This window comes from Rhinolophus sinicus, linkage group LG04, assembly GCF_036562045.2.
Source record: "Rhinolophus sinicus isolate RSC01 linkage group LG04, ASM3656204v1, whole genome shotgun sequence".
Classification (NCBI taxonomy): Eukaryota; Metazoa; Chordata; class Mammalia; order Chiroptera; family Rhinolophidae; genus Rhinolophus; species Rhinolophus sinicus.
The window spans coordinates 165522842-165811199 of record NC_133754.1 but is presented as its reverse complement, the minus strand read 5'-3'; the positions used below and the strand labels follow the sequence as shown (position 1 = coordinate 165811199).

Genomic DNA, 288358 nt, shown 5'->3' with positions numbered 1-288358 from the left:
GGTGACACCTTCCTTTGAGGGTTCTGGCTATTTCAAATTTACCAATTTTTTGTTTTCTGGAAAGCAATCATTCCAGAATGTCAGCTCCCCATGTTAGTAGTCCTTTATCCTCTAAGAAATGCAACCTTCTACAAACCCAAGATTTTCCAAATGTTTAACCTGTAATCATTTCAGGAGATTGTCAGTTGGATGCTAAGTTCCCTTCCAATCCTGGAAGTCTATAATTAAAGCCAAATTGTAAGTCCAGGACTCCATGGAATATTACCATTTTTCTAGCAACGTTTCCAGATCGATTACTAGAAACTGAAAATTAATAGCGCACCAAAGAGAGAAGGGCATCCAGACTGCTTTTGTTCAGGCTTCTGTGGGCTCTGCATGGACGTCTAGTCTTTAATACTGGTTTGAGCAGCTATAGGAAACACCATATTGGCAGTAGGAGAAACAACAGTGAAGTGATATCTCCAACAAGACATAATGCTGGAGTTAACTTATAAACGGTATGGAGATTGAGGAAGGACAGTCTAGGGCGTCTGTGGAGCTCAGAGTCCAGCACAGGGAGGTTGCTTGTCCCAACTCTGCAAATCACTGTCGCTGTAACTTGGGCACAAGACATACATTTTGTGGGCCACAGTAGCCTTATGTTTAAAAGGGATTACTTCTAAACCAACTTGGAGTTGCTATGAAGATTAAATGAGATAGTGGATTGTAACCAGCGTAGCATGTGGTACGTGCTCAATAAACATGTGTTTGTTTTTCCTGTGTAGCCATTGGAATGTACTCTGAGTCTCTAGAATAAAAGAGCTAACATTTATTAACCACTAACTATGTTCCAGGTAACGTGCTAAGCAATTTAATAGTAATATTTTCCTTCTCTGGATACAAATATTATACACATTTTTCAGATAAGGACAGTGAGGCTCAGAGGGGTTAAATGACTTTCTTTACATGATACAGCTAATCATGGATACAGCCAAGATTCACATTTTGGACTGGCTCAGTCCAGAGCCCATTCTCTCAATCACTTTGTTGTCAGGGCATGTTGGAAGGAGAAATCAGTGATATGACTTTAATAAGCTAAAAAACCAGTGAACTGCAGAATCCCTGGGGAAATAGAGGTTGGAGAGTGGAGGTGGAAATGCACTAAAATAATAGATTCCAGTATTGATCTAGGGAGCAGGGCTGAGGAGGAACGGATTAGTAGGATTTGTAAAGTTGTTATTAGTATTTGCCGAAGATGTTTGCCATCTCCCATGTTCTTCTTGGGAATTTTGTCTTTTGAATATCTCTCTGGAAAACAAGATCACACACACAAAAACCATTCTTCCTTCCTCCCCCCGCCCCAAATACTCATTGACTCTTTTCAGCACAGGGCGCCATGTTAGATACTAAGGGTGCTGAGTTATGGAAAATGGGGCAAGATTTTATACTTGATATATTTAAATTATACATGCAAGTTGTGTCTGGAAAGAAAATCAGGGGCAAGATTTGGATGAACTTTGAGTTTACATTGGGGGATGCTGGCTTTGGCAACCTCCTGACATACGCCATTACTGGGGCTGGGCGGGGCGGGGGGATGCTGTAAACACTGCAATTTTTAAAACTCACTTTGGAGCAGTGATGAGGCTAAAGTTTGTCACTTGGTGATGTCAAGAGGGTCATAGATGTGGTGAGACGAATACCCTAAACTTGCAGGTGAAAAGTTGTGTCTTATGTGCATATGAGTTTGTGTTCTGAGGAGAGTGTCTATAGTTTTGGTCTCAAAGGGTCAGTGACACAAAATGATTAAGATCAATGCCATTAGAGTTGTCTCAGAAGGAGGAAAAGATGTGAAGACTGGTGAAGAACACAGTGGAGAGGAAGACGAGCTGAGGTAATGGCCGTGGGGGTGGAGGTGGCGGGTATATAGGCTGTTGGGGAGCCAGGAATGATACCTGCAGTTGACCATCACTCAGATGTGGAAGGTGAAAGAGAGGGAAGATGAAGCATCGATACCTCTTAATTTTCTAGCCTAGGAGATAGTTAATTCGCCAAAGAGGAAGTATAGGAGAGGCTATAAACTTTGGGAAGGAAGGAGGTGGATAGATTTAGTCTCGGTATTGGCACTGAATGCTCCTTGGAATGCAATTATGGTACTGCTATTTTCTCTATGAAGCTTAAGACATATACCAGGAAGTATAATTGAACTTAAATGGACATACTGACAAATGAGGGAGAACATGCTGATTTCAGATTTTTACTTCAAACACAAACAGGGATTGCTTTCAGTAAAGCTTGGACATATACCTAAAATTGAAGGGCATGACCTCATCTCCCATTTGCAGCCCTCCTACCCCTTCACAGTCTCAGAGACAAAGGTGCTAATTCATAATGGCTTAGGATATGTTTACACAATGCTAGATGTTTAGATAAATTCTTAAGAATGGGCAAAATCCAGATCTCTTCCAAAATGGATATAGAAACAATCTAGTCATTGCCTGAATTTTCTCTTTTTATAAAGATATTTGGCATTGCGTTGATAAAGTCATATAAGGGCCTTGACGATAGAAAGGATGAAACCTGAAAAAGAAGATTTTGAGCAAATACTATGTGCCAGTATGATATCTTTTTGTAAATATTAGCTGCTTAACAACATATTTTTATGGTATCAACCTTATATGGTAGATATTATTATCCTTGTTTCACAAATGAGGAAATGGGAGAGTGAGGAGCTAAAAAACTTGCCCAAGTTTGTCAAAGTAGGAAGTGGCAGAACTCTTTTAACCCCGACTCCACGCCTGATCTGATCACATGTGGACCTCTGGTCCATTGATCCCCTCCTTTTCAGTACCCTCCTCTTTATGCCCTCCTTTCAATCTGCACTCAGCTTAGATTCCAGAATCTACAGCTTGAATCATCCTCTTGCAAACCCTCAGCTCCCTAGCCACTCACTCCTTCCAGCATTCTCAAACAGCAAAACTCAACCCGTAATCCCAGCCCTGTCCACCTCATTCTCACACCAGAATCACTGACGGTGGGCTGGAGAAAACGCACTACTGCGTTCACTGGTCTTACCTCAAATTCATGACCACAAACCTCAAGGGGGCCCTCTACCCTGCCTGGCAACCTTGCCTCATTTGTTTAGTCAATCACATCTTTCAGTATTCAAAACAAACATGGTCAAGTCTTCTCATTTCTCAAATCTCTTACCCTGCCCCTTTCTCCTGACTTTCTGATGAAGACTTTGCTTCTTATTCAACTGGAAAAATACAGTCACAATCTGAAGATAAATGCACCTATTCTCATGTCCAAATTTACCAACCTATCTGCATCTTAACTTTTGTGGTTAGTTAACTACAGCCTTCCTATTTATATATTTACTCGTAAGAACTGTCCCCACTTCTGCTGAGACCAACACCTCCACTTCGGCATGAGCTCACCCCCTCTCTCGCTCCAGTACTTTGTTCCTGCGGTTGTCTTCTTCTGCCCTCTGGATCGTTTCCACCCTCTCCTGATCATAGCCCTCAGCAGACAAACATGCTCTATCTCCCACCATAAGAAAACACAACTTGCCCTCGACTCACAGTCCCTCCCAGCCCTTACCATATGTTTTTCCTCTCTTTTAAAGCACAACTCCTGGAAAGAATTGTCCATCCATACTTGCTCTCTCCATTTTCTCACCTTTAATTCTCTCTCTCTCTTTTTTTTTTATTAGTTTCAGGTGCACAAGACAAAGCAATACTTAGACGTTTATCATTTATATCCCTCACACTGTGTGAAACCCGCTCCCCCCATCCACTACCCCTCTGACATCGCACAGAGCCATTACATTTCCACTGTCTCTAGTCCTAATGCTGTACTCTGCTTCTTGTAAGTATATACATACATATATATACATATATGTACATATACATATGTGTACATATATACAATTATAGTTCGCATTCATTATTGTTCAGCTTCAGCTTCAGGTGTACAGTGCAGTGATCAGGCATCTACATCCTCCCTGAGGTGGTCTCCCAAATGGGACACGTGTCCATCAGATACCCTAAAAAATCTTCACAACATTATTGATTACATTCCCCAAATTAATTTTCAAAACCCCGTGGCCATCTTGTGGTTACCGACTGTTTTCTAATCCCCTCACCTTCCCCCTTATCCCCACCCCCCCACCCATCTAGCAGCCCTCAGTTTTTCCTCTATGTCTCCAAAACTGTTTCTGATTATTCACTTATTCTTTTCTTTAGATTCCACATATAAGTGAGATCATATGGCATTTGTCTTTCTCTGTCTGGCTTATTTCACTTAACATAATGTTCTCTAGGTCCAACCATGTTGTTGCAAATGGTAAGATTTCTTTCTTCTTTATGGCTACGTAATGCTCCATTGTATAAATGTACCACAGTTTCTTAATCCAGTCATCTACTGATGGGCATTTCGGTTGTTTCCATGTCTTGGCTATTGTGTATAGTGCTGCAATAAACATAGGAGTGCATAAAGATTTTTAAATTAGAGTTTTGGATTTCTCCGGATAGATACCTAGGAGTGGAACTGCTGGATCATAAGGTAGTTCCATTTTCAGATTTTTGAGATACCTCCATACTGTTTTCCATAGTGGCTGCACCAATCTGCAATCCCACTAACAGTGCACAAGCGTTCCCTTTTCTCCACATCTGCGCCAGCACTTGTAGTTTGTTGATTTATTGGTGATAGCCATTTTGACTGGGGTGAGGTGATATCTCATTGTGGTTTTTATTTGCATTTCTCTGATGGTTAGTGAGGTTGAGCATTTCTTCATATGTCTGTCTGCCATCTGTATGTCCTTTTTAGAAAAATGTCTCTTCATGGCCTCTGCCCATTTTTTAATTGGGTTGTTTGTTTTTTTTGGAGTTGAGTGAGTTTTTTATAAATTTGTGATATTAACCCCTTATCAGATATATCATTGGCAAATATCTTTTCCCATTCAGTAGGATCCCTTTTTGTTTTATTGATGGTTTCCTTTGCTGTGAAAAAGCTTTTTAGTTTGATGTAATCCCACATGTTTATTTTTTCTCTTACTTCCCTCACGCGAGGGGATATATCAATAAAAATCTTACTCCGGGTAACGTCTGTGAAGTTTCTTCCTATATTTTCTTCTAGGAATTTTATGGTTTACAGATCTTACATTTAAGTCTTTAAGCCATTTTGAATTTATTTTTGTATATGGTGTAAGGAGGCGGTCCAGCTTCATTTTTTTGCATGTGTCTGTCCAGGTTTCCCAGCACCATTTATTGAATAGACTGTCTTTACCCCATTGTACATTCTTGTTTCCATTGTCGTAGATTAAATGGCCATATAGGCATGGATTTATTTATGGACTCTCTATTCTGTTCCATTGATCTATGTGTCTGTTTTTATGCCAGTACCATGCTGTTTTGATTACTGTAGCCTTGTAGTATAATTTGATGTCAGGTATTGTTATACCTCCCACTTTGTTCTTATTTCTCAAGATTGCTGTGGCTATCTGGGGTCTTTTATGGTCCCATATAAATTTTAGGATTATATGTTCTATTTCTGTGAAGAACATCGTTGGTAGTTTGATAGGAATTGCGTTGAATATGTATATTGCCTTAGGCAGTATGGACATTTTAACTATATTAATTCTTCCTATCCATGAACATGGTATGTGTTTCCATCTGTTTGTATCTTCTTTCATTTCTTTCTTCAGTGTCTTACAATTTTCTGAGTACAGATCTTTTTACTTCTTTGGTTAAATTTATTCCCAGGTATTTTATAGTCTTTGGAGCAATTGTAAATGGGATTGTGTTTTTAATTTCCCCTTCTGATGTTTTATTATTGGTATATACAAATGCAACTGATTTCTGAATATTAATTTTGTATCCTGCTACTTTACTAAATTCATCTATCATCTCTAATAGTTTCTTGGTGGAGTCTTTAGGGTTCTCTATATATAGTATCAGGTCATCTGCATATATTGACAATTTTACTTCCTCCTTACCGATTTGGATGCCTTGTATTTCTTTTTCTTGTCTGATTGCTGTGGCTAGAACTTCCAGCACTATGTTGAATAGAAGTGGAGAAAGTGGGCAACCTGCCTTGTTCCCGATCTTAAGGGGAATGGTTTTAGCTTTTCTCCATTGAGTATGATGTTAGCTGTGGGTTTATCATATATGGCCTTTATTATGTTGAGATATGATCCCTCTAGTCCCACTTTCTTAAGGGTTTTTATCATAAAAGGCTGCTGGATTTTATCAAATGTTTTTTCTGCATCTATTGATATGATCATGGGATTTTTATTTTTCATTTTGTTAATGTGGTGTATCACATTAATTGATTTGAGGATGTTGAACCACCCTTGCATACCAGGGATGAATCCCACTTGATCAGGGTGTATGATCTTTTTAATGTATTGCTGAGTTCTGTTCGCTAATATTTTGTTGAGGATTTTTGCATCTATGTTCATTAGAGATATTGACCTGTAGTTTTCTTTTTTTGTGGTGTCTTTGTCTGATTTTGGGATCAGGGTGATAGTGGCTTCATACAGTGTTTGGGAGACTTCCCTCCTTCCGGATTTTTTGGAAGAGCTTGAGGAGAATAGGTGATAATTCTTTTTTGAACGTTTTGTAGAATTCACCTGTAAAGCCATCTGGTCCAGGGCTTTTGTTTGTTGGGAGATTGTTGATTACTGATTCAATTTCCCTTGTGGTAATCAGTCTATTCAGGTTTTCTGTATCTTCTTGAGTTAGCCTTGGAAGGTTGTACACCTCTAGAAAATTGTCCGTTTCTTCCAGATTGTCAAATTTCTTGGCATATAGTTGCTCATAGTAATTTCTTAAAAGTTTTTGTATTTCTGCGGTGTCTGTTGTCACTTCTCCTCTTTCATTTCTGATTTTACTAATTTGGGTCCTCTCTCTCTTTTTTTATAAGGAGTCTCGCTAAAGGTTTGTCAATTTTGTTTATCTTTTCTAGGAACCAACTCTTGGATTCATTGATCTTTTGTGTTGTTTTTCTGGTTTCTATTTCATTTATTTCCTCTGTGATCTTTATTATCTCCTTCCTTGTAGTCCCTTTAGGCTTATCTTGCTGTTCTTTTTCCAGATCCCTTAAGTGTGAAGATAAACTGTTGATTAGTGATATTTCTTGTTTCTTTAGGTAGGCTTGCAATGCTATGAATTTCCCTCTTACGACTGCTTTCGCGGTGTCCCATAGATTTTGGGTCGTCGTGTTTTCATTTTCGTTTGTCTCAAGATATCTTTTGATTTCTTCCTTGATCTCCTGGTTGACCCATTCATTATTTAGTAACATGTTATTCAGCTTCCATGAATTGGTGTGTCTTCCAGTTTTTTTCCTGTAGTTCATTTCTAATTTCATAGCACTGTGGTCAGAGAAGACAATTAGTATGACTTCAATTTTCTTAAATTTATCAAGACTTGTTTTGTGGCCTAACATATGGTCTATCTTGGAAAATGTTCCATGTGCGCTTGAGAAGAACGTGTATTCTGCAGCTTTGGGGTGAAATGCTCTGAAAATATCATTTAAATCCAAGTGGTCCAATGTGTCATTTAAGGCCGTTGTTTCCATGTTGATTTTCTGTCTGGAAGACCTGTCCCTTGTTGTCAGAGGTGTGTTGAAGTCCCGTACTATGATAGTATTACTGTTGATCTCTGTCTTTATGTCAGTCAATATCTGCTTTATATATTTAGGTGCTCCTGTGTTGGGTGCATAGATGTTTACTAGGGTTACATCCTCTTGTCAGATCGAACCCTTTATTCTTATATAGTGCCCATCTTTGGCTTTTAATATGTTCTTCATTTTAAAGTCTATTTTGTCAGATATAAGTATGGCAACTCCAGCTTTTTTCTCATTTCCATTTGCGTGATATATCTTACTCCAACCCTTCACTTTCAGCCTGTGTTTGTCTTTTGATCTGAGGTGAGTGTCTTGTATACGGCATATACAAGGGTCTTGCTTTCTTATCCACTCAGCCACCCTGTGTCTCTTGATTGGAGCATTTAATCCGTTTACATTTAAAGTGATTATTGATAGGTACATAGTTATTGCCATTTTAAAATTTGTAGTTAGATTGTTTTCATCTTTCTTCTATTTACAGAAGGCCTTTTAGTATTTCTTGCAATGCTGGCTTGGTGGTAATAAATTCCTTTAGCTTATTCTTTTCTGGGAAGTCTTTATCTCTCCATCCACCTTAAATGATAGCCTTGCTGGATAAAGCAATCTAGGTTGTAGGCCTTTGTTTTCCATCACTTTGAGTATCTCCTGCCACTCCCTCCTAGCCTTCAATGTTTCTATAGAAAAGTCATTTGATAGTCTCATGGGAGTTCCCTCGTATGTAACCCTCTGTCTTTCTCTTGCTGTTTTTAGGATTCTCTCTTTGTCTTTAACCTTTGCTATTTTAACTATAATGCGTCTTGGTGTGGGCCTGTTTGGGTTTATCCTGGTTGGAACTCTGTGCACTTTCTGGGCTTGTATGTTGGTTTCCTTCATCAGGTTAAGGAAATTTTCAGACATTATTACTTCAAATATGTTCTCAATCCCTTGCTCCCTCTCTTCACCTTCTGGTATTCCTATGATGCGCATGTTGTTGTGCTTGATGTTATCCCAGAGGTTTCTTAATCCATCTTCATTGTTTTTTATTCTTTTTTCTTTCTGTTGTTCTGTTTGGGTGATCTCTGCTAACTTGTCTTCTAAGTTGCTGATTCGATCCTCTGCTTCATCTAACCTGCTGTTAATTCCTTCAAGTGAATTCTTTATTTCAGTAATTGTGTTCTTTAGTTCTAACTGGTTGTTCATTATGATTTCTACATCCTTCTTTATGTCGTCTCTAAGCTCCTTAAACATTCTTATCATCAGTGTTCTGAACTCTGTCTCTGATTGGTTGGTTACCTCTGTTTCATTTGGTTCCATTTCTGGAGGTTTCTTCTGTTCTTTTATTTGGGACATGTTTTTTGTTTCCCCATTCTGGCTGACTCTCTGTGTTTGCTTCGATGTATTAGGTAGATCCCCTAGAGTTCTTAGTTCTTGCTGGGTTATCTTATGTAGTATGTGTCCTTTATATTTGACTTGCACTACTTCGTTTTTCTCCTCTGCGTGTGCTCCAAAGGTGACTCTTCTGTTGTGTATATTGTCCTGTTAAAGAAGATCTTTAATTGCTTTTCACTTGTGAGTAGGTGGTGTTAACTCCTAGGCTGACTAGTTGTGAGACTTGGCTCTGCCCACCACAGGGTGTTCTGCTGAGTGAGGGTTGACCACTTAAATGTGGTTTGGCCTCTGTGGGCTCTTGGCCTGTAGAGAATTCCCTCTGGGTGTGTCACTTTTAGGTCAAACCGGGTAGTACTCTGGTTTGGTTTGGAGTTGGCCTCTGGGTGTGTTGAATCGTGTGTCTCTTAAGCTGGGCCCTGGTAGGGCAATTTCAGAACAAAGCAAATCACCAAGCACAACAACAAAGAAAAAAATCAAATACATTCACATGTAAAAACAACCGACAACCCACACTCAACACAGGCAAAGATATCAAAGATATAAAGACAGAACAAAACAAAACAAAAAGCAGCGACAGTCTTGGCTTAAGCCCACCAAGTAATCTCCAGGTTGTCCTCTGCTGTACCAAAAGGTCCTCTGTGTATTGTGCAGGCAGAACTGGTCACTGGTGCCCAGAGTGACGTTGGGACTGCAGATTTAGATGCATGGAGGTGAGGGGTCTGGATGGTAGTTTCTAAAGTCAGTGCAGTTTCTGCCCTTGCCTGCACATATGTGCACTGAGAGTAGCACCATCAGCCCTGTGTCCAGTTCTCCTGAGTCTTAGGGCAGTTCTTCCGTGTGTGTGCGTGTGTGTGTGTGTGTGTGTGTGTGTGTGTGTGTGTGTGGCGGGCGGGAGATTTCTAAGCTGCTGAAAGCCCAGAGCTGCATCTGCCGCCTACTGCTGATCCCTGGGAGTGCCTCTGCAGTTGTAATTGCCCCGCCCTAGACACGCCAGAAAGGTTGGGGGCTGGGGGTAGAAGGGTCTTCTCTCTCCCAGCCCAGCCATGTCACACTCTTCCCGCGGGCCAGAGAAGGTGGTGGCTGGGGGTGAAGGAATATCTTCTCTCCTAGCCCAGCAAAAATCATACTCTTCCCAGCCTCTTCCCTGGGTGAGAGCTGCACACCCGGTCTTCCCAGAGCGTGAGGCTTCCTAAGGCTCCTCTGTAATCTGACACTACTCCTCAGATCAGGGGCCAGTTTAAGTTTCTCGAAGGGTGGGAGTAGGATAGGAAGGGGGGGAGGGGCCCAGGTATGGATTTTGTGTCCTTTGTCCAACCTAGAGCCCAACTGGAGGTCTCAGCTGAGGTTACTGCCTCAAATGCTGGGTATGCTGCCCCCTCGGCAGAAGAGATCAGCTGTGAGATGCAGGGAAAGAGCCCACCTCCTGGCTTTTGTGTTCTCTGTTCCGTCCTGGGAGCCCCTGCCTCTCTGCAGCTGCGGATGTGGGCCCCGTTTCCACCACTGCAGATGTGGCCGCGTCTCCACTCCGCTCCCTTCCCTCTTCCCCTGCTCGCCCAATTTGCCCACCTTCAAGTAATCCTTGCACGAGTCTCTTAGGTGTTCTGTGTGATGAGCAGAGAGTCTTTTGATGGGTTATAGATGTCCTGTTTGTGATAAGATCCGGAGGAGAACTCAAAAGGTGTGCCCTGCTGCCGCCATTCGTCTGACGTCACTTAATTCTCTTTTTAACCTGTGCTAATCAGGCTTTGGTTCCCATTCCTTCAAAAACAATTTTTAAAAACCACACTTGTCAATGTCACCAAGAAAATGACATGCTGTCAAATCCAATGATGACATTCTTGGTACTACTTTTAAACTCTTAGGAGCTCTGACAAAGTTGTTTACTTTTCCTTCCTCCAACACTCTGCTTCCTTGGCTTCTGGGACAGTGTGTTCTGGGTTTTTCTCCCTCGCTAGTCACCCCTTCTTAGTTTTTTTTGCTGTCTCCTCCATCCCTGCTCTAATCCAAAGATTCAGTATGGTTCTCTGTTGTCTCCTCTTCTCCACCTGCACTTACTTCTGGATGGCTTCATACAATCTGATAACTTCCACCTTTCCACCTCTTCTCCTAACCTCCTCCAAGAGATATGAGATACGAAACTACCTATCAAATATCTTGTGTGTCTATTATGTATCTTATATGAACATGGCCCAAACACAACTCTCGATTCTTTCTTTCCCCCTTGACATACTCTGATCCTTTTAACTTCTTTTCAAAACCTAGACATCATTCTGGATTTCTCGTTTCCCCTCATTTCCTATATCCAACTAACTCACCAGCAAAATTTGCTGGCTGTACCTAAACGTCATCACTTCCCTCCATCGCCACCTACACTTCTAGTCTAAGCCACTATTCTCTCTTGCCTGAACTACAAAAGCCTGCAAATTGATCTCATTGCTTCTACTCTTCCCTCTTCCCTCTATCCAGGCCTGTTCTCTACCCAGCAGCCAGTGTTCTTTTTAAAATGAATTTTGTTCTGTCCTCCTAAAACTACTTTAATTACTTTCCATTTTACTGAGAATAAGATTCAGACTACTTACTGGCCTACCAGGCGTTACCTGATCTATCCCCTGCTTAACTTTCTGGCCTTATTTCCTACCACCTTTTCCACTGATCAGTTGTGCTATATCTACACTGGCTGTCTGACTTTCCTTTAACACACCAAACTCATTACTGCGCCAGGGCCTTTGCACTTCCTAATCGCTATACCCAGAATACTCTCAGCACAGATATTTATAGAATTCCTGAATTAAGAAGTAGAGAGCATCTTAAAAGCACGGAACATAAGCATTAGAAGAATCTCAGGTTTGCAAAACCCACCTCTGCATTTTTATAGCTGAGAAAAGTGAAGCCCAGAAAGGTTGCAGTTTGCTCAAATCCACACAGTAAGGGATCAAGCTGAGACCTCCATATCTCTTGTCAGTTCTCTTTCCTTTAAATTCAGTCATATGAGCATTCTTATTGTTTTGGATTCAAACTAACGGTGATTAGTTTTAAACTACGACACAATTTGTCCATCAGAAGTACATGCTTCTGAATTCCTTTGACATATTCTTTTCTGGGGTGGTGGGCTCTAGTGAGTGAGGTGGCAAAAAGAGGATGGACACACAGGGGTGATGGCATTTTATTAGGTTGGTGCAAAAGTAATTGCGGCTTTTGCAACATATACATATATACCTTTTAAACCGCACCAACCTAATAATTACACAGAAGTATTTGGCTCTTTTCTGTGAGATCAAAGTGCTTCACCCAGGTATTAATGTAATTCTTCTGCTAGCCTTCTGAAGTAATTTATGGAGACCTATGCACAGATAAGAAAACTGAGTGTGTATCTCACATGAGAGTGACTTTTCTGAGATCCAGAACTGGCTGCTTCATTCCTCTGCCTAAAATCCTTCCAGGGCCTCCTCGGCCCTCAGGATAAATTCCAGTCTCTGCCTCTTGGCTCCCCAGCTCTTCATAGCACGCGCTCTCATCACTAACCCCAACCCCTTGCATTCTCTTTCCTATACCCGCTGCTAGTGTCCAGTGGCTCCCATGCTTCAGTGGCACATTCATCATGCTCATTTGTCTTTTAGCTCACAGGCCTGTGCCCATGCCGCTTCCGCTTGGAGCGCTCTTCCATACCTGTCCTTTGTAACAAGAAGCAGGTGTTACTTCTTCTGTGCATCCTGTGAGGCTTTCATAGCCAATATCATTTGCTTCCCCAGGATGTTGAACAGCTGTGTGTGCTCCCATTGAAGAGCTGATCTGTATATAAAGGGGTTGGCTTGTTTTTGCCCTTCTCACTACCCTGCTAGATCGTGAGCTCTTGATGGGCAAGAATGGGTTGTATTCTTCTTGGTCTCCTCCTTCAGGACCAGGCACATGATAGTAACTGAGAACATGCTGGATGAATGAGTGAACGCGTGAATGTGACTGGCATACTGGCAGGGCGTGAGAACAGTCTCCCCAAAGAATATTTTAATGGATTCTCATTTGCTGCCGCCTTGACCACGCCTCTTTCAATCCCACTTATATTTCACAGACTTCACAATAATCTCTCCCTAGGGTTAAAGAGACCAATTACTCTTGCAAGGCTCCTTCTGGCAATCACTGCCCCTGGCTCTCTGAAGGGCCTCTTGGGCCATCTTTGAGGTCCTAAAGGTGAACACATGCTATGGGGTTTCACATTCATTTGTTTATTGCAGTGCCCTCACTCCTACTGGTCGGCAAGAAGATTTCTTAGGGGGTCTGTGATATTTTCTAGTAGATACAAATTTATTTATACACGATTTAGGAAGAACCTCTTTTTCATTTATGATAGCAAATAACACTACATGTTTAAAAATTATTTAGGTGTAAAAAGTGAATTGATTGAAAGAGGAATATTAAGTTTATATAATGCAGATATATGAAAGAAATCATGATGCATTTCATTCATTTAAGCACTCATCCAATGTTTATGGCACATCACATGCCATGCCCTGTTCTGTGTGAGGGGTGTATAGATGATGGGCAGTTTCCATCTTGGTATCTGTCCTTTAAATTTTAGACATTCTCCCTGGACACTCTGCACATTCCCCTACTGGACACAGAAAAATTTGTTAACATCCACACTAATGTGGGTGATCAGACTGGGTGGGAATGGAAAAAGGAAAATATATACACATATATATGTAAATATACGTGTGTGTGTGTGTGTGTACATGTGAGTGTGGGCTGTATTTGTTTTGTTTCTAATCAATAGACCATATTAGGGGGTATTTACACATTCACCCACACACAACTGCCCAAGTGCTAGAACTGTAAGGTGATGCTGTGTAGTGAATAACTTGCCAGGAGTGGAGCTGTAAGTAGACAGTGAGAAATGGGAAGAGAGTAGACTCGTGTCAGACCAGAATTCAAATCTCTGCTTTGCCACTTACTGCAAACTTTGATCAAGCTCTTCACCTCTCTGAGGTTGTTTTCCTCTGTAAAATGAGAGGATTGGACTGGATCAGTGACAGAAAGTTCGTTTCACTGAATGAGTGTCCCTTACTGAAGCGCTTTGGTGAGAAGGCTTCTGAGGGTAGACCCTGGTTGAGGCGGGAATATGCTTGAATGATTATGTCTAGCATGGATGTGGGAGGGGTAATTGAATGATTAGTTATGCTGACATGAGTGTGAGTGGAAGAATGGAAACGCCTTGCCACACTGCACTTACAGTATTTGAGCAGGATTACTTTGAAGGGAACTTTAAGGTCTGACATTCTACGGTTCTACAAAAATCAACTCCATTTTTTTTCTTCACAGTAAGTAGTGAGTGAACACGGCAAAGATGGTGGTGTGGTGATGGTGGGAATGTTAGGAACAACTTCAATGTATCTCTGTAGAACTTGTGGTGGGCAGCCTCTAAATTGCCTCCCAATGATCCCTGCCACCTGGTGTGTAACTCCTTCCCCTTGAGTATGAGTTGGATTTGTTTTGCTTCTAACAAATAAATACAGTAGAAGTGATGTGATGTCATTTCTGAGATTAAGTTATAAAAAGACTGTGGCTTCTCCCTTGGGTTTGTTCTCTCTCTCTCTCTCTCTCTCTCTCTCTCTCTCTCTCTCTCTCTCTGTTTCTCTAAAACAAACTGCCATGCAGTGAGCCACTTGAAGGAGAGGTCAACATGACAAGGAATTAATGTCTCCAGCCAACAGCCAAAGAGGACCTGAGCCTGCCAACTGCCATAGGAGTGAGTTGGAAATGAATCCTCCCTAAGATGAGCCTATTTTGGGAGATCCTGAGGCAAAGACACCTAGATAAGCTGAACCTGGATTCCTGACCCACAGAAGCTGTGAGATAATAAATGTTGTTTTAAGCTGACACATTTTGGGGTAATATATTATACAGCAATAGATAACTAATACAGAACTTTTGGCAATCATGAAGATGAGTCTTGAGAAGTAACACACAAGCCTGAGTTCCATACTCTACATAGTAAGAACTATCATGGGCTTAGATCTTGATACAACCACAAAAATGTCCTCTGCACATACAGGCACTTGGGGACCAGGGCCACACCTTATCCTGAACTTCAACCTAGTATTACAATTTCCTACTGGTTATCGCCAAAAGGATCTTCCACTGTCATCTCCTACATAACATCTCTGAAATTCTCCTCGACTTGTTCCTCCATTGTTCCCTATTTTATGTTCAGGCCCTGGACCTTGGAATCAACAGTGATTCTCCCCCACTCCCTCATGCCCTCACTCACTCTATCTTATCTCTATGAACCCCTCTACTGCCACTATCCAAGTTCACCACTAGGATCTCACATCTGATCAGGGCAATAGACTTCTAGATTTCTAACTATCACCTTGCTTGTACCCAGACTTCTCTTGTGCTGCAGCCATTACAACGCCTTGCCCTTTTATCACTGAAGGTTTAGTATTTAACTAGAGATGAGCATGTGAAAATAAAACTATCTTTTATCGCATCATCATAAAATCTGATTTAATTTTTGTACACTCTTCCAGTCTCTGTTCATATGCAAAATTGTATTTCGCTTGACAGTAAGAATAGTTTCTATACAATTTTTATGTTTTACTTTCAGTACTTCCTTAAATAATAAGTATTCTCCCAATTTGCAACATTATCTTAGAAATTATTGCTTTTATTGGTGCATACTCTTCCACAGTGGGGATATACTTACTCTAAGATACTTAACTATTTCTCTCTTAGACATTTGAGTCATTTCTAATATTTGTTGTTATGGGTAACATTGAAGTAATCTTCCTGGGTAAAATCATTTGCTTCTCTTCAATTCATTCACTACTGTAAATCTTGAAGAAGAGAATTCCTTGGTCAACTGTTCTGAAGACGTTTTGGTATGGATGTCCCTGATAGCTTTCTAGAAGGTTGACCCTGGGTGACAAGAGTATAAAACACTATCTTTTTATTTAAAAAAAAATTTTTTTTATATAGTGAATTTTACTTCTTTTAATAGTAAAAAAAGTCCCCATGGCAAGTGACTTATTTGAGAGCATCTAAAAGTTCACATAGTAATATAGATAATTAAGAGGGTCTAAGAAGAAGGGAGGAATAGAAGTAACTTAAAGTTCAAGTTATTAAGACTGGAACTTTTTTTTCTCCTCTATTCCAATAATCAACAAAATCCAAACCTTACTCTTTCTGTTTGTTTAACATTAGGAATTAATTTCCATAGCAACTTTGTAAAGTTTTGCCCCTTCCCTAGAAGGTGAGAAGTCTGCTGGGTGTGGAGCCCACAGCCCTTCCTACTAGATCATGCTCGGGTACCTGGGATGCCAGAATATCCTGCCAGAATGGCCCTGATCCAGAGGTGCATGATCATAAATAACAATAAATTTAACTTCTTTTTTTGAAAGCTTCCTCCTTCTCCTTTTTTCCCTCTTCCACCTCCTTCCGTTCCTCCTTTTCCTTCTTTTTCCTTCATTATCAAGCTTTGCACATTGAGGTAGCATTAGTAGAGAAGTCAAGAGTAAGGCCTGTGGAATCGGACTGCCTGAGCTCACAGCGCTGCTCTTACACGCTCAAGGAGTATGAACATAAACACAGTTGCCTTTCTATTCCTTGGTTTCCTCCTCTGCAGAGTGGGGATTATATTAATACTTCCTCATGGAGTTGTTATGGTGCTTAAATGAGTCAATATACATACAACAATTAGAACAGTGTCGGCACAGGTGAGTACTCAATAACCACTAGCCACTAGGGCTGAATTCTTTCAGGTTATTTCCTTAGGATAGATTCTCTAAAATAGGATCCCTGAGACACGGGGTAAGAGTACCTCTTATTCTCTTTCTATGTAAAATATTCCAAAAATTGCTGCACTAATTTCCACTGGATGGTGGTGACACTTTCAAGGACTTCACCTCGCTGAGGGCTGAAGATGAAGGCACGGAGGATACATGATTCACTGTGGCTCTGATGCTGCCTCAGCACTCGGCAGCCAGGCTGGCCTCTGAGGAAAATGCAGCCAGACTCACCAACGTTATGAAATCGGCTATGCAGGGGCGTCAGGCAGCAAGCTGATAGTGGAGGGAAGTTGGGAAGAAATACAATTGCCACTGGATAGGGGCTGCTCTTGTCAGGAATAGTCCTAGGGACACGAGGAGAGACATGCTTAAATGGTTTTGTGAGTCATATCCAGGAATTTGTGGAACAAAAGGGAGATCACGCCATGGCCACGCCGGGCTCCTGACAGAGAGCTTTCTTATGGAAGGACCAGCGAGGGCCAGAGAACACAGAGCCGGCCGAGTCATTACCACCCTGGTGAGTCCTGACCCACATTCACAGGAGCTGGCTCCCCTTTCTTCTTCTTCTTCTTCTGTGAGGACATTAATAGTTCAGTTCTTTTCAGGAGACTTAGAGGTTCTGGGTATCTGAGGGGCTTAAGAATGACTGACAGTGAGGTCTGCAAGGAACTGGACGCATGCTGACAAGACCTGACTTCCCAAAATAACTTACTAACCAGCTCCTTGTTGCCAGTAATTTAGCAGCAGTTGGGGCGTTTTCATGGTTGCCTTGAAAGTCGAGTACTGGCTGATGTTATTGTTACTGGCAATGATGAAAAAAAAGATAAGGGTGTAATAATGATGATAATGAAAGGAAGGAAAAAGTCATATTGACTGAGTACACAAGGGCTGGGTACTTTCATATGCTTTATCTCAATTTATTCTCACGACCCCCCCTCTCAGGGGGGATTGGATATAATTATTCCCATTGTACAGATGTGCCTCTCAGGGGTTAAGAATGTTTGTTGCCTGTGGTCACACAGCTGCCAAGTGCCCACCTGGGGCTTAAATTCCTGTCCCCACTTCAAATCCTGGGCTCTTTCTTCTACATCGCATACAGTAGACGAAAATACCACACACACACACGCACACACACAGACACACACACATGCACACAACTACAACTTACCTTGGAAAAAAAAACTCACGTAACCATTACAAAGGGCACTGGACATTTGGTGATTGTAACGCTAACTTTGCTGATCTCTACTCTGTGTCTTCTGTTATAACAAAACCAACTAAACATGGTATTTCTGCCAGGGCTTTAGAATATAAACCAGTTCCGGATTTGTGATAACAGTCTTGAGATTTGGAGACTAAAACAGCCTGATCGCAATGGGTTAGACCATTTAAAGGCCAGCGGCCCTCACCCAGCAATCCTAATGACTTGGACCCCCACATGGGGTGGCCGTTCGATTTCTCAGCAGACTGATAGTTCCCAGTTGATTTTCTTTTCTGAGCAGCCAGAGAGCCCTTTCGGTCTTGCCCACTGGGAGTGAACCCGAGACTGCCCGGCTTGTCAGACTGCCCAGCGAGTTTGTTGACCTGATTAACCTATGATAATTATCTTCTGAAGCTACACGGTGGGCAGAAGGGACTAGACAGATAGCCCTGTTGGCTCGGCTTTCACAGTTCATTTCCACAGGGCATTCCCCTTTGGGTCTCAGGACATGAGCGAGCTTCATCCCCACATAGTTCTTTCTTTTTTCAGCTTGTCCTCTCCCCTGCCCTCTATCACGCATATGCCAGGGTCACCAACTTCCTTGTATAAAGGGATGCAGACTGGGGAAGAAAAAGAGAGGTGAATTTCCCATGTCCAGGACAAGCTAAGCTGTATGATGCATATTTCATATGAATATTTTGCAAAGCAGTAGTCACGTTTCCCAAGAATTGTGGAGTTTTTCAGGCAAACGAGAGAAGAACATTTCTCAAAATTCTCTTCACTGGAAAGAACAGAATGTCAAGTTTTCTCTGAATTGGCACAGCCTCAAGGAGCCGTGGTTAGGACATAGGTTTTATGGTTACAAACTTGGTTTGAGTCTTGGTCTTGCACTTCTCTAGTCTTCTGACTTTGAGCTGATTTTTTTAACTTCTCTGAGCCTCAGTTTCCTCATCTTTCAAGTGGGAATAATAATACCTAGCCATAGGGTTGTTATAAGGACAAGCTGAGAAAATGTAGGTAAGATACTTAGCATGGTGCCTGGCACAGAGAAATATCCAGTGACTGGAAGCTGTGAGGACATGGCATATTATTACCTGGGGTGTCAAAGCTAAGGGGAAGTCCAAGAAGACACAGAGTCATCAGTAAGGTGACTCAGGAGCCCAGGAGGCATGGCAGGAGGGCATTCCTGAGGGGAGCCTCTTAAGAAGGCGTGGTGGTGCCTCTTCTGCTCTAAAGAGGATAGACTGAGTGAGGCATTCAGAAGCTGGTGTACGACAGGATGATTTGCTGTGGCCCTAAGAGCCTGAGAACAGGAACTTCTTTTCATCAATCACAATGCCCCTTGAGAATTATGACTTCATTCTTTCTTGAAGTAAGCCTCACAAAGCAGCTATCAAATGATATCCACTTGAAAACCCTGCTCTGCCTCAGCAGGTTGCAGGCGGGGGAAGGTCACGTCATGTTCTAGGCAAGCATGATTGAGGTCTGATTTTCCGTTCTTTGCACATTTATTCCCTTTTGCTCATGCAACGGGACCTGGTACCAAATCACGCAAATCACCGGGTACTTACATTTTTAAAGAGAAAAATACAATGGCACTAAATAAAATTTGGAGAGGAAAAAAAAACACCTAGTCAATGAAAACCACTTTGAGTTTTCTTCTTTTATTTTTCTTCATTATCTGAACCCACTCAGCTTTTAGGTAGTTATAATTGCTGTGGACGTTTAAAATGTTTGCTTCTTGCACCTAAAATTCTAACCTAAGTCTTTTATACCTTCTCATGGCCTTCATAGCTATCATTGTAGATTGTTCCATAGTATTCCTGTCACTTAATATTGGACAGTTAGGTTGCTTAAAATTTTTTCCTCGTTCAGGCTACTGCTGCAAAAAGCATGATTTTTCTATACATGCATTTTATTCTTTTTAATGATTTCTTTGGGATAAACCCCTACTTCAGAATGATTTATAATAATTGATATGCATTACAAAATTGCTTTCCGGAAGACCTATACTAATTTTTATTGCCCCCAGAATATTCTACCTATAGAACGGCTAGACTTGGATGTTATTTATTTATTTATTTATTTAGAATTTCCTAATTCTTTACCTGATGACTTGTGAACATAGGTATGCTCCCAAGGCTTATTATCGTATTTCCCCGAAAATAAGACCTAACCGGAAAATAAGCTCTAGCATGATTTTCCAGGATGCTCGTAATATACACCCTACCCCAAAACTAAGCCCCAGTTAAGATCATCAGCCAGACTGATGCATTCAGTATGTCCGTTGCAACACACAACGGATGTACTAAATTATAAAATAATAATATTGATATGTAATTAAATGTCAATAAATATTATTGACATTAATACTGAAAATAAATAATAATATAAATTATAATTAAGCATTTGTAAATACCCAAGCGGGCGCCTTTGGAGGAGAGGTTAACGCCTATGTAAACAGATGAACTCGAGACCTACTGCTGAATGACGAACTGGAGTACAGACACAACGCACAAACAACGTGTGCACTTGCTAAGGAATGGACGCGGTTGCGTCTAATATGAATCTTCACCTAGCCAGACAATCAGCTTTAATGCGTCTTCTGGAGCAAAAATTAATATAGACCTGGTATTATATTATATTATATTATATTATATTATATTATATTATACCCGGTCTTATAGTAAAATAAGACCTGGTATTATATTATATATTATATTATATTATATTATATTATATTATATTATATTATATTATATTATATTATATTATATTATACCTGGTCTTATAGTAAAATAAGACCGGGTCTTATATTAATTTTTGCTCCAAAAGCTGCATTAGAGCTGATTGTCCAGCTAGGTCTTATTTTTGGGGAAACACGATATGTCATGTGTTGTAACGGATGTACTTAATGCACTCGTGTGGAATAAAGAAACGTTTTCTGAATTTTGGTGCCTGCAACTTTTCGTCGCTTTTGTGTGGACCATCATTCTTAACTGTCATCATTTTTGTTGCCACTCCTGTCTTGTAAGTCTTCAATTAACACTTGATTTAATGGTAGATTTAAAGGGAATAATATTTTGACCCCCAGACAAGATGAGTGCAAAAAGAAAGAGCTATTCTGTCGAGTACAAGAAAGGAAATCACGGAGGACTCCCGGGGCAAGAATCTTACAGCTTTCTGCAAAGAGAAGTTGGATCTCCGAATAGTCTGAAAACGGCGAGCAGAGTATGATAACCTCAGTCAACAGGTGCACGAGGGAAATGCTAAGAAGTACAAGTGTGGATCAGGTTGGCAACCATTATTTCCTGAGCTGGAAGACATCATCTGTGAATAGACTGCTGACAGGAGAGCAAAGGCTTTGGTTGTGCGCAGGGCTGATATTCAAGCATTTGCCCTTGCAATGGGACCACAGTTAGAAATATCCCCAGAAGAATTCAAAGCATCACAACACTGGCTGGATGACTTCCTTCAGCCACATGAACTGTCTCTAAGATCGACAACACTGTTCAAGCTGGAAGATACTGACGTTATTAAACGTGCACTTGCATTCAAGTCCTTTGTTGATGGCATCGACTTTTCTAAATACCAACTCTCCAACATGATTGCTATGGATGAAACTGCAGTGTTTATGGGCCAAGGATCTCAAATGACAATTGATCAGAGGGGTGCCTCGTCAATCTACATTCCCTCCACTGTTTACGAAAGTGCACGTGTGACCTGTATTTTGGCAACTCGTTTGGATGGAAAGAAAGCCCCACCTCTAATCATCACTAAGGGCAAGAAAGATGAAGTTGAACGTGTTTCACGCATTTATGTTCTTGAAACCAAAAAAGCCTGGTGCACACAAGCAGTTATAAGGAAGTGGGTTGATTTAATGCTGCCACTTGTTTTGCGAGGTGGCCAAAGAGGTCTGCTAGTCTGGGATTCAGCCAGCACTCACCATGCTAACGACACAAACAACTTCCTTGCAGGGAGAAGAATAGATAAAATAATGATTCCTGCAGGAATGACTGCCTATCTCCAGGCTCTTGATATTGCAATAAACTAGCCATTCAAGGACCATTTGTGCATGGAAATCAATGGCTACACTGAAAATAGAATGGAGAGAAATCAGCGTGGAAACTTTGTGAAACCTAGCCTGCAAGAGGTCATGACTTGGGGGAAGAATTCATGGGATAAAATCACTGACAGCTGTGTTGCCAATGCACTACGAGCAGGCTACATGGACAAGAAGTGCTCATTTAAGGAGAGCTCTATTGCTGGACATGAGAGATTGGGGCCAATGTTTCTACAGGAAATGGAGTCGCAAGAAATTCAAGCCAGAATTCGCAGTTTGGAGAGTTATGACGATGTTCCAGAAGAAGATGACATGACTGTATTTGAATAAATGTAGATTTTTGTACATGAATAAATGAATAAATGTAGATTGTTGTCATGAAAAAAATAAGACATCCCCTGAAAATAAGCCCTATGTGTCTTTTGGAGCAATAATTAATATAAGACCTGGTCTTATTTTCGGAGAAATACGGTAACTGTGTTTCCTCTCACATGCTCTGTTTTTACAAGAACCAAACCTCAGGTGGGTATTCTAAGTGTGACTATGACAGACGAGCCCTGGATGCCCTGAGGCGTCTTATTTCTCATTCCACCCTGGCCTTGCAGATCTGATTGTCTGACCCCGGTGTTTGCTCTCAGTTCACTTTCTAAGCACTGTGCTGGACACTAAGGGAAGAAAGAGTGAGCAGGGTAAGGGCATGCAGTTTAGTGGGAGAGACCAAGAAGGGACACAGTATGTGGTGGGGACGTCCCCAGGACCAAGATGGGGAGCTCAAGGAATGCTCCTCAGAGATAAAGCTCAGGCTGACTTTGGGAGGCTGGAGAAGAGTTTCTCAGGCCAACAGAGAGGAAAAGAGCGTCCCCCTCTGCCATTACCACCATCTCCTCTGGTCCCTCTACCTCCTACATTCTCACAGGACTTGAGTCACTTGGAGCTACTCACACTTCCGTGATCACAGTTTGCGCATAAGGTGCCCTGCCTTTGAAGCTTTGCTTCATCTGTATCCACTTGCTCAAGTCTTGCTGACTCTTCAATGCCCGTGTGAAATTCACTTCTTCTCTGTAACTTCCCTGTCCCAGTCTGGAGGAGGAGGGGACCCCAAGGAAGGATTCCTTTCCTCCGTGTAACCTCCCACAGCACTTAGCATATATGATGGCCACAGCTTTCATCACATTTTTTTGCCTCCTCCACTGAACCGTGAACTTGGACTCTGTGTGACTCTTCTCTCAGTGTTGTCTTTGCGGAGCTCAGGACCTGACTCAGGGAGTGCTGGGTGACTGCTGAGCCATGGTAAACTAATTGAAAGATCATCTCTTGAAATTCAGTCCCTAAGAACCATAGCTGGAGCTCAGTAGCTTCTTAATAAATAAATACATACTGAATACATATTCAAGCTCAATTTCCACTAGGTTTCCCTTTCACAATTTTTTCCCCCCAGTGGTGTTTGTGGGGAACTCTACCTCCTATTACATGGGGTTTTCTCTACTGCCTGAGAAACCTGAAGATCACCAGTCCACTTCCCCAGCCCCACCCACCAACGGGCGGGCCAAAGCATGTCTCCTTAACACAGAGCCCTTTTTTCTCCTTGTGAGAAAACCAAACCTCCTCTGCTATCTGAGATGAATAACCCCTGCTAAAATAGAACCCACTGAGTCTTCCAGCCAAGGAGGCGGCTGGCAGAGATGGGGGAGGTGAGCACATTTTGAAGCATAAAATTTCCCAGGATTAGAGCATTTCATTAGGACGCTTCTAGATGTTTGTGTTGTTTTTTTTTTTTTTCCTCTAAAGACTCAAATGGAAGTCCAGAGAATTTACCAACTACAGTGCAACATTCTTTACCACCAGGAACACCGTTGCCCATTAATTGTAAACAAGTTTGTGCATTGATCTAACAAATGCCTATTTATTTTTTTTAGGTACACCCTGTTTCATTTTTAATTAAAATCGTTGCAGTGATTTGTTTTTAAAATAATAGTAAAGACTTTGTAGGTTGAGAAATAAATTATCATTGGAAGGATTAGAGTGGCTCTTCTTTTGATTTTAATAAAGATTAGAAGGAGAAAAAGAAGCACAAAGGAATGAATGCAGCTCCCCCAATATAATGAGTTAGACGGCTTTCCCCCCCTTGATCAAACAAAAGAACAAATGTATTAAACAAAGAGTATAGATTTGACAAACCATCTCTGCTCTCGCAAAGGATTTTCCAAGGGATTTGGAAAGTTGTAGCCTGCCCATGTTCTGTTATTTCTGAGTATATTAAAGCCAGTACTCTGTTAGCTTAGGTATTGTTTTTGTGTGTGCTTTGCATCCTGGCAATAGAGTCTTTCTTTAAGAAAAGCAATTGGGAGATACCCTGGTCCTGGTTAATCTGTTCCCCTTTTCACACACAGACCATTGTCTGGATGTGCTTCCCAAGAGACGCAGGCATTATGTCCTGGGCCCCCTCTCCCAAGTCAGCAGACTGTACAAAGGGAACAGTACATCTTGCGAAGAGCCTGCTGGATTTCCATTTGACACTGGAGCTGTTTTGCTTTGTGCAAACCTCAATGCAAAATGTGCTGACTCCCAAGGAAAAAACAAAAAGCAAAGCAAGGCACAGATTTGGTGGTGGTCTGTCAGTGAGTGCTCCACTCCGACCCTCTGCCCCAAAGAGGAAGAGTTTGGGAAGCTCCTGCCCTCTTTGTGGGTGACTGCCCCACTCGGAGGGCTCAGTAAAAGATTCATCCCCCTGGGGGGCTGCATCTCTAGAATAGGGACTTCTGGAACTGTGCCTTTGTCCCTGCATCCACTGTAACTCTCCACACAGATGCAGAGACAGGGCCAGCTATCTACACTCCTATCAGTAAACTCTGACCACATACCCCAGGAGTTTCAACTGGCCTTACATGACAGTTGCCCTTTTCATGTTGGTATTTAATTACTACCTCTTCACTAGGCTTTTTTTTCAGGTTATAAATACAGCCTCAGCCAAACACACACACACACACACACACACACACACACACACACACACACACACATACACACACACACGACCTCCCTTCCTTCTCCTTCCCTCTCCTCTCGATCTAAGTATCTCAAGACTGCTCCCTACTTGCTGTCTCTGCACCTCCAATTCCTGCTTACTTATTCCTCCAGCGTGATTGCTGTCCTTCGCCCCCAGCCACAATCCCATCCTGGCTAAGGTCTCTGGTAACTGCCATGTTTTTAAGGCCTTATTTCTTTGTTTACTGTCTCTTCTTTCATACCTTGAGCACTTTCAGGCCTGGGGTCATACTTTGTCCATTTCTGTGTTCATAGTATCATGGTGCTCAGGACTTGTTTGACTAAATGCACTTACTCCAGAACTATCACATTGTCACAGCTTTTCTTCTTGAGCTGTGAAAAGAGAATGACAAATCCTGAGCATTTCGCCTCACACCAGGCTTGGCACTGGGAATAGCCACATACACTTTCTCAGTCACCTTTACTCCAAATAGGCGTTTTGCAGATGACGCCGCTGCAGCTCTGAGAGACCAAGTAACTTGCTCAAGATCACACAGGCAGGAAGTCGGACATGGCAAATCTAGGGGGCTGTGTTTTGAAGGCGTTTGTTTGTTGGGCTGGTTGGGATTAGGGTCCAAATGTTCCAGGCACTGAGACCACTTCATACAAGTAGAAGACTTATGTGAACTCATGTGGGCTCCCCCAAAGCTCAGGAAGTGGGGAGCAATCTCCAAGCTGCCATCATAGCTGGAGAGATAGATTCTCTTTTGGGAAGCTCATGATTCTCATAATTGGAGAAGGGATACTAGTAACAACAAGTAATATACAATGAGATTTATGCTCTGCTATGGCAATAACTTGTGTTAAATTAATACATTTTATTAACTCAATCTTCAAAAAAGCCCTGTGCAGATAGTACTATTTATAGTCCTATTTTATTGGTGAGAACAATGAGGCATAGAGAGGTTACGTAACTTACTCAAGGTCGTATAGCTGGTAAGTAGTGGAACTAGGATTTGAACCCAGGCTTGTACAATTCCAGAGTCTAGTATCATAAGCACCACATTATCGCAGGAGGTAGTTTTCTTTCTAAAAGTCCTAGAGTTTCCACAATTGTTTGGGGGAATACCTTGAATTCTTATCATGGATTCTCTAAGCTAAACACACTGAATTTTCTCATCACTTGACACTCCACCATCATTTTGAAGTTTGCCATCTTGCTCTTTGGGGATCATCCTCAGCTTCCACCATCTCCCTCTCACAGCATGAACCCAACACGGGGTAAGGTGCCCCAGGAGTCACCTGATCAAGCAGAACTCACCAACGTGCCAGGTTTTGTGGTCATGTCGCACATTATTTATGCGATTTATGCCATTCTTCCTGCTATTCATTCCTTCCGAGTCTTTTTTTCAGTGAGCTGCTGGGACAATCTCCCATGGTTGTTTGATGGGTATTTTGGCCATAAATGCAGGCAGTTCCTTTCATTTATCCTTGATAAATTTCACCTTATAAGATGCATTTAAACCATTTTTACAAGTGTTTTCTTCAAGTCAGCTACCAATTTGGCACCAAGAGACACTAGAAGGGTATAGGATTTGGAATCAGAAAACTTTGGATTTGGGGTCTAACTTGTCACTAATGAATTATTTGATTTGGGTAATCCCCATTAACTAGTCTTGCCTCGGTTTCCCCATCTGTAAATTAGGGCTAACGGTAACGACTCTAGAGGGAACTCATTGAGAGAAAAAATGTAAAGCTATATTCCTATTATCAATATAGTCATAAATATTTCAAGCCTTGCTAACCATCCAAGAGCTTACCCAAAAGTCATAAAAACATATTATGACAATGTATATTTTCTTAACTTTTACTTTTGTTTGTATGCGTTATGTTTGTTACTAATGTAACCATTTTTTTAGACGGTGTCCGGATTTGTATTTGTTTCTTAGAAATGCTTAGTAATTGTTTACTGAGAAACTAGCACTGGAATATGAAGTACTAATTCCTAGAAATGCTTCTGGTGATCTTTATATTTCTTCACAAGTGTCAGTGCTATAGTCACGGGTCCACATGTTAACACAGGAGGATCACCTTGTGGAGATATACTTTGGACTGGAGCAAGTCATGCACGGAGCCTGGTGATGTTATGGCCTCTGTCCCTGTCCGAGTCAGAGACAAGGGTCATTTCTACTTCTCAGGCTCCCTCTGGGGGTTCAGCTGCCAGCCTTAAATTGGAAATATGAGAGACTAAACAAGAACAGAAAAAAAAAGTTTTATTACTGATCCGGATCTTGTTCAGAATTTCACCTTGAATTCTTGTTCAGAATTTGCACCTCTCTGACCATCTGAACTACTAAATTCTGGAATCTTTTGCTATTGTATTGATCTCAGCCTTTTATTGACTTCTCAAATTCTTCCATGACAGGCTCTGATCACTTCCATCTGCCTGAGCCTTGCAGATTTAGAGGACTTCGGGGCTTGCCCAGTGCCTCTGCTGACATCAGATGCCTGCCTAACCCTCAAGCTTCCACAATCCCCTGGACTACGGTTTGAGCCGTAGATCAAACTCGGCTGTTACCGGTGAGGAGAGAGAGAGCTGTAAACTATACTCTTGAAAGTCTCCATTAGGTCGTCAAGATGAGAAAAGTTCATAAGAAAATATTTTTTTCCTATGCTCAGGCAATGGAAGCCTACACAGCTGATTTACATAGGCTATGAAGCTAAAGTGGTAGGCAATACAACTTAGTGGTTAAGACAATGAACTTTGGAGTGAGACTGGCCTGGGTTTGAATCACAATTGAATCTTTCAATTGTGGGGGCAAGATATTTCCTTCCTAAGTCTCAGTTTTATCACCTGTAAAATGGGAGAGAATAATTTGTATCTCATCGTATTATTGTAAGGATTCCATGAAATAATGTATCATGCGCCTATTATAGTGCTTTGTGCCTAGTAAACGCTTCATAATACTGGTGCCTTATGAACGGCACCCATTCAGCACAATTCAGCCCAGCCTGACTGACCCCAAGGTCCATGCTCTTTCCATTGTGTCAGGTGGTTTTAATTTATGACTCCATATCTATCAGCTAGTTCACAAGGCCTCTCTTCAGTTATAGGGTGTCTATTGGCTCTTTTATTTCAGTGACTATGTTTTTCATTTCTTAACATTCTAGCTCATTCTTTGTAAAATCATTCAACTTTTTCCAGAGTGTCTCATTTTTCATGCCTCTTAACTATTTAATATACTTGCTTCATGTTAAATTTCTCTGTGAAATGGTTTGTTACTTGAGTTCTTTAGGGCTTAATTGTATTATTTTTGTTTCTGCTAATGATCACTCATGATAGATCAATTTTTGGATGTTTCTAGCTATGGACTAAGAGTTCATCTTGAGATGATCTTCATCTGTGGAAATCATATTCATTTTTGATTGAGGGTATTTGCCCATAATGGTGGTGATATTTGCTTCAGGGGTATGAGAAGCCTAGAACCTTTTCTTGTGTGTGATATTCCAGATTGGGGCTTTCCAGGTCATAAGAGTAATGTAAATTAAGGCCCCAGATACACATGTGGTACAAGTTGGTGGTCACAAATTTTAGGGAGATATTTTCCTAACTGTAAACTCGTTGAAGGAAACAACTTTTCTTGTCATCTCTCTTTGGGGGTAGGCAGATTATTTCTAGTTTATCCTTTTAATGTATGTGTTATTCGTCGTGGATCCTTTTTTTCTTCCCCCAAGTGACTAAGTTCTGACTCCCTTCACCTTGCATAAGCACAAGACCTCACCTCCCGTCATAACGTGGCCTCTAAAACCCACGCCCCTAGATTATTGAGAGTGGCCACGCCTGCCCTTGGTCACCTCGGGGCAGCTACAAACTTGCTTTCCAATTATTTCTTCATTTCTGACCTCTGACCTCTGGGGATTTCTCTTTCTTGTGATCTCAGCCATGCATCTAACAGGATGTTTGTTGTATTTTTATCCAGCATTTATAAACATTTGTGGAAGGAATTTTTTCAGAATATCTACTGTGCATAACGTCGGAGCTACAGGAAGACTCTCTTCCACTGCCCCAGACATCCCATCCTTCATGCTTTCTTTACCGTGAACGTCTCTACTGCAAGGATAATGCTCACGGGAGCTGACTGGCACTAGGATTGTTCTCTAACAACTTGAGGGGTCTCTTTCAAGCCTTTGTGGTTTAACTATTTCCTGCCCATTAGGCACGAGTAATCCTTAAGTGGGCTTTGTCATTTGGACTGAAACTATAAGGTGTTAAGCAATATCCTAGATGATTTCCATTTCTCTCAATTGGTTATGTTCCTGCTCTTGGTACTGTTTCCCCCAAGAGAATAAAAGAAGTATCTGACGACGTATGCGTGTTATTTCCTATGTACGTGAACATCCTTACAGAATTAAAGTCTGAAGAGCAGAAAGACACCTGCAGTTGTTGGGCCACATAAATTGTGGAAGAGAGACACTCTTTTGTTGCTTTGATTAATGATAACTAATTTCTCATCATTTCTATTACTCAAGCCCACTAGGTCTTACCTCACCAAAACCAAAAAAACCAGAGTCATTTGCCAGTGTGGGAACTAAATACTATCAATTCACGTACGTACCGCCACCTTCCTCTACTACTTTTTGTAAGAAATGAGCTTCAGATCTTCTCAATAAAAGTCATCAGGTCTGTACAATCCAGACAGCCTCCCTTTGGCCTGGGAGATGTGTCTGTTTTGTTTCATATCACCTCATTCTGCCGTAAATTGTGACTTCTGGGGCACAGGGGCAGCACAATTATTGAGCTACTCTTTTGAGGGCTTAGGCTTCAAGAGTGAAGGAGCAAAATGTTTGCTGATTGGCAGGAAGCCACAGGATTATTTTGTTTTAACCAAAGATATATGAGGCATGGAGAGAGGACATCAGCTTTGGAATCAGTCAGAAATGAATTCCAGTCCCAGTTCCGTAACTCACGAACAGTGTGATATTTGGCAAGCTACTAAACTTCGCCGAGCCTCAAATATATGATTTAGGATGCATTTGCAAGGTGCAGGAAGCTAATATTTGTGAAAGGCCTAAGTCAGGGGCAGCATGGTATAGTGGATAAGATTGTAGAGCCATCCAGATGTCGGTTCAAATTTTGGCTCTGCCATTTTTATTTTTATTTTTTATGTTGTCAAAAGTGGGGACAATATTACATACCTCACAAAGTTGTTGTGAGGATTAAAGTCAAGGAGAAAAATGTGTACTAAGCACTTGGCCCACAAGGTAAGTTCCTTGCTTTCTCTGGTTAGCACAGTGCTTGGCTCAATGCATACCAGTTCTCTCCCGTGCTTCTTGAGGGACTCAGCAATTTGACTCAGTTCGACCCTTGGAGTGCCCTCTGTGCAGGAGGAGACCAATCGCTGCATTTTTCACCTAAGTAAGATGACCCTTTCATTCTCCTTCCCTAGGTTTTCCAGACAGAGGAGTTATTAGAAGCTGGGAATGGCTCCAGGCCAGCAGGCCACTTCCTGCCTACCACCTGGCCCTCCCACAGAGCTTTCCAGCTTACAACCTCTGGGGCTATGACAACAGGACCCAGGCAAGAGGCCACTGGCTGAGCCCTGGACTTAGATTCCTGAGAGGCCTCTGGAATTTTCTGGAGACAGACTGGGCTCTGTCAGCAGCCCACAACCTGGAAAAGAGTGAACAGGGGTGTATGGCAGGCTGTTACTTTGAGTCTGCTGCCTTCCTGGGGCTTGTGGTTTTAAAGCTTTAATCGCTGAGATCAGAGCCAATCTGTTTTACTACAGTGCCAAAAAGGGCCACCCCAGCCTAACCTAGGCGATGGCAACTCCTTTCAGAGGCCCTGGGCCTGGCCTTGAGAAGCAAAGGCTGTTGGGGCCCCGGAGCCTCCTGTGGGGTTTGTGTTTCCCTTCCTATTAAATCCTCTCTGTGCTCAGAAGGCTGCTCCACTTTCCCATCTCTCCAGCTCTGCCTCTTGCTTCTTTAAAGGCTTCAGTGTTTCCTCAAATTAAGGGACCCAGCTGCTCGAGTCCCTTTGTTCAGTGTCTCCAGGATGACCTTTCAGAGAATTCATCCTCACTTGCAGGGACTGAGCTTTGCTGGTATTTAGACTCAGAGCTTCCTTGGCTAATCGGAATTTATTATCCTCTTTGTTAGAGGACTATGAGGTTCTTTTTGTCCACGGAGGGCTGTCTTCTGGGTGAGTGATGCACGGGCTGGCCCTGGCTCTCTAATCCTAGCAAGCCTCATTTCCAGGTTGTGTCTCCATGGACCCCAGAGGCTGTGTGTGTGTGTAGTGTGTGTGTGTGTGTGTGTGTGTGTGTGTGTGTACATTCACTTGGCCATGGAAAATAAACACTTCTAGGTCTCAGGATTGTCTTGGATAAAGAAATCAGATGAGAGTTGAAGGAACATGGAGTCTTCTGTGGCTTCGTTTTAACAGCTTTGCTATAGCTGTTTAACTATTCTTGCAAATCTGATTAAATCTTGTTGATTGAATTTTTATTGTGGTAAAATATACATAACATAAAATTTACCATTTTAATCACTTTTACGTGGACAGTTCAGTGTCATTAAGTACCTTTACATTTGTGTGACCATAGCGTTTCCCATCTACCTCTAGAACTTTTGTATCTACCCAAAATGAAACTCTGCACTCATTAAACAATCACTCCTCATTCCCTCCTCCTCCCAGCCCTAGGAAATCATCATTTCACTTTTTGTATCATAAATTTGACTACTCCAGTTTCCTCATGTAAGTAAGTGGAATCATATAGTATTTGTTGAATAATAATGCATCGTATGGATACTGCCACATACTGTTTATCCATTCACTTGCTGATGGACATTTGGGTTGTTTCCACTTTTTGGCTATTGTGAAAAATGTTTCTATGAACACTTGTGTACAAATATCTGCTCAAGTCAACTACAATCAATTATTTTGGGTGTATACCTAGAAATGGAATTGCTGTATATTATGGTAATTTTAATCTTTTGAGGAGCCATCATGCTGCTTTTTACATTGGCTGCACCATTACTGTGTGTTTCGTTTTGTTTTTTATGATAGCTACCCTAATGGGTGTGAGGTGTATGTTCACTGAATTTTGAGGTTGATAAAAATGAGAACAACTACAATACTGATCATTAAATTCATACTGTCCACAGTAAGTCTTCACTTGTGCTTTGATGGATTCTTGGAAACTGTGAAGCTTCAAGTGAAATGACATACAACGAAACCAGTTTTACTACAGGCTAATTGATACAAACAAGAGTTCAGCTCCTCTGGCCTACCTCTGGTCACAAAAACATCACCGAACTTCTAAATAAAGACACAAACACTTACGATATTAAACATTGAAAAAATGTGAGCTTTACATACATTTAAGAAAGCTTAATAAAAACAAGTAAGATAATGATTTTCCAACCTGCCTATTCCAGTTCAGGGTCACAGGTAGATGGAGTCCATCCTGGCAACTTAAAAGAGTCCAAGGCGGGACCCACCCTGGACGGGATGCTCTTCCATCACAGAGCCACTCACACCCACACTCGCACCCACTCGAATGGGGACAATTTAGACACGCCAGTTAACCTAACATGCACATCTCTGGGAAGTGGGAAAAAACCCACATGAACAGGCGGAGGACATGCACACTCTACACAGACAGTGGCCTTGGTTGGGAATCAATTTTTTTTCCTCCTCAACGTTATAAAGAAACAACATTGAACGCAATGATGTTATTCGAGGGCCTGCTATACTAAATATTTAACACAAATGATCTCATTGAGTCCTCAAGATAAGTCTCTGTGGTTGGTTGTTATCTCTGTTTTACAGAAGGAAAACTGAAACTCAGAAAGTTACATAACTTGCTCAAAATCGAAGAACTGAAAATGAGTAAAACCAGGAGTCAAGTGCAGGGCTGTCAGAACCCCATGTCCATGTTCTTTCCACCAGACAACTTGTCTTCTAACCACCTGGTTGTGCTTGGATGGAAACGTGGGTCTTTTTTCCACCCCATCAGCCAGTACAGGGCTAATTCCAAAAGGCTTCAAAATGCAAAGCCAAAGGCTTTCTATAAATGTGGAACACTGGGATATTGGCAGGTTTCCTGGGGGGTGGGGGGAACCCTACATATCGCATAAGCACATAAGTCACTGAAAATATAGTTACCCAGGAAACATTCCAAGCCTTCATGAAGCCCTGATTAGCTGCACGGTTGCTGTTCTAGATCTTGAGGCCACAGAGGCTAGTGAGTCAGGGTCCCTTCCTTCAGGGAGCACACCATCCAGTGGGGAAAACAACTTCTCAGGTGACGATGGTACTGGGTGCTGTGCACTATGGCAAAGGAGCAAACTACGGTACAGTGTGCCGGGTGTTATTACTGAGGAATAGAGAAAGGGCCTTGGGAACTCAGATGGAGAGAATAATTAACTCAGTCCTTAGGCATGGGGGCCAGGAAAGGATTCATATTAGAGCCATCACTGGAACTGGATGTTGAAGGATGAGCTATAACATGAGCATTGGAGGAATAGGGACAGCAGAAGGAGGAAGGTATTTTGTGCACAGGAACAGCAAACACAAAGTTTCAGAAGAGGGAGGACAATGTGGTCTGTATGAGGTGATGTAAATGTTTCGGTCCATTGTAGTATAGGGGGCATGTTAAGGAATGGCAGAAATAGGATTGAAAATACAAACATGGGCTAGCTCATGAACAGCTTTTCCTGTCTTAACAAAATATCTGGGTTGATGTTGTAGTTAATGGAGAGGCATGGAAAATCTGTTTTAAGCCTGACAGTGACCTCATCAAATCTGTGAAATCACTTTGACATAACCTACGGTGGATGAATTAATGCTACAGTGAGATGGAAGGTGGGTTCTGAGTCTGGCAGTAGAGAAATTAAAGTATAATAATAGTCTACATAAATTAATCACTTGCTATGTAATAGCATCTGTACCAAAACATTACATGCATTATTTATTCAATTTCCACAACAACTTTATGAAAAATGTAGCATTTTTCTATCTTATAGATGGGGAAACTGAGGCTAAATAACTTTTATGACGTCACATTGCACTAAGGGTGTGGCTAGCATTTGAACCAGGGCTGTCTTAGTTTACAGTGCAAGGAAGACATGACAGCTGAAATTAGGGCAGCCAGGGTAGGAAGAAAAAAAAGCTGACTGATACCCAAAGTATTTAGAAGGTGGACATAACTGAAAATGATGAATGACTAGATTTAGGGAAGGAAGGAGTGAGGTGTCCGTGAAGACTCTCAGTCTTTGGAGGACCATGTGCATGTTCCTGCCTTCTCCTGAGAGGAGGATGAACAAAGGAGATTGGAGGGAAAAGATGGTGGGCTCCGTTCTGGACAAGTTAGAAAGCCTATAGAAATCAAATTGATCAAAGAAGTCTTTTGAAATATGAATTTATATCAATATCATTCATGATGAACCTTCTCTTTGAGATTCCAACCAGTGATAGTTGTACCCATATGTAATATATAAGTAAATTAGTATATATACAGTGATTAGAGGTACATTCTCATATGTTTTTAGTGCTATAAATGAATGATCAAAAAAGTTTGGAAACTAGATTCAGAGAAATCAGGATTGAAAGTATGTTCACTGACAAAGCATTGCCTAAAACATGCAGACAACATTTTGTGACATATGGTCTGCTTGACTACTTGGTTCTCTTATACACAGTGTGTTCTATTTGCCAGTAGATCTATTAGTTATATATGTTCAGCACTGGTGAATCTGTCCCAGCCTCTCGGTCCTCACTCCTAATAAGTTATTTCAATCCCTGGTCACATTTTACTAATTTCAACAACTTAACCTTCTTCTAGAATTAACCCTGTAAGTCCATTCTCTCCAAAGTCTCTAGAGAGATCTTTTAAAAGTGGAACGTCTCCATCTCATTTCATTGTTTAAAATCTTTCAATGGCTCCATACGGCCCATATGGCACTCAAAGCTTGGTCATTTCTGTTTTTTCCTCTTCTCCCCCTGCCAGCTACAATGAGGTATTTATGGTGATATAAACAAGCCCTGCCATTTCACAGTACCATGTTTTTCATGCCCAATACACCACTATTCTCTTTCTTACTGATCTGGAAACTACCTACTTATCTTTCCAAACCTTGCTTTTGTCTCCTTTAAGAACTTCCCTCCAGTCCCCAGCAGACTTGATTGTCACTTCTTTATGTCTATATACAGAATACTCATACATATCTGTTTAACACTGTAATAAAAAAATACATTTGGTGTATCTGTTTAGTGCCACAGATTGTGAGCTCTTTGAGGGTAAAGACTTGGTTTGTGTATCTCTGTAATCCTTCATTCACAATCCCTTCTAATATGCCAAATACAAGAAATGGTTCAACAGTTGTTGGTGAGCTAAATGAATGAATGATTATTTATTACAAAAATTACATAAGTTAATATACATAAAGCCCTTAAAGAGTGTCCTGACACATACTTGGTGTTATATAAGTATTTTCTATTACTATTTTTCTCCTGAATAATTTCTTTCAATATTTATTTCCAGTTGGTTTTGCCACCCAAGCAGATTAAAGCAAAGAAACATGTCTTATAAGTACCGTGTGCTAACCAATTATGCCCCTGGAGCTCCAAACAATAGTTCATTGGTTACCAGAGGGTAAGGGGGGGCCTGGGGTGGTAGATGAGGGTAAATAGGATCAAATACATGGTGATGGAAGGAGAACTGACCCTGGGTGGTGAACACACAATGTGATAAATAGGTGATGTATTACAGAATTGTACACCTGAAACCTATGTAACTTTACTATTGTCACCCAAAAAATTTTTAATTAAAAAAAGAAAAGAATGAACAGGAAATATGAATAGTAAATATACAAAAAAATGAAGAAGAAACATGCCTTTGTCTTTCATATTCCTTTATAAAACGTAATATAAGCACTTAGTCAATCTACATATTCACCCATTAATCAAGCATTTGTGATCCCCACAGTCCAAATGCCGTGAATTTTTTTCCTAACCAGGTGTGGTAGAACTCACTGAGTACATCGTGATACCCCAACCCTGCTGTAACATAGGTATATTTAATTTCTTTCCCCCACCAACATTCCCCAATCCCTCTCACTTTTATAGCTTTTTTCAATGGCGCTTTCAATCTCTTTTGAATCTCAGAGATTCTTTGCAATGGCATTAATCTTTATTGCAAAAGTCTGCCACATTCTTTTGGTATGGATTAATCTGTGTGGATTTTACCCCAAAGAAATGAATAAAATGGAATGCCACACTTCCACAGCTGAACACTGAAGTTTGTTTTTCTTCTGTGAGGCTGAACATTTATTGATGAATCCATATTGTACTGACAGCAACTTCTTCAATAATTTCATGCTTTGTGTAGCAGTTGGTAATAGTGCATGCATGTGGGCAGGGGGAACTATGCAAATATCAATAATAATTATGCCTGGTGTATGCAAATTCCACCAGGTATTTTCAGAAATTAATCTTCCAAATTACTTTTGCACAATTCAGGAAAATTGAAATGTGCATTTAAATAATCGTACAAAAATTTAGAAGCAATCTCCACTCATTTAAATCATCCAGTTAAGGTGCTATTATAACAAAAGGATTGTAGATATTTCAGACACAGCAGCCATACTGTCAAAACAGAATTATAGAGATCATGAGAGCTATGCTTTGTAGACAACTTGCCAGGGATGACATTGTTTAGATTATTTTGCTTGGTTTAAAAATTTATTAATAATATGCCTCAAAAGTTATTCCTAAAAAGAAGCATTATTATTTGATTTGGTTGTATACTCATTTATCTATTCTTCATGTGTTAATATCTCCATTTACCAACCAATCCACCCAAGTGCATGTTTGTTAAGCATACCTATGTGCCAGGAACTGAGATAAGTTAAATTATAGGGGTAGGAAAACCACCTGGCTTGGGCCTCCAGTCTAATGTGAGCCACAAATTTATAGAGTTTAGCCATGTTGGGGTCTTTTGATCTTCTCCATGAGTTTAATATCAACTGTAAGTTTACATGAAAGCTGGATTTTTATTATTTTTTGTTGTTGAAAAATTAGAGCATTAAAAGCACTTTTAGTGTCTTCTTCTGTTTTCATGTTGTTTTAAGTAATCGAATTATGACCTGGGCTTTAAATGCCGAAGTTGACTCTAGGTTTTATCTGACTTCCTTGACTACTTGAAGTAAGGTTCTCAGGGAAAATATCATTGCATTAGTGGATAAAGGATAGACAGGTACACAAGCCCTGCCCACAAGAAGCCCTGCCATCAGTCAAGGAGCAGTAAGCCAATTTGGAATGCTTGTGAATAGCGTGCTGTAAACACAGACCACGGACATCCTTCTTCCAGGGTGCCCAAGATGCTATGAGGAGGTCCTTGGGTTGTGCTTTGGGAATGGATTTGACAAAGCAGGTGGTAGAGACAGCTTTGGAAAAGGGAATGCTCCAGGGCTTTTGACCTTGGCTCAACAGCTACATGACTGTGAGGTCTTAACGATTAGCCTCATCTGTAAATGGGGATGGTGACACTAACCTCAAAGATTTGGGGCAGGATTTTGTTTATGTTTTTCAAAGTGCTCGTTATTATTTTAAGAAGGGAACCCAGTAGAAGAGATGGCTCAGGTCAAAGGCACAGAAGCAGGAAGAAGGAAGACATACTTGAACATTGGTGATAAAGCCATTTTGCCTAAAACTAGAAGAGTTCATCTATAGAAAGCCAGAGGCAGTAACTACAGATTTGCCATTTGTCTGTTTAGTGACCTTGAATTTGTGACTTAACCTGTTTGGATTTTTAACTGTCTGTCTATAAAATGGGTCAAGCAAACATGCTGCCCCAAGAGGTTCGAGGTGCAGAGATGTCTTCAAGTAAGGACTTTGTGTTTCTCTATTCATTTGGTTATTCTCTATTCATTTGGTTATTTCTTACCAGGTTTCTGCCCAGGAATGACCTCCTGGTAAAAATAAACACTTCTGTGGCCTAATGTCCTAAATCAGCTACAATGTTTCTCATAATGAACACACTTCTGATCTAGAACATAGGTTTCATCCACCCTCCTTGTTTTTACTGTGATGTTATAAGCCAGTATAGCATTCTAGCTTTTCGGGTTTTTGTTTGTTTGGTTTGTTTCAAGAGCAACATTGAAATTATCCCTTCAAATAAATTAGCAATTCTTATTGTGATTGACTCATTTGATAGAAACAATTTATTCTCATCCTAACCGATAAGATCTGGGCTCTCAGATCAGACCATCTATTGTGTTTTCCTACATTTTTGAATGCTACTTAGCTTTTCTTTTCTGGTCTCCCATGACTACATCTGTGATCCCACAAATGGCATACTGATAACAGAAGTCAAAACAAGTAGAATGGTAGGGAAAGAAAGTAGGAAACACAGAAAGAGAGGACAGTGTCTTTCTCTTCTTTCGCTTACTCTTCAACAATCCCCAGGTAGCTGCTAGGTGACTGGCACTGTGGAGGAGCCAAAAAGACAGCTGGAAGAGATATCATCTGCACCTTCAAGGGACTCGACAGCTGGGGGAGGGTAGTTAATAACACCAATAGCCAGCGTTTTAATAGAGCATGTTCAGAAGCACTGGACAGGGAGTGACTAATGGAGTCTGGGAGAGCTGGGAAGGCCTCACAGAGGAGGTGACATTAGACTGGATCACAAACATGAGACAGAAAAGAGATGAAGGACACTCCAGGCAGGGGGGGAGATGCTTACTTCAGCGATTAATATACAAGGCAGAAAAAGGTTAGGCCACAGAAAGCTATAAAGCTCTAAGGGATTCATTCAGAGGAGAGAAAGAGCGCATTTCATAAAAAGGATCAAAGAAACAGTATTTAAAATGGGCCGTGACACTTCAGAAGGCACAGAGGGGGCTAGTGAGGGCACTTCCGATTAAGGGAATAGCATGAGCAATGGCATGGAGGCAGGAAAGTGCATGGCGGGGTAGAACATGGGAGAATCAAGTGTGCTTCAAGTGTTCGCTGCACGTAGTTAAGACTGGGAAGGTGGAGTCAGATGGCAGAGACCCTGAATGTTGAGGGCTCAGGACCAATTTCAGTTACTTGGTGGGAATCACTGAAATTTTAATCGGGGGAAGTAAAAGTCCATTCAACGTAATTCCACCAATATTTTCTGAGCCCTTGCTCTGAGCCAGGTACCGCGATAGGATGTAGCTGCACAAAATGAACCAGGCGCGGCTTCTGACTTCTGGACTTTCCCATTAGAAATAGCTACTCCTGTGCCTATCCCTACGCCCACACCCGCACCTGTGTTTGTACCTGCATCCCCCTCTCCATCATTCTCTCTCTGCACCTGTATCCAGGTCTACAGCTATGGAGAGAGTAACCCAACAGTGGTGGCAGGATGGAGTGAAGCAGAGGAGATGAGATCGGGGGGTGGGTGTGTGTGTGCCAAAAGAAGCATCAGACATTCAAGTTCGGAGGTCCTGCACTAGTCCAGGAGGGAGGGTGTAAACAGGAGGACTGTGCAGTGTGGCAAGCACAGCACTGTCTTTGGAGCCCAAGGAGCTGAACTTGAATTTGAATTCAGACTCTACCGTGAACTCTTTGAGAATTTATCCAAGTAATTTCCTCAGGCTTATTCTCCTCATCTGTAAAGCAAGGGTAATGGCATTTGCCTTTGAGGGTGGATGAGAAGATTAAAGATGATGTATTAAGCACTTGGTACTGGCTGGCATCAGTGGTTGGCAGTGACAATGCCTGTGATAAAGAGGCTGCAGTGGCTTTGGCTTGCCATTCTCTGCTCAGAAAAAAAGTAGATATTTTATCCCAGGAATAGAGGCAGGTTTGTTGGCTCCCGGCAGAGAATAATGATTATGGCTTTGATGAAGCCTGCCGTTTGACCTCTATGTTCTGTTTCCCAGGTAAGAAGCTCGGATATTCCTTGCTTGGCTGTCAGAGCCAGGCTCACCTTGGGAGGCCATTTCACGGGCTGCTCTCCCCATGCCACCAATGAACCCACTGACTCGAAGCCTCTGAGAAGCTCTGGCAGCGAGTGCGGCTGCAGCTGCCACCAGGCCAGGTTGCTCCATCTCCAGCAAACATTTACAGTGGCTCGGTGCCTGCTGCTCCTGCCCTGACACACAGGAAGCTGAGAGCTGGGCCAGCGAGTGGCGGCCAAGAGGATGCCTCCAGCGTGGCAGGCAGGAGTCAGGCTGCTTCTCGCTGCGAGGAGTCTCCTCCATTGTCAGCCCCACAGCTGTGGACGCAGCTTCTCCCAGGAGCAGCACTGTGTCCCAGGCCCTGGTTCTTCCTGGATGATGTCAGGTGGCTTCCAGAGTGGACAGTGCCATGGGGAACAGGAGGACACCAGGATACAGTGAGGAAAGTTGGCAGGATGCTTCCAAAGGCAGATTCTGCTGCGGGTTCTGGTTTGTCCAGGACTGAGACTTATCTCAACGATCATTAGCAGTTTTTTTTAAATTAAAGCTTATTGGGGGGACAATTGTTAGCAAAGTTACGTAGATTTGAGGTGTACAATTCTGCAATCGTTGGTTAGCATTTGTTAGCAGATGTGTGTGCTCGTAGTAGAAGTTTAACAACCAGATCGCAAAGAAAGGAAGAAAAGAGGAAGGAAGGAAGGGATGAAGGAAGAGAGGAAGGAAGGAAGAAGGGAAGGAGGGAGGGAGGAAGAAAGAAAAGGAAAGTCCTGATTTGTAGTTTTTTATGATTTCTGTGGTATAAAAACTCCCTCCACAGAAAATTTCAAGGTACCAACACAATCTTACTGAGTGTGAACTTGAAAAGAAATGTACAGTAGCACATCGTTATGTAGTTTTCCCTCTATTGTTATATGAAACACAAATAACGTCAAGAGCATAGATAATAGTAAAAGATAAAAAAAATAATTAGGAAATGAGGAATTTTGAGTACTTATCTTTGTTCTTAATATAATTTATTATATTTTTATATAATTTAACTTTTAATAAGGGCTCCGTTTAGCAACTAGTGCACACATTTTCTGATTTTTCTTTTTTCAGAGCTTGTCTGTTTTACCTTCTCTGAAGAATAAACTTTCAGTCTTTTGATTTCATTTGAGAGGAAAGATTGCCTGGCTGATCGTTGCAGGGTATAGGGGATTTGGGAACCTGATTGTTTTGTCTTGTTTTGTTTCCTTAATTTATTGAGGTGAAATGCACACAGCATAAAATTAACTTTTTTAAAGTGAACGATTCAGTGCTATTTAGTACCTTCATAATGTTGTGTAACCATCACCCCTATCTAGCTCCAAAACATTTCTATCACTCCAAAATAAAACCTCTGTATTAGTTTTCTAGGGCTGCCATCATGAAGTATCAGAGAAATTTCCTTTCTCCCAATTTTGAAAGCTAGAAATCTGAGATCAGGTGTCCGCAGGATTGGTTTCTGAGGGCCACACGGTAAGAATCTGTTTCAGGCCTCTGTCCTTAGCTGGTAGATGGCCGTCTTTTTTTCCTGTGTCTTCACATCATCTGCCCTCTGTATGTATCTGTGTCCAAATTTCCTCTTCTTAAAAGGACATCAGTTAGATAGGATTAGGGCCCACCTTACTAACCTCATTTTAACTTGATTACCTCTTTAAATACCATTATATTCTATCTCCAAATACAGTTATATTCTGAAGTACTGAAAGTCAGGATTTCAATATATAAATTGGTGGGGGGAGGGAGAGAAGTGGGGTGGTCACAATTCAGGCTATAAAAACTCTATACCCATTAAGCAGTTTTTCTTTACTCCCCACTCCCCTCAGGCTCTGGTAACCAATAATCTGTGTACCATCTCTAAGAATTTACCTATTCTGGATATTTCATATACATGAAATTATATGACATGTGACCTTTTGTGCCTGGCTTCTTTCACTTAGCATAACAGTCTCATTGTCATGGGAGTGTATGGCTCATAGGAATATGATTACTCATATACGCTGTGGTATAAAAACAAAAAGAGAACCCATGGCCTAAAAAGATAGCAAGAACAATTGCTCCAGGTGAAGGGATTTTGGGGCGGGGGGTCCACAATACTGACCAATATCTGGCAGATAATCTTGTCTCCTGTTTACAAGAGGCAAGAAGACTGGTCAAGAGACCACTGCAATAGTTGAGGCAAGACAGTTTTTTAAGACATAGGAGAAGGCCATGGCGATGAAGAGGAGAAGGTTCCATTAGAGATTAGAAAATGTAAATCACTTCCCAAAGCTTAAATATAACAGATTTGAAAAGTTCATGAAAGTATAATGTAAAGAAAATTAAATATTATTTATGATATTACAACTCAGTTATAAATACTGTAAACATTTTGACATAGCTATGTTTTTACCAAAGAATAATATATACCAAAATAAGGGCACTAGTGATGTAATTTTAGAAAATGAACACACCCACATTTCTACCACCCAGATCATGATATGTAAATTACCAGTACCCTAGAAGTCTCTGTCATGCCTCTCCTACCAAGGGTAATAGCGACTAGTTTTGGCCTATTTTTGAGCATTGTATAATCACCTAATACTCCTTCATTTTGGGCATATTTTCCTCGCATTTTGTAAAAGTTATCTATGTAGTTATGCGAAATATGTAGTTGCTCTTTCATTTCCCTACTATTCTATTGTACAAATATGCCACAACTATTGACTGATCTTATTCTTGATGGACATTTGGATATCATAGTCATGCGGCTATGAACACTCTTGTTCTTGTCTTTTGTGCTGATATGGACTGACATAGTGACAATTCTGTTCCTGGGAGGGTAAGTCCACCAGAGCTTTTCTACTCGTGCTGAGTATATATCTAGTAGGAGGGGAATGGCTGGCCATACAGCACATAGGGTCAGCGTGAGAAGATCCTTGTTAAAGAGTTTCCACTTTACACCCTCACTGACAGTAGGTGAGGGTTCAAGTTATTCCACATCCTTGCCAATACTTGGTAATGTCAGTTAACTCCACCATACTGTTGTTTAGTGGTACATAACTGGGCTTTTAGTTTCCATTTCCAGTATGGTTTATAATGGTGAGTTTTTCACATGTCTAGTCACCATTTGCATATTTTCTTTTGGGAATTCCCTGATCATCTTTTGCCTAGTTTTTATTAGTTCCTTTTTTTTTTCTTTTTGTTAAGTAAAAGTTCTTTATATATTCTAGATATGGGTCCTTTATCATAGATGTATATGATTTACGTATCATATATATTGCATATGTCACTTATGTCTTATAAAGATTTATTGCAAATATTGTATCCTATTCTGAAACTTGTCTTTTCATGAACAGAAGTTATAAATTTTACTATTGTCCAATTTATGATTCTTTTCTTTTATAGTTACTGCTATTTACGTTCAGTTTAAATAATTTTTACTTATCCCATGAGACTATTCTACACTATTGTCTAAGGATTTTATTGCTTTAACTTTTATATTAAGTCTATTGATCTATCTAGAGTTAATTTTTATGTACAGTATATGGTAGAGGTCATTTCTTATTGAATATTGAATTATCCATATGAATATTCAATTAATCCAGCATCATTTATTGAGAAGACAATCCTTTTCCTCAGCTGTGGCACTTTGGTCATAAATGAGGAGACTGTTTATGTGTGATATTGTTTCTAGATGTTTTATCCTAGTCTACTCATCTAGTTTTCTATCCTTAATACCAATAGCATATTGTCTGATTCTAGCTTTTTGAAGAAGTCTTGATACCTAGTAGAATAATTCCTTTAAAGTTTTTTATCTTTAAGATTATTTTTGCTATTGCAAGCTATTTGTATTTCCAAAGAAATTTTAGATTGATTTTTGTCAATTTTCTCAAGAACACTTGCTGGGATTTTGCTGAAAACTAATTTGTTTTTTGTTTCAAAATTGATGAGCAGGTTTTGAATTTTAGTGAATGCTTCTTCTGCATTATATTGAGATATTGATATGGTTATTCTCCTGGTGGTGAATTGCATGGATTAGTATTTGAAAGTAATACTGATCTTCCATTCCTGAAACAAACTTAATTTGATCATGATGCACTATTCTTTTTATATAAATTTGATATTTTATTTAGCATTTTTGCATATACACTCATAAGAGAAATTGACCTGTGATTTTACTCCCTTACAATGTTCTTGTCAGATTTTGTATCAGGATGGTGCTGGATTCATAATGACTTGGAAGTATTTCCTCTTTTTCTAGTCTCTGAATTAAAAAAAAAAAAAATAAGGTTGCATTATTTCTTATATAGCTATAAAAATACACAGGTGAAGTCACTTGGGTCTGGAGAATTTCCTATAGGAAGTCTTTTATTGACACATTCAATTTCTTTAGGCTATTCAGTTTTTTAGAAATTCTTCTTGAGTCAGCTTTGGTTGAGTGGTGTTAGTCTATTTGTCAATTTTATTTGAATTTCACATTTATCAATCAAGTCTTTCATGATAACCTCTTATTTTTTTATGGTTCATAGAATCTGTAATTTTACCCTTTTTAAACTTCCAATTTTGATAATATTTCATTCCCTTTAATTTACTTCATTAACCTTTGCAGGACTTTGTAAATATTAGTAATTTCCCCCCAAATAATCAGCATTTCATTTTGTTTACTTTTTATTGCTTCTTTATTTTCTATGTTATTAAGTTCTGTTCTTTAACATAATTTATTTCATCTTTCTATCTTTTGGTTTTAGTTTTCTTTCTCTATATTCTTGAGATAGATACATAAATGATTGTTTTCAGCTTTTCTTTCTTTTCTTCTATACGCATTTAAGCCAATACATTGCCTTCCAAGAACAGGTTAAGCTGTATCCCCTATGTTCTGCTATGTGATGTTTTTATTATCATGTAGTTCAAAATATTTTCTGATTTTCATTGAGTTTTCTCTCTTGACCTATGGGTTCTTTTTCTAGCTTATAAAGTTAAATAATTAGTTTATTTCCATTCTTTCTTGTACAACAATAAAAGCATAAAAAATCATAACTTATCTTCTTGTTACAAATTGGGAACCTGTGAACTTTTACATGTAATCCTTTGATTAGGAATATTTAAAAAATATTCTTCAAATAATGTTTAATTTATTTCTCTTTGTATTAAAAATTATTTACAAGAGTATTTTTGTATTTTTATTCCTCCAGGTGACTGGGCTTTAATTATTTTTCTTTGTTACTGATTTCTAGTTTTATTGCACTCAAGACAGAACTTATATATATATATATATATATATATATATATATATATATACACACACATATATATATATACACATACGTATATATATGTGTATACATATATATATATATATATATGGTCACGGGATGTAATGTACAGCATCGGGAATATAGCCAATGGTATTGTAATAGCTATGTATGGTGTCAGATGGGTAGTCGATGTGTTACGATTATCGCTTTGCGAGGGGTGTAAAATGTCTCATTGTTATGTTGTTTTGTACACCTGGAACTAATAAAAAATACATAAATAAAAAACTAAAACAGTAATAAACTAAATAATAGAACAACACATAATACACTACACTAGACTGTGCTAAGGTCTGTTTCTGGATTTCCTATTTCATTTCCTTGATTTGTCTTTCAATTATTGTTTCAGTATCACTGTGGTGTGTGTGTGTGTGTGTGTGTGTGTGTGTGTGTGTGTGTGTGAATATATATATAATTTATTAACATTGACCTCATCTTCTTATGTTGTACTTCAGAATACCAGACAGCACTTGAGCACGACACTTAGGGGACATTTAAAACACTAAAAACACCATCAAAAAGCACAAAAACTGTGGCACTAAATATACTGCAAAAAGGACACTTGTTTACACTACGAGAACTGAAACAAAAGGCAGAGTGTTGCCTTATTTGACTTCAGTTGGGAACATGCAAATTGGGCAACCCACATTTTATGCCACTTATCTGGGAATGACTGTGAAAGCACTGTAAGTACTAATTTGGGGGTTACAAATAAATTTTAGCAAGTAGGAGAATTTGCAAATACAGAATCTGCATATAATATGGGTTCACTGTGTGTGTACATATATAAAATACCCTGCTCATAAAAAAAAGAAAAAATCATACTTGTATATACTTGTATTTCTCCTGTTGTATTAAAATAATTCTTTGCTATTTTGAGGGTTTTCAGAAGGATGCTCCTCCACTGACTCTTAAGTTTTTTTAATTCTGTAGTGCTTTTTTATGTTTGTCTTCTTTCACTTTATATAATATATGCGTTCAGACTAATCAGCTTACTTTCGTTTGTCTCTCCTCTATAGGGTATATTTTTACTCTTCTCACCGATTAGGAGTCTTTGGTCTGGCCTTGTAAAGATCAGGGATAATGACTCGACTTTGGACCCCTTTCTGACTCTGACTTTGTGTGTAGGGGACAGTCCTTCCTCATATCTGTAGCTGGTGGGCCAGGTGATGTACAACTTCCAGTCTACTTCTCAGCTATTAGCAGTTTTTCACCTATTTTGCTATAGTTCCCAAACTAGTTTTCAGCCTTTAGACCAATGCACATTTGAGATGAAGTATTTACTGTCTACTCTAAATGGAGAAAACTATAGGTGATGTATTGAGAATAAATTAATTTCAGGGACAATCCTTTATTTGGGATTATTTTTCCATGTTTTGGCTAATTAATGTCATTTGCTTTCATTTTTGAAAATGATTTTACCCGTGAAATAAAATAAACTGCAACCCAACGTTGATTACCCTAATTTTACTGTTACATGAAATCTGGTATACTCTTTTCCAGCAGTGCTGTATCTTTTCCTTCCCCAACCACCTTTCTCCTGGCAAACATTAGATAGGTAGGTAGGTAGGTAGATAGATAGATAGATAGATAGATAGATAGATAGATAGATAGATGATAGATAGATAGATAGATAGATAGATAGATAGATAGATAATGCCAGCCTTTAAAACAAATATGAATGTGTTTAGCCAGAAAAATTAAGTTTATTTGGGAATAGCAGAGAAATTGCAATTTGAGACTGCAAACCATAGGCAAGTCCTGAAAAACAAAAGGAGAAGAGCAGTTCTTTCATCCTGGGAGGGAGGAAGTTGAGAGGGGCTCTTTTGAATGAAAATTCATTGGAGGAAGAGTGAGAGTTTGGGGCTGTGACAGCTTCTCATAGGTTGAGTAGTGGCAGTTTCTCATTGGTTGGGTTTTGTTGCAAGGCAAGGAGAAAAATCTTCCTTCTGCTGGGGTATGTAAAGTAAGCTTCTTCCTGCCTGGGTATGTAAAGTAAGCTGTAATTGCCAGTGATAGTTCACCCTTCAGGGCTTCCCAACTCTATTTAAATGAGATTTTTTCATTGATTCATTGGATAGATAAAAATAATAATTATTGTATTATAACTGTATGACAGGTCCTGTCTAAACACTTGATACATATGAACTCCTTTGAGCTTCACAATAACTGCTAAGTAGGTAGTACTATTATTACCCCCATTTTATAGATAAAAAAACTGAGGCCCTGCGATCCCCAAGGTCACCCAATTAGTTAGTAGCATGTTTAGGATTTGAACACGGGCAGCCTGGTTCCTGAGCCTACTCTCCAAAGCACCACACTGAGCTCTTTCTCTTTTTGCCTCACACTTCTACTGTGGTTCCCCCCTGCATTGTTGGGCTTTTCCAGCTGCCATCCTGACTTGATTGCTTTACTTGTAGGGACTGCATTTCCCAGCATGCCGTGCTGGGAAATGCCAAGATGGATGGATGAGTTATCATATGTAGAGAAAGGAATATAATGTTGCCTGATTCTTAACACAGCACAGAGCAGAGATAGACCCCTGGCCATTTTCTGTTTGCTTGAAATATTGAGTCTTTCATTCTAAATAAGACAACGGAAAAGACACAAAGTACCTTCTTACTTATTTTTAGACTTCTTTTGTTGTTGTTGCAAGAAGCAATTCTGGTCTGTGCCACTTAAACCTGGATGTTTTCCTCAGTCCATTCTTTGTATCTTACAGTTTCAATAGGTTTCATATTTTGATACACTATTTTTCAGTTTTAGTTCTTAAGGCTGGTTGGAGATTTGCTTTTTGTAATTGTCTTTATGAGGATGTTTGCAAAAGCTATGCTAGTTAACATTTTAAATTCTAAGCAGGTTCTCCCTAATTTTTGTCTGGTTGTTTTAGTAAAGTTTTTTTCCCCAAAAAATAAGCTCATCTTCTGAACCTTGGGTAATATATGTTCCTCCTTCTTTTATTTTTGCAGCATCTTTTCTCTGTTTCCATTTTGGTTCTATCTCTGTTCAGTCAAGTAGAAAGAGGACACATTATATATGAGATTGATGTTTTCTCGGAATAGGATGGGTGGATTCTTCTTGATTGTCCCTCCTCTGTTTTTCCCTTCATTGCTTGGCTTTTCGAAGCCCAGTCTTAGCGACCTCACTATTTTTCTAGTTCTCACCCATGGCTCCCTGAGGAGGGAGGGTGGGGATGTTAGCATGGGCTGACCCTTAGGGAGCTTCGTCTCTGTGGTTGAGACTCTTGCCATGCCCAGAACTCCATGTTTGTTTTCCCCTTTTCCTCTCTTGGCCACTAACAGAGGCACGTATGCCCATCTTGCCTCCTGCCTTGTACCACCTCCCATAAGCCATGGAGAAGCCTCCTGTCGGACTGTTCTCCTTGGTAACACCTCTGCAAACCCACACTGGGATGTTGTCAAGCTGCAGACAGAGTTCCCAGGGCAGCACTTCTTCTCTGTACCATCACTTGCCTCTGCCCTCCTCCCTCTAACCAGACAGCTTTTAGAAGCCAGGGTTTCCCACTGTGCTTGATAACTTCCCTTGCTCTGGGCCAGCTCTACTCTTCCTATGAGAAAGCCTGCAAAGTTCAAGGAATGTGGTCCACAACTTCCTTGAGTTCTTAATGCCAGAGAAGAATTGTCAGAATGTTTATATTCCTTTGGTCACATCAGTGGGGACAGGAAGGGGCCTTTCAGAGACCTGTACTCAAGTTACCCTGTACTTAAAGTCTTTAACTTGCATTTACTGTTTTGGGAGGCACTGTGCTAGGCAGTTTCATGTACGTGGTCTCATTTAATCCACCAAATATTCCTTTAAGATATTTTATCATTATCCCCACTTTACAGGCAAGTAAATGGAGATTCTAAAGAGTGTGCTAATTAGTTTAAATTTGCACAGCTAGTTAGACAAGAATCCAGTGGGAAGGAGAACCCAGTTTTTCTAATAAAATGTGCTGCCATTCTACCACCTTCCTTGTCTCCAGCTAATTACCACACTTGGGAAAGGCATGTAGGAGCAGAAGCCAGCTGTTGGTGGCACATGGCTTTGTCACTTTCTTGCTGTCTGAGTTTTGGGGTCAGTTATGCAATTTCTGTATTTTCAGTAAAAGGGAAATATATTTCTTTTTAGATTTTGATGACAAAGTACATGTCACGGGTTTCAAACTCAAATGCCTTTAGGAACATGGCAGGTGGCATAAATATTTGAGGTGGCCTCATGTAAGACTGTAAGGATTGATAGGGATGGTGAAACCCAAAGAGAGCTTATTCTTCTGGAGACATCAAATTCTATTTGTTCAAAGTCACTGGGCTGACTGTATGCCCACCAAAAGGGCTCAAATGAAACAGAAAAAAGAACAAAAAATACCAAGTATTGTCAAAGATGTGTCAACTGAAATTCTCATAGACTGCTGGTAGGGATGCAAGTCGTATAACCACTTCTTTGACCCAGCATTTCCACTCTTGAGTGTACACTCAAACCAAATGAGCACAGCTGCCCATCAAAGGATTTTCATAGCAGCACTGTTTATAAAAGCCCCCACCTAGAAACTACTATCAATATTACAGTGGATCGATACTTTGTGGAATATTAGCAAATAGAATACAGAGCAATGAGAGTGAAGACACTGCACCTATATGCAACAATATGGACACAACTTAGGAACCTATGAACCTACAGTTGAACAGAAGCTAGACATAGAAGAATAGTGTTGTATGATTCCAAATGCTAAAACGTAGAAAAAAGGAATTCATGCCGTAGGGGCCAGGGTAGGAGTTAAGGACTGGAAAGGAGTTTGAGAGGAGCTTCTGCGGTCTTCGGCTGTGCTGGTTCCTGATCTTTTTACTGGTGTTCACTACGTGAGTCTCACTGAGCTCTACACTAACATTTGTGTACTTCTTTCTATGTATGTTATACTTGGATATACAAATTTTTAAAATAATAATAACTGCAAGCTCTTTCCCCAAACAGAAGCACTAACTGACCACACATATACGTGAGCTGCGTGTTTATTACATTTTCTTCTCCCTTATTTTCCCACCCCCCTCTGTCCCTTGGAATTCTGCTCCACCGACACTGGCTACAGAACAGGACAGAGTCCCTCTGTTTTTGTTTTATGGGTTTTCTGCATAAGCAATGAGGAGGCACATAGGTGGCAGAGGTGCAGGATGAAGGCCTTAATATTAATGCAGGAATGATGTCTTGAGGACCTGTGTCGAGGTCTCAGCTATTGCTCTGGCTCTGCCATTTCAGGGGTCCCCCGAGACCTTGACATTCCCTGGCTTGCTTTTGTTACTCTAAGTGTGTGTATGGTGTGAAATTGAGCAGGGGGGAGACTGGCCAACTTCTCTCTCCCTTGGACCCCAACCTTTATCACTGAAGCAACCTTACGAAAGTCCTGAATTCTTAGCTAGGAGCCGCATGGGCTGTAGGGAGTGGGGAGTGGGTGAGCATGTGCTGGTCCAGGGCTTCCTGGGTACCAGTGGGTTGTGTTCATCCCCGAGGAAGAGGTTTCTCCTGGTAACACTAAAAAAAAAGCAACCCACTCACATCAAGAATCTCAATTAGTCCCAACCACAGAAGCTGAAGCTGGGAACGCATGCCCATTTCGCAGAAAAGCAAACTACAATCCAGGTAAGTGAAGTCATTTCCTCAACTACAATTTGCTGAATGGCAAGGTCTGGATTTGACCTCAGATCTTCAAAATCCCACCATGGGGCTCCAATTTAAGTGAAACTGGAAGCCCCAATTTGGGCCATTTCCTCATTTCTCCTCCTGCCACTCAGTCCCTCCCTCCTGCCCCCAACTGAAGCTGTTCAGGCCCTTCTTTCATGCCACCATTTTGAGTGAGAGAAAAGTCCAGATCTGGTGTATGGTACTGAGATGTCTTCAAAGGATTTCCTGTGGCTGTGGAAAGGGCAGCTGCTACAGGGAAATCAGCACCATCTTCACAATTTCTTTTCTCAGACTAACTCCTCTGGGAAACCCGGTGGACGGGGTCCCACTACTTTCCTAGCAAAAGCCTGTGCTCATTAGTGGAAGGCCGCTGGGGCTCCCTCAATGCCCGCTCATGGAGGGCCCATCTGCTTCCTCCCTCGCAGCCATTCTGAGACGCAGACCTGCCCAGCTTTGTTAAGGAGAGAGGTGGAGAGAAGAGGAAGTCTTGGGACTACCGGGGTGCTAGACTCTCACGAGGCGGCCAGGTATGACACAGGCGCAGGTGCTTTGGAATAATCAGAACTGAGTTTGAGTCCTGGCTTCATTATTTCTGCACTGGGTGCCTTTGTCCTCCTCTCTGATCCTCTGATTTCCCGATTGTGAAATCAAGATTTTAATAATAGCCATGCAGAACACTTCGGAGGAATTAATAAAACTTGGTATACAAAGGGCCTGAGTCACAGGACTGATATTTAAAAACTGCACTCCATAGTTCCTCACACAGAATCATGCAGGTTAAAAATCCATATTCCTAGGCCCATTCCTGACTTAGAGAGTCAGCATCTCTGGGGATAGGGCCCAAGAATCTATCCCCTAATAAGCTTCCCAGGCAGAAACAATTTTAATATAGAGGAAGCATAAAGCAAGGTCCCCTAAAGGGTCAACAAACATGTCCCATGATGCTTGAGTCATATCTTGGAGATTGCACGGGACCTGGCCTCTTTAGGAAAGAAACTTATCTGCCCAATCTTGTCACTGGAAGTGTGACAGGGTTAATGGTCAGGAACAACAGGAGGAAAAAGAAATGGCTGAGAGACATTGAGGGGTGTCAGAGATGAACTGATTCAACACAATGACCACTCACCTGAGTATGGGCGTGAGCCTCTCACTTCTGCTTCTCGGCTCTGGGTAAACCCAGAGCTATCAACTGATGATGTCTCATTACCCTTGGGAATTGTTGAATTGGTTTCCTGTGCTTCCCTATTCTCCAAGATATCTCTTCAATAAATGCTAATCACACTTGAATGTGCTGTGGGTTTCTTGCAACATGAAAGAATTACTAACATACCATGATAAGATGTTTGGGCTTTACCACGTAAAAAAACAAACAAAATATGGGTAGCTGTGGCAGATATTAATGGTCACCTAAATCAGCCATTCTTTGCAGCTGCCTTCTTCTTTGCTGACACAGCCCATCTCTCATTGTGGTGGTTGGGCTTCCCAGACACTCACTGTCCTAGACTCAGCTATATCAAGGGAAAGGTTATTAATTCAGGTCTGGTCAGTGAGACCTAAGGGAAAGTTTCAGGAGAACTTCTGGCAAAAATTGTCCTCCATGATAAAAATAGAGCTATACCACTTCCTTGATTCTTTTACGCTTTTGTCAGTGTGTGAAAATGTGATTTTTAGGAGCCATCACAGCCATCTTGTGTCCAAGGATAGAAAAACCAAAAGAATTTCAGAGGAACCAACACAGGCATCTGACGTCACTAAACTGATAACGAACCAACTTTCAAACCAGTTAATTATGGATGTATTGTTTGTGAGGAAATAAATATATTTATCCTTTAAGCCACTTTTGCTCTAAAAGAAGCTTTACTGTTACAAGATACATTGAAGGGTTTCAGTCAAGAGGTAGATGTGACCAGTTTTGTATTTTTAGGAAGATTCCAGGTTAAGGTATGAGTATGTTTTGTATGGGGAAGTGAGAAACAGAAGCAGGGAGACCAGTATGGAACTTTGTAGCAATCAGGGCAAAAGTAATAAAGATCTGAACACACACATTGAAAACCTACCATGTACTAAGCCAGTGATCTGAAAACATCAGTTATTCTCATATCATCTGTAACATTTTTCACTTGATACTTTTTTCTTTAAATAGTTTCCTGGGGGGAGAGATCCAAGATGATGGAGTAGATAAACACTGTGCCTACGTTATTCCACGAACACATTAAAATTACAACTAAATTGTAGAACAATCAACCTGGAAAACCATCTGAAGTCTAGACAAACAGAAGTCCTATAACTAAAAATATAAAGAAGCCACGTCGAGACTGGTAGGGGGGTGGAGACGCAGAACGAGCTCCATACCTGTTAGTGGCAGTTGAGAATCAGGAGGGCTATCTGGGCCACCTTGGTTTCCCCTGGAGGAGCGAGGGACCCCAGGCCCCCTCACCAAGCTCCCAGCCCAGGGTACTGGCACTAAGAATAGGAGCTCCCACAACATCTGGCTGTGAAAAACAGAGGGGATTCTGACCATTTGCATGGGACAGACGGCTGCAGGAAAATCAGAAACCCTCTTAAACGGTCCACGCACAGACTCATTTGCAGGCACTCACCTTGTGTTCCAGCGAAGGGGCAGTAACTTGAGGGGCCTCGGAGATATACAGAGGGGCAGATGAAGTGTGTGGCTTCACAGGGGAGGACTAGAGGACAGTCAGCATTTTCCTGGTGAGGAGAAGTCCACCTTCTGTGCAGTCTGCAGGCGGGTACCATCTTTTCTGTGTTGAGCCCGCCCCCTCTGGCCAATTCTGAGCTAATTGGCCTGGTGAGCTTGGCTGCTCCACCCCGCTGACTCACTGGGACCCCACCCCATCCAACCTGTACACCGCTGAAAGCACTTTCTCCGTGAGCAGCCAGCCCCACCCCCATTGCACTCTTTCTTGGAAAATTATCAGAGTCTGGCAGGCCCCAGGCAGGCAGCGACTGGCCCCGGTATGCACTGAGACTTTTGCTGAGTCACTCCAGGCTCAGCACTGGCACCAAACCAGTATTTACAGTAAGCTGGTGACCACAATTCTTCCCACTCTAGTGACTCCCTGCGACCCTGCCTCACGCAACTTGCATATCACACGAGGCATTATCAGTAGCTGAAACTTAAGGGAGCTTGCAGGTGGCAACAGACCTTGGGATGTCCTGGCTTTTTGAGGAGCTACCCCAGACCCAGTACTGGTGGCAGACATCCTCATTTTGCAGCGTGGCCTCTACCACACACCTTGAGGTCCAGCACAGGCAGTAAACAACTGTGGATCACTTTGTAGCTTTTACCAGGCAGTCCTCAGCCTGTCACAGACAGTGGCTCACCGGGGCCTGCACTGGAGCCCCTCACAAGAGGCCTCAGAACGAACATACTTGGAGGTTGGCTTCAGACCACAGGAGAGCATTGCCCAATTAGTCCTACAAGTGGCACACACAAAGGGCAGTCTCAATAGGCATCAGAGCCCATTGGGTCGAATCCCACTCAGTGGGGTAACACTCTCACACAGCAGCCTATAAGCTGTGGATGTGGCCAAGCCCCACAGCCAGTCAGCCTGAGGGTCAGTCTCACCCACTGACATGCCAATAGCAACTAAGTCTCAGCAATAACAGGAGACCACACAAAACCCACACAAGGGACACTTCTGGAGCACCAAGAGCAGGTGACCAGGGGAGACTGTGCCAGGGTCCCACAGGGCACCTACTACATAAGGCCACCTGGCCAAAACTGGGAGACACAGCAGATCTACCTAATATATAGAAACTAACACAGAAAGGAAGCCAAAATGAGGAAACAAAGAAATACATCCCAAATGAAAACACAGGAGAAAATTCCAGAAAAATAACTAAATGAAATGGAGGCAAGCAACCTACTAGAGACAGAGAATGCAAAACCACTATGCTGTACACCTGAAATTAACATTGAGTGTTAACTGTAATTGATAAAATAATATTAAGCATTAACTGTAATTGATAAATTTAAAAAGGTGGAAAGTGGGCGGAGAATAAGAGGTCCAAATTTCCAGGTATAAAACAAGTAAGTCATGGTGATGCAATGTACGGCACAGGGAATATATATTCAATAATAATCAACATATATATTCAATAATAGTAACAATATTGTGATAGCATAGTACAGTGTCAGATGGGTGTTGGACTTATCATGGTGATCACGTCTTTAGATATATAAATGTTAAATAACTATGGTGTAGCCCTGAAACTAATATAATATTGTAAGTTAGCTATAATTTTAATAAAAATCTTTTTAAAAAATCGTGTCCTGGAAACGTCCATCATAATTTTTATGTGCTAGTTATTTTTTTCAAATGCACATTAAATAAGTGACTTGTCTCCATTTTTAATTAGGACAGTTTTTAAGGATGAATTCACCTTTTGAGAATAACTAGTAGCCTGGATAAAAATATTGAAAAATCAGGACTTGAGGGTCCAGGATCGTAAAGAAAAGAAGCGTACACAGACATTATGTGACATTTCCCCTTTGAGGGGACTTACCAATTCACCAGTTGCAGGTGTGAGAGTGAGAAGCTGATATGAACTTTCAGTAGTCTCACAGATTTGATGAGGTACAAAGTCAGAGTTGGGAGCCTTGCAAACATCATGAATCTTCAGATGGGACCACTGATGGGCTGGAGGTATAAGAGTAAACCAGAAATAAATCATCTTCAAATCAGCTTAATGTCTGATTGCAATAAAGTATATTCCTGGTAGCCTACTCGTATTCCTCAAGACTCTTATCATTGTTTTCCCTGGATCCTGCAGCCCTGACTTCTGCAGAGGCAGAGGGTACGGTGAAAAAACAAAAAAACAAAAGTGATACCTTCTACTTATTAAGCATTTACTATGTATCAGATTCTTACTATTACACTGTGAAAAAGATAACATTATGACTGAATTATCTTGAAAAACCGAGTCTCAGAGAGTTAAATAAATTGCCCAAGGTCACAAAACCAGTACATGATAGACATTTGACTCATTTGTGGCTTCAGAGCTGCAATGCATTCATCACACCAGCAATCTACTGTTTTGCCAGTTTCTGGCTGACCTTATAGATACCACAGGTAGTAAGTACAGCAGTGCTGCTTTATCAATAGTACCAGTTGTTTCTGTCTCGTGGACAATGCATGTGTGTGCCTAACAGGTCCTCTTTTAGGCAGCAATGGCCAAACCTAAGTCCCTGGGACTGGGTCTTAATTCTACGCAGTCCCTTGAAACTCTCTCTTTCTGAGGCTTCTTGGTACTTGCAGCTTTCCTCACCCCCGTTCATCCGTTGTTTTCTCCTACCATGGAGCTGTGGTGCCTCCATCCTTTACATCCAACCTGATCTTTTCCTTGCTTTTCAGCAGACAGCTATCTTTCCTGAGTCCATCCTGTTAGTTTTTCTGACATTTATTTCAATAAAATTCAGTGCATGTGGTTCCATCATTCAGACTAAGCTTGAGGCCAGGGATAGCAAACTGTTTCCTCCTCAAATGTTCTCTCCATCCAATTGATAATGGCTGCCTGGAGCACAACAGCTAGAAAGATCGTGAGGCACATTCACACTCAGATGTAGGGCCTACCACGCTTGATGAATGATGTCTGATGTGAGCATAGGCTGTCAGGGAGAGGGAGTGTTAACTTACACACCACATACTGGTCTCCATTGCTCTATGCTCTGGACACTGTTCTCCTTCATCCACTACCCTGGTTCCGTCTCTAGAAGAATGAGCTGTATTTGCATTTTGAAATTCCCTTCTAGTAGCAGTTCCATAAGAGGGCATGCCCACTGGTCATGTTGGGCCCCTTTTAAACTCATTTCAGATGAAGCTTATAGAGATTCAGCTGCTTGCTAGGAAATATCAGAACACAGACATAAACCTACGCTCCCAAGAGCAAATTCTCTACTCTTTCTACTGCCTTCAGGTATCTCTCCATAAGTCTTTCTGCAGCTGATTATGGTTTATGAACCAAGAATTTATATACTCCATCTGACAAAAGATTTTTTTTTCTGAACTATGACTATTTTTATATGAGAAGCCTAGCAAAGTTATAAAAATGGAATCACATTTAGCTACACATTTAATGAATCACCTTCTTTATGGAAAAGAATCAGGTTACATGAAATAAGGATGGTCCCCGAACACCAAAACATATCTTTTGCATTAAAAAAATAAGTGTGAAAGAAGAGAACTAACTTACATCACTCACTTGACAGTGGTTGTGGGCACACAGGAGTAGGTTTTCCTTCCCTTTTTTTTTTTTTTTTTTTTTTTTTGCCTTCGAGGAGTTTCTATACATGTCTCCCTCCCTGATTTTGAGCCTCTCTCTAATGAATTCCTCCTATGTGTTCAGTTTTCTTTTCTCTGCAACTTCAATTATTTCCTTCTCTCTCCATGAGGAGTTTCAGACAAATTAACAACTTCTAATCCCAGAAGTTTCAGAAAAGTAGGTTCATGTCTAAGGAACTGACTTCTACCTTTGAACCAGGAAAATGTAGCTATTCACTTACCTATACTACATGGCATTATACATGTTAATCCATGGAAAAATGAAGAGATCTGTGACTAGAGGGTACTTACAAGCAAGCTGAAAATGATGACACTTGGTAAATCTGGAGCTGGGAGGAAGCACAGGGGTCATATAATCTAACCACTCACTTCAAAGGAGAGTGCAGCGAGACCCAGAGTGTTAGGCACCCAGTGTTATGTGCTGAATTACGTCCACTCACAATTTACGTGTTGATGTCCTAACCCCCAGGTTTTGGACACGCTTTTAAAAGCTCTTCTTCTCCTTAATCCCTTGTTCCTATCTCTATTTTTTTCAACTTCTTAAATGTCATTTCTGCTAGTGCAAAACCAAAGTAAGCCCAAATGGTTTATGCCAGTTCTCTCCTGTTCCTTCCAATTCCCTTTGGTTAGTTCTTGAGATTGATGGGCTACTGTTTTAGAAACCAAAACCAGCTATTTTTGCAGTTTTGAAATTCTGTTCACATTTGCCAACCATCTAGAGACACAGAGACAAGCATGAATCTGTTCTGGTGACATAGAGACTCTAGAACGCTCATAGCCTAGCCAGAAAGTCTTTGTGAGCCAACATGCATGGTGTGTAGACTCCATTGCAGCCTATGCTTTCAATGCTCCTTCAGAGCCTTCACAGCCCTCTACAGAAATCTGGTATTTCTGGCTGCTACAGTCCAGTGCAGTTGAACTGTTGAATGCCAAGCTCCAAGGCTGCATCAAGGGCTGAGAATCAAAGAAAGGATCTTCTACTAGGATTGCCATACATTCACTCTACTTGACCTGCCAATCAGCTCAGTAGTCATCTCCACATTCTACACTTTTGAATGTTAGAGGGCCCTTTATATTTAACCCAAACATCTCATTTCATATTGGAGGATAATTAGTCTCAAATGAAGAGAAATGACATATTCCAAGTCACCCGGTATGAGCTTGGACTCCAAATTCCAACTCTGGAACTCACTCTCACACCCTCTCGCCATGCCATGTGCCTGGATGAGTTCTGATTACTGAAATGTGATACCTATATGACAAAGCTAAACTGCCGCAGGATGGAGGTTGGCAGATCTGGTCAGTGCTATGTAGCTGAGGCCAGCCAACACAAAACTGGTGCCTACTTCCCTTCTATGGGCCATATCACAGCCACCCTGGCCAAAAAAATGGGAATTAGCACACCCCTTATGCATCACACAGTGGAGAGGAACTAGGCAAGTGCCATCCACTCAGCCACACTCTCAACAGTGTATGGTGATGACTAACCTAAGTGCACCAAGAGTTGGAATCTGCCCAGGCCGGAAGTGCAAGACGCCTGGATCCTCCTCCCAACTCAACTCTTACAAGCTTGAGGCCTCAGGCAATACACCTCTTCCACTTCCTGGGTCTCAGAGTTTCCATCCGGGGCAGGCAAAACAATGCATCCCCACTTCCACCCCCCCTCCATTCTAATCACTGGCATGTGTGAATAGTTATCTTACACTACAGAAGGGATTTTTCAGATACGATATAAGAGATGGGAACACTATAGATTTCTCCCCTAAGAGCCTCCAGAAAGGAATGCAGCCTGGCCAACATTTTTATCTTAGCCTATGGACACTTGTGTTAGACTTCTGAATAAATGTGTACTGTTTTAAGCCATGATGTTGGAGGTAATTTATTACAGCAGCAATGGAAAACTATTAATAAATAATACTAAATATTACTGATAACATTAATGAATAAGCGATTTTAAGTCAATTATTTAAGGGACCGGTTGTCCAACCCACTGACACTGTCACAGGTCAGGCTCAGTTTCTCTCACCTGCACTATTATAGCACTCTCCCATGGTCTCCCTGCCTCCAGCCTCTCCCCCCTGTGCTCTGTCCTAACTGGTGCCAGAAAGATCAGTCTTAAACATGTTTCTGATTTCACAACAAAATTCTTGAAGTCCTTCACTAATTTATCATCTCCTAGATTGCTGGCTTTTAATGTTATCTGTGTTTAATTTACCCAATCTCTTCTCTTTACAAGCCACCCAGCTTTGCTGAGTTTCCTCAGTATTTGTCTTGTGGAACAAAGCCGTTTAATTTCAGCGTGGGGCTGTGGAGGATGGGACTCCCTTGCCGTTCTTCCAGTAAGCTTCACTCAGAGTGAGTCATCCCCACTCTGACCAGTCCTGTGCAGTTTTGTTCTCAATTCATGCCTCCTGCTCACCAAGGATTATCTCCCCATTGGCCAGAGAGTCTATTTTCTGCCAGGAACAGATTTATTATCTGGATCAGAACACGGTGCTCTACATTATAAAATCACTCTGTGTTAACTGTGTCGATTTCATAGGTAGATCTCAAAATGTAGCACAAAGAGCACTGAATTGGTGGGCAAGAGGTCTGTACTCTAGTCCAGATGGCCACTCTATGCCCTCAGATACATCACACACATTTCCTAGCCTTAATCTCATCTGTATGACAGAAGAATTTGGACTCTAACACGGTAGGGACTCTGTGGATTGAAATTATATGATGTGTAATCTCATCTATCTTCCCAAACCTCACTGTATGTTTACTAGTCTCGTGTATTTTTCCCGCTTGCAATTAGGAAAACTAGAATTCTGAGGGTGATGCAATTGGTCCAAAACTATTCAGAACAGCAGAGGATAATTGAAACTTTTACACCCTATCCTTTCATTCATGAAGTCAGTTAACATAGTTTTATTTACTTATTTATTTACTTATGTATTTATTTATGTATTTAGTGTGTGTTATATGATTGACATCACACCAAGGGCATCATCATCATCATCATCATCATCATCATCATAATAATAATGGAATAGGAGGAGGCTCTTGCCTTCTGGTGGCTGACAGCCTACTGTGGGAATCAGTCATATAAGCAAACACTTTGCAGAGTGATAAGCATTGTGTTAGACAGAAGCTCCAAGTGCTTTGGGAGAGGAGGAGAAGCTCACGACCGGCCCGGGTGAGGACAGATGGAGTCTGCTGCTTACAAAAAGCCCTTTCACATGCACCATCTCTCTGGAGCATCGCAACGCCTCCCAAGAGGTAGAGAAGAGTTTTTGTTTGTTTCCCCTCTTAAATCAGGAAACCAAACATGAAAAGTAAAATGACTTCCTTAGTGCACATGGCTGGTAAAGAACAGATCCAAGGAGTGTGACAGAACTCTCTGGGAGTCTGGGGAGATGGTATCTCCATCGCACTGAATTGCTGCCTCTTTTTGGTCAGCAACCCCAACTCTCAGGTAAGTTGTGACACAACTGAAGTACCTGTAGGGTCCACTAGATGCCTCAAGAGGTGGGGCCAGGTCTTATTTATCTTTCTATTTAAGAATTCTTGTGGGACCCAAGTGGTCTCCTCCAGAAGAATTTGGGTGGGTCAAGGCATTGGTGGTGGGCTGGTGACAATGTGCCCAAACACTTTGAAGGAAGGACAGAGAAGAACACGTGTGAGTGAGGAGGGCAAGTAGGAGAGCATGAAGTTTGTCCCAGGGGTTAGTCCTCCGACACCGCCAGGTTGCAAGGTGTGGCAAAAGATGACTGCTGAGTGAAACCTGGAACAAAAGGTTCTTCTCACAAGGAAGCCGGTGGAGGAAGCCTTGTCAAGACATTTCACTGAGCTGGGCCAGAATAAGACATATTCATGGGCCCCTGTGCGACCCTATCTAGGTTTTCCAGAGGAAATCACGGCAGAATACTCGGCAACTAGAAGTCGGTGCAGCATGAGTTACATTTGTATTTTCAGTACCCCCTATTGACCCGCCACATAACAGGAACTCAATGAATGTCTGTTCATCTGAACAGAGCTACCTTTTCACTATTGCTTCACCTCCAACCGCATCACAAGGCACCCCACACAAGCCTCCCAGGGGCCTTTCCCTTCCATAGGTGGGCTCTGCATTTCATTCTCATCTCCTCTATCACTGTTATCTACTCTCCTCCTCTATCAGGTGTTAGGACTCGCACCTCTCTTTATATTTCAGTTTAGAACTTTGAATTCAAAAGGCATATGAGGCTCAGTAGTTAATTTTGAATACAGTAAATGCATGATGATAAATCATAGTCTGATTTGTTACAGAGCTGAAATAGCCTGAGCACCACTGGCACTAATTTACTTGATCTTCTCCAAGTCTTCAATACCTCTCCTTGCTTCCTAAATCAGCAGACATAGAAAATATGTACAGTTGTCTGAAGCAGACACGTTTTGATTATTTGAATAATCACCTAGAGATTGTCACTGAAAGTAAGAGTACCCAAGGGACTAGATGAGTTTGTGTCATTCTTTCTTTCAACAAGCATTTATTGTGCCTCAGTCGTGTACCAGGAACTCAGCTGTAATATTTTACCGCATTGGTTGGTTTACCTGTTGTTCTCCCACCTCCCCTACCCCATTCCCTGCTGCCATGAGTTCTTCAGGGGCTTTGTATGTGCAATGCCTTCCTATGCCACCAATAGGTGCTTAGGTTCCTGACTTCTCTAAGTAACAAGTGGCCAAGCTTCCGGAAAGTTCTTCAGATGTTTTAAAAGCCTTAAATTCTCTCTTTGGAATAAGACCTGTGAACACCATGAATCACTGTTTGTAGTACACATTCACCTGCAGGAAGTATTTCAGTTCCCATTTTGCATTTGGTTCAAGACTTTTTTTTTTTTTTTTACTTTCCTCCTCTTCCATTTGAGGTTCTAGGAATTCAAGAGGAAAGGACGACTGCTTAAAGAAAGCTGGGCTCTTTTCATCTTACTGTTCTTAGTTGTCTCTGATCTAATAAGTCTAACAACTCATATAAAAAATTATAGATTGAACTTTTCCTTACAGATGAGTGTGAGAGAGACCATGACCCAAAAGAGGGGCATCAAAATCTGGAGCCGGGCCACCTGGATTCGAATTCTGATTCTGCCACTGAACAGCTGGTTGACTCTGAGCAATTGACATAAACTTTTCCTGCCTCATTTTCCTCAACTGAAAACTGAGGTTTTGAGTACGAAGTGAGTTCATACCTGTATAAAAGGTTAGCATAGTGTCTGAACAGTAGTAACTCTTGTATCTGCTAGCTATAGTAAGTATAGGAGTACTAGTAATAGTAGATGTAGAAGTAGTAGCAACAATAAGACATATTTGTACACTGATGATACAGGAAAAAATGAAATGGCTCACGTCAGATACAAACTAAATTTTATTCTGCCTAAGAGCCTTCATTGTTGGGTGGCAACTTCTCCACAGATGAAAATGTCAAAATTAGCCATCTCCCGTCACTATGTTTCTCTGCTCTCCAGGCAATCTTCTGAGGCCTAATTCAACTTTCCAGGTACCTTAGTACCGGGAAAGTAGTGTGGTCGATTGAGAACAGGCTGACTCTGGCCACAGGAACGTGGTAAATTGGCATTTTAAAATCAATCTTGTGTGAAATGAGTATCAGCGTGTCACTGAGAGTCTCTCCTCTCCAGGTGTACTGATAAGATCATTCTCTGGGCTTCCAAAACTGTGGCTCTAAACCCCTAGACCATGGTGAATTTGTGAGAATGACGCTCGTCTGGGATTTGCTGTCCATCTTGCCTCACGACCATGGCTTCAGCTTCCCTGTGTACTAGGCCGTTTCACTGCATTCACCTCAGCAGGCCACACTTTAGTCCTAGTGGGATCCACAGTGACATAATGCTTTTCCATGGTAGGTGTGCTCCAGGCAGCAGGACTGGAAGCTCCAGGTTAGAGGCCGTATACGCTTTATATGCCTAGCACAATGCCAGGCACGTAGAGAGCACTCAATTAATATTGCTCACACAATTTCATGCACTCCCACTAATTATAACAAGGCCTTCCAGGAAAAACTGGCTTACCCTCCTAATAATAAATAATACGGGCAAAATGTAATTAAACAATCTATAGATTCTAATTTGCTGCATATGACTCTATTCTGAAAACCTATTTAAACTCTCAGTCTGCTTCAAAAAGGCGGGGGGGGGGCACTCTTTTTCACATATTCCATTTCTAACACTTTCCAATCATTTTAATCTACCAGTAGTGGTGGAGAAGGTCATGAAAAATCTCATTCCACAAAGGTAATTTAAAAGAAAGAAAAGCCAGATAGTACATTTAGAATGAGAGATATTCTGATGTCTATTTTAAGGAGAAGGTCAACTCAAGGTCAGAAGACAATCTATGGAATTGCCAAAAATGAGAGACTATACTTCCTGTACTTTAGGGATTATGGCAAAAGTCTGATCTGCTTGAGGTTTCCTTAGAAGTCGGAGGCCTCCGGTTCAGCTGATCAAGGGCAGTGTTTCACTTAAAAGATGCCATTTTTCTAACACCAAACCACAAAGCAGCTACCCAGATGCATTTGAGTCCCAGGCTTCACCTGGGGAAAACTAGCCAGAGTAACCACCAGAGGTATTGGACAGGTTTTCAACTTCATTCATTTCTGCGTTTACATTTTTATTTCTTTCATTATACATTAAAAATATATATTTTCTTTGAATGTGTTTCATTGTTCTTTTTGCATTTCTTTAATTGAAGTTTCCACTTTGCTTTCTCATTAATCAAAAAATGATACAGAAATATGTGTTTATATTTGGATACCTGGCTTGCTTTTGTTTGTTTCTTTCTAACATCTGTCTCTTGGTTAACTTCTAATTTTATTGCATAACAGTTAGTGAACTTTGCTTATAAAGTTAATTTTTTGAAAGTTGTTGATATTTGTGGCCTTGTTTATGGACAATTTTATGACCATTATACATGTTACAAAATGATGCAGAGTCTGTTTATTGGGTACATAGTTCTCTAAATATTGTATCAAGCCAATTGACTTGTTACTACTAAAATTCTTCATATCCTTATTTGTTTTTTCTCTGTTTGATTTTGTTTTCTGGAGCAGTTTGTTCAAGGTTTCAACAGCGATTTTTCTATCTTTCAGTCTCCTCTTGTAATTCTGTCAGTTTTTGCTTCAACTATATTTTAGCTATATTTTAGGTGCGTAACAGTTATTTTTTTCTTGGCTGTATTTATTTCTTTCAATGGTTTTCACCTTGAATTGTATTTGATTTAACCCAATTATATCTGCTTTATGTTTGTTAGCCATTTCTAAACAAATATTTTCCACTGCTTTGTGTTTGAGAAAATTTTGTTTTGTCTGTTTCTTGAAAATCGCAAGAGGCTAGATGTTCAAATACAATATAAGAATTGGTCTCTTACAGGTGAGTGTAACTCATTAGTATTAATAGTAAGTACTTACTAAGTTTGGAATTGTTCCTGTTTCATGGTTTGTGTTTTTAGTTCACTGTGATTTCTAATTGCTTTTCCCTCTCTCCAATGCTTGCCTTCTTTTGTCTTTATCAAGTTTTCCTTACTCCTGTCTTTAAAAAATATGTTCTATTTGTTTGAAGTTGTTCATCTGTTTATCCCCTAGTAATTATCTTCCTGCTCTCTCTCTCTTAACCCATGCACCAATATGCAATCTACATTAAAACAATCAACACATTAGGTTTCAGAGTCAGTTTTACTAATTTATTTCTTTTACTTGTCATTGCTTCATGCATCTCACTGCTCCCTCCTGGATTAATTTTTCTCCTTCCTATAAAACATCCTCTAGCGATTATGTTTTTTTTAGAGAATGTGGGTTATAATTTTTTCCAAGCCCATGTATCTCTGAAAATATAGAATTCTACACTTGAAATAATTTTCAGCTAGAACTTCTAGTTTTTCTGGTAGCTAACGGAATGTCTGATGGCATTCAGGCTCTTTTTCCTTTGTAGGTCAATCTCCTTTTCTTTTTTGGGGTGCTTTTCTGATTTTCTTTCCCCCTTGAAGTTCTGTAATTTGTACGTGTGCTGTTAATAGATTCTCGCTGAGCCCTTTAAATCTACGAAGACTTGTCTTTATTTCTGGGATCTTCTATTATTGCTTTAAATATTCATTTTTTTTCCTGAATGCCTTTTAAATGGATGTTCGAAATTTTTTTTATCTCTGACCTACGATTCTAAACCTTTCTCTAACTATCCTAATTTCTTTATTCCTTTCTTTTTGCATTTTTTTTTTTGCAGTTTTATTGGGATATAATTGACATGGAACATTCTATTAGTTTAAGATATGCAACATACTGATTTGATATATGTATAGATTGTGAAATGATCACCACAATAAGTCTAGTCACCACCTATCACCTTATATTACACATTTTTTTCTTGTGATGAGAACTTTTAAGATCTACTCGCAGTAACTTTCAAACATGCAATATAGTATTGTTAACTATAGTCACCATGCTGTGTATTACATCCCCAGCACTTAATCTATCTTATAACTGGAAGTATCTTTTGTCTGCCTTCACCCATTTCTTCCTCCTCCCATCCTTGCCCCTGGCAACCACCAATGTATTCTCTGTTTCTGTAAATTCAGTTTTTTAGATTCCACATATGATTCCACTTACACATCATATAAGTGAGATCATACAGTATTTGTCTTTCTCTGTCTGACTTATTTCACCTCTTTATTCCTTTTTGCTGCTTTCTCAGAGAATTCCTGGACTCAATCTTCCAGCTCACTAATTCCCTTTTCATTTGTGTCCATTCTACCTTTCAACTAACCTGTTGTTTTTTGATTTTTGTTCACTGACTAAACTCCCAATTGTCATGATCTAGTTGATGTTTTACCAACAATAAGTCCTTTTGCCTCAAACTGTGCAACTTTGATTTTTCCTTATTCTAAAGTCGTATTCTCCTTACTTGTGTCCCTCTGAGTCGCTAGGTATAGGCTCTGGATTTAAGTTTGCTGTTTCTCTTTCATGGTGTCGACTTTCCTCAGTTATTGGTGTGAATGGATTGTGCCTCCCTCTTTGCAGCTGAGTTTCTCTGTTTGGCATGCAGCCTGTCTGGGAGGAGGAGTGGGACCTGCTTCCTGAATTGATCTTGCCCTTTCCAGTGAGGTTTGAGAACAATGGGACCTGCCTCCGGATAGCTTTGTGTGGTGATTGCCTTTGGGCATGGGTGCTCTCCTTCCTCCTCGGTATATCCGGTATATCCGCTGCCCCTTCCCAGTTCCCATAACATCACTTTCTCCTGGAGGCAAGCACCCCTGCAGTGGCCTGCTACTCTCAGGGGAGGAAATGGGAGTCAGAGCGATGCACTCGATGGCACCAGGTAAGTTAACCTCTGTCTCCTCCTCTTCTCTCCACCCCTTCTGGGTAAGTAGGCATTTTTCAATAGAACTTCCTCTGTGCTTTTTGGGTCATAGTTTCCCTTTCACACCAATTTCACTACTCTCTGCTCTTAAAGAATTCTTCATTTAAAAAAAAAAAAAAGAATTCTTCATTGTTTCTGGACCCTCTGCGAGCTTCCCTTCTTGGATTGGGGACTCATTTTGAATTTATTTTTTTCTGTTATATTTTTTGTACGATTTTTAAGGGATTTGTCATGGGAAAGGAAGCTGTGGCAAAATTGAGACTGTGACCTTATAACAAAAATTAGTGACATTGTATTGGAACAGAGTTCTGTGACCACCATCCTTGTTTAGTTGCATCCTCTGATTGCGAGAAAGAGACGGAGCGAGAAAGAGAGTGACGGAGATGTACTTGGAGAGCTGTTTGAGGCTCATTTGAGGAATGGGCTTCTCTTAAGTAGCTCAGGGCTGTTTATCCTATTTCCATGTCCTGTAATGACAGGTGCCACCTGCAGCAAAGGAACAAAGACGGTATTCTTCAGAAGTATGGGATAGAATCAGAAGCTCAGCTATAGACAAACCCCAGCTGGCTTCTTTTTACCCTGCCAATAAAAGGCCCTGAGCTTGCACTGTGGCTCCATTATCCCTACAGCATCAAATGCAGGACAGGCCCCTCCCATCTCGGATGCTGACTGCAGCTCTTCAGCTAAGCTCTGCTTCCTGGTGCAAATGCAGCTGCGCACACTCCACATGTTCTTTGAGGATCTCCTTATTCTTTCTTCAGGCGCACCAAGGGCAGCAAGACGTTTCTTCCAACAAGTGGTTTCACAGAGGCTGAATTTCCAGCTCACTATATTCTTACTGTTTTTGTAAGCACTAACTTTATTTTTTGTTTCCTTTTTTCAGATGTGCCCAAATAATCATCCATAAACATTCATTGAGGACATGTTGTATACAAGACCCGCTGGATAAAGAGAAGGCCAGGAAATACCTGGTATGCCCAGAGAGTCACCAAGGTGTCCCGAGAGGAAGGGAATCCACAAATGAAGCAAACATCTAGAGAGTTTCGTCTGTCGAAACCCTCTCCCATCTTCTGGTCAGAGCAACCCATCTTTCTTTGAGGAACTGTTCCTCCCTTACTCTGACCATGTGATTTTGGAGAGACCGGTAATCCTAGAGCCCTGCCCTAGTCCTGTTACCCATGTTACCTGCTTAAATACAGCCTCCATACTGGTGGCCAAGGGTTAGTCCTGGAGGTGGGCCCATGACTCAAAATGGCCAGTCAGTCCTTCCTGAGGATTAAGAAACACGGAGGCAGTGAGAAAGCTCTTCCTTCCAAGTTCCTTCAGTTGGGACGACGTAAGCTTGAAGCTGCTTCAATGCATGCCACTTCCTCCCTACCACTTTCCATGCAAGTTCCTCTTCCACATAAAAGGAAATGAGACCAAGGCCAAGGAAGAAGAGACAAAGTGGTAAACAGAAGGAGAGAGATCGAAATAGAGACAGAGTCAGAGGGAGGGGTGGAGATAGATAGATAGAGAGAGATAGATAGCGACAGAGAGGTGTGATGACACGATGTGAGGTCTTATATCCACTGAAATCTCGTAGCTTGCCCTCACCCACTCGCTATTTAATTATCCTTGTTTTCCAAACATTCTACATCTGTCTTCTACAAGTCTCTGAACCTGGTTTATAACATAAGCAAAGCCCTCTCAGCTCCTTCTCTTCTGTTCTTGTACCTAATCATCCTCCCAGGCCTACCCCAAATGTCCCCAATTCCTCCTCCATCCTCCACATGCAGTTAGTCTCCGGGCCCTCTCCCACCCCCAGCACTTTGAGCAGATGTCTAGGGTAGCATTTCCTTCCTTGTCGTAATTGTTTCTACTGCTTTTTCCTCCATTAGACGATGAGGACAGGGGCTGAGTAGGAGCATCTTTAAGTTCATAATGCCCCAGACAGGGCTGGACGTATAGTACCTCCATCTCTGTGTGCTCCTGTGAGAGGAATGGGGGATGCATGTGTGCGTGCAGGAAGGAAGGTGGTTCTAAAAGAGAGCTCCCTCCTGCCATCAAACCACCCACCTCTGTTTCCTGAATCTGTTCTTTGCCAGAGGTCCTCTGACCCACATGGTAAGTGAAAACACAATCCCCTCTGGCGAGGAGAAATGGCTGCCTCCGGGCATCAGGAATATGTTTGGGGAGGTCTGTGTGCCATGTGAGTCACAGGGAGCCACAGAAGGATTTGAATGAATGGTACTTCAATTATAGTCTGCTAATCTAGAAAGAACACCAGACAGCAGTGTGGAGACTGGGCTGGGACAGACTGAGGCTGAAGACAGCAGACAGTGGGGAACCATTCCACGGCTTGGATCCAGGAGAAAGTGATAAGGACTTGGATGGTGCAGTGGGCAGAGAGGAAGGTGGCCTTCCTTATCATTCCTTGTCTCCTGATGCCATCAGAGGAGCCACTGAGACGTGCTCTCTGATGGCCTTCATCCCTGGCTCCTCTCATTCTTCTCTGTCTTGTCTGTAAACCCCAGAAAGCCTCTCAATCAGGAGAGAACAGTGCTTTCTCCTTGGCCCACGGAATCCTTGGGAGTTACATCTTTGTCAGCACTTCTGCTTCCAGTTCCCATTGGATCAGTTAATGTTTCTTTTATGAAGCGAGGACACCTGATTTTTGTCAGTGCAGGGCTGAAGACTGCCTCGTCAGCACTGTCTTCCTGACCGGCCATATCAAATAGACAAAGGAAGAAAGCAACTGAACAGGTGATTGGATTCCAAGGCGAGGAAGCCTGGGCTGCATGTTCCACAGTGTGAGGATGATCCAGTCACAGCCAGGGGGGCTGCCTGTTGAGACAGTGTGGGAAAGGCTGGGGACCAGCTGCTGGTCATTTGGTCATCTAGATAAACTCCTTCCCTTGTATGGTCTTCATTTCTCATATGTAATATGTCAGCCATCTCTTCCAGGCTCTTATCCGGATTAGGGGATAGAAGGGGTGTCTTCATTGTCACAACCTGTACCAGTCCCCAAGAGTTAAAGCAATCCTCACTTTCCTTGTAACATTCACTCACACACACTCATTCATGTTATCAAATAAATTATTCATTCATTCATTCAGCAAATATCCACTAAACCCTTGGTCTGTGCCAGGCCCTGTGTTCAGTGCTATGGGTACAGAGATAAATAAGAGATGTTTTGACTCTTAAGGAGTTTACAGTCTAGAGAGAGTTCCAGAAATGTAAACAGATAATCGCCGTAAAGTGACAAAGAGCAAAGTGAAAAGGGGTAGGGAGACCAGGGTCATTACTGAAGGATTCTATTGTGTTTATCCTCCAAGTATCTAGCATTTTTCCTGAAATACAGGTTAAGTCCTCAATAAATGAATGAAGTGACGTGTTAGCTGGGCCTAAAGGATGAGTAAAAGTTTCCCAGGTAGAGAAGCTGAGGGGAAAGCATTCCAAACAGAGGGAACTATATGGGTTGAGACTTGCCAGCGTGAATGGGATTAGCCATCCTAGGAAAGAATAAGCAGTCCTAGATGCCCAGCAAGCAGGATACTAACAACCTGTTAGGAAATAAGGATGGAGAATCAGATCAAGGGAGGATTGTAAACGGTCTTCAGTGCCAGGTCAGAGAACTTGGGCCTGGTTCCTGGCAATGAAGAACCACTGAAGGTGCATCATAGCAACTTTTGAAAGATTTTCCTGGGCTTGAGGTGAGAGGACTGGGGCAGGAAATGCTCCAGGTGAGGAGGCCTGTGAGAGTGCCTTCTCCAAGCTGGTGCTACTCTTAGCTCAAGGCCAGTGAAATGAATAGGGCAACTCCAAATATGGATTCTCCTCCATCTCGGCAGAGCAGGTTGGGTCACTGACTTATGGAAATCCCATTGAGAAACAAGCCGATTATTTAGGGCACCACTTGACCTAAGCAATATCCCTATGGATTAAATAGATCACAAAAACAACTGACATCTGGTCAGAGACCAAAGGAAATAAGAACGCACTGACTTTGACATTCCCTGGCTCACCCTTTCCCAACCTCTCCTAACCTAGACTTGATCGACTAACAGACAGCTTGTTAGCCGCTCTATTGCTCTGTTAAATGCAGCATTTGGGCTAAAAAACAAATTAAAGCAATCAGATACTACCAAGCTCATTAAGAAGCACTGATTTGTTTAATCTCCTAAATGTTTGGTGTGAGAAGCTGAGGACAGGAGTGGGGCAAGGAGCTGGCTGAGGTCCCTCGGCAAGTTAGGACCTGCAGCAAGTTCAGAAGTCGGCTCTCCTGACTGCTAGACAACTGGTTTCCCGAGAGTGACACAAGGCCTCTGGCTGCATGCACTAAAGGAAGAGTTAAATCAAGTGTGTCTTAGCAAGCACAGGTGGTCAGGCTCTCTGAGAAGATGAAGCCAGAATTTGCCCTGGAGCTCAGCCTACCCGGGCTGCGCCATTGTGCTGACTCATTTCCTATAAGTAAGGTCACTTCCCTGTTTAAAAACCTTGCATGCCCACAGGGGACGTTCAAACTGCTTAGAGTGGCATCCAAGGCCTTTCATCTTGGTGTTCTTCCTTACTTTCCAAACTCCTCTCTCACTCTAGCCCAGGTCCACACTGGGCAGCAAACCCATGGTTCTTAATCCTGGCAACATCTGCCAGAACATCTGCAGAGCTTTTGTAAAAAAAATACTGAGGTTTAGACTGTACCTCCAGAGCTTCCCTGGGTGGGGGCTCTGGGCATATGTATGTTTTAAATCTCCCCACAAGACTTCAATGAGAATCACGACTCACCCACAGCTAACTACTTTCTGTTATCCAAATCTGCCTGGCCCTCTCCCGGGCTTGGGACAGGGAATCCTCACTCTGCCTTGTCTCCACTTTTCCACCTGGCTCTCCCCACAAACCACCAAGATAGATCATTCCTTTTGCTTTGTACTACTTTTGCACACACTTTACACACACCTACGTCACAGCATTCATACACCTTTGCTTATATGTCTTTCTGGCACCCTAAGGAGACTGTGGATTTGACAAAGGAGATTCTGTTCTATTTATCTGGGGTTTTTTTTATTATAAAAATTGCAGGAGCAGACAATAGCAGGTGCTTAGTAAATAACTGTGGTATGAATAAGAGTTACTGAACCCCAGCATGACCTCTGTTCAGAAAACCACCCACGTTCCTGGGATGTTGAGTCATGGGGTAGAGCCTCTGAGAGATTCCCCAGGGTTCTGTGTTCTAGAAATTGGTCCTTTACATCTACTGTCTCCAAGGAAGGGAAATGAGCCATGAACTTCTACTCACCTGCAACTGAAAATGGGAGGCTAATCTCACCTTTATGTGGCTGGGCAACCCTATGACTAAAAGAAAGGCAGACGAGATTGTTTAAACCCAGAGAGACCCTGGTTGGAAACTTATTCCCCTTATTAACTGTATGACCTGTGTGACCAGTTATTGAATGTCTAGGCCTCTATGAAATAATATATAGAGTTCAGCATGTTGCTTGCTGTATTAGTCAGGGTTCTCCAGAGAAACAGAACCAATTGATAGATAGATAGATAGAAAATGAGAGTGATTGGTTTACTATATTGTAAGGAATTGACTCATGTGATTACGGAGGCTGAGAAGTCCCAAGATCTGCTGCTGGCAAGTTGGACACCCAGGAGAGCCGACAGTGTAAGTCCTGTGTAAGCAGACTCAACCAGACCCAGGAAGCGCCAATGTTTCAGTTTGAGTCCAAGGCAGAAAAAGAATAATGTCCCAGTTCAAACAGTCAGGCAGGAAGTCCTTCTTACTCAGCCTTTTTGTTCTATTCAGCTCTTCAAAAATTGTGAGCGGCCCACCCACATGAGGGAGGGCAATCAGCTCTCCTCAGTCTATTGACTCAAATATTAATCTCATCCAGAAATACCCTCACAGACATGCTCAGAATAATGTTGGACCGAATGTCTAGGCCCCTGTGGCCCAGTCTAACTGACACACAAAATTAACCATCATACCTTCAATATAATAAATCTCCATTTGTGTGAATTCCCTTCTTTCCAGAAGATACGGTTTCAGACTCGCCCAATGTTCCATCCATCTGTCCCCTCCTAAGTGAGCTCAATCTCCACTATCTTTTTCACATCCTTTCCCATCTTCCCTCCCTCTTGCCCTCCCTCCTTCTCTCTGCCTGGACCCTTTTCCTTTTTTCTGTCTCCCAACTGGTTCACTTAGGATTCATCCCAGGGGAAGGAATGAATTCCTCTGGCCCTCGTTCTTTCCAGCTGTGTCTTTTGGGGACACGATGAGCACACACAGCAGGACGAAAGTGAGTCGGGAGAAAAGTCCGACACCGACTATTGCTACAAGCTAGCAGCAGAGCAGCGAGGGTCTGGTCTGTCTGTGCTGGGGCAGGAGGCAGGGAAGGAGAGAAGCGAGGCCTCTGACAAATACTGCGCAGTGTGTTTTTATTACTGCATAATCCATGCTCGTGCCACTTGTCCGCATACCACCAGTTAATGGAAACCTCATGTTCTCCTGATCTGGGCCGCCTTGTGGTTAACTCTTGCAGAGCCAGGTATGTACCCAGGCCAAAGGAAATCCTTTCCAGAAGGAAGCCGGGTTATCAGACAGGCAGGCGCTGCCTCACATGTTGAAGGAAGTCACCATGGGCTGCGGTTAATGATAAAGGCAGGAATGTGGTAGGCGGGCACTCGTCTGGACCTGTCTGCTGAGCAGCTTGAGAAATGCCACATGGCATTTGGGTGCAATCGTCACCTGGGGCCTGAGCTACCTCTGGATTCATGGGAATGGTTGCTCCCCATTTGCTGCTCACTCTCTTGGAGCTTTGATTCATCTGGGAGAAAGGTCTAAGGAGTCTGCACAGCCCAGGCACAAAATGCATGCAGGAGAGGGGGGCACTGTCTTGCAATTCAGCGTGTGCTTGAATTTGTGGGAGGAATGTGGGAGCTCCAAGGAGAAAGTCACTACCTCTGCCTGGGGATGCCGGGAATGGCATCTAGAGAAAGGGATGTTGATCGTGAAGGTTTTGAGGAACAAAGAGATGTTTTTAAAATCAGCAAAATAAGGAGAAAGGCCAATCCTATGCAGAGACAGCAATGCATGAGAGGTCGGAAGGTATTTTCTCATAAGAAATGGAGGAAGGGGTGGTGAAGGGGTCGAAAGCGGGCCACGCAGTCACACCGCCTTCTAATCCAACTCTTCGTAATGGCTGGTGAGCCAGTTTTATAACCTCTGCTTTTGTTTCCTCATCTGCAAACTGGGGACTATGATAGTCTCTACCTCAGAGATTGCGCTGAAGAGTAGATGACGCAATACATAAATCCTTAGCCCGGTTCCTGGCATTTTAAGGGCGTGAATAAATGTTGGCCGTCATTAGCATCATGGAACAAAGGGCAGCTTGGAACGGTCAGAACACATGTTGTTTGGGGACAATAGAAAGACCCAAGGTTAGTCAGGGACCAGATGGTGAAAGAACTGGAGGCTGAACTAAGGATTTGGACTTGGTCCTGTGGGTCATGGGAAATCACTGAGGGTTAATTCATTCAAATACTGTCTTCCGGTTGGTTCTCCGTCCTGGAAGGTCCTTCCCAAAAAGCCATTTTTATTTTCTCACCAGGGATCTAAACAGTCCTGGGTAATGCCTGTCACCCTCTGAAGAGAAGCCTCAGCCATGTATCTCAGCCCTCGTGCACTGCACTCTTTACATCTCATTCTTTAGCTCTGGGGCCTGCACCTGGGTTGTCCTTCCCTTCATTGCCCATGGATGTCCGTGATTACAAAACCAGGAGAAAGAACCAGGCCTGGTTCTCCTCAAAGTTCTAGGCCCCAAAGCAAACTTTGTAAACCAATGTCTCCTCGTCCTAGTTAGGACAAGTTGCTTGGCATGTGAAAACCCCTGGAAATTTGCCACGAAGTGACGATGCCTCCTGCAAGTAACGCTGATGGGCTCTGAGCAGCAGTTCACCAATGGAGGCTGCCGGTCTGTTTGTGGGGTTATCAGGGTAATGGATCCTGGCATTCTGCTTGCACCATCTTTACAAACGTCACTTTCACTTTATTGTACACTAACCCCACATCTCTTCACAAGCTCCAAAATAAAACTTCTTTGCAAACAACCAAGGTCCATCTGCTACACTGTTAAAAATACCCTGGCATGAAAATACTGAACGCATTAGCTAAATCCATGATCAGAGATATTACAGTGGACTCACCTGAAAATGCCTGCCTTTGATTGGGAGAAAGCAGTCTGTCTTTCTCTCGCGGTAAGAGATTGATTACTCTCCACCCCCAAGGTAACAACAGAACCCAAAATTCCTAAGACTGATCAGATTTCAAATATTGCATCCTATTGTCCTGTGAGTCCATACGTATCTATCTATGACTATGTACCCTCAATGGAACTCATTCTATCAGCTGCTGACAGGTTGATTTTCTACTTGGGAATGAATGAATGAACCAAGGAGTGATTAGCACATAAAGGTTCTATCTCCCCCGTTAGTACACATGAATTTTATTTACTTCTTTTTCTATCTCTTGATCAATTACTCATTGCAGAGAGAGCATACTTTCCCATGTTATTGCTAGCAATCTGCAGGGTGGGTCTCTCTTCCTCCTCTGAAAGAGCCACCCCCTACAGTGCGTATTTAAATTGATCCAACTCTGCTGCCTCCTGCACAGCCCATCTATCACAGCAATTTGTGCAAATGCCACTCTAGTATCCAGCTCTATGTATCATATATTTTGAGATTGCACAGTTCCTGACGCCTTTGTAAAGCAAACCTTTCATGAATAAATCAGGAAATACCCTGATGCATGCTTTATGTAGAGGAAGATATTCTATTTAGGTCGCGCAGGGAAGTTCTGCCAAGTTTGCTAAAATGAACAAATCCCCTGAGTACAGTCTACCTCTACACATTCCAAAACACAAGCATGTCCCAGGCCCCCGCAGCTGCACTCTGTAGACACTGAAGTCTCCAGGTCTATACAGTATTAGTTTGATCACCCGAGGCTCCAAAGACTTTCAAGTCAGGAGCCAGGCAGAAAATTTTGCTAGTCCACAGGAAGAAATTTGCAAGTGGAAAATGTGTCCACTGTCTTGCCTGGGGCAATGCAAGCAAAGGAGAAAGGAACGAGAAAAATTACAGCGAGCCTGTTGTCCCAGCTTGTTTTTTGAATACACTTAAGAAAGTCCCTGACTTTGTTGGACTCCAAAGCATTGCAATTGACTCTCGAGCCTCTCCCAGAACACAGGATGTGGCCTAGTGCGCCCTCCCCTTTAGCAATGGAAATTCTCCTGATAAGAATAAGGATTTCCAGATTTCCAGCCAACCTCAAATTAGAGAGGGTTATCTGGGGTAGAAGAATGCAGAACAAAATGTTGAATGATTCCCTTCGTTTTAACAAAGGCAGGCAGGACCAGCCAGCCCCTTTTGTCCAGGAAAAAAAAGCTGTGTGAAATTAGAAGAAACAGATGGAGCCATGGACTTGCATTCTGGATGGTGAGAGCATGGAGAACTCACAATGTCATCAAGAAGGTGGGCAGAGTGTTTGGACAGGGTCTAAGCTAATAGGACCTTGTTTGAATAGGGTCTGATGTTTACTTTCTGGGTTCCCAAATTTGTCTTGGGCAATGCAGGTAATACCAATCAACCACTTAGGAACCAACTCCTTCTAATAAAAGCTAAAAGGAAGAACAACCTCAAAACAAAAATATTCAATCGGTTATGATTGTTGTTAGCAGAACACCAGCCCATGCTCTGATTCTTTGGGAAGTCAAAAGATAATCATCTAAAGGTTACCTGTGAGTAGAGTCTGAATGTGGGGGACTTGTTCTTATTGATGTCCCTAACCTCAGAGAGACATCTTCCACAGCTTTGCCTCTTCGATTGTGTTGACTATATAAAGACCATATCCTCTTTCCTTCCTTCTGTTTCCAGTACTCTCTTCCAAACATCTGTCTTGGGTTGAAGCTTTTTTTCCCCTTAGGTTTGATGATGTCCATCTTTAGAAAGTTGGACTATTCTGAAGGCACTCTTTAAGGATGTTATCTGGTGCCTTCAGGTCTTTTTAACTTCCATTACAATTTGTTGCCAAGGCAAAGATTTTATGGACAGCTGGTCACAAGCATTTACAACTTGGTTTCCTAATATTTGCTTTCTTTAAGTGTCACTGATTTATAAGTTCTCAGAATACTGCTTTCATCCTGTTATACCACTCACATGATTCAGAACTTTGAGTCCAACCTCATCCCTTCTGACTAACCTCAGGCAACTTTGTTCATTCATAAAATGTCAGCCAAAATATATACTTTCTCTAATCTAGAGAGAAGGACCAACTGAAAGAATTTATAGTGAAGCATGGTGTGAACTATAAATTGCTATACAAAGTGATTTTGCTGAAGATTTTTCAAATAACGTCTCTGGGTTTTCCTTTTGTTTCTGAGCACTTTCTGCAGTGTCTGGCATATAGCTGGAAATCAATAAAAGTTTGCTGCTCAATGGTTGTCTTGTAAATGGGAGCCCGAGTCTGAGAACCAATTCTCTAAGGAAGAAGAACCAGAAGAGAGCTTAAAAGAGAATGTACTTTTTTTCTCATTATAAAAGTAATTCAAGATCAAAAGATAAAATTTAGAAAATGCGTGAAAGTTGTAAGAAGAAAATGGAAATACTACATATTTGCAACCGGCTAGCATTTTGCTGGACCTCTCTCTCTCTCTCTGACTTATACATACATTCATGTATCCTCAAAGTACAATACTGTTCCTTTAAGTGCTGACTACATCTCCTACCTAAAAATATATTTTCTCAGCAGGCAAAGGGATAGGAGATTAGTTCCTGGCAAATCTATTAGTTCATTAATTAACAGAAATCTGAGTAATGTCAGTGAGGGCTTGTGAAGCCCCATTCTCTCTTGGTTTCACACTTTAAGGTAATAAATGTAACAATAGCCAATATTTATTTAGTGCTTACTATATGCAGGGCATTGGTCTAAGCCCTTTATACATATTCAATTATTTTATCCTCATGACTAACCTAAATGGCAAGTATTATACATTCACATCCCTTACCTATAATTCTATGGTCCAAAAAGCTCTGAAAATGAGGATTATTGGGTAAATTTTACACAAACTCTGTTCATAGCAAAACCTTATCAGATCTGACATGAAGCTTTTGATGGTCTTTTTTTTTATTCCATTTATGAACAGTCAAGCTTCACTGAAAAAAAACATTAATGTTTTTGATTATAGGGGGTTGTCCCAGAACCTCCCAAGGGTTTTATGTATTAGACAGTATAAATACTTTATTACCTTTATAAAATGTCAAAAATTCTACATTCCAAATCATATTCCAATCCAAAGATTTCAAGTCTATAATTGTGAATGTGCATTATTATCCTCACTTTACAGGAGAAAAAATTGAAGCATAGAGACATTAAGGAACTTGCCTAAGGTAGGTCAGGATTCTAACCCAGGCTAACTGGCTTTAGAGTCTGCATTAAAAGTCTTCACTTAGGTTTAGTTTTCAAAAGCTTATACCGCTCTTTCCAGCACATTGGCTTTGTAAGTTATACTTAAGGTATTTTTTTCACTCTATTTTATAGTCAGGACAAATGAGATTTAGGACAGTTACCTGACTTACCCAAGGTCCCACAACTAATGAAGCAGAATTAGAACTCCAACTGCAAGTCTGCTGGTTCTAATTCTAGTGCCGCTTTGCTGCTCTGGGGTTATCTGGATAGTCACCAAACTGACTTCATAACTTAGTGTCACTTTTTCACTTATACCAACTTGGCTACTCAGGCAGGCTGCACACAAACATTCTACCTCATTCAAGCCACCAATGACCAGAAAATCTGTATGAAAGCTTAGAGCTATCAAAAGTAACCAATCCACACATAATCCTGGGAGTCCATGCCAGAACACCGTGTCACTGCCCCAGACCTTGGGGCTCGCGGAAGGCTACAGTTTTGTGGCCGACGCATGTGCAGCTAGTTCACTCTCCCTGCTGACTTCCATGGGTCCCTCCCGTGGACAGTTGGGCCAGTTACCACTGGACATAAATGGTATGTCAGACATATATTTCATGAATGCAGACCTGCTAACGAAGGTTGACAGAATACTCATCAGAGAAATTTCATGAAGTTGGGATGTTCTGTCCCCAAACTGGATGGCTATTTACTCTGGGCAAGATAAAACTGAAACACGGGACCTATGGTAAGATATAAAACTCTACCGGCACTACAACATTGCCCGAAGTCAGGAATTCTCATTCCTGGGCGCACCTCGAATCACCTGGGACTTAAAAAAAAAAATCCCTGGGTCCCGTTTCAGACTAATTGAGTCTAAATCATAAGGAGTTCAGGCATTGACGTTTTTAAATGCTCCCCCAGGGATAATCTTGGGCAGGCGGGGTTGAGAACCACGGTTCGAGTGACAGTTCAGCACTAGGGTTGCGTTTGAAATCTAACTGTATCACCACCAGTTGTGTGGCCTCAATTTCCTCATCTGCAAAGGGGAATAAGTACATCTACCTCTAGAGTTCTTAATGAAGAAAAAATAAGATCATACATGCAAAGATAAAGCTTTGTGCGCTAGGGATTGCTACTATTTTCCTTAGTATTATTATTTGTATTATTATTTGATATTGATGGCTTAGAATGCTTAAGTAGAAAAAATATTCTATTTACTGCAATTAAACAAGATTTAGTTCATGCCTAAAATGTGCCACGAATTGTACAAAACACAATACGAAGAGGAATCAGACCCAATGTGTGGGCAAAGGAAACCATATATACATACATACTGAGTTACCGAGGATGTGCTCTCTTTACATACATGATCTCATTACAGATTCCCACTCATGCCATCCATGTTTACAGATGAGGAAACTGAGATTTGGAGAGGTTATTCCCAAAGTCTCACAGCTCCAGTGAGTGGGAGCCTAGTTTAAACTCAGGCCCTACTGTTTCCAGTCTTGACCTCCTCCCACTGTCTCACCACTGAGACCCTGGTATGTATACACTGGGCGTAGTTTCTCTTCTCTCAAGAAATTGACCAGTAAGAAGAAAGAAAGATTTGTACTGAGTGGGGAAAAATCAGAGAAGTCTTTTTAAAGGAAATGAAAATCCAACTGGGACTTGAAAGATGAAAAGGATTTCACCAGGTGGGAACTAGGAAGATAAGGACACTCCTTGCAGGGGAAACCAACTGGAGCAAAACTGAAGGGACAATGGCACACTCAGATAATTTGGGACTGGTACATATTGTACATTTGGCTACATCAGCTTTGTTTCTCACCTCTTGCATCACTCTCTTAAGAGAGACTCCTTTTCCTCTGAAACAGGACCTCTGGAAGGATTGGAAAGTACTCTCAGTAATATTCTCCTCTCCAACTGTCTTCTTATCAACAGCAAAAATCTCTTACGCATTCTGAGCTACTGGCCTATTGATGTCCCTGGGAATTTTATGTGTCAGTCAAATGCCAACTGTGTAATCGGGAGTTCCAGCATGGGTAAGGGTGCTTCTGTCTCTCCTGTACATGTCAGACACAGCATGTGTGTGTGTGTGTATATGCACATGAAAGCAAACACACACACACACACACATATACACACACACACACACAAACTGAGGAAGACACTGAAGCATTCTGTTGGGCCCAGCTCTTACTCTTCAAATGCTACTGAGGAGGCTTGATTCATTTTTCTTTGCTAACCAGACTCCAAGTCCCATCTGCTCCTTGCAAAGCAGCAAGGTCAATGCCAATTTCCCTTTCATCATCCATGTCTGTGGCTGAGCTGTCTGCGGTGGCAGAAATGAATGTTCTCCATAGCTCTCAGCTCCGGGGTGGCCACTTCCAACCTGCCTACAAAATGCGATTGCGCCACATTACAGCCAAGCAAAATACACACTGTTGTGTCAGTGCCCTTTGCAAGGGAAGTCCACAGAAGGAGTGAGCCTCCTTTGCAGGAAGCTATTCCACCATCCAAGGTCTGTTTGAGCCTGTTGAGAATTGCAGCTCAAAAAAAAAAAAAAAAAAAAAAGTCTAGCATATGTAATATGAACTCTGTGGTTTCCTCTGGTGCTTGGCATAGCTGAGCCTGTCACATTTCAGGTCTCCAGTTCTACAGAAACAAAAAGACCATGTGTGTTAACTAGGCCGTCCCAGAGATTAGATCAAAATTCTGATTGGAGAATGAGGTTAATCATGGGTTCATCACACGGTGACCCTTGCAGGCAGGGCTGCAACCCAATGAGGTTGCTATTGTGCAAAGACCAGATTCAGAAGGAGCCCTATAGGTTTCTGCAGCTCCAACTGTCTGGATTCCAAGGGGAGGAGGCTACAAGCTCCAGGCTGATGCCTGCAAGGGAATGGGGGAAGGGTGGGGAATGTTACAGGAAGTGAGGTTTATAAACTCAGTCTCCATAGAACGTCCCTGGTCAGTGAACTACAGGAATGGGAAGGAGAAAGGAGCTCTTGGCAAGTTGGCCTGTGGGCTTGTTGTTGCATGAAAGAAACCTGGTTTCTCCTGTTTGGCTGAAAGAGTCCAGCTCCATTTGGAAGAGCACAAAGAAACAAGACCTTGTAATGTAAGAGGTCCATGATCAGGGATCAAGGTAGAAAAACACTTCAGAAGTTGGCCTGGTGGAGGTGCAAAAGAACTCTCCTGCTTTGTTTATAATTGGTGGTGGGGGTGGGGTGGTCACATGCCTTTCCCCACATACAAAGCAGGGCCCTAGTTTAATCCAGTCCTCTCTGGAGAGTCAGCATCTGCAATCTTAGAGCCAGGTGTGAATCCAGGCTCCTCAGTTTATTAGTGATGCAATCTTGGGCTAGTCATTTAATCTCACTCAATCTGCTTCCTCATCTGTAAAACGGAGTTAATAAAAAAAAGGGACCATATTTTGAGAGACAATGCATGGAAAAGCCTTTTATATAGTAAACACTCATTATATATAAGCTAGTAATATTTTTCCCAACCTCCAAAACAAACTCCCTTACCCCTTCTGCCCCATCTAATGCCTCTCTTGTGCGTGTATTTTATTCTTGAACCACATTGAACTTCTTAAGGTGTCCTGCGCCTTCTCCACGATTCTCTTGTCAACATAAACAAGTACACACACACACACACACACACACACACACACGATGCTGGTGTGGGGCTGCAGGGGCTCTGCCTTCACACTTACTATTTCCTCTGCCTGGAAAGCCCTATTTGGTCAAGTCCTCTTCCCAAACGCCTTTGAAACACTGCCCAGACTTCATCCCATGTGAGCGTTCCTTGAGGCTGATTCCTTCACAAACGATCCCCTCTCCCAACACAACAGCGCTGCTCCCAGGCCTGCTGCTGGACTCGTTGTCTCCCCGATCATGGTACGACCTTGTTCTGTGCCTTGACCTGAGCCTGTGTCTGCCTCTCCCCTCACATGGTCAGGAGCCTGAGGGCAGCCCCCTTATCCCACATTCTTTGCATATTGTCTGCACTACAATAAATGGAACGTTTATTAAAATGAACTGCATTTAGCTCAGTGGAACAACTGAGAAGAGAATGGTTTTGACTAAAACAATTACACAGCATTTTAAGGTTAACCAAAAGCTCTTTCATCCACTGCCTCATTTAATTCTCACAACAATCCTCTGAAATCAGGAGGGCTTGAGGTATTATTGCCATTTTTAGAGATGTGGGAACTGAGGTTCCTGATGGAAACAGTGTGCACGGTCATACCACTAGCAAATTGTGTGGATGTAGGACTAGAATTAAGGTCTCTCTATTTCTAAGGCTTTTCCCTCCACTGAGATTGACTGACCCAAATAGCAATCCAGGCCCACTTCCGTCTCTGCCATAGCACTTGGTCCATTCCTCAGCCAGATTGTGCGCCGTGTGGTACATTTTCATATGTTTCTGCCCCAGTAAGTCACCATTCTTAACATGCAGTGCCCTATGATGTGCAGGAAAGATGAAGTTCACATTGATGATGAATAAGGATGAGATGGGACATACACAAGAAAAGCCGAATTATGCACAGTTCTCTTGGCACCAGGTGAAATTCCACCTATCTTCCTCCATTTAAAAAAGTATAGAGAAATGCAACCAAAACTAATATTACTACAGAGATACGTTTGGTTTCACTTAATTTAAATTAAAAGCCATATAAGGCGATATTTATTTTAATTTTATCAATAACAAATGATTTGCTATTCACCTTACAATTATTCACATCACATCAATGTATCATCAAATTGCAGCTGAGAACTGCTGAACTTTCATACATACTAACAGAGCCCAGCATTGTCTAGATGGCTGGGGATAAATATTGAGAAAGATGGACAATGGTTTTTATCCTTGTGGGGGAAAAAGCACACAGTCCTCTGCCTGGAAAGCTCCACAAAATGCTGTGCCGGAGCTCTACTGAGATACAGAAAAATATGAACCTCATCAATAATTTTAAAATCTAAATACGAGAAGTTAGATTCTATTCATATCTGCCGATGACCTCGCTCTCTCTCTCTCTTTCTCTCTCTCTCTGTCTCTCTGTCTCTGTCTCTCTCCTCTCTCTGTCCATTTATTGGATGACCATATGTCACACAAAGTAGGTTGGATCTCTGGAGAGCGAAAATGGAATTCCACAACATCAAGGGACTGACAGTGGCACCTCATTTGTTCTTTCCCTTCCCATGGATAGTAATGCATTATAGTTTACAAGTAGCTGGTTATGCGGATTTTCAAATGATATTATCTAGTTTTAAATAAATGAACACTCATAAAATTGACAAGTGGCTTTAAAAGAGTCCTCCAAAGGAACCATGATAGAAAAGAATAGTAAAAAGGTAAATGTGAGCAACATGAAGAAAACAGCAATTGATATGTCTGTTCCTTGTATAATGCAGTTAAATATAATCTGAATGAAAAGCAGGTATAACAAAAATGCTCCAGAACACTGAAATTATTAAGATGACTTGAAATAGGGATTTATATGAACTATCACTTAAAATGCACTATTCAGAGGTTGGGACGTGGGGACTATGGGGAGATGTTGGTCAGAGCATATAAACTTCCAGTTGTAAGATAAATAAGTTCTGGGGATCTATTGTACAGCATAGTGATTATAGCTAATAATACGGCATTATATACTTGAATGTTAAGAGAGTAAATGTTCTCACCCATAAAAAGAAATGGTAATTACATGACAAGATGGAGGTGTTAGCTAATATGCTGCTAGTAATCATTTTGTAATATAAATGTATCAAATTAGCACACTGTACACCTTAAACTTACATAATAGTATATGTCAATTATATTTCAATAAAGCTGGGGGGTGAAAAGAAAAAAAAGCACTATTAATAAAGTGACATGATTATTTTTTTAAATACTATTTTATCTTTAATATTTCCCTTACAGCTCTATATTTGCACAAATTTCATAATGTATATAATATATTAGCAGAGTAGTACTTGTATATAATGTATAAATAAATAAATGTGAGATTTTAGGTTCAATGTTTTCCCCTTGTGATAGAGAATTAAAAACACTGAAAGACCACAGATACAAGGAATAAGAAACAACTAGCCAAACTAGACAAATAGAGAAATAAACAATCCAAATAGATGCAATAGTATCTGTAAAGCAGGGTTGGAAGAATGGAGGAAAGGCCGGTGTAGCCGGAGTGTAAACAGTGGAGAGAAAAAAGTGATATGAGACATGGTTAGATAGGCAATGGCAAGGTCACAAAGGACCCTGGAGACCGTGGTAAAGTTTACATTTTATTCCAGTGAAATCACCATGGCCTGTAAGTGTTTAAAGCAGTGGAATGATGAGCTGCAGTATAAGTTCTAAGAAAATTTCTTTAGCTGTTTTTGGGTGATGGAATCATGCTGGGCAGGCATGAAAGTAAAGTGACTCATTAGGAAGCTGTCATAGTAATCCAAGAAAGAGATGACGGTGGCACGCACCAACAACGTGACCATATAGACAAGGAGGGGTAAACATTTTTTAAAGGCATGTTGGATATAAACGCAACAGGACTTCCAGAAGGATGGGATAAGAGTGAGAAGCTGGTGAAGGGAATAAAGGAATCAAGAACAATGTCCAGGTCTCTTGCCTAAACGACTTAGTGAAAGTTGGTGGTATTGGTTAAGATATGTAGTGTATTGATGACAGAATCAAGATATCTGTTTTAAGCATATTAATTTTCATATTTCTGTGAGAAATCCAAAAGAAGATGTTAATCAGGGGGCTGAATGGACATGCTGTACAGAGCTCACAGGAGAAATGGCATGTGCTGTCCTTAGCTGTTGATATTATTTTCAAGGCAGGATCCTAAAGCTTCAGGATTTGGCTCCTTATAGTGACAGGGGCTAAGTAAATGTCTTTTGGATCTAGAAGTTTAGAAGAAAGGAAGGAGTACTAGACTAGAATTTGTAGGTTAGGGTGGTAGCCATTGTCCCCGCACACACTAGACCTTCCATGGCTGATGGTCCAGTCATTCTCAATTGAGAAAGCGCAACAAGGCAGGTCAAGTTCAAAAGTACAAAAGGAAAAGGCCTTAGCTAGCTCTGGGGCCCGCTGTGAAGAATATTTAGGCAAAAGTGCATCTCCTTCTAGGACAAGATATGTTCTGGAAATTCTGGCTGATGAAATATCACATGAAACAGAACAATGAGGGAGGAAATTAATATTTTTATTTTTGTTCCAATCTAAGCACTGACTGAAAAAAAAAAGTTCCATTAGAAAGTTTAGTGAATCTGCTGAACATAAAATAAAATTTTTAAATGCCATAGCTTCCCTATATACCAAAAGAGTGTCAATTAGAAATATAAATACAAAAAGTACTCAATTCATCATAAGCCAAAAAAAAAAAAAAAAGAAAGAAAATCTTAAGAATAATCTGAATGGGAAATGTTTAGGATAACAATAAAGAAAACCTATAAAACTCAACTGAGAAATACAAATTAAGATTTGCATAAATGGGGAGGCAGACTGTGTTTCTTAATGAGAAAGCGAAGAATTTTCAGACTAAATTTTTCCAAATTAGTGCATAGGACTAAGAAAATATCAATCAAAATTACAATAGAATTTAGTTTTGGAACTTGATAAAATCAGTCAAAGGTTTATCTTGAAGAATATGTATAGGAGAATAACTCGCCAGTAGGTAAGGAAGGGTGTGGGGGTAAGAGCAGAGTTGGTGGCCCAAGGTAAACTCAGAGGGGTTAGGACAAAATAATGCTCTCTTTACACAAGGGAACCTGCCCTCTCATTAGGTGCACAATACTGCCCACCCATCTGGATAAGTACTCACGGCTAAGTTAAGAACTTCAGTGAATTGTACCACCACCCTCTCCACTATGGTGAAATCTTTCATTCCAGCACCTATCCCATTTTGTACAATCGTTTTGTTTCAAATGGCTGACTCCCTCACTAGATTACTTTTTCTCATCCTTATATTCCTATTGTCTATCATAATGTCTAATATGTTGAAATTGTTTGACAATGTTTTTGTAAACAAACAAATAACTATTCTGGAGATCCTGGTGCCTTTTACTGGATCTGGATTTTATTCAGCCAATATTTATTATGCACTGACTAATGCTGTGGGAGATACAAGGGAAGCCAAAAACCATTCCACTGATGAGAATTATCAAGTCTATTAGGGGGATTATTTCTAGTACCTCTGGGTATAGAATATTTATTCCTAAAAATGCCTAAATACCTGTTTCTCAACCCTCTGTCATTTTAAGAACAGCCACATATAGTATGCAACCTGATTGCTCTGAAGAACAAATATTCAATATTTAGTGTCCCAGACATGGCACTACTCAAAAGAGACTCTCAAGCTTGATATCACCCATATTTTCCAGATTAAATAAAAAAGCTTCCTCATTTTACTTCACAAAAAGTACTGTTAAAAAGATCGTGAGAGTTTGAAAATTTGAAATGATAACGTTCTAATATTTCTTCACCTGGATCAGAGTTTTACTACCAACCCTGGTCTTCCTACATTGACAGAAGGATGTAGAAGCTGTTGCTAAGAATTGCAGTTGGTTCACCAGGCAGTCAATTTTAAGACCGTAATAGATGAATATTGATTGATGCTCATTTTCAAAATCATTTGAAAATCCTGACACTGCACCGTTTACCTGTAAACTCAAAATGCTGTTGAATGAACCTCGATTAACTGCCAAAGTAGTTTGTCTGCTTGTGCTATACTCACCAGTGTACTCATAATTCAAAAGCAGACATTTGAGATTGCTTGCATTCCCCAGCCCAAATCCTCCCTTAAAAGAATATAACAACCAAAATTAATTTTTCACAATTATGCACCAGTGTGTTGAGTATAGTCATACCTTGGAAATACTGCGGGTTTGGTTCCAGACCACCACAATAAAGCCAGTATTGCAATAAAGCGAGTCATACAAAATTTTTTTCCCAGTGCATATAGAAGTTATGTTTATACTCTACTGTAGTCTATTAAGTGTGCAATATCATGTCTAAAAAAGCAACATACATCCTTCCCCTAATTAAAAATACTGCTAAAACATGCTCTCATCTGAGCCTTCAGCGAATTGCAATTTCTTTTGCTGGTGGAGGGTCTTAATTTCAACTTGTAAAAAGATGCAATATCTATGACGTACAATAAAGTGAAGCACAATAAAACGAGGTAGGCCTGTATAGACAATTTAAGAGAAAGAAGACTGTAATAGCCTCCATTTTCATGCTGGTCCCTGTGGACTTCTGTCCACACAGCGGATGAAGTGAGTGTTTGAATGAAAAAAATACAATCTCATGCCTTTTCATACCAAGCTCTTCAGCAGTTTTCCATCAGTCATGGCCAACACGCCCCTATTTGAATTGGCCCGTTTACCTCTGTGCCCCTCACCTCTTGGTATTCTCCTCAGTCATTCCATTCCCATCACTTTGACTTTCTGACTGTTTCATGAATCCATTGAGCTTCTCTACTCCAGACATTTGCCCTTAGTGTTCTCTGTATCTGGAAATCTCTTCCCTACATTTCCACATGGCTTTGCTCTCTCATTTCATACATTTTAGTTCAAAGTTATCTCCTCAGGGAGAATTTCCCTGGTGGCCATTTCAAATTAGTAGCATCACCACCATCACTTTCTAGCCTTTATCCTTTTTTTCACTTTTCTTCATAGCACCAACAACTACCTAAAATTATGTTATTTATTTATTTATTGTCCAGCTCAACCACGCTGTAATGTAAACTTCCTATGAGCATGAACTTATTTGACTTGCCTATAGCTGTGTCCCCAATGCCCGCTGCCATGAATACTCAATAAATATTTTGAATGAGTGAATAAATGAATGTCTGAACCTGTTTCTTGGGGAGCTTCTAGTGTGTAGAGACACATAAATAAATAATCTTGTCTTTCAAAAATTACAAGAACTCTGTCAGGTGGATATCATTATCTGTCTTCAAGAAGTGAGAAAACACACAAAGCAAGCCTGAGTAATTTGCCCAGGATCATCAGTAAATAAAGAGATAAAATTCAGATTTAAACCCATTGCTGTTTCACCCTTAGTGAATTCACTAATTTCTTCTGAATAGCGGATTAATATTTCACATAAGATCATGTAGAATTTGCTTATCTTACATAACCATCCCATTTATTTGATTGGCACACACTTTTTAGCAGTTGCTCATGTATACACATGTTATATCATACATAAGAAGCAATCTTGCACACATAAAACATAAACAACTTGTCTAGGGAAGCATAAAAAATCTCCCTGTAATAACCTGGAAAAGTGAAAAACTAGAAGTAGCCTGAAGGCTCTCAATATCAGGGAGTGGGTATAGTGAACTGTGATACATTCATTACAGTGGCATATTATGTAGCCCCTGAAGGTTACATTTAAAAAATTTTTCAATAACATAGAAAAATGCTCCCAATATATCATCTGGTGGAAAGTGTATATTTTAAATTAAATGCAAGACTTGTACTTCTGGCTATGAAGGAGTATCTTGTGTCAAACTTATGCTTCCACAATGATCAACTATAAAAGCAATGTAACACACAAAGCCCAGCTGATTAAAGGAGAGCAACCAAAGCATCCAGGACTGGAAAGACCAGGATCCCAGAGAGAAAAGAAAACAGTTGAGGTAGACGATAAGCACTTTTGCTACTACTTTTCCCTGCTTAGACCATTTGCCAATTTGCAGTGAGGACATAGCACTAAAAAAGAAAATCAGCATGGCGACTACAGTTGACAATATATATTGTATATTTGAAAGTTGCTAAGAGAGTAAATCTTAAAAGTTTTCACATGAAAAGAATTGTACTACGTATGGTGATTGATAGTAACTAAACTTATTCTGGTGATTATTTTGCAATACATACATTTATTAGATCATTATGTCGTATACCTTAAACTAATACAAAGTTAGATGTCAATTATATCTCAATTAAAATAAAAGAGTACAATGAATAAATACCTTGCTATACACTGAAAAAAAGAAAATGGAAGAGTAAATATTATGGCACTACAAATGAGGTGGGGAAACAAAACTGAAGTTCAAGCCTACCAAGGCAGCCTGCAATGACAGGACAAGATTCTGTGTAAAGAAAAAAGTGAACCCAATATTCTGAGCACAATTTCTCCCACAGGCATTTGCTAATGTCAAAGCAGGATACACACGTTTAAAACAGCTTTTAAGGAGCTAGAAATCTAAGGAGAGATTTTATTAGTGTCATGGGGCTGGTGAAGTAAAAATTAACTTCAAGGAGAAGGGATTCTGGTACGCCATCCAGAGCCTCAAATCACCTTCCTCCCTGATTGGACTGAAGTAATCTATCAATGGTCAAAGAAGAAAGATCATTTCTGGAGGAAAATAAAATCATCCAATGCCTCAACGATGTTTCAAACAAAATGTAAAACATTCAGTCCAAAATTTCAAGGTGTGTCAGGAAACAGGACCAAATAATCCAAGGGAAAAAATATATAATAGAAACCTACAGGTAATCTAGCTATTAGAGTTATCAAACACAGACTTTGAAATAAGTATGCTTATCATGCTTTACAATAGATTAAAAGGTATAGGATTCTAGTAAAATACTGAAATTTATAAAGACAATCAAATGAAAAGTCAGTGACTGAAAATAAAATTTTCAGTTAAGATTGGCTTTAACAGAATGTAAGATACGGCAAAAGATAGATTAACAAATCTGTGCATAAGTCAGTACAAAATATACAGCTTGAAGTATAAAATATACAAATTATACAGATTGAAGGACAGATAGATAATGGAAAATACCAGGAATAACATAAGAGATATATGGGATATGTTGAAAAGACTTAATATGCATGCAAGTGAGGGCCCAAAAGGAAAAAAAGAGGAAATGAACAGAAGTGATATTTGAAGAAATGCTAGCTGAAAATTTTCCAAATGATAGCAAGTCATAGATTCAAAAGCTCTATGAACCTGAAACATGATAAATACAAATAAAACATATGTAGACACATCATAGAAAAATTTCTGGAAATCAGAGACAAATAGAAAATGAACAGCAACTGAGGGGGAAGGGAGAGGCATATTAGTTTCAAAGGAGCAATAACAAGACTTACAGCTGACTTTTTAGTAGGAATGATGGGAGGCAGAAAGCAATAGAACAAAATCTTTAATTGGCTAAAAGATCATAACTACAAACCTAAAATCTATGCCGAATAAAAACATCTCTCAAAAATTAAGGTGAAATAAACACATTTTCAGATAAAAAATATTGGAAGAATTTATCACCAGCCAAACTATACTAAAAGAAATACTAAACAGAGTTCCTCAGATATAAAAAATGTTATCCCAGATGAAAGCAGGTAATTCAGTAAAAATAAAAAGAAACATGAGTAAAGTATAAGACAATAGCACAAGGACCAGAAGGGAATAGATGGAGCTAAAGTTTTGCACAATCTCTGCATTCTTCAGGAAGTGATAAAAGTTCAACATAAGGGAGACATTAATAAGTCAATGATGCATATTTAATCTACAGGATAACCAGTAAAAATTTATAAAAGAAAGTATAAATATGCAAAGAGAAGAGAAATACAATAACTTTCTAAACAATTAGTACATGGCAAAGAAAAATAAAGCAACACACTAAAAGGGACAAACAGAAGTAGTATGTTTAAACTCAAATATATCAGTGGTTATATTAAATGTAAATACTAAATATTACAATTAAACACCTAAGTTTGTCAGACTTAATAGAGAAAACAAAATCAACTATATGTTCATTATGATATAAACCTTAGGTGTACAGACAAGAAAAGTTAATATACTATATTAATAACAAATAAAGTAATTTTGAAAGCAAGAAGTATTATTAGAGATAAAATGGTATAGTTCACTAAAAATTGATTCAAAGAGAAAATATAATAATCCTAAATTTATATGCATATAATGACATAAGGTAAAAAGATATAAAGTGATAACTAACATACCTCTTAGTAACTAAAAGAAAAACAGAGAGAGAAAAGATCTCTAGGGCTACATGGTTTTACACATGCACTTTTCCAATCCATGAAGGAAAAAAATAACACAAAATTACAAAATCTTCCAGAGAACAGAAAAAGACTATTCTTGATACCCAAACCTAACAAGGGCATTACAATAAAATAAAATTACTGGCCAATTTCTCTCATGAGCATAACTGCAAAAATCTTAACTAAAATATTTGCAAATCAAATTCAGTGATACATTTAAAAGGTAATATATTGAAAAGTGGTGACTAAATTGAGTTCATTTCAGGAATTCAAGATTGGTTTTGTTTAACATTAAAAACTCAAAGTAATTCGCCACAATAGCTGCACAAATAAGGAAAAATTAATCAACTCAAGAGATTCAGAAAAAGCATTTGATAAAATTCAATACAATTTCATGGTAAGCAATGGATTTGTATCCAGAAATATAAAGATATTCCACAAATCAATAAGAAAAAGAGAAACAATATAATTTTTAAAATGATGCAGTGTTTGGAATGGGAATTCCACAAAAGGAGATATCCACAAAGTCAACAAATACAGCAAAAATTACCCCACATATTTAGTATTATGGGTGGAACTGTGTCCCACAAAAAGATATGTTGAAATCCTAACCCCCAGAACCTATGAATATGACCTTATTTGAAAATAGAGTCTTAGTGAAATGGAGCTTTATTCCTCAAAGTCTACTGTGTCGGGATAGGCTGTATATGGAACCAGGGCTTTGTGAAGAACCTAGCGCTAACCAGAAGCATCCAGACCTCTGCTTCTTCTCCCTAAGGGTCATTCATTGCCCATGCTGCCCTGACTTTTAAACGGGTCTGTCTCACCCACAGGGCACACTGCCAGGACCTAACCAATACCCATGGAAAAAGATGTCTGTTCCCTTACGACCTCACAGTGATAAAAAGGCACAGCCGGACCTGCATTTATTGTGAGATGACCAGTCAGCAGCTGTGCCACCCTTGGCTTCCTCCAAGCCTCTCCTGACCTGCAGTCTACTCAGTTCAACATAATTTAATCCAACAAACATTAACCGAGGATCTTGACACATTAAAAAAATTATACTTAATACTGGAGATATAAAGGAAATATGGAAAAGCACAGTGTGAATCCTGAGGAGCTGTAAAATGGAGAGAAATACTGCACTCTCCTCATAGTTGTTTGTTTTGAGAGTTAATGTGATAGTATTAAAAAAGAGTACAGTACTATTTGTCCATATGATCAGCGCTCAGTGTTACTTCCCTTTTCCTATGTGTTCTACACTGCCAATCTGTCCTAGGCTATGCGCTTTAAGCCAGTTAGTTCACCTCACTGTACTTCTGTTTCCCCACTTGCAAAATGGGGAAAGCAATAACACACACACCACATCCGTCAAGATGTGTAACTTACTGTGCAATGACAACTCCAAAATCTGGGGGGTAGGGGGGATGGGGGACCGGGAGTTGGTCTAATTATCTATTGCTTTGTGATAAATCACCCCCAAACTTAGTGGCTTTAAACAATTACATGAATTTTGCTCACAGATCTGTACTTTAGGCAGAACTTGGTGGGAACAAGTTCTCTCTATTCCAGTCAGCATTAGCTGGGAGAACGGGGGGGGCGGGGGCCTAGAAGATTGGGGATTGAATCATAAAAAGGCTCACACACTCATGTCGGGTGGTTAATGCTGGCTGTTGGTTGGGACTTCAGTTGGGAATACGGTGAGAACAGCTACACATGACCTTTCTGTATGTCTGCTTCATTTCCTCGCAGCATGGAGTCTAGATTCCATGGGTGAGTATCTCAAGAAAAACAGACAAAAGCTGTATTGCAATTTATCTCAGACTCTGATGTCATATAGTGCCACTGCTTCCATAGTCACAGGCTGACCCACATTCAGAGGGAACATAGACCCCCCCGCCCCCCCAATGCAAGAGTGTCAATGTCACAACGTAAGAAGAGCACGGGTGATGAACTCTATTGATGTTGTCCTCTTTAGAACAATACGCCACAGGTTTTAAACAACAAAAGTTTAAATTTTGCCCTTACTACATGGTCACTGGAAGTCAGGATGGGAGCCCTTAATCAGCATAGTCACTTGGGGATCCAGTCTGATGGAAGGTCCATTTTGACATATGTTACCATAATCGGTGAGACAGAAAAAAAAAGAAAAAAAAGAATGTAGTTTATCTCATGAAGTTTCTACCCCAAAGTGACATTTGCCAATTCATATAACTAACCTACAATCCTTCCTTGTGGAATCAGGGAATTGTTAGCTTTAAAAAAAACAAAAGGAAGAAGTTGTTAGCTTTCTTAAGCTTAGGTACCACTTAAGGAGCTTTGTCTCTTCACTGAGACTCAAAGTGACTGCGCTGTGGGGACTGGTTCTTGGCATGGGGGCCTGGAGAAAGTAGGTTTTGCACAACTTTTGTAGAGACCGAGAAATTAAACCTTTATCTTCCATTGCTGGCACTGACATAGTACTATCACAAGGAGACAGTTGGGTACCAGCCATTAACTATTTAAACAACTTGACAGCCTTAACAGGAAGCAGACTCAGACTTGGAAGAGAGAGTGTGAAACTTCAAAAGATGCCCACACGCAAAGAATGACGTTCCCACGAATATGTCTCTCCAGAGACATCATTTTGTCTTTCCCCTCACAGAGTAGTGTTTCTACATTAGTAACTTCTCAATCTGTCCTCTGCCCAACTTTGATGTCTTGGTGAACTTTTGAAAAGCTTTGGGGGTAGGCAGGCCTGTCTTCAAAAATCAGCTCCACTATTTAGTACCTTTGTGATCTTTGAGCAAGTAACCTAAAGTCTCTGACTCTAATTTTTCGTCTGTGCAATAATGGAGATGAAAGAATCTACTTTGTAGTGGTTTTGGAAGACTTTCAAGACAATCTGTATAAGTCTTGTGGCTTAATTCTTGTCACAGAGTAGACACTGAAATGTTATCTCCTTTTTTCTATGTCCAGCTTCCCAGGTTCTCTGAGAAGAACTTAAACAGTTAATGCTCCTTCCACTCTTGCTCTTCAGCTCTTCTCTTTTTTTCTCATTACATTCATTATTGATATCATCCATCCTCAACTATGACCCCTCATGAGAGGACGATTTGGGATCCAGGTTCTGTTCATCTTACTTGTTCATGTAAAATAGTCAACTCTTGAACAAGTATTCAAATTGTAAACCAACCCTCCTTGGGGAAGGCATATGATTCTCTTTAAATTTATTCTTTGTTCTAAAAAGTTACATCAAATGAGAATTATCATATTCATCACATTTATTTTAGTTGGGAAGGCAACTTTGCTCTTTAGTAAAATTTTCAATCTCTATCATGGTTATTGTTTAATCCAATTTTTTTCTTTTTTAACAAGTTTGATATTTCTTCCCAAATTCTTCCATTTCACTGATAATCTCATATTTTATGACAGTAGAATGTATTTATATATTCTCCTTTTTAAAACAAAATCTCTACCATGGGGATTTTTGTAGGTTCTTTGTACATTTAATATTAATTATTTACTTTTTCTCTATTTGCTGGTTAGAGTTTTCAAGAGTTCTCCATTTTAGTGTTTTTCAAAAAAGTAGGGCTTTGATTTATATATAATTTTAAATATTTTTTAAAATTAATGTTTTCTGCTTTTACTGTTATTTATTTCCTTCAGCTCTCTTTAGTATTGTTTAATTCTTTAATTGTTTAATATTTATGAAGAAAGGCATTTATACTTTACATTTCATTTTGAGAGCAGCTTTGGCTACACTTCTTAAGTGTTTTGTTCAGATGTTCCCACTTCGAACACTTTTAAAATATATTTACAGTCTATCATGTTTATCTTTGTCCTAGTACTAATTTAGAGCAATGTTACTTACCCCATTCGATTGTGAGGAATATTTAAAGTTCATATTTGTCAAAATATTTCTAGTTATTTGGCATGATGGAGAGAAAATGTGGCCTCTGCAGGATATGGCTATTGGAATATTCAATTTTTCAAATGTGTTTATAGCCTAGTTAATAATCTTATTTTCTAGTTGTTCCATTAAGCATTGAAAGCAAGTATATTTTCTCTTGGTAGGCACAACCTTGATATAATTATGAAGTGTATAACTAACTGTACATATGTACATACATATAATTAATCTCAATAATTATGTTACTTAAACTATCACTATCCTTTTTTCCTCCATATGATAGATAAAGGATTAGTGAGATGGGGTAAAGTATCCTAAAACAATCAAATGGTTCCATTTGTCTTCTTTCTCACGTTAAGTTTCTCCACAAAAATTTGAATTCCATATTGTCTGAAACTATCACTGGCCCTGTTTTTGTTTTCTTTACACCCAATTATTTTATGATTTCCATACATTTTAAATCGCCCCTTGAATGCAGCAGCATGTTGTGCAGTGCTGTAGGTTCAACTATAGGTTTACTTTAGGAGTTTTTGACATTAAGTGAGGCAGTTTGATTTATATACGCCGCATGTCATGACTGAAATACATACTCGTCCCTCAATCGTCTGCGTGTCTGCTTTCTTTTTTTTTTTTTTTTTTTTTAATGCTTCTTTGAGGTTTATTTGATGTCTTCTATTGTTTGGACTGTGTTTTATTTGTTTTATATTTTCTATTAATTTACCCAACAAACATGAACTGCCTCCTATGTGGCAGGCACTTTGCCAGGTTTTAGGTACAAAATACAGAGAAACAAACAGCTCCACTCCCTGCTGGGGTGAGAGACAGCAGATCAGTGGGGGAAACGGACATAAATAAATAACTGCATTAATTAATAGTTGCAAATAACTGCACTATAAATAATGATTATACACTGATCTCTTCTCCAAAAGTAAGGAATGAAGTTCTATGAGAGCATATGACAAAGATAGTTGACTTAGTCACGAAGGTGTTGGAAAATTCCTCAAGAAATGAAATACGACTCAAAACATGAAGAATAAGTAGGCGTTATCTCATTAAAGGGAGGGTGGTGATCAAGGTGGAAGCATTCCATCCAGAGGGAATAGTACAAAAAAAGGACCGGGGGTAGAAGAAAGACTTTGAGGACCCTGAAAACAAACCAGCTACAACATTAAACAACAACAACAACACTGCAGCTGGAGCGTAGAGAGCTAGTAAGATGTTGGTGTGAGATGAAATTTATAGGAGTTTGATCAGCATTAGTCAATTCTTGTCTCTTTAAATCTCAAAATTGGAAATGAAACTAGACATTCTGATTCCTCCACAACCAAGCAGTTTAGACGAGGAATCAAGTGAGAGTTTTCTTCTCACCTAACACTTATCAGGCTTACAATATAATTTTGGATTTTTCACACCAGTGTTTCATTAAATTATTCTTTTGTGTATCATATATCTTCCATGTCAAGAATTTTAATTGAGATTTGTATTCAGTTCTGAAATAATATTTTCAACAATCATTTTAGGTTAGACTCCATGACTCAATGTTTAGCGGAGTTCCTACTCATCATTAACACCCTTTTGCCACATCCATCCCTCATACTCAAGCTTCTGACTTGGATTAATCTTCTGGTCATTTAGAATATGTATGTGTCTTGAGCTAATTCTCTCAAGAAGGGTATGTGGTGGTATATTTTCGAAACCTGCTCCTACTCTGGAATTCTTAGTGTTGTTGACTACACAAATGAGCAACAACCTGGCTGGTTATAAAATCACTGGCCCATAACTAGCTTTCCTCAGAACTCTGTAAGATTCTTCATTGTTATTCGGCATTTGGCATTAAAGGGGCGAAGTCTCAGGTTAGCCTGGTTACTGCTCCCTTCCAAGTAACTTCTTTTGTTCTGTTTTGTTTGCAGCTTAGATGCTTACAAAATCGTTTTTTGTCCATTCAAATATTCCAATTATTTCCTGGAAATTTTGTGGGTGTGGCTATCTTTCCATTGATGTTGCCTTGATACAATCAAGTGAGGTTTTCCAATTTGCATATGTAGATTTTGAAAGGGTGCTATCATGTAGCTTTGGATTTCAGAATATTCACTGTAGAACCTGACTGGTTAGGTCCAAGTCCCAGGTTTGTCCTTGCTAGGACTATAATATAAGACCCGGGCATCGCATGGCATGGCATGGCATGGCATGGCATCGCATCGCATCATAACACAATAATATAATACCAGGTCTTATTTTACTATAATATATGACCGGGTCTTAGATAATATAATACCGGGTCTTGTATTAATTTTTGCTCCAAAAGACAATCTAGAACAAAATGTTTAAAAGAAACTACAAGATTGAAAACGTCTCGGTTTCAGTTTCCTGGTTTATACTCGTAAAATAGGGCTAACATAGTACCTGCCTCGTAGGGTAGTTGTGAGGGTAGTGTAGGTTCTAAATCCAAATGGTGTCCTTATGAGCAGAGACATAAACACACAGAAAAACAGGGGAGAGGTCATGTGAACACAGAGGCACAGATTGGAGTGACACATCTGCAAGTCAGGCAACACCAAGGATTGTCAGCAACCACCAGAAGATAGGAAGAAGCAAGGAAGGATCCTCTTCTACAGCCTGCAGAGAGCATGGCCCTGATACCATTTTCCCGAAAATAAGACCTAGCCGGACAATCAGCTCTAATGCGTCTTTTGGAGCAAAAATTAATATAAGACCCAGTATTATATTATCTAAGACCGAGTCTTATATTATAGTAAAATAAGACCTGGTATTATATTATTATATTATGGTATGGTGTGGTATGGTATGGTATATTATGACCGGAGCTTATGTTATAGTAAAATAAGACCTGGTATTATATTATATAGTATCATATCATATCATATCATATCATATCATATCATCATATCATATCATATCATATCATATCATATCATATCATATCATATCAAAGACCGGGTCTTATATTGTAGTAAAATAAGACTGGGTCTTATATTAATGTTTGCTCCAAAAGACGCATTACAGCTGATTGTCCAGCTAGGTCTTATTTTCGAGGAAACACGGTGGCACCTTGATTTTGAAGTTCTAGCCTCCAGAATTGTGAGACAATAATTTTCTGTTGTTTTTGAGAAAAAACAAAAGTTAACACAGGTAAAGTACCTAGAAGGACACTTAGTCTATCCTAAGTATCCGGCAAGAACCTCTTAGGCCACTGTCTTTTTTTCTCCCTCTGCTTTTTTACCTTCAGAAAATTTTCTCCTTCATTTTTTTAAGTGTACTGATTTTTTATTACGTATTTTAAATTGCTGAGCTGAAAACTATAATAACAATATAAATATTTGACTAATTCTGCTGCCATAAGTAATAATACCAAAGGTTTAGCTTAACATGTCTTTGTGAATTCACAAGGTATTTGTGAGAATTAAATGAGATGATATATATTAATATATAAAAATGTTATATATGAAATATATGTAACATAATATAAAATATATAATATATAATAAAAATAATCTGTAGATATTATATATGTGTATATATATACATATACATATATATATAATTTATAATATATAAAACATTTAAAATTTCCAGTATTCTAGCACAGGTAGGAAATGTTTGTTTGGGGTTTTTCCCCTATCATTATTGATATCTACTATATGCCTGTGTTTTAGGGTTTTTTGTTTTTCTTTATTGAGGTATAATGGACAATGAAATTGTAATATACTTAAAATGTACAATGTGATGATTTGATATGTGTACACATTGTGAAAGAATTCCCATATCTAGTTAATTTACACATCCATCACCTCATACATTTATTTTTCTTGTGAAGATGCTTAAGTTCCATTCTCTTTACAAATTTCAATTATACAATACAGTACTATCAACTACAGTCACCATGTTATACAATAGATCCTCAGACCTTATTCATCTTAGAACTGAAAGTTTGTATACCGTTTTATCAACCTCTCCCTATTTTCCCTATCACCCAATCCTTGGCAGCCACCATCTACTCTCTGTTTCAATGAGTTCAATTTTTTTTTTTTTTCTAGATTCCACATGTAAGTGATACCGTGCAGTTTTGGCTTTCTCTGTCTGGCTTATTTCACTTAGCATAATGCCTTCCAGGTTCATCCATGATGTTACAAATGGCAAGATTTTCTTCTTTTAAAGGCTGAATAGTATTCATATATATATATATATATATATATATATATATATATATATATATATATATATATATATATATATATATATGTTTGTTTATTTCCCCCTATATTCATTCACCCCTTGACAGATACTTAGATTATTAACATATCTTGGCTACTGTGAACACTGCTGAAATGCATATGGGAGTACAGGTACCTCTTCAAGATAATAATTTCATTTCTTTTAGATATATACTTAGAAGTAGGGTTGCCAAATCATATGATACTTCTATTTTTTTAAATTTCTTGAAGAAACTTCATACTGTTTTCCATACTGACTGTACTAGTTTACACACTCCCATCAACAGTGCACAAGGGTTCCCTTTTCTCCACATCCTCACCATCATTTATTTCTTGCCTTTTTGATAATAGCCATCCTAACAGTTGTGAGGTGTTGTGGTTTTGATGTGCATTTCTCTGATGATTCTGTGATGTGGAGCACGTTTTTATGTACCTGTTGGCCATTTCTGTCTCTGGAAAAAAAAATCTATTTATGCACATTGCTCATTTTCAATTGGGTTATTATAGGTTATTTTATTGCTATTGAGTTGTATCAGTTCCTTATGTATTTTGAATATTAACCCTTTATGAGATATGTGGTTTGCAAATATTTTCTCTCATTCCATAGATTGCCTTTTCATTGTGTTGATGGTTTCCTTAGCTGTGCAGAAGCTTTTTAGTTTAATATGGTCCCACTTCTTTAATTTCATTTTTGTTGCCTGTGCTTTTGGTGTAAAATCCAAAATTTCATTTCCAAGACCTATGCCAAGGAGCTTTTTCTCTTAGTTTTCTTCTAGTTTTATGGCTTCAGGTCTTAAGTTCAAGTCCTTATTCCATCTTGAGTTGAGTTTTGTGTGTGGTGTAAGATAAGGGGTACATTTTATTCTTTTGAATGTGGATATCCAGTTTTCTCAACCATTTATTAAAGGGACTATCCTTTACCAATTGTATATTCTTAGCATCTTCGTCAAAAATCAGTTGATCGTATACGTATGCATAAGTTTATTTCTAGGGTATCTATTTTGTTCCATTGATCTGTGTGCCTGTGTTTATGCCAATAACATACTGTTTTGATTCCTATAATTTTGTAGTATAATTTGAAATCAGGAAGTGAGATGATTCCAGCTTTGTTCTTCTTTCTAAAGATTGTTTTGGCAATTAAGAGTTGTTTGTTGTTGCAATAAATTTTACGACTTTTTTTTTCTTTTCTATTTCTATTTCTGTGAAAATATGTGATTGGAATTTTGATAAGGATTACATCTGTAGATTGTTTTGGGTAGTATGGACATTTTAACAATATTAAATTTTTCCAATCCATGAACATGGGGTATCACCCATTTATTTGTATCTTCCTTTCTTTCAGCAATTTTTTATAGTTTTCAGTGTACAGATCTTTCACCTACTTAGTTAAATTTATTCCTAAACATTGTATTATTTCGATGCAATTAAAATTGGGATTGTTTTCTTAATGTCCCTTTCTGATAGTTTGTTGTTAGTGTATAGAAATACAACTGACTTTTGTATGTGGATTTTATATCCTGCAACTTTACTGAATTTATTTATTAGTTCTAACAATTTTTTGGAGGAGTCTTCAGGATTTTCAATATATAATATGTCATCTGCAAACAGACAATTTTACTTCTTCCTTCCTAATTTGGATCTGTTTTATTTCTTATTCTTGCTTAATTGCTCTAGCTAGGACTATGTTAAATAAAAGTGGTGAGAGTGGGCATAATTGTCTTGTTTCTAATCTTAGAGAAAAAAACTCACAACCTTTACTGGTGAGTATTATGATAGCTGTGGGTTGTCATATTATGGCATTTATTATGTTGAGGTACATTCAATCTATTCCTAATTTGTTGAGAGTTTTTTTTATAATGAAAGGATGTTGGATTTTGTCAAGTGCTTCTCCTGCATTTATTGAGATGATCACATAATTTTTATCCATTATTTTGTTAATGTGATGCATCACAATGATTGATCTGCATATATTGAACCTTCCTTGCATCCCAGGAATAAATTTCACTTGGTCATGGTGTATGCTCCTTCTAATGTACTCTTAAATTTGTTTTGCTAATATTTTGCTGAGGATTTTTGCATTTATGTTCATCAAGGATATTGGCCTATGATTACTGGTAGTGTCCTTGTCTGGCTTTGCTATCAGGGTAAGGCTGGCTTCATAAAATTAGTTTTGAAGTGTTCTCTTCTGTTTTGGCAAGAGTTTGAAAAAGATTGGTATTAATTCTTTAAATTTTGGTAGAGTTCACCAGTGAGGCAATCTGTTTCTGGACTTTTCTTTGTTGGGTTTTTTTTTTTGGTGACTGATTCAATCTTCTTATTTGTTATTGGTCTGTTCAAATTTCTGTATCTTCATGGTTGAGTCTTGATAAGTTGTATGTTTCTAGGAATTTATGCATTTCTTCTAGGCCATCTAATTTGTTGGCATATACTTAATTGTTCATAGTAGTTTCTTAAGATCCTTAATATTTCTGGTTTTGGTTGTAATGTCTCCACTTTCATTTCTGCTTTTAAGTCGTGTCTCTTTTTTTTTCTTAGTTGGTCTAGATAAAGGTTTGTCAATTTTGTTTATCTTTTCAGGAGACCAGCTCTTAGTTTCATTGATCTTTCATATTGTCTTTCAAGTCTCTATTTCTTTTATATCTACTCTGATCTTTATTTCCTTCCTTCTACTAACTTTAGCCTTAGTTTATTCTTCTTTCTCCAGTTCCCTGAGGTATAAAGTTAGGTTGTTATTGAGATCTTTTTTTTTTCTTAATGTAGGTGTTTATGATTATTAACTTCCTTTTTAGAACTATTTTTGCTGCATCTCATGTTTCAACATGCTGTGTTCATTTGTCTCAGATGTTTCTTTTTGGTTTCCATTTTGATTTCTTCTTTTACTCATTGGTTGTGAAGAAACATGTTGTTTAGCTCTATATATTTGTAAATTTTCCAATTTCCTCTTGTAATTGATTTCCATTGTTATACCATTGTGGTTGGAAAAGATGTTTGATATAATTTTAAGCATTTTAAATTTATTAAGATTTGTTTTGTGGACTAACATATGATGTGTCCTGGAGAATGTTCCATGTGTTTCTCAGAAGGATATGTATAATGCTGCTTTTGGATGCAATTTTCAGTTAGGTCCATCTGGTCTAATGTGTAGTTTAAGTCCAATGTTTCCCTATTGATTTTCTGTCTGGATGATCTGTCCATGAATGAAAATCGGGTATTGAAGTCCTCTACTATTATTATATCATTGTCTATTCTCCCTTCAGATCTGTTAATATTTGCTTCATATATTTAGGTGCTCCAATGTTGGGTGCATAAATATTTATAATTGTTATATCCTCTTGATGAATTGACTTCTTTATTATTATATAATAGCCTCCTTTGTCTCTTATTACAGGTTTTGGTTTAAAGTCCATTTTGTCTGATGCAACTATAGCTACCTCTGCTTATTTTTGGTTTCTATTTGCATGGAATATCTTTCTCTATGCCTTCCCTTTCAATCTCTGTGTGTCCTGAAAGATGAAATGAGTGCATTTCCTGTGGCTTCATTCACTCTCCATTTCTTTGCAAGTCAAACTTTCTCCTAACAGCTGCAGCCAGAAGGTAAATTAGGTTTGGCAGATTTAGCCAAGAAAAATACAAGATGCCAGTTAAATTTGAATTTCAGATAAACAGTGAATTTTTTTTAGTATACATATGTTCCAAATATTGTATGGGATATACTTATGATAAAATAATTAAAATTCATCTACTATTCTAATTTAATTGGTCTCCCTATGTTTTATCTGACAACCCCTGATTAGGCTGACAAGCATCAAACATAGTCCAATTCCTTATGTGTAGCAGGTTTTTATCTGTTGCAGATCTACTGAGGGGAGTTTTCTTATTCTGCCCACTGGTTCTCTGCAAATGCCGCAATACTCCGGAAGCCGTTTTCCCTCTTTTCTCCCCTCTTTGCAATGCTGGAAGGAACTCCATATCCAGGACATTATCTGCAACTGCCCTTCCTCTTTTTATTTCCTTTGTCACCACTTTGGGAAACTTCCTGTTCTCTGAGAGATCAAGTTTCCAAAAGGATGGAGTAAAACTAATAACTGTTTATTGAATGTTCACTATGTTTCAGGCACTGTGCTTAGTGTTGTGTGTGAACTAGTTCTTCTAATTTAATCTTCATGGCTACTCTTTAAGGAAAGTATTATACAAACCCCATTTTGCAGATGATGGAAACAAGGCTAGGAAAGTTAACAACTTGCCCAAATAATAAAATGATAGAATGGATTACAATGTCATGTCCAGTTGTCCCTGAGTACAGGCTTTTAAGTTTTACATGATTTCCACATCTCTGAATCAAGAGGCAGCTGTGCAATAGATACATTGTGTCTTCCTACTTTTGTTCTGCCTTTGTTTCAGGTCACACATGGACAACCCACCATTTTTCCTCTTCTAATCCAGATCCAAAATCTGTTTTATGAGTAACATTTCTACCTGATTCTAGAAATATATTTTCTTGCCTCTTTAATTTTGTTTGTTATGAGTTTTCATCTATTAAATTTTCATGGGAATTTTAGTAGAAATTCAGGATAGCTTGGAACAAGACTGGTAGCCAATTTCCATTTTAATCTGTAGGACCAAGTTTTACTTTTTTAATAAGTCATTTTAAGCACAGGATATAACTATATCCAGTGTCCCTACACAGCCACTTTTCCCAATTCTTTATGAAATCCACTTTTATATTAATATTTTCCTTCTTGCTCCATTAGTTCCTCTCTCTTTTTCTCTTTTATTCCATCCCACTTCAGTTTCTAAATTATCTTACAACTCAATACTTTCGAGATGTACTCTACTACTTCATTTCCTCATATATTTTGCTCTATTTCTATATTTTAAAAATATACTTAACTTTTGATTGTCAGTTTTCATCCTTGATCCCTACTCTGTCAATTTGCAATGACACTTATAAAATTTTATTTGACGATTTTGTGCTTTTTTACTTCCCTTTACTGATTTTTGCCCTGAATGTGTTGGCATGTACACAAGGTGGCTATAGACTTATTTCTGAACATATTTTTATCTGAGAGTTCCTGTAATACTTCACACCACATTGCTTCTTTTTCACAGGCCTATTGTCCTCTGTGACATCTGCTTTTGCAATTTATCTGGGGTTTTCTTCTCTCTCCCTAAAAATCAACTGCTCAGGCCAGGGACTGTCTTGCCAAACACATTCTTTCCAATCTTTGTGAAGTTCCTCCAGGCCTGTAAGAATCCTCCTTCAACGGACTAGAGTGGTGGGTTTTTTTCTCCTGAAACTTGGAAAACAAACTGCCTATGATTTCCTTGGCTCTCCCAGGTTGAGGTCATATGTAAAGATCTCATGTTACTTTCGACCTTGATCTCACCCTGAAAACATCTACTATATGCCATTTAGTTAGGGGGCCATTTATATACCATTTTGCTTTGGGATGAAAAGGGAAATAGCTGCCTTGTAGAGCTGAATATAAAGAGAGAACAAATAAAGATAAACAAACTTAAGAAAAATGACATTAACAACACTTATTTTTAACACTAACTCCCCAAAATTTATATCCCTAGTGGGATAGTATTTGTAGATGGGGACTTCTAAGGTGGTTAGGGCGTGAGGGTGGAGCCCTCATGAATAGCATTATTGCCTTTATAAAAGAGGCCCCAAAGAATTTCCTTTCACCTTTTTTTAGGAAAGACAGCTATCTATGAGCCAAGAAGTAGGCCCTCACCAGACACCCTGTTGTACATTTAAAATTTGTTAAGAGGCTAGAATTCATGTTAAATGTTCTTACCACAATAAAAATAAATAAATAATTATCAGCTTTAAAAACGGGAGTTTAAGCAACAGAGCACGAAGCTTAAGAGCATCAGCACTTATGGTAGAGAGGAACTGAATTTGAGTTCAAGCTTTGCTTTGTATTAGGCAGGTGACCTAAGACAAGCTCTTTACCTTTCTGAGCCTCAATTGCATCTACTTAAAAACAATATATAGTAACAATATAACAGAGATGTCAAGAGAAATATTCTAAATAGTACATGTAAAGTACGTTGCATATGGCAGAGATAATATCTGAAATATGGTAAGTGTTCCATAAATGTTACTTGCAATTAAAAAAAAAGAAAACATATTATAAATGCAGTGCCTGCCGCTATAGTCATCAACAAAGACAACTCTTCTATTTTTTGAACATTTTCCATCTGCTTATATATTGACATCATATTTATGTATATATAATTAAATCAAGATAAAATTGTATTGTTTTTCATATTTCCACAAAGATTTTATGATATTTTGAAATACAGGTATCACAAGTTCAATGAGAAGGTATGCCATAATTTACATTCCCCAACATACTGAATATTTACAAGAGCCTTAACTTATTTTGCATTTAATCCCCTTGATGAAGATTTGCTTTCTTCTTTTGGACTGGATCTTTGGGAAGCATTTTCAGGTGTGAAATTACACGGCCATCAATATTTGTTAAAAAGTATTCCTAAATTACCTTTTAGAAAGTGTTACATAATTTTATCTTCCTCTCAACAATGTCAGAGTCACATCTCAATCCTTGTCAGTGCCAATTAATCATTATATTCATATTTGGGTAACTTGAGAAAGTGGTATGGTATAAATTTAAATATAGCTGTTGAATCTGGTTTCTCTCCTGGCCAGAGAACTGGGAAGGACTCCCGTGCCGGAACAGAATTTTAAAATGTCCCTACATGTGGTAAGCCAGGCACTCACAAAGAGCCAGTGAGAATAGTAGTTGGTTTAATCATCCTGGAGGACTGCTATACACTGAATATTCATTTCTCCCCAAAATTTATATCCCTAGTGGGATAGTCTTTGTAGATAGGGACTTTTAAGGTGGTTAGGGCGTAAGGGTGGAACCCTCGTGAACAGCATTATTCCCTTTATAAAAGAGGCCCCAAAGACTTTCCTTTCACCTTTCTGCCATGTGAGGAAAGACAGCAATCTATGAGCCAAGAAGTGGGCCCTCACCAGACACCAAATCTGCCCAGGCCGTTATCTTGGAATTTCCAGCTTCTACAACTGTGACCAAAAAAAAATTTATGTTGTTTATAAGCCCCCTAGTCTATGGTAATGTGTTATAGTAGCACAAGTGGACTAAGGCAAGGGCAATTGGGAAAGGTACATCAAAAATAATTACTGCCCTTTGACTAGGAATTATGTTTATAAAAACCAAGTCTAATTTTTATAACACCAATAATTTGAAGAATGCAAGTGTCCAGCAGAAAGAGAATTGTTAAACAAGTTACAGTACAGATATACAATAGACTACCAGAAAGTCATACATCCTGCTTAGAAAGAATATTTTAATGACATGGTAAATGGGGGAGAGGAAAGAATAACATTCTAGCTGCAATATGATCTCAATTATGAAGAAAAAAATGCAAAGAAAAAGTGTGGAAAGCAATATGCCAAAATAGTAATAATAGATTGCTGCTGAGTGGTGAGCTTATGATTTATATTTGCCCTGCCTTTTAACGTTTTCTAAATTATTCCAAATGCTGCTCTATTACATCAACAATCAAGAGAAGTTACCAAAAAAAAGAAAAAGAGAAAGAGAGAGAGAGAGAGAGAGAGAGAGAGAGAGAGAGAGAGAAAGGACAAGAAAAGAAAAGAAAAGAAAAGAAAAGAAAAGAAAAGAAAAGAAAAGAAAAGACAAGACAAGAAAAGAGGATCCTCTGGTATCAGATATCAATATGCTCATATGGAATTTGAGGCAAGTAACTTCTAGACTCAGTCTAAACTCAGCACTTTCTCCTCGTTCATCAACTTTTATTCCATTGTGTTAACCATAATATCTAACTTCCCCACTTGACAAAAGTCTTTTTAGGAACATGGATGCTGTCTTCCTCATTTCTAGATTCCATCTCTGACTCTATCCAGTGTCTAATATAGTCTCTCCTACAAATTTAGTGATTACTCTTCATTCATCTATTCATTCAGTCAGTCATTTAAGAAACATTTATTTAGTGCATGGTGTCCCAGGCACTGCAACAAGGTAGGATTTTTCTCCTCAAGTTGCTTAAGTAAAACTTAAATAAGTTATAGTTCCAGGAAAGAGATAGTAACAAAGAGGAATTTCCTGGGTTAGCTACACCAGTCAACTTACTGGAATGTCAGTTTCTATCCCCCATCCCTCCACCGCTCTCTGGTATTAGCAGGCCTCCCAAACTCCCCTTGATGACCCCATTTCTGCCAGACTCATCCTCTGATGCTGAGGCCTGGGCACTGCTGCTCAGTATGCTAGCATCCTCTGATGTTGCCTGCCTTTCCTATAGCCTTAGTGTCCACTTCAAAGCTTAGCCTCTGTAACAAGCCAAGACCTCAGTGGTCCCACCAGATTCTGTTTCTCTATTCTTGGGTCTCTCCTTGTTCTTTTCTTTTTCTCCCACAAGCCCAGGAAAACTCAACACCATAGAAATAGGTGGAAGTGCTCACCACTGCCTCTAGGGTTAGAGCCATCATCCTTAATTCTGTTGTCTCCGCAGAAATGAAGAATTTATTCAAAAAGTTTTGCTCCACTAGCCAGTGTGAGATTTCCCCTTAGTTTCTTTAAACTTTTCCTCTACTGGAGCAGTTTTTCTCTGCCTGTCTCTTCTACCGTCAAAACTGGTCCATTGGAGAGGGAGCCCTTTTCTAATTCCCTGTGTTCTCATTTTACAGAAGCCCATCGCTCATAGGAAAGTCACCTCCAACATAGGTGGTGGAAATAGGGAGGCTCAAGAGTGAAAGAGGACCATGGCAGAACTGATCCCTTGGAAAAAAGTCTCCATAGTAAGTTCTTTCCATTAGCTTATTTCCATCTGCCTGTTCTCTTTGATTTGATAGATAAATCCCAACAAACATTGCTTTTCCATAAATTTAGACATTCGGTTACACCAACAGGAAAACTAAATAGTATCACCTTATCTGTTCAGATTTCTATTTCCTAGACGCATAGGATTTCTGATTGGAAAAGAGCTTCAAGGTCATCCAGTAAAATGCCTCGTTATATAATTGAAATTCCTTAGCAAGATCTCACCAAGTGGTCCTTCATCCTCTGTCTGGACACCCCCAGGAATGGGGACCTCATTACCTTACTGGGGCTCTTTATCTTTACACAACTCTGGAAGTTAAAATATTTTAATTCTCAGTGAGTGAAAACCGATTTCCCTGATGCTTTCTTCCCTTGGCCCCAATTCAAGCTCTTGACATGAGACCAAACAAATCTCCCCTTCAATGTGGAAAGTCTTCCAATGCTTCTACCCTTCTGATTTATGCTAGACTCCTTTCTATTTTGAACTCTCTCATTAGAACATTATAGAAAAAATAAAAATGCACTTAATCTAATTCTCCTAACAATGTCTGTGAGATAAGATAAATAAATCATAATAAAGTAAATTGATTCAGTCATTCTATTCATACAGCAAACACTTACCAACTTCTCATTGTTCTAAACCTAGTGCAAAGATCTGGGAACAGAGATGAATGAGGTTCACTCCTCGCCCTCAAGAAGTATTCCAGTGTTAGATAGTTTGGTTTGAATTCCTGCTCTATCTCTTGATATTTGTGTGACCTTGGCTAAGTCATTAGGTCTTATTTTTGTCGTATGCAAAATACAATATTAATAGTACCTATTTCATAGGGTTATTGTGAGAATTACATGAGATGACTCACATAGAGCTCATTAAAGGGTCAATACATGTTGACTGTAATTATTAGGAAGAACATGTGGGAAAGTAATGAGGTCAATTTCAATACTGTGGGTAGATTAGGCAAAACAAGAATATGCTAAAATAGCACAGAGGCCTAGAAGAGAGGTCTTCAGTGATTGTTTGTTTGTTTGTTTGTTTTTCGTTGAATCTGGAGAGATGGAGGAATTAGGTAGATGAAGTTGGTAAGGGAAATTCCAGGCAAAGAGATCAAGCCTTGCAAAATATGAATCTCTTGAGATCTCAAGCGTTGTTCAGAGAACTACAAACAATTCAGAATGGCTGGAGCACATGTGAATTGTGGCAATGGATGAGACCAGGGAGTTTCCAGGGGTCATAAAACCAAAAACCTTGTAAGCCAGGCTAGGAGAATAAACTTTGTTCTATGGGTCATGGGGAACCAATGAAGGATTTCATGTGGGAAGATGACATCAGTGTTTTAAGATCTCTCTAGAAGAGGATGAACTGAAGAGAGGCCAGCCAGGAGGAATAATGAATTCCTCAGTAGGTGGGTTAAGCTCATGCTTAGGGAGCCAATAATGCAGGGGTGAATGAGTCTGTGTCAGCTCCATGATTTATCCAGAATTCTGCAGAAATACAGAGAAAAGTTCTTCTAATATCAGGATATGCATAAGCTTTGAGTTTTATAGTTTGGTGTTATTTTGATTTTAATTTACAGATAGTAACAAAGGGATTGTAGTGCCTGGAGCACTCAAAATTGCATTAGAATAGGTAAGGGTCGGAATTACGTCAACAGTGTTGAAGGCAAAAGACGGGGCAAAGTTCAAGGAAACAACAATCACAGTGGAATCCTCTTCAAAAAAGGAAAGAGTATAGCTTTTTTCAGCCCCAAAATCTCCCTGAAAGTAAGAGTGCATGACAATTCAGTTGCTTCTACCAAATTAACTTCCAATGTCATGAGTATATTCTAAATGCTCTTTATCATTTTCCTGAAAATAGCTAAGATATTCCCTAAATCTTAATTTTATTCATTTACTTATCAACTATTGCTGAGCTTTACTACAAACTGAGCAGTGGGTCGGGTCTTCAGCATCTGAAGTAAACAAGAACAATGCAGCCTGATATGAAGAAGTTGACAGTCCAGCAACGTGGATATAAAATTTTTTTAAAAATTCATCATTTAAGCACATTTGTGAGAGCAATTACTTTCTTTCACAGCCAACTCTTCAAAAAAACTTGCAACACATGTTACCTAGATATCACCTCCTATCCACTTTTCAACCCATTCTGTCTGGCTTGCTCCTTTAGAATTGCCTTTGGTAAGATGATCAATAACCATCTTGTTACAAATCCAATGGACAATCACCAGCCAGCACATTACTCGAAATTTCAGCAGCATTCAATACTCCTTCCTTCTTGAACTTCCTCTTTACGGAGCCTCTATAACATCACAATCTCCATTTACTTCTTTGCTTCTGCTTCTCAGTCTCCTTTGCTGACTCCTCTTCAGGGTGGGGTTCTTTGGGTCTCTTCTCATCTCACCCTCTTTCCCTAGCTGAGCTCATCTACTCCCATGGCTCCCATATTCTCTACATGTTTTAAGATTCCTAGACTTAGATTTCTAGCCCTAAACACTTGTGAAGTAAAGATTTATATAACCCAATTGATTACCTAATACCTCCACTCAGATGCCTCACGAACATCTCAATCACGACATGTCCAAAACTTAATTATTGGACTCCTGACTCTTTCTATCCAAAATTATGTTCCTCTTCCAGTGTTATCACTTTCATTAAATGGCATAATCAACTATCCAATTGCACAAGAAATTTAGGCATCAGCTCTAACATCTCCTTTTCTCCACTAACTCTAAAACATCTCTTCAGCTTTCCTTACCTCTCCCTTGTCTAGGCCACCATTATCTCTCACCTGAACTATTAAGATATCTTCCTAACTTATCTCTCCAGAGTTACTATTCCCTTCCCCAAATTTTCTACCCAGTTGCCAGATATTTTATACACACACACACACACACACACACACCTCTAATAATGCTACTTCCTGTTTAAAACTCATCAATAATATATCTTGCACTGAGGATCTAGTTTAAATTCAACATGACCTTCAAGGCCCAGCATGACCTGAGACATGACTAACCAGCTCTGATCTCTTTTTGTGACACTCTTATCTCCATGTTCTAATCATAAAATTTTTCATTCCTCAAACATTTTATGACCTCGAATTCCTGAGGGTTCCTGTCTATGCGCTTTGTTCTTCTCTGACTATTCCCTTCTGTTTGCCTGTTAATGTCTATTATATCACTTTCTGAGATAGCGTCTATTTCCTTGTGTACTTATTGTCCCACTAAATGTAAGCTCCACACAGCAGGAATTTAGACTGTCTTTACTGTTATGTACTCAGCACTTAGGAGAGAGTCTCTGGCACATGGTATTCAATGAGTAGTTACTTAATGATTAGCTAATCATCAGACTGCTGATTTGGTTTATTTTCTTTATTACTATATTATAGGCTCTTGTTATATCGCCTACTCTCTAGCATTGATCACTGTTGTTAATTCTACATTTACTCAGATGTCAATAGTGGTTAGGAATGACCAGGATTTTGAAGGATAAATGAGGTGTCAAGTCACTTGACCACTTCTAGCTCTTAATTATCTAAGAAAAAGAGAAAAAGGGGAGGATGAGGTAGGATGGATCTTCTTTTAGTTTCTTTTGAGTTGTAGAATTCTAAGTCTAGGCAATTCAGGATTCAAGAAGCAATAGGTACTCAGTTGCTGAGAAGTGCCAAGGAAGAGGACTATGTTTGAAATAAGGGGCTCTGGTTGCAGTTTTGAAAGGGCAGTGTTAGCTGTGTGACATATACCTCTCTGTGCCACAGTAGCTTTTTCTGTAAAATTAAAGAAAATAACACCTTGCAAAGTGTATTAGTCAGTGCTCTCCAGAGAAACAGAACCAATAGGATTTTTAAAATCCTGTTTATTTATATAGGGTTTATTATAAGGTATTGGCTCCTTGCGATTATGAGGCAGAGGACCCATAATCTGCCAACTGCAAGCTGAAGACTCAGGAAAATCGGTGGTGTAATTAAAAGGCCCGAGAGGGGGAGAGCCAATAGTGGAATTCCAGACTGAGTCTGAAGGCCTGAGCAGCAGGAGCCCTGAAGGCAAGAGCAGATCTCTGACTCAGCTCAAGTAGTCAGACAGCGAGTTCAACCCTCCTCTACCGATTTGTTCTATGCAGTCCCTCAGCAGTTTGGATGATGCCTACCGACACTGGAGAGGCCATCTGTTTTACTCAGGCCACCAATTCAAATGCTCATCTCTTCCAGAAACACTCTTCCAGACACACCCAGAAATAATGTTTAACCAGCTACCTGGGCATCCCCTAGCCTAGTCAGCCTGACACATAAACTTAACCGTCACACCAAAACTGGAAATACAATCCTGGATTTTGTCTACTTCTTAGATACATTTCCACCTACTATCCATCCCTTTCATCCAATATTCATGTCATTGACAGTCACTATATGTAGCACTGTGCCAGATGTTGTGCGAGGCATGAGACTCAAAGGTATACAACATAAAGTACCTGACTCTGAAGAATTCACAGTTTAGGGAAGCAATCATATAAATAGGCAGTTTAGAATTCAATATTTTAAGGATAAGATAGAAATATGGGCACCACTTGAAGACTAGTGCAGTCAGGGAGGGTTTCTGAAAGAAAGAAAAACTGAGCTGAGTCTTAAAAACCAAAAAAAAAAAAAAGGGGGGGGGAATGCTAACTGGGAAAAAAGATTGAGAAGGACATTCTAGACGTGTATAAGTGTGTGTCTGTGTGTGTCTGTGTGCGTGTATGTGTGTGTGTGTGTGTGTGTGTGTGTGTGTGTTGTGGGGAGAGGGAGGAAGAAAGCGAAGGAGGCAGGGGAGAAGAAGGCAATATGAGCAGGAAAATGCAAAGGAACTGCAAATAATCCATTGCTGCTGGGTCATGAAGGGTGAGGTGGGGAATGCTGGGAGCTGAAGCTGGACAAGTATCCCGAGGCTAGGTCATGGCAAGTTTTAGACTTTATCCTGTAGATAACTGGGAGACACAGAAGGTTTTTAAGCAAGAACATGAGGGTGATGTGGTCAGATTTATGTTTTAGAAATGCCACTCTGGCAGCTACATGGTATGTGGAATGGATATAGTTAAGATGAAAGGTAAAATGGGAACTTACCTGTAGACCCTTAGGCATCATTTCATTGTGTGCCTCTGTCCAGATACACAGAGTCAGATAATCTGAGATTTGAGCAGGGGCCTTAGAGATCATCTGTCCAACCCTGATTCAAATCTAAAGTCCCCCTGCCAAGTGCTAGCTAACTGGTTCCCACACACATGCACACAAACTCGCCCATTACCGTACTACATGCAGACAGCTCTCCAGGCTCGCGGACACTGGCAATTGCCCGTGATTTTATTTCCCCAGGTACCTAGTGTAACACAGCCACTGCCTGACAGATCTAATCACAGGTGGGGTCTCTTCTGCAGTCACCCCAGAGTAAAAGCTCAGCGTGTTCCCAAGGAAATGACTGAAACACATGAATCAATTGCCCTTTTCTTCTCTTCTTTTTTGACCCCATTTTGAATGCAAGTATGAGGTTTGATAACAGTATCAGGAGAGGAGGTGGATTTCATACACCCAAGGACTCATCAAAAGAAAAAAGACTGCACAAAGATAGAAGTACTCAGCCTTGCACCAGCCTTGGAGATTGCCATAGCCGCTCCTGAAAATAGCCAGGGACACAATCAAGCTCTCAAATGTCAGTGTCAGAAGGGAGAAAACATCCAGCACCCATGCCTCACTGCCTTTGGACGGGGTTTTATCACCACTGCACTATCTCTTGTTCCCGGCCCATGCTCCTAATGACCAGCCTCTGGGCCCCTGTTTCTACATTTCCCCTGCCTGAGACACCTGACACCAACTCCACACATTTACTTCAGTGTATCCTTCCAGCCCAGCCCAAATGCCGTGTGATCTGTGAAGTTTTACTTGGATGACATCTGAAATTTCCATATCGCTCCAAGTGTATCTTTAATATGATACTCATCTGATTATGCGTTATGATTATTTATACCCATGTCTCATCTCGTCTATGCTGAGAGCTCCTTGAGGGCAGGGCCAACCTTTATACATGCTGCAGCATGGCCTAGGGTTTGGCATACGGAAGGCACTGGGTCCGTTTGTTAATGAAATACGTGAAGTGGAACTGGAACTCACAGATATGTGACCTAATTTCGGGCCTGTTGGGATAAAATTTAATCATGAAAAGAACTTGAGGAAGACCTACTTGTTCCAGAAAGAGGCTAGTTACAGAATATATTGGGGATTTTTGTTTCCTTGCCAGGAAGCAAAATGTTATTCCAAGAGGAGAGGTCCCCAAGGCCAGTTATCCTTGCACGCTAGGTCAAACAGCATCATGCAGAGGCCAGGACAAGCATGTGCTTTGGAGGCAGACAGATCTGTTTGGAAACTTGAATCCTATGCTAACAGGCAGGTGGCCACGGGACATTTGCATCACTCCATCTATAAGACAGGAAGAGTCCCTGCCTCAGGGGGAATATCACAGCAGCAGATGTGCAAAGTGCCGTGTACATTGAGTGACTGCTGCATTTTTATCTTTTAACAAGTGTTCATTTCCTTCTAGTTCACTTTTCTTCTTCTTCTTCTCTCATGCTCAGAACCAATTTCTATTTCATACAGAGGTGCTTATTAAAGAAAACATGCTATAGTTCCATTTTCTGAATAACCGATTACCTGGAAACAGGCCTACGTTGCCATGTTTATAGGAGGTGAACCCATCTTCTCACCTCAGCCGAATGGAGTGGGAATTCTTTGCCATTCCTCTCAAACAGAAATTTGAAACTGGAGACTTCAGTGTCAACAAACTGAAACACTGAGTTAATTGGTTATGAGTAGCTTAGACATAAAGTTACATAGGTATATGTTAGAAAGAGTTTAGATGGTTCAACAAAGCCATTTATGAGCTGAAGTGGTAAGTTTCTTCATCCTTTAATATATTTTTTACTCATAGATAGGGTCTGAGCTCCAGTTCTCATTATTTTCTGCCTGGACAACTGACTACAACAGTAGAATTCATGTCTCAATTTTCACGCCACTTCTCTCTATCAGCTTCTCTGCAGCAAGTGAGTGGTCCTTCTGGAATCAAATCTTGTAAGGCCTCTCTGTGGTCTATACTCCTTCAGTGATTCCCACTTGCCGACAGCATTCTTTTCAAACTCTTCCCGAGAAATACTCATGAGGGTAGAAATAGGTATACACGGCTCTGTTGCATGGGATCAGAGACGGGAAGAGTCCATCTCAACCTCAAGTCTGTGATGGAATAGCTTGTACTCATTGTCAATGATCCACTTGTCAATCACTTTCACTGTCTCAGGGTATAAGATTCTCCAATCAAACAGAACGAATAGAATAGAATAGAATAGAATAGAATAGAATAGAATAGAATAGAATAGAATAGAATAGAATAGAATAGAATTAGAATAGACAAATACAGGTATTTATTATAAGGAATTGGCTAATGAAGCCTTGGAGCATGGGAATCCTGCATATGCTATCTGCAACCTGGAGGTCCAGGAAAGCCAGTAATGCAGTTCCAGTTCAATCTCCAAAGTTTGAGAACCAGGGAAGCCGATGGTGTATAAGCACAGTTGTTTTCATTGAGCTTCACTTCATTGCACTTCACAGATAGGTCAACATCCAGGCAAGACCCTTCACCAGCAAAAAGACTACGACTTGCTGAAGGCTCAAATGATGGTTAGTACTGTTTAGCAATATAGCATTTTTAAATTAAGGTATGTACATTGTTTTTTTAAACATAATGCTATCATTGCGCACTTAGGAGACCATAGTTATCGTGTAAACTTAACTGTTATATGCATTGGAAAACTAAAAAAAAAGTGTTTAATTTGTTTTATTGTGATATTTGCTTTATTGTGATATTCGCTTTACTGTGGTAGTCTGGGTCCAAACCCGGAATATCTCCAAGTTATGTCTGTAATTCCCAGTCCAAGTACAGAAGAAGACCTATGTCCCAGCTCAGTCAGTCAGAGAGCCAATTCTTCCTTCCTCCATTTTTTTTCTAGTCAGACCCTCCATGATTTGGATGAGGCCCATTCACAGGGGAGGACAATTTGCTTCACTCAGTCTACAGAGTCAAATGCTTATCTCATCTGGAAACACCCTCTCAGACACATCCATAATGTTTAGTCAGATATTTGAGCATCCTGTGTCCCAGTCAAGTTGACACATGAAGTTAACTATCACACAGGGAAATAGTGTTGCATTATATTTTCTTGGGCTTTTCCTTTTCATTCTTTTTTGTTGAGGGGGGTGAGGGCAGGGGGTGTCCAGGGATATAGGGGAAAACATACAATGACAGCATTTATTGGAGTACTTCGACAGTCTCGGCTTATAACATTGTCCTGGTATAGTAATAAATGGGGCCAACTTTCATTTTCAATTAATAGGACTCACTTTTATTACTGATTTTGATGATAACGTATATGGTCACTCTAGAGAAATGTTACTGATAGCATGCTTCATTTTCCTACAACTGCTGTAACTGTCAGGACATTTAAATGGACGAAGGGTCTCAAAAACAGCATTCCCGTAGTTAATCCTCATCGTAGAACTGTCAAACATCACTTTGTTACAATAGAATATTCAATTCTGTCTTTTATTTGTTCTGACTTTTATTTGTTCATAGAATTGTTCATTGAAATTCCTCCAGAGAACCAAAATTTGTAGGCCTCTTTTCAATCATTGAGGAGAACAACGAACTCTTTCACTTTATTTAGGTTCCCACTTTGTTATGTTTCTCCCCCTTTCTATGACAAAAAGAGCTGTTTAGACATTCATTAGAAAATCACAGCTCAATTATTTCTCTGGTTAAACAAATATACATTTTGTAGAGTAAGTTTTTGAATTCACATCTTGTTTCATTTTAGCTTCATCTTAAAAGATGAACATTCCCACTACTCTATTTATTAAATAAAATTTATTAGTTTTCCATCTCATTGAACGTACTGAGGTATTTCTGAGGGTGATGCATTCTCAGAGAATAATACACAGGTGACTAACATATTCAGGAGTACATGGTGGTCTTGATGGGAGCCATTGTCACATCTGAGCACACAAATCATGCGTGTGTATGTGTGTGTGTGTGTATATTATTTCACGTGTATACAAACTTATATTTTAATTTATATATTATTTCAAAAATGTTTATATTATGTCACTACTTTGCAAATAAACATTTTAATGCAAATACTCTCAATTTAAAAAAGATAAAAATATAGTGACCACAAAACTGGCATCAGTGTTTCATACAGTTTGACATTATAGCATCAAATTGACTTCAGTTTTTCATCCTGTAATTCAAGAATATATTTCTGAGCACATTAAAAAGGAGTGTGTGATGGTATCATTCAAAAATGACACCATTTTTCAGCATGGCTCCCTCTTTTTGACCTTAACTAGATTTGGTCATGTCTTCCCCCCCCGCCCCCTTTACTTGCATTTCACCTTTCAAGATGATTTTTGAGATTGAACTCAAAAGAAATGTTAAGCATATTTTGTTTGCTTGATGTTTTTCATCATACCATTGCCATCTAAATTCAGGTGACTGTCCTACAAAATTTGCAGGGTTAAAAAATTAATGCCAAAACTATGTATTTATGATTTAAAGTCTTATACAAGAGATGCCAAAATTTAAGCCCTTTGAAACAGAAGATTACACAACAACAAAGTATATATTCTAAGAAGCACTTAAACACACACTGTTTAAACTAGTCTCTGAAATAAAATATTTGTTCACTAACTGTGGTTGGTTAATGCTACCATTTTCTTCCTGTGAATTATTATACATAGTGAGGCAAGGCCGTGGATTTTTTAGTGGTCGGTGATTTTAGGTTACGTCTAGATTTTGCTCATTTTTTAGACTTTTACCACTTTCAAGTTAATGCTTAAAACTTCCTGTTTTTAAGCAGTGGTAAATATTCTTAAATTCAAGATCATTACACTTTAAAATAAAGATAATAAGCACCAAATCATACGGGGGGGGGGAGAGGAAGAGGGGGAGAGAGAGAGGAGGGAGTGCGGGAGAGAGGGAGAGAGGGAAAGAATTTTCTATACCTTTGCATTATCAGGGAATTCATTGGTAGAAAACAGAAATAAGCATATTCTGTTTTGTAAACCTTGTGTAATGAACAAAACACCTAATAAAATGCAATTTATAGGAGCAAGTACTTGCTTATTGGTGTTTTTGGGTTATGTGTCATCAAAATAATTTTGAAGTACAAACTTAAGACCTTTTATTCTGTAAATTGATACTTTCAAATGGTGGTTTATCACGTCCCTTGACCTTTCATCATATAGCCCTAGCAATATCTGTACCTAGTTTGAGAAATAAGGACTCGGCATGGTACACAAAGCCCCTGCTCCCCCTTTCTTGCCTCATTGTCCATTCTCTGCTTCCCACCTCACTTTCTGGACACAACTGTCTGAGATTTTTGTCATTATATTAGAGCCCAAGGAGAGTGTGGCCTGAGTGTGGTCTGCAGAGCCAGACTGCCTGGGGAAGAATCAGAGATGTGCTGCTCTCATGGCCTTGGACAAACAACTGAGCACTCTCTGAGCCTTGGTTTCTTTGGCCATAAAGCAAAGATAATAATTATACACCTCATGGGGTTACCATGAGGAAGAAATGAGTTAGTATGTATTAGGTGCTTAGAACAATGCCTGGTACTTAAAAAGACTATATAAAGGGTAGTTACTAATTCTCTTAGTGATCTGACATTTCTCCTCTAACCAATTGTCCTTAGCTGTGACCTCACCTAGGACTCCTGTGCAGAGAAAGCCTTCCCACACCCCAACTACCAGGCCAACTGAAGCATCAAACTGAGTCTGTTCACCCACCTTCCAGTGTGTAGACCAGATACATGCAATTCCACAGATTCATTAAAATGATAGTGGAGTTAATGCATTTTGGAAACAGCAAAAAAGCCACAGAGGAAAATGGGATTCCTTTTGGATAATACTGGATGAAAGATGGATTTTCAAGGTTACTTTTTTTTTTTTTAATTATAAAATGGGGCAAACTGATAGGTCCTTTGGAAGATACATTCTAAGTTCCTTGAGTTACAGGCCTTGGCCACACCGAACTTACCACATTTATCCAGTATCTCTTGGGGGATGGCTCATACTTGTCTCTTTCTATGAGCTCAGTTTTCCTTCCTGGGATGGGGTTGGCATACACTTCACCCGCCCTCCTCAGAGCAGTGCCAGTTGCCCTGAGGTCTAATGGCTCCTATTAACGGAAGGGTCACTGGCTTATGATTCCTTTGGGCTGAGGTGGTGCTGTCAGTATTTCAGCCTTCCTGGTATGGAGGAAGGGGCCTCCGAGAACCAATTAAATTATATTATGGCCCACCTGGGATCACAAACCGTGTACAGCTGTGTCAGGCACGTTCCAAGAAGCCTGACTCAGAAAAGGATAGGATTTGAGGCACTCCCTGGGCAATACTGACCTATGCTCTAACTAAACATGTAGCACAGTAGCAGGCACCCCAACCCCTTTGGTGCTTCCTTTCTGAAGCCCTAGGACTCGCATGAGCAGGGATTTACTGGAGGGCCGAGGAAGAGGAGACATGGAGCTCCTCCTGAGAGGAGACAGTCCACAAGCTGAGCTATCCAGGCTCTGGAGGTCAGCTCTGAGATTGTCACACTGGAAGGAGGCTTGAAGGCTGATTCTATGCCTGACAGTTACTCTTTCCATTCCTTAGAAACCGAGGGGTCTCAGCTATTTTTCCAAGACCAACTAATTTTTTGAAATGAAGACCAATAATCTGTTAGGGAATTGGATCAAAACCTAAGCTTTGGTGGCCCTGATTTGTGCATCTTTAATCAGGGTCTTGTTGTCTAATCGTTTCCCTTTTTATCTTAGGGAACTTGGAGAGAGGTAGGAATGCTGGGTGGCGTATGACTGGTAGTGTAGTATCCTGTTGTTCATTATGCTCACCGTCCAGTCTAACCGCCACACTGCATCCCTTTTCTATAATCGGCCCTCATTCTGTGCATTTGCAAGAGAGGTGAGGCACGGGGTCCTGCTCTGAAAGGCAGAGACCTTGGAGAGTGGGGACAGGCGGGCAGGCATGCTACTAGTCCAAGCCTGTGCTCAGAGTACACCACAAAGAGATCACCTTGCAGTTCTTCCTCCAGGAAAGTTCTCTGCCTCTTGAGACTGGGGACTATCTGGGAGCATTCCTTCAGCCCGCTTTTTAGAAAGGGAGACTAAAACTGGACTGTCTCCTCCTCTCAGTATAGATGTGAAAGATGGCTGTCCCAGGAATGATCGAGCAGCTTTTGCAAGTTTTATGAGATCACATGAAAGCTCTTGCTCTCAGTAGCAGAAGCCTTGAGCTACCACGCTACGTTGCTTGCAGCATCCTCTAGATCAGGTGTCCTGGGAGCCAGATGTCAGAGCTGAATAGTGGGGAAGCTTCCACAAAAACAGCTGACTCCTGTCCCTGAGTAATACAACCTCGATCACTGTAAAGAAGTTGAAAGTTACACTTGATGTTTTAACAGGTCGGACTTGGCTGTCTACCTGCTCCAATACAGATGTTTCAAACCCAGCCAGCCCGTTCACAAAAAATTGGAGCTTAGAGCTCAGAGCTAGCATCTAATAAGAAATTAGAGAATGTTGGTGAACTCAGCTGAATTTGGGTTTTTCCTCTGTTGGAACTTTGGGAATTTGAATATAAAGGCAAACAAGAATGACTTAAGCCTTTGCGATGTGAGAGGTATCTGCACACATACTTATCTCAGGTTAGACAATGCACTGTGTGAACTTTTAATCTGCCTCGGAACTGGATTAAGAGTCAACCTCAATTTCTGACCCGATCTTGCTGTGTAACTTGAAATAATTCACTTACTCTCTCTGAGCCACACAGAGTTATCCTGAGGCTCACATGAGATCATGTGTGTGAAATCTCTTTGGAAATAGTAAACCACGATAAAATTAAGACACTACTACTGTTGTTATTATTATTAAAGTAATTAATGTGTAATGGATGCATGAAAGGAAGTAATTCCCATTAGAAACTAGAGGTAGAAAAACATCAAATGCTCATATATTCTGGTCAACTTGAATCAAACTGCAATGTAAATCTACTTTGGTAAATGACTAAGGAGCATAATACTGAAATAGCTTCCTATAATTTAAAAAACAAGCATAGATGTGATATGGTGCCATGTGATACTAGAATGAGCAGAGGACTTGGATTTGCAAGTTAACATGATTGCAGGAAACCCAGCCAGGTCTCAAGAGAACTGAAAAGCCGACTTCCAGCTTCTGCTCTCCACTGTTCTCCCTCGTCTTTCATCTCCACTTCTCTCTGCTTATCTGCTCCATTTTCCCTTTCACTGCCAGATTTTTGGCATTTGGTACTCATAACCTTTAGTTAGATGTCCCCACGGCATGAAATCTGGCGTCATTGTTACATTATCACTTCTCAACACTGCCTGAATGACATCTCCCTGAGAGAGACATTCTGACCCGCTCAGTCCAGGCCAGGTGGAGTCCAGTCCAAATGACTGGCTGTGGGTGAGAGGTCATATGTGATAACTAGGGCTATATTTTCTGGGCTCTGGGCAGGGTAGTATCTTTGAGAATAGGATGAGTAAGGCAGAAAGGAAATAGAGGACTCTTCTGGAACTCCACTGGTGATGCCATTGGCTTTTCCAATTTTTGCAAGCTCTTTTGCCTAAATCAAAGTTTAAAGCTTCATTATTTCACGTTCCCCTTTCCTAATCAATCTGTAAGGTCCTTAGGACAGGAGTCACGGATTGTTCCATTCAATATTCACAAGAACATCCAGAACCATACCAGACACTGTAGGGACTCAATAAAGCCTTGTTGGTGATATAAAGTCATTGTCATCCTTCACGTGCATCTCAGCACACATAGCACAGTCTCATGTATCAATCCATTTGATCCCACTATAATCCTGAATTATCCTTACCTTCACTTGACAAATGAGACATGAGCAAGTCACAAGAATAGTGAGTGGTAGAGCCCAAATCTAATGTTAGATACGAAGTGTTCTAGTTATTTTAGTGTTTTTGAGATTTTTAGCCTCTAGAATATCTAAATGGAGATGTCCTGGAGGCAGTTAGGTTTGCATGCTCTAGATGGAAGAGTGGGCTAGATATATACATTTGGACATCTTATGTGTATAAGTTACATATGTGTAGAAATAAAGGCAGTGGGTGAGATGTCCAGGCATCTGTGTGTAGAGTAAGAATAGAAGATAGCCCAGGACAGATGCCTGAGAAACACTAACATTTAAGGATGTGCAGAGGAAGAGAATCCACAGGAGACGTAAAACAAGCACCCCAAGATAAGAGAAAAACCAGGATGGGTGGCGTTTTACACAAGCCATGGGAAGAAGCTTCTCAAAAAGGGAATGGTCGACAAGGTTAAATGCTTTTAAGAGACCAAGTGAGATAAGAACTGTAAAATGCCCTTGGTAATTGCAACAGGAAGATCATCAGTGACTTTGACCAGCTGGACCAGGGTAGGTAGGGATAGGCCCCAAACATCAGTGTGATGAATGAAAAGGAAGTGGGAAGTATAGAAGTAGGAACAGTGCATTTAGCCAACTGTTTCAAGAAGGTGGGGAGAAAGATACAATTGTAGCTAGAGGATGAATGAATATATATATATATATATATATATATATATATATATATATATATATATGATGGGAGAAATTTGAACCTATTTAAATTCTGAAGGATCCAGAAGAAAAGGTAGAATGTGAAGGTGAATGAGAGGGCATAATGTTGGAATAAGACTCTGAGGAGCAAAGGGAGGACCGTAGGTCCTGGAAGAATGCTTCGCCCAATATAACAGAAGGGAAGAAAGCAAGGATGGACCTGCAGGCCGGTAAGTTTGCTGGACCAGTGTAGATAATTTTTGCCTTTTCTTTTATCTGTATAAATGAGAAGCAAGGCCATCTTTTAAGAGTTAAGCAGATGGTGGCTCAAGAGAGTGGAGATGATTTGGTTTTATGACAGTGCCCATTGAAATCACTACCACCCTGTTGCCTAGTCCCCACTTGTCTTTACTTCACTCTCACACTCTCGAATTCATTCATTCATTCATTCATTCATTCATTCATTCATTCATTCAGCAATTGAATCAATAGCTTTGTGGCAGGCCATGGAATATGCACTGGGAGTACAAAGATAAAAAGCATGTAGTGCATTGGGCAGGCATATGGTGACTTGACTGCCTGTGGCTGCAGAGAAAAGTAAGCTTTACTTGACCCACAACAGGACAGGCCCAGTTACCTTGGCCTCTGGAATTTGCACATCAACATCATAATTAATCTTATTATTAGACATAAACACATTTCATGACCCATTAGATAACAATCTTCTTTTCCCCACCTGACACTCTCTCTACAAGCATATGGTTCTACTTGATTTTCTGGCACAACTCCCTGTGACCCCCTCAGGAAGGGACAGCCAGTTATCCCCCAATAGCCATCTCCCTTACCTCCACGGTAAGGGAATTTAGCTGCGTCCATGGCTACCGCAGATAAAGAATACTTTTCCCAGTCCCCCTCGTAATTAGGTAGCACCATATGACTAAGTTCTGACCAGTGGAATGTGAAGGAAAGTGAGGTAGGTCATTTCCAGGCTGGTCCTGAAAGGGAAGGGGCATGCCCTACTTTCCCCATATTCCCTTTTGCTGCCTGGAATGAGGACAAAGTGGTTTTTGCTAATGTGGATGCTGCAGAGGAAGAAAGAGGGGCAATACCATAGAAAGTGCCTGGGCCTCCTTGCACAGTTCTTCGTTTACTACTTGGGACTACAGACACAGCTGAGCTCCGTGTGGGGTCAGCAGTGGTCTCAGCTCAGGGGAGCTGGAGTACGGCTGAAAGTTCATGATGCAATTCCACTTGGGACAATGGCGTCTGAGTCGTTTAGCCCTACAAGTTGGGAGTTTCAGCAGGAAGGGGAAGGAATTGTGCTAGGTGCCTTCTCACTCATAATCTTATTTAGTCCTCATACCAACCTTATGGAATGTGCATTATCGCCTTCAAGTTACAGATTGTGAAACTCAAAAGAGGTAAACTAAGGTGACCAAACGTGTAGCTGTTGAACAGTACAGCTGAGGGGTGCATTTTTGAACAGCATGAGGCTTTGTTCTTCCCCCTTCCCAGGGGGCTTCTTCTTGCTCCTGTAAGGCCCCAGGCTGCAAGGAGCTCAGACACTTTCACCAGCCCTGTGGAGTGAGAACCCAGTCTTCCCATCCAGACCACAACATCCTGCAGCCATGTGTCCATCATGCATTGACACCTTTGAGCCCATGAATGTACAGTGTTGATAGGGCTGAGGGGAGGGGAAGAGGACAGAATGCCCCAGGCCAAGAACCCTTTACAATGGAGCCAGGTGCTATAAATTTCTCCAAATGCATGGCCCTTCTCCACACATGCACATCTGGAATGCCGTATAACCCCTTCCCTCTCCAACCCCCTCTGCAGTGATGACTTCCTGGAGCATTTTAATGACTCGCCATTATAAATAATATACTCTACCCTTTCTTGTAAAAAAAAAAAAAGGAAGAAAAACAAAACAAAACAAAAAAACCCAGAGGTTTTCTGCAAAACCAGCAAATTACTCCAAATCATAATTTCATCGAAAACACTGAAAAAGAAAAAAACAAAACAAAAACCCTTCATACCCTGAGGTAGGAAAGGTTTGGGAGATTTATGTCTTTCCTTGAACACACAGATTTATAACAGTGGATAATGTACATTCATTTCATCCATATTTATACCTGAATTGATGCGGAGTCTGGTATCCATTACTTTAATCTATGTAACTTGATCATCAGAAATCTGAACCATAATTTTAACACGTATTACAAAGAGTTTCTTTTGGGCTTAAAGGAAAATGATGGCAGAGAAGAAAAGCCATTAAATGCCAGCTGCAGTCACTTACTCGTGCTGCACTTCCTTCTGCAACGCGTGTGGGTCTCCCACCCCATTTCCCATCCCTTACCTTCCTGGACACACATTCACTCCCATCTTGAGCCCCTAGCACTAACGATACCAAGACTGGCGGGGAGAGACCGAAGCGATGGGCAGGGCAATGTGGGGGGAAATTCATGCAAATAAATCTCTAATATCATGGCCAACCCAGAGCTCACACGGAGGCAGTGGTAATGGGCCAGTAGTAGCCTCCAGTCACTTAGGAGAAGTGAAAAAATGCAGGGCCTGATCAAAGCTTCCCTCTGACAGACAGTGGAAATTAAACCCAGATACTAGTTCTCAAACAGCATTGCTGGCACTCAGCACATGGTTCCCGTCCAACTTCTGAGCACCAAGCATTGGCCTGACTTAACATTCCAAATGCCTGTCCCTGGACTAAAGCCAAGTAGTGGGTTTCTCAGAGATCTGGGCCTCAGGATTATATTGGGTGGAAGATGGGGAAAATAAGCCCCTGGGACCTCACTGGGGCAGCTGTGTGTCAGAGAACTCTCTGGAACCACCATCTCTGGGTTTTCCTAAAGTCACATAAGAACCACGAGGACAGGACTTTTTGTTTGTTTTGTTCATTGGTGTGATCAGGGCTGGCACTTAGTAGGTGCTTGAAAAATATTTGTTGAATGAAAGGCCTTCATTACAAACCATTCTAGAGCTATAAATTGCAGCGTGAGTAGATATTGTACAATAGCAAAGGATGAACCCTATGGGATTTTATGAAATGAGGAGTATTCCTAGAAGAGAGTAAAAGCAATTGAATCTATTACTTTCTATTCTTGTACCTTCTAAACTCTCTTCCATTCTTCGTTATATGCAGTATAACAGTGTCTCATATTTTAGAAATACTTCAAGATCTTAAGACATGACATCATTCAATGCTGATAGCAATCTTAGGACATAATTTCACAGATGAGGAAGGTAAGAGGCAGAGTTTCTATTACTTGGTGCTACTTGGCTAGTAGCAGGAAGCACTAGGCTTTGTGCATTATCATTTTTTGATTCCTGGTCCCATGTTCTTTCCTGTATACTATACCACAGTGGTATGTTCCCAGCAAGAGGAAAAGGCAGAGTGAATAAAGAAGGCATTGTAGGACTGGCTGCAGACAGCTGATCTGGCCTCAATCAGAACCCAGGAAGAACTCGCCGAGCCATAAATCACTAGGGCTGCTCAGTGCATTTCTCCAGAGAGTCCTGAAGATGGTCTTAGATTCGACTGTATTGCAAGAGAACAAATTCCAGTTGTCGGATCCTTGAAGTATGATGGGACAATAATGAGGTTTCATATTTCTCTGATGAAAATTGATTTTTTAAAAAGGAAACCTCCCTTTAAAAAGGGGATTGATAGAGCTTTCGCTTTACTGGCATTGTAAGAACGTCTATATACATCTATATGCATATAATAATACATACAAATTATATCTCATTATAAGTCTTTAAAAATAACCCAAAATAAATAATTATTGTCTTTTAGCAGGAGAAGGCCTCCAACTATAATCGGTCTTACAAACAATCGCACTTCTTGAGAGAGCCTCAGGGGACGGGGAGGGACACTGAGCGACTTCACATACCAAGGAGTAGGCGCTGCCAGAGGCATGCAGTGAAAGTTCATAAGAGCAAGGCCTGCCATATTGAGATCATCCCTCCTGCTTGTAGAAAAGGACTAAGGGTCGGGGAACAGGCTTGGCTGAGGTTCCACATACAGTAAACGAATGCGAATGCCTTGGGATTTGAGCCCAGGTGTGTGTGGCTTCACAGCCCATGCCCCTCCCATCCATCATTCCCATTAACATACTTCTACCAGTGGCACCCGGAAAACAGGAGAGTCTGAATCCTGAATAAAGAAAATTTCTTTAGCTACTACGCTTGGATAACGTTTTCAAAAACACTTCTCTTAGCTCCCCAACCAGATGTGAGCTTTACCTCCATTGAACCTCAAATTATTACTTTATTTCAAATTTTTGGAAAACTTTCACACTCATCACACTTGATCGAGGCACTTACCCTGTGCGCTAGGTACTGCAGAAACTGCTATCACTCCATCACCACCAAACAGATGAACTGACATTACGAAAGACCAGTGGCTTAGCCAAGATCAAACCGTAAGCCTGGGCTCACCCACTTGAGTTCTGTGGCCCAAACTCCAGCCCAGTATCCCTGATTTTAAGAACCATGGTACTTTCCACTTATTGAAATTGAAAGGAGGACAGAATATGTTACATTTCTCTTAATTATTTTTATGTGACTCTTATGAACTAAGCAAACAGCGAGGTTTTATTGTGGCATTTGCCGTGTGCCCAGGTCTGAACCAGGGAATCAGATGACAGAGAACCTTTAGCCACAGTCCCAGCCCTCAAGGGATTAACAACAGAGGTGGGAGTTGGAACTGAAAACATCTGCGTCATCTGGGTACAGGCTGGTCTGTTGCACCTTAAATGTCCATGAAGTCCACCAGATTTTCTATGTCTCCACATCGCCAGGGGCTTGGCTCAATGTCGGCTACTTAGCAGGCTCGAGCTCTTTCACACAGCTGTGCCCACCTCTGCCACACCTGCCTGGCACCTGTACAATGATGAACATCTGGCCCAGCCAAAGCCCTGAATTTCCTCACTGATTCCGTGCCTAGCAACACGCTCTTTTCTAGTCTCACAACCACTGAATTTCCACTTTATTCATCCATCCCATTTGTTGGATTTGGACTTGACCTATAGTACTATAACAATTCATTTATCAAGTCATGATTGCAGACCAGGCACTGTGCTGGATCCTTTACATTTGCACTCTCTAATCCCTGCAACTATAGGAAAGAGGAGAATTGTGGTCCCTGTTTCACTGACATGGAGACAAAGGCTCCAGGCAAGGTTAAGGAAATTGCCTGAGTTCACGGCCTACAATCAGAGCCCAAATGTTCATGCAGAGGTGCAGACAAACCTCAAATAAGGGGTTAAGTGTATTAATATATATATTTTAAAAAACTTTCATAAAATAACTTTACTTTTCCCAAGGTGTCAGTTATGTGACATTGATTTAAGGATGGCTCCCACATTAGAACATACTTTGAGTCTGATAGGCCTGTCGATGAAGTAAGAAGCGCTCAAACCTCTAAAGAACTTTTATAAGACTTTACTTGAGCCAAATCTGATGACAATTGCTGGGAAGCAAGATCTAAAATGCTCCAGAGAATGACAGTTTTGCAGTTTCTTTTATGCATTTGGAATTAAGGAGGGAACGTAAGGAATTACATGATAGTGAGAGAAAGCAAGGTGGGGTCTGAATGTGCCCTCCTGAGGGTGGTTATGCCTTGGAGGGGTATTACCTCTGGCATTTCAAAGGTGTGTTAACCTGGATGCACAAAAACAATGGACAAGGCTGGCTTAAAACCTTTCACTAAAGTAGTCACAGGCCTGGGGCATGACTACCCACCATGACCAGCCCAGTTAGGAATTTATGATATATTACAGCACCCCTTTTTCATCCACAGGCCCAGAAAACCATAAAATAGGAAAATAAGCACATTTTTTGATGTTACCAAAGAAGAACTTTAAAAAATCTCTTTAGTAGCTCTCAACTACTTATACCAAAATAACTTTCTTACACGCATTTACCGTGTGCTAAACTCTTATATACATCCTCACGTGCTAAGAACTTCCCATTTTACAGAAAGGTTGTGTGCATGTGTGTGTACACATACATGCAAATATGCTTATATTTTATAAATAAAAATATCCCTTCTTAGTCACAGAGACCACTGCACTTAGGTATATACCAGAGCATATTTGTTTCCAAATACATTTATATCTACAAATATACGTGTACATGTGCATTAATAGGCAGGTGAAATAAGATAAGCTCAATCTTGAAATGACAGAAATGGGATTTGAACCCAGCTTTCTTGACTTCAAACACCGTCAGGGTTCTCTAGCCAACAAATCATTGCATCTCAACTTTGCTTGTACACTGGAATCATCTAGTTTACAAAACCTCTGGCTCCCACTCCCGGAGATTCTGACGTGATTGGTCTGGGGTGTGACCCCAATGTGAGGGCTGTAAAAGCTCCCCAGATAATTCGAATGTACTCTAAAGTTGAGAACCCCAGGTCAAGCCATCACTCCCATGTTATCAGTTTCTTACTGCTGCCGTGACAAATTACCACAAACTTAGTGGCTCAAAACAAGACACATTTATTATGTTAGTTTCTGTATTTCAGAGGGCCAAACTGGGCTGAAATCAAGGTGCTGGCAGGGCTGTGTTTCTTTCTGGAGGTTCTAGGGTAGAATCCGTTTCTTGCCCTTTCCAGCTTGCAGAGGCCGCACACACTCTTGGTTTATGGCCCTTCTTCTCTATCTTCAAAGCCATCAAAGCAGACCAAGTCTTTCTCACACAGCATCACTCTCGCCTCTTCTGCCTCCCTTTCCCCATGTAAGGACCCTTGTGATTACACTGGGCTCACCCAGGTTATCCAGGACAATCTCCCTATTTTAAAGTCAAATGATTAGCAACCTTAATTCCAACTGCTACCTAATTCCCTTTGCCATGTAAGGGAACACAGTCACAGGTTCTGGCGAATGAGAAGGTGGACATAATTCTGCCTACCACAATTCACTAGCAATTGTAAATAAAATAAAATTAAAAAAACAACAACACAGTTTCCCTCCTATTGTATCTGTTCACAGTGGCGAAAGCCAGAAAGCAGTGTGTTCTTTTACAGAAGAGTCACGTCATGGCTGCATGGTACATGAAAACATCTCCCTTCTGTTTCCCGTGCTCTTCTTTCCCACTAGCAAGAACAGCAAGAGTCTGTCAGTCTCTGGGCATCCCACAGCTGCTGTCACACCACTTGCAAACAGAGCCCAGGTGACCAGTGTTCCCGAACCATCCTGGGACTAGGCAATATGTGAGCCGCCATATGCTCTGGTGGGTTCCAGCTGACACTAGCAGGTGGATGGCACCCGGGCCACCATGTGGGGATGGCAGATTCACAGAGGGGAGGTACCATTCTCAATTTACCGGAGAAAGACCTAAGAAATAACAGAGGTCTGAGTGCATTTGCCTCGCTCCCGCTTCGCAATCATTTCTTAAGAAATAGAGGTTGGTTCTGGTTTTCATTCTGAAAATCCAAGGAAACACTTTGAACATGATGCTCGTGCTGATTTAAAAATTATTCTCTGAGTTCTCCAACATTCAGAATCCATCAATTATCAAGATGCAGAAGTCTCCAAATATTTATAATGACAGCACTATCATTACGTTAAGTTATTATGACAAGAAGAGGAGGAGAGCAGTTTAACCTCAGTCAAGGTGTGTGTGTCTGGGTGCGCGTGTTTTCTGTGAATCAATCTAGGGTTCCTGTAACAAGTTTGCAATGCACAGCTGTATCTCAACAAATTCTTACTCACAGAGATCATCATGCTTCTATACCGGAGCATTTTTATTTCTAAATACAAATGACTATTTTCAAGAGTTATATCTACAAACGACTGTTTACATTAAATGTCATCTCTGATGGTTGGCGGGGGAGGGAAGAGAAGAAAAGGGAAAGTTAAATGAATGGTACTCCGTGAACAACCAAAGTTAAATTAACTGACATTGGCTCCAAAGAATTCATCTTAATCAATGTTATTGCCTCTGCTCCCATAAAAATGAGTGATTGGGACACATACATATGCTATCAAAACTTTCCCCCCAAATAAGCAGTTTTACTTTTAGAACACAGCACTGTGCATCATATGTCAAGCCAGTGCATTTTCTGTGTGACTGACTTTGAAGACCAAGTTGACAATCTAAGTTCTAATTATTTGTACCCTCTTCAGCCTGTTATTGCACAACACGGGCTGCTCCCAGAGGAGTGTCAGAAAGGACGTTACGCGGGCTGACGGGAAGCAGCTGAAAAAGATCCACTGGGCTTTTTAATGCAGATGATGCACAGCGCTGAGAGCAGCCAGAGGAGATGGGAGAACCCTGATTGGAAAGTTGGAGTGTGTTCCATCTGTTACTTCTTTAGCCTTTTCATTAATGCTGCGTATAGGCAGGCAGAGTCACAGCTGGTGAAAAGGTGTCTGCTTGACAGGCCCAAGGTCTGAATCTCCTGTGCCCTGGCAGGGTCTGATGTTCATAGGGGCCTTGCAACTGCCCACCTTCAATTTCAGGTCAAAACGCAGTTAAGCTCTGTTGTGTGGTTGGGGAATAAGCATGACCTTGGTCAATGGGATGGCCTTGGGTGTTCATCACAGCACTCCCACTGCCTCACTGTGGGTCCATCTGAACATAAGTTAAGCTAAAGGTTAGTGTCCTCAACTGAAATAAAATGGAAATTAAATAATATAAATTCCAGTGCTATAGTGACATGTATCTGTGAGACTTCAGTAAGTTCCGTGTTTCCCTGAAAATAAAACCTAGCCAGACCATCAGTTCTAATGCATCTTTTGGAGCAAAAATTAATATAAGACCCGGCATCTATTACATTATATTATATTACATTACATTATATTACATTACATTCTAATTCTATTCTATTCTATTCTATTCTATTCTATTCTATTCTATTCTATTCTATTCTATTCTATTCTATTCTATTCTATAAGACCCTGTCTTATATTATAGTAAAATAAGACCAGGTCTTAATATTAATTTTTGCTCCAAAAGACGCTTTAGAGCTGATGGTCCGGCTAGGTCTTATTTTCGGGGAAACACGGTATTAAGTTTCTTTCTTCCTCCACATTATCTGCATTGTTTGTGGCTGAAGAAAAGAAAATTAGAGAGGCAGACAGTTTTGCAGGTATCCCCTGCTTTTTGAAAGTTCGCCTTACGCGACTTCACTTTTATAAAACACCTACACTAGTACCTCTTTTCGCTAACCGAAAGAAATCTGAAGAGGATTTTCGCTTTTACGAAAAAAGGTGAAAATAATTCAACATCTGTTTTACAGGGAACCATTACAGAGGCAGCGGGCACCCCACGCAGTGAGAGTGGCACTGCCAGGCTTGCTCCTTCCCCGGGAACTACACTGAGCATCTCAGCATCAAGCCTCCATAGCTTTGTACTCTGTGAGCATTTCTCTGCTTTACCTTGACTTTGTGCATTTGTTAGCAAGATGTGTCCTAATATATCAGAAAAGCCTGAAACGTCTAGTAAGGGCATTTACACTTAGCATAAAAAACAAACAAACAAACAAACAAACAAACAAAAAACAACTAGACTAATTAAACGTTTTGATTGTGGTGAAGGAAATAAAGACATAAGTGTCCTAAACAGTAAAATTTTTTTCCGTATAAATTAATGGTAATTGCTTCTTTGCTTCACACTACCTGGGCTTATGAAAAGTTTCATATGAACACTCAACTTTCAGATGGCGGGGGAAACTTGTATACATCTGGTGATTTAAAAAAAAAAGGAATATACATACAAAAAAGACCCTGACTAGGACTTTCAAATGCATTTGGTATTTTTTTCCCCACCATATCTTTCTTAATGATTTAAAGGGCACAGACTAGAGCCAGACTGGAATTGATTGGAATTCTAGGGCTTCACTAACTAGCTGTGCAATCTTGGACAAGTAGTTTTACCTCTCTGTGCCTCAGTTCCAAGACTCATAATTGGGATAACAGTATGTACTTCATAGCGTTATTATGAGAATTAGACGGGTTAATATATGTAGAGCACTTAAATCATACTTGCCACTTAGTGTTTGCTGCTGTTATTATTATTATATTCAAAAATATTTTAATGTTATTATTCCTATCTTCCCTCCTCTTACTTAGGCAGTTCATTCATTCCCACTGGGAAGGGGCTGTTTCAGAAAGGAAATAAGAGTCTCTTCTTGGTCTTTGAATTTCAAATGCCTAGCTCTCAGAGAAATAGAAATGACTCAGAGCAGAGTAAAAAATATGAAAAAATATGAACAAAGCTTCTTACTTCCAAGACTAGAACAGTGTTCTGAGGTGGAAAGAGGAGATGTTGGAGGGTACGGTAGTATAGTCGACATTAGTGGGTACCTGGGAAGCATCCTTCACTGACCCGGTGTGGGGCTGAGGGCCAGACATGGAAGGAACGAGATGAACCCTGGAAGTGTTTGTGGAATGGAAAAGCAGAAGGGACTTGTGCTTCCTTTCAAGGTAGAATCTCTGGGAGGGGCAAGACCCCCCAAAAGAAGCGACTCTGCTGTGTATCCAGGCAGACAGGGCTGGGAGAACCTCACAAAAATTCTCTGTAGCACAGCCTGGTGTTGAAAGAATGCACCTGAAAGGCAGACCAAATCATCAACTGGTAAAAGCCAGACCTGAAGGATTCTTGAGGATGGGAAAAAGGGATGACTCCTGGCGGTCTGCATGGACTAACAGATCAAGGAGTAGATAGCATGATGCATGTTTCAACAGATGTCAGCATGGACAGGTGACACGAGGACCTGATGCCCCCTAATCCCAAACTATAACAATACGGTAACTCCCCTGACCTTGAATGCATGCCAGGAAAAAGTAGGTGATAATCCCCAATCGACTGCAATTAAATTTCCACATATTTTCACTCTTTGGATCTTTAACTAGAACCTAAATTGGGTTCCAGAAAATTTTTGAAAAAGTTCTTTATCTTACACACTGACGTTTATAGACCAAGCTTCTTACCCATTACATGTAGAAGGGTTTGTGGAAGCACAGTTTTAAATTTATGACAGGATGACCTATTTGTTTTTAATTTAGACTGGTTTTCTTAAATTATACAGATCTCTGAACCATCCACAGGTGGAATTTAGTAATGTCCACCTATTGGAACACATTTTAAAAACTTTGTTGTATAATAATGAAAACATATATGTAAGAGAAATATAATGAACTCCACATACCCATTTCCCATCTTCAGCAAATATCAACCCTGCCATATAACCCTAAGCTCCCAACCCCAATATTATTTTGAACCAAATTCCACATATCATATTGTTTCTTTAGTAAGTATCTCTAAGAGTAGGAATTACTTAAAAGAACATAACTATAATACCATTAATCTATATAAATATTTGTTATTATTACTTCATATCATAAAAAACCAACTCTGTGTCAAACATTTCTAATTATCTCATAAATTTGTTTTTACAGTTTGTTTCTTTGAATCAAGATCCAAACAATTTCCACATATTGCATTTTTATGAGTTTCTTTTAAACTATAGCTTCTCCTCCCTCTTTCATTTTCCTTACAATTTATTGAAGAAATAAAAGTCTTTAGTGATGTTCTGTACAATTTCCCACATTCTGGATTTTTTTGATTCCCAACTCTTTGGTCATATTTAACATGTCATTCCAGCACTGTATTTCCCATGAACTCATAGCTATATCCAGAAACTTGATCTCTCTTAGGTTGATGTTTTGGCAAAAAATACTTCATAGAATGTACTTCATAGTTTCAACAGGAGGTACAGTGTCCACATTTTTCTCTTTTTATGATGTTAGTAACCATTGATTATCATTACCTAGATCCACTATTTCATTAGATGTTTGAAATACGGTAATCTAATTCTTTCCTCCTTCATTTGTTAGCTGGGATACTTTTATGAAGATAAACCTCAGGATATTTGGTTATCCTGACGTTGTAAAGGAAAAGCAGGTGGAATACTTAATCCTTTCTCTATTTACTAATTTTCAGAAAAATGAGAATTGGTTCTTTCACATAATTCAAAGGTTGTCAATGACTTTTTTTCCTCTTCAAAAATAATTATGATATCATTATTTTTTCACATTGTAGTGTGTTTTAACCCATAAATTTATTATTCCTATAGATGCTCAAATTGCCTCATATTGGTCCAGTGGGAGTCTCTTCACATTTGTTCCTGAGTCCTTTTGGCATGGCCTCAGCAGTTTCTGATGGTTTCTTTACTTTCTGGTAATGATAAGGTGTTCCAAGCACATCTCATATAGCCATTTCTCCAAGCAGCCTGCCTCTTGTAGTAGGAAAAGCTATTTAGAGAACATAATCTGGTTGCTGGTGGTGTTTCTTGCTACTGAATTTGTTATACTTCTAAATCTTTCCAGTGTACAACACTGTATGGTATAAATACATACTGATATTTCCAGTTCTAAGTACAAATTACAGGGTTTTATTCAAATTCTTTGATTTTTATATTTATACCTCTTTTTTCTCCTAATCTAAAAATCTTAGGTCCTATTGACAGTAATTACGTTAATGTGATATTGCTTTATTATATACCATATTAATTATACATATAATGCATGCATAATATTTTCAGAATAACAACAATATTACTCACAATATTATTACACCAGTTTCAGGTTTTCTTTTTAGTTTTTTGTGGTTTTTTTTTGTACTTTGGGTACATCCCATTAAAGATGTACAAAGAAATGCTGATTTAAATAACTTTAAAAATGTTCCTCCCTATGGAGTTATGCCAACAAATTTATATCAAGTAAATTAAATTATTTTTTCTGTTTTGGGGAAAAATTTTTTCTTTTTTCACTTATTATTTTATTTTGCTTTATAATCGTGGAAACAAGGTTTATCCAGAGAAATCTGACTTCTGTCTCAATCCCTTTCACTCATTCACTCTTTCTATGCTTCACTTTTCAACTTCATCTTTATATGATTAATATGAAAATGAATTGATTTAGTGCTCATAAATTAGTCTATATTTTAAATATTCAATAAATGGCTGCTATCATTATGGGAAAGGCTTATGACTAGTTATTGTCTCTCAAGTTTCCAAATTTCAATTCTATACTCTTCCATATTCTCTTGAGTGTTAACTTTTGGTCTTGACGGAACACTTGTTTATATATGTAAGTAATCCAAAACTGCTTCTTCAGAAACACTGAGGTTCTATCTTAGTGCAGATGTGTTACAGGTTTCCTCTGGTGACATACAAATAAAGTGGGCAGGAAAACTGCAAAAATGAAAAGCTTCCAGGCTGTAATGTTAGCAAGTCCTGGATTCAAATCTCTGATTTGCTATTTACAAGCTATTTTGTGGGATAAATTCCTTAGCCTCTCTGAGCCTTAGTTTCTCGCATATATAATGGTGATGATAATGTCCAATGTTATCAGTGCAAGAATTAAATGAAAGAAATCTACACAGACCTGGAACATACTGGTGTTTAAGAAAAGTTTGTTTCCATTTCCTGCTTTTTAACCTAAACTATATTATAACCATCCCTAGCTATAACTGAGAACAGATAGGTCTTTCTTTGATTAGTATTTACCAAATTTCTCTCTGTTTGCTTTTTCCAGAGAACACATTCCTGTACCATGTCTACCCATTTTCATGTTGATGTGAACCTCCTGGTTGGCACTGCCCTCTTCTCCACCCTGCTCTTTGTCCATGGACGCTGACCTACATGGGATGTGTCACAGGCTCCCATTGTCCTCTACCTTTACGCTGAGTTTGGTCAATGGGAGCCCCAGCAGAATGTCTGAGAGTTTATCAAGGAATTTGTTGCTCTAGCTCCCTTCTTGGAAGAGTGTTGCTCCTTGACTGGCTCCTCTCTGGAAGTCCTGCACTGTCCCTTGTTGATTTCCCTGAATTCTACCCACTCCTTTTTAATACTCCCTTTATTAAACTCACTTTAATGACCCAGTTTGAGTGGTGCCATCTGTTTCCTGCCAGGACCCTGACTGGTAAAATTTCCAATCAAGAAAATAAAAAATAAAAAAGAAGGAAAAGAAAATAGTAATAAGATCATTAGTCTAAAGGACATATTTTGCCTCAATTCCTTCAGTTAGTCTAAAGTCTCAAACTCACATAAATTTAAATTATTGGAAAGCAAAATACCACGACCTCAGTAAATTATCTCTACACAGCAAGTCACTCAATGAGTTTTGCTTTGACCTCTATGCCCTCAGCTTTTAACCAAGGGTCAATACAGGAAATGGTCATATGCTATCCCCACTGCTGCATCTTCAATAAACGTACTGTTGAAAACAGGCATCGTTAATGTGGCCGATGTACCTGACATGGTGACATGGAAAGAGCACAGGATTGGGGTTAAAAGATACAGGCTGGAATTCCTGCTCTGTAATTTACTAGTCACCAAACCATACTTCTCTGAGCTGCAATCTATTCTTTTGTAAAATGAGACAAAAAATACTTACAGATTTGTGAGTATTAATGAAAAAAGGAGAGAGCTTTTTAAACTAAAGAACTCCATAAATATTCATGCAGAGTATATTAAATTTCTTTAAAAATTTAGCACAGGCAAAGGTTTTCTGTACTAAAGAACTGCTGTGCTTCCCTTGTCCTATTGAAAAGCAGTCTATGTATGACCCATTGTAAAATTAACTGTAATGTTTTATTATAATGAATATATTTTACTAGTATTTGTATATATATTTTTACTTCCTTCTGTGTGGTATTTATTTATTCCTGTTTTGATGATATTATGGCATATGTATGTTATATTTTAAGGTACATCAAATTATTTTTTGGAAGAAGATCGGATCTAAATAAATCAACAAGCTAATTTTTTAACAAAGAAGAATTTGTCCATAATCGCATTGTCTCCTGGGTGAAGACTCTCATTCATCCTTCTGCAACACTCCTCTTTAAATATGCGCCCTATCAGTGTAAGAGTGAGCCACCTATATTCACAAATTTATTATTTGAAAAACAGCAAGATTCATATCTGCCTACCTATAAAAAGATGTGTGTGCAGACATATGGATCTATCGCTATCTCTATCTCTATGTCTACCTATCCATATCTTACAGTTTATTGTCACAAGAGTAGGAGAAAGGGGAGGAAGAGAAGGAGGAAGAAGAGGGGGAGGAATCGGAGAAGGCATATGTGGAGGAGGAAATTATTTTCTTTCTAGGAGTTAATGTGCTCATTTCAAAATTTTCTCAACATTCCCTCCCGAGTAAGAATCAAGAATCATTACCATCAGTACAATAGCCTCTGCTCATCAATGTTCCTTTACTGGTTTCCATCCATCATGTGACTCTGTTCATGAATATTCTGTTCTTATTACGCAGAGAGAGGAGCTCAATTCAGATTCCTCTCAACCAATCATTACCTCTAGGAGACCACAGCCTTTCTCTAAGCCAAATCTAGATTCGACACCATCCTTTAATTTGTGAAGCAACACGACAGAAGCTAGAAAACAAGCCTAGCTGTTAAGATAAAGTGAAGTTCTTAAACTATAGAACCTTACTGCAGGCCAAAAAAAAAAAAAAAGTGAAGATGGAAGATTTCTAACCACGTGCCTCAGGCCAAACAAAGATCTTATTTGTATATGGCCAAGCATGATTTACCAGGGAAGGGGGCTCACTGTCCTATCTGAAACATCCTTTTGAAAGACACCTGCAGTACTATTATAGCACGTAAAGCACAAGGTCATCAGGGGCTCTGTCAATCAAGAGACTGATTCCTCCAGATACGGCTGATGAATAAAGAAGGCACTTCTCCGTTTCAGACTGAAAGTCACACACCACCTGCTCCAAGCCCTAGGGTTTCGAAATAAGGGAGAAGTTAACCTAATCTACTCCCATGCTAAAAGACACATTTGGTTCTCAAAGCGAGACTTTAGGAATTCTTTTGTCCAAGCAGAAGCCAGTTGTTCAGAAATGTCTGAAAACACTTCTGGATTCCTTTGTCTCTTCATGATAGGATGATTATTGGCAGAGAAATATGGTAACGAGTACCATACTTAAAAATAAATACACAAAACTCTTATGTTGCTGAAACTACAGCTAAATAATCAAACCCTGAAAAACGTTGATTACTTGCTCATCCATTTAGTTTCCCCTCCCAACATGTATTATAAAAATTTTCAGAATGCAGAATTGAAAGAATCCTACCATCAACACCTGTATCAGTAATCTAGATTCTATCATTATCATTTACTAGACTTGCATTTATCACACACCTAGCTATTCATCCCTCTATACATACATTGTTCTACCTATTTTACGGCATTTCTGTGTAAATTGCAGACATCTGAATATTTCCATCTAAATACTTCATTATGCATATCACTAACTAGATAGAGTTCAATATTTGTTGGACAGTTATTTTATTTGGATGTAAATTTTACATACAATGAAATACAGAAGTCTTAACTATATTTTTGCTTAATTTTGATAATATATACATCTGTCGTAACTCAAGCCCCTATAGAAAGATATAGAACATTACCATAATCTCAGATAGTTCTCTCTTTTCTTTTCCCAGTTAATTGCTACCCCTGACTACTCTGCAGGTAAACCTTGTTCTAATTTTTTTCCAACATAGATTACATTTGTCTGTTATAGAATATCATATAAATAGAATCATGCCACATGTATATTTTGTATAAGGCTTCTTTTACTCAGCATAGTGTTTTGGAGATTTATCCAAGTTGACGCATGCACATATCAGTAAATTTTTCCACTTTACTGTTGAGTAGTATGCCATTGCATGAACAGACTAATTTGTTTATCTATTCTGGGGTCTCCAGATTGTGCTATTATGAATTAAGCTGCTATGAACATCCTCACACAAGTTTCTTTTAGTTTATTTTGAGTAAGTAACTATGGTTGGGATTACTGGATCTTAGGGTAGGCATGCATTCAATTTCATAAGAAACTGTGAAGCTATTTTTCTAAAATGGTTACACCATTTTATACTCCCACAGTCAATGTATGCGAGTTCTATTTTTCCACATCTTCACCAACAATTGATATTACCAGTCAATATAATTGAAGCCATTCTCGTGTATGCATTGTGGATTTAATTTGTATTTCCTAGTTGATTAATGATGTTGAGCAATTGTTCATTGCTTATTGGTCATTCCCATATCTTCTTTTGTGAAATATATTTAAAAATGTTTTGCCCATTGTTAATTGGGTGTTTTGTGTCTTTATTATTTAAATGTAGGAGTTCTTTATGTGTTCAGGATATCTTTCTTCTCTCAGATACATGTTTTGCAAATATTTTATCCTGGTCTATTGCTTGCTAATTCATTTACTTAATGTCTTTTGTTTACTGTGGAATATACATGAAAAGAGTGGATATTCTTGGATTATTCCTGATTTTAGGGAATATATTTCATATTAAGTATGACATTAGCTGTAAGCTTTTTGCAGATGATCTTTATCACACTGAAGACATTCTTTTTATTCCTAGTTTGCAAGAATAGTTTCCTTTAATCACAAATTGGAAGTAAATTTTAATTGTTTAAAACAATTATTGAAATGATCTTTTGTTGTTGTTATTTATTCTATTATATAGTAAATTATATCACTTGAGTTAAAAATGCTAAAACCAACCTTGCATTCTTGGAATAAACCCTACTTGGTCATGGTGCATTACTCTTTGAATATATTGCAGAACTATATTTGCTAAAATTTTATTATTTTTGATTTAATGTCCTTGAGGGATAACTGATAGTAATTTACTTTTTTCTGTTATTTCTCTGTCCAATTTCAGTATTGGGGTTATATTGGCCACATATAAGTAATGGGAAGTATTTCCTTCTCCTTTATTTTTAGAAAGAATTTGTGTATAGTATAGAATTCCTTTTTTAAATGTTTGATAGAATTCACTAGTGCAATTATCTGGGCCAGAGTTTATTTTATGGAAAGACTATTGATAATAAATTCAACTTCTTTAATAAAAATGGGGATATTCAAATTTTCTGTTTCATTTACTGTCACTTTTGATAAGCTTTATTTTTCAAGACAATTATCTATTTCACCTAAATTGTCAAATATGTTGGTATAAAATTTTTCCTAATATTTTCTTATTATCTTTTATTATCCTTTTAATGTCTCTCAGATCTGTATCCCTTTATTTCTGATGTTAGTAATTTGTGTCGTTTCTCCTTTTGCCTTGATCAGTCTAGCTAAGGAGTTATCAATTTTGATGTTGTTTAAAAGAATAAAAATTTTGGATTTATTAATTTATGCTATTGTGTGTTTGTTTCTATTTTACTAATATCCACTATTTTTAGTTTCATTTTTTCTACTTTCTTTGAATGTGAATTACTTCCTTAGATATCATTGATTTAAACCTTTTCTAATGTTAGTATTTTAAGCTATAAATTTTCACCTAAGTACTGCTTTAGCTGCATTTCACAAATTGCATTATGCTGTATTTTTATTATCATTCAGTTCAAAATGTTTTCTAATTGCCTTTGTGATTTGTTACCAGAGAACATACTTGCATGATATTCATTCTTTTAAATTTATTCAGACATCTTATGGTCTATTTTTGTGAATGTACCATGTACTGTTGAAAAAAACATATGTATTCATCAGGAATTTAGTTGTGTTATAAATATCAACTAGGTCAAAGGATTTGATTGTATTCTGATCATTTATATCTTTACTGATTTTTCTTTTTTTTCTTTTTTTTTGTCTATTTGTTCTATCAGTTGCCCACAATGGAGTGTTAAATCTCCAATTATGTGGAATTGTCCATTTCTCCATTTGATTAAGTTAAGTTTCACTTTATATATTTGAACGTTTATTTGGTACATACACATAGAATACACTTATATCTTCTTTATGAATTTACTCTTTTATCATTCTATCATATTCCTCTTTATTTCTGGTAATGGTCTGTCTATGTTTTGAAATCTGTTTTAGTTGATATAAATACTGCCAAGTTAGCCTACTTATGCTTACCATTTACATGGTATAACTTTTACCCTTGATTTCCTCCCAACCTATCTGTGTCTTTGTAGTTAAAGTGCACCTTGTATAGAGAGCAAATAGTTAGAACTTGCGCTCTTCATCCATTCTGACAACCGAAACACTAAGTCCTTTTAATTGGTGTGTTGAGTCTCTTAACATTTAATACAATTATTTATATGGCTGTATTTAGGTTTAGCATTTTATCCTTTATTTTCTCTTTTGCCCACTCCGGTGTGTTTTTTGTTTTTTTTTAACCCTTTCTTTTCCTGCCTTTTTTTGGGAGGCCAGGGGGGCATTATTTACATTTACTTCAGGATTCCATTTTGATTTATCTATTGGTATTTTAGTTATAAGTCATTGCATTTTGTGTGTGTGTGTGTGTGATTGCTCTGGGGATGACAATATTCCTTCTTAATTTTTCATTGGCCTCCTACAGAAAACTCGCAACTGTAAAAATCCACTTAGTCCCCTCATCCATTAGGTTATAGTATCATATACATTACATCTGTACACATTATAAAACCTTCAAAACAATGTTAGAAGTTGTCCTTTACATATCCATATATATTTTAAAGAAATTAAGGGGAAAATGAACGCTTATATTTACCCCCCATATTTACCATTCCTATTAATTTTCTTTCCTTTTTGAGGAGCCAAGTATCATCTATATTTGATACTTGGTGTATTTTCTATCAGCCTGAAAAAGTTCCTTTAGCACTCCTTGTAGTGCAAGTCTGAGGCTAATGAAGTCTCTAAATTTTATCTAAAAATGTGTTTATTTCACTTTTATTATGCAGACAATTTTTTCTGGATACAGAATTCTATTTTTTCCAGTTTGATTAAAATATGATTGACAAATAAAAATTATATATATATATGTAAAGTGTACGTGATGTTCGTATACATTGGAACATATGATATTCGTATACATTGGAAATTATTATTACAATCAAACTAATTAACATATCCATCATCTGACATAGTTACCATTTTTGTGTGTATGTTGTGAGAACTGTTGAGATCTGTGTCTTGACAAATTTCAAGTATACAAAACATTATTATTAACTTTAGTCATCATGTTGTACATTAAGTCTTCAGAACTTATTCATTTAAAAACTGAAAGTTTGTGCCCTTTGACCAATATTTTACCTTTTCTCCTACCCCTTAGCTTTTGGTGACTATCATTCTTCTCTCTTTACTGTTAGTTTATCTTTGTTTTCCCCTTAGATTCTATATATAAGTGAGATCATGCAACATGTGTCTTTCTGTGTCAGGCTTACTTCACTTAGTATAATGTCCTCCAGTATCACACACAGTATTCTCACTGCCCTAAAAATGATCTGTGCTCTGCCTATTCATCCCTTCACACCAAACCTTGGCAACTACTGATCTCTTCACAATTCCCACAGTTTTGCCTTTTCCAGAATACCATATAGTTGGAATCACCTAGGATGTACCCTTTTCAGTTGGCTTCTTTCACTTAGTAATATGCATTCAACATTCCTCCGTGTCTTTTCATGGCTTGATAGCTCAATTGTTTTTAGCAGTGAATGCTATTTCATGGTCTGGATGTACCACAGTTTATTTATCCACTCACCTGCTGAAGGACATCTTAGTTACTTCCAAGTTTTGGCAATTATGAGTAAATCTGCTATAAACCCATGTTCAGGTTTTTATGAATATGAATTTTCAGTTTATTTGGGTAAACAGCAAGGAGTATGATTGCTGAATCATATGGCAAGAGTATGTTTAGTTTGGTAAGAAATCACCAAACTTTCTTCCAAAGTGTCTGTACCATTTTGCGTTCCCACCAGCAATGAATGAGAGTTCTTGTTCTCTACTTTATCACCAGCATTTGGTGTGGTCAGTGTTCCAGATTTTGGCTATTCTAATAGATGTGTAATAGTATGTCACTGTTGTTTTAATTTGCATTTCCCTGATGACATATACTGTGAAGCATTTTTTTATAAGTTTATTTGTAATCTGTACATTTTGTCTGGTGAATAAATATATTTTTAAAATTTCTGTTATTATGTTAGAATTTCCTTTTGGTTCTTCATAATAGTGTCTATTTTTCCACTGAGATTTCCAAGATTTTCATTTATTACAAGGCTATTTTCCTTTACCTCATTTATTTTAGGCAAAATCTGCTTTAATGTATTTAAAGACTGTGGCTGCTTCTTTCCACTCTTCAAAGAAACAGGACCTTTACCCATTTAGTTTTGAAAGCAAATGCCTAAAGATATAAGGCTCTTAATATAAAAAGTAATGAGTGCATTCTTAAAATAATTTCTAGATACTTAATAGCTACTAATGTGACCAAAAATGAAAAAATTTTAAATGATAGTCTCCATATGATTCCACAAAAAGATCAAGATCCCTCTGCTACAGCTGCTTCCAAATATCTGGAAACTTGATTCTAATGGACTAACAATAACTCTATCTCCCTGTGATGGTTCGTTTTACTTGTCAACTTTGCTAGGCCACAATACTCAGTTATTTAATTAAATACTAATCTAGGTGTTATTGTAAAGATATTTGGTAGATCCATTTAATATCTACAATCAGTTGACTTTAAGTAAAGGAGATTACCCTTGATTATCTGGGTGAACCTCATTCAATCAGCTGAAAATATTAAGAGTAAAACTGAGGCTTTTGCAGAAGAAAAAGAAATCCTATCTGTGGACTGCAGATTTATTCAACTCCTGCCCAATATTTTCTAGCCTGCTAGCCAACCCTAGACATTTGTTAACACTTAAATATCATATGTATAAAGAACATAAAAGAGGGAACCATTATCTTTGGCTGTAGATATTTAGGAAAATTTCTAGGAAAGGTTATGATGGGATTTGAACATTGTGGAGATGTTCTTCTGGCAAAAGATAATAATAGGGCAATTTACAACTAGGTACTGACATATGCAAGACAAAGGAATGTGGAAAATTCTTTGTTCAGGGAAAGGTTTCTACAATGTGGCTGGAACATAAGGGCAGGATGAAAAATGGCAAGAAATGAGGCTGGAATGATAGATTAAAACTTGGTCATAAAGTCTAATGTCAAGCTAAGTATTTTGAATTTTGTTCCCAGGGTTATTAGGAAACCCGAGAAGACTTTGGAATAGGGTGATGGTATGAACAGATCTGTGTAAATGGTTTGGCCGGGGCAGAACGAGGAGCAGGGATATCAGTCATGCTGTTTATCACAGTGTATGAGTTTGCAGTTTTATCTGGATTTATTTTCACTTTCCCTCTAGATTCAATTTCAAGCCCTTTTGACCAGTTGGGTCTCCCACCAAAGCCTATCTTCTCCATCTTTTAGAAATGGAGGGCAACAGGTTGAGCCCGGAGCAACCAACAAGACTGGATGAATGCTATTCAGGGTAAGTTTAAAAAGTAAGCAGAGGCAGTCTGAGTCAGGTAGGTCCCAATAGTAGGTCTGGGCATGGAAATTCCAGTATTCAGACAGGTCAGGCAACAGAGATAATGATGTTTGTAAGCAAGTCACACAAAAGTAACCTCTGATCCTAAAGCAAAGGCTGTTCACTCTCTGCCCTCTGTTATGCTCCCAGATCTGCATGGTGAAAACAAGGTATTGGGGAATGTGTCTGCAGTCAGAATTTCTAAATTGCACTTTGCCTTGTATTAAGAAAGGTGTCGAGTTACCAGGCCTTCCAGGTGGTTCTTACATTATTCATGCTTGCACAGAGCACCCTGATGACTCCAAGGCCATGGAAATTATACTTGAGAAGAAAGATGCAGAGACGAGCACAGACCCTTTTGTAGGTTATTAACAATGATTGCATAGCCCCAATGAGATGTAGTGTGAAGTGGTAAAACAAAAACACTTGGAAATGAGACAGCATGAGAGGAAATTAAATGGAATTACACAGGAAGTGTCCAGGTTTTCATATTATTGCCAATAAAAGGAATAAAGAAGGCATCGTTTTTTTTTTATTTTGAGTTGCAATGAGAAATGATTCTTCCTACCGAGAGCATCAAAACCCCTCCAAGAGAGATACAAGGTATATTTGCTTAATGAGTGAAGAACAGGCATTTGAATACATACATTGTAGGTAACATGCATAGAAATCAATTGATAAAATCTGTACCCAAAGTGAGCACTGAACGAGGGCTTAAGCAAAGATTGATAAAGAGATTGACATTTCATGGTTGGTTGGCAAGGGCACATGGAAGGAAAAGAGAAGAAGGATGGCTATCTATGCCAGGAGAAGAGGACTCAGTATACACACAGGAAGCCTCCTGTTTCTGCCGGTACGAGGCTTCATCTGCCCCGCAGTCTCTGACCTTGAAGAGTTATTCCTGCACCAGTCATTAGAACAGGCTACCAAAATGCCAGCATCACCAGACCTCAAAGGCTTCTATTTCATGCCAATGTTTTCTGGCAGTGTTTATAGCCAGCACATTCTACCAGCTTTCTTTCAGTGGTTTCTGTCGAAGACATAAAGCCCCATGGTCATCTCTGCTTACATATGCATCCTTTAACTGTTCTGATTTTCTCAGTCCTGGTCCCAATCTTACTGCTCCTCTGCCTTTCAAACGTTTCCAGTGAGACCTCTGGAACCCTTCATTATAACCAATCCTCCCATATTAACCTTATCCTACATTAATCCTTCTACTTTCCCCCGGAAAATATGGTTTTCCCTTTCAAATGAAAGCTACTCATTCTTACACATTTCACCTAGTTTACGGTTAGGAGGTAGATTTGATGTTTCTTTGCTTCTCAATGCTACTTCCTTTTTGTTTATTCACCTTCTTGTAAAAATTCGTGTCCCTACAACCTTTGTCCTCACCCATCACTGTTCCCTGTTGATGTCATGGTCCCTCCCTTACATTTGTTGTAGATTTTTGCCCCACGTCAACCTCTATGTAAGGAGAGTGGCTTTAATTTCTGCATTGATGAGCCATCCAGCATCTAAGAGCATCAGCCCTTGTAGCCTTCACCTCCTCTCCATTCCACTCCAACCCAGTCATTTACTTTTGCAGCCACTCCTTAGACCTTGTCATCACCTGGAATATTTCCTCCTCTGAGATATTAAGCTTCAATTTCTCCCATAAACTGCCTTTCAGGTCCCTCAGTATCTTTTCCCCATCTTCAACGTCCTTTAACCTAGGGGGTACCTTGAATCCTTCATTCCTTCTCACTCCATCAGCTGCATTCTAACCTCTCATCTTTTTCTAACCAACCTGGGTCTCCCTCACAAGAGATCATCGAACTACTCCCTCAGTAGTATTCACAGTTCTTCCCCACCCTCCATCTTTCCACTTTATCTGTCTAACATAAACCTAATTGGTTTATTATTTCTTTCTTTTTTTTCCCCACTACTATACCAGAATTGCTTAGTGCATCTCAGAAAAGCAGGCAACCATGCAGATTGACAACGTACAAATTCATGCTCTCAAAACTGGACCAAGTGTGGTTCATGAGTCTCTTTGTCAGCTCTTGGTCATCTCCACTTTCTGTTTCTCACTGATGCTCTTTCAAACCTTCACAGGTCTCAAGTGCCCTGCCCAATACCCACCATCTTCATTTTCAGCAATGATCTTGTGCTTTTCAAGAGTTCTAGAAAACTAAGTCTTCTCAGTCCCTCTATCTACCTTATCTACATTCACACCAACTGCTTTCCTGCAGGGTAAGAGACTGAGGTGTCCTTCCTCTTGATCACAGCCAACCACTCATCCAAAGCCCGAGTACATCTTCCTCTGGCTCCACTTGTACTTGACTTTTTCAATCACCTCACTTCCCTCCTGAATTACTTTAATTCGTTCTCCTGAGCCAATAAACATTTTCAAGTTTTTTTCAACTTAAAAAAAAAGAAAAAAAAGTGAGACTATCTCTTCAATCTTACATATCTTTTTAGTGACTGTCCAATCTGTCTCCTCCAAACCTCTCAGGAGTAGTTTAGTCTACACTCCCTACTTCCACTTCCTCACCTTCCACTTACTCCTCAGTACACTGCCACTGTGGTATTAAAAATAGCAAGGACAGTCCTTCCATAGATGATTGGATAAAGAAGATGTGGTACATATACACAATGGAACACTATTCTGCCATAAGAAAAAATGAAATAGTGCCATTTGCGACAACATGAATGGATCTTGAGATTATTATGCCAAGCGAAATAAGTCAGACAGAAAAAGTCGAGAACAATGATTTCACTCATAGGTGGTATATAAAACTGAAAACAACAAAAGAACAAGACAAACAAATGAAGAAACAAAAACTCATAGGCATAGATAATAGTTTAGTGGCTACCAGAGGGTTAAGGGGAGGCAGGTGATAGATGAGGGTAAATGGAATCAAATATATGGTGATGGAAAGAGAACTGACTCTGGTTGGTGAACACACAATGTGATATATAGATGATGTATTACAGAACTGTACACCTGAAACCTTTGTAACTTTACTAACAATTGTCATCCCAATAAACTTTAATTTAAAAAAAAATACCCAGAAAGAACAAGTTACCAGTATCTTTGAACTGTTAAATATTTTGGATATTTTTCCAGTAGTTTAAGAGTGTGTGTGTGTGTGTGTGTGTGTCCGACCCATACCTCTTCACAAAGTTTCACATTAATATTTAGCCTTCTACTGGAAAGCTTCCTCAGCATGTCCCACAAACACCTCAATGTCAACAGGTACAAAACTTAGCTTAATAATTTTCTGTTTAAGCCAGGTCTTCCTTCAGTTTCACCCATCACAGATGCCAGCAATGCCACTTACCCAGTCACTGAAGACTAAAACCTAGAAGGCATTTTGACTAATCCATAATCAAGACATGACAAATTTAGATCTCCAATATTTCTAAGATATGCTCTTTCTTTTCTATCTCACAATAGCTACTCAAGTTTGTATCCTTGTTTTTCACCTGTAACACTTCAGCAACTCATTTATGGTTTCCTTATCTCCAATCTTGCCTGACATAGTCTATCCATACAGCAGAGTGGCCTCGTTGAAAATGCAGATGAGTTTATGCCACTTACCCGAGTAAACTCTTCAATAGTCCCTCATTTCCTACAGACAACATTCACCATGTCATTGAGGATCGAGCCTTGTAACAGAAATTACCCCCCATTTCCAGCTTACCGTGTTTCCCCAAAAATAAGACCGGGTTTCATATTAATTTTTGCTCCATTAGTGTTTATTTTCAGGGGATGTCTTATTTTTTTCATGTACCACAATCTACATTTATTCAAATACAGTCACGTCATCTTCTTCTGAAATATCATCAAAATGTACTAAATGTGTCTGTTTGGTTGAGATCTTAACTGGGGCTTATTTTTGGGGTAGGTCTTATTTTCGGGGAAACACAGTATTACTTTATCATTCAACAATACCAAATTGCTTATAGCTCCCCCAACAAAATGATATTTCTCTAACTTTGATTCTATAATTAAATTTTCTGCTGAAAAGATCTTCCCCAACACTTGTCTTTGCCTAACTAACTCACTTTCAAACTTTTAATTCCAAATTCTATATGACTTCCAACGCATTTCCAGAATAATTTATTTTTTGTGTTTTCATATATCCTATACATATCTCCACTAAAATGGCCATGGTCAAGATTACCAATGAATTCTATCTTACCAAATCCAGTGATCAATTTCATCTGTTATTATTTTCCTTAAATTCTGCAGCCTGTGGAAAAGATGACCACTTTTCCTTTGTTGAAATTCCTTCTTCTTTTGGCTTGTATAATAATAGTCTTTTGTTTTTCTCCCTACAACTGGCTGATTCTTCCTGGTTTCTTTTGTAGGTTACTCCTCTACTGAATCCAGCATGAATATTGGGATGCCTCACAGCTCAATCATCTGTTCTCTTCTATTTCTGAAACTATTTCTGAGCTTTATCATTCACAATATTTAAATATCAAGTATATGTAATAACTCTCACATCTATTGTGTTTCCCTGAAAATAAGACCTAGCCAGACCATCAGCTCTCATGTGTCTTTTGGAGCAAAAATTAATATAAGACTCAGTCTTTACATTATATTATATAAAAGCCAGTATTATATCATATCATATATCATATCATATACTATTATATTGTATTATACCCCATCTTATATTATATTAAAATAAGACCAGGTCTTACATTAATTTTTGCTCCAAAAGACGCATTACAGCTGATGGTCCAGTAGGTCTTATTTTCGGGAAAGTACAGTATATGTCTTATGTTAACTTCTTCCCTGAGCTTTAGACTTGCGATATTTAATTACCACCTCAAACTTGATAGGTTCCAAAAAGCACTCTTTATTTATAATTTCCTTCCTTCCCCAGTCTAGCCTTTCTAAGTTATTGGCAACACCATCCACCATTAGCTCAGCCCAAACTGAGGGGCCATCTTTGGGTATTCCAATTCTCTGACTCTTCTCTCCAAATATGTCTTAAATCTGACCACATTGTCTCCACTGCCACACACAAGTATTAGTTGCCACATTCTCTCCTCTGCAATGGACTCCTAACTGTCTCCTAGCTTCCACCGTGGCCCTTCTTGTCCATTCTCTGCCCTGCATAAAATTATCACACATTAGGCTGTATTAAACACTTCCATAAAACCTTCCAATAGCATCCAATTGCACTTAGAATGAAAACCAAACTGCTCACCACAACCTGCAAAGCCCCAGGGCTCTGGCTGTGGCCTCTTTGCTTGACCTCACGTCACCCCACTAGTTCCCTCTGTGCCAGGCTCTAGCCAACTAGCCTGCTCGCTGTTCCTGTCCCCTCTCATTCCATGTCGTTCTACCTCAACGGTCTTTTGTGTTCCTTCTTTCTGGCATTCTGTTTTCTCTTTTGCTCATTGAACTCGTGTCCTAACCACTCTTCCGAAAATACCTCAACACTGTACTACGTTTGCTCTCTGTCCAATTAGCACCTTTTTCTTTGTGTCTGCATAACACAAGTCCCTGAAATAATCATATTTCTGACTACATTTGGATGTTTCCTTATTTCGTTTCTGTAAGATCTGTGAGCAGGGACCTTATCTTTCATCTCCCCAGGGCCTAATGTAGTGCCTATAACATTGTAGGCATATGTGCCTCCCTCACCCTGTCCCTTTCCACAACAGACTGTGAGCTCCTTGAGGTCACTCTAGTGATTTCTAGCACGAGGACTGGCACACCGTGTTGCTAAAAATGTTTATGAAATGAATAAATGAATAATTGAATTAATGAGTGAATGAACATACCCACATGAATAAACTTATGCGAGCTACACGGGCTTAACATTTTCATTTGTTCCTTGGAGAAAGAAAATTGGGAGTTCATACCAGTACTCGCTCTGTTATTTATGGTATATGATATGTAAATATACCCAATTCAAGTGTAAATTAGCTTAATATAGTTCTCATTCCAGGGTGGGGATTCAAGCATGTTCAACTAATCCCATTGTTGTCTGTTGTAAGATTCTGAGTTAGAAAACCTTTGTAGGTACAGGAACAGAGTGATGTCTGTTCTGGGAGGTTCCAGCCTTGCCTTGGTTCCTCTGGGGTGCAGAGGTGGCCAACTAGATAAACATCCTCCTCATAGAGGATGGAGTAAGGTTATGCCTGCCAGGGTGCAGGCATGAACTTAGAATCTCACTCGTTACCCATTTATGAGTCCGATGAGACAGTCATATTTTTGTTATTTTCCTCTGGTTGATGCTTTTTAGTCTAAAGACCAATAATAAATAACCACTGTGGTGGTTACATACTCATCAGAGAGGTTATCCAAAGAGACATCATTTAGAGAGAAAGAAATAATTTGGCATGTAGGCCCATCTCTTGGATAGAGAAGAGCAATGGAAACATATGGAAAAGTTGCCAGGAAAACCCCATTTTCCATAATCAACAAGTTGACCAAGAGTTTGGCTTGGGTTTACTAGAGCACTCTAATTTCACACAAAAATCGCTTCCTAATTAGTCTGAAGGGGAAAAAAGAGAGTTGTTTTCAGAGCCCTTGGCAAGTGCTTCATCCACACCGTGCCTGCTTATGAACTGGATCGAGATGATTGCACCATTTTGTGGATCTAGCCCTGTTGGAAGGAGGCAGTGTCATGTGGGGAAAGCCTAGACATGCGGGTGTGAGCAAGTTGCTAATTAGCAGCTCCTCAGTAGTCTTTTCTGTCCCTGTTAAAGATAACTCCATTCTTCTAGTTCTAGTTCCAAAAGCCCTGGAGTCATCCTTGGCTCCTCTCTTTCTCTCATATTTCTTATCCCATCCATCTGCAAATGCTGTCAGTTCTCCCTTTGAAATATATCACAAATCCAACCACTTCTTCTCACTTAGACAGCTACCACTCAAGTCTAAGCCACCACCCTGTCTTACCTGGGTTATTGCAAAAGCCATCTACACAGTATCTATGCTGTTTAGTAGCCAGAGTGATCTTTTTCATAGACACAGACAATAGTTTAGTGGTTACCAGAGGGCAAGGGGGGAGCGGGGTGGAAGATGAGAGTAAACGGGATCAAATATATGGTGATGGAAGGAGAACTGACTCTGGGTGGTGAGCACACAATATGATTTATAGACGATGTAATACAGAATTGTATACCTGAAATTTATGTAACTTTACTAACAATTGTCACCCCAATAAACTTTAATTTAAAAAAAAAAAGATAAGTCAGATCATGTTACTCTTCTTAAAACCTTCCAGTGGCTTCCATTCCATTGAGAATAAAAGCCAACATCTTTACAATGGTCTGCAAGGCCCTATATGATCTGGCCCCTAAAATCTCTTTGATCTCATCTCCTACTGTTCTCTTGCTCACTCACTCCAGCCACTCTGCCCCATTTGTTGTTCTTCAAACACACAGCCACATTCCTACCTCAGGGCCTTTGCACTCACTATTCATTTCTGCCTGAAAAAGTCTCCCCAGATTTCAGCTGGGCTCACTCTGTCATCTGCTTTATGTCTTTACTCAGAGTTTCTGCCTCAGCGAGACCCTTCCTACGGGATGGGGGCAAACCCCCATTACCCCACCCACACTCTCCATCCCTTCTATGCTTTATTTTTCTCCATAGCACTTCTGCTCATCTGGCATATATATTTTATTTCTTGTTTATATCTCCTAAGACAATGTTAATTTCCACAAAGGCATGGGTTCTCTTTGTTTTGTTTGACTCGGTACCCTCGATACCCAGAACACATGAAACAGGAGAGGCATCCAATAATCATTTATTGAATAAATGAATCCACTGAGGACTGACTGGAATAATGTATGTAGTGTACATGGCAATGGTAGATGTTCAATTTCTATCCTCGTCCCCTCTCATATTGATTATAATACAATGTCTGCCATAGCAATTATTCGAAATTGCATATCACTATGTAAACGTCAGTAAATTCCCAAATAAATGTGTCTTAATTCATAGATTGGTGATTCACATAGTATTATTTATAGAATCAAAGATCATTCCAGACATATCTGGATATATCCTTTGGATAAAATAACAAAACATTTGATGATTTTGTATATAACCCAGGCTGCATGAGTCGTAGCTGTGGCAAATAATAAACTAAAAGTTCAAATACCTAGATTTTACTAAGACTAAGAGGAGAAAATCTGTGGGCAGGTCTCCTCTTTACATAAAATGGAAAATACTTAGATTCAAATCCAGTCGACATTCGGATTAGCTATGATCTTCGGGCAAAAAATATTTGATTTTCAGTGCCTCATATTTTTTATTCAGAAGATGGGGATATGATATTCCCCTTGGGCTGTTTTAGGGATTAAATAAATAATCCACGTGAAAAGATGTTTCCCAGAGTTTAGCTGACGGAAAATCACAAAAGTTAATCCCCACTCACCGAAAGTCTGTCCTGATCTTGCTTTTCCTTCAGCTGTAGACAACAGCTAAAGGGAAGTACGGTCCCCTGAAGAGGGCTTGCCTTGTGTGTGTGCAAGCTGCACCTTCCCTCTACAGTAAAATCAGTGGCCATCTGTTGAGAGCTTCCTCTTGGCCAGATGCTGATTCTCTCTTGATCCCTTTAACAACTGTAGAAGGTGTGCATACATGCAGATACCAAGGACCGGAGTGATTAAGTACCTCCACCAACATCACACAGCTAGTGACTGGCTGAGCTAATCTCTGACACTGTGCCCTGTGCTGTGTCTACTACTTTACACGTGCTCAGCGTGAGAGCTAGAATCACCTGGGAGCCTCACATGGCTGCACTGCCCGGAGTTCGGTTTATTCCCCTCACCAGAGTGCAAGTACCTCTAAGGAGCAACTCGGAATGATTCCTCTGTATATTCCCAGTACCTAGCATTGGGCATGGCACATGACATATGCTTGAGAATTGTTTGCTGAAGGATGGAATGAGTGGGCCTGAAATATTCATCAGAAAGCAGGGCTTACTGAGCTGCACTGATGGGCTCAGGACAAGCCCCGCCAGGTTGTAGCACAGCAACCAGGCTAACCTGAAAGTCCTTCAGGACATGGTCTGGAGTACACTTAACATGACCCTCTGTCACCTCTGCTTGGCCAGCTCAGCATTTACTGCCCAGGGCCCAGCCCTTGACCTAAGAACATTGTGTAGAATATGACATCCCTGGTAAACCCAACAGACCACGTAAATGTAAAATAACCTATTTTAGCTCAGGTTCTGGACACATGGTTTATATTTGACACCAGTTATTATGAAAATTAATAACCATAAAAGCTAGTATCCATAACAGAAAATTACAATTTTCAAAGTGCTTTCACATCAATCTCCTCTAATTCTCACAATAATTGTTCAAGGTAGTTCTGATTCATCTCCTTTCACAACTGAGTGGACTGGGGCTCAGAGAGAGGAAGTGTCTTGCCAAAGAACACAGACAAGAACAGTAACTCTGCTTATCCAGAGCCCTGGACCATACGCTCTGCTGAACACATCACTTGCATTATCTCTTTTAATCTCCACAATGGCCTTATGATGTAGGTAATATTGTGTTTCATATATTTCATCTGAGAAAAGTGAAGCTGAAATTTCTCAAGGTTGCACAATTGCTAAGGGACAAAGCCAAGATTACCACTCAGGCCAGAACCCGCCCTCTTGCCCACTCTGCTATGCTGCCCAGCGTGATGTGGTAGGTGGACAAAGAAAGGAAAGAGCCCAGAACTCCTGTTCTGACTACAAGCAATGGCAGCTTGCAAATCCATGAATTAGTCGCAACTTCTGTTCTCCTTGATTTTCTTCTTTGTAGTTGAATCTTCCATTTGAAAATTTTTTGAACCCCACCTGGACTTTAGTAACTCTGGGTGGAATTTCTATAAATAATTTTTCTTAAAATAAATGGCTAATTTCACCCTCTTTTAATTCATTTTATGCCACAAGGACAAACCACCTTCCTAAATACAGTTTTCTTATGTCACTCTCTAGTTCAAGACAAATGAATGGTTTCTCATTCCCTACTATACGAAATCTATAACTTCCTAAACTGGACTTTACCTAACCATCTCGATGTATTATCGACTGGTCCCTAATACATATCCTTTTTACCAGCAAGTTCCTCCTTCCCCCAGAAGTCTTCTCTCGTTGCCCACCCCCAGCACTCACCTCTCCCTGCTTCAAACCAGTGGTTCCCAGGGACCAGAGGCATTAAAAGAGTGAAGGTTTTGGCAACTCACAAACATTTTCATCCCCAAGTATGAAAGTTGAAGAACCAATGGCTTTATAGTCTTATGACCCTTTCACAGAAATAAAGAAAAAATTAGAGAGAAAAAAAACTAAAGGAAAAATAATAAGATCAACAACAGTTTAGTGGATACCAGAAGGTGAGAGGGGAGGGGAGTTGGTAGAAGAGGATAAAGGGGGGTCCAAGGACTGCCTCTGGGTGGTGAACACAAAATGCAATATATAGATGATGTATTACAGAAATGTACACTTGAAACCTATATAATTTACTAACCAATGTCACCTCAATAAATTTAATAAAGATTAAAAAATAAAGAATAGTCACAAAGAAAGACAGTTGGATACATAGGCATTTTACACACACACAGTATATGTATATACATATATAGGAAATACAATATTCAGATTATTATATGTTCTATAACATACACCTATATACTAATGTTAAAATATGTCCTTGTTTTCTCTCCATTTTGAGACGGTCTGATGAATATTTCATCAGTGCTCAGCATCTGCCAGAGCATAAGGATTTCGTCTCCTGTTCCACTTAGATTTAGGATCAAGAGCATACTGAGTATGTCTTGTATTATTTCTTAGTTTTCCGTCCTCTCTTTTTTAGCTAAATAAGCTCCTTGAGAGCAGAGGCCACATCTTGTGCTTTCTCTGCAGTCGCTATAGAACTAAACTAGGCCAGGTCTGCCCAGAGGAGAGAGCGCAATATATATGAGTTCGTACATACACAAGACAACCTGAAATATGGCAGGCAATGCATTTTGGGGGACAATTACCTCTTGGGTGAAATAAGCACAACCCATTTCACCTGATATTAGCTCTCTGGAATGCAGCCCTCCAGCGTGACCTTTTAGTAACCTCCAACTTCACAGAGCTGGTTGGTCACCTGAAGCCTCCTTCACTTATCTTCCCGGTAAATCATTTCACTCACTGTTCCCACCACCCTCTCAGGGATGGCAGGAGAGGCTGTCTTAAAAGAGACACATCAAAGCAAGAAAATACTCTACCCACACTAATCCGTGTGTGTTCTCTGACAGAGCAAGCGGGTAGATTTTCCAGCTAGCCTTGAGTCTGTGTCTCTGCCTCGCGGGGAAGACATTTAGAGAAAGAATTAAACACTGCCTATGGTTCCTGGCAGGGTGTGGAAACCACAAAATATTCTTGCCCAATTAAACATTTAATGGGGCCATCTCAGAAAGCTGCTGTTTTTGGTGTTTCCCCTCATGAAAGCCTTTATTTAGGGGTCATAATGCCTGGAAACATCTCAACCACTTGCCCTTTCCTCTGTCTTCTTTGCACTGTGATATTACATATTTGGTTAACAGGCCATGTCGCACAAAGCTTTCCTCCTCCACTCCTGCTGACCATCCAATATCTCCAGTGCGCTTAACAAACATTATCTGATTTAACCTTCACCACATCCAAGTGAGATAGGATTTGCCCTCCTCAGATTACAGATAAGGAAACTGAGCCTGAGACGTAAACTAACTTGCCTCATGCAACACAGCAATGATGAAGTAGAGCTGGGACTCAAACCCTGGTCTATCTGACTCCATATGGTCTGGTCTTTTTATTAGGTTGGTGCAAAAGTAATTGTGGTTTTTGCAATTATTTTCAACCTTGTAAACTGCAATTACTTTTGCACCAACCTAATATCTAACCCACTATGTTGTACCAGGTGGCTAGTTGTTTTTCAGATGCACAGAGCATTCCTATCTGAAAACGGAATGAACAAATTACCCTCCTTCCCTTAGCCCGCAGCCAATGTAAAGCTAAGAGAGACTAGTGGAACTGCCAGTGAAAAGGCTCCGTGCAGATCAGTTGACTTTAAAACTGGTTCACCCAGGAACTGGTTCAGACCAATTAGGAGGCTAAATTACAGATAGCAATAAAATAGTTCTGTTATGGTTTCGGCCAGATATAGGTTAGTCTATTCTACCAATCTTTTAAGGAAGTGAGTCTCCCAATTAAAAGAAAAAAAACATGGGTAAAAAAAGTACACGGATCAGTGCCTGACCCATGGCTAGAACTTAATACATATTCATTTAATCTCATTGACATTCAGCGAAAGTTCCTCACACAGAACTGCAAATGTTTGGCCTGTTCGATATTTTAGATGCCATGTTGACACCACGGTGATCGCTGTAAAGAAATAGCTACTTCAGTGTCTGGAAAAGGTAGAAAGCCTAAGAAATCAGGACAAGCTGGCATCGTGGTAGAATCATGAGAGCGTCCAGAAAGTTATGTGAGTCTTCTGCTGTCACCCACTTTGGGACCATATCGTCAAGTAAGAGCTGAAAGAAAAATATCTCCTGTCTCCAGTGGAAATGGTCTGTTACAATTGCCCACCATAAAGTATTTGTTCCCATTACAGAGTGGGTCAGGAAGCAGCCTCTGAATTGAGAAGAAACAGGTCTACCTGGGATTTATGGTCCAGTGTTCTCACATCTTTTAGTCAAAGAGAAAACTGACTCACATTTTCCTCCCCCATAAATTGCCTTTGTTGCCTTTGTTCTCTTTCTATTAGGAGGCCTGACTCTGTCAGATAATGAGACTTGAAATGTCTGATTGTTCCCCATGAAACCTCATGAAGAACAGCGTCCACATCATTCCCAAAGACCAGTCCTTTGTGCAAAGAAATAAGATGGTAACTTAGAAACTTAGTCGGTGAAAACGGCCTCAATGGGAGAGACTAATTAGATAGTTGTGGTACCTTATTTTAACACTGTTTCCTCCTGTTACCTGTGGGTAAGAGCACCACCCACGACCAGGTTGCAGGACATCTACGGATTCTGCCAAATCACCGATAGAATTGCATCCTTCAAAGTGAGAAGCAACATAGTGCAGGAAGAAGAATTATAGGAGCATTGATCAGAGGAAAGTTGCTACTGCTAAGAGATCAGGGAAAATGACCAGGAATATCATGAAGGAAAAGTGGAATTTGGGGCTTGAGAGCAAGTCACAACTTAAGTCTCCAATGGTTACATGACCTTGGGAAAATTACTTGAGCTCTCTGGAGCTTGGTTTTGCACTCTCAGTCTGTAAAAATGAATAGGATAAGATGTATGGAAAAACATTTATGTGAGCTATTATACATATATTTTAAAATCTAATAAAAATTCAGTAACTCATACATATCAACCTATTCGACCTAAGTAAACTGCTATTTCAAAAAACAGAGCTTATGCCAACGACCAGCTACATTAGCAGATCTGTTTTGCCTCAGAAGCTTCTGATTAAAAATAGTTGGAAGGGAGCAGGTGGCATAATCTAACATGGTATTAGAAGACCAGTTCAGAAGATAACACTCAGCTATAATTAACAATACTGCATTGTATATCTGAAAGTTGCTAAGAGAGTAGATTTTAAAAGTTCTCATCACAAGAAAAATAAAATTTGTAACCATGTGAGGTGATGGATATTAACTAAACTTACTGTGGTGAACATTTCACAATATATACATACATCAAATTAATTTGTTGTACTCCTTAAACTAGTACGTTATATGCCAATTAAATCTCAATAAAACTGAAAAATAAGCATACGACACACAGAGTTTCTCCTTTTGATTGGGTGGCTTCTATTTTGATGAGGGGGTAGTTATGTGTGACAGATTTTTATACTATCAGAGAGCAAAAAAGAGGGCGGCTTTTCAAAATTTGTAGAATTGATTCCCTGTAGTATCTTGCTTCATGCTGTCTCACATTTTGACAGTAACACATTTCATTTTGTTTGTTTGTTTGTTTTTCATCCCTCTGGCATAACAGGACATTATATTGGCATGCTAAAGAGGGACCTCGTTATGTGGGGGTGCTTACTTGCTTATACTCTTAAGAGTGCTAATTACCATGAGTGTAAAATTCTAACCAAATAATTTCTAATACATTTCTAGGAAGCATAGAGAAACTCTTCAAATAACAGGAAACAGTAGATGAAAGCAATACATCAATGCAGAAGTTCTGTTTACCCATTAATATTGCCATAGCGTCAAAGCAAACTATAAAGTAAATCGATACCTCACTTCTCTTCATCCCCAGCCAAGAACAGAGATTTTACATGAGATGGGGCATGGGACAGCTTTCCCATGAACCCTGGGGACAGTTCTAAAGGAGAATTACCCAACACCTCTTATGGGGCTTTGTAGTTTTCAAAAGGTTTTCTCATATCATTTTAATTGAACTTCATCACAATTTGGAAAGAAAGGCAATTCTATTTAAAGAGATAGAGACAGAGTTCCAGGGAAGTTGCCATTGGCCCACCTTCCACCCAGCCAACAATTGGCCATCCCAGGACTAGCTTCCTGATTCCATCCCATCCCACCCCCCACACTAGGAAATCAGAGGAAACAAAATATCCATTGGGTGCTTATGAAAAACTCAGGGGCTACTCTGAAGGGTAATTATGTAGCAAATAATTAATGAAGGGTTTCCTGTATATCATACTTCAGAAATGACTTACTGAAAAAATGTGTATAATTCCTTAGAGTTAAGGAATTATAGGGATTTATAAATCTATGCCCAAATCCAGTTTCCCAATATTGGTAGCATGAATTTTCTGATACAGTTGCCACTGTCTTAGTCTTTTGTTTTTTTCCAATTCTTCAAATCACAGAGCTCTAGACAGAAAAAAACTTCAAATTTCAGAAGAGACGATAGTATTAAATATAGACTCATGCATCGTATGGGTTTGCAGTGAATTTGAACAAAATCAATTTAAATAATGTTTACAGTGTTGTTCGAGTAGATAGAATTTTAATGCTTTGCTTGCTGCTCTCATTTTAAGTTAGAACGGGAAAGAAGGAAAGCAAAAGAGTACAGAGAGACATAGGATAATAAACCCTAAATGTAATAATAAAATACAAGTGCAGTAGGTTCCACTATTAAATAAGCTAGATGACAAATTTGATATAATAGCTGCCAATTATTGCAAGTTGAATCTATTGGGGATAAAATTAGGAGACTCTCAACACAGGCCTCTCTGCTTCCAAGATCCCTGTATGATCCACTCTGGGCCAAGCACTGGGCGGGGCAACGAAGGGCCTGTCACTGCCCAAAGGAGGAGCAAGGACACGGGACACACATTTATAAACATGTAAATTAGACATCGAATTCCACAACCAGAAAGGTCCTGACGGATCAGGCACTCAGTTCCCACCTTTACGAAGAAAAAAATATGAGGCCCAAAGTGGATAACTGCCATGCTCAACGTCCTACGTGGCAGAGGTGGGACTAAAATCTGGAAATTCATATTCTCAGGGACTACTCTGTCACCCAAGACCATGCATTATTAGTTTCTTTTTACACTGATCTCCATTCTCAAAGTCTTATGGAATGAGTATATATTACTTTGATTTTCAGGGGGAAAAAAATAATGCTGGAAAGATATACTATAGGAAGCACAGAGAAGGTGGGCACGGTAGGTTGTGGGGTGTTCCGTAAGGAGGTAAGTTTGGATTGAGAGAGTCCAGGTGGTGAAAGATGGTGATGGAGATGGCATTTGAGGTGAGGGAAAGGTGGGATGCAATGAGTGGTGGGAACATAGTAGAGCAAAGACAACAGGGCCAGAGTATGTAGACTATATTGTGGACCTTTGCAGGAGAGTACTGACTGGAGGGCTTTGAAGGACCACTCATTCCCCCTTATGTTTTACTACTTTGGTATACTCTGGATGTTTAATATTCTGGAAGGAAGGGAGGGAGGGTGAAACAGAGGGAAAAAAGGAGAGAGGGAGGGAGGGAGCAAATGAAAATATAAGGGTAAGGGAAGTTGAAACCACATTGTGGAGATTTTGCATTGTTGATTCTTGGAATTTAGACTTAATTTATAAAATTATATGAAGTTACTGAAGGCTTTTGATCAGGGAAGCCACTTGATTTGGATTATATTTTAGAAAGAGCATTATGGCAGCAAAAGAACAAAAAAGATAAATTGGAAAATGGAAAGACGGGCAATACAGAGAGGTTTGAGATTTTCAGAACTTCTCACACTGTTATTTCTTATCTTTACTTTTGATATTTTGGTTAAAGTTTCCAGTGCTGAATTAGCAAACTGTTTTGAACATAGGTGCTCAAAATATATCTTGAATTGCTTTTTTTCTTAATGTTTTATAAGCCTTGCATTTGGGAAGAAAAGTATTAGAATTAGCTTAATTGATTATATTAAATCGGAATAAAAATTGTGGGTTTAAAAGCTGCAGTTTATTTTAACAAAAAAACATAGTTAAATAAAAATATCAACTTTTAAGTGACTAAAAGCTTAGTCTTTAAGATAAAACCAAACTGAAATACTTTAAAAGCTCTGAGTATGCTATTATCAAAATTCAGACTTTATATAATTTTTTAAAAGCACGAAAAGTCTTCCTGCCCAGAATTCTAAAAAGCGATCTTTTCCAGTCATACTAATAATGAACACAGAGAACTAAGAACAGACAAGTTCTCACTCTAGCCAGTGACCTGTATTCTGCTCTCTCTCTTTTTTGGACACCACAGTTCTCATGGAATGAGATCTCCAGATACACAATCCTCAAAAAGCCAACACTACAAATGACCAATGGAGTGTGGAATTACATAATTCCTAGCCTCTGCTTCAGTTAACAAGAGGGGGAATGGTGTGCAATATGTAGAGATGAAACCCCAGGCTTTTGGAGCCTGGGCTGTAAAACCCTAAAGTTGAGGAGAAGAATAAGGGATGGCCTGAATCGGGATGGTAAATAAGGGAGAGCAAAATCTCATGAAATAATTAAGTAACAGAAAAGGAAGGAGCAGACAAAAGCAAACCAGTGAGAGACAGATCTATAGAAATTACCAAATCAACCATGTGGCCTTTAGAATGAAGGGATCATTCATGTGTTGCAAAAGATTAAGTGAATCTGCAAGAGCCATAAAACCTCACTTTGCTGGAAAGAGAATTGAAAGCTGCACAAGAATTCAACTAGCACACCAACAAATATCTGGTGACACTGCCAGGAGTTCAAAGATGCTCTTTAGTAGGAGGCCAGTGCATTTGGGGAAAACGGCTTAGGAGCTTTTTGGCACAAGACACATAATAGTGACCCTATAAGCACAGAAAGGCAAGTGGATGGTGAAGAACTTACGGGGGGGGGGGGGGGGGGGAACACACCTGAACTAATACAAGTCATGAGAACATAAATCGTCCAGTATAATTAATGATGATTTCATACCATCTTATTGAATTCTTCAATTAGTTAACTCTTCAAAACTATCAGAGAAGTTTTGCATGTGGTATTCTCTATCCTGGAAGAATAATCTGTTATTCTGTAATAAAGGTAGGATACTTCTCACTTTTCTTTGTTTTTCCATTCAATCAGTTTTCTTTTTCTCCTATTCGTATTAGAATTTTATTGATAAAGTTTGCTCCATTCATCATTACTCCCCAGAACCAAGGGCACCATTCAAGTACCAGGTCTTGCCTTAACCATTGAGACAATACAACAGGAATGGGATGAAGAAAGTAAAACACACACACACACACACAGAGTAGTGTAAAATGACATTTGTGAAACTAAAGAACTTTGAGTCTTCTTGTTTTGAGGATTCTAGAAGTATCTCTTGAGAAAAATCACAGTAAGAACTCATCTGCCAAGGCAAGTGACTAATTATTTTGGAACACAATGAATATAAACAGTGAGGCTGGAGTTCAGACGTAGGAAAGAGAGAAGATAGGAGATATTTCCTAATGTCAGGAGCAGGCAAGTAGTAACTCAGCAAAACAACAAAAACAACAAGAAGCCATACTGGTTACAATTAGAAGAGGCCACCCATGATGACACATCTGGGGAGGAGAAGTCAGATGATGTGAATCAAGTGTTCAGTCAAGATGATGCTAAATGGTCAATGAAGTTGTATTGTCAAAAGATTTCTAGTTAGAGGATTAAGAAAACCCAGGAATCTCCACAGACACGTCTGCTGTGGTCAAAGGCATTGCTATGTTCACCCTCAAGTTTCTCTCAGAGCTGATCCCTTAGTAGGAAGCACAGGGTACAAACTCATCATTACAGTGACCGTTTTCTTAGAGCAGACGGGGCATGGCGAAGGGTGCAGAAGATAAGGATTCCGTTCTCAGGTTTCTCCCCAAACCTCTCAGTCTGGTGTCCCTCTCAGTTCAGTCGTTAACAAGATGGGCAGACATGTCATATTCAGGAAATGCACAGAGGTTAAATAGCCTGCTGCCATCTGTCCCCCATTAGGGCTTGGAGCAACACCGAGAGTATTTCCCCAAGCTGGGCAGTGAATACACTCATCTGACATGGTTGATAGCTGCTGTCCTGTCTGGACCAATGTCCTTACTCAAGGTCCTTTCATACTGACAATCTTAAAGGAAGGATTCTATCATCCCAGAGGTAGTCATAAACTAGGAGAGAAACCTGGAGTCCTGCTAACGGGAGCTAAAGGTATTTTTCCTAAGACATGTTTAGACTGATGGACAAAAGGGCCACCCAATCTTGCACACTGCCAGGCACTCAGGGCAAGGCTGATGACTCATGACACAACTCAGGAGGCAGGTTGGGGTCTCAGCAATAAAGCCCACAAACAACAAGGTGATTGCTATCCTCTCCTGAAATTTTCTTCTTGCATACGCATTGCTTATGGCCCAATAGTACCTTTTATCCTTTAGGACTTAGCTCAAGTGCTTCCTTCTACAGGAAGCCTTCCTAGCTTCATGCAGCGAGGTTATATTTCTCTCTCCCTTCAGTTCCTCTGATCTATGCTTCTCCTGAAACCTATGCAGCATCTTCATTAAACCCAGTGGTGTTTAACAGCTCAGATCTGGAGCCAAACAGCTTGGGTTCACAATCTTCCCTATGCGTTGCAGTTTCATTACTTGTAAAATAGGATAATAGAATCTACTTAGCTGGGTTGTTGTGAGGACAAAGTGACATAACCTTAAAGTGCCTTGCACACAGTAAGTTAAACAGGTACTTACAATCACAATGACTATTACTAGGGGTATAAACCTATACTTCTTAACCCCCTTCTAATGCACATCAGGATATGTGCTTGATTTGTTTTGTCCCACACAAAGCCTAGCACAATGCTTAAGACACAACAACATGAATATATAACGAATATAACATTCATTAGTTTTTTTTTCAGCTGTCAGTATTTTAAGAGCAGAGGTCTTGCGCAGCAGGGAAGGGAGGCAGGCAAGATCAAGCAGAGGAAACTGAGAGAACTGGCCATTCCCTTGGCCAGCGTCTGCCAAACTCACCAGGCCTTCAAGTTGCCGAGTTAAATGGATTGGCCAGATTCAGCCAAATGTCACCATCAAGGCACCTTAATCCATTAGAAAGAGAGTGGCAGTGAGAAGCCGCTATAGAAACCAAGACTCAGTGTAAGACAGAACTAAGCTGGACCTATCTACTGAAGATAGCATGAGAATGGTCTGTAGGTCCTGGGAGCCAATAATATCCAGAGCAACGTGATAGAGCAGACTGAAGTTTTGTGGTCAGAACGATATGGATTAAAATCCTTCCTCCACATGTGGCTGGTTATGTGACGGTGGGCCAGTGTATAAGCTTATCTGAAAAATGGGAAAAATGATACGTAACATTCAGGCTTGGTGGAAGGATTAGCAGTAAGTAGCTAGTCAAACGTTGGACCCATAGCAGATGCTGAACAATTGGCACTGATTCTTGTTATTGTTATTGTTATACTTGGCAGGCTAGAGAGCAGCCTGTGAGCACACGACTCAATTCCAAGTCGTAGGATTGGTGGGCCTGGCACAGCCTGGGATGATGCTGGACTGGACAGGATGGACTCAGTCAGTAATGCTGGCAAGGATGGAGAAGGCAGAAGCAGGGACTTCCCTCGCCCTTCCATCTCGACATTTTTGCATACAAATTGACCGTACAAATATTCTTTGATCCAGTCCCCAAGAATAGCGCCACCTTCATCACTGGAATCACCCAACCAGAAAGCATAATCCTGCGGTGCTTCCTTTGAAGGTAAGTTGAGCTGGGGGCTGGGGCAAGACCAGAACAGAAAAAGGGAAGCCACTTCAAGAGTGGAGATATTTTGGGGAATGAGAGAACACTTGAGTTGAAGTGATATAATTCCACAACAGTTTGCTGAAAAATGAGAAAATCACTCAATACACTTTGCCAAACAGCTGCTTTGATTGATTTTTTTTTTTTTTAAAGCCTGAACCAACCAAGTTGTCCAGTTGTCAGAATTGTGTAGCCAAAGCCACAGACTGTGTTGTTCTCAGAAATAATGGATGGCTTGAAGCAAGCACTTCTAATAGGCCAAAGAATGGCACTAAGGATTCTAAAGGGAAAAAGTAGGAGAAATAAAAATAAGCAGATTTTTCCAAAGCTATTTCTACCTATATATTATTGGAGGAACACAAAGTTCTTTAAGATTTATGCAAAGATTATATTCATGGTCACAAACAAGGAGGGAACCCAAAAGAGCACAGAAGAATTACAAATATTTTTCTAGCAATCAGATTGCACAGAGTTGGGGCCATTTAGAGGTTCTCAGAGCCAGTGATTTAAAGATATTATTCTTTTACTTCAGGTATGAGTAGTTGACAAAGTTCTGGGCTTTTTCCCTCCACCTTTTGTTCTTAAACGACATGGGTCCACGATAAAAATTAGCTGAAGACAAAAGGACAGTGCATTGCTGCCTCCTATTTTTCAGTTCTTTCCTCAAAGTTACTGGTAAGTCTTCGCCTATACATTAAAATATGTTCTCATTTCATTTTGAACTGGTTGCCAAGAACTGAAACTGAAAAGGGAGGCTTGGGAGGGAGGATAAGCCTTTAGGGGCAGGATGGTCAACAGAAAGTCATCACCAAGTTACAACTGTCTCCTCATTCATTTGCCAGGCCCTGAGGCCTTTGCATGCCCTAACTTCATATGATTGCATATCCCAGGGACAATTTAAAAATATATAAATTTTACTTTATCAAAGCAACTCATGTTCACATTTTAAAAATCAAATACTACTAAAAGGTCTATAATGAAAAATTGCATTCCCCTGGCCCACCCCACAGTCTGGCCCCAGGCAACAACTTGAAAACACTTCACTTATTTCTTCTGGTTTCTATCTCTAGCCACATCTCTAATAATATACTCGGTGCTTTTTACTTGATTTATCTTCTGAAGATATTCATTAATTTCCTGGCATTTCAGTTGATAATTTAGTTCTCTTACATCACCCCACCCCTTCTTCCATTCTCCCAATGTACATGTAGTTTCAGTTTTCTATTTTGGGATAACAAATCACTCCCAAATGAGCATTTTAAGGAAGTAATGATTTATTATTTCTTGGGATGCTCTGCAGCTGCTGGGTAGCTTTTTGTGGGTCTTACCTGGCATCACTCGTGTGTCTGCATTCAGCGGGTGGACGGGCGCGGAGCCAGGGTCAGCTGCGGTTTTCAACCAGAGCTCCTCAGTTGTCCTCCGCATGGCTCACTTGGGCTTCCTCAGAGCATGGCAGTCTCAGGACAGCATTCTAAAAGGAAGCATTTCAAAAGCCTGAAAATGGAAGCTACAAGACTTCTTAAAATCCAGACTCAAAAGACTCCAGCATCTCACTTCTACCACACTGATGGGTCAACCCAAGTGATAGGGCAAACCTACAATCTAGGGGAGGGGAAATCAATACCACGTCTTGAAGAGAGTGACATAGTCTCATTGCAACAGGCATGCAGGATGAAGCGATATCTGGAAATGATTTACCATAACTATAGTTAAATCCATTTAACCAATATCAGTATTTAAGTTATTGCTGAATATTATACACAGCAGAGCCACGTTCAACAGTTATGGTTCAATTATGCACAATGTACTTATGCTTTCTACAGTTCATTATTACATTTTTTGTTTGTTTGTTTTTGGCATGAGTAGCCTCCAATGTACCTATCTCTAGTTTCTCCACCAGATCAATCTAATGTTCACTTTCCAAAATGTATCATAGTCAAGAAAACCTTTCCCAAAGGTCTCTATCTTCCATCCTGTGGTTGCAATCTGAAACAGCTTCTCTCTAGATCTGTTACATAACTGTCATCTATGACGTCTCTTCGTCACTTATCTAGGTTTCTCTTTCCTGAATCCTCCTTCCTTTAAAAAAAAAAAAAGAAGAAAAGAAAAAAATCCTTTATTTTGCAGATCTCCAATAGCTTGCTAATAAAGGTAGGGGAGTAATAAACATTTTGAGTGCTTCTTTTCAAAGCATCTTTAACCTCCAAGATAAAAAGAAAATCTCTGGGCCATCAGGCACACAAAGTTGAAATCATGACTTTACAACAGCAAGTTTTCATCATGCCGAAGATGAGTGGGAACAGTTTCATAAGGTCAATATAACTGCACAGGACGCTCTAATGGGTGCAGACTTTTAGAGGATATGGATTAAAGGGGAAAACAATGAAGGTGTCCAACTGGGCAGAAAATAATTAGATTTACATGATTCTTGCAGTAAGTGTGAAGGACAACCAAAAGGACTTTCTTCATTTCTAAGATGCAAGAAGGAAGTATTAGAAGTAATATCATAATTTTTATATGAAAGTACATAATGATAAAATTTTTAATGAAAACTGAAAGCTCAAAACCCATATCTTATTTCTACTATGTTCAAAAAGAATATTGTCAGTTCGGGAAAGGGCAGACAAAACATGGATTTGAGGAGACACTCACTATTCACTGATACTATGTTTCCCCAAAAATAAGACCTAGCCAGACAGATAGCTCTAATGTGTCTTTGGAGCAAAAATTATTATAAAACCCAAGTATCATATCATATCATATCATATCATATCATATCATATCATGTCATGTCAAAGATTCAGTCTTATAGTAAAATAAGACCAGGTCTTATATTAATTTTTGCTCCGAAAGACGCATTAGAGCTGATGGTCCAGGTAGGTCTTATTTTTGGGGAAACACAGTAGCATGTTCTCTCCTACTGGATATAGGGGTTGGATTCTATAATAATTTCTGTCCTTTTGTGGCATGGTCATATAATTTACTTTGGCCATGAAATGTCATTAGAAGTGATATGTATTATTTTTGAGTTTTAAAAAGTTAATTGGCTGTACGCAACTTTTCTGCGTGATCTTCCAGTTGTTGTGATCATGTAAAACCATTTTGATACTTAAATGCAACATTGAGATTATTGATGCGACTTGTTACTGCAGCATAACCTAGTCTAATCCAACTAAAATGAGGATATTGAAGCAAATACTGGTGAAGTGATCATAAGCAAGCATTAGGATATTTTTAAGGTGTTTCCTGGCCTAGAAAAGTTACATCCCAAATAATGTATATATTCATTAAAAGTACAATCTTTGGAGTAATAGACCTAGCTTTGAATCCTGACTTCACTACTTATCTAATTTGTGTGGTCTAGGGCAAATATTTAGCTCCTTTAGTCTTGGCTTCCTGATGTTTAAATTTTAGATATTAACACCTACTTCATAGATTTGGGGGTAATTAGGTAAGATAATGTAGGTCAGGTATCTATCTATGCAGTGTTTATACATCCCAACTTTTCAATAAATGGTGGTGGTTGTTATTCTTAAGAGAACTTCCCAAATATATTATTAAAACTCTGCCAGAAATCTTGGAAGACTTAACAAAGAAAAATATAATCTTTCCTCAACAAAACAAGTACGCTGTAAAAATATGGAATGTGTTTACTATCTATCCCAAGTAGTTTTCTGGAACAAATAATAAAATTGAATATTTGTGAATGCTGGGAGAAGGAAAAAGAAAGATGAGGGGAATATGTTCATGAAACACCTTCACCTTTTCTTTTTGTAAAATAAGAGGCTAAGAATTGTCTTATGGGGGGGGGGATATAGATATAGTGTACCTGACCACACCAAAACATTTCACAATGTCTCCTTTTAGTAATTATAGGTAAAAGTATAGGAATAAGGATATCTTAATAATATATTACAGTGGATTTGTAACTGAGAGGACCAGTACTGTATGTCAATGGAGGCATGGTATGGGGCTCTGTCTTGGCCCTATATGGTTCATTCATTCATTCATTCATTCACTCAAAACTCACTTATTAAACACCTACTATGTACCTGGTATTGCACTAGGCATTGGAGATGTAGCAAGAAACAAACTGATGAAGGCATAGAATGTTGAACCAAATCCTCTCTGACACAAAATTGGCCAAGAGAGCAAATGCACTGAAAAGAATGATCCAGATTCAAAATGATGTCAACAAATTATACCAGTAGATCAACTCTAGCATTTAGTCATGCTACTGTTGAGAATGTATTTAATCTCTCTGAGCCTTAGCTTCCTTGTGTATAAAATGGAGCAATGATGTATGCTGATTGATTTGTTTTGAGCTTTAAAGATAATGTATGTAAAGAATATAGCACAGTGCCTGGAATATATTAGATGCTTAAAACAAATAGCTTTTACGTTACTTTATTTTTTTATATTTTTCAGTTACAATTGACATTCAATATTATTTTATATTAGTTGCAAGTATACAGCATGGTAGTTAGACATTTACATAATTTATTCAGTGATCCCCCCTGATTAGTCTAGTACCCATGGGCCTGGCACTATACATAGTTGTAGCAACATTATTGACTATATTCTCTATGCTGTAAGTGATAGCTTTTATTAATATGGGAAATATCTTTCTACAAAGATTAATTATTTTCATGCATGCATGGATTCTTAGACTGTACCGGAAGGCCAAGAAGTAAAGTGAATGGAAAAATTCTTCTATATTTGCATAGGAAAGTCAAAATTCCTCTATATCCGTATAGGAATTTCTCCTCCTGGCATTTTAGGCTAGTTATAATTATTTTAAATCAACAATTTAAAAAAATGTGGCGATACTCCTTTCATCGAGAAATTAATCTTACCCTGTCGAGAAGATCCTCTTCTGTAACAGAAGACAGGTGAGATGAAGAAGAGAAGTAGGAACAGTATGAGCAGCCTGGTTTCCTTGGCAACTCAAAGGATGAATAGGCTGAATGAAGTGAAATAAAGTGAGACTAAGCATCTGCTCTGTGGTCCTCATTTCTTTAGTTGAGGAAATAGGTTCAGAGGTGTTAAGTGACTTTTCAAATCACACAACTAGTATGTACTAGAAGCAAGACTAAAATCCAGGTCTCTGTGATTCCATTTCCCTTCCTCTCTCTCCTCTACCATACTGCCTCTGCCATGTTTTTCTGCCTCTGATGAGCTGCAGAGTCCTTAGCATTACCTCAAAATTATCTACTCATTCAGTATGTCATGCTTGGCTAATTCCTACTCCCCAGAGAACAGCCCCTTCTATGGGGCCTTTTCTTTGTAATGTCAGAATAACAGCAATGCAAAGTATAGGCAACCGATTTTTAAGCTATTCAGATCTCACTGTCTTATCAATACTATTTTAATTGTGTTTACATGTATTCATAATTTTAAATAATTATAATCATATTCTACATATAGTTTTGTATCATTTATTTATTTATTCATTAAATGCATTATTGATTGAGTGCCTGCTATGTTCCAGACACGATTCTAGGATCAAGAAGTACAGCAGAGAACAATGACAAAGTCCTTGATCTCATTGAGATTATATGTGATGGGGGAAACAAACAATATAAATAAGTAAAATATTTTGTATGTTAGATGATCAATGTCAAGGAGAAAAAATAAAAACAGACAAAGGGGGTGGAAATTTGGGTGGGGGTAAGGGGTGCAGTTGAAATTTTAGATAGATGCCAGGAAACACTTTTCTGAAATTAATAACTAAGTGAAGACCTGTGGGAAGTGAGGTAATGAGCTCTATGGCCATCTGTGGTATGGTGTGCAGAATTCTAAAATAACCCCATGGCCTAATTTGCCCCTTGGTTTGATTTCCACGATTCTATTAAGTTACACGAAAAAGGGGATTTTGTAGACACTAATTTTAAGATAGGGATATTACGCATGTGGGCCTAACTTAATCATATGACCCCATGAAAGAGACAGTATTCTCCAGTTGGTAGCAAAAGGGAAAGTCAGATTTAAAGTGTGAGAGAAACAGAACACAAGGGAGGTTCTCCATTGCTGAGATGGAGGGAGCCACGTGGAAGGGCCTGGGAGAAGCCTCTAGAAATTGGCAGTGAACTCTGGTCAACAGTCAGCAAGAAGATAGGACCCTCAGCCTTACAACTGCAAAAGTGAATTCTGCCAACAACTTGACTGAGCTTGGAAGCAATTTCTACCCAGAGTCCCCAGATAAGAGTCCAACAGGCCTTCACCTTGATTTCAGTGTGTATGGGGCCTTCTAAGCCAAATGCAGAGAAGTGAGGACACAGAGGGTAAGGGCACTGTCTCATGCTTGTATACCTAATGATAATGATATTTTCCTTAGCTACACAGTATTCTCATGTGTACCACAATGTACTTAGACCTTCCCCTTTGACTAATTCTGTTGCTTCAAGTCTTTTTGTTATTAGATACTACTCCAATAAGTACCTTCATACATATAACATTTTTCCTTAGTTTGCTAATTTGACTTTCAAAAGATTATTTTACAATAATGCATGGCCCCAAACTTTCCTGGACCCCTGCAAGCATTGAGTTTTATTCTTTTTCTCTTCTTTAATAAGCAAAAGAGGAGCAATAATTAAAATTTTTTCTATGAATACAAGAATGAAGATTTCTACCAATTTGTTTCCTCATAGCATTTCCGTTCATTGATTTTTGAAAGAGGTAATGTTGCTTTTTGAGCTACCGATAGGTGAGGCAATCAATTGAAAGAGGTTTCAGACTTGATTTGGACCATAACTTGCTTTTCTTTAATCCCCTTGTGTCTTCATCTAAGAAATAAGGACAGAGTCTGGCATCGTATCAGAACAATATTTATAAAGCATTTATGGAAGTGCCTCCTTGAATTTCTTCCTATTAACTGACATCTATATATTTTCTTTTAAAACAAACAAAAAAAAGTGCTGTATAGTGCGAAGAACTCAATTGGATTAAGTAGTCCTCAAACATCTTATTAGCATGCTGTGTAATCTTGAGTAAGTCACTTCACTTCTTTGTGGCTTAGTTTCTGCCTCTATATAATGAGGAACTTGGAATAATTTTTTAGCCAATTCCTGAATACTATGAGTGTTTATGATCTCTTACATAATAATTATCCGCCAAGTCAGACATGGGACCTAGCAAATATTATCCTCTCTGAATAGATGCAGTGGGTCTACATTTTACCCCCAAATCAAATATTTCTGACCAACTCCTTCAGATACTCCCTTTTTATAATTCCATATTCCATCTTGTTTTCTTCAAGTAGCTTCATCTCTTCAAATAGCTATGTCTTAGCTTCTACTTTTAAGATGGAAAATTAAACCCAGGTATCTTCTTCTTCTCTACCAAAAATATCATTGATCAAAGAATAACAGACATTAAAAATATATCCTTACACCACTGAAAAGCATACCCCAATAAATAGCCCTCTGAGAAACTTAACCAAGGTCCGAAGAGTCAAAGGACAAATAAATGACGAGTAAGAAGAGTGATAAAAATCACAGACCCAGAAGACATTTAAAGACTCACAAATGAGTAACTGCTACTTTATTTATGCCTTTATATAATTTTATATGACTTTGATGTTCATTTAAAACAATTTAATATCTGTAAAGTATTCCATTATATTTAATTTTTTAAACCAGTCCTTTATTCTCAGATATTTAGATTATATTCTTTCAATTCTATAAATATTTTTAGGAATATCATTATATAAGACTCTTTGCACAGCTGAAAATTCTTTGGAATACATTTTTACAAGTGGAATTTCTGGGTTAAAGGGTGTAAACTATTTTACGCATTGTAATACGGCTAACCTAATTGGTTTTCAAGAAATTTATACCTATTTACACTCCAAACAGCATCAGATAAGGTTACATCTGATGACACCTTTGCTAACTAGCATAGGTTATTTTTAAAACCTTTGCTAATTTGACAAATTAAAATTAACGGTTCATTTGGCTTTCTTTCATTGCCAGTGGGGATGAAGCTGTTTTTATATGTTTATGATCATCTGTATTTACTCTACTCTTTCTTTACATACTGAGCAATTGTGGATATTGTTGACATTGTGAATGTCATATTGTAGAAACTCTGGATTCCTTTATATTCCTCCAAAGAATGCTGACTTCAAGTAGGCAATTAACTTGGCTGCAAACTGTAAACTGTCTCTTGGGTAGTAACTCAAATCTCAGTTTAGTTATTTGGCCTTAATTAGGCTAAATAACTTGTCATGTTTTATATATGCATGGTTCAAGGGTCAACCAGACAGTTGGATATAATCATACACAGAATTTAGGGCTTTCCCTCTCTGGTTCTCTCCTTGCCAATATTCCCACTACCCCTTGCTTTCTAGAACTGATGGTTGCCCTGAACTCTGCATACTGGTTCTTCAAGGTAGATCAATTCCAGCTTTTACATCTGTGTTTTGGCCAACCTACATGGCATAGACAAGGGCATGCCTTCTGGCTAAAAACCACACACAAACAGATGCACACACACACAAAAGGGAGAAAATAACCAAATGCTATTCCCTTTTTTCCAAATATGGGCTTTCCTTCAAAATGTGCCTATATTTGTTCACTCTTAAGCCTTTAGATAGTTAATTTTTTATATTTTTATTTTGGAGTTTAGAATTGTTATCTATAGAAGAGTTAATCTGATATGAGTTTACTTGGTCATTACTGAAAGGAAAACCCCAGGACTACAGACAATTAATTTTCACTTCCACAAAAATGGTTATGTTTTTCCCCGCTGCCTCTTTTTTTTTTTTTTTTAAGATACAGAGTAATTCCCAAGCACACCTCAAGTAAGATAAGTTTGTCAGAATTCTACTGCTTTTCTTCGAATAGATTTTGGGAATGTTTCCCACAAAAGTTGCTCCTGATAACTAGAGCTGCCTAGTTAGCTGCAAACATGCACAGAAAACTGTACCTGAGCTCATACTGAACAAGATAACAATGGCAATGGAGGACTGCAGGGCCCAGAAACCAATTAAGTCTGAGGTAGAAAAGGCATTTTCTTCAACTGGCTGGTGGAGACCATAAGCAGAGGCTCTGACCACAGAGAAGTCTGGCCCCATACTTCTTGACTTTGAACAGGGATCAATGACTGGGAGGGCTAATCTAATATGAGCCTTGGATGGCTTTCCCGTTTGCATGACTTCGTGCTTAGCAACAATCGCTCATCTATGTTTCCCTGGCACAAGGAAATATGATACTTTGCAGCTAACAGGTATTTGTTAAGATCTCCATATTCCTTTTCATCTTGAAAGGATGCAGAATTTACTTAATTTAACCCATCCTTTTACTTGTCAGAAACCCACAGGCCAAAATGGGGAAGACTCACCAAAGGTAACATGGGAAGGGCAGAGCTGTAATGAGAATGCAGCTGAGCGGACTCTCCTGCTTGCAATCTGACTCTCAGCTCCACATTCAGTATTTCAGAGACACTGTGCTATATGGTGTGTCCACAACCTTTCTCAAGGTTAGACACTTAAGTGTTCTGAGTGGAAGAAAACAGTCTACTCAGTTGTGTGATCACAATCTCCTGAATTCAGCAACATGACAGTATGATCATTGCATTTAATGGTTGGCTGTTCTCCAAAATCGGGTTGCAAGTAAGGGCATGTGGTCTCTTTTATAACTCTGCTCTTCTCGCCTCCCCGCCTCCTTCCTTTCCATTACCATCTCTGTGGTTCTGTACTCTCCCTCCATGTGTGTTCCATAGGAGTCACATGCAAAAGGAATAGTCAAGATGCAAGGCAAATTGCAAAAAGACACTGGCCAGGCCAAAGGTAGGTCAAGTTTGAATGATAAACGTCCACTCCTGTGAAACATCTGGTTTTTCATATGCAATAATTTCAATCATTCACTTGTCTAAAAAGACACAAACATGTCCTTACTCATCAGCCTTCCTCTGGAAATGGAACTGAGCCATTCAGTTTGAAGAAAAAGCTTCTCCTTGTTCAGTAATACCCATCTTAAGACCTCGCACGAGCTCAGGCAAATCTCGTGGGACATCAAAGTCCTCAGCATGGAAAAGTCAGAATAGATGGTGTTTCAGTTTAAGAAATGAAAAATAAATACTTAAATAAACAAACAAACAAACAAACAAATAAAAGCTGCCCGTCTTCAACAGGCTGTAAGATCTCTCTTGTCTCCAGGCGGGAGAGATTCCTCAGGTGTTACCCACTTTATCATAGCATTCCTCATCTCTCCTTTTATCTTGTGCCCTTCTCCTCTTTCCAAGATCATAAATCAACAGAGACAGGTCTTCATTCTTCTTTAAAAGAGAAGGAGGGAAGTCTAGACTTCTCCTATTCCATGGCAAAGTGAACAACCTGATAAACTTAACTACCTGCTTCTCAGGTAAAATCTGGAAACATTGCAAAGTCCGGGGTGGGGTGGGGGGTGGGCAATCTGTAGCCAGGAATTCTGCAGCACCAGTGCAAAATCTTTTCCACGTTCCTCTCCACGGCAACACCAGAAGGAAGCCCCATGTGGGAAAATGGCGGATTGGTTCAAGAGACTTCAGATTCCAGAGAGAGGTCAGAGTCAAATCCAAGAATGTGTGACAGCTGAAATTGTCCATGATTTACTAATTGCTGAAGGCAGCGACCCGGCCATAAAGTGCAAAGGCCAAAAGGATGGCTTGGTGCCCACTGCTGGCATTAGGTTTCTGTCTAGAGGAGGAGAGGACAGCAGAAAACTGAAAAACATTTGGAACTAATTAGTGGGAAAAAGGAAACTTGAGGCTGAGAGGTGGGGGTGGGAGTAAAGCCGTATTATTCCTTCAAATAAGAAATAGTTGGTCAACTTCACCAAAGGCTCTACTTCTTCTTACCTTTCTTGTCCTCAACATAACTTACACAGCCGATTAAAGCTTCATCTTTCAGCTTCCTTCTATATTAAGGCTCTTATCTGCAGAATAATACAGCTTTTTTAAAAAGTGAAAGGAATTACCAGATATTACTGTTTTCCTCAAGAATGGTCTGGACCTGGGAATGTGGGAGACGTCAAAGAAAGAATGGAATTTTAGAGTCAGACAGACATGGACTCAAATTTTTGGCTCCACTGCTTGTAACCTATGTGACCCTGTGAAAGTGAGGTATCTCCACTGAGAAAGCCAGGCAATACCAACTCCTTTGCATGGTTGACATGAAGATAAAATATGAAAAGTAGCCCCCCCCCCCGCCCCATCAAACTCAGCATACAGCTGTGCTCATGAGTTAGCAGTCCCTTTTCTTTATGCTTTATTAAAAATACTTTAGAAAGTCATTTTATCCATCTGTCATTCCAGAAATCAAGGCTTACAACAAAGCCACGGTACTTAAAACAGTGTGGTGTTGTTTCAAGAATAGGCATATAGATCAATGGTGCAAATTCAGAATCCAATGAATTGTCTTATTCATAGGCACAAATAAATTCAAGTTGAATTAAAGACCCATATTTGGGAAAATAAAACTAATTTTATGGCAAGATAATGAAGGACAATAACAAGACCCTGGAGTTGGGAAGACTTTCTTAAAATCACTTATGTAGCAAAAATAAAAAGGAAGAAAAAAACAGAAATTTGAATATGAACAAAGGTAAAAGACAAGAGATAATCCAGGAGGAAATAGTCACTGCTATAAAATATTCAGATATAAAACAGACCAGGATAAGCATCTGAAACTTTCAAATAATTCTTATATGTTTATAAAAAAAATAAAAGTCCAACAGTCAATGAAGGTATGGTTTAAAGGACACAAATAGATAATCAAAGAAGATAAAATCAGAATTACCCTATGGAAAAAACAATGGCTCTACCTAATCAATAATCAGAAAACGTAAAATAACAATGAATTACCATTTTATTACCCGTTTCACAAAGATTAAAATGTTTGATAATATCAAGTGTAGACAAGCAAGGGGCAGGGTCGGAGGAGAGGGAGAGGACAGTAAAATTGAATATGACTGCTTATGACCCTGAAATTAATGCTCAATCTGAAGGGCAAGATGGTGGTAGCTATTACATTAATCATCCTAGGCCTTAGCAATTTCTTTCTATATATCTGTCCTGGATAAAGACTTCCACATATACACAAAAGATTTGATGCAATATTGCTCCTGATATGAAAAACACTTTTTAAATATTTATCCACAACGGAATGAATACAATTCCATAAACCTGAAGAATTACTGTAAAATATTCAAAAGTATTCATGTTAACATGGATCACTCACAAAAAAAACAAAAAACGATATTTTATATTTCTCCCAACATATTGGTATGTATGGAAAATATAACAAATTTGAGAAGCTCTTTCATGAGGCAAATTTATCACAGAGTATGCGCTTAGTCTTGATGGGAGGATATCAGTATAGGGAAAGGAGTTTTCAGGAGACTATAGCTTAATCTGTAATAGTCTAAATGTTTTAAGTGATAACTGGTTTATGTATTATTTGCATACATTTAAAATTAAATATCTAAAAATATTGAAAAAAGGTACAAATATCTTAAAAATATTGACAGTTATTTCTTAGGGGGTGGGGTGGTTAGGGAGTATGGGTGATTATTGTTTCTTCTTTATACATCCCTCTAACTTGAAAAAATTTGTCCGAAGAGAAAAATGATAACCATTATCCAGTGATACTCATAAAATCCTAGTTTATGGCACTAGATACCAAGCTAAACTGGTTCAGGAAAAAAAAAAGTTCCTGCCCAGTTTTGCAAGCACAATCTCATTTAACTCTTGTATTACCCTGTGAAGTATATATTATTATCTCCATTGATAAGGAAATTGAGGTTGTAAGAAACTAGGCAATTTGCCGAAACTAACACAGCTACAGAGTCACAGAGCTGAGAGCCCAGCATATATCTTAGATACTTAAGTTAATACGTCTCCCACTCTACTGGAGCTACCCTAGTGCAAGTATTATATGCTATTATACATAGTATTGTTTTCTTTAAAACAAACTATAGAACCACTATTTTTAAAAAATTCTAAAGCTGCTTTACTGATAAATGATTTTGAAATTTAAGGAGGATATGAATTAAACAAGTTTTAAAAATATATAGGCATTTTATGGACATATGTGAATTTAAATATAAGAGTTAAACCAACGTATTTAGGTAAAGAATATTACTGGTCCCAAGTAAGGCTAGTGTGTAGAAAGGCCATTTGTACAAAAAGGAAAAATCCTTTGTTCAAACATAATATTCTTACACAATGTGACAAAGCAGCACTGTACAACACTGTATACAACAGCAGCACTGTTGGTTCCACAGAACCAACTGGTAGCTGGAAGTGTATTAGCAGGATGAGAACTTAAACTAGCCTAAGACCATGAGAATTTATTGGCTTACATAACTGGTTTCAGGCACATCTGCATCCAGAGGTTCAAACGATGTTGTTAGATATCTATCTCTCTCTCTCTCTCTCTCTCTCTCTCCTTTTCTCTGTTTTTAAGTATACTCTAGGCAAGTGGTAGTATATAACTTTCAGATTCTCCGAGTATCCATGGATACACTATCTTGCAACCTCAAGAAGAAGAGAGACCCTCTCTCCCTCCATGAGAGTGCTTGAGAAATGTCAGCCATACCACGGCCACCTCTGTAGGTAGTGGGATTGGTCAGTCTTGAGTCTTTGTTACCACCCTTTAGCCCCAGTGGAGATGGATTCAGTTCCACTCAAATCAAAGGGATCGAACTGGATTATTATAGAATGGGTAAAGAGAGGTTAACCAAAACCAAAGGAATTCTGGGCAGACGAAAAAACATATGGCCACAATACAGTCACAGTTTTTGACAGTATTAGGTGTGTGACAACTGGAAAGCCAGTGGGCTAACCTTTGGAAAAGGGGAGACAGCTACCTCACAGTGTTTTCCTGAGGATCAAGCAGTAGCAAGAGAGAAAATGTACCTAGCACAGCACCTGGCAGATAGAAAGTGTCTTATAAAGTTTGTTTCCTTGTTGATTATGCAAAGGTGGGTGGTACTGGGCTACTTAGATCACCTCCTCACTGAGCCTTTACCAATTAGCAAGTCCAACTGGACAACACAGCAATCTTATAGAATGTGGGAAAGAATCGGGAGTCCCTTTCAAGTTGTCCTTTGTAAGTTTACTGAAAACCGGGAGGCTGCCTGATCTGGGAGTTATAACTCCCACAATAACAAAAATTGTAGTGACATTTATTGCATGCCCACCATGTGCCAAGTAGTCTGCTAAGTGCTTAATGTGCATTTTCTCATGTAATCTTTACCATAACTAACAAAGGATGCATTACCATCATTTCCATTTTACAGATGAAGAAACAGATGTAGTGAGGCCAAGCAATTTGCCCGAGGTGAAGCGAGTGACAAGGCTTGGACTCCCACTCCGTTGTGTTTGACTCGAGAGCCTGAGCTCTTAACCATGCATTCTTCTGTGTCATGCTGCCCCGTGCAGCCTCAGAATACCCCGAGGAAAAGACTCAACATGAAATAGCATTTGGCTGCATTCCAATCAGTCAACACATTCATCACTAGATGCACAAAGAGAGCAGGTAGGTTGGATTCCCTGTGCTGAACGAAACAGTTCAGGCAAATACACGCACTGACCTCTAACTCGATTTGGAGATTTAGCATCTCCATCTTGGAGACTTTCCTAACATCTCAGCTGCTGTGTTGCATAGGACATTTTGTCGATGGGGTCACGAGGGATCAAAGAGAATTTATCTTTTTAGTTTCTTTTTCTTTCATTAAAAAAAAAAAGTATTTAACCATAATGGTTCTGGAGCCATTTCTCATTGGTAGAATTATGGAGCTGCATACTGACTCAGAGAAGTGTTGGGACGCTGGGCACAGATGGCTTTAATTATTCGGGCAGCCATCGACAGATGTGATGGTCTAGGTCTCTGCTGCCTTGGACAGGTGTAAGCTATAGGATTTACCCAGAGGGAGTTGTGGAGAGGCAGAATTGGATAGAGTCCTGTGATGGCCCTTTATTTAGTCTTAATCCACCCCTAGGTACATAGTTATCATATTTCTTTGCCTCAAGGCATGGTCAAGTCAGTCAAAACCATCAAACCCAGTTTGTGTGCAGAAAAGAAAATCTCAAAGAGAGAAATACACTGTCTGCAATTGGTCCCAAACTCTCCTGAGCGTTCTGACTCAGAAGCCTTTCTTCTCATTAATTATGGCTTCGCAATCAAATGCATACATGTATTATGTCCCTCGTTCTGGATCAAAACAAGCATGTTTACTTCTCTGGTTATCATCCACAGAAATAATTTCAAAGAACTGAATGTCAGCCTGTGAAAACCTTCCTTGTTTTGTCCAACACATTTATTAAGCAAATTATGTAGACTAGGAAGAGAAAGCAGACATACGCCCTGTTCTTAAGGAGCTTGTGAGCATTACGAGGAGGTTTCAGACCTCTGAGCTGGTGTGAGTAAGAGAGTCAGCACTTGCTCTGTCAAAGCACTGTTCTGGGCTCTGGGGATGCATTGGTGATGAAAATGCCCTTTTCCCCCCTGGAGCTTCCATTCTAACTGGGGAGATGGACTATTAAAGACCCATCTCTTTATCTCTACAACACACACACACACACACACGTGTATATATGTGGGTACAATTGTGTGATATATATATATATATATATATATATATATATATATATATATATGAATGTATTAGATAGAGTGAATGTAGTATAGTAATTGTCATAACAGATTATATCTAAGGGATTGTGACTACGTGTGTATGTGCGTTCAACAGAAACTCTGCTGAGGAAAAGATAGTTCAGCTGGGCAGACTACAACAGAGCGAGATCACCAAGTGGCAATGCAGAAGAAGGAATTCCAGGTCCTCCTATTCTTAGCATGAAAAGTCAGATTTAGTACCTATTATGAGCTGAATTGTGTCTCCCCAAATTCATATGTAGAAGTCCCAACTCCCAATACCTCATAATGTTAGCTGCATTTGGAAATAAGATCTTTAAAGAAATGATTAAATAAAAATAAGACCATGAGGGTAGGGACCTAATAATTCAATATGACTGGTGTCCTTTTAACAAGAGGGAGAGACACCAGGGATACAGGCTCAGAGAAAGGGCCATGTGAGGACACAGTGAGAAGGAGGCCATCTGCAAGCCAACGAGAGAGGCCTCAGGAGAAACCAACCAGCTCTGCTCGCACCTTGATCTTGGATTTCCAGTTTCCAGAACTGTGAGAGAATACATTTCTGTTCTGTAAGCCACCCAGTCTGTGTCATTTTGTGACAGTAGCCTACCAAAGTAACACAATGCCTCATGTTCAGACTGGAAGGAGAACAGTACCACGTGGTGCATAGAAAACTTTCAAAAAAATATTTACTGAATTAAAATGTCTGGGAGTTGCACAGCTGACCCATACGGAGCACTTAACATGTTCAATGAGCTAAGTTAACCCAGCAACACTGTGATAGAGATATTATTATTATTCCTATTTTATCTAAGGGGAAACTGAGGCTGGGCCAGGTTAACAAAGTGTCACAGGCTGGTAAGTGAGCAAGTGCTGAACCCAAACAGTCTGACTTGATAGCACATGCCCGCCTCTGGGGAATGGAAGGAGACAGTGATGAAGGAGGATTGCACCTCCTAAAGGGCCTCGGTTATAGTTATGGAAGCTAAATTATCAGGAACCAAAAACCTAAGTCAGTACTCAGAAAGCCTGTTGTGCAATGACCTATATTTACTCAGACTGACTGTAAAGTTATTCACAATCTGTGCACACAACTCATCACCCTGTACCTCACATAGACGCAGCCCTCCCAACCACTAATCTCCCCCCTTTGTGACACACACACACACACATACACACACTCACACGCACACTCGCCCCAAACTCCTCAGACAATACAACTTTTTAAGAAGTCCTTTGAAGAATGCCTTAAAGGATTTGAATCAATAATTTCCTCAGATCCTAAACTGGAACTCCCCAGTTTGCTTTTTAATGATATCTCCCAACTCGGCAATCATGACTGCTTCTTACTGTTTGCTCCTAGCTAGTTTACCCTATTCTTTCCTTGGCCCATAGAGCATGCATTTTTTTCTTTCTTTTTTTTTTAAAAAAAAATAAAGAAACAGACACGGAATTAAATCTTGGTGTCCCATGTGCTTCATTATCCTGGCTTGTTGGGAATGTGTTAAACATACAGTGTGAGTTTTCATAAATAGCAAAAAAGGATCAAAAGAACTTACTTTACCAAAGGTTTTTCTTTTCTTTCTTTCTCTCTTTTTTAACTGAGATTTGGGCGATTCAAATCACACTAGGTAGTTGGGCTGATAGGATATGGGAGGAGAGATCTCCAGCAGTAGTTTTCATTTCAAGAAAAGAAAACTTCTTAAGTCATAAAATGTTCTTAGGTGTCTTTGATTTCTTTCAGGTGAATTGCAAACCTGGAATTAGAAGACGTTTTGAAAAAATATGCTTGATGTTAACTCTATGTAGTTATATAGAGTGAACTGAATGAAGTTACATAGTCAAAGTTTATGCTTTGCTGCTGCTATGCTGCTGAGGGTTTTACATATCCCAAACTTTAAACGGGCTACTTAAAATTTCTTTTATGTGTATAATATACACACACACACACACACACACACACACACACACGCATACACATTCCCCCTTTAATAACATTTTCATATTGCTCTTCTGTAAAACTTTGAAGCGCTAGTTCCTAGGAGACATTGAGTAAGAGGCTGTGGATTGGGAGAATTTGAGTAAGTCACCCTGAGATGAGGTATAACGTGCAATGTGAAGTTCATGGGGAAATAAACTTGTTCATTTGATCCTATCTTTGCAATACAGAGGGATCTTGTTTCTTAAATTTTTGGATGTTCCCTTGGCTATTGGGGTTTTCAAAGACAAGACTAGAGTCCATAAGATCTCAAACTGAGTCATAGCACACATTTATAATGATGATTCATTAGAATCTGGTTTATATACAGGACTCTGAGACATTTTCCTAGGTAATATTTAAAAAAAAACACATTGCTTTTTTAAAATCCAGTTTTGTTGAGTAAAAATCTATTCCTTCTGCCCTTTAATTTTGCAGCTATTATTGTGGTATCATTTTCACCAAAAATGGTTTTGGATATTTGCAGATTCTTATGTCTTTGATATGTATGCATCAGCAAACACTTTTTTTTAGTGTGTGACATCCGTGGAATGGTTAAAATTTCAAATGAAAGCTCAGTGAAAAATACTTGGGTATAAAAAAGGTCACATAGCTCATCACCGATTTAAACAGATTTTTGTTGTATTTTCATTTATTTTATGCATAATTTAAAAAGTTATAATCAGACTGTGCCCACAATTTTCTTATCTTGATTTTATTGCTTAAAGTGATTAAAATTTTTCCATTAAAATCATAACAAACTATTTTACTCTCTAAATCTTTACTAAGGTATAACATATACAATGACTCACCCACATGTATAAACTCATCAACCATCATCCTAGTCAAGGAAACTTCTATTCACTACCCGCCCCTGAATTTACCTTGTGTCTCCTTTACAGACAATCCTCCCTATTCCTAGCCTCACATAACCACCAGTGTGCTTTCTGTGAGTATATATTACTTGTTTTGCCTTTTCTAGTATTTCACATGAATGGAATCATATAGCACGAGTATGAATGTGTCTGGCTTCTTTCACTCAGCTATTGGATTTATCCTTATTACTTATCCTTATTATTGTGCATATCAGAAGTTTGCTACTTTTTATTGGTAGATAATATTCCATTGCATAATTATTCTACCATTTGTTTATTCATTCACTTATTCGTAACCATTTGGGTTGTTTGCAGCCCGTATCTACCATTAATAATGAACATTCTTGTACAAGTTTTTTTTTTTTTTCTTGGACATATGTTTTCATTTTTCTTGGGTAACTAACTAGGAGTGGAATTGTTAGATGGTAAGTTAAGTGAACGTTTAACATTTTAAGAAACTATCAAATTGTTTTCTAAAGTGACAGTACTATTTTGCATTCCCTTCAGCAACTTATATAGTTTAATTGCTCCATATTCTAGCCAACATTGGGAATCCTCTTAATTTTGGTCATTCTGGGGGATGTGTAATGATATGCCATTTTGGTTTTACTTACATTTCTTGATGCTAGTGATGTTGAACATATTATCACATACTTTGTGGACATTTATATATATATTTTTGTGTGTGACTGTTCAAATATTTTGCCTTTTTAAAAATTCGGTTAACTTCATGTTATTGATCTGTAAGAGCTCTTTATATATTCTAGACACAAGTTCTTTGTCACATGTAAGCATTGTAAATATTTTCAGTGAATCTATGGCTTGCCTTTTCATAGCTTGATAGTGAGTTTCAAAAAGCCATCTTTTCCATTTTGAAAAAGTCCAATTTATCATTTTTTCCTACTATAGTTAGTGAATTTTGTGTCCTAAGAAATCTTTGCCTAATTCAAGACTGCAAAGATTCTTCTCCTATTTTCTTCATGAAGTTATACCATTTTCATTTTTATGTACAGATTGAGATCCATTTTGAGTTAATTTTGTACATGATATAATATAAGGATGAAGGTTCAATTTCTCCCATGTCCATATGCAATTATTCCCATATAGATGCTGAAAAGATTATTCTTTCCCCTTTGGGTCACCTTGTCACATATATGGGTCTATTCTGGAGTCTGTATTCTGTTTCATTGAGCTATACGAGTATGTCTATTCTTATATTAACATCATAGAGTCTTGATGGTTGCAGCCTTATAATAAGCCTTGAAATCAGCTAGCGTATGCCTTCCAACTTATTTTTGTAAATTGGTTTAGCTATTGTTTTCTGCATTAAATCATTTTAGTAATCTATTTTTTAAAAAGGATCTTGATTGGGATTTCATTGACTCTACTGACCAACTTTGAGGGATTTAAATAATAATGCAATAAATATAATAATACTGAATCTTCTGATATTAAAATGATGTGTCTCTCCTTTATTTAGGTCTTATTTAATTGATCTCACCCATGTTTTGTAGATCTTGGTATATAGATCTCGAACATATTTTGTTAGTTTTATCCTTAGGTATTTCATGTATAAAATCAATTTTAATTGCTCTACAACATTCCTACTGAGCTAAAGTGCTGTTATTATTCAACCATTCTATCTATTGTCTACTGCATAGGTTGTTTAAAGTTTTTATTCTAATATAATTAATATGGTGATAAATATTTGTGCCTGTCATTTTTTTAATTTAAAATTAATTTCTTTATTAGAATTTCCAGCAGAAAAGATACTGGGTTAAAAGGCATGAAAGTTTTTCAGGCTCTTGATACATATTGAGGAGCTGTTTTTTTTCTGAAAGATGAATTACAAAAGTGTTTTTCAGATGTTCCACTTTTTCTTCTCTGTCGTTAAGGTGAACAGAGTCATTTTCATATAATCTCCAAGAAAGACAGAGGAAGGGGGGAAATGTTTAAATCCCTATGCAAAGAGAAATAGAACACATCCACTGTTCTATCCCCTTGCTTTACAGCTGAATATCAGATCATGCCAAGTCGCTGCACATGATGCCTTTACATATTAAAATGGATGGATTCTTTCCAGCCAGTCATTCTTCCTGGACCTCAGTTTCCTCATGTACAAAATGAGATTGTTAGAAGTATCATGCTTTTGAAACCCTCCTCTGAAAATCCTCAGGGTTTTGGAGAAGGGCGGTTTGTGGTGAGCATTTAAGCTGGCTGGCTTTGGGTCTTCCTGCATCTCTCCATGGACAGAAGGTCTCTTTTGTTATGTTTGCATAATGTGATTCTTTTTCAGATTTGTTTGAAAAAAGCCTCTGCTAATAAAAACAGTTGGGAAAATGACTGAATGAGATGCACTCTAAGGTATTTTCCAGTGAAGTATTTTATTTGAAGCTACATCATTTTCTAGCTGGATTGTCTACATAAAAAGCCCTGGGGGAACTATCATCCCATGATGATAAACATGCTGCTGCAAAACACCCCTGAGTGTAACTTCAGTTCACAGGACACTAGTTGTGGGTCAATGCCCAAAGAGACTGGAATCAGAATTCAGATTCAAATCCAGATTTCTGGGCACCTCCTGCTAAACACCAGACACCCTACTGCATTCTAACATACATTATCCAATCCTTCCAAGAAATCCATGTTATTGTCACCATTTTGCAAAGGAGGAAATTAGAGCTCAGCTTCGTTGGAGTTTGTTGAAACTTGAACTCAGGGCACCTGACTCTGGTGGCCCCCTGTACCCCCGATTTGTGAACAGAGCCTGATCAGAGACTGGGCACCAGATATGCATTGTTAAATAGCTCAAGGAATAAAACAGGAGGGGAGCTCAGAGAGTCACAGGAAGAAACCAGGACTAGAATATGCTTTCATGTCTACTCACCCCCCAAAAATCAAAGGCAAAGTAAACCCTTCGAAATCTAACTCTGCTCTTTCCTAACTTTGTGATCTTGGGACAATTCCTTAACTACTCTGAGACTCAGTTTCCTTGTACATAAAGTGAGAGCAGTGAACCTCACAGCGTTTCTGTGAGGATTCACCGAGATGATGAATTATGCTCATACCCAAAGTGCCACATGGGCAGACCACAGATGCATCTTCAGTTAACAGCAGTTCTGAATCAGGCCTTCAACAGACAGAGGAGAAGAGAAAAGAGTGAGGGCCAGGAAAATAAGATTATTATTGTTTCTAGGCAACCATGGAAAAGGAATAATATAGGGGCATTTCTCATAAAGGTGCTGCACTGGCTACGTCACAGAACGACACCGTCAGGTTTCAAAAGTAGGATATAACTATCAATGACCATAGATAGCCTTTTGATAATGACAATTATTCAAAATTCTTCCCAACCATTCTCTCTCTCTGTGCGTGTGTCTCTGTCTCTCTCTCCTTACTCTTTCCTTCCCTCCCTCTCTCTCCCAATTCTCAGAGTGGTCAGTGAGGAAGATAGGAAAGATATTTTCAATTCAAATTTATAAATGATCAAACTAAGGCTCTGAGAAAGGCGAGGAAATTATACACAGTCACCCACTTTGGGCTCAAAGTCTCCCTGGGCTGTAATCTCCTTGAGGCCAGGATCTATACCTTCTTTTCCTTATATACCTTTCCAAAAGGTCGTCAAAAAATAACTCTTGAGTGAAATGCATTAGTCTAAGTCTTGCTTATTCAGGATGCTCAGCCATTTTGCACAGAAGCAGAATCGGAGATTAAATTTCAAGGTCACAGATGCCATGGAAAGCTTCTTCAGTTGGTACATATCCGTTTCGGAATAACTTACTTTAAATGTCTTTGTATATTGTCATGTCCCACTGCTAATCCATTCTTTCTTTTCTTTCTAATTTTTGAATAATGCATGCCAATTTTTTTTAATTTTTTTTTAAGAAACAGCATAAGCAAAAAAATACTGATTGAGGATAAATTTTCATTTTTAAAAAGAACCTTAATGTTAGCTCATCCTCCTGATTGACTTAAGTTGCAAGTACAATTAATTGACCTTGGACATTACATATTTTAAAGCCAGAATGGGTAAAATTTTACTTGGGGCATATTTATCTTAAGTTAAAATGCAACTTCTATCTCAGGATATTATCTCAGTCTGGTATTATCTCTGATTGGAGACAGGAAGTGTCGTCCTGCTTATTAAAAATATACTTCATTTGGACCCATAATAAAAATATGTCGAGTACAAAGAGCCCCATATTTGAACCTTGACTCCCCAGATTTACAATGTTCCATTATGAATGTCACTAAAACTGCTCTGTGTCTTCCGATGAAATAACCACTTTCCCTCCTTCCCCAGCTTCTAAAAATTAAGATAATGCTGCAGACTGACTACTGACGTCCTTAGAAGAGAGTGTTTGTTAGGTAAATGTTGAGATTCCCCTGGATTCTTAGTACTACCAGTCGTCACTACCAAAGTCATAAAAATAGGACAGAGAAGACATGTTTTGCTTCCTGACAATTTGAGTATTGGTTTTTCCAACCACCTTTGAACCTTTTGATGTTCAAATTCCTCACTGGCAAGCATTCCAAAGCCTTGCAGGGCTCCTGAAATCTGAGAAGTCTCACCAGAGACAAGTTGAGCTGAGCTGAAGGCTCACAGATGTGGCTGCAGCCTGGCTCCTGGAACTGAATGGGGAGAACCACAGCAAATTATTCAGTGATGCCCCCTTCTATTCAAGGCCCCCTTCCTTTTCATTTTGGGAAGTGGGTTTGGCAACCAGGAGGGTTCTCTCAGCTCTAGCACTTCCTCATGAAGGCTACATCTTCCCAGACCCAGCCCCACCTTGGGGGTGGCACTGACAACCTTTCTGTGACTGTGTCACTCACAGCTGGAGGAGAGTCCAGCACGGAAATAAATCTCTCACAGTTTGCTCATTCTTCTCTATGAGGCTGTGAGGAGAATAATCAATGCAGTGCTACAAGTCTAGTTTGCTCAGTGAACCAGAGAGAGAGAGAGAGAGAGAGAGAGAGAGAGAGAGAGAATATTTTACAAAGAACCCATTTAAATACCTAAATCCCCTCAGCACCCTCCCCCTAAGTCATAGACTTGCTCTTAAAGTTTCAAAGCCTGTATCTACAAATCGTGACCTCAGGGAGCTAGCTGGCTAATCCAAAAATATAACCTCAGGAGATGATCCAGGCAGCTTCTTGAAAATGAAGCCCTATATGTGTTTCGATGCCTCTCCACCACAACGGCCCGAGCTGCCAGTTGTTCCTCTGATGGAAAACAAGCCCTCGGACAAATGAGGCTGAGAGATTAGCAGGACATTACTGGGGCACTGACAGGTGCAAAAAGACAAATATTCATTTGCTAAGATGCTGGACTCCTGCTGTAGGCCCCAGGCTGGCAACAATTCTCTCTCTCCAAGAACTTGAAGGTATTTCTGGGGTGGCGGGTCATTTTACTCAAGTCAGAAATCTTTGTTGGGCTTTTTGTGTTGTGCCTTGCATTCACTGTGCATTCCAGGAGTTAGCCTGTCTCTACGGCAACTGGTCGCTAATCTAGACTGCTCTCTCTCTCTCTCTCTCCCCCTCTCTATTTCTCTCTCTGTAAAAGACTATCTGGAAGGAAGGGTGCAAGTTATCTCCTCTCTGTGCCCCTAGCCTGGTGTCTCCATGATGCCGGAAGTAGCTTTCAGTAGATACTGTGATTACCTAGTATGTCCGGAATACTTGCTGCATGCCTTGTAATTGGTTACCCTGCTGCCAGCTTCTTCCTCTTCTACTCATGTTCCTTCCACCCTGGCATCAGAATGATCATTTCAAACTCAGACTTAACCATTCTCCTGCTTAAAAACACTCGATGGCTCCCAAGCAATGACAGGATGGATCTAATTCTTTGGTAGGCCCCAGAGAGGGGCTGCTCCGTCATCCGGGGTCCTGGTATGATGAGGACATGGAGTCACAACCAACCCATGATGGATGTGTAAAGCCAGTGAGAAAGAAGCCCTTTTTGTTGTAATGGCGTCACGTGTTACCTCAGCCAAACTTAGCCTGAACCGAGTGAAACTGTGAGGTTTCTTTGAAGTCATCTTGTTTGAGACATAAACTGATAGTAGGAGAACTATTAAGGACCAATTGTGTCTTCAAGAAGAAATGTTTTTAAACAGTACACCTCTAAGTTCAAGCCTGTTCTATGCCCTCACAGAACTAGTAATTAGAGTAATTAAGCATGAAAATTGGACTCCTTCATCACGATTCAAAACACTTTAGTTTCAGAATTCCCCTATATCTGAGAGGAAGAAATCATTTAAAAATCTGAAAAACAATCCAGCCAACCAATAATTATGTTTGCATGATCCCAACGTATGATGTGGTTTCCAGAACAAGGCAAGAGATCTACATCGTAAAAGTTTCTACTGTGCACCAAATATATATATATAAAAGCTATATATATATATATAAAAGCTATATATATAAAAGCTATATATATAAAAGGGGGTCGCAGCATGTGCCTAAACATGGATTCACACACGTCCAGACACGTCTGACAAATATGGGGCAGGCCAACCAGATGCCTTTTTTGCACGAGGCATGGGGAGTTTCCTGGGTGAGAATTCAGGGGAGAAGGAGCCAGCCCAGTGGAGGGTACTCTCATTCACACACAGATGTGGTGGCTGCTGGATTTGTCTCCAAGCACGGCCCTCACAAGATGTATCATCTCCGAGTCCTGTGGAATGAGGAGGCTACAGGAAACCCCTAATGGATTCCTTTCATAAAGGTCGGTGAAACATAAAGGTCTGTGAAACAGCACTGCAAGGGGAACCCTGTAATGGAATGTGACACAAAGCACAGAGAGGGACCTTCTTCTCTACCTTGTCCTAGAATGTCTCAAAGGCTCCGGGCCCTATTCGGTTTCAGGAGTTGTGTACCTGTTGCTAATGGCACGCAGCAAGTGCCCTGCTAGAGACAGAGCAGCAAATACGGCACTAGGAAGGAGACACTCTTGGAAACTGCTGTAAACACTTGAAAAGTAATTACGTGGAGATGAGGGCTTGTGCACGCAAGAAGCCTGAAGCTATAGAACCAGCATTATTATTGCTGATCTAACCCATTAATATCCATCCAGTCAATCAACAATTATATTTCCACCAATTATGTTTCCAGCACCTGGTCTATGCAAATAACTCTGTTATATGCTCAGCAACCTTCTGAGCAATGATCCTTGATCTTAAGAGGTTAGTCTCCAGCCCTCCACAGACTGACAATGCTGGAAGAAACTCCATTTGATCAGATATTATCTCATTTTACCATCACACCAACTCCATCAGGGAGATTTTATCTTCCTTTTAAAAGAAGGGAAACTGAGGCTCAGGGAGGTTAAGTAACTTGCTGACGGTAACATAGCTCGGAAGCAGTAGAGACCAGCTAGGCAGGTCAGATAAGATGACATGAGCAATTAATGACCAGTGCAAGCCAGCACTCCTGCTTATTACAAATGAAACAAAACGGGGAAGAAATAAACAAAAGCAGTTCTACAGACCTTTGTTTCTGTGATTCTTTGGTGGAGCTATGTCACCAACTCTTATACCCTGGGGAGAAAATGGCTCTTAGAGGCCACCCACCTTGCTTTGCCTCAAGCTGAGCATCCAGTAGCTTCTGCAAATTTTCCCCATGCCAACCTGAGCCTCACGAGTAATCAAATCTGTAACTGATAATTCAGAAAGCAGGTATAGGCTTAGCTGAAGTGGATTTTGTATGTTAATTAAGTGTTTTATGGAACCTCTGAGATCTCAGATGACACTCAGTAAATATTCCTTACTGAATCCACAGAATCTATGAGCGGGTTCTGTATAATAAAGCAATTGCAATGTCCTAACAGATGGGCTATAGAAATTGGCTGTGTGGCTATGCCTCCAACAGATTATATACAATGAAAAATCCGGACAATAAGTGCTTGCTCTGATTGTTGCCTATGTATTGGTCACTTTCTGGAAGGGAAGACCTCAATGGCTTTCAGTCTGAATTACAGATTTTACAGAGGGGGTTTCAAGATATTTTGCTGTGCTTTTGTCCCGGCATTAAGCAAAAAAAAAAAAAAAAAGTGCCTTCCAGTTCTGCTCCTCTTTGGTTCTTGAATGAACAACTTAACCCATTAAAAGCCATTGTACAGCATTTATCAAAAGGATAGAAGTGACTGACAAATTCCCTCCTCTCCTCATGAGTTCAGAGCCCTCTTTCCTCTGTGATTTCCCTCTAGACAGACTGATCCAGGTTCTGTTGCACCTTTAGCTCTTCCATAGCAGGAATGCAAATTTACAGAATGAGTTCATGTACATGAACCCTCGACGTGAACACACACACACACACACACACACACACACACACACACATTCCAGGAAATGCTCTAAGCTTGTGATGTTAAAGGTGTTTATTTAGATAGGTAAGTACCCACGAAGCAAAATATTTTTAGATCATCTAGGTAGACATCTTTTTAATTTGAACAGAACACATTCTAGGCTTTTAACCTGTGATTTTTGCCAACCTTGGACAACTGCAGTAGAGAACACAATTTCAAAACTTCCTAAGCCAGTCACAAAAAGACAAATACTGTATGATTTCGTTTAGATCAGATACTTAGAGTAATCAAAATTATGGGGACAGAAAATAGAAGGGTGGTTGTCAGGGACTGGAGGGAGCAGGGACTGGGGGAGCTAGTGTTTAATGGGACAGAGTTTCAGCTTTTCAAGATGAAAAGAGTTATGGAAGTAGATGGTGGTGATGCTTTCACAACGCTACAAATGTAATTAATACAACTGAACTGTACACTTAACTAGTTAAGATGGTAAATTTTATTATGTGTATTTTACCATAATACAAAAAAAAAGAAAAAGGAAAAAGCGCATATGAGGAAACAAATATAAACAAAACAAAAAATTTTTAAATTTCCTTTTTTGCTACCTTACCTTCATCAAGAGTCATCGTCCTCTGCCCGCACTGGCTGGTATAAGCCCAAATGATGTAAGGACTCTTGTGTAGCCCCCCAATTAGATAAAGGCAAAATTGCCCATGGAAACGACTGAACCCTTAATTAGCTAATTGCAGGTGCAATTGGCCACTTGCACCATCAGACGAAGGGCAAGTGGTTAATTGAGCCCACAAGTGACCTACTCAATCAGAACTCACAAATGGCTCATCAGATGAGGTCCCAGCCAAAATGTGTCTGCAAACAATAGCATAAGCAAAAGCTGCACAAATCAGAAGCAGCAGTCGGGCTGTTTTCTAAAAATAAAACCCACAAAACATGAGATAAGTAGGAAAATGATCCAAATAAGGAAAATGTGATAATGAGCCATTATCATGGGGGTAGTGAGAGACATGGGGTAATGCAGCAATTTGGGAACTCAAAGGCCATGGAGTGATCCTTATTCGTTCCACTGTAAAACCTCTAGGATAACTTGACATGTTCTTGCATTGTCTGTTCTTACCCAAAGAAGGTATCCAGAGAGCTCAGCACAAAATCTCGCACAGAATAGGGGCTTGGGAAAAGTAAGTGAATGACTGAATGGAGAAATGCATCCAGAGGGTGAAGAGTGCAGGTACAGCCACTTCTGTAAATTGCCAGTACTGAGAATTTTCTGCTGGGCTTCCCCAATACTGAACATTTTTGTTTGACTGTGTTGCTACCACATGCAAGTTAACTAGTAGGAGGAAATACCAATGATTCTGAGGTTGTTGATGGAAGCAATGATAATAGTTTGTAATCATGAGGTTAGGCCAGGTCGGTGCTGATGTAGAAACCCCCAAACAACAAACGTTCTAGGTTATTTCTCCTTCTTTTCCCATACAAATTATTTCATCCTGTGATTCAACCATCTCAACACAAGCCTCCACCTTTACCACTTAAGAGGACAAGTGACCAGAGAACTGTGCAATGATATAGAGTTTTCCATTGCCTCAGCCTGGCTGTGTCCCAAGTCACTTCTGCCCATATTTCTTGGGCCAGAATTAGTCATGTGGTCCAGCCTAACTGCAAGGGTTGGGGAGCACAGCCTCCTATCTGTTCAGAAAAGAGAACTGAAATAGGGGTGGGTGAATCTGTGGCATTTTTTTCTGCCAGAGTCTCCAAAACCAAAGAAGTATAAAACGTAATCTATCCAATAGTTTAGTGGTTACCAGAGAGTAAGGGGGAAGGAGGGTGGTAGATGAGGGTGAAAGGGATCAAATATATGGTGCTGGAAAGAGAACTGAGTCTGGGTGGTGAACACACAATGTGATTTATAGATGGTGTATTACAGAATTGCACACTTGAAATCTATGTAACTTTACTAACCATTGTCACCCCAATAAACTTTAATTAAAATAAAAAGTAATCTGTCCATTTGTAAATTTAAGAATACCCCTTGATATAATGCTACCTTAAAGAAGTAATCAAAATTTAATGTACAAATGGTTCAGAAATGAATAAAAAGTCTTTCAGGATAAAACATGTAAGCTAAAGTGGCATTCACAAGGAAATGCAAAGCCAATAATCTCTTCATAAGAAGAAAGGTAGCATGAAAATAAATGAGCCAGATCTTCACTTAAGAATCTTACAGAAGTCAAATAACAGAAAAGAGATGTGATCTAGGAATTACTGAAGATTTAAAAATGATGAAAATATATTTTAAAGGTAGATCACATTCGTATGAATTCTAAATATGCTCTTTGTAAATAAAGACTGATGACACACACAGAGTTGTGGCCAGTAGGATTGCAGGGAATAAAGTATGGATTCCTATGAACAATATAAGAGACATACTATAGATACGGAGGAGCTAGCAAATGTCACAAGAGAACACACTTAACAATTTCAACCAACAAATTAGAAAAGCTAGAAAACTGATAAAGATCTAGGGAAATAGGAATTGTTAAACCTAAAAAAATAATTTTTCCATACTTAAAATTGTTTATTTTTCTTTCATTCCTTCCTTAACCATTGAATAGTTGCTCCAGAGTTTGGGCCATGCTCTGGAGTATCAATCAGGGTTCAAATTCTGACACCCGCCCAGCTGTGTCACTTTGGCTAATTTCCTTAACCCCTCTGTGATTCAGGTTCTTAGTCTATATCTACTCACATGAGTCTTGTGAGGACCTGGCATATAGTAAGCTATCAATGACATTGTCATTATTCTTTAAATGGGACTGCAGGCACATTGCTTTTAAGTGGGTTGAGAAAAATATTAAAGAAACAGGTCATCCACATTTACATCAATTGTTCCAGAGCACAGAAAATGTTCTATGACATCATGGTAATTTAAGAAAAAGTGATATGGGCACACAAATAGACACATAGATCAATGGATCATAAATTCAGATGCCTTACAGAGCCACACAGGAATATAAATGAGAAAAACAGTCTTGTTGCAAGAAAGACCATGCATGCTTTCCTTTTTCTTGGTCCATCTTTGATATTCTTGGTCTTAATAGAGACATGGAACCAAGAAGTACCTTTCTCCTACGAGAGAAACAAATGGGCAATCATGCTTAAATCATCATCTGGCATGCTGGAGGTGAGAGGGAACAAAAGGGACCACGAGAACTAGAGGACACGGGTCCCAATTAAAAGGGACATTGGCCTCTGGGATGCAGCCACAAGCTAACGGGCAGAATTAAACACCGGATGTAACCTCATCATCTCATTTTTTTCAAAAAAGGAAAGTTCTCTTTTATAAAAAATATAGATCTATATATTTACATTAAAAAATAGTGCTGGATCCCTAATTCACACTATACACAAAGCTAAATTTTAGATGGTTTAAAGAGATCGACTAACTTAAAATATTTGTATAACCATAGACTAAGACAGCTTTTCTAAGGAAGGCACAAATAAGAAAAAGATTAACATATTAGATGACATAAAACTATTTGCATTACAAAAGACACGAATAGTCTTAAAAGGCAAGTAAGAGTCTTGGAGAAATATATGTAAATCATAAAACCAAAGATTAATACCTAGAACAGTGCTATCTATCAGGACTTTCTGTGATGAGGGAAATGTTAACAATTTAGTGTATGTTCTTCTGAATATTTCTCTCTACATTTATGTGCATATTCAGGTAGGTATATGCAAATATTTAGCAATGATAACAATATCATTTACTACGTGCCATGCACTATTCTACAGGCTTTCCATATATTAATCTGTGTAATCCTCATAACAACCATATGAGATAGGCACTGATGTTACAGCCCTTTTACAAATGAGGAAACTCATGCACCGCTGGGCTCAGTCATTTTTCCAAGAACATACAGCTAGCAACTGTCCGAGACACAAGTCAATCTTAGGCGGTCTGTTTCCAGAGTCTATACTCTTATGCTTTATACTAAATTTCCTCATAGATAATTTTGGTTTTCTTGATTATTTTTAATTTTGTTGTTTCCTTAAACATAAGTGGGATTTTATTGCACATATAGTTCTGCCAATGGTATTTTTTACTAAGAGTTGAGCAGGCCTATGTCCTCACCAGAACATATGTCTTTACAGTATTCTTTTTACTGGCTACATGGTATTTCATAGTGTACATGAGATGTACCGTAACTAATCTAACCACTCTGACACTTAGATATACCGGAGTTTGCAAACAGTGTCACCCACAGGTCACCATTCATACAAACACAAGATGAATGGCACCCACTGGAGTTGTGGACTACATTGCCCATGTGATTCCGCATTTAAGTAGTTTCATTTTTTTCAGTAATACAACTGGTGTTGCGATAAACTTTCTTATCCATCTCTGCCAGGATTTCTATAAGCTGGATGCCCAGAATTGGAAATGCAGAGTAAAGAGTAGGGACAGGGTAAATGGTGATAGATGCTGCCAGAGTGACTCTGAAAAGGCCCACATTCCTCTCCCACAAACAGTGTATGAACGAACCCATTTTCTTCCACCCTCACTAAAACATAGACCGCCTATCTTGGTGTTTCTTGTCAATCTGAAGAGTGAAAAATGATACCTGATTATTGCTACTGAGCTTCAGCACCCTTTCATGTTTACTGAGCTTTTACATTTATTCTTCTATTGATTGTTTTATATTATTAACTTACAGAATCATAAATAGCCTACATCTGCACTTTCCAATATGGTAAACACCAGACACATGTGGTTATGTGAATGTATATCAATTAAAAGTAAAGTTAAATATTAAGTTCCTCAGTTCCACTAGGCACATTTCAAACGCGTGTGTTCTCTAACCGAAAGGAAGCAGTGGGAAATAGATTAAAGATAAAAGAGAGTAAGGAGATAATTAGAAACTAGGAAAAAAGTGGAGAAAGTAATATGATTATAGAAAATAGCCATAAATATAGACAGCTAGACTGAAAGAAAACTTGGAAATTACCTGATCCCATGGTTTTCAAATTCTATTTTGTGAAATCCTGGAATTCTGTAAAGATGCTCAAATCTATATATTTAAGGTATAATAAATATGTCTTAGATACCTTTCAAGTGTTAGAAAAGTGAAAAGGCACGGACTGAAATTTCAACACATTGTGGGTCACTGGAATTTTAACTTGTTTCACCACTTTAATTTGTTTTGAGGCAAACCGTAATAATTTTTTTTCTGGTGTGTGTGTGTGGTGTGTGTGTGTGTGTGAACCTATGGGAAATGTGTGACTGGGTAGGAAGGGTATAGCACTGCCTTGAACTTAAAAAAAAAAAAAAAAAATTCAAGACCGAGTATGTCAATTCTCATAAATGTGAACAAAAGTAAGCATGCGATCCCAACTCATGCACACAATGCATAAGCAAGGCAGGCCTTTGTGACATCTGCTTGGCACATGCTCCCAGCCTCAATTAATACTCAATAGTGCAATAAGAATGGAATGCAAAATGTATAGAGTCAAAATAATGTGTTATAGATAGCGTTAGTGCTAATTTTAAATCTTGGAGGTTTCTGGTTTGACTTTTTATTGAAAAAGTTGTTGCAAATGTTGAGTTATCCTTGTCTCAGTTTTGTATTTATAAATGTTCTCCTTTTCTCAGGAGTTTTAAAAATACCCTTCAGCTAGAAAGAGATACAGTATCTGGTGAGAGAGAGAAAGAGTAAGAGAGTGAAAGACAGAGAGAGAGAGAGAGAGAGAGAGAGAGAGAGAGAGAGAGAGAGAATTTAAAGGGTAGATTAGATACGGCATATTAGCATCTATTGATGCATCAACTAATGTCAACCCACTGAGAATAATATAAGGAATGAAGGCAAGTGCTGACAACTCTGACACAAACTCACTCAAAATCAAGTAACTGCAATGATGGATGAAAAAACTGGAGGAATCCATGTTAATGACCATAAAATTGTCTGCGTCTGCAGTATGTTTTATGCAACCAACTACTTCAAAATAGTATGACAGTTTAGTCACATCTAAATAAAAGACAGTAAGCAATAAAATGCCTTTTTACTTGCTTTTTTCAATATTACTTCAGCAGTTTTAATGTTACCAAATTGAGGCAAATTGCATGTTAGTGACATTACGGGCATACACTTCCTCGCATGACACACAATCAGATTCTACAAAGGAAAAGTTTTAAAACCCAGTACTATTTAACAATCCAACTTAAATGTAAGAGGATAAGACTGCTATAAATATACATATATACACACCTGCTTCCATTTTCAGATGATACGTCTACAGAGGAGTGAAATTTTTAACATCCAAAATACATGCTGGATTAATGAAGGAGCCAGTTTTGTGAACTCTAATGAAATTGAGTACATTAGAGTAGGAAAGTTCATGTGGCTTTCAACGTGTTTCTTATTTTTCTATGCTAAGTTCATGCAGATGAAAACAAAGATATTTTACCTTAAACTGGCCAAAGGGGAGTAACATCTACATAGCTAATATGAAAGTAATCCCTGGGAAGAGTACAGAAGTAATGACTCACTTTAAAGCTATCTGCACACTGTGTTCAAGCAGGCTAAAGACTCCTTAATAGTATTGTATAGTCAAACACTAGCTGTTAACTTCTTACAAATGTGCAAACGTCTTTCTAAATAGGGTTGGGTCAGACCACATCAATAATCAATTAGATTAAGGTTCAGCCTTAAAACTGCAATTTTCCAGAGTTGCTGGTAATTATATTGGCAGTATGTTCCAGAATTGCCTTTTTATAGGAAAGTGGTATGATGAACTAACGGAAGGCAAGGTGCTAGTACAAATATTTCGAAGATTTTAAGGGGAAAAAAAAAATTGTGTTTGTCAGTGAAGGAATTCCATTTATTAAGTAGCTAACAAAAATATAGCAACTTTTCAGAATTCTGGTATTTTCATGCTATAACTGCAAATAAAGTGCCAACAAGGAAACTAAAACTTCAAATTTATACTGAATGGAAAAAAAGATTTTACAGCCTTGAGAAAATGACAGACAGAGGTGTGCAAAGACATCTGAGATTTTTTTTCAATGACATTATTTAGAAATCTTATATTGTTATCAGATAGATTTGAAAAGTATTTCCTGCCAATGACATTTCAACCAGCTAGATAGGAGTCAATTTATTAACACTCCCCAAATGAAACACTTACCAAGTAACGAAAGTGAGCAGCTATGAGATAATGTTAGTGATTCAATCTTGAAACAAAAATATCCTAGTCTTCTCTTTCAATCTTCTCTAATTGTTAATAGAAGAATAAGCTTATTCACTGAAAAACTGTTATTTTTTGTAAAAAAGAAAAAAACCAAACAAACAAAAACTTCTGTATCTGAATCAGTAATTTTGTGCCATGAAACTAAAACAAATCACTAGAATAATTGGATTCTGACACCAGTTGTGATCCATAAGCCCTGATTTCAAAATTATGCTTATTAACACATAATTTTGAAACATTTCAGTTGCTTTTATAATAAATAAGAATACATTAAATAAACATATGTGCATATGTAAATATACATAAATACATGATGAAATTTAAAAAAATACACTATAAGCACTGCTTTTTCTCTTTATATATTTAGGTTCCTCATATTTTTTTTCCTCATATTATTTTGTTTGAAAAGAAATACAGTTGACCCCTGAACAACACAGTTTTGAACTGTGCAGGTCCATTTATTTTATTTATATACGGATTTTTTTTTTAGTAAATACTATGAAAGTATTTTCCCTTTGCTATGGTTTTCTTTTCTCCAGCTTACTTTATTGTAAGAATACAGTCTATAATACATATAACATACAAAATATGTATTATAATTGACAGTTTATGTTATTGGCAAGGCTTCCGGTCAACAGTAGGCTATTAGTAGTTCAGTTTGAGGGAAGTCAAATGCTATAGTACGTGGATTTTTGACTGTGCAGGGGTCGACTCCTCTGCATTGTTCAAGGGTCAACTGTACAGCTAGGAATCAAACAAAGCTGATTGCTCCAACTGCATTTTACAGAAAAGGTGCTGCAGCCAGGACAACAATAAGTACCATGCTTCCAAACACGGTCCCTAGATTCTGACAGATTTGGGGCTAAATCTTGACTCTATCCATTATTTTCTCTGTGCCACTGGCTATGTTTCTTAATTTCTCACCAGGTTTCAGTGTCATCATTTTTTTGGTGAAGGTAATACCGTGTTTCCCCGAAAATAAGACCAGGTCTTATATTAATTTTTGCTCCAAACGATGCACTAGGGCTTATGTTCAGGGGATGTCATCCTGAAAAATCATGCTAGGGCTTATTTTCTGGTTAGGTCTTATTTTGGGGGTAACACGGTAATAGTATCTATCTCAAGGGTTGCTCTTATGGTTAAATTAGATGCAGTGAATTCTCTTTAAAAAGGAAAAACAAAACCAAAATGAAAAATGTGCGGCCTAGGAAAGTGACGCAGTACCACCCACAAGTCAATAGAACAGCTTGGACGACCAGTCAGTGGTCCTAGCTCTCGTGGTCTCTTCATTATACTAGACTGCAACGAACCCAGTGCGAAAGTTCACCTTGGGATGGAGATGCATTTGGATTCTTCCTCTGCAAGGAGGGAAAGACAGGAATCCAGGGTTGGTGAAGAAGGAGAAATTCTGAGATGGAATGTGGACAATGGCCAGAAAACAGGTTTTTTTAAAGTTAGGATTAGTGTATCTGTTGAAAATTTGGGATTTTGAGTAGCAGGAGAAAAGGTGGCAAAAGCCTTTGTAGGCAAAGAGAATCCATTAAAAATGAGAAAAATAAAATTTACTGAGCTGAAATTTCATCTAAATTTAGAGACTTTGGACGAATATGAAGCTTTGAATGCTACAAATTCAAGCTTCGCTACCTAGTAATTGACTGGTTTGGGCAAGTCTTTCATCTCTCCATACCTTTCTGGCGATTATATGAGATACAGTAGCTGAAGTTCAGGCTGGTTGCTGAGGCCCCCAGCCTGGAGGCAGACACATGGTCCAGATCCTTCTAGACCTTGTGCCCTTTGAGGCCAGGGATAGTGTCACACTCATGTTTGTTCACTGTTGAACAAACCCTGAACTCTCGTTGCTTATACTCTTTGATCTAAATATTTGATCAAATATTTGATATTTGGTGGTTGTGTGCCAATTTATGAAGATCTCCTGCTTCACCTATTGGGCTATATTACTACTGTCAGCCCCTGCTTCCTGGGCATAGAATGGAAGGAAATTATAACCACTCTGTACAGGTAATATGAGACTCAGCAATAATGCATGTAAAGTCTTCAGCACAGTCTCAGCACATAGACGCAAATTCAAGTTTCAGTATCTATTACTTTCAGTGTCCTCCCGTGACATGGGATAATTAAGCAGTTTTCCTGACGTCAGATGAAATTTTTAAAATATGAAAAGACTGTGAATTGTAAAGTGTGAAATAAGTGTTGATTAACATCTTTGGTAGAGAATAGTTAATTCATGTATCTTCACTAAAAAATACAGCCAACACATTAAGTGCTAGAACTTGATGTTTTCTCAGTAAGTTCTCACACTGAAGGACCTTCTTCCTATTATTAATAATTCTTTGGTTAAAGGAGGTTCTTCCACCTGCACTCTGGAAATCAGTCCCTCTACCCGTTCCAGGAAATGTGCTCTGTAAATCAATGCTTGGCCACCTCTAGAAGATCAAACTGTTAACAAGTAGCATGCACACTTACGTAAGGACTCAAAAAAATTGGCTGGAGAGCTCCCTTTTCCAACAATGCTATAGAGGAAATGCCTATGCTGGGTGGAAGGCAGGACTAAAGTGGTAGGAATGTTGAATTGGACAGGATTTATATTCCAGTTCCTCACCACAACAAGTGGATCTCTCTCTACTTTCTGCTCAAGTACTTCTAGTTGTCTGATTTTTCAGGGCACCTTCGTATTAAAATGATCTTTATATTGTGCTGAAATCTTCCTCTACTTGGTCCTCATTCCCTCCTCTGGGGTCATCAAAACCAGCCTCTTCCATCCAATGTGAGGCTGTCAAATATTTAGAGATAGAGATCAAGCCTTTTATCTTTTGAGCATGTTATTTGTCATCACACAAGGGAGCTTGAGGGAGAGGTGGTCAGCGGGATTGAAGAGCATCTGAGGCAGGGTTTAACCACAGCCTATGTCTTGATTGGCCACTTCAGGTCCAAAAAAGCTACAAGATGTTACTAAACCACCCAAATCTGCCTTTCTCTGGAAATTCTCTTGACCTTACTCATGCTTATGGATCCCTCTCATTTTCTGTGAAGTATTAAGTAACACTTTGGTAAGACTTGCTTTTTGTGAGAAAAAAAAGAAACTCCTTAAATATTGAAGAGCTACAGGAATTATGATTTCATCTCATCCTTTTTTCCCATCACCTCAAGTGTCCTTTTGCCGACCTTTTGGTATTCATCTCCAATCCCTTCTCATTCCTCATTTTCTCGCTAATGTCTCCCTTCCTTTCTAATAAGCCATTTGAGAGCTTTCCCAAACCGTTTTATGATTTCCTTAAATAGGATGAGAAAATGGCATGGGACACATGCAAACAGTCAAGATGGCCTCAAGCAGGAAGAAAATCGGAACAGAACAGTAGAACCCCTCCGCTTCCATGCTTTGTGATGAGGGAAGGCTAAGGGTCAGATTCTGCAGTGAACCCCATTCCAGTTATCTGGCCCCAGGTACTTCGGTACTTCTAACGAACTGCTATTGATAAGTGAACCATGGATTCCTGTTCCTTTAAAGCCAGTTCATCCACTCTCTTATCTTGTCACCTCACTCCCAATTTACTTGCCCAGGTATGAAATATCAGTCATTTGAAAAAGTTTCTGCAGACCTATTTCCAGATGCTCAGCAAAACATTTGTCTTATCTCTTGGGATTTCTCATTAGTACTTGTAAACGGGTAACAATAACACACTTCATGTGAATGGGCTTTTATTAAATGTTTTATATACATGACAGAGATCTTTATAACACTTCCATAATTTATGCAGAAAAGATATTATTAATAATTATCGTTCTGCAGATGTAGGAACCAAGATAATTATTATTAATAATGATCATTCTGGAAGATTATGTTTTCTTGCACAGACTGTATGTACATGGTAGGGCTAAGACTCCAATGCAGGTCTTCAGATCCAAAGTCTCACTGTTGTGTTACTTTACTGTATTACTTACACTACTTACTCCCAGAAAGAAACAGACAGAATAACCCACCATGGAAATTAGTACTCTCTAAATACAAGGAGTTTTCTCCTAAATTCTTCACCCTTGGCTTTAAAAAAAGTAACATCATGGAATATTTCTGGAATGCTTTAGTTTTAAGTTCTCTCTCTTTTCTAAATCCAAGTAGAATGTGTGTTGTATATATTTCCACTTTGATTTTAACTCATGTTCATTCATTCCAAATTTTTCATATCTTCCTTATACCAAAGTGCCAAACAGTTGGAATTGAAAGTTGAGTAAGATATGGTCCTTACTTTTGAAGAGTTTGCTACGTAGTACAGGGCATAGGGAATTTTAAAATGGAATAAAAATAATGATGTTTATAATCATAATTGCTAACATTTATTGCATACTTACTATGTACCAGCACCATAATAATCACTTACATATATGGTAGAAGAATTTGCAGAATGTACTATGATTTATACTTTCTTATGAATGTATATTACTTTCCCAACTGGATTATAAACTCATTGAGAACAAAAGTCTTCCTTCTCAGTGTTTTACTTACCTTATATATATCCTCAATTATACCAAAATGAACCAGCTTATGGTAGCAAGCTGGGAATTGTAAGTAAACTAAACTGCGTTACAATAAATTTTTTTTCTATATGTTTTAATGACAACTATTGCCAAGGGACAAATGTATTATTAGAAATCATTTTGACTAGCTGAGTGGGGACCATGAAAGGAGAATTGTAATAGCAGTTGAACTTGATAGCTTTTTTTTTTTTAAATTACTTTTCAATTATAGTTGACATACAATATTACATTAATTTCAGGTGTACAACAGAGTGATTAGATATTTATATACCTCATTAAGTGATCACCCCAATAAGTCTAGTATAGCTTTAAATACATAAAAGAGATGAAAAAATGTTAGGACATAAAACAATGTTTCACATCAAAAGTATATATTGAGAATTAATCTTACAAGGAGAGTAGTAAAAGATGAAAAGAAGGAATTGAGGTATGTGCCAGTTTTAGCTAGGTTATCATTTGACAATGTCTGGACAGTTTTGGTTGTAACAATTGGGGGAGGGGTGCTACTGACATCTAGTGAGAAAAGGTCAGAGCTACTGCTCAATATCCGATAGTGCGCCAGAGAGCTCCAACCCTCCACCCTCAAAAAGTTACTCAGCCCCAGATGTTACTAGCACCAAGACTGAAAAACTCTAGATTAAAATAATACTCATACAACATGTCCACCATGGATACATTTAGAGCTTTACTCTAGAATCCTCGTAGTCCTCAGTCCAGGATTTAGGCTAACAGAATAATATGGCTGAGGGAACAGAGATCTTTGGAATGTCTCAGAGTGGCTACTAAATGATCCAGCTCTGCAGTGACATGCATCATTTCCACTCAAACTCATTGGTCAGAATTAGTCACATGGTCCCACCCAAGCAAAAGGAATAAGAAAGTGCAATTCTATCATGTGCCCCCAAACAGGGGAGAAGTGGCATGCAATGATGAATAGCACATACAAATAGTTTGAGGGACGGAGGACAGGGCTTATGAATAATATTGGGCAGAATTATTGCTGTTCTAATGACATGCCAAAGTTATAAAGCCAATGTAACTTGCACTTTCAGAAAATCCTTGCACAGAAAGAAGTATATTCACAACCAGTGTGATTCAGGGATTTTTCAGCTAGAAATGGTTGGTAACAATGCCTACCTCGCAATGTTATTAATATGTGAAAGTAATTGGCACAGTGCTTAATTTCTAAGAAATACTCCTTAAATAATTGTACCCTTCTTTACTTGCAGAGTGGATATAAGAATAATAGCATAACTGAAGAATAAAGCTAATAAAATTGGGCTACTTCTTTTGCATTCTGAACGAGAAGAAAATACAAGTTTACATGTTGTATATGACACCTGAGACCTTTGCTCTTCCTTGCCAGGATTTCATCAATTACCTTACGGATTCCGTAACTCCACCATCTCTCTTTTCCTCCAAATTATTGTTAGGCTGGGCTTTCAAAACTGCAGAACAGTCCATCTTGTTGCCTTACTTAAAACCGTTCCATGCCTTTTCATGATCCTCACTATAAAACTCCAACTCCTTGGCATGGGGTCCTCACCTTTATGATTTCATATGCTCAACTCTCCATCCCCATTTTTCGTCTCCCTATTGCGCAACCACTTCCATTTTCCCAAACACAACATTGTTCTCAGTTCCATGCCTTCTTGAAAACTGACTTCCTTTACCCGTTGGCCTGGCAAACCATACTCTGTCCTTGAAAAGCTCTCAGCTATCACTCTCCACAGGAACATGACTATTTATTTCATTATCTCCTCTATTTTATGTAACTTGCTTCTATCAGGGGCTACATTTCATGTCTGTATCTACAGAATCTAGCACAGGGCCTGACATAGAATGGGATCGTAAATGTTTTTTTGAATGAATCATTAAGATATAAATTTGATTTTACTATGTCTTCATAATGATCATTTGAATAACTGCATATTTTTCAATCAAGAGGATACCATACTTAAAAAAATTAAAACAAGATAACCATTTTTCTTTAAGAAACTAGGAAAAAAATATTCATATAAAAAGGAAAAATGTCAAACACACAGATGTTTCCCACAGCATTATATAAAAGCAAAATTATTGCTTTCCTTTCTCAGAAGTAGCTCTTAGGAAAGGACTGAACTAAGCTATGAATGACTGAACAAAGTTAGATAAATAGACAAGAAAAGGGCTTTACCTCTTTTTTGTGCTTAGGAATTTCCAATATTTTCACCAGAAAATTCTACTTTTATTATTATTTGTCCTAGAAAGGTCAGACCTGGACTTGAATCTCAAGTTTGCCTGGATCATTCTCTCTGAAGATTCTTTTAAGGAACGAGGGGTTGAAGCAGAGCACCATTAGTTTAGTTCCAATCTGTCATTTTACGCAATCCTATAAAAATGGGTCCTACTATAATCCCATTCTAGAGATGATGAAATGCAGGCATTGAAAAGTGAATAAAACCAGCTATGTAGTATGTCGGATGTGAGCCCAGGAAGTCTGATTCAGAGACCCTACAACCCTTATATCCTAATTTCTCCTATAAGAAAACATGTGTATTTTAATGGCTTGAACAGCTTTATTCCTGAAAGAATGGCTCTCATAAAATGGGTTTGAAAAGTAATTGGGAAAATAGAAGCACTTCAGTGGACATTTGTCTACTATTTTGTTCACTTCCCATCTGAGCCCTCATCTTCATTTGGAGAATTCGTCATCTTAAGAAACTTGATGGGAGGCAAAGATTGCCTTCCACGATAATGAAAATATTTCCTTTTTCTTTCTAGGGTAGCTGAAGGGCACAAAATGGAACAAGGTTCACACTGGAAAAGTTATCTGTATAATTTTCCAAGGACTTACGCTTTCTGGTTTTTGTATACAGAAAGAAAAAGGCATAAGTCCACTGAGGTCATTCCTTTACAAACATGACTCATGTGCCACCTAAACCGTAAGTTGTGAAATTGAAATCTAGAAGGAAGTGGAGTTTGACAGCTCTACCTGAAGCACTTCTCACTAGGAATCATCGTTGTGTGCTTCTTCCTGAAGTAAATCTATGCTATGGACCTGGCTTCTTTCAGAGAAACATTGAGGAAGGCCTGTCATCTACATATGTAATGGCTTCAATGGGGGTATAAGAGAACTCTCCTGGAATGCCCTTGCTTTCCCTGTCAGGTTAGTAATAGGGTTTTGCCAGTAACTAGCTGATCCTGAGGGAGAAGAAAGCCAGAGGATAATAAAGACAATTGTAGCTAATGATTGTTTCAGTGTCTTTCCCTGTTATCAGGTTGGGGGAAGGACATACATGCTGATGATTGCCGCAATGAATCAGTGTCAGAGAAGACCGGACACGACAACTTCCTGGAGGGACCACGTGACTCAATTATTTTAGGACATTATTTTAGGATCTTTATTTTAGGACAGTGAGTTTTATCTCAAACAACTATGAAAATGGGCATATTATAGGAAAGAATCAAAATTAGCATGGATTTTTAAGATTCATTGGTTTATTTAGTCAACAAATATTTACTGAGCATTGCACCAATGATGGGCAGCAATCAAAATGGCCCCCAATCTTAGGAGATTTAGAACCTAGTGAAGGAGGCAGATGAGTTTGTCACAAAAGCTGGGATAATGGCAATGAAGGAAAGCATCACAGTTCTTGAAAAGCCTGGAAAAAAGACAAGTGAAGGATACTCTGCAGGCTGAGAAGACCTAAGTAGGTGAAAGACAGGGTGTTCGGGTTGCAGGGTGTGGGTGCAGATGGAACAGCATGAGCAAAGGCCTTGAAATGGGTGGGAATTAGGACATATTCACAAAATGGAACAAAGGCCAGTGAGGTTGAAGCTTATAAGGCAAGTAAGAGAATGGTGGACCAGGCTGGGGAGATCAGGAGGGACAGATGATAGTACGGTCTTGGGAGCACATTAGGTGTAGAAAACAACAAAAGTGTGTGTGGGCTTCAGGCTACTTTGTAGTTAACTTTTGGTCCTTTCAGAAGAACAGGAGCCTTCTCCTCAGATATCGGGGATACATGGATAGAAAATGTGAAGCACTGGCTTAGTATATATCTTGCAAGGTCAATGGTACTGACCCTACTTTGCAGATGAGAAGACAGGCTCAGAGAGGTGAAGTGAACCAGGCAGTGTAAGTTGTAATGACCAGACAGGATTTCAAGTTTGGTCTATTGGACTCCACCTGGGTGGGAGATTTTAGAAGCCAACTTTGTCTCTTCCACAAGTTGGCCTACGGCCAGTCAGGACTATGCATATTGATTGTGTGGGCGACAGTTTCCATTTTTATTGCTTTTTAAAGCTGACCTCAGCATGAGTTCCTTTAGGCCCAGAATCTTTGTGGATCTCCAATCTGGGATCAAAGTACATTTGCATGGTTGGCTTTAAATGATCTTCTCTGGTCACCCCATCAGTCACAGGAGCATTCAGCACTCAAATGCGGTCAGTTTTCCCTTCGCTCTTCTGAGATGTGCATCGTTGCTCCACGCCAGTCATATTTTGCATTCTAAGTTCATTGCTCTGTCCTCAGGTGATTCTCATCCTACCTCATTTCTCTGGAACTTACAGGGAACTCAATTTGTCAGAGTTGAAATGGACTTCACTGCAACTTCCCACTAAAAGAGATTTCATTAAAATAAAACCTTGATGTATCCAAGGTCTTAGTGAATCAGCACCTTCACAAATATCACTCTAATGTAATTTCTCCCAGAAAAAGAAATAATGAAAAACGGAAACATCTTAAGTTGTGCTTTGATAATGTACTTAACGAGCAGTATCGGCACAGAGTGGAGAGCAGCCTGAAGTGGAATCACGAGTCCCTTGTTCTCAATGCTGTATGGAGCGTATGCTGGACGCGTTGATGTCAGAGCCAGAGTGCTGCCAAATGTGACATTCCATTCCTTAATGAAGCCAAGCCTTCGGCTTTCTGGCAAGGGACGATCACTTTCTTAGGCTTCGTATTTTCTATTCCCTTTCAGCACCAGCTCTTGCAGTTGATGTTCTTCTTTTGTAGAGTTTTCTCACAAAGAAATACAATTTATCACATTATAAAAATTGCTAATTTCTCCTGAAGGAGTGTGAAACCACAAAACTGATTAAAACACAAAAGCTGGGTGGTTCATGGGCTGAGTGGCTTGGTCAAAACACAAGCTTTGCAAACCCGTGTGATTTAAAGTGCTATTACAGCAAAATGATAAATCACCCCATATCCCTGCCCTGTAAGGTCCCTTGTGAATGGCTGAATTCACGGATACTAAATTCACAAATGCTAATGGTCTACTTTGTTCCCCTAAGTTTTCACCTAACTTGCATTTTGCTTTTTATGTAATAATATCCAAAGCTCTAAGTCCTTTGTGTATACTGTGCTCTCAGCTCAGCCTGTCTTGGGTCTCTCTTCAAGCTTCTGCCTTTGACTGTAAACTTGCCACATGACTTTAATCAATTTATCATTGACACTGACCTTAAATAGCACCCAAAAATATCCCTGTAGCCATTTCTGATTATTCTGTTCATCTGTTTCTACTAAACAAATTTTATCTGACCAAGGATATAACAAAGCCTAGACTGTCTAAGAATCTAGTTTACATGACTCTGGGTGAAACAAAATATATGTTTTCAATTTTTTCAAGTGACTAAGTCATAAATTCAATGAACTATTATATATTCATGAAAAGTATGAATAGTGATACAGAGAAACGATTATGACATAGTATTAAGCGACAAAACAAGATATAAAATTGCAAATATAGTGAAATTCCAACAGTGTCAGAAACGTATACTAAAATACTACAATTCAATATACCAACAAATGAACAGAAAACATTGCTGGGATTATGACTCATTTTAATTTTCCTCTTAGAGTATTTCCAATATTTTTATAATCCATAAAAAAGATTATTCAAAAGCACAGTAGTACCTATGAAGTACCTTAGTCTTAAGAAAATTGTTAGGCAGTTCCTTAAAACTGCACAAATTCCTCCACAGTTTCAGAGGCTAAAAATCAGGGCCAGCAACTTGAGGAATTTAATAAAGAACAAGAAATGAATCCCAACTTCAATTCCCCTGCAAATATGACAGGATTTTAAAATGTGCCTGGAAAACTGCATCTGGGGTTTTGCCAATCCCATAACGTTTGGGACGTTTGCTGAACCCAAAACACAGCCGGGCCCACCCATCCATAATTAAAGCCCTCCCCCCAAATGAATTCATGGCTTTGTGGCACCATCTGTCTCATTCCCTTATTTACATAATAGGGAACCCTGCTCTGACTGCAGCAAATGAGAAGCGACAAAGGAATGGCGAATGAAGGAAGATGAAATGTATACATCAGATTATGTATAATATGGTCAAACCCCTCCAACTTAAAATTAAAAAATTTTTTTTTCAAATCCCATCACAATTCCACCTGGGCTTCTTTCCAGCTCTTAGAACCTTCTTCCTCCTTCCTCCTTCTGTTGCATCTGCAAATCTCACTAATACGGTTTGTTTCACTCAAAGAGTTCATTTGTCACATTTTATTTTATTAAATATTTTATTTTCCTCTTGTGGACCCATTAGGATGCCACTTAGAGAAAGTGACATAAATCAATTGCGTTTGGTAGTCACTAAGGATGCAGAGGAGAAATAAGCAGGTTCATATTAACTTGAAACTTAAAAGGGGAAAAAAAAATGTCCCCTATATGGAGCTTCCTTAAATCCTTCTCATTTTCCTCTTGTCTGTCTCCTGGGAAGTTTCTGTCCTAATAATGGGAACATGAGCAGTGGATCTATTCAGAGACAGACAAAGGGCTGATTTTTGAATATGCAGCAGTCACTCTAATCCCATGTTTCATGTCCCTTCCTACAGAAGCTGGGGCAGGGATAGGCCTCCAGTGCTCACGGCAGCCACAGGCTGTAGTGGGACAAGCACTGGTCTAAAAGTCAAGTGACTTGGATTCCAATTGAGTCTCTGCCATTAACTTTCAGTGACCTTGGGCAAGTCCACCTCTGAGAACTTCAAGTTCCCTGTCAGTGCTCTGCTGACCCATAAATGCCTGCTTGGAAGGTTAGACGAAGCTCTTCCCGTGGATTGAGACCCCATTTCTATGTCCACAGACGCAGAAACAAGAGGCTGGAGGGTTGGGGGGACCTGAGTTCCTTCAGTACTAGGGCTCACCTTTCACCAGGATGGAGTGCCCTCGGGCCAGAGAGAGGAAAGAAGCCAGGGTTCAGAGGCATACTTTGTCTTCTGCATCAAGCAGAGCTCTTTTATGGTAGAGATTAGGCGGGAGCGACCTTAGCACAGCACTGATAGTGGTGGGAGTAGCCACACCTCAAGCTGAAATGGTTAGAGGCGAATGCTGAGAGCAGTGGCTTACGCAGTGCACCACAGAGAGCTTGGGAAGCAACAGATTCCTCAACCCCTGTCCAGGTCTCTCAATCAGAATTCCTGGGGATGGGCTCAAGGAATCAGTATATTTATTACGTTCTCAGGTCATTCGGATTCATAGTCGAGGTTTGGGGGCTACTGATATCCATAATTCTTGCTGTGATAAAAGGAAGATTAGCACATCTTTAGGAGAAACAATTTGTTAGTTCTAAACTCCAAGAGGAATTTGTCACATATGTGTCTTTATTCGGGGGTTACTGATCAACAGAGTAGATAAAACTGGCAACAGCTTTATTCCTCAGATGCAGAAATGTACATGGGACACATACTGTACCCATCTGCAATGAATATGAAGCCAGCACCCTAAGCACATCGCTGGTGAAAGCATTTCTGCTGGGGCTAAACTTATGAGGTTCAGGCTGGGTTTCCAATCTATGTCTGGCAATGCACGAAGGGTGATAGTAGTCCCCCCAGAGAGGATAAAACCCCTCCCGACATTCTCACCCAGTAGCTAAAACCCCCTTCAAAGAAACAAATAAATAAATGCAATGATGATAGTATTTTTTAGTATATACCACTCAGATTTTCTCAATCTTACGTGATGTATGAAATACAAATAACTTCAGAAAACATTACAATTTTTAATGATGTATGACAATCCGAACACAACCTCTGTTCTTGCAAACGCAGCTGGAAGACATGACGGCCGGGCCTCTCTTCCAACCAGATGCCCTCAGCTAAGCCCCTCCTGTCTACATGAGAGAAGCTGCTGCTGTATTAGCAAACTGTGTGTGGTAGTGGGGACACCTGGCTTGGACCTCTGGGCCTTCCGTTTACTAACTGCACAACCGGAAACATTGGGTAAACTGACCATCATCTATAAAACGGGATAATAGTGATCTATCTGTCAGGGTTGGAGAATCAATGAGACAAAGGACATGAGAGATCTAAGTAAGCAGTAAAAACAAGGTGTGTATTATAAGACATGATGCTGTGTTCCTCTGACCTGGCAGTTGAACAGAGGAGATGAAAATTTAAGAAAATAAGTGAAGTTCAAGTTGCTGTGGAAGCCCAAAAGTCGAAGGGATTTGTCCCGCCTAAAGAGATTGTACAGCACTTTCCTTTGGAAAGAAGATATGAACTAAGTCTTTGAAGTCTTCCATAAGAACAAAGGGAGATAGCATAGGTGGGAATAAAAAAAAAAAAAAGGATGCTGAGTTTCAGGAAACAGGTGTGTAAATTGATATGATTGGTTCATAAGTTACATTTTGAGGCAGAGGAAGTATAATTACAGAAGATGGGCCGGTGAGGATCCTGCTAATGAGGATTTTGTTAATCTGTGCTGAAAAGGAAGGCCTGTCCACTGAATACACTGAAGGACCAATGAAGGCTTTATACAGGAGAGTGACATGATCAGATTTGGGGATAGAATAATCACTCTGGAAATACTGATTAAGATGGGCTGGAGCAGAGTGAGATTGGAGGCAGAAAGACCACAATTGGAGATGGTGGTGTAGGAATCTTGGTAAGGAAAGACAGTGGCAGCAGCGACTAAGTGGTGGAAACTACTTATTTCAAAGGTGCTAAGAAGGAAAAAAGGCAGGGCTCAGTGACTGATTGGATGGGGCAGGTAAAGCAGAATGAGAAATTGGGGCTTGTATCTCAGGTTACAAATTCAAGTGAATAGGTGAATGATTTGCACCTTGGCCAAGAGAGAAAGTAAAGAAGTGGAGCAAATTTAAGAGTGAGTAGATGTGGGAGATAGTGAGTTTGGTTTGAGACATGTTGAGTTCAAAAGTACCTGTGAAAATCCAGATGAAAAATCCGGTAATTATGATATGTGTATCTTTAATTTATTGGGGGAAAAAACTCAGGGGAAAAGAATCTCATTATGTAGAAGCTAAGAGTAGTTCCTTGATGTCAGGATGTTCCTAGGAGTTTGTTGATAGCAAATACAGTGGTTATTTTCAGCAACTGAACTGCTCTGGGGACAATGTTTCTTTCCTCATTAACCGAACTCTATGTTCAGATCCACATACTAACTGGTGCTCAACCATATTCTTGAGGCTCCAAACAAAACTCAAGGACATTCAGCTATGCCATGTCCAAGGTGAGAGGACTCTGGACCATACTAAAGGATGTAGACATAGTCAGCTGAGACAATGTACTTGAAATTGCTTTGAAGTTCCTCACAAAGCAGCAGTTTCTTCTTTCTTTCCTGTTTCCTTATACAGGCGCAGCCCACAGCAACACTATTAAAAGTTTAGTGGCCCAAAGGTAGTCATGCCAGCTTACTGTCTGACATTCAGTAGTTACACAATTAATGTTTGGTGAATAAATTCAGAATGAAGGTACATATAAATTAAACAGAAGAAACATCCCAGTGGAGTGGGAGAGGGCTGGGAGAACCTTTCATCTCCTCAGTAAGAGTGATTTCCAAAGGTGGGGCATTCAGATTTGAGTCAACGTTAGCGTTTAAACCTGGCCACATCCCAAGGCAACCACTAGGGGGATCAAAAGCGGGAAACTGGACTTTTCTCTCTTCAAGGAGGTAACTAAATGTTCAAAGAAGGGGTGAGTGGTGAGGCTTCTTTTAAATGGTGGTGAAACGCTATATCAGGTCATAAACCTGTGGTATAGTTTAGTGACTGTGTTTAAATGGATGCTTCTCATTGCCTTATGAGATCCAGGAAAGCCATAAAAATTCACGGCCTACTTGTGGCTGAGCTCTAATAAAGGGATAATCGGTGCTTTAAGCGAGGGGTAATGGGAAGTACAGTGGGAGATTTACTGGAGCAATAAGGGCTGCAGAGAGAGAGTAGGTTTTTCATGCCAATTACACTGACAGACAACAGAGCAAGACTTTCCTGACACACACTTGCAATCCTGTTCTGTTAAGTGACAAGATTGGGTCCTTAGTTCTTCCTTCTCCTGTACTTCCAGGAATCAAAGCCTTGGAGTTTTACTCAGGACTCCTGCCACCAAAGTTAATAAAGCTCCAGTGAGGTTCCCATAATAGATCACTTGGTGTGGTGGAAAGAACTTGGAATTTGGATTGGAAAGAACTTCAGTTTTAATCCCAGCTCTGTCACTTACGAGGTGATTTTATCTTGCCCGTAATTATCCCTTCCCAATTACTCACTCCTGCCCACAGCTGTGGGACTTGAGGTGTCTCTCTCTATAGGAGAGGCACTCACTCCTCTCACCTTCACTTCCACCTCAGTCAATGACTTGCTTTGGCCATGTGAGTGGAATGTGTGTTGAACTAATATATGTCACAATCCCAAAGATGTTTAAGAACCTTTGGGAGGTTGGTTGGTCATTGTGCTTTTCTCTCTGTCATGAGAATTATACACCCCAAATCAGGAGGGTGTTCTGGAATAATGAAGACACAGGGAGCAGAGCCAGAGCTGACCTCAGATACTGTACTGGACATGTAATATGAGTATGAATTAAAGTCTTGTTGTTCCAATACACTGAAAGACTGGGAGTGTTTCTTACCTCAGTCTGATGTATGAAAGCTGACTGATACACAGAGTGATTTTGGAAAGAGCGGTTAAACTAACTGAATCTTGTGTTCACTAAAATGGTGACAAATACAACCACTTGTATGATTGCGTGGAGATCAAATGACATTCTACCACTATGCATGACACAGAAAAGTTGTTCAATTAATGGTGGTTATTATTATTGTAATTTGCTACTCAATTAGAGTCATAAAAGAGGTTATGTTGCTTTCTCAGTATGTGTGCTCCCGGTTAGCTGTGTTTCGATGACTTGTTGCTGTGGAGTCCCAGGGCCAATGTGGCAATCAGTGGTAAATTGGACATTTATGACACTCTTCTTCCAGGACCAGGGAGAAAGAGTCCCTCAGATCTTTTCATTACAGCCTTCACAAGCTGTGAAAGAAATAGCAGCAGGTTCACTTTCACCCCATTACACATCCAGTCAACGGAACGCTGCCTTTTCCTTACCTGGGGAGATAGTCAGGCAACTGAAATCTGGCTCTTGTGGCCCTTTGCACATGACCATGATGCTGTGAAAACCAGGGGACTGTGCTCAATGCAATCACAGTAATAATACCTCCCCCAGGAGCAGCCACTCATAGTTCACAAAGCTTCCGTAGTTTTCATTTTGGTTGTCACAGCACCTCTGTGAGGCTTTCATTCACTCACTCATTTATTCAACCAACAGAGTGCCAGCAACAGAGCACCTCCTCTGCCTCCAGGGAGGTAGGTATTATTGTATTATTGTTTTTTTGGGTTTTTTTTTACTAGTTATTGTGTTTATTCAACAAACATTATTTTGTATCTACTGTGTTCTGGGCACTGTAGAAGTCAATGAAGATACCCAAATGAACAAAGTGTCCTCCCAGCCCTCAAGGAGCTCACAGTTGCAAAAAGGGCGCAGACACGTAAAATGCCAAGTCTGAAAGATCACAGCAAAACTGTGACCATAGAGATAGAACCAAGCGTGCAGGGGTGCAAAGGAGAGAGATACTGAGCCTGCCTGGAGAATCAGGGAACCCTGCCACAGGAAGAGTCATTTGGGCTGGATTCTGAAGATCACTGGGAGTTCACTGGGTGGATAAAGTGGAACAGAAGGCGCGGCTGTTGAAACAACGTGTAGACTGGGAAGAGTATTGTGTAGGGCTAGCACATAGGCTCGGATGGGGCAATAGGGAGAGATGGAATTCAAGAGGTAGGAGAAAAGTGGGTGTAAAGAACCTGGGGGTACGAAGGAGCTCATCCTCATTCTGTGTGTAATGGTGAGGCTTCACACAAAGTGTCACATTTTTAATAAGAGATTACTCTGGCAACAATATAGAGTCTACTGGAAGTCAGTAAGATTGAAGGAAACCACTTAAGAGGTTAATTCCAAAGTCCAGAGTTCTGAATTAATGTGCACTCACTCCAAAGCCATGTGTGTCATTACAGCTGAGGACTTGAATTCACAGGGGGACATCACTGCTATGTCATATCGATGGTCTCAGCCTTTCCTTTGGGAAAAGCAAACACTTAACAAAGGACCCGCCCATTTAGTTAATTGTATTCTTTTATCAGAGGGACAATCATTTCCCAGATTTCTCACACACTGGATGGTGATCCCAAGATCAGGTTCACCAGGATAATCAGCCAGGTCTTGATTATCCATGGCAAACTAACATCTTCTGAGCCCCCCAAAAGCAGGGATTAAAACAACAAATGTATGTGTAGATACATTTTTAAATCATCATGGAGGAATCAGAACATAGTTTAAAATTTACTTTTTTTTTTCAATTGCATATAATGTGGAGGTGGAGGTGAGACACTAATCTTTTTAGCACTTAAGTCTTCTAAAGGTCTTGGTCTGGCCCTGATCGTGCCCTCTTTTCTCTGGTTGCCATGGCCATTTCCTTCCTTGGACCTACTTTCTTGAGAGAGTTTCCAGGCCCTAGCAAGCAGAAGTGCGATGAATTGGATCCATCACTCACAGCACTGCCGAGGATATCACCTCTGCCCTTTGCAAGGCTGCACAAGAAGATATGGCTAGCGACTCTTACTGACTAACTCAGCTTTGGACCCAGTGCGAGTTTATTTGAGTGACAGAATGGGAACACGGGAATAGCGGATTCTGGTTACCCAACAGCATCAAATTGGGATCCTCTATATTTCCAGCACTTGAAGGTATTGGTGGTTATTGTTGGGCAGGCTGCTTAAGTTATAGGCACACTACCCCAAACTAGAGCAATCCCAAAACTCTTCCAGGTGCTCCTGACGGGAAGGAAAGTCAACACTATAGAGAGAGACGCAAAGGAGTGAGCAATTCTGATAACAAAAAAAGTTGGTGCTATTCCCTGGACATCTCCCAAACACTTGGACAATCCAGTAGTCTAAACTCACTACAGAACAGAAATCTGAAAGGTCTGTTTAGTGTCTCCAAGCCAGAGTAGTTCAGAAAACACACTTCAAGATTTATCTTCTAATCCAATCTTTACTATGGTCACAAGCCATAATACGCTTTCTACCAGAGTTCTCTGAGATACTAAAGGTGTGTATTGAGCACTTACTTTGTGCCAGGCACACGCTAAGTATTTTACATGCATGCTCTCATTTACTCTTAATACCTAGAAGGCATAAACTATTATTGTTATTCCTATATAACTGATGAGGAAACTCAGACACAGTGATCTGGAGCCCAGGTTGGAGCTTAGGAAGCCAAACTCCAAAGCCAACCTTCTTGATCATTTTGCTAATCTGTTTCTTCCTGCCTAGGAGTTTAACTCACTCTTTTATTCCGATTTACAAGTACTTGTAAACTTTAATCTCACTCTCAATTTGTAGGTGAGAAAACAGAAGTGAGAGAGATTAAGTGACTTGCCGCAGGTCACAGAGCTAGTGGTGGCAGAGCTAGAACCGGCATACAAATCATTACCGCCTTGATTACTTAACTTGAAATTCTCACTTGAACCTAAGCAAAGCTTATTTTCTCCTTCCAAGGAAGAGATAAAAGGGAGATGAGAAGGGGGGAACATGTATTGAGATCTTTCTGAGCATCAAGTAATCTGCAAGGGACTTTCTATCCAAAAATGAATTTGTTCAAGCGGCAGCCTGGTGAGATTGGTGGTGTTGCTTCCATTTTCCAAATGAGACAACAGAGGTGAGGGAAACCTGCCCAAGTTCATCCAGCACATAAGGGACGAAGCTGGGGCCCCAGATCAGGGCAATGTGGATGTGACGCCCGTGCACTGCGCTCCTCTGCCAAGAATCTAATAGTGGGTTAGTCCCTGGCAGGTATGAACTTGATTCTGTACCTGCTTTGGCCAGGTCCTCAATAGGATTTAAGGAGTGAACTGGGTCTTGAATCAACACAGGCAGTCTCCTTCCATCATCCCTTCACAAGATCAAGGCCACGATGATTTAAATTGAATTTTTTAAACAGTTTTCCCAAAGCCCTGGATCGAATGGCAGCTGATGTTCTGAGAAGATTCCTCCTGGTACTTCTGTTGTCTGACTCTTCTCAGTAGTGAGAAGCCTCGCAATTTATTTAGAGGTCACCCACCAGAGAAAACATCTTCTAGACCTCGGTTTGAAAATACAGGGTGAGCCAGTTCCTATTTAGGTAAAGCAAATGTGTTAAATTATTTCCCAAGTATTTGGGGTTTAACACAGCAACAGAAGACCCTCAGCAGAAACCTTCCCCCTTAACTTTGAAATATGTGTGTACAGCAGAGAACATTTTTCTGGTTTTGATGCCCTTACACAAATTGTCAACACACTGTATCTTTTTTCACAGCTCTTTGATGTACTTGAAGGGGTTTTCTTCCTTGAACAAGAAGCCACAATTCCAAATGTGTTTAAAACAGAAGCCCCTAAACATTTGAAGTTCAGTTCAGAATTCCTAAGCAGAAACTTGGCAAGAAGTCCTAACTTATATTAGGAAAAACAACAAAAAAACCTTCTTCCATCCATGAAGTATCAAATGTATATTTCCCAATAGAAAACAGACTTTTACGTCCCTGTCATGCTCGTCTACCATTTTATTCACTGCTTTTTCCCCACAGACCTTAGACTTTTTGACTCATTTCAAAAGCACAGTAAAGACCATTTGGATGTGTTGCTCGCATCTCAAATTCAACAAGCCTGAGTCTTAACCTCTGATCTTTTCTCTGCCCAATGCCTTTTGCTTTCTTCTTTATTCTGCCAACAGTCCCAGTCACATAGGCTGAAAACTAGACACTGATTCCCTCAAGAGCAGGAAGCACGCCGTAATTACCTGTGTATGCTTACAGGCGGTGCTGGTACATAGGGCATGCTCAATAAATATTTGTCAGTGAATAGATTTAAAAGGCGTCTTCTCCTCTTATCTCTCCTTTACCTAGGTATCCTATCTCTCCAAGTCCCTTGCCATTTGTGTTTGAAACATGAGTACTCAAGGGCCAAATATGACCCACCTGATGAGGGGGCAACGTGGTGAAGATTTTTATGAAAAAACAAACAAACATATAATCAACCAGAAATAGAAACTAAGTGGCCAGTGATTCTAAATAATTACACGTCTGAGTGCAGACTAGGATCATTCTAACAGGAGAGGACCAGATGTAACTGCCTTTGAAGCGAGGTACAATCTTAATCTGACATATTACATTTCTCTATAAGATCAATGTAAAGTCTGATGGATCATACCAAAGGATTTCTTACCAAAGAACAAGTACGTACTGTATCATTAATACAGACTTCTTAAGAGTAGAATCCAAAACACCCCTTTCAAGTTCCTAACACGCTCTGTATGTGGAAGCTGCTCACTAAAGCTTCCATGTATACTTGAGTCGCATTGAGTCACGTGGCCGAGCTAAGCCTAAGCCACTAGCCAGCCCTCTTTAAAATGTATTATCGATAAATTAATAGAGCATCATTCAACTCTATTTTTGATTATGAGGTCCTCTGTTAAATACACATACCTTTACTTGTTTTCTTCAGTTACTTATTCCTCCCCTTTCTTTTCATTTATATCATTAATCCTATGGCTACAACTGTACTTGAGAGTTTCCGGTTCCACTAGATGAGAGGTTCCTAACCTGAGGTCCACAGTCTAGAAGAGAGACGGTGGACCTCCCACAAGTAGAGGTTAGGACCTGGAAGCAAGAAAGCAGCACTGATGGCAAGCTGGTCTGAACCTAGAGAAGACTCAGACACACTGATGAGCACGAGCAGATGCTGGAGGAAAGTTACACGAAGCTTCCTAAGCAGCAGGCACAGTTTTAGGCACTGGGGAAAGAGCAGTGAACGAAGATCCTGTCCACATGGGGCTTCCATTCTGATGGGGGCTACAAATGGCCAGCAAACAAATAAATACATGTTATGCCAGATGGTCATGAGTGCTGTGGAGGGAGTGAAAGAGATAAGGAATAGAGTTCTATAAAATTGTCATTTTACATTGGGTGGTCAAGGGAGGCATCACTGACTAGAGATATGATGGAAATGAAAGAATGGAACAGGCTGTTATCTGGGGAAGAGCATCCTAGGCAGAGGAAACAACTGGCGCAAAAGCCCTAAGGCAGGAAGAGGCTTGGACCAGTTCCAGGAGCAGAAAGAAGCCAACGTGTTTAGAGCAGAAGGTGGGGAAGATCACATAGAGCCTTGTGCTGATGAAAGGGCTTACACTTTCACCCTGAAGGAATGTCCATTTAAAAACACCATTTTTCCTCATTCCATTCCATTAGTATAAACCAGTTGCCCACCATGTTCCCAGCACTCTGATAAGCTCCGGGAACACAAACAGGAATGCAATCCAGTCCCTCTTCAATAGCAAACAGATATTTAAACAAACAAATCTAAGACAAGGCAGAAAATGGGCAAGTGTTGTGAGAGAGGAGTAGCCTTGGGGGGAGGCGAGATCCCTCTCAGCTTTGGGGAAGAGGTAATCAGGTGTGGCTCACAGAGACAGTTCCTGGATGATGGGCCTTGGAGGATGGGTTGAATTTGAATATAAGGATCTCTAAGCGTGGGAACTTGCTAAGAACACAAGGCAAAAGATTGAGATGAAGATATGTTTGACATTTCCAGAGAATTGTGAAAATGGACTGAGATGGGAAATGCAAGAAGGTGAGTAACTGAAGATAGGTTTAGACAAGGTGATTGAAATTAGATGTCTGAGGTACATGGATGCAAGACAGAACTAGCAAATCCATATTAGCTCTAGGTTATAATATGCCTTCTACATAATTTCCAGATAACGTATGTTTATATCCATATATGAATATTTTCATAAGAGTATATGAATGAGTATATAGGAATTAAATCTGTCCATTCAGTTAGAAATTTTAAATTAGACAGGATTTGAGAGATAATCTGTTATAAATCTGTCCCTAGTCCCCCAACATTGCACTGATGAGGAAAGTGAGACCTAAAGGTTTAGTAGGCAATGAAATGTCATGTTATTAATAAGTAATGAATGAAGTATCAGACTAATGTTCCATTATTTTTCTACCACATTGCTCTATTCACCTTGACCAGGACTTTCCAAAACTGAACCAAAGTAAGGTTGGGGTGGCACACATTCAATGCTTCAAATCCAGATCTGTGGCTGTCTTACTGTAATATACAAATGATAATAATGACTCAGCTGATGTTTCTCCCCCATCTGAGCACCACCTACTTCCCCGGAATCTTCTCACACTGTTGGTGGTGACGTAGCTACATGGCTATAAGCAAATCTTTGCAAATACTCAATTATGGCATCTTCTACCCCTACTTACTTCTCTGCAAGACAAGAGGAATTCTCTCTACCAAAAACATTTACTGCAACCACACCAGTAAAAAGCTTGGTTTCCCTTTCATTTGTTTGCTCAATATTCCATATGAGAAGATTCTGGTTTTTTGCCTTTTTCTATGATTGAACTTAGCAACCAGCTCGACTCACTTTTGGATTTTTCAAATTTATTTCTAATAAAAAGAAAAGTTAACAGAGCAAAAGGGGATGACCCAATTTCGCCACAAAAGTAAATTTTAGTTCTTTGCTTCTGCCTTTATAGAAAGAATAGAAAGTTTGGAAAAATCCTTCTATAGCTTGACATTGCATTTGAATTCTGAAACTAACAAACACATTTCAAGACTCCATCTACTTGTTGCCTCTTTCAAAGAAACCCTCTGTGAACACATCCACCCCCCAATTCTGTGCTCCGTGGAAATTCCATAAAACGTTCAAAAGAGCACTGACCATAATACAGATAGCACTGACTATACTGTCTGATCATTGCTTTACATGTCTCTTTTTTTCCTACCAGGTCCTGAGCACCCATCACGGTGGGGAGGAAAGAGAGTATCAAAGATGGGACACAGGAAGGAAATGTTTGATTCAAGTGTTTTCCAAGTTAACTGAAGACACATATCCCGGCAAAGAATTTCTTTACTGTGAATTGGTTAGGAGCAATTTGAAGAGAAATTGCTTGCGTGTCCATAGTAGGATTCTACACACACTGCTAATATACGAGGACACCAGAAAAGAATGCTCTAAATTGAGACTGAAAATCTGAGATGCTCATTTACTACAGCACACATTAAACCTGAAGCATGGACAATGGAAAATAAACATTTCATAGATCTATAACTATTTTTATAAAAGCTTACACAGGCACTTCTTGGTCTAGATACATTTGTGTTTTACATATTTGATATATCACATAATTTTATTTAGGCCTTTTAGTGAAACGAGGCAGTAATGCAATATAATGTAATGTAATGTGTAGCAAGTACCATGGTGAGTGGGCGCTACATTAGGGGTGCTAATTGCCAGTGAATGACAATGTTCCAGAACCTATCCTTCACCTCCACAGTTTCTCCATTGCCTTAAAGTGAAATGCATTTGTGCTATGTTTGTGGTTTTCTGCATTGCAGTTTTCTTTCTCTATATTAACTGCTTGTGATTCCACAGCTACACAGAACAATGTGGAACAAACTAAACCGTTAATGATTTTTAATTTATTTGAGCATAGAAAGAAAATCCTACGATCAGAGAGGACCTATAGCCATCAACTTTGTGACAGCATTAGGAAGCTGATTTATCATCTCCAACTCTTTCTCTGTTCACTTCACCTCTCACCCTAAATACTTATTAAGTGAGTCCAGCTATATGTAACTATAGATTAAATGGAGATAGTGATATTCCCCTAGAGTGGCTGAAATATCCTAAATCTCTTCCATACCATTACTCTATTGGAAAAATGCTTTTAGCATATTTGGTCTTGGCTGGCACCCTTTTTAAGAAATTCAGCCACGGGTCATGGTACACCTGAATTTTTTATCTCTGATACAAAGGACATTCATTGGAACTGTTTGAGGAACATAAATTGGTGATGAGCCTCACCTTGGCCAAATGGCTTTAAGAATACTTGGCATAAAAAAAATTACTATCAGAAGTTTGACTTAGGATACTAATTCTCACTAGCATTTTATTTGGACACTGAAAGTTTTCTGCAAATGGGGATACAAAGAAGAAATGTCCCAGGACAGAAGTGTATACGATGAAGGCAGTGTGGGGCACAGAGGAAACACCCAAATTTGAATGATTCAGAAACTCCATTCATGGATATTTTTTGATCACCCATTATATATTGGAACATGTGTGTATATGAAATTATACAGTAGTATGTATAATACTACTGTAGGATATAAATATTAGTTCTTTTAGATCAACTTAAAAGAAGGTGTGGAAGGTCCAAAGAAATGCATGATCATCTCTTTGAAGAATCTGATTTGGGCTGAACAACATCTTCCACGAAACTTTTGGGTGAGAGGCAGAAGAATCAGGGGTTTTTCATACTGACTGTTACCCAAATCATCTGACTTTTTCACATACAAAGTTTTAAGTTTAACATTAAGCCATACTCATATTCAAGTATCAGACTTTCTATTATGCATGTTAAAGTTCATTTTTCTAGTCTGTTGAGATTTTTTTTGATATATAATTTTGATATCATTGAAAAATAGAACATATTCATTATTATTCCTTTCAGCTTCGTGTCATGTGCAATTTTAACAGATACGCTTTCATCTATCTCTTAATAAAATAAAATAAAAATGGCCAACAGGATCAAGGTCTTGAAGGCTCGCCGTTTCTCCAGGGATCTTACTCCTCATGGTCACTGCAACACTCCCTGGGTACTATCAATTATACACCCACCAAACTGAAAACCATGAAGCTCTGTTTTCATCTTCACTTTATGGTTTTACAAGGGATCCGACTCAAATATGCTACTATTGTGACTATAGGATTTTATAAATGGCCAAATTTTTATCTACAAAATGAAATGAAGGTGACAGGGCATCATTTATTCTCTGAGATGATTGCTAACGCCCAGGGATCACTATACCTTTTTTTAATTGCTTAAAATGTTTCTTTTAATTGATTTAAAAATCAGAAGCGTCTTCAAGTTTTCTAAAGCTTTTGGAAATCCAGCCATTGGTTTGGTCACCCTGTACCTCTTCTCTCGCCACATTCCTCAGACATGGCTAACAGCATCTCAACAATCTAACCTGCGGCCTTGCTCAGCTCCACCATCAGGCAGAAGCTGACAATTCCACCTGGGCAGAGGGCTCCATGTCCTTTACAGAAAGGCAATACTCCTTTGGATAATTTTATCTTGATCGGATTCCCAGATCCTCTCCTTAGTATTTGTTCCTCTCTTTCCTGCTTTTCTTCCTACTGATCTGGGGAGAAGATGAAATTTTATAATTTACTCAGTGGACAACTGACATCCCACTCTTTAAAAAAAAAAAAAACAGAAACAAAAAAAAACAAACAAAGAATAAATGACACCAAACCTAATGTACCTAAATAACAAAGGTGATTGAGAGACTAAGGGAACTTAAATGAGTGAGAAGATGGCAAAGGGGAACATATTTTCGAGAGGGTACTTTTATTTGCGGAAACTCCCCCTATGGTTGGTGAAGCTGCCAATGTACTGAGAAGGGTAGAGGCCGTCCCTCTCAAGATGATCTGAGGAATGGTGGCGAGCAACCAGGTAGCTGGTGCAGAGTGGGAAGGCCTATCATCCATGCCTCTACGTCCTCGGAAGCATCTGCCCTGTGCATCTGTCAGTTCAGCAGAAGCTCTGTCTGTGATGGCCAGAAGCCTGGCGGTAAGTCAATATGTTCCCCTTGAGACAAGGAAAATTCCGCAGGTCAGACTCGCTAGGCAAGTAGACTACAAAAAGCACCGAGTGCATACAAATGCTGTAGTAAATTAAGATAATGATATTGGCTGTTTACTGTAGATAAAACATAAATCTGTAATAGGAGCATCTAGTAGATTCCAGCGTCCAGTGTATCAACGTCAGAAAGAGCAGTTATGATTGTTGTCAAGAAAAAAAAATCCAGGGCCTGACTAACATTTAGAGATATAAAGCTTTCATATCCTTCAGTCTTCTTCCCTTTGTGATTTCCACAGGATTTTCATTTCCAGAGATATTATACTACTTGCTTTCAAAGGAATTCAATATTTTCATTCAGAAAAGTAATTTCACAGGAAAGTAACACAGAATGATGTCCTGGGTATTCATTTTCAGAGCCAATCTTGCAAAGTCAATTTGTGTTGCAAGGAGCTGGGGCGATATGAAAAGGTGCAGATGCTGTGTACTTGGGTTGCTGTGGTCTTCTTCTTCCTTCCCATTGCCCCTAGGCAGGGTGCCCTGGACACCCCATACGCATTTGAAAAGAGTTGTCTGGCCTTAAAGACAAAACATGCTGCTGACTCTCTTAATGACGTCACCCAGTGTGACCCAAAGACATTGATCCCAAGCCTAGGACTAGGTTATGGCTTTGTCTCTTCTGCCTTGCAGTAAGTCACATCATCCTAACCATCACAATCATTCTGTTTTTCTCCACGGTTTTTGAGAAATTAGTGGAAAAATCAGCAAGGCTGAGGTGAAAGACCAGGAGGTGAGTTACTTGCTTAGGTACTTCTGTGCAGATAAATAGCTAATCCTGATAAAACCAAGACTGAAATCCTTCCAGACCACATAAAGTCAAGGTCAGACAACATTAGATAATCAAGTTGAAAGCTGACGGATTTTCTAAAGTCAGAGACTGACAGAGGGACAGAGGTAGGTAGAGGGAGGAGGACAGGGGGAAGAGCTGAGGGAAAAAAGGAGAAAAGCCCTTGGATAGAGGTGAACAGATGGACTGACAGCGAATGAGAGACAGAGATGGAGGGGGAAAAAGTAGTAGTTCCTTTTTCTCTTCCTGTGCCGTGACATATTTCAGGATCAAAAGGTATGAAAAAAATTTTTTTTCAAATATTTCATCAGGCATTTGGGGTGATGGAAGCACAAGGTCCAGCTGCCAATGGGTGTTTTTCCTAGAGTTTTTCAAGTCAGCTGCGTGCCCTAACCTTGAGGACATTGTTTACTCCTGGTGGAAAGATAAGCCAGCCAGACCCGGCCCCACCCCCCCATCGGAGCAGAGTGGGCATTACCACTGAACAAAGAAAGAGTGCCGTACAGCAACAAGCATTTGGTTTTGATTAGAGGATATTCAGGGACTGTGCAAGTTCTATTAAAATAAGCACAAAACCATTTTAAAGGGCTTTTCCTTTTCTTTCTCTACCCCCCTCCCTCCTTGGTTTATATTGTTAATCTTTCTTCCTGGACGGCTCCTCACAAATGCCTTTTGTTTTCTTGTGTGATTCTACGTGCCAGGACTCTAAGAAGGGAGGACGAAGGTCCTGTTCTGGCATGCTTTCAAGTCTCTTCCATAGGAGACCAAGGCTTGTTGCTGTGCCTTCAAGGGTATAAATTTAGAGGCCGCCAAACCATCCGGAGGTAATTCAAATGCTGGTAAATGTTGGAATCCACCCTGGCCCCCTGCTCATATGAATACCCTGGCACTTACCCCACTCAGAGGAAACGAAACCAATTTGGGAAAGCGAAGAGAGAATAAACATGCAATTAAAATGGTCATTTCTCCTGGTTTCTTCCTTTAGTTCTTTTTTTAACACTGTACCCCATTCTATAATCTGATGATGAAACGGGCCTGGTTAATTATAACAACATACAAAAGATCGCTGTCTTTTCCCCACAGTGACTATGCTAGCTTTGAATATATTTTTTTGGTGGGGGGAATGCTAGCTTTGAATACATATATATATTTCTTTCGGTGAGGGGAGGGGTGGGGGTGGCAAGAAATGGGGAGAGAGGTGGCTAAACTTCAAGTGAAGCCGTCATTTTGGGAGAGCCGCTATTTTTATATTGTTTGCAAACCCTTTGCCAGAGTGAACATTACAGAAATGGCACTTTCCTTTCAATTTATCTACCTTTCTCCTTTATACATAGATAGACAAATAAAAATGAATCTTTCAAGAGGCAGCATGCATGCCACTTCTATATATTCTTCAGATAGCTTATTTTTATTCAGCTTCAAGCATAACCTATCATTTTTATTCAAGATTCCATCCAGCCTGTCTCTCTCTCTCTCTCTCAGTCTCTCTCTCTCTCTCTCTCTCTCTCTCTCCAAGCAAGTCTTCAAGAAGCCCTGCTTCCCTGCTTTGTTCCAGAGACTCTGCTAAAGGCCAAAAGATGGAGATAGCACACCCATCTGGTTTGTTTTCACATCCTAAGAGAAGGGGTTGAGAGAGCCCCCTCCAGTGGAAGGAACAAGGTGGTTGGGAATAAGCATTGCCTTCTTTGTTTGTTTGTGATTAGCTTCTTGTGCTCGTCTCAGAAAGACTCTTACTATCCATGGGGAAATAACACCACTAAATGAAGCTCACCCAGCAAACAGGAGAATTTGTTGTCAGTGCTTTGAAATACTTACACTTAAAGATTCCATTTCGGTGTCAAAAAAACATAAGCATCGCACTTCTCTCTTCATCTTTTTTTTGTCTTTGTTGTTCCCCTTCACCCCTCTACTTAATTCTAAACAGTGTGTGAATTTTATATGTATCAACCTTACAGCATCAGCTAGAAAATAACAACCAACCTGTATGTGAAATAGGAATAGATTCCATGTCAGAACAAAATTCAGATCTTGATGCCTTGTCGTTTCCATGTTACCATCAGGCTTGGCGAATGAGAGCCACAGGAGTACCAAACAGTGGTGAAGCAAAAATGAATATTGAAATTTATAAAATGGCCAGTGTCCAAAATAGTAATATTCACAGGGAAGTATTTTGACATCTGAGATAACCTCCATTTTTCTTCAGAGCTGAGCATGCTCGATTGGGTGGGACGGATTTGAACAAACACAATTTTACAATGAATTTCAAACCACTCTCCTCTTTTTTTAGCCCTTCAATTGTTACAATTACCCACCACCCCAATTTCAGAATAAGAAGGGACTTAAAGCACAAAATTTGAAGTCAGATGATTTGGGGCTGGAATCCCTGTTCTGTCGCTCTCCAAATTTCTAGCTTTGGGGACCTGAATTAATGTTGCTGAACTTCAACTGGCATCTATAAAGTGGAAACCAACAGACCCACTCTCACAGGGAAGTGATGAAGATTAAATAATAATAAATGTTATAGATGACATAAAAAGTCATGATAATTATCATCACTAACATTTACCACATACTTTAAAATGTTATCAGTCATTATTTTGAGAGCCTGACACATATTAGCTTATTAACTATGAGGTTATTGGGAATATTACATGAGTTAATTCATGTAAATGAAGTAATACTTTTCCACCTAGCAGTACATGGTGAATGCATTATAAATGGTAATTATAACAATAACAATGTGATCCTCACAAAAACCTTCTAAAAATGAAATTATTAGGACTTTTACACAGATGAGGAAACAGAGGCACAGAGAGGTTAAGTGACTTGCGCAATATTGCAGATTAGGAAACAGTGGAAAGAATCAAACAGTCTGGACCCAAAGCTTATAATTTCAACCATTGTGCTATATGTAAAAGCTCTTCATAAAATATAAAATATGATATATAATAATATATTAAATATGCATATGTGTGTATGCAAATATACACACAGTTGAACACCCATATTTAAAAAATGAAGTATTCTGATTCAGTTTCTACCACCCAGTCCAACTCCACAAGTAAGGAATGAGAGTGGCCTGATTTATATTCGGAAATCATCCTATTTTCTTCTCAGTACCCTTCCTGCCTATGTTTTCCTTTCTGGCTGATGGGGCTTATTCAGCGGGGCTTTGTGTGAGTCACAAAGCAGCAACAATTACATGATGGAGTCCAGGAGCATGTTAACCACACACACACAAAAAACAGTTGTCGTAAACACTGTGCATCTTAATGCAGTGCCTCAGTCTTTACGTAAGATTAATTAAAGAGCAGATGTTCTGTCATACCCTGTGTTAGGTATGGTTATCTTTGAGATTCCAGCTCCTCCATTTGCTGGGTTTTAATTTGCATCGTTATGCATTTTGAGCCTGGGGCATGAGTAGTCAAGTGGTAAACATGAGCTATACTGCACTGTATTTCCAAATGCACCTTCACTATTAGGCTGACTAATAGAATTCAATTCTATTTTCGGCAGAATCCTCTCAATTTTCATTTGCTTTTGACACGTTACATGGCAGGAGGACAGAACAAGGCAAAGTGGGAGAGAGAGAGGCAAGGACAGCACTGTTTGTGCATAGACCTCAAGTCAGCAAGACAGCCCCCTTCTGTTGGGTTTGGACCAAGCATTTCGGAAAGCCCCAGACATTGCCTTGCTGTTACTCACATCGGTCCAGCCCTAAAATTTCCCCTACCATCCTCACCTTATAGGTAGACACTCCAGACAGGGCACGCGTTTTCTGCTGCTGTTGTTAGGAATTGGAGGCACTAAAATGAATTCTGATTTTCTGAAATGCAATTCCTGAAAATTGATGTCAAAAAAATTTTCAGGCAGTGATCAAAGTCTGATATGAATTAATTTGTCATTATAACACAGCCCCACTTGCCAGGCATTTCAGGCCAGGGTTTGGGAAAGGCAGCAGATATCTGGGTTGACAATTTCATTTAAAGGACAGAAAGCTTTCTGCTTTCTTTTTATTGGTATCTTGATTTAATGAACACACAAACAGACCATCGCCATATGCTCCAAATACCAGCTTGCTGTTCTTCAAGAAGCAGCTTGGGAAAATGCCAAGGCAAGAAGCTTGGAAGGAACTTGAAAAGGCTTCAAGACATATCTTTGTAGCCTGGGATAGCAAATGCATCAGTGATTAATTACGCTGGGATTGGACGTGAATAGGAACGCCAATAAGGCATTCACGGCACTGCGATAGTGGGCATGTTGGCCTGCTAATGGAATCCTTCCTGTTTGGATTTCCTGAATTTCCTTTCTGTTCATAACACATTTCCATGCGGGTCAGAATATAAGATGGCACTGTCATGCTGCTTCTCATTACAGAATCATTAGATCAGGTGTGACTACAATCAAAGAGGAGGCGTCCCTAGTAGGAAACAGGAACTCCAGGATTTGTGCCAGGGAATTCTTGTCTGAAGAGAAATCCATGACGGGCTGCTCCCCACATAGATACTCAAAAACAGCACTGGGAGTGGCTTTACTGTGCTGGCAACACCACTTACAGAATCTCACCTAGATGACTTTGCAAAATGATCCCTCCACCCCCTGCCCGCCTGTCAGAATCCAGAGTTGGAGTTTGCTCAGGTTTTTAAAGTAGGGAAGGTCATCATCTTTCTCTCTTACAAGATGAAGGAGGAGTAGGAGAGGAAGAGGAAGAAAAGGAACGTTTTATCCAGAGCAGAAAGCTTAATTGAGCTTAACAATAGGGAAGAATTTGTCTTAATGGTGGAAATGCAAGTATTAGAATCCAGAAAAGCTCATTTGAAAATGACAACTTCAATTCATGTCTTGGGGGCTGTCTAATCAACTTCTAATTTCAACTTGCAGGTTTTTTCCTGATCTGATCATCCGTCCTTGTGCATGTCGAACGGCTTTCCATTGCCCACACGACATATTCTAGAACCCTTCATTATACATGTCTGTTCATGACCTGATCCTGACTTACAGATCCAGTCTCAGCCCCTGTCTACCCCCATTACATTCCACATTCCTCGTATCACCCTACTTGTAGCAGGCTAAAGGGTGCTGGCCCTTTAACCTTTAGGCTTTTGCACATATTTCCCCTCTACCTGAAATTCCCTTTTCCACATTGGATTTCTAAGAAATATTCTGGCTACATCCTTATCTCCTGATTTGTCCCACATTTCTCACTGATACTTCTATACAGCTTGAATGTCCCACCAACACCTCAAACCAAACACATTTAGGACTTAATTCATCTATCCTCCCAAACATCCTCCAGTTTGTAGTCCCTGATGCCTGGTCACGATACCTGCAGACCACACAGCCACTAACACTCAAAATAGTGATTTTACATTTGACTATTTCTTCCCTTCTAACTGGATCAGTCACTCGATAACTCCTGATGAGTCTAGCTCCAGACATTCACTCTTTCAAAATCTTTATACCCTACCTAAATCGCCTCCCAGGTTTTCCCTCTCTATTGTCATTTCCCTACTTCATGTATTGATATTATCTCACATGGCCTATTGTGATAATCACCTAATTGATCTCCTTTCTTTCGAGTCTTTCTCTTTTTCTATCTATTTTACCTTGAACCACAGGATTAAATTCTGATGTTTGAAGTATTCATTCATTCATTCAATTCATATATATATATATATATATATATACACACACACACACATATATATATATATGCATATATATATATGTGTGTATATATATATATATATATATATATATATATATATATATATGCATATATATATATCTGCATATGTGCCAGGTGCCAGGAAGTACAACCTTCAAGAATAGAATTCCCATATGCATTTAAAGTATCAATCAGTGATTGGTACTTGGTCACTTTTAAATACATGGGTATCAAGTACATGACTGAATGAATGAATGGGCTTACAGTTTAGTTGGAGAGAAAAGTTATAAAATCATCAGAAGATAAATAATAATGCTTCTATGAAATATTTTAGGACAATCTGTAATTGATTGCTGGATGAAAGTTATTAGCATTCTGGACTAATGTAATCAGAGAACCCCTCAAAGCAGGTAAAGAAAAAGAAATAAAACTAAGATTTATTGAGCAAATATCACATATCCGGCTCCATAATATATAAATTGCACACATTTAAAAAATCATTCAATAACTTTGAGTAAGCCCGTTGTATTGATAAATCAACAGAGGCTCATGGAGGTTAAGTAGCTTGCCCAAGATCATGCAGCTAGAAGGGGTCAGAACTGAAGTTCAAAGCAAGGAGTGTGTAGTCCCAATCCCTACATCCTTCTACTGGGCTAAGCTGGACAAGAAAAGGTGGGTGTGAAAACATGTCAAAGAAGACTAGAGGCACCTGGGTTTTTGGTCTGATATGGCAGATCTCAGTAAAGATCGGGTCAAGCCTTACCCTCAAATTTTGAATCCCAATGTCTGGGAGGAATGCAGAAAGTGTGCAAGGGGTGCCACTTTCCATCAGAAAACAGCTTAATTACAGATGTAATAAGTTAGTTGAGTGAGAAACTTTTGCCTCTAACTCTAGGTTCCTTATAGTTTGATTCGGTTCTATTGTGCCTGTAGGATATCAGACAAAGGCAACTCTAAAAATGAAAAATGCCCCTCAGAACCATGAACTTACTTTCTAAGGTTTGCGGACTTTTTCTTTTTGCTTGTTTGTTTGTTTTTGGTATGACTGGTCAGACTGTGGTCTGATGTGATCAGTTTACTTGGTAAGAACAAGTTTGAGAGAGTGAAGGATGGTCTACGCAGCTCATTTGGAGCTGAGCCAAACTTTATGTCACCGTTGGGACAGGGTTCCATCCAGTGTACCAATTTTGCCTCAGGTAGCTCAAGTCTGCTCATCTAGACTCTGCTCACCGCTTGCGGTGACAGGAACCTCCTTCTACTGTTAGAATGATCTAATAGTAAGAAAACTGCTTGTTTTTTTAATCAAAACCGACCTTCTTATTATATTCATTTTACTAGTCCTCTCTCTGCAAGACCTTTGAAATGTCTCAGCCCTTCCTATATTCCATGATGGCCTTTGTACATATCTCCCTTCCGTCTTTCCTTTTCCAGGTGAAAATGATGGGGTTTGTTCACAGGGAGCTAGAACAACCTTTAATCCATGCAGTAAATTTACTGTGCATATTTATCTGACCAATTATCTCCATTTTGCAAATGAGGACATGGAGTGTAAATCAGGTCAGCAATATGCCCAAACTCAAAGGCTCAGAAGCAGGGGAGCCGGGATTTAAGTTTAGGCCCGTGTGATACTCAAACCACTATTCTTTCCATTAGAAATGGCTGCCTTCAGCTTTCCCACTGGATATTTATTTACAAATAATCTCTTTTCCCCTTCTAAATTTTTAAGCGACTCAAAGAAGAACACTTAAGTAAATTACACAGCCAAAATATATACATATAAAAGAATAATAAAAACAGTGTATTTTTAAGGAAGGAAGATAATTATTCCTGACATCAACTCTAAGAAAAGTATTAAATTACATTTAAGCATTACATTTAGCTGTGAGCTTCCTGGCACTCAAGGCAAAAAGAGAAGTAAAACTATAGTTTCAAAGATTCTCACCACAGGATAAAAGAAAACTAGTAACCAGGTCATGAAAAGAGAGAACTGTTTTCCTGCCACTGCATTCTAAAAGAATTCAAAAAAGCATTTATCGCATAGCTGTAAAAAGAATTCATCACTTAGATGTTGAGTAAAACAACAGATGATGTCTTCAAAGTGGCTTTGCAGAAGATAAAACAAGAGTCTTCACAGCTATTTCTTGTAGAGATTCTTTATGGAAGCAAAGGGGGAAAAGTACTACACTGCTGTTTGGTGAAGGCAATTCTAAAATGAGCAAAGCCAGTACCACCCACCAGCGTGCATAGAACAGAGTCCAGAGAAACGGAGAAATGGGCTCCTGTTACTAGTCAGAACCTTGCAGAGGCTGACCGTGCTCTGGCAGGGGTCTACATAAAAGAAATATCCTCACATACATGCTTTGATAATCTCATTTTCTGTTAGGTTTAATGTTTCCACTAGCTGACCTTTTAGCTTTGGATGTTCAAATGGTTACTTCCAGCTCCTTCCCTTTATCATATTTCCCAAGTTCACAATTTCAACTCTTGGCACTACACGTCTAAGAGTGGATCTCCTCCCCAAAGACCCTTCCACCGGATAAACCCTAGGATCTTCCTTCCTCAGGTTCTGCTCTTGCCGGGCATAGGCAGCCCAGTAGGCACATGGTCAGCAAACCCCTGAAAGAATTTCTCAAAAAGCAATCAATTCAACTGTGCTCTGAAAGAGAGTTATAGCAATCAATTCCAGACTGAGCTCTCTGGCAGCACCAAGGGAGCAGTTCCTCTGTGTGGCTGAACGAAGCAAATTCCATCGGCTTTTGATATGAGACATTCCAGTGGCACAATTGACATTCTGTTAGGGTAATTGTGGATTCTGACTTATACTTTCCCAGATGAAAGGGCGAGGTAGGCTATGAAAGCGCTTGGAGATACAATCAAAACTTTCTTAAAAAATAAAGTTTAGATCTGCCTAAGAGCTCAGATAAATCTCTAGTTGACTTCAGAACATAAGAGAAATTTTTTTCCCCCCTCAATTGCCTTTGTTTTTGTTTTAGGTGAAAAACATTAACACAATTCTAAATAAAATTAGAAATTTACCTACAGTCTACCATCCCCCCATCCTCATTAAACTCACTTCCTTTTTCCATGTTCGTTTCTAGCCTCTGCCCATCTACGGACATAAATGTTAAATTACAATTATTACATAGGCATACTTTTATATTCTAGGGGTTTTTTTTCTTTCCCACTTAGCTTTATAAACACATTTCCTATTACGTGGTTACCACATGGTGTTCATAATTATCATTTCTGATAGAGCTACACATCCATTAAGCAACTGCATTATGATTTAATTAACCATTTCACTACACAGACATTTAAATTGTTTGAATTATTTGGGTTATTTCCACATGACAAGTTCAAAGGAGACAAATTTTTAAACCAAACCATATAAATGCGGTTCTTTGTATCTTGTCAAACTGCTTTTCATGATGATAATTCCCATTTACACATTCATTAGCAACACATGAAAATGTCATCTTCACCACAGCCATGCCAACACTGGGGATTTGTACTGTTTGAGTATTAATATAAAAGGTATAGAGCGGCACATGTGCGTGTATTTAGTGAAGTGGCCGAGGAATTTGCAACAATTGCCATAATAGTAGTTGTAACAGACAGTGACATTGCCAATCAAATAGCCCCTCCCCCTCTACCTTGCTAAAGAGCCCAGATTTCGTCCAGGTTACCATCTCTCCTCCATGCGACTCAGAAACAGGTAATGCTTAGTTAAGGACAATCTTGAAAATCCCATTTCCTTGCCAATGAGACTCAAGACGAAGTCACCCCAGAGATTCTAGAAAGGGTTTCTTTGCTCCTTATAAAGGGTAGATGAAACAACTGAATATAACTGGAGACTACGTTAAACTGATAAACACAATCATTATACCAGGTAACTACAAAGAAATTTTTAAATTTACTTGGTAGAGGTTTTTTTCAGTAGTGATAGCAGTATTATAATTTTAAGTTATTTTACGTGTACTGTGTGTGTGTGTGTGTGTATATATATATATACACACACACATATACATACATACATATATATGTATATATACACAATATACATTTATATATACATATATTCATATATGTATATATATATACATATATGAATATATGTATATGTGTGTATATATATTATCTATAAACCAAGATGTTAACTTTAAGAGAAAAAATGCAAACAAAATGTAAAATAAGAAAGTGTAATGTTGTTATATTTGAATTGGAAATATCAGTATGAACTTATGATGATATAGATTATATATGAATGTGTGTGAATACACACATACACACACACACATAGAGTGCCAAAAAAATACAAGTCATGTGTACACATTTTTTTGGCACCCCCAGTTTATATACATATATATCCATCCTAGCTCTTTACATTAAAAAAGGATGGAAGCAATATTTCACTATCAATAAACATACCCAAGAACACATCTTGGTTTCTTAATGCCAGTCCCCAACTAAGGGAACAACAGCTTCTTGCAGAAGAAGCTAATCTATGTCTCAGATAGAAAAGCACAAGGTTAATCTTAGATACATTATTGTGCCAAAAAAGCAAAGTAAGACTCAAAGACTAAAGGGACAATGTCAAAAGCACAGAGGAGCCAACTGAAGGAGTTCCAACTGGCAAAATTTAGGACAATTTAAGCATCAAAAAGAGTAATCCCTGTAATTGGTCATAACATACTGAATTAAAAATAAATACGTGAATCCATCGTGACATTCAGGTAAAAGGAAAAGTGCTTTTCTTTACAGAAAAATGCAAACTAACAAACGTGAAAGGAATGATGGGATTAGAATATTGCTATTTTATAACCACCAATGTAATAATTAATTCAAGTAAGTATAATCAGTGGATGCTGAAATTATTAGCCGACGAAGAACATGGTAGCCAAGTATCATCCCCTTCCCTCAGATTAGACTGAACGCTGAATGGAATATATACTTTCGTAATAGAGAGCTATGACTATCATCATCTTAACCACGTGATCGCACTTAATACTATCAATAGTAGTACATCCTGACATTGTGCTCGATATACTGCAATATGAAATACACGGCATCACCCATGAAGTTACCTTGCCAAAAATGACCTAAAACTACCTAAGGCACTAGCCCTCATATATGGAGATACAGTGAATAGAGAAAAAAAAATTAGTTGACACAGTAAGGAAACAATCAGATAAATCTAGAATGTGGTCCTTATTACACGGTCAGAACTCTTCAAAAGATCAGTGTCAAAAAATAAAAAGGTAAGGGGACTCTTCTAGATTTAAGAGATTAAAGACTCATAAACAAATGCAATGGGTGTATAATCATTGGATCCTAGATTTTAAAAAGCAGATATTGGAGAATTTAAATACACATTCAATTTGAAAGATATGGAATTATTGTTAATTGCCTTAATTCTGATGATTGTACTGTCCTTATGTAGGGTATTATCCTTATCCGTAAGAGATACATGCTGAAGTATTTAGAATGAAATGTCATGATTTGTAACTTAATTTCAAATGGTTTACCAAAAAGACTATTCTTTCAATTTTCCTGTATGCTTGAAATTTTTCAAAATAAAAAGTCCGTGAAGTATAGAAGAGATGGACAAGTAAAAACAGTCTTTCCTCCACTATAGATTACCATTTGGTTGACATAACCAGGAGGACTATGCTGATATATTGAGAAGATCACAGAAAATAAAAAAGAAAGAAAAGAAGCAGCTCCTTGATGTCTTGAGCCACTGAATTAACCAATGTGAGAGCCATCTTGCCTAGTGCTTTCTTATTATATCAATTATAAACTACTCTTACGTTTTAAACCAGTTGAGGTTTTGTAAGTTACAAACATATTCTAACTGTACAATCAGTAGCAGACAACAAAAGCTTACCATGTGACAACTACTATGATACATACAGTAATAAATAAATACTTGACGTGTCCATTTGGGTCTTGAATGGACTGTTTCAATTTAAGTTAACATGGGGTAAACAACATTCTTGATTCTGTCTACATACAAAACACGCTTCTCTACCCAATTGCTCAAGACTGAATCCTAGAGCTATCTCAATTCCTTTGCCTCCCTACACAACATGCAATCTATAAGCAAATCTATTTTCCTCTACCTTCAAAATATACCCAAAATTTGTGTTTTGTTATTTTTATCCCAACTGCTACAATCTTGATTGAAGCTTCCACTATCTCTTACTCGTACAACTGCAGTAAGCTCCTAATTGACCTCCATCCATTCGATTTTGCCCCATGCACCCTCTATACAATAGCCAGAGTCACCTTTCCCTGCTACGAATGATGTAATCATTTCATGGTTAATGCCCCTCAGGGCTTACCATTGAACTTTGAATCCAAACTTATTACAGTACTCAATAAGGCTCTACATAATGTCTCCCCGCCTTTCTCTCCAACCTCATTGGGAACCACTCTCCTTCAAGCTTACTACATGACAGCACACATGCCTTCTTTCTGTTCCTCAAATATAGCAAGCCCATTGTTACATTTGGAGCCTTGGCGCTTGATTTTCTCTTTACCTGAAACACTCTGCACCCAGATATTTGCATTGTTGGAACTTTCAGACTTGGATTCAAGACTTAGCTCAAGTGTCTCTTCAGAGAGGTCTTCTTTGATCACTCAAGACACTCCATGCGAAGTGCTCGTGAGCACTCTCAATTGCCTTTGTAAAAGTAAATAATATGTCAAATGATCTTGCTCATTCATTTACTTAGATGTTTTCTGTTATTCCTTGCCTCCTCCCCAACTATGGTGTAAGTTAAATGAGAGTAGGAATATTATTTGTCTTATTCACCACTTTATCCCTTATTCCTAGAACAGTGCCTGGTGCGTAGTAAGGTGTTCAATAAATATTTGTCAGTTGAATGAATACATGAAAGACTCAGTGGCTCTTAACAACTACACTTTGCCATCTTTCCATAAAATAATATGTATCTACCGTATCAATCCAGGTTCCGTTTCCTGGAAAGCATATACCCTAGTCCCTCTAAATCTCTCTCATAAAGTTGCAATCAGGGAGCAACGGAGAGCAGTAATCTCTCTCACAACTTTTTTTTTGACATATAGCTTATGCTTGCTTTTCTTTTTCCCCCATTACTGGAAGATGAACGTTCAATTTTAAGTTATATCAGTGGTTATTTTTAAGTTTTATAAAAATAGTTTTTACTGATATTGCTCTAATTTTCAGCATTAAGAATATACACCACACACACGCGCGCACACACACACACACACACACACACATATGTACTCTGTATATGATGAGGACATCAACATAATATAATATGCTCTTGCTTATCAAATCCTATGTTTTGATAGTATATAAAATTTTTGTCCTAGGCTACTATCATATTACTATCATTATATTGTTATTTTCACTCTGTATATTTTCCCTTTCAAGAATCATTTAAGATATTTACATTAGATCTTTTCTTTCCCCTACATGTCTAGTTGTGAATTAGATACAATTTTGTTTAAATTATTTTAGTTTAAGCTACAAGCTCATTCATTCTATGACTTCTCTTTTAATAATTTCTTTATTTTGATTATGCTCAGAGATATCTGGAATACATCTCCAAGTAATTTTTCAAGAAAGATAAATGAGAAAAATATTTTCTGTATCCTTGCCTGTTTGATGATGTCTTTCTATAGCTGTCATACAAGTGTCATAACTTGGCTAGGCCATAAACTTTTCTTCCCTCATTATATTAATATAAATGTTTCTCTGTTGTAATAAGACATAAAGTTTTGGGATAGCCTGGTATTTATTCCTTTTTGGATAACCTTTTATTTTGCATAGATTTGTGGCATTCTTTTTCTTTACTTGAAACTTTAAACATTTCAAGGACGTGCCTATATATGAGTTGCTTTTTAACTCTCTGGTAACCATTAATTTATTTTGATCTAGGGCAGATATAAGCAAAAAATTTTTTGTAAAGGGTCAGGTAGTTGAGGGTCATATGGTCTGTCACCATTGGTCTGTCACAATTATTCAGCTGTGCCATTCTAGAGCCCTTCCTCACACCCTCACTGCTTTCTGGCTGGCACTGCTAAAGGAATGAAGAAACTGAGGAGGAGTCTGTGGTTGAGGCTTGGGGAGGGAATATTTGTTATTTCAAGCCGCAGAGGACGCTAAAATCTAGCAACTGATAGCTAAGCCGGAAACAAGTCACTGAGTGAGGAAAGGGCATCCAAATGTGTTTGAAGAATCCAAGGACTACAACAAGTTCCAGAGAGAATTCAGAAAAACATGGATTTGAGGACAGAAAGCCGTAAGACAATTGTATAATCAGGTTGCTCTGGAGGGACATCTGGGACAAGTGTGCTTGGATGAGGCTGACTTTTAGTCAATCACCAATGGGGAGATTTACCTATGTTTCCATCTTAGAGGATAGAATTGGTATTCATTAATAGCCCCTGCTCAAATACCTTCAATGACTCCCCATAATTTAAATGATAAAGTTCAAATGACTCAGCATGAAATCAAGGCACTAACCAATCTGAACCCAACTACTTTATTCATAACTCAACATCTGCCTTTCTCTCTCCTCCAAGTACCATATATTCCATTAAATGGCCCATTTCCTTAATGTATCATACTCTTTAACAACTCCATGCCTATTTCTTCTTAAAATGTTCTTTCTTCTCCTCCGTCTTAAAAAACAAATTGATTTATCTTTCAACATTAAACTTTTATTGTCTCCTTGTATATGAATCCCTTCTCCAAGATACTCAACTGTGTTAAAAAATAATCCACTTCCAGTATCACCCTGGAATTCCATCACCTGGCTTTTATTTACATCACTCACTTATGACAATGCTTCTAACTAATGGTTCGTCCCTAAGCCATTTTATTTCTTTACTTGAAATTTTAAAACACAATTATTCCAACAAAAACCAACTCTTTTTGGTGTTGCATAATTGACCACCTAAATAGAGAAAAAGACATGTGCCTAAACTATATAACAGTATTATCTATAATAGCAAAAGAAATAAAAATCAGCAAACTTATTAGAGATATTATAGAGTTTTTAAATACAGTGGTAAGTTGGTTGCATAGAATATTATTCAACCACTGAAAAATGATTTTTGACGTAGATGAAAAATTTTTAATACAAAACATCTTTAAAATGATTGTTTCCACTGATGAATTATGGTTGACACTTTTTAGTTTCCACTTTTTTGTATCTTATTTTTATAACAGAACAAAGTATTTTTAATTGCCTACTAGAACAAGGATCACAACATGCAATATCTAAGTTTCTCTTTTGGCAATTCTCCACTGACCTGCTGGAAGGACTTGGTTTATTTTGAAAGGCTCCAGCACTTGTGTATATGTGGACATGCCAAATCACTTATATGTTAACTCTGTTGCTCTCATCTTAGGGAGGTTGTCTTGGGTTGATGAGCTTTTTAACCTTGACCCATGACTTCATCGCTTGAGCAAGGAATGAGAAGAGGAAGCTATTTGGGATGTAGGTGTGCCCATTGCCTGGGTGCTTACAGCCTGTCTGACTTACGGCTTTTTACTAGGGGAGCCTCATTCTTAGTCAACAGCTACTTCCATCTGCCCTCAGCATCCTGCTTGCATATACAGTCAGCAAATGTATTATATTGGATACCTGTTATGCAGCACTTCAGAGTCTCTGTGCTTCACCTCTATTTCTAGCAATTGCTTTATCAACAAGTTTCAGTGAAGTCTTCAACCAGCTTCCCCCCAGGTAGAACCTGATAGCACCTTGCTCCTCTCATTTCCTGCCCTGCAGTGTTCTATCACGGGAAAACACTTGGTACAAATCAGAAGTAGGGAGAATTAACATCTCCTTGGGCAATCCTCAACCCATGGGAATGAGAATGGTGGATGAACGCTTTCCCTATTCTTCCCTTGAGTGGATAGATGGTTCTTGATGGATTCAATAAGACTTCTGTGAAGAAGCTGCAGCATCAAGTAACTTAATTGCTTCATTTATAGTAGTGGCCAAAACAATGATACACCCTATGATGGGCTTTCCCTTCTTCCACGTCTCATCTCTCTGTCTCTCACTACTGCTCTCTGTGATCACATTCACCTTTAGATTTTGGAGATTTTTAAAAGATTTTCTATGCACAAAATTACATCATTTGCAAATATGGTTTAATGTCTTCCTTTAAGTGTGTGCATGTCTATTTCTCTCTCTCGCCTTACTGAATTGACTAGACCTCCAGTATAATGTTGAATAAAAGTTAGACACCATCTTTTCCTCTTCCTGACCTAATGTTTCACCATTAAGTGTTAGATTTGCTGTGAGTTTTTCGTTGTGACCTTTTTTCACACTCTGAAAATAGATTTAGTTTATTGTAAGTAAATTGTACTTCAAGAAAGTTGTTTAAAAAATAAAAAGCTAACTCACTTAAAGAAATTAAGGTGAAATAGTTTCAAATAAGCAAAAATTAAGAGGTCAAGTTACCAAGAGATCTGTACTAAAAAAAATACTATAAGAACTTCTTCAGATTGAAGGTAAATGACATCAGATGAAAATGTGGATGGATAGAAAGGAATAGAGAGCATCAGAAATGCTAAATATGTGAATAAATATATAAGATTATACTTTTTCTTCTCTTAATTTCCTTAAAATACAACTGATTATTTAAAGAACAATTTTAACATTGTATCATGGGGTCTATAAAATATGAACTAAAATAAGTGACAGAGCACAAATATGTGTTTGTAAATGCAATTATTATTGTTTTTATATTTTTGTCAGTGGAACAATATTAACTTTAAGTACACTGTGGTAAGTTAAGGATACATAATGTAAGGATACATAACCCAGAGTTACCACTAAAACATAATACAAAGAGGTACGGCTATAAAGCTATTAGAGGAATTGAAATGGTATGTTAGAAAAAATAAAATTAACCAACATAAGACAGGACAAGAAGAGAGAAAACTATAAAACAGGCGAAGCAAATAGAAAACAAATTACAAATGATGGGCCTACACATAAACATTTCAGTAATTTCATTAACTATAAATGGACAAAACATTTCAATTAAAAGGCAGAGGCTGTCACACTGGATTTTTTCAGCATTAGACATAAGTACTTGTATATAGTGGTTACAAGTAAAAAACTACTAATACAAAGATACAGACAGGTTTAAAGTAAAAACCATGAAAAAAATGTACATGCAAACACTGAGCAAAATAAATCTTGAGTACTCAAATTCCTGTGTCAAGGTCTGCTTCTTAGGGAACCTGACTTAACCCCAAATTATAATATAGCATCTATAAATCATTCAAAATGTGCTAATCCAATAATTGCACCTAGCATTTATTTGATCACAAGCAATTTATTATAGTCATTCCAAGACTACACAGGTAGGATCTCCTAATATTCAAGTGGTTCCGGTAAACTTGTGTCACTTTTCAAAACCATGAGCCTCCTTGGACTGGACCTTAACATAACGATATGATCAGGTACTCTTATTAAATTACACACTATGTCTCAGCACATCTGTGTAGTTGGACAGAACTTACACAGGTCCTCAGCTTTCTTCCAACTGCAATGAATTCCCAGACTGCATTCTAATCCTTTCACCACTTGATTTTGCTGTCTAACCAGGGAGTTTTGAGCAGGTGAGACTGGCACATAGCCCATTTAGACTTTCTAGTTATAAACGAACAGGGGCTTTGGAATCCTATCAAAGAAAATCCCAAAGTAACTTTGAAGACTTAACAGGATCAAATCTTTCCCAGTTTTTCATGGGGAAAGTCTCCACTGGCAAATTGTACATGAAATGTAGATACATGACATATGCGTGCTGTCTTTCCCTAGAGAAGTCTGGATTTACGACACACTGTTTCTTTCCATTTAGGAATACTGCAGAGCCATACAATCAAGCCACCCAGAAGGGGGCGGGGGAGAGCATTCTTTATATTTGCCCACAAAGTCAGCATTTCTGATGTTCTTCACTCCTTCCTATAGATTCAGGTGTTCATCTGTTGCCATTTATCTTCAGTCTAAAGAAGTTCTCTTAGCATTTCTTATTGAACAAGTCTGTTGGAAACAAATCTTCTCAGCTTTTGTTTATCTGAAAAGGCCTTTATTTCACTTTCATTGCGGGGAGGGGCTGGCTATTTTTTAATTAACATAATTGGGTTTATCTATTAGTCTCTCCAGTTGATGCTCTATGAGGGCAGGTCCCATGACAGTGGTCCAGAGTGCAAACTTTAAATCCAAATGCCCGAATCTGAATCTCAGTTCCACGACCAACCATGTGGGCAGGTGACAACGTCAGTGCCTAAGTTTCCTCATGTAACAAATGAGCAAAATAAGAAAAGTAGCCATTTCAAAGAATTATTGCCAAGATTATGTGAACTACTATATGTAAACATCCTAGAACAATGTCTGGCACATAAGAATCACTATATAAATGTTTGCTATTGTTGTTATTATTACTAATCTCTACATACCCAGCAATTAAAGAATGTTTATAGCTTACTAAAGGCTTAAGATATGTTGAATAAATGAGTTCTTCGTAGATTATTTAAAAACACCCTGAATTGAGGAGTCACAATTGCTAAAAAATTCTAAGATTATTCGTTTTGTAATTTTCTCTGTCAGTGGCCTAACTGGACTACTTTGACCTGGGCATGGACTCGTCTCCCAATTCCATTGCAGGCTTTGGCCTCACTGTCCTTTCCCTCCTTCATTAACCTTTCAAATACAGATAAAGATTCAGATGCTCTATGCTCCATGAATCTTTCCCAAATACCCAAGTAAGATGTGCTTTCTCCCTTTCCTAGCTCTTGGAATTTTTGTTTAATCTTCTTTTGAAGCACTTGCCATACTTTATGACAGATGATAATCTTCCATATCTGGGGCATGCACTCATATATTTCACTATTGTCGGGAAGGATAAAAAGAGCCCACGACGAACCACCACTGGACCTGAGACACAGACACCCTGGCTGCTAACCTGCCCTTGTCTCATGCCTGAGGGAAGACAGCTGGGCTTCTGCTTTGGACTCTGTATTTGAATCCCTGGCTTAGTAATCAGCCTAGTTCTCCAGTCCTCTGTCAACAACACCAACACTGGACATGGCACTGGCCCCCAGTCTGGGCTGCAACACTGGCAACCTGATGCTGACTGTCCTCTCCACCACTAGGCACCACTTGCTGGCCAAAACCCCATGACCAGACTTTACTCCTTGAAATAGACATCTGATAATGAAAGTCACTTGTCCAAAAAGCTTCCATATCTCCCCTCTGCAAGAGTAGTTGATTCCTAACTTGGTACCAAGGCCCTTTTTGCCTTTCCCACTTCATCGCCCACCAATCCCTTTCTATACACCTTAAATTCCAGCCACTTTGAATTCCTTAGAGCTCCTTCTACAGTTTTTTGGAGAGAGGGGAGCTGTGGAGAATAGAAGGTAGCCTATACCTTTGCACATGCAGTACCATCTATGTATAATACCGTCACCTGCAATAACTTAACCAATTCCTACTTATCCTTTAAGACCCTCACCAGTCATCATACTTAAATCACCAAGAACACATCCGAAAATTCAGCTAGTGCCTATGCTTCTACTGCAAATGCTCATTAGCTAGCAACTTTGCAAGTAAAAACCCCGTGCAAAGGGGAGATTAAGCAATGCAGGATTTAGCAAAGCAGGTACGCGCAGGCATTTCCCAAAGAGCAAAGCATGGACTAGCTTTTCACTCCCAGTTCTCAAGAGCTGCTATTTCTTCTTGTATATGGATGGGTTTCTGTGGCTATGGACCTTTTCACTACTCTAGAACTGTAAGTCCATGACTGTTGGTCAGAATATATGTATGTGCTGCCGTGTCCAAAATCTAAACAAGTGATACTCACAGAGAGAAAGTGTTTCTTCATGAAAAGCTATTGTCCCAAAGGTGTAAAAGAACTAGGAGAAAGTGATTGCCCACAAATCATCGCACACCCAGCCCTGAGTAATACTTTTCCCGATTAACGGAAGCTTTGAGTTGCTACAATTCATCATAAACCTTTATAAAATCTCTTTTCTTCAAATGTGCTCTGTTGCCAGGTACTATGTCTGACAGTTCCCCACTTTTTCAAGTGAGGGGCTCGGTAATTTCTCCATTCCTGAGTTCGGCTTCGGTTAGTATAAATGAGGCAATTTAAAAAGGCATCAAGGAATGATGGCTGTCTTCTCCTCCCGGAATGCACCCCCATATCCAGCTCCCATCATCGTAATAAATAAGGCTCTTGGTAGCTGAGCAGACCAGGTATGAGACCAGTTAAAATAAAACCTCATGTTTCTATGGTGCCTGACACTTCAAAATGGAGGGTGGTTATCAATTGGTTAATACATTTATTCTTAGCTTGGGTGTGAGTCTTCTTAACTTCCAGTTGAGAGAGAAATGACAATGACAGCCGTCAAAGGGATGGCTGGGACTTATGTGTCATAAGATGCAGGAGCTAGGGCACTGGCAAAGGAAACTTCTGCTTTGTCTATCATTCGGCTGATCTATTTACCGCACCCAACTGGTCAAGTTCCATGTTTTACCCTTGGCCACTGTCATTAGCCAGGTGAGGTAGCATTTTCGAGCCACAGCTGCTCCTGCTCTCTCAGGTGTTGTTTTTGATCCATCAGTCTGTGCCTGAGAAGCTAGAGGGTGTTGGTACCTTTGTCACCTGAGGTTGGGATTACTGCATGTAATCAATGCCACCCAGGTATATAGACGACACTGAGACCCAATTCCACTCTACTGTTAGCTCTGAGTGGGTGTCCCATCAATGGTCACATTTCCTTATTTGTGGGCAGAAGCTCAAAGAAGAAACCTCTTCTGAATACCTATTGTATAGGTACTAATGTGGCCACTTTATATATATAATTTCCATTGACCCTCACAACAAACCTGTGAGGTCAATGGTATATGTTCCCTACTAGAGAAGCCATATCTGACATTCAGAAATGCAAAGTAACTTGCCTAGAGTCATACAACTACGAAGGAAAGACAGGTTTGAAACTGATGCCAAACGTGTGTTGTTTGTCATGTGTTTTTCCATAATTTAATTTCTCATAATTTGATTCAGGGATAGTTAATATATTTGGATCTTAGAAACAAGGGAGCTGTTGGGTAAAGCCTTTTATTTGGATCTTTGGAGTACGGAGGACTCAAGGTTTCCAGCTGTTGGATTTCTGGGTGGTGGTACAATTTCTGAGACAGTAAATGCAGGAGGAGCTAGAGTTTGTGAACGTTTGAATGCCTCAGTCATTCCAGGCCTTCGCCCAGATCACTTCAACAACCTCTGAGATATGTACAAAAAAGGCAAATGGGTGGTTAAATCAAAGCAGATTTGACTGCCCAAGAAATAACTCCAGAATAGATACAGTGTGCCCTGGAGATTTAGCCATGCTCTCCTTTTCCTCTCTGAAGAGAAAGTGTATTATCTACAAAAATTCTCCATTCCTCATTTCTTCTATCCCTTTCTCTTTTCTCATTTCTTTTTTCTTTCTTGACTTTTTCTGTTCTTTTTTCTTTTCTTCTTAGCTTTCCTCTGATTCATTCTTCAGCAACAGATTCTTATTAAACATTATATACACATGGAAGTCCTCTATTTACAATGAATTATGCCCAGTGATTGGAATCTAGACACCAGCATTCTGATTTAAGCAATAAGACATTTACATAAAAATAAATAATACAAGATGAAAAGCATTACTTGCCTTAAGAGAAGTTTGGGGGGAAAAATGTTGTGGAGGTAAAATGAAGGGTCAGGTTACTTTTAAGTGGAGGATGAGGTTTAAAGTATAGAGGAAATAAATGCGTAGGATACAGACATATAAAAATAAAGGGGAAGGAAATGGGAGGGGGATTGGGGGCAGGGTGAAAAAGCTGAAGGAATAAAGAAATACAAAGTGGGAGTTACAAAATAGTCATGGGGATATAAAGTATAGGAAATATAGTCAATAATATGGTAATGACTACGTAAAGTACCAGGCGGGTACTAGATGAGTCAGGAGGATCATTTCTTAAATGATATAAATGTCTAACCACTGTGCTGTACCCCTGAAATTAATATAAAATAATACTGAACGTCAAAAAAAATAAAATAAAATACAAACAAATAAATTTTTTGTAAAAATCAGGAGAAAAGGAATCTAGCAAAGGTTCTGTGCTCGGCAGAATAATGCACCCCACCCCACCCCCAAAGATGTCCACGTCCTGTTAATGTCCCAGAACCCGTATATATGTAGGTTACAGGGCAACGCGGGATTAAGATTGATGGTGGAATTAAGGTTGCTAATGACCCCGGGTTATCTGGGTGAGCCCAGTAAGGGTCCTTAAAGGTGGAAGAGGGAGGCAGATGGAGAGAGTCAGAGAAGGAGACGTGATGACAAGCAAGGTCAGAGAGATGCTACATTTCTGGCTTTGAAGATGAAGGGAGGTGTCTGTGAGTCAAGGGATGAGGGTAGATGAAGAAGCCATAAAAGGCAAGGAAACAGACTCTCTCCTAGCGCCTCCAGAAGGGAACACAGCCCTGTCAATACCTTGATCTCAGCCCAAGGGACCTGGGTCAGACTTCTGACCTCTGGAGCTAAAGGATAATAAATGTGTTGTTCTCAGCTACTAAGTTGGTGGGGATTTGTCAGAACCGCAAATGGAAAACTAATACAGGAGAAATCACACTGTGGAAGGGTGGAAGTTTAATCTTATTTTTTAAGTCCACAAAGGAAAAACTAGAAGATGAGGCGAGGGAGCCAGGCCATGAAGGGCGATGGGGAGCCACTGACATTTTTAAAGTGACATGGTCAGATTTGCATTTAAGAACGATCATTGTGGCAGTTGTATGAAGGACAAATTAGAGGGAGCAAGTCAAGCAAATCAGTTAGGAAGCTGGTAGAATGGTTTAGGCAAGAAGTAATGAGGCCTCACGGGGAGCAATATAGTGGGAGAGAGAAGGAGTCATTCATTCATTTGTTCATTCATTCACCCATTCAACAAATTATTTTTGAGTGCCTGCTATGTGCCAGGTACTATTGTAGGTGTTTGGTTGATATACTAATCCTCCCATCGGACTTACAGTGCAATGGATACAGACAAATAAGTATATAATGTGTTAGGGGTTGATAGGATCTCTCAAGAAAACTGGAGTGGGGAAAGAAGCCTAAATAGTGACAGGTGTGGATAAGGGAACATTTCAGTGGGACTTTGGGGAAGGTCATATTTGAGCACAGAACTGAAAGAAGAGAAGAGAACCAAGCAGGTATCTTGGAGCAAAGCCTTCTAGCAAAGAACAAAAATGGTATATTCATAGTAAAGTGAGGAGGCTGGTGTGGCTGGAGGGAAATGAACAAAGGTGGGAGTGGAGCTCAGAGACATGAATCAAGAGACTCCTAGATCGCTGTGAGAACACGGGCTTTCACTCTGAATAAAATGAAGGCATTCTGCTTTTAGAATTGACAGGACTAGGAAGCTGATTAAATGGAAAACCAAGGATCTGAGGATAATGCTGTTCTGCTATAGCTTCAGTTGTTAAATTCATCCTGAGCAAATCAGATGTTCTCATCACACCCACCTGAAGGAATTCACTCAGCAGACATAGGAAATGAGAGCTGTGATATGCGCTACCTCAGGATCAATCAAATCCAACTTGAGGACAATGTGGGTCCTTTGCATGAAAAAATTTCCCTCTTGCTTTCCATGCTTTCTTCATGGATCAAAACCAGATTGGCCAGCACACCAAGAGAAAATTTGGGTCCCAAAACAGTGTACATTTGCCTGGATAGAGATAAACCAAGAATTCTGTTCAACTTGCAACTAGAAAATATCTCAGAGTGGTGATGGCACCACGTGTCATCTTGGATGTGTCCCTGAACCTTTGTAGTTCTCAGTTTCAAAATTGAAGAAAGGAGGATTATTTAGTTTCCAAGAGATCATCTGATCTCTTCAAGGCCTTTTTCGCTGTAGGACTTGTGTTTCTACCCCAGAAATAAAGACCTCAAATATATTCACGAAACAGTCAGGCATGCAGACAAAGGAGGGGAAAGCAGGAGTCTTCCATCTTTGGGATTTATGTGGCCTGACATTCTGATATTGTAGCACAGGAAAAGTATCTCATTGTAGTGACAAGAGCACAGATCTGTGTTTTAATTTCAAGTCCATCTCTTACGGGTCACGTGGACCCCTTTAAATCCTGTTGTGGAATAAGACAGGGTACAAACACACAAAAGCAATAATAACTATGTGACTTTGAACTCATTATTTCACCTCTGTGTCTGGAATCATCATCTATAAACTGGGGATATTAGCATCTACCACACAGTGTTTTTGTGAGGGTGAGAGAAAATGTATGCAATAGAGGCCAACTTGATCCTTTATCATATAAGGGTGTTAACATGGAAGAACTGCTATTACTGTTACTTAAAAAAAAAATTAAAAGTAAGAATTCCACTAGAAGTTGAAAACTGCAATAATCCTGCTGAGGAACAGCACGTTTAAGACACTCCCTCAGGGGGAAGGAGTTAGGGATAAGATTAGTCCAGGTTCTCCAAGTTGCTGCTAACATGCCAAAAGGTTTCAGATGCAAAATCTCCCAGCTGTTGACCTAAGAATTGGGGGAGAGTGCTTTCTTGTTCTGTAATCCTTGGCTCCTACCCAGACTTCTTATTATCTCCCCAGGAGTTCCCTTAATCTCTCAAAGATCATTCAAAGTAACACTGATTTAATCTAGAATGTGTACATTCCCCAGCAATCTCTGGGGAGAGAAAGGCAAAGTGGGCCAGCAGGACTTCATCCTTGGCCTTTACCTGCTCTGCTCCCTATAACATGGCTGTGTTAGAGGCTGACCCTAAAGCCTGAATTTCCCCAGCACCTGTGTGAGCTGGCTTGCAGCTGGCCTTGGCCAATGGGAGGCATTGGCGATAAATGAAAGAGCACGAGGAATGAACAAACCAGGGTATTTCTCTCTGTGCAGGGAAAAGTCTCTGGAATCAGTGAGGTCCCTTCCATGGTTCCAGCTCCCACCTGGAGCCTACAGATGGAGGAAGTTGCTTTGTTGGAAGGTGGATTGCTTTGCAGCCCCCAGTTTGGCTTGCAGCTTTTCCTTTACCTATGTAAGCAGTTCTCTGCATTCATTTCTCTCTGTTTTTAATGCTGAGAGTGATTTCCTTCCGGGTCGGACCTTGCTGACGTAGGCACATGTTGTCTGAAACCAGGGCAGGGTTGGATAAGCTCAGGATAGTCTCAGGGAGCAGCAACATCTTGGAGGTTGTACTACACTCCAGGGTCTGTCTATGATCAAGATGGACTAAAAACCCACTCCCGTCAGGGACCCTGAACTGATTAAAACCTAGCAAGACTCACAGATTCTAAAGTAGCAAGACTTTGAAGGACAGATCATAATGTCTATTTTTTAATTTTGATGAGAAATAGAACTGCCACATGGACGAAAACTATCTCGTCAGCCGGACCCACACAGTCTCTCTGTTTGGATGATCTACACGGAAGTCACATCACAATCAGAGGGCAATCTGGAATCTTCGGTTTAAATGTTAAATAGCATCCACAGTCATGTTAACCATGGCCTTGATAATCTGCCAATGATCCTTTATTGGAAAATTCCTATGAACAGGACAGACAGCTCCTACCCTCATGGAACGTACAATACATCTCCAAGTCCAGGGGCCCCTGCCTGGGGAGAACTCTGACAGGCCCTGCCCACGTCCACCTCTGTGACTCCTTCACCTCCCCTAGAGCTCACCTTCCTCTGCCCCAAAGAACACATTGTTGCTTTGGATCTCTGTCACCTGCAAAAGGTGTCACTCATTCTTCACTAGGAAATGGTCTTAGGTGAGGCAAATCCCAGAACTGGTCCTGCCCAGGGCTCCTGAAGAATTTGTCATACAAGTGAATCTAAAGAGCTGCCTGTTGGAAAGTCAGGCCATGCATGGTATGAAGCTCCCTACTCCAAGTTTAATGCTGAGGAAATGAGATCAATCTCCCTCTGCGAATCTAAAGGAACCATCAGGCGCTCAGGGCTTATGTGGTATATGATGACCACAGGTCAAGGCACCACTACAGAGAGACAAGTTCTATCCCTGTGCGTACATGCATATGTGTGCATGCATGCACACACATCCACAATTACACACACACACACATCCACAATTACACACACACCCTGGAATCATAGCAGGCTCATCTCAACAGCAGATAAACCACCAGTAGCATCTGTTGAGCAGCATCATACATGCCACTCACTGAAGCCAGCATCACATATCTGGGCCTCATGGGAAACTGGTTATATTCCCCACATCACTCTCCAAGAGGCACTTGGAAGCAGCAAGGTCCTTTTTGGACTGTGTGAGCTCTGGGCCTCTTGGAAAACCCAGAGAGAGAAGAAGAGACAAAACCCCACTCCTCTCTGGAGAGACAGTGAATAATTTAACCATGTGGATGCTTCAGCTGGTTCCAACGTGACACATAAACAAGATGAGAACACATTTGTACACAAGCTGGTTAAACAGGTCACTACAGCTTCCTGCTATTATGTTCTCATAAGTCCCACTGCCCAGCATTTTACCACCCTCCATTCTGATTTATAATGTATTAACCTATAATTTAAGTTTCAAAAGGCAATGTTACTACTTCAAGTTCAAATTTTGGGGAGGGAATTGCCTAGTAGTTTGCTGGTAAAAAATTTAAAAAATAAAGCTTTAATTTGTAACTTGTGACATGTTCTGTTGCATAAATACTCCCACGATGGCTGGTTTTAAGCTACCGAAGTGCCATCAAACAACTCTCAAAATTCCTTAAAACTTAACAAACTTCTTTGTCATGAGCTGAAACAAACCAGCCCTAGCACATGACTGCAATACCTATCCCCCAAAATGAAGCATCATCCCCCCAAATGAACCACAGTAGGAACTCAAGAAAATCAACCTATACTTAAAATTCACCAGTATTTTTCTCTGCTACCTAAAGCAATGGAGAAAAATTCTTACCATTGTGTGGAACTCGAGTCTATTTCACAAAGAGATTATGTTTGTTTATTTGCCTATTTATTTATTTATACCTTCTGTTTTCAAGAAAGGACTTAAAGTGGATTACCTAAATGCATTCAATATAAAATAGATAAGGGTAAGACTAAATTTAAAATAAGTAGATGAGAAGAGTGGAACAAAGAGAAAATGAAAGTTTGAGTAGTTTCAATAGAGAGAAAATGAAATCGGGACTGAGCTTAGCACCCAAAATGCACGGTATAAAGGCCTTCTGGGCCTATCAGAATGCATACAGAAAAGGCTCCGTGGGAACAAATAGACATCCAATGATGAGCCACTCACAGGCGCTCCTATGTCCAGCTTCCAGTGGACCTGGCCATGCATATAGAATGATGTGGCAACTGAGCCCAGTGGGTCAGTTTGAGCAGTAATGTGACACCCAGGACTTGTACCGGAAGTTGGTGAATGGGTCCAGCGTCCCACTTTCTGCCTGCAGAGGCACTTGGCAGTCTAGTGATCTCCCATTGCTCTGTCAATTTGTCAGCACTGCTGTTCTGGAGCAAACCCCAGTCTCCAAGAACAGGCTCGCTAGGGGCACTCTGGTTGGTGAATTCATCAAGCCCCCTCCAAGTCAGACTGGCAGCCTATGAGAGATGTGATCCAGCTCTACACAGACAGTGCCTGTCAAATAGAATAGTGGCCAATGCTTTCTCCAGCTATCAATAATCCAGAAAGGCCGGAAAATAAAATAGTCACAGGGATGTAAAGTACAGCACAGGGAATATAGTTGGTAACATTGTAATAACTATATATAAATATGGTGCCAGGTGAGTACTAGACTTATTGAAGGGTTCACTTCATAAATTATATAAATGTCTAACTACTATGCTGTACACCTGAAACTAATATAAAATAATACTGAATGTCAACTGTAATTGACAAAGAAAAAGGTTAAAAAAGAGAGAGAGACAGACAGAAAAAAATACCCTCTCAGGACTTGGGCAAGCAGGGAGACCAGAGAATAAGCAATCATTCAAAATGGACATATATCTTAGCTTCAGTGACCTATGGTCACTGAATACCTAGTAGAGAAACTTTGGCAGACTTTTTATGTGTTTGTGATGAAGCTCTAATATTAGCCACCACCTGGTTCTCCAAGGCCCTGGGGAAACCCCCAAGTGTCTCCTCCATGCAGAGCTCTTTCCTGAATTAGCTCAGTTATCAGGGATATGTTCCTGTTTAATCAAATTTTTAAAAAGTATATACCTGGCATAGGGTCTGGCATTGAGCAATGAGTTGAATAGAAGCTCTACATCTGACTCTGCCAGGCATCCCAGGCCCCCAAGGCTGTCAGTGGGATCTTTATGGAAAGGTCTTGCTCCTTCTAGGGTCTTGTCTGGATTAGAGCCTACTTTCCCAAGATTTGGACCATGGGAGCCCCAAGTGCCTCTCACCTGCATCCACCACACAACTATGTTCAGCCAGGTCTGATACATGTTGAAATTGCCAAAGTCTCTGGGCTCTGTGCCGACCTGGTTGGCTGTACTTCCTGAGCCAATCTCTGTAACCAGCACAGTTTCCTCAAGGGCCTAGCCCACATTCATGCCTTCTCTGAGTCTAAAATTGCAGGCAAGACCCCTAGTGTGATGTTTTGGGGATACTATACGTTAATCAGACATTGATCCATCAGCCGTTAGGGGACCAGTTCATGGTAGGGAAACAAATATGCAGATTATGAGAGTTCCATGTGCTAAATATCAGTGGCAGTTGGCAGAACTTTCTCAGTCATGCACGCCCAGCAATCAAGGAAGACTTGCCCTCTCCAATTTCCATTCAACCATATCCAGCCACAAATTTCCTATGAGCAGGTCATCAAAGCTACCCATGACTCAGCTATAAGGCAAAGATTACCTTTGGAGACAGCATAGGTGTTGTGACAAAAACACAGGGCTTAGAACCAGCAGAAACGAGTTCAAAAGACTATATTCGTCTTCATATTCAATGCAGGAACTTGCACAAAGCAGTGTTTCTGAATTTCAATTTCTTCATCTGTAAAATTGGAATAGTAAAAATATTGTCCTAACTAGATTGAGTTATGTCTAAAAAAAGAAAACATATACAAAAATGTTCAAAAACTGAAAGCACAAAACAATGTTATATATTTATTTATAGCTAACTTCTCAAAGAGGTTGTTAACATTTTAAAAGTCAATGTAAATTTAAGGAAGTTCCAGCTTCCAGTACTGGCAAAGTGAGTTGGCCAAACTCACTCTTCTCCAGATAATAATATAATGTATGCAAAATATTTTTTAAAGCATTGGAGACTACCCAAGCCAGCAGAAATTGGATTGGAGATCAATCCTTGTAAGACAGGAAGTGCACTGGTGAGATTTGTGAGTTAGCAGCTTTTTACCTAAGGATATATTCCAATCCCTTTAGCTCGGGGTGGTAGAAAACTTCCTCAAGGTGTCAGAGAATAGAGTTCTGAGCTGGCTAGACTACTGAAAAGTACGTGTGTGTGTGTGTGTGTGTGTGTGTGTGTGTGTGTGTTGGGGAGGGTGAGATCCTGAAAAGGAGGGATATACAGCGGGAATGCGTGCAAAACTCTACAAATCAACCCTCTGAAAAGTATTGGTTGATTGCTGCTCAAGGAAGAATACAGAAGGTGAAAGCTGAAATAAGTGAGTGTAGATTTCAACTTTTTCCCTTCCAAGGAAGACACAGTTTGGAGTTCAAGCCTAGCTTAATTAACATGGAGTTCAAGTTAATTAAACAAACATCAACACTCTTCAAAACAAGATAAAATCCAAAGTCGCTACAATGTATCTTCCATAATGTCCACATATAAAAAAAATTATTAGAAATACAAAGTAAAAAGAATGTATGACCTATACTTCAGAAAAAGCAGTATGTTCAAGAATGTCTAAGAAAATAGGTCATAGTGAATAAAGAATGGGGAATATTAGCAAACAAATAGCAACTGTTAAAAAGAGTGTATTTTAGAACTGAAACTATAAAACAGAATATTAAAAATGTCAGAGGAACCAGTAATTTGAAGAATAGACGAATGGAAGTTATCCAAACTAAATAACAGAGCAGAAAATTTTTGAATAAAAATTAACAAAACTTTAGTGACCTGTGTGAAAATATCAAGCAGTCTAATACATTTATAAATGGAGTTCCAAAAAGAAGTCAAAGAAAGAATGGAGCAGAGAAAAAAATAATGATAAAAAATCTCTTAAATTATTTGAGAAAGTTCAATTTACAGAAGTCCAATAAACCCCAAGCAGAATAAATATAATCAATATCATATAACATCATATCAAATGCTAAAATTCAAGATAAAAAGAAAACTTAACAGCAGCCAGAAAATAATCACGTACTATGTACATAATCATAATGTTTCAAATCTGCTCACTCCTTATCAGAAGTAATGAAGGCCATACGGCAATGGGACGACATCTTTAAAATGATGAAAGGATAAGATTGACAACCAAGAATTCTATACCCGGTAAAATTATTCTAAAAATATAGAGGCAAAACAAAAACATTTTCAGATGAACAAAAAACGGATAGGATTTGCATGCAAGATGTGCAAAATATTCTGAAAGAAGTTCTTCTGGCTGAAATGCAATTATACCAGATAGAAATTCAGACAGATCAACAAATACAAATCACTAGCACTAAACATAAGAAATACTGCACAAATATGACAGAGGGTTTTCCTCTCCTTTTTCCTTTTCTTCAAAAGTATATAACTGTTTAAACAACAACAAAAAATATTTTGTTGTGGTATCAATTGTGTAAATAGATTATAAAATGTATATACATATATGTATGTAAAAATACTATATATGTATGTAAATTATGTTTATAATAACACAAAGGATGATGACATCAATGGATGTTACTACTGCAAGTTCATGTGAAGCAGTAAAAAGTTAACTGTGAAAAGTGAAAGGTACAAATGGTAATCACAAGTTAAATGCTGAACAATCAGTCAAAAACATGGAAGGAGATACGGTTAAAATACCATTAGTTGAAGTAAAATTGAGTATTAAAAATTGTCTAACTCAGAACAAGGCAAAAAAAGGTGGAATAGAGGAACAAAACAATAGCTAGAACAAATAATAACGTGATCTTATACAATAATATCAATGACTATAGTAATGTAAATTCAATATATCCTCAAATAAAAGCTGAAGTTGTTAGACTGTATAAAAAGACCCAAATATGTGCTGTATACAAAAGACAATTTTTAAATACCAAGGCACAAATATTGCAAACCAAATTCCATGGCCATACCTAACTTTAAGGTGAGTACAAAAGTGCAACCCAACCCTATGCGAAGACAGTGGAAAAGCAAATATCTGAATATAAGGTCCCTCCCCCGTACTGCAAAGATAGGTACCATCAGTGCTGGTAAAGAGACTGGAAGAGTTTGAGGTCACCTGCACACCAGACACCCACTGTCCACACAACTGGCCACAATGCCTAGTGAGCATTATGCCCACAGTTCCTGTGCCAAGCCCAGTCCACAGAAATATCCATGCCTAAACTCAGGGTGGCATTTTTAGGAACCAGTGGGGTCCCAAATAGACTGGAAAATGTTCTTCCTTCTTCAGATGCCAAAGGGATGGGCAAGTGGTGCAGTCCAACTCTTTAGAATCCAGCATTAGTGTTTATAACTCCCCTAAGCATTTGGCGGAGGGACTTATGCATGCAAAAACGTGTGGGTACAGTGTTGGAGTTTTAAGAGAACGCCTATATAAATCATCTCCTCCGTGACTCGTATCTCATAGAAAGAAATTATACTGGTTATTTTTACAGGAAGCATTTAATAAAAGAAATCTATGTAATAAAAGAATTGGTAACTAAATATCTGTAAAAGCAAAAATACACTAAGATATCACAAAGATAGCAAAAGTAGGAAGAGCTGCTACCTCTAGAATGGGAACAAAGATCAAAGATGGAAATTAAAACTTAGAATTTTGACCAGGGTCCCATGCATGGACTAGAAACCCACAGACCCTCAGATCTCTGAGGGTAGGGGTACTCTCTGCTTGGCTGTTTGTATCTCTGAGGAAGGTGCTATGAGGCTGGTTCTTTAAATGTTAGAGAAATCTTCTTCAGCTGCTGCTGCAGAAATACCCTGCTGCTTCTGAGGGGAAGAAGGGAACAGCAGGTGACCCACCAGAAGTACACAGGAAGGAGACAGGAAGAAGGAAGTCCCTTCTGCCTTGCCCCCTTTTGACAGAACCTATCATGAAGCCAGGTTGTAAAGCAGAACTGACATAAAGGTGTACAGGCTTCCAGGCCCAACATCACAAATCTGAGTGCAGGAAAGTGAGTTTAGGGCCAGGAGACAATAGTTTAGTATCTGACCCAGCTAGGCTATGGCAAGACCAGCAGTGACTGCTGGGTGGATTCCCCAGGCAGGAAATTTGATATGGGAATTGGAGAGAAGGATTTCCTAAAACATTTGGGAACAAATTGAATCAAAGTGTGACTGAGTCCAAGGGAGTATGCCAGGACCACAAAGTGAGAAGCCAGACCACATATTAGGACGAAAGGGACTGTGAAGCTGGTGTTGGAGATGAAACTTCAGGAGCCTGGTAAATAAGGAAGCATAGCAAGGCACGGGGAGCACAGATGGTAACGAAACAAGAAGGCACCAAAATTGCAGGACCTACATATCTAAATTCTCTCTGGTATGTCTGTACACTGCTGGGAAGGTTAGAGACATGGATTAGATACTGGGTGCTATAAACTAAGACAAAGAATAATAGCACTTCTCCAATCAATCAGCCTTATTTTGTGTTTTAAAGGACAAGAAGTACAAAAATAATTTGTGTGTATGTGTGTTACATGCAAGTGCACAGACGCATGGATGTGTATCCCAGAAGACTGTTCTGGAAAAACCTTGCAATATTGATGCATGGGCAATATGATGTGTATTTATTATGGCTGGTGACAAGAATGTGGGCCTTAATGGAAAAGGTGATTGTTATTCATGATTTCCAAATGGTTAACTAGATCCAGAAGATTTTGCATTAAACCAAGTCATTCCCCTTCCATGCTTGCTGGCCATGATAGATGGAAATGTCAAGTCCCATGAGATCTCTGAGCTCACATTCTCTTTCTACTAGAATTGGGGCATTTTCCCCCACCATTTCTGCTCTGTGTCTCATTTCCACAAGCAGTGCTGGTGATTCTTCTATGGATTTGATCTTCAATTTCTGATTTCTTTTAAAGGGCATTGTCAGCTCACGACACAGTTTCTAAAGCAGATATTGTTCTGGCATTCAGGGGAAAAAAAATAAGGATGAGAGAAAGCAGATGACTCTGAATGTGAAATGAAAAATTTCACAGAATCAAGGATCTTCAAGCCAGAAAGAACTTTAGGGATTAGTGAGTCCAGTATTTTCAAACTCTATTTTAAACAGAATTCTTTACACTAGACTTCGGAACTGGTAATTTCCTGAATGAATGAATGAATGAGGCAGAATATGTGGTGGAGGGTTTTTCAGGTAGAAGAAATTACAGGTTAAAAGATATAGGAGTCATAACACTAAGCAGCGTTTTTTGGAATTCAAAATTACTTAAGCCAAAATACAAGAGAGAGGGAAGAGGGGCAGAGAGTGAACTCATTTCCTATATTTAAACTTAATCCTATGGCTAATGGTTGGAGAACCAGTGACATGTTTTAAGCAAAGGAGATATACAATCATACTTGAGTTTCAAAACTATTACATCTGAGGCTGTACCAAACAAGGGGGGTGGTATTTTGCAATCATCGAAATGAGAAATGATAAAGTCTGTCCTAGAGTGGTGGGATTGGGTAATTGGGAATAGGAAGAACAAATTCAAGAGACATTTAGGAGACAGCCAGTTCTAAGTGACTGATTGGAGAGAGGATAGAGAGAGACATGGAAGAGTTTGAGATGAGCCCCACGTCTCCAGCTTGCACTGCTGAGCTAATTATGGTCTTCCCTGAACTGAGGAGCCCAGGAGAAGCAGGGGTGCAATTACTATGTTTGATTTTAGACATGTTAAGTTAGGCTCAAGAGGGGAACAGTGAAGGCTTTTTCACAAAAAAGTGAAAAGGCTAAGATAAAATACTGATAAGCTTCTGGATGGGATGGCAATCAGAATAGATTGAATGGGCAACAAGACATAAAGTATAGGCAGCACCAACTAAGGCCACCTAAGTTTCAGATAAATCCAGGATCAGAGCCAGCAGAGATTAACAAGAGACAAGGCCTAGGAATGAGGGACCATCCCAGTAGGTTAGGACCAATTTCCACAGAATTGCACTAATGGCCTGGGCCTTTCTCCCATTCACGCCCTTTCAGGGTCTTAAAGACACAGTAGTCCATGCCCAACTTCCGACAGAGGATATGAGCAACGCTCAGAGGTACCTATTCCTGTGCCTCTGCATTCCACTTTCAAGGAAGCATACAACCATTAAGCTGGAAAAGGATGTCGCCATCTCAAGGGAGATGGAGCCGTGTGGGCAGTGGCTTTGGCGAGCTGTCCAGCCTCAGAGGACTGTGAATTACCGCCCGCACACACAGAGTGGCTTCTCCTCGACTGCCTGCCAAGGAAGGGATGGTTCTCAACCAAATCAGTCTGTGGCTGCCAAAAGCTCTTGTGAGGGCCCGGTTTTCCAGCAGGAAACGTAACCTGAATTGGAAAACATGAGTGTGAGCTGGAAAACAAACAGCTCAAAATATCTGTGTCCTGAAATGAACTGTAAGCCATTCTGTCTTCATAATTGAATCCTCTTAGTCAAAGGAGCAGAGGGTCAGGGGAGCCAGCAGAAGGGAGGGAGAGAGGAAGGAGAGACCAATTGATGGAAGGAAGGAAAGAAAGAAGGGAATTCAGAACAAAAGGAACATTGAGCCTTTGCTATATGCCAGGATCTGTGCTGGTTTGTCCACATTCATTTTCTTAGGAAGTCTCTCAACAACATGACGATACATGGAGAAGCTGAAGGTCCTGAGATTAATTTACTTACCTAGGATCACATAATTAGAATGCAGCAGAGTTGTAATTTGAACTCAGATTCAAGGACTCCAAATTAACATTCTTTCACTAGATTCTTTTGCACCCCAAAAGGATGAAGTGCTATTGCAAACTGCTTGGGAAAAGAGTTCCTGAGTCCCTGTTAGAGTTAAAAAAAGATTGAGGGTTTGGAAGTGGCCAAAATCAGAGAATTCCTAGTCCCTCAGATGGACTTACAGAAAGGAGGCTGAATAAGGAATCAAAAGTCTACTGGACCACTGTTCTTTCCTAGGAAACCTTCCCTTCTCATCTCCCCTTTATCGGGATTTTCTCTGCCCTTGAGGCTCTCTTTGATCCATTTGTATATGCACGCTCATATATGGTGCTTATACATGAAACTATAGGGTCAAAGGATTTAAACAATTTATCAAGCCACCTCACTGATAAGTGTCAAGATTGAGATTTAAGCCCAGGTCTTCCAACTCTTTAGTCCAAGCAATATCCACTACATAATAGCTGTCTCTACAACATGTGGCTAAAACAAAAAGATGCAGGTAAACACTGACCATTAGTTTGTCAATTCCAGCCATTGGGATATTTGATTGATCACTAATCCGTCAGTAACTTCACAGAAAGACTCAGAAGGATAGGCCCGTGTCAATGAGGACATGATTATTAAAGTCTATTAAAAACTGGAAAGCGATATACAAATAAAAGCAATTGTTGTCATTTTAATAATGAATTCTTTTGGCTCGGTACCCAAAACTATAGTTATTAATTCAACAAGACCACTGGCAAATACTGGAAAGCAAGAATATTCAATTATTCATTTAAGAAATGATTGCCTTTTCTAAAGTCTGGTTTAAATGTTAAGTGAGTTTAATGTCCAAAGTCACAAATCTAGAAGATGGTGAAGCAGAAATGCAAACTCCAGCAATTGGTCTTCAGTAACTATAATTAAAACCACTTCACAAGAATCCATGCAATAGGTGACATCGTGCCTGCATTTTATGAGTAGGGCAATAAAAAGTTACATTCTTATGCAAAGGACCCACATCCAGTAAGCAGTGGAGTTGAGATTTACATTCAGGGTTTCTGACCACCACCACCCCCACCACCCCCAGTTGGTGGGAATTAACCACAATGCTACAGCTGCTGCCTTGTATGGAAGATAAAGAGAAGACCGGAAAAACAGAGGACTGATTTCTCCTTGTAATTTGTAAAAATGTAGAGAATTGAAAGTTGTTAATATCATTACCTGTATCAGTAATCTGCTACTTAAAACCATCCCCCTTATCTATTTCCACCAAAGACACCTTAATAAGGGGCCATCATATCTCCCCTAGACAGCCTTTTATGTCCCTATCTTCATTCTTTCTGTTCTACAACCAGTCTCCCATATTTCCATAGGAGGAATCTTCTAGAAACATGGATCTGTTCGTGTCACTCCCATATTTAAAAACTCTCACTAGCTCCCTATTTTCTTTAGGAAACTGTCCACAGATTCCAGTGCCATGTTCCCAGCCTCTATTCTGCAATGAAACCACCTCTTGAGTCTCGTCCTATGTGCTTCTCCACCACCCCTCACAATTTCTGCTCCTGCCACAATGGACCGTTCTGGTTCTGGGATGATGCAATTCTGTATCTAAGCTCACAATGCTCTCTGACTGGAATATTTTCTCTCTCCTTCTGTATGTCTGGGGAACTTCCCAGCCGGGATACTCCCTCTTTAAGATCCCCTCTCTGTCTACCACCCTTGGAATTCTAGTCTTTCCATGGGCTGCTTTGGTACTAGTCGTATACTTCTGTCATTTTGCATGATACATACAAGTATGTCTCTAGGACCAAACAGGGGGTAGAGATCCTGTTTTCATCATTTGGCGCCCCCGGGCTTAGCATAAGAGTTCGATAAGTGCTTATCGAAATGAATTTAGCTGACTTTTCAGTTTCTTCCTTACTAGTCCTCAATCAAGTTAATTAACTGCCCGCTCAAGTAGAGCCAATGTGTTTTCCTATACTTCTTTCCTTCCTGCCACCCTTTCTCTCGCTCCATATCCTCTCCTCCCCTCCTATACACTCTGAAGAGATGAGAAAGGCAAGAGGCTGGACATAAAAGTTAACTCAAAAGCCCTATCCAAATGCCAGTTTGTATTCTTTCTTCTGTGTCTGTAAGAGGGAGACAGAGAAGCAGAGACAGAGGAGAGGGAGGAGGGTGGAGGGCATGCAGCTGGCTGTGGGTAGAAGTGTCCCCACTGGGCCAGATCTCATACTGCGTTTAATGGCAAGCCTACTTTGGGGGACGATGAGGACGGGGAGCAATAGATTGACTGCTGTGTGTACCAATTTCAAATTGCTAGCTATACCCTTACCTAACACTAGTGTTTCATGTTGCAAATCCAGTGTTACCACGTGAAACAGTCAGCAAGTACACCTCTGCCAGAGATGGAGTAATTTGTTATCGGCTGGAGTGAGAAACTGACACAGTTAGCCCACAGAGATGCTTTTATTCAGATGTGCAGCCTTCCCCAGATTAACTCTGACTGTCCCGGATCTCTTTGGTGACATATGCTCTAAGCAATAGCTACTGCATTTTTGAAGGAGGGCCCCTGTCTGCTACCCAAACAGTTTCTGACTTTCCCATCTTAGTTGTTACATGATAATGGTACCAGAGGGTAATGCGGAGAGGAACAGGATTTCAGAGACAGTTGGGAAAGACAAGTCTGTCTCCAGGATTGTCTCCCTTCAATACATCCACCAGCGTGTTTTGCTAAAATAACCTGAACATGTCACACCCCACTTAAACAATACCTTCAACGATCCCTATTTTATTCAGGATGACAAATAAATGTTTGTCTCGGACTTTTGGATCCTATAACGCCAACCTATTTGTCAGTTTCCACACATATCGTTTTTGTCTCCATGCCTTTGCTCAAGCAGTCCTTTCTGCCTAGGATACTTTTTCCTTCACCCCTCGCCTCTCACCCACTTGGCTTAGCAAGCTTCTACTTATTAGTTGAGGCTTTGCTAAAGCATCAGCTCTTCCAGCTTCTTCTAACACTCTGGATTGGTTAATTTCCTTCAGGCTCCCAAAGTCCTTTTCCATTTCTCCCACGTGTGTTACAGTGACCCAGGGAAGCAATATAGTGTAGTGACTAAGAGTACAGGAAGTACCAAGGAGAGAAGTAGGAGGGTCTGCCCTGGGTACACTGTATGTAGAGTATGCAAAAGAAAAAGAAAAAAAGAAGAAAAAAAAAAACAGAAAATGCACTGAAAGTTTTATGTACCTGCAATTCTAAACAATCTCAGTGATAAAATATTCTTCCCCAGGAGGGCAGTCTGCACCCACCTCCACCCCTGGTTAATAATGCAGGGTCTGGAGTGAAGATACTTAGGTCCATCATTTAACATCATTACATCCTATGTGACACATATGTAAGTACATTGCTTAGCTTTCTGTTCCTCAGTTCTCTCCTCTAAATGAGAACAGAAAACTATCTTCACGGTTAGTTTGTGTGGTGGTTGTATGACACTGTGCATGTAAAGCACTTAGAACAACAGTAACTGGGTTAAGTAATCATTTCATAAATATTAACTACTATTTGCTGTTGAGTCTGCATTCTTCGCATGGGTTAAAGCTCCCTCACTAGGTTAAAGCTCTTTGGCATCTGTCTTGCTCACTGTTGTAAACACTCGGCCTCGCATAATAAGCATTTGAGAATGAGTAACGGGTCTTATTCATCTCTGCGGGCCAAGTGCATTGCATAGTATGTGAATTGGAAATAGGTGCTCAGTAAAAAGTACAAAGTTCATTAGATAAGTGGGTAGTTGGATAAAAGAATAGGTCATTAGAGAAGAAGAAACTTACAAAAGGAGCTGGATGTAGCCCTAAAGAGACACAGAAATAGGGATAGAATGGGTAGAGAAAGTCGATGGTGAGAGTGAGAGATACAGAGTTACCTCTCCTTGAATTATTCCAGAAGGTTAGGCCTACTGAAATATAGGTCTATGGAAACCTAAGAGTCATACCAGCCAAATGCATGACTTGTAGAACCCTAGAGGAGAGAGAGGAAAATCCATCATATCATGGGTCCAGGAAAATGGCAGCAATGAGGCTGTTCAAGAGGACGATTTTCCCACAGTCTAAGCCCCACATTAAGACTAGAAACATGGCTATGAAGAGGAACATGGGGATCTTCCTGTTCCTTATTCCAGTCATTGTGCTAATGTTAGATTTTTTTTCTATTAATTTGGTCTACAAAGTTTATTGTAATTCTTGCATCTAGTGCTTGAAATACATGACTAAGATATGATCAATATGTGGATTACTCTCACATTTTCCAGGGTGACACCCACTAAACTCACTGAGATATTTATAAAACTCTAGATTGGAGCCATTAACAGGCGAGATGAGGATTATACATTCGAGAATAACTCATAGCAACGTTTAGAATTTCCTTCCAAAATATCAGCTCATTAATTCTTAGCCTTAATAAGTAGGGAGAATGGGCCATGTCTGGGTTCTGGGAAAACTGCTACATCCCGTGTCATCACCAGGATTCCAAAGGAAGGACCTTACAGACTGAATTCAAACCAGCATAATAAGATCCAAAATGAAAAGTACAAAGCTTAATTGACATTTATATTAGAAAAAAAGCCTGCCCAAGCCGTCACAGTTCCAACTGTGAATCTGATGTTTCCACCCAGTGGCCCAAATTCTGTGCTCTGGAGGCCAAGACAAGTAACTTACTTTGTGTATCTCACTGTCTACCAGTAAAGTGGTAATTGCTCTCACATGCTGCCAACCCAACCTCTAAGGATTATCTTTTCCAGAGGTAAATATCCCTCCTTCCTTCAGCATGTTCTCACATACTGTGTTTCCCCGAAAATAAGACCTAGCCAAACCATCAGCTCTAATGCGTCTTTTGGAGCACAAATTAATATAATACCCGGTATCATATCATATCATATCATATCATATCATATCATATCATATCATATCATATCATATCATATATTGACCTGGTCTTATATTAAAATAAGACCCGGTCCTATATCATATTATATTATATAAGACCCGGTCTTATATTAAAATAAGACCGGGTCTTATATTAATTTTTGCTCCAAAAGATGCATTAGAGCTGATGGTCCAGCTAGGTCTTATTTTCGGGGAAACACAGTAACAGTTTTCTGCCCCCTATGAAATTTCAATCCAAAATATCTTCTGAAACGTACTGGACTGACTTACACTCTTCCAGTATCATCCAAATGCTCCGTATCTAAAATATGAAGAATCATACGAGATGTTTTGTCTGATCACCGTTCAATGAAATGCTTTCCTCCACGGTCTTTTTGTTTGAACCTGACCTGCTAATAAGAGGTCACTATCTTCTAAAGCACTTATCAGAAAGAAGGAACAGATGAGGTGTTGGTTCTTGCACTGTTACAGAGAAACCCAAAATAATAGCGGCTCTAACAATCTAGTGGGATATTTTTCTGGGTAGATGGTCCAAGTCTGATATGGTAGCTCTACTATCATTAGGGATCTTGGTTCTATTTATCTTTCCCTCTGTTATCTTCAAAATTCAGCTTCCATCTCATGGTACGAAGTGTCTTTTCTAGTTCCTACTGTCACATGAGTTTACATTCCCAGTAGCAAGAAGGGGAAAGGAGGTAAAGGAGAAGCACACCCCTTCTTTTTGAGGATAGAACCAGAAGTTGCACATATCATTCTTGCTCAGGTCCAGTTGACCAAAACTCAGTTACATTCCAAACATGGCTAAAAGAAAGTCCTTATTCCTGATCATCATAGTCCTATCAAAAAAAATCAGAGATTCTACTACAATGAAACAAAAAGAGGCAATGAATATTGGAGGACAACTGGCAACTTCTGCCATCCAGGGTTCAAAACCCTTCCTCATATTTAGGTAAAATTGCCTCTCTGTTGTTTTTGCAATTGAAAATAATTTGTCCTCTTGAGATAAAATAAATAAACTTACCCTCTTCGAAAAATTAAATACAATTGTCATGGAGCTTCCTCTTACTAAATTTACTTTGCCAAGAAAAGCAAGCCCTTATTTCTTTGTTTCTTCTGTAATGAGGTTTCTACATACTTCTACATCCTCGTCACATTCCTCTCATGTCTCTTTTTTTTCTTGTATTGTTCCTCTCATCAGTTTAGAGTTCTTGTTCTGCACCTCTAAGAACACATTTACCAATCGCATTCCACAAATCTGTATTAATTACTGATATTTTCCCAAAACTATTTTTGGTATTGGCAATAACTCAAAGAAGACATGATTTTTAACCTCAAGGAGGCTAGTGCCACATGAGACAACTCACTCATAAGGAAATTTACAGTCAATTCAACCCTCCTGGGTATTTTTCGCAAGAACAACAATCAAGTCATGCCTGCACCCTTTAGAATGTTGATTATTGACTTTTTCATTTAACTTGATGTCCAGCTATGTTGTACCTCACTTTGGTTTTCAGCCCATTATTTCATCACTTGGAACCTTGATTCTGTCCTTGAATATTGTTCCACCACTCCTCATTTTATGGGTGTTGACATTTTTTCTTTGCTTAGTACAAGTGATTTGCTGGAACCCAGGTATGATTCTAAATATAATACCTATTGCTTAGAAGAGGGTAAGAGAAGAAACCGTATGTTTTTTTCTTTAAATCAAGATTTCTTTTTATCTTTGCATTCTTCTTTTTATTTTGTTAAAGATGCTGTAAAATGATCCTGACAGCAGGAATGGCTGTGTAGGTAATTAGCCAATGCCAGCTGAACACAGCCCAGAATGTTCCAAAGCCCACTGGCAAGCTAGTGCCAGCGATACTCCGTATTAGTAGCTGGTATTGTTGGCATAACTCTGGGAATTATGTGAACTCATCCTGTTATGTGAATTTAATCCTCATTAACAGAGGCTTCCCCCATGCTCCACCTCCTCTTCTGAGAAGAAATGCAAATGAATGTGATTTATAGCTTGGAAAGTTTTCAAATTCTCAAAAATAGTACACTCCCCCTGTTCTTGGGCTATGAACGAGGAACTAACCAGAAGTTGAAAAATTCTTATCACAAGAGCTGATGTCAGACATGGGTCTCTTTTCAACCGGAGTCTCAGTCTTTCAGAGTAGAAGCCAAATTCCACTGCTTCCACTTCTTTGTGTTATCACAGTCATTACCTGTCCATGTCATCCAGATGACACAGGGAAGGACGTGGTTAAGGACAACCCCTCACATACACACCCCCCCCCAACAATTTCATAGTACTATGTGAAGGATGGCAGCCATGATTTCTACAATGGGGAAATCCTTTATGAGTTTATCTTCCCATCTGTGAATGGATGAGACCCTTTCAAAAATATAAATACTCAGGAAAATAGATTCTTCTATCATTTGCCTTTGGGGAAAAGATAGAATACAAGGGGAAGATCATTAAGTGTGGAGAGAGAGAGAGAGAGAGAGAGAGAGCGCTATTGGGAGAGACTGGGGGGAGAGAGAGAGAGAGAGAGATCGCAGGACTAGGCAAGTGAAGAAATAATCCATTCCCTCACTAAGAAGCGAATGGAAACGGAACTGGCAGAGAGCATTCGGGGGAAAGTACATCCCATCCTTTCACTGCAGCTAATAAAAGCTCTACAATTTAGGTGACCTTTGAGCAATAACAGACATAGAGAGTGAAAAGTTCCTGCAAATAGAAATAAATGCCTCATAGAAGGAAGTGACATCCCAGAGCGGATCTGCTTGGGGCGAGCACAGCTGAGGACACATAACATCCTTGATAGTGGCCTGCACCCAACCTCATGTCGCTTGGGGCCACACCCAGCAGAACCAGGATAATGCATTCATGTTGAACACCGACTACATACCAGATACTGTGCCATAAAATCATCACCCGATCCTGGGCCATAGCAGTGACAATTCTCTTTGCAGCCCTCATTGATAGATGCCAACCAACAAAAGCAACTGAGATCGATTCCCAAGGAAGACAGGCACTTAAAGAGCATTGCTCTGTCAGGGCTTGTTTGGGCAGGCTGCCCGCCGGCGCCATTCCCATTGCACTCTTGCTTACTTTTTTTTTCTTAACTCCCTGAAGTATATTCATATAGTGTCTATGAGAAGAAGAACAGAAATTAGAGAATAACATTTATGGACAGTACAGGATACCCTGCCATGACCTGAAGTTTCTGGTAGCAACAAAAACGTGCAGCAAAAATGAAACTGGAATATGGGTCATGAGACCTCATTGATTATTAAATGAGACACTTTACGCAAAACCCTACCGTGTTGCCTGGAGAAGAATTACTCAAGATATTGTAGCTGTTGGTATTGTAACAGCAAATGTCATCAATATTACTACTGTTGGTGCTATTATCATTACTGTTCTATATGATTTCTGAGGCTATTGCTTATCCATAATCTAAAATTATCTCTCTTTTATAGGGGCTCATTTCCCAGGGATAAGTAAGGAAAATGAGGAAAGAAAATCCTCGTTTCTTAGCAAAAGGTATAGACTAAAAACAAATAAACAAAAAAACAAAAAAACGTCTAGAAAAGTGCAGACTATACCCTTACAATGTATGCTTAGGAAAGTCAGCAATCTTTTAAATCCAAGTTCAGATAAATAAACTAAGATATCAGCATGACAGGGCTGGGATCATGTCACACATTAAAGGAGGTGGACTGTAGACTCCAGAAGGACCTCAGGGTTGATTCTTGCATCAAGGAAGGGGAGAGAAGACGAGTCTGTGCAGGTAGGTGGAGGAAATATTTCAGATTTAAACTCACATGCGTCAAGCATAGCTAACCTAAATGCAGCGCAGTTGCAGACAACAGAAGCTATTATATCTGGTTAAGCAGAAAGATCTATATTAGAGGGTAGTAAATAGCTCACAGAACTTACTGGATGGCCAAGACTGAATGCTACCCAGCCCGGAATTATACCGCCAGGAGAGATATCCAATCACATTACTGAACTTCTGTAGCGGATACCCTCTTGCTGCTGTCTCTTGCTGCTCAGCAGCCACGACAAATGGGACCAGGAAGTAGAACTTCTACAATAGGCGTCCCACAAAAACCAAATGCTCCTGCGATAAAGCCTGATCTCTAAGTCTCCCACAATTGTATCAGTTTATGAAATCTTAGCTGCATGGTAATTTCAGACTGTAGATTTTAGCTTTTTAGTCCCTATAGTACAGGAAAATATAAGAGAATGGTATTGAAAGTGGGAGTTGAGGAAACTAATCTGTAGCATCTATCACACGGACATCAGATTTAGAAACTGAGTAGCTTTTTAAGGCATCTGGTTATTAAATCTGGGAATCCCTTCTCATGCCAAGTGGCCTGGAGCTGCTCTAGGGCTGTGGAGTAGCCTCAGAAAACCAGTGTTACCATGAACGTGACGAACAGAAATCCAGAGAAAAAGCATAGACACTTGTCATTTTGCTGAACTCAGAAAGTCTCAGCACAAGCTCCACTGGGTGTTTTCAGTATTGAAAACTGCTCATGTACCTCATGCCTTTTGACTAAAGGTGCTCTCAGGTTGGAGGCACGGATGTAGGTCAGGGTTTCTCAAAACATGTCCTGCATAACGCTCTCATCAAAATCACTTGGGTGTTTGTTAAAATGAAGATTCTTGGGCCCCAGACTCTGAAGCAGAATCTCCTCATTAATGGGAACTATATGGTTGGAGAACCACTGATTTATATTTTCATATGTGCTTTCATTCTCATAGAGTCTAGACTCAGAGTGTAGTGGAAACTCCCAGTTATTCCTATAGAAGCTTAGCTCCAAGAGCTTATTAGTTAAGTCTAAAAGTTGTGAAGTAGGAAGTTGGAAACTCCTCTCTGGCCTTGTGAACTTAAGGGCCTCCAAAGAGCTGAAACTGAGAAAATATGGAGACTCAATAAAAAAGTGCATAATATGTTTAGCTACATTAGCATATTGGCATGTCCTAGGTACTAGAAATATAAATCAAAATTGAATTCATACTAATCCAGATGTTTGTGTGTGGAATCTCTTGCTCAGTTTCAGGAATAAGGTCATGGGCCTAGAAAACTGTTTACAGGTGTCTCCAAGGAGATGGCATTAAAACATTTATATGCAAGCTAGCCTTTATGCTCTGTTTTCTAATGGATGTTCTTAACCCTACCAGAAAACGTGAAGACCAACTTCTAGCATGTGGGAGTATTTTCACCTGGCAAGTTATATGGGAACCAGGTAGAACAAGAAAGATTTGGAAGTACTGCTAGTTTAAAAGTCCCTTTTCAAATTCTATTCGGAGACTTAAATCCCCCATATATTCTGCTAAAATCAACCCACATATATTCAAAACCTATTATGGGCCAAACTCTTTCTAGGTGCCTTCTCACATGTTATTTAATTTTCAGAACAATCCTACTAGTCATTTTCATTCTGTTTCACAGTTGACAAAACTAAAGTTCTAAGAGATTGGGTGCCACAGAGCAAGGAGGAAGTGAAGCCAGAACTCCCTGACAGCGAATCCAGTGCTCTTTCGACTCTATTACTCTCATTAGCGAATACTAACAACCCACTACATCTTACAGCAAAATACGTCTTTACTAAGGACATTATCTCATTTGATCCTAGTGAGAGCACTGAAGGCCTGGTAAGAATGATGTCACCATTTCACAATGGGAAAACAGATACCCCAGGAGATTCAGTAACATTTCATAGGTCACAAAGCTCATAGCAGCATAGCCAGCATTTCAACCCTATCTCTCCCCACCCTTTTTTTTTTCATTAGTTTCATGTGTACAGAACAACATAGTGATTAGACATTTATATACCTCACAAAGTAATAACCCCAATAAGTCTATTATTCATCTGACAGTGTACGTAGTTATTAGAATATTATTTACTATATTCCCTATGATGTACTATATATCCCCATGACTATTATTTTACTTACAGTTGACATTCAATATTATTTTATATTAGTTTCAGGTGTCCAGCATAGTAATTAGACATTTGTGTAATTTATAATGTATCCCCCCCAATAAATCTAGTACCCATCTGACACCATACGTACTTTTACAACATTATTGGCTATATTCCCCATACTGTATTTCACATCCCTGTGACTATTTTGTGACTACCTATCTGTACTTCCTAATCCCTTCACCTTTCTCACCCAGTCCCCGCAACCCACCCCCACCTAGTAACCATCAGTTCATTCCCTGTAGCTATGGGTGTTTCTATTTTTTGTTCATTTACTTTGTCCTTTAGGTTCCATGTGTAAGTGATATCATATGCTATTTGTCTTTCTGTCTGACTTACTTCATTTAGTATAATACCTTCTAAGTCCATCCATGTTGTCACAAATGATGAGATTTCATTCTTTTCTATGGCACAGTAATATTTCATTGTACATATGTACCAAAATTTCTTTATCCATTCATCTATTGATGGGCATTTCCATTGTTTCCATATTTTGGCTATTGTAAATATTGCTGCAGTGAACACAGGGATGCATATATCTTTTTGAATTAATGTTCTGGATTTCTGAATCCTACCTTCTGATTCCAAATAAGTGTTCTATTTATCACCTCAGAGTTTTGGGAAAAGGAGTCAACATTACTGTATACCTAGTTTACGATACTCTATTAGACATTTTGCATACAGAAGTCCTAATCCTCACTACGCAGGACAATAGTAAGTAGACCCATTGCATAGATATACAAGGTTGAAGTTAGTGTTGCAACTAATTCAAACCCAAATCTATGAGATACTGCTATAATTACATATTATAAATACACACACACACACACACACACACACACACACACACAGTCATTTAAAGTGTAGAAGACTCTGATGAGAAACGTACAAATAGCTCTTAACAGAACTTTCCATTTGGAAATTCCTAGTTTTGATCACAAAATGTTCTAAACCACTATCCTTAAATATCAAAATAGAACAAGCAAATGTAGTAAAAAAAAAAAAAAAAAAAAAAAATCTCTCCAGATAGTCAAGATTGTACCTGAAGGAACAAGAAACCAGTTGGCTCATTCTAAAAGCACTTGGCCATGCTTATGAATGTCAACTGGCAGGACAACGTCAAATAACTATGTCCTTCATGCTATGTACCTACAGTCATTCTTGGAAGCAATATCCTTGAAGATCAAGTTATAAACAGAAGTGTAGTCATTGAGGCCCCATGCTCAGAACTACTTGGAAATGGATAGAAAATTGGGTAAGTTGAAGAACTTGTGTACTGAATGATAACAGCATGCCAACCAACATTTTCAGATACTCTGAAAAGTACAATAGCTATAAAATACATGAGATTTTACCAAAGAAAGTGCAATAAAATATTTTCTTTGTTAACCAATAGCTCAGCAGGTAAGAATAATAGTCATTGAGATTTATATGTACTTTCTATAGCTCACAGAACATTTCAAACGTAAACTTCATTTGATTTTCAGATTATAAAACATTTTAATCCCATTGTCTGGACCATAGTAGCCTTTCAATAAATGCGTGTTGCAAAGAACTGAACAGAGTTAAGAATTGTTATCCTTTTGAAACACATGAGGAAATGGAGGGCTAAGTAAGGTTAAGTCACTTTAATGGTGTCAAATATAAGCATTTGCATGTTATTAAGTTTTCCTACTCTTTTGTGGGTCTTTTAGAAACTCTCTAACTCCATATTGTTATCAAGGAGTAACATCAGATCATATAATACATATGAAAATTGGGTATTTTTCCATGAAGGTGCCTCTCTATCTTAGTCAGAAAACCTGAATTTGATTAATTTTGGTTTCTAGAATAGAACCCCTGAAAAATTTAAATCTAGATTTTTTTGAGTGATCCATATGTCTGAATCAGTTGTTCTGCCAAACATCCATTACCTCATGACCCAGATTTCTATAATTAAATGAGGGCAAATGAGAATATAGGCAAAATGAAAGTACTGTGTTAATATTAATTGTTATCTGTGAGATGTATTTCTCATAAATATAGACTACAGAAAAGTAAAGGACTTCCTTTATAAAAGAATGAAAGAATTGTCTGGTTAGAACAAAAAAGGTTCATGATTGTACATTTTGAACACAAATATTCAAAGACAAATATATTTGGTAATGGTACTCTTCTATTAGACCAGGGGTGTCCAAACTTTTTTCAACAGTTTTCACGAAGGGCCATATGCGGTAAAATACACAAACAGCTGGGCCACTCACTCTAGGTGAAGTACGTATTGCCTCACCTGGTTTATTTAAGTAAACTAAATATGTTTTTGGAATTTGCTGCAGGCCAATTAAAAATGGATCACAGGCCGAAGTTGGCCCGCGGGCCGCAGTTTGGACACCCCTGTACTAGACTATACTGAAAAATGGCTTGAAAATTCAGAGTTTGATGTAGAAAAGGACAGTTGCAGGCTTGGAGAACTTTTAGGAATTCAGTCCATTATAAAAATCAAAAGTTTACCCAGGCATAATCCTCTTAAAACATGATCGCATTGTCTTCATATATAATCCTGCAGATTTAGCCTTCTTGATGTCTTCAATGCTTTAAAAATTGTTACTTAAAAAAAAAAATGTTAAGGTACTTGGAATGAAGGCGTACTATATTATATTCAAATACAGTGGCTATTTATTGAATGCCTGCTAAGTGACAGGTGACTGTAAAAAAATCTATTGTTATCCCCATTTACAGATAAGGAAACTGAGATTTAGGCTGATTAAGGCACTTGTCCAAGATGACGAAGATAATAATAAAGACATAACTCAAGTTCAAGTATTCCAATGTTGTATCCTACATTCTTTTTTTTAAAACTTTTCTTTAAGTTTCAAAAGAGACCAATGTATGGATCCAGATGGTAACATTAAGTCTTTTATTCTTTTTATTGTCTTTTTATTAATGCAATTATTTTAAATATTTGTTCCATTTAATTTCTCAATTATTCTCTATTTTGCACCTCTATTTAAGGATTCAATTACTAAAATAAACAAAGAGATTTCTGGTATTAAGATGTCCTCTTCTTTCAGATATGACTCCCAAAGCAATAAGAAACATGAACAACAGAATTCCAAGTCTTTTTTTGGCAAAACTTAAAAACATCTAGAATCCCAAAGCACCGTATATTATTAAGAGATGTCAAGATGTGGGATTAGTACAAGAAAAAAGGCCCACGGGAGCAGATCTTAAACATGTCAGGAAAGCACAATCACCAAAACAGATGGTGCACTCCAAAAAGCAAAAAACAATAATCATATCTTTGGGGGGGAAATATGAAGGAGATGCCCAGACAACAAAGAGTAGCAGGAAATAAGCAAGGAACTAGACTGACATGACATGGTTGCATGAAACAGCCTATTGATGAATCATAATAGAACAAAAAGTCAAAGACTGAAGATATGAAAACGTAAAAAGACTTAAATAACTAACACACACACACACACACACACACACTCACACACACACACACACCACAGAGAGGAGAGAGAATAAAGTGAGAGCGGCAGAGGGAGACTTTACACTTCTCAGTTCTACCTATGAAATACGTAGATTCCTGCTGGTCTGCAATATAGCTTGTTTCCTTTCCCATAAAGTTCTTACACATGCAATCCAAGAACTGAAAAATTTATTTCATTTAAAAAAAATATTCAAAAAAGAACCAAAGATTCAAGAAAAAAGAAAGAAATGACAAAAGCTGCTTTTGCCCTCCTCACACACACACACTAAAAAGAATATATGTATGACTCACTAGAAAACGTTAACAGAGAAAAATCATGACAAAACTTACTGCAATAAACCAAAGAACATTAAAAAAAAAACAAAGAACCCAAAGTAGAGATACAAGAGCTTGTATCACATATACAAGAGCTTAAAATCTCATTTCACCACATATGTAACATGACTCTTGCTTAAAAAGTCCATTAAAAATCCTCCCTCCAATGTGAAGTCTTCCTTGATATCCCATCAGTGTAATATGTGGTGAAATAACAGAAGAAAGTACAATATAACAGGTCAGAGCTAAGAAAAAAAGGAAAAAGGAAAGGCATAAAAGCAATGAAGATCACATTGTAAGCAGTGCACACACACACACGCACACACACACACACACACACACACACAAATAGAATCTTATGAAAACATAGTAAAGACTAAAGAAGACAAGATTGGAAAAAGTAAACAAAATTAAATGGAAACAAGAAATTCATTAAAATAGTTTAGACAAATTATGTTAATGAAGACTAAACTAAGGAGATCTTTCATACATACGATCAGTGCTTCTAAAGAAGAGAACAAAACCCAAGAAAAAAAAAGTTCAAGATATATTTCAATAAAATTTCCAGAAAGAAAATAATATTTGAATCCAAAAGTTAAAATGGCCCATCTGTCTGAGAAAATTAATATAAGACAACTAACTAGAAATATATCTAAGAAATGCTAGAAAATCAACACAAATAAATTACCATATGAAACAGACCAAATTGTCAAAGAACTACTCACCCCCCTATCCCCCAGAAAGGATAAATTTAAGTTTCTCAGGTGAGTTCCACCAAACCTTTAAAACATATATATCCTAAATACTCTTTAAACTGAGTAAAAAATATATATAAACACTTCCAAATTATTTTTTATGAAGTCAGAAAAACATTAATATCAATTCCGATAATGATAGCCCCATTACAAATACGTGTCAAACATTTTTGAGGTTCATTCCATGTTGTTGGGTGAATCAGTTCTTTTTTTTTTTTTTTTTTTTTTCATTTTATTGCTGGGCAGTGTTCTATTAATACCTCAGAACTAAGTATTAGAGATGTTCAGAGAAAAAGGCATGAGAACATACACTGATGGGATATCAACGAAGCCTTCACATTGGAGGAAGGATTTTTAATGGAATTTTTAAGCAAGAGTCATATTTTGACAAGAATAAAACACAGTGAATCAGAAGCCATCTCCAAATAGAGGAACTGACATGTCAAATAGGGAGCTGTGGGAACCCCAGGACATGTTTGGAAGCAGTGGAAACTATGTTTGAAAAAGTAAATGGGAGGCCTTAGCCTGATTCCTGGAGCTCATTCTTTATTCATATGGTTATAACCCTCGACCTCATTTCTTCTGCACTTACAGCACTGGCTTCTTTTCTATCAAAGAAAGAAAATCCAAGGGACTGGGGGAAGAATCAAATAGAAGAAATAGAAAAGAGAAGAACACATGTCAAGATAAAGAATCTTAGAGAGTTAAAAAGGAGTTCATTGGAAGAGAAAGTGAAGCAAATTTAAAAACTGAGAAAAGTAAAGATTCTGTTGATACGGGACCAGAAAAGAAATAAAAGGAGAAGGGCAGTTGCTTCCTTAGAACCTGGTAGGTAATCAGACACTAGGGGATAAAAGGACAAAAGACGTATTAAATAACTGTTTTCCATCTGCAGTTACAAATGAAGCAAGTGGATAGTGAGACAAACCAAGGATCAAGTTTCCAGGAATGAGAGATGAGGGCTGATAAAATCAAAGTGGAAATGAAAAGTCTTTGGAAATTAAGAAGACACCAAGATCTCACAAGAGCATGAAACCTATGAAGGGAGGAGAATCCAACATGTGGGCAAGACTTGACAGTCAGTCCACCTGAGTTCATTCATCCCAGCTCACTGGACCTGACAAAAACTGCCTCCTCTCTAAAGGAATTGTACATACAGAGATGAGAAGAGAGGTGCACAGGCTGCTCCTTAGCTCACAGGGAAAAGGTTGCAGGCTTCCACCTCTTTCCCAAGAGAAGGCCTATCTCAGCATCTATGCCTTATCTAAGCTAATATTTGTTCTGACTTAGAGAGGCTGTGAACAGCTCTGTCTAGTCTTCCATCTCCCTTGAAGCTCAGCCTCTGTGATGTGCTCTAAAGATGTCTGAGGTTATAAAAATATTCATTCGTTCGTTCATTCATTCATTCATTTATTCATTATTTGGACAAACATCTATTGGTTAGCAACTGTGTGGCTGGTACTCAGCTAAGTCCTGCTGAAATAAAGATAAATTAGATTAATTATCATGAAGGCGCCCTAGGCTAGTGGGAGAATAGAAATAAATAATAGTAGCTAAAGCAGACATAGTAAAACATTAATTGTAGAATCTAGATGGTGGGGATATATGCTTTTGCTGCACATTGCTTTGAATTTTTCTGTAATTTTGAAAACCTTTAATTCAATGTCCAAAAAATAAATTACAATACAACATGACAAGCGCTTACTAGCATTTAACCCAAAGTGAGGAGACCATCATTTTTCTAACAATTGCTAATGGGTACAAGACAAGAAGAGGTCTGTGGTCAGGGAAATTTGGGAAACATCGGGTTAAACATGTTTCTTTACTGTTTCATATATTCATACCTCTAAGATGTTCTATATCCCTTAGATCAGATATAATATATAGAATTTTCCAGGTGTATTTGATTATAGGATTTCTTCCCCAGTTATTTCTCAGCACTTGTGTTTTAAGGAATAGACAATGGGAGATGCTAGATTAAGGATTAATTCCCCTGAGCTACTGCTGTCCTGAAGAAATGCAATGTGTCACACAGGTAATGTCATGTGTATTGTACATGGGGATTCCTTTTTTAGCTCATAGCCTAAAGAGGAATTTACTTCATCATGTGTAGTGGTTTAAAGCACACAATGCAGTATTATAGCACCATAATCATTCATGGAGACCCTGGGTGAGGAACTTATAAAATATGAAGAACAGAAACACAAAAATGAATTGATAAAAAAAAAAAAAAAAACATAAAGACTTACTTCAAACACATACACAAGCAAAATTTAAGAACGTTGAAAATATGTAGTTAAGGACCCTGAAATGAGAGCAGGGCATCTAAGTCCAGATGACATGCAGTAGAGGAAAAGCAGAACTGGAACAATGCGGGCTGCAAAGACACATTTTTTTTGCCCCATTGGCTTAGAGACCTTTCATAAAGGAGAACTGGGGATGAATATCAGCGCCCCACAAACACTATTCAGATTTATACCGGAGTAGGCTGTGTAGTAAAACATACATAATTCTCTACAAGAAGACATTTTCCACAAGTCCTTGGGACTTTCTCTAAGTCCCAAATGAAAAAAACCCATCTAGGTATTGTGTGAGGTATGCATATGTCTGCATTGGTAAGGAACCTGCCAGACAATAGCTGTTAAATTTTGCTTCACAGGGTGGGTAAATTAAAAAAAAAGATGACTTCAGAGAATGCTCTCTTAACAGGCCTATGTTCTCTCTTGCAGTGCTACACCTTATGTGATAATAGGAGTATTTCAAATATTACACTTTATTACAGTTATTAGTTGATATTTTCACATAACTTTGAGAAGATTTTTTTCATAATCATCAGAATTACTTGGGTATGCATGGACTCCCTAATCAAACTGTGAGTTCATTAAAGATGGGACTGCACATTTTTACATGTTTGTATTCCATATGCAGATTCCCAAGGTCCTAATGTGCCATTCTAAAGAGCTTGGATGTTATCCCAAGAGCAATTGGAAGCACTAGAGCCTTTTCAACAAGGTCAGTTTTTAATAGGACTAGATTTTCATTTAGAAAGCCCTTTGGCTGGATTGTGGAAAGTAGATTAGAGGCAGGAAGCCAGGTGGCAGAGAGGCCAGTAAGAAGATTGCTGCAGTAGTGTAGGTGAGAGATGGAGAGGGCTGAAACGAGGGCACTGGCATAGAAGAGTGGGCACTCAGAGGGTTTTAAGTGGTAGAATAGGCTGCATTTGGTAACTCATAAGATGCTGGCGATAAATAAGAAGGTATAGCCTTTAATGACAGATGTTTCTAGCATTGGTGATTCCCGTGACTGAAAAGGGGGGATACTGGAAGGAGAACCAGGCTGGAAGAGAAACGAATTAACATGTTCATCACAAACAGCTCTTTGGAAAGCGAGGTGCTGTGGAAACACAGGGAAATAGAGACCGTCTCTAACTTACCACCAAGCTAGATTCCAACTGTTTAAAGTCAATTGCTTAGAAACCGAAATATATTTTTTCCCCAAAAGAAGCAACACTAAAGATCCTGATTGAGCCTGAAGGCTATTTACTCCCCAGTGGCCACAGAGTACGGTATCATTTCTGTGGGAGGGAGGGAAATGTTGAAGAAAAAGCCCTGGGCACATGGGAAGAAAGCTTAGGACCTTGACTCAAGTTCATCATTGACTAGTCTCATCATCTGCTTTCTTAGTTTGTCTATCAATAAAATGAAGATTGTAAACAAGGATCTACTTACCTAGGAGGGTTGTTGTAAAGCTCAAGGGAAACAGTCTATAGGTAAATATTTTTGTATACTGCAGCATGTCTTTTAACACTTTGTAAGCGGGCATTTTCCCGCCAAATCGCGTTGTAACGCGGGGCTTTTTTGACATTTTCTCGCCAAAATTAGACTTTCCATAAAATATTCATATCTTTCTATCTATTTGATATTTTTCTATGAAACTTTCAGTGTTTTAGTTTAAAAAGAGGTCTCTATTTATTTACTTTACAAAATTTTTGCCGGTTCCAACTAGAGGAGATATGACGAGTTTACTCGTTTCCCACAAACAATGTGACTAAAGGTAAAATTTGAAAGCAGCCATTTAGTTAGCTGGTAATCCTCAAGGGCATATGATTCTGGATAGCTGGGTGTGAAACCCAGTTGAGAGTTTATCCTTTAAGCATGAAAACATTTTTTTCCCTAAAATATTAACCACTTCACATAGACATGGAAAGCTTTCCAAAATATTGCTTAAGAGCACACTGAACATGAGGCTAAGACTTAACTACTTGTTGAGTAAGTTGCAGCAGTCAGTTTATGATCTTATCCTTCTCTTTCTTTTCTATCGATTCTTCCTCATCTTCCAGATCTCTTAAACGTGGATGAGCCCAAGGACTTAGGCAACAGGCCTACTTACTTCTCTACCTGCACTCACTTCCAAGACGATCTCATTCAGTCCCGTGGCTCTGAATTCCATCAAGATACTCCCGACTTTCAATGTTACACCTCCAGTTTTAGCTTTTTTCTTGAACTCCAATCTCATATACCCAACTGCCTATTCAGCATCTTCTTTGTGTGTCAAATAAGCATCCTAAATATAACATAGCCAGAATGATTGCTGATTCTCACCCATGCACAAACTGCAAAACCTGTTCCATTCTCTGACCACCTAATCTCAAAAAGGGCAGCACCAGTTGGCCATTTGCTCTGACCAAAATCCTTGGACTCAACCTTGACTCCTCTCTTTTTCTCAGAGTCTGCATCCAATCTATCAGCCTAGACTGTCTGTTCTACCTTCAAGGCCAATTCCTACTCCAACCACTTCTCACCAGCTGCACTGCTACCTCTCTGGCCGAACCACCAGCATTTGTCCCGTAGATTATTACAAGACCTCCTAATTTTCCCTCCTGTAACCTATTCCCCAAGGAGTGGCAGGTATGGTCATGTTTATAATTTATGCCACCACTTTGCTCAAAACCTTCCAAAGACTTGGAATAAAATCCAACATTCTTTAATGATCTGTTAGGCCATGCTAATCTGACCCACTTCTCCCATGTCCCCCACTCCTACAACATAGCACAAATCCTGCCTCTGAGTCTTTGCTCAGATGCTTTCCTTTCCCTGAGACTCTCCCTTTGATATCTGGAAGGCTCTCTCTCAGTTCATCCCCTTCTCTGCTCAAACCACGTGTCAGAGAAACCCCTCTGACTTCCTTTAGCAAAGCAGCACCACCACCCTCCAGCTCCATCCTTCTCTCTCCCACTCCTTATTTTACTCAATAGCATTTTAACAACATCTGCACATTCTATATGCATTTGTATAAAAAATTTCAGTGGTACCTGTGGTCTGCGGATTGCTGTCCGTCTGCAAACTGTGACCAATCTGCAATGAGAAAAAGAAAAAGTACTCTGAAACTTGTTTAGTAACTTGACAGAAGTTTATGTCTGGAGAAGCTAATAAAAGAATTAGAAGTTGTGTTTTGTATTTATTTTTTTCAATATGTCAGCCTATAAGAGATTGGAAATTTTTAAAAAAGAAAACACTAGCCGGGGCAGCTGGATGGCTCAGTTGGTTAGAGTGCAAGCTCTGAACAACAGGGTTGTCGGTTCGATTCCCACATGGACCAGTGACCTGTGCCCTCCACAACTAGATTGAAAACAACAAGCTGCCGCTGAGCTTCTGGACGGGTAGCTGGATAGCTTAGTTGGTTAGAGTGTGAGCTCTAAACAACAAGGTTGCCAGTTCAATTCCTACAAGTGATAGTGGGCTGCGCCCCCTGTAACTATAGATTGAAAATGGTGACTGGACTTGGAGCTGAGCAGCGCCCTCTACAACCAGATTGAAGGACAACAACTTGGAACTGATGGGCCCTGGAGAAACACACTGTTCCCCAATATTCCCCAATAAAATTAGAAAAGAAAAGAAGGAAAGGAAAGGAAAGGAAAGGAAAGGAAAGGAAAGGAAAGGAAAGGAAAGGAAAGGAAAGGAAAGGAAAGGAAAGGAAAGGAAAGGAAAGGAAAGGAAAGGAAAGGAAAGGAAAGGAAAGGAAAGGAAAGGAAAGGAAAGGAAAGGAAAGGAAAGGAAAGGAAAGGAAAAGAAAAGACAAGACTAGCCTTTCACCAAACAGAGGTTGTCTAAAATGTACTGGTTTACTTCACGCACTGGACTGTGAGCTCCAAGAGAGCAGAGTTTGGATTTTTATCAAACATTCACTAAACGCCTACTATGTCCCTGGCCCTGTACTGGTGTCTGGGACTCAAACTTGAATAGGGCATAGACAGTGCCCTCTGGGAACTCACAGTTCACTGGAGGAGAGAAACGCATAAAACCAAATAGCAGCAGTGTGTGAAAGTCCAGCAGTGCAGACAAGGTACATACCATTTCTAACTTACAAGTTTATATATTTTCACACCTGAAAAAAATAACCAACACTGCAAGTGTGTGATAGCATGGGAATAAGTGGTCATGGAGAGCTTTCTTGGGGCTGCACTAGTATGTGTCTCCCTCCCAAGTCATGGGAGTACCTTTGTGCTTCTTCCCTTAGCGTCACCTTACATATCACACACATGTTTGTCCACGTGGTCATTATTTACCCCAGTGGCCCATATTCACAGCGTGGTCTGAAGACCAGTCCTGTGTTATCAGTATCAAATGAGATAACTCCCTTTTATCCTCTCTGCCTTTCACACACACCACATCCACGTTCCCTAACAGAGACAAGTCTTCTGTTTCCAAAGTTGGTCTGGCAGAGGGTGAGATTCCTGCTAAGTGCCATAAGTTGCAAGCAGAAGTAGGAGGACAAATCACCGCTGAGATCCAAAAGCTTACAACTACCTGACAATGCCAAAGGGTAGCCAGGGAACCTTTGTATACTTCAGGTTCTCTGGACCATAGTGAAGAAAAAACCAAAAAACCACAACTCCTCCTAGTAGTACTTCATAAAAAAGTCACCTCGCTCTCTCCACTGCAAGCCTGGAAGTACTTTGAAGGTAGGTAGCATGGTTTTCATAATTGTTCCCATCCCCCAAACACACAACACACATTTGGTTCGGCGCCCAACAACCGGAGTGCCCTCCACAATCGGGTATTTTTAATACTCATTTAAATCCTATTCCTTTCCCCAAAAAATGCTTTGAGATAATTAACAATAAAGAAAGAGGGAATAAGGATTTAGTGATCAAGGTATGTTGCCTAGCTCTTTGATTATCTACTCTTCACAGTGGACCAGGGAGGAGAGAGGTTACTCCCATTTTACAATGAGGAAATAGGCTCCAAGGGGCTAGGTGGGGAGACCAGGCTTCAAATCACGTCAGTCTGGTTCCAGGGCTGTGGACTTAAATAGAGTCCTGGAAAAAAAGGAGGAAGTAAACATGACAATACCCAGGACACTGCATTAGAATTAGCTACAAATATTTTTGGTTGCAAAATTTCTAGTAGCTGTAGTATGAAAAAGGAGGAGAAGCAGGAGAAAAAGATGAAGATGAAGAAGATGAGGAGGAGGAGGAGATGAGGATGGGAAAGAAGAAGCATATTTTTTGAACTTTCATATAGAAAAAGAGAAAACAACTAATTCCTCAAAGGAAAAATTTCTCACATGAGATTTTAAGTGAAAGATAATGAGCTGAAGAAAAAAAATGTGGTTGTCAACAAACGTATTCATTTATTCAACTCGACTGAGTGTCCTGTATGTCTGGCATCAGGCTGAAAGCTGAAGTTCTCTGGCTACAATGGCCAGCCAGCGTGCCTGGTCTCACAGGAGTTGGAATTCTAAAACAAACACAGACGGGGCTATGCATTTTCTCAAGAACAATAATGTTATTTTCAAATAACAGTGATCAAAATCAAAGTATTCTATTCTTCATAATATCAAGGGAGTAATAACAAACGGACATCAATCAAACCTCTCAGTAAATTCCTAAACTAACACGGCCCAAGGACACAGCATTCTGGAGGAGCTAATTTGACCCAAAGATAAAACACAGAGCAGTGGATAGAAAGCACGTCCCTTTACCCTAGTTTTCCCAGGAACTACATCTTACAGCCTGGCTTGATGGAAGTCACAGTCCTCACTCAAACCAATAAACAGGCTTTTCTGTGTTGCTACTGGAAGGAAATCAGTCTGTTCTAGATGCTGATTTAGTGGCTAAGAGAACTGTTATGCTAGAAAGATGAGAATCCAAACCAATGCCATTCAAAAATTCATGTTAACTAAGATTCCTCTTTTCTCCTTTGCTGCTTGCTTCATTCCTCTCCAATACCCCTCCACCAGCCCAGACACACAACAGGACAAAAAATATTTTATAGTAATACACCAGAAATGAACCTCTGATTGGATTGGGATGTTATGGCCATTACGTGCTTCATTTTAGGGGGATTCCTTCCTTCTGTCATTCCAGACCTTAATTTACTCACAATTATAATCACTCATTCAATGAATAGTAAATGAGTACTGACTATGCAGGCAATATACTAGTGTCAGAGATGCCCTCAGGAAGTTTACAATCTAATGGAGGAACTGGCAAACATACAATTAAAATATATGAAAAAAATATGGTAAGTAAATTTCTATAATAGAAATTGAACTTGGAGCTCAAAGAGAAAATGTAGTGATGATAGTATAACAGTATAATATAGTATAATCACTACAATGATAGTATAATCACAATGAAACATGGAAAGTAGAACAGACTTTATAAAATCTTCTATTTTCAACAAAACAAAGCATTTTAATCTACTTGTTCTCTTCCTACACTTATCTATGTTCAGACATAGTCGACTTTCCAAAGATGCATATAATTTTTTGTTATTTTTATTTCTTATGTATTTAGAACATCTGAATATTGCTCTGTATCTTTAGAATTATCACACAATAGTCTCCTAAATCAATTTCTCATAATTTTCATATCAATTTTTCTATCGTTGGATGCTTAGATTGTTGCCAAAGTCTCGCTAGTATAAATGACACCATAGTGAATATCTTCCTTTTTTCCTTTTATTCCATTTGTTCCCTAGGATAAATTCATAGAAACAAAATTTAAAAATTCAAAATGTGTGAGCATTGTATAATTACTCATCCACATTTGCTAATATGCTTTCTAAAAGGTTTGTATTCATCGATCCGGCAACTATTAATAGGTATAGATAACCACAAATTCAAGCAGTATATTTTCCAAATTATTAGTACTTTAATCGGTATAAAAATAACAAGTATCATATATTTATCTTTGAGGGTCTTCAGATATTTTTGCAACTTGTACGTGTTCTTTCGATAATCAAGACATTAACCATTATCATGTTTGTTGTAAATATTTTCTCACGATAGATTATCTCTTTCTTTCCTGAACAGATATTTTATCTTACCTGGTCAAATCAGACTATTTGCCAGTTTGTCATTTAATCTAATATCTCAAAACTTAAAGCCTCAGTGTCACTCCAGAATGTGATATTCAATTCCATTTTCTGTTCTACTGTTTTTAATGGCATATTAATGGTGTTTGGCAATTTTTTGTATTCTCTAATTCATATGTAATACATTTTCACTTCTTAATTGGGACTTTTGTGTGTTTAATTACATGATACTACCTCACTATTTCAATTATTGCGTATTTCCTCTCATGGTTTAATATATGGTGCATTTGTTCATCATCCACTTTGTTCATCACCATTCTTTGAAGAACAGGCATTTTTTAGATGAATTTAAGAGTTGTTTGATAAAGTTGTAAGGAATTCAGCAGAGATCATAATTGATCATTATCTAAACCTGTAAGTGCATTTGAGAGACACAAGCAGTTCAGAATTTAACTTTCTTGGCAAGAAGATCTCATGGCTGCCTTCATTTAAGCTAAGAGTCTGTGATCTAGAGTCAAACAGACTGCATTTAATCTCGGCTCTGCATTCATTATGTTAGGTCCAAAGTTATTTATCCTTTTTTACCTCAATTTCCCCAAATTTCCCTTCTTTCGTATATAAAAAGTAGCATATGGTTTGTATTGTAAAATATTTACTTTTCTTTATATGATCTATTTTTCTCTATTTTCTTTTTGATGTTTCTTTTGATATGGAAGAGGTTTTCATTTTTTGTTCTAGTAGCTACCATCATCTAATACCCTTTTTATATTTTTCCTTACCTGGGCTACTACTATTTGGTTTTTCATCTTTTAATATATCCTCTGACTCACATATAACCTATGGATCAATCACTGACCTTTTTTTTGTTTTAACTCTTTTTTTCTCCTCCATGTTTTGTTACATTAGTTCTACTTAGTGAAAACATAAAATTCACATAACATTTTTCTGTATCCTTGTTTTGGTTTTAGATCTTGCTCCATTTTTGTTAAGTCTGAAATCCACAGTTAGATATATTCAATGCCCACCAATGTGCCAAACTTTCCCCAGTCAGTGCTTACTCAGCAGGTGCTCCTAAGTGCAGTATTCCCTGAAGTCTTGCATGTTTAAAACTGTTATTCCTTAACCTTGATTTTTAAGTACAAGTTGGCTGGATACAAAATCATTCACTAAAATTGTATTTCATCAAGTTCTTTGAAAATAGTGTTTCAAAATCGTCTTTCTTTGTATTTTGCTGTTGAGAATTCCAACGCCTTGATTTTTTTTTCTTTTTAAGTAACTTTGTCTTTTTGCCTTGACATCCATATGCTGTTTTACAATTTATTGTTCAAAACTTTGATGCAGAGTTGACTGTTCCTAGTACTGCTGTAACAAATAATCACAAAGTTAGTGGCTTAAAACAACATAATTTTATTATCTTAGCATTCTCGAGGTCAGAAGTCCGAAATGGGTCTCAATGGGCTAAATTTAAGGTGCTGGCAGAACTGAGTTCCTTTTGGAGGCTCAAGGAGAGAATGAATACATGGTATTTCCTTGCTTATTCCAAATTGTAGGGGTCATCCACATTGCTTGGCTTGTGGCCACATTCTTCCATTTATAAAGCCAACAATGTCTTACTGAGTCCTTTTCATACTGCCATCTCTCTGGTCCTTTCTCTTCTTCCTCCTTCCACTTATGAGGAAGATAATCCAGGGCAATCTTATCTCTAGATCATCTGATTAGCAATCTTAATTTTCTCTGCAACTTTAATTCCCCTTTGCCATGTAAACTAACATATTCACAGTTTCCAGGGATTAGGATGTGGACATCTTCGAGGTGGGGTATTATTCTGCCTGCCATGTCCTACTTGCACAGAAATGGCCTTTGTAGTATTCTATACCTTTTAGTGCTGTAGGTAGATTATGGGTGGTTTTGTTTGCTCTCCTTATTGGTATGTATGGTGTTTGGAGAGAATACAGAGAGATTTAGCTTTAGGGAACTACCATTATCCTACTAGAAACTTTATTTCACTCACTCATCATTTCAAAGGCCAGAATACAGTTTCATATCTCCATCCCTTTGTTTGTAACACATTTATTAATCAAAATGTCCTGTATGCTTTATGAAACCCTAGCTCAGGTAGCAATTCTATCATACTTCCTGCACACGAGACTTCTTTAAAACTTTGCGTTTAATCTATCATTCCATTTGCTGTGTTGTTGCAGCTATTCCTTTATATGTCCCACTAGACCAGGAGATGCTTGAAAGTAAAAGATTATTTCTTATTCACTATTGTTTACCTACTGCCTAGCATAGTGTATGATGATATTGATTTTATAGCTACTATTTATACTGAGTACTTGATGCATTATTATTAATGCTCACTAAAATTCAATGGCATAGGTCTGATTATTTTTAATTTACAGAGGAAAAGAGACCGAAATTGTGTTCAAAATCAGAGTCAATAAATAGTGCTGTAAACTTTGATCTTAATCCAAGTCTATTTGAGTATATACAAATCTTAGTCTGTTTTCACTTCATCCCAATATGTTCCTGGAGAGACTAAAGAAGAGTGGAGTATTCTTAGAACTGTCAACAAAAGAAGATTCCAGAAAAAAATTCCAGAACTCTACTGTTCACTCTTCCTTCATATTCCAACAAAATTACATGGTCTCCCTGAAGGCCAAGAACCTCTGCTAGGTGGACAAATATAAAACCTCTCAACTAGAGCACAATCTAAGTAATCTTGGCACTTAACATTTTATTTAGAACAAAAGGAAGCAAGGCCTTGATCATTTTCTCAAGAAAGACTAGATGAATTTTAGAAGCTGTGGGGACTTTGGACATACGCATATGCTCAAGGCTCACGTAAGCTTTCAGAAAAAGTGGTCCTCCTAATACCGATAAGCAAAATGCTCCGAACAGTCACCCACGTCCTCAGAACAGGCCTAGAGAAGGGACACAATTCCTTATTTTCTAAAGAGCAGACAAAAACTCTGGCCTTGGCTCAAAAAGACCAAAATTGAAATATAAATTTGCTGAATGGAAACAGATTTCCAGGTACAGACCACCAAGAATCCATAAATCCCACGTTAAGATGGGAAAATAGAACTAACAGGCAGAAAAACCAAAGAAACGAGTGACAGGCTCATGCTGACTAATT

The 288358-nt window shown here is 39.3% G+C and overlaps 1 long non-coding RNA gene across 1 annotated transcript; it reads right to left on the bottom strand.

Annotated features, from left to right (window-relative positions):
- Nucleotides 1–55463: 55463 nt before the first annotated feature.
- LOC141571356 (uncharacterized) lies at nucleotides 55464–281255 on the bottom strand. The gene is made up of 3 exons (XR_012496115.1): nucleotides 281211–281255; nucleotides 166614–166756; nucleotides 55464–55592 (listed from the first exon to the last, which is right to left on the bottom strand). It is a non-coding gene; the product is annotated as an uncharacterized LOC141571356 (long non-coding RNA).
- Between the last annotated feature and the right edge of the window lie 7103 nt (nucleotides 281256–288358).